The sequence below is a fragment of the Mesoplodon densirostris genome, chromosome 2, assembly GCF_025265405.1.
Source record: "Mesoplodon densirostris isolate mMesDen1 chromosome 2, mMesDen1 primary haplotype, whole genome shotgun sequence".
NCBI lineage: Eukaryota > Metazoa > Chordata > Mammalia > Artiodactyla > Ziphiidae > Mesoplodon > Mesoplodon densirostris.
In genome coordinates, this window is record NC_082662.1 from 2173487 (window position 1) to 2440569 (window position 267083).

At 55.9% G+C, this 267083-nt stretch overlaps 9 protein-coding genes across 23 annotated transcripts; 5 read left to right on the forward strand and 4 right to left on the reverse strand.

Moving 5' to 3' along the window:
• Positions 1-7321: 7321 nt before the first annotated feature.
• On the forward strand, positions 7322-11470 carry TPRG1L (tumor protein p63 regulated 1 like). Of its 2 annotated transcripts, none has more exons than XM_060088847.1 (5): positions 7322-7633; positions 7735-7829; positions 7906-8082; positions 8914-9067; positions 10165-11470. In XM_060088847.1, exons 1-5 carry the CDS (start codon positions 7421-7423, stop codon positions 10357-10359), a joined length of 834 nt encoding a protein of 277 aa, XP_059944830.1. In that variant the 5' UTR covers positions 7322-7420; the 3' UTR covers positions 10360-11470. The 2 variants fall into 2 exon arrangements, with proteins under 2 accessions (XP_059944830.1, XP_059944831.1); XM_060088848.1 differs by having other exon boundaries at positions 7323-7633; positions 7738-7829.
• A 620-nt stretch (positions 11471-12090) lies between these two features.
• WRAP73 (WD repeat containing, antisense to TP73) lies at positions 12091-28419 on the reverse strand. Of its 3 annotated transcripts, XM_060088850.1 has the most exons (12): positions 28292-28419; positions 24852-25004; positions 24237-24353; positions 17882-17954; positions 16534-16637; positions 15716-15802; positions 15288-15422; positions 15129-15206; positions 13981-14086; positions 13248-13373; positions 12663-12854; positions 12091-12428 (listed from the first exon to the last, which is right to left on the reverse strand). In XM_060088850.1, exons 1-12 carry the CDS (start codon positions 28358-28360, stop codon positions 12286-12288), a joined length of 1383 nt encoding a protein of 460 aa, XP_059944833.1. In that variant the 5' UTR covers positions 28361-28419; the 3' UTR covers positions 12091-12285. The 3 variants fall into 3 exon arrangements, with proteins under 3 accessions (XP_059944833.1, XP_059944835.1, XP_059944834.1); XM_060088852.1 differs by lacking the exon at positions 24852-25004; XM_060088851.1 differs by lacking the exon at positions 15288-15422.
• A 2623-nt stretch (positions 28420-31042) lies between these two features.
• Positions 31043-99811, forward strand: TP73 (tumor protein p73). Of its 3 annotated transcripts, none has more exons than XM_060079455.1 (14): positions 31043-31093; positions 53269-53366; positions 53769-53889; positions 79962-80210; positions 92027-92213; positions 92570-92685; positions 94197-94306; positions 94601-94743; positions 95094-95182; positions 95968-96089; positions 96501-96649; positions 96914-97052; positions 97420-97513; positions 98815-99811. In XM_060079455.1, exons 2-14 carry the CDS (start codon positions 53299-53301, stop codon positions 99151-99153), a joined length of 1926 nt encoding a protein of 641 aa, XP_059935438.1. In that variant the 5' UTR covers positions 31043-31093; positions 53269-53298; the 3' UTR covers positions 99154-99811. The 3 variants fall into 3 exon arrangements, with proteins under 3 accessions (XP_059935438.1, XP_059935428.1, XP_059935448.1); XM_060079445.1 differs by lacking the exon at positions 31043-31093 and adding an exon at positions 41963-42093; XM_060079465.1 differs by lacking the exons at positions 31043-31093; positions 53769-53889 and having other exon boundaries at positions 53280-53366.
• An 18496-nt stretch (positions 99812-118307) lies between these two features.
• CCDC27 (coiled-coil domain containing 27) lies at positions 118308-132900 on the forward strand. The gene is made up of 12 exons (XM_060079479.1): positions 118308-118493; positions 119030-119162; positions 120169-120279; positions 120853-121010; positions 124171-124350; positions 125083-125178; positions 125460-125814; positions 126031-126161; positions 128614-128691; positions 128935-129147; positions 131174-131278; positions 132775-132900. The coding sequence occupies exons 1-12, from the start codon at positions 118308-118310 to the stop codon at positions 132898-132900; spliced, it is 1872 nt and encodes a 623-aa protein (XP_059935462.1).
• Positions 132901-134202: 1302 nt separating this feature from the next.
• On the forward strand, positions 134203-138110 carry SMIM1 (small integral membrane protein 1 (Vel blood group)). The gene is made up of 4 exons (XM_060088854.1): positions 134203-134254; positions 134545-134672; positions 136395-136522; positions 136826-138110. The coding sequence occupies exons 3-4, from the start codon at positions 136413-136415 to the stop codon at positions 136950-136952; spliced, it is 237 nt and encodes a 78-aa protein (XP_059944837.1). The 5' UTR covers positions 134203-134254; positions 134545-134672; positions 136395-136412; the 3' UTR covers positions 136953-138110.
• A 2770-nt stretch (positions 138111-140880) lies between these two features.
• On the reverse strand, positions 140881-153066 carry LRRC47 (leucine rich repeat containing 47). The gene is made up of 7 exons (XM_060088853.1): positions 152414-153066; positions 144280-144738; positions 143454-143570; positions 142711-142826; positions 142150-142252; positions 141800-141889; positions 140881-141647 (listed from the first exon to the last, which is right to left on the reverse strand). The coding sequence occupies exons 1-7, from the start codon at positions 153026-153028 to the stop codon at positions 141399-141401; spliced, it is 1749 nt and encodes a 582-aa protein (XP_059944836.1). The 5' UTR covers positions 153029-153066; the 3' UTR covers positions 140881-141398.
• A 4725-nt stretch (positions 153067-157791) lies between these two features.
• Positions 157792-212464, reverse strand: CEP104 (centrosomal protein 104). 2 transcript variants are annotated; one of them, XM_060088855.1, is made up of 22 exons: positions 211749-212464; positions 208140-208266; positions 196241-196414; positions 195723-195861; positions 194395-194457; positions 194031-194107; positions 191277-191445; positions 190741-190896; positions 189579-189806; positions 187596-187793; positions 186847-187014; positions 186033-186206; positions 178005-178181; positions 175424-175630; positions 174845-174952; positions 166286-166322; positions 165799-165865; positions 164881-164989; positions 163171-163309; positions 162931-162998; positions 161070-161160; positions 157792-160157 (listed from the first exon to the last, which is right to left on the reverse strand). In XM_060088855.1, the coding sequence occupies exons 2-22, from the start codon at positions 208250-208252 to the stop codon at positions 160042-160044; spliced, it is 2778 nt and encodes a 925-aa protein (XP_059944838.1). In that variant the 5' UTR covers positions 208253-208266; positions 211749-212464; the 3' UTR covers positions 157792-160041. The 2 variants fall into 2 exon arrangements, with proteins under 2 accessions (XP_059944838.1, XP_059944839.1); XM_060088856.1 differs by lacking the exon at positions 190741-190896.
• On the forward strand, positions 212068-229418 carry DFFB (DNA fragmentation factor subunit beta). 8 transcript variants are annotated; one of them, XR_009531078.1, is made up of 9 exons: positions 212068-212355; positions 214072-214198; positions 217351-217539; positions 218396-218475; positions 220337-220507; positions 221770-221870; positions 225487-225632; positions 227788-228027; positions 228270-228353. XR_009531078.1 is itself a non-coding variant. In XM_060088858.1 (8 exons), exons 1-7 carry the CDS (start codon positions 212233-212235, stop codon positions 225605-225607), a joined length of 912 nt encoding a protein of 303 aa, XP_059944841.1. In that variant the 5' UTR covers positions 212068-212232; the 3' UTR covers positions 225608-225632; positions 227788-228362. The 8 variants fall into 8 exon arrangements, 7 of the variants coding, with proteins under 7 accessions (XP_059944841.1, XP_059944843.1, XP_059944846.1 ...); XM_060088858.1 differs by having other exon boundaries at positions 227788-228362; XM_060088860.1 differs by lacking the exon at positions 227788-228027 and having other exon boundaries at positions 228270-228356.
• Positions 229419-232026: 2608 nt separating this feature from the next.
• On the reverse strand, positions 232027-239251 carry C2H1orf174 (chromosome 2 C1orf174 homolog). 2 transcript variants are annotated; one of them, XM_060088866.1, is made up of 4 exons: positions 239127-239251; positions 234329-234439; positions 233088-233576; positions 232027-232632 (listed from the first exon to the last, which is right to left on the reverse strand). In XM_060088866.1, exons 1-4 carry the CDS (start codon positions 239139-239141, stop codon positions 232519-232521), a joined length of 729 nt encoding a protein of 242 aa, XP_059944849.1. In that variant the 5' UTR covers positions 239142-239251; the 3' UTR covers positions 232027-232518. The 2 variants fall into 2 exon arrangements, with proteins under 2 accessions (XP_059944849.1, XP_059944848.1); XM_060088865.1 differs by lacking the exon at positions 234329-234439 and having other exon boundaries at positions 239127-239238.
• Positions 239252-267083: the final 27832 nt, after the last annotated feature.

Here is a 267083-nt window from a genome sequence, read left to right on the forward strand (position 1 = left end):
TCAGCCGCTGACCGAGGGTCAGCAAGTCGACTACTGCTCAGTGAACAGACAGGCCTGGCCTGCCCCGCCTTCACGCCTCCCTCCCTTAACCTGGGGTGGGGGCGGGGCAGTAAGAAGGGTGTTACAGACCCCCTGCCAACCCTGAGAGCAGAAACCCACCCACTCATTCACCAGTGCCAGGCATTGTGTACAGCAGTATGTGGGACTGAAGCTATCCCCCAAAACAGTGGTCTTTCTAAGTCCTGGCCCCTGGGACCTGAGCATGTGACCAGATTTGGGAAAAGGGTCTCTGTAGATGTAATTAAGCTAAGGATGCTGGGATGAAATCGTCCTGGACTTAACCCTCAACCCAATGACAGGTGTCCTCATAAGAGAAGGAGAAGGAGATTTGAGACACAGGGGGACACAGGGGAGGCCACGTGGCCACACGGATACAGGATGAGGGGGACGCACCCACAAGCCAAGGGACGCAGGACACAGCCAGCCACCACGAGAAGCTGAGGGAGGAGCACAGAGCGGAGGGGAGCAGCCCCGCCCCTCCTCATCCAGGCTTCTGGCCTCCGGACTGTAAGACAGCAGGTCTCTGCTGCTTTAACCACCCAGACGGTGGTCATTTCTCACAGCAGCTACAGGGCAAGCCAGCGCCAACCCTGGAGGCCCACAGAGGAGGTGGCCATGCACGAGGGACGCTGGAGGGCCCCCCCACCCCGCCGACCCAGCTGTCTCAGCAGCACCAGTCCTCCGGGGAGACAGAGGCTTCTCCGGAAGCCGAGTCTGGGAGACGCGGGACTTTGCTGCTGGACACGTGTTCCATGGGGCAGCCCGTGCATTTCTCGGGAACAAGGTAACACGTGTCCTCCTTCCTGTCCTCCCTCCGCTGCCACGTCAGCCAGGACCAGGACAGATGCCCCAGTCCTAGGCAATGTCCTTTCCAAGATCTCCTGGCCCCTATCCTACCCTGGTGTCCCCCAGTGGCCCCCCTGAACCCGGGAAGCACATCCGCGCAGCCAGACCTTCTGCCGGCTCCCAGCATCACAGTGCGGCTGCAGCTCCTCCTGCCAGGTGGGGACAGAGCGCCCGGGGCACCTGGGCCCGGCGAGGCGGGCCGCAGGGTTGGGGCAGGGCGAGACCGTCCACCGGGTCGAGGGCAGGATGCGATGAAAGTTACCATGGAAACAACTCAGCCATTAGAAACTGCAGGAGCACCGTGTCCGTCCCGTCTCCCACATCCAGCTCTTGTGCCTTAAAGCCAGGAGGCTTGGAAGCCCACCCTCTTCCCCCCAAGGCCACAGCCGCCCCCCATCCCGTCTGCTGGGAGGGCGTTTCTTTGATGAAGGAGACCCGCCAAAGTCAAAGATCAAGGGCAGTCTCTACACTACACCACACGGCAGCTCTTACATGGGTCCCTGGGGCCAGGTCGGCCACCAAGCACTGTCCAGCCTCAGGCGCAGCCCTGGGACTGGCTGGCTCTGCAGCCTGGCTCCCTCCGGGAGGGAGAGGCCTCGCCCAGAAGGCAGCTGTCTCTACGAGGTGAGTCTGGCCCTCGGAATATTCCCCGGGCTCTGCCTTAACTTTCAACCTGGTGCACCCAGAGCCCCAGCAGATCTGAGGTCCCACCCATGCGGTTCCCGTGGGCTGTGCCTGGCCCTGAGGCTCTCCAAGCCACATTTCCATCAGAGGCAGATGGCAGAGACGGGACCCATGGATTTGGTAAAACACTAAGCACAACATCTGGAAGTTTAGATAAAATAAGAATCCACACTTCCCAGCTGAGACTTTGAAGCCTTCCGCCCACCCCACGGGATGAGAAGTTGACCTTCACCTCGTGCTCACAGACGCCGCACCCGGCTCCGGGCTCTGGTTTGAAGGCCCTGTGTGGACGATTCTGCCACCTGCCGGTGGGAGTGGGAACAGCCTTTCAAAAGCCCCAAGAAAGAAGCATCGCAAACTCAGGGGGACCCAGGTCAGGGGAAGCCACAGCCAGACCCGGCAGGAGCCTCCGTCCTCCCCCACGACCAAGGCGCGCCTGTGGACAGCGCCGAGTACCATTTGAGCCCCCTCGTTGTTTGCACGTGTATACCCCTCTCTCACAGGGAGAACTGTGTCCCCTCCCAAGGCACACTCAAGTCCTAACCACCGTCATTCCATATGCGTGGACGTGGTCTTATTTGGAGGTGGGGTCTTTGCAGGTGTCACCGGGTTAAGGTGAGAACATCAGGGGCTTCCCTGGTGGTCCAGTGCTGAAGACTCCATGCTCCCAATGCAGGAGGCCTAGGTTCGATCGCTGGTCAGGGAACTAGATCCCACACACATGCCGCAACTAAGAGTTCACATGCCACAACTAAGGAGCCGGTGTGGCACAACTAAGCAGCCCGCCTGCCACAACTAAGACCCAGCACAACCAAATAAATTAATTAATAATAAAAAAAAAGATGAGGACAGCAGGGTGGGCCTGAGTCCAACATGAAGAGGAGAGAGTCACAGGGAGAAGACAGCCACGTGGAGACAGAGGCGGGGATTGGGGTGACGTGCCCACAAGCCCAGGAATGCCCAGGAATGCCCAGGGCTGCCGGCAACCTCCAGAGGCTGGAAGAGGCAGGAGAGTTTCCCCTACAAGTTTCAGGGGGAGTGCGGCCCTGCAGACACCTTGACCTTGGACTTCTGGCCTCCAGACTGTGAGAGGACAAATTTCTGCTGTTGAAGCCTCCCAGTCTGTGGCACTTTTGAGACGCAGCCCCAGGAAACGAGCATAACACCCAATGCTGTGTGTCAGCGAGCAGATGCTCAGTCCTCTGCCTAGTTATCTCTTGAGTTTGTGGACCTGCAGTTTACCTGCCCCGCCCCCTCCACACCCACTAAAGGCCTAGGCACCCGGCAGCATCCCTTCCCAGGTGCCAAGACCATCCGGACTCGCTATGAACAGGCTGATCTGGTTTTTTGAAACCCTGAAGGAATGCATCCCTGACGTGTTTGATGTTCTTTGTTCTGACAAGATATAAAACCATGCTGAAAACCCTGCTTCTCCAGAGCAGTTCCTCAGAGTTATCTGAGAGGTTGGCTTCTGGGCTATAGTCCTCAGCTTGGTTCAGATAAAACTCTTTTCTATTCTTATATTAGATTTAAAAAAATTTTTTACTGGAGTATAGTTGATTTACAATGTTGTGCTAGTTTCAGGGGCACAGCAAAGTGACTCAGTTATACATCTACACGTATCCACTCTGTTTTAGATTCTTTTCCCATATAGGTCGTTACAGAGTATTGAGTAGAGTTCCCTGTGCTGTACAGTAGGTTTTATTAGTTATCTATTTAATATCTAGTAGTGTGTATCTGTCAGTCCCAGTCTCCCAATTTATCCCCCTCCCTGGCTTTCCCCCCTGGTAACTATAAGTTTGTTTTCTAATACATCCGTGACTCTACTTTTGTTTTGTGAGTAAGTTCATCTGTACCATTCTTTTTAGATTCCACATGTAAACGGTATCATATGATACTTGTCTTTCTCTGTCGATCCCTATATTAGATTGTTTACTGATTATTTTCGTCAACACTTTAATTGCCTCGAGGGGCAACGGCAGTCACGTCCTCTTGATGACCTTCTCCCAGGCACCAGTCCCCGTCAGATCCACTGCCGCCTCTGCCAGACCAGAAACTGGACTCGAGGTCCACCCCATTGACCCTGCTGGGAGACACTCCTGCATGTCCTGTTGGGCATGCCAGGAACAGGCACCAGACCCCGACCGCCTTTCCCGGGGCTGTTGGTCAGAGAGCGACCTTGAGGGGCGAGGACCAAGCTTGTTCACAGGCCCCCGGTTCCCCTCTTGTGATGCGGCCACCGTGGGCAGCATCCTCCAGACACCCGCTGACACCCTGGACGTTGCTTCCCTGTGAACAGCAGTCCTCTGCCTCTGACCTGGGCTCGTGCGTCTTCTGCAGCATCCCTGAAACCGCGGCAGGCTAGCCCGTTAGCTCCCAAGTGGGGCAACATCCGTGACCCCTATGAATACTCCCTCGTAGGATCTTGGCCTCCCCTTTCCCCCTTGCCTTTGACCACAGCTACCCGGCAAACCCCTAGTCTTGACCAGTCTAGCTACTGGTTTCTCCCACTCCCACCAGCTGCCAGGTGGAAGGCTCCACTGCGAACCTGCCTGAGGTCTCCCTGCAGCCTGGTGGTCCCCACACCCGCCCTAATCAGCTTCCTCGATCATCACTGCTACTCTGAACCAAGCGTCTTCACCCAAATTCCCGGCTCCATCTTCCCATCCCCCCTGAAGAAAGCAGATGTCCCAGAACCTCTCAGTACCCCTTCCTCCCCCACTGCATCTGCATCCCACCCCCACCTGTCCATAACCGTCCCCAGCTCTCTCCATCTATCCCTGAGCAGATGGTGTCCTCCTGCCCTAAGCGAGCCCTGACCCCTGGGCTCCAGGTTCCAGCCCCTCAGCTTCTGCCAGGAGCCGGGTCCATTCATGGGCCCTCGTCCCGTTTCTCACTCCCATCCTTGACTCCACGGACACCCACGGGGCACCTGGAACCAGGGCTGCACAGGGCACGAGGTAGTCCTCTCGGCACGTGTGAGCTGGTCAGAGGCTCGTGACAGCCTGGGAGCCAGGTTTCATCATCCCCGCCCTCCAGATGAGGAAAGAGAAGCAGGAAGGTTAAGAACTGGGTTCAGGGCCCTCGGGGGCTGGCCATCCCCTCAAAATGACCAGGCCTCTTCCATCCCCACACCGCTGCCACCTGCCAGCATCACTGCTGTCCCCTTTGTACCCTCCCCACTCCCAGCCTTCAGCCTCAACCCCTGAACGGTGGCCCCCTTCTCATCTCCGCTGAGATGACCCTGATCAGGGTTGCTGTGAAGTCGTGCTGTCGCTGCGTCTGAGCATGCGTGAGCGCCACGTGGCCTCCCGGCGGATCCAGTGGAGGACGGCTCTCCTCTGTCTGCCCCCAGGAGGCACTGGCACGGGGGCGGGGGCGGGCGCTGGGGCACAGGCTCTGGAATCCAGGGCCCCCGCTCTCTGTAGATGTGTGACCTTCGCAAAGTGACAAGCTCTCTAGGACTGTTTTCTCTTCGGTTGAAGGGGGTAATACGGTGCCCCACGCATGAGCACAGGCAGTATTTGCAACATACCTGGCCCTCAGCAGAGCCTCAGTGAACAGCATGACCACAGTTAGCAACTGACACTGAGGTGGCCCGGGCTGGGCAGGGTGCTGTGCACATCCCAGGTCTTAACTCACTGACTCCTCCCGACAGCCATGGGGAGCAGGAACTATTACCACCCCTACTCAGTAAAAAAAAGGAAATTGAGGCAGACAGAGCATGAGTGTCTAAGTCCAGTGGACACAAGTAGGGGAGCCGGGATTCAAGCCCCCGCCGCGAGTCCGCACGCCCAGCTGCCGTTGCTGAGCCCCTATAATAAGGGGACTCAGGAGAGGCGTCAGTGGGCACCCCAAGCCCAAATGGCCCAGACTGCCCTGCAGGGGCCCGACTCAGGCCCACCCTGCGGGGACCAGCAGAGCAGACTCAGCCAGGGGCTGTGGCTGCCAGAGAAGGAGGCTCCCTCTCCCCACGGGGCAGGGCCCCAGGCGGGTGGGACCCGGCCCCTGGTCCCCAGGGGGAGGCCTCAGCAGGCCAGTGGGGCTCGAAGCAGGTTGCAGCCTCTTTCTGCACACTCAGCCCTCTTTGAGACCTTAGTCTTTCCAGGAAGCAAAGTACCAAAGCTACTTCGGTATCTGTGGTACTTTCGTCCCTCCTGTTTCTGTGGCTGCTGACGTCCAGGTGGAGGGGCGAGGGGGCGGCTGAGGACCTGCTGTGTGCAGAGCTCAGCGCCCTCCCTCGAGGGGCGTCCTGGGAAGGAAGGCCAGCCACCCTGCAATTGTTCACAGACCGGAATGGCATCCAAGTCTGCACAAGCCAGGAGGGCTTTGGCTAATCGGCATGGCCGCGCCAGCTGGCGGCCTCGGGCACCTGGGCAGAACTCTCCAGACCTGTTTCTGCAACTGCAGCATGTATACAAGAGAGGATTTACAGCCCTGGGCTCTTGTGAAATTCAAAGAATTAAGAAAGGGGTTATAAACTCCAAAGCGCGGTCATACGCCAGGACCTGGCTTCTCGAAATTGCCTAGCTAAAGAGCACAGAAACACACACACACACACACACAGAGCAGGTTGACCAGCACGCGTGGAGCCGACGATTATTTGAAACAGCAAAGAACTAGCAGTGAGGGTAGTTAACGGCAGTGTCTCCTGGGGAGGGGGCCCTAAACTGATTATTGGAGGATGGACACAATAGGGGTGAGTCGAGAAGCCTTTCTGGTGTGTGTGTGGGGTAATCTGGGGTGTGACTAGAGGCAGTGGAAGGCCAAAGTGACCAACCGGGTGAGGATCACAGGTGCTGACATTTGTAAATTGTCGTGGATACAGCCCTTGGCTCTCCAAGACAACGGGTCAAGGTGGATGGAGATGAGGTTGCCCTGGAGTCTGTGGGTGCCAAGACCAGGGAGCTGAGGTCCCTGGCAGGGCCTGCAGCTGCCCAGGGTGCTGCTAGCTGCAGGCAAGGTCACTCAGAGCAAGAAAAGATCCAATTCTAGCGCCGGGAGGACAAGAGCAGAGGCAGCAACAAGGAATCCTGGTTCGGCCCTTGATGGAGTGACGAGGCCCCGTGCCTCGGTGTCCCCTTCCGTGGAGCAGGGTCGGGAGCTCTGCTCCCTAGGCGCGGGAAGCACGTCTGCATTTAGCACAGCCCTGGGCCCATGTCCCCGTCGCTCCATCCATGAACCCGCGGTCAGAAAGGCGGTGGCGCTCAGGAAAGAGCTCTGCTCCGCGGGCCGCCGCTCCTCCAGTCCCCGAAGCCCGCGCTGCCCCTGCTGTGCAATGCTGACACTCTGGGGGGAGAGCTAGTCCGGGGGGTGGTCACACCGGGCAGGAGCTGGGGTCCCATCCCGGAGGTCCGCTGCACTTCAGCCGAAGCTGAATACAGGGGCGCGGATGTCGTGCCGGAGGTCGGGGATCCAGGACGTCCCCGGCCGCCCGCCGCACCCTAGGGGGTGTGGGGGGGCGAGCACCCGATTTACTGGGGGAGGAGCGCTCGGCACCTGACTCCCCTCTCCCCGCGGGCCTTCCGCGTAGCCCTGGCAAGCTGCCTGGGCCCCGCCCTTCCCCGGCGCGTAAACAGGAAGTGGGCGTGCGCGCGGCACGCTCTTCCGGCGTAGCGAAGGGTGGGAGCGATTGTGAACGGTGGCGGGCAGGACCAATCGCGGAAGACAGCTGGGGACGATCCAATAGCGAGGGCCGGAGGGGGAGGGAGGGGGCGGAGCCTGAGGCGGTGCTGTCGAGGCGGAGCCAATCGCGGCGGACCCGGCGTAGGCGGCGGCGGCGGCGACCGAGTCGGGTCCGATCCGGGGTTACGAGGTGGCGGGCGCGGCGATGCTGCAGCTGCGGGACTCGGTGGATTCGGCGGGCACGAGCCCCACGGCGCTGCTGGCGGCTGGCGAGGAAGTCGGGCCGGGCGGCAGCGTCGGTGGCGGCGGCGGCGGGGGGCGGCTGGGGACGGGCACTCCGCTGCGACAGACGCTGTGGCCGCTCAGTGTCCACGACCCCACGCGGCGCGCCCGCGTCAAGGAGTATTTCGTGTTCCGGGTGAGGCTGGGAGCGGGGTCGGGAGAGGGCGTGGGTGGGCGGGGCGGGCGAACGGGCGTGACCTGTGACTTCCGCCCCCGGCCCGCCCCGCACGCTCCCAGCAGCCCGGCACCATCGAGCAGGCGGTGGAGGAGATCCGCGTGGTGGTCCGGCCCGTGGAGGACGGCGACATCCAGGGGGTGTGGCTGCTGACCGAGTAAGGGGGCGCGCGCTGGGGAGGGGCCCGGGCACCTGTGCGCCCCGGGCGCCGAAGTAACCGCTGCCGCCCGCAGGGTCGATCACTGGAACAACGAAAAGGAGCGACTGGTGCTCATCACCGACCAGGCGCTGCTCATCTGCAAATACGACTTCATCAGCCTGCAGTGCCAGCAGGTGGTCAGGGTAGCCTTAAACGCGGTGGACACCATCTCCTACGGAGAATTCCAGTTTCCCCCAAAATCGCTCAACAAGTAAGTGTGTTGAACAGAGAGCCCGCCACCAGGGCCTCCCAGTCAGCCCTTCCGAAACCAGCCTCCAGTGAATGTCTTGCTTTAATAGCAACAGAGTGTTAGAGACAGGTGACTTCTGCCCAGCAGGGTGCGTTAGAAGGAATTCTGGCACAAGAGATAGTTATTAGGCTTGTTGTAAAATGAACTCAGGGTACGTTAAAATAGGCCCGACGTGGGTATTCTTCAGATAAGAGCCAAACTCAGCATTTTATTCCCGCCAAGAAAGGATTACACTTATCACGTCAAGCTCTGTTGTGGTTAATTTTTAAAAGAAAAAGGTAGTGTGTCGCTTTGATTTGCAGATATTACTGAAGATTAAATTTGGAAACGTTTAATGGCCAGTTTTCAAGAGCTGATCTTTATCTGTTAGGGAGGTTTCTGAAATATGAGAAACCTGGACATCAGTATACTCAGTTGAATTAAACGGTATATTTTAGAGTTTTGATGTAGAGATTTGGGTAGGGAATTCAGGAAGCTAAGATAAGCTCAGAATATTGGCCAACAATAAGGTGCTCAGGGAAAAGGATTTAAACTTGCAAAAATGTTAGTCGTTTAGTTATAGCACAACTAAGACAGTGCTTTCAGTTTGTCATATTTTATTTGAAGTGCCGAAAGCTGTCGTTATTAGACACGCCATTCCTGTCCAATCCCACGGGTCCTTCACTGTCATGAAATGTCATCAGTCTCATCTTTACCGGTGGAACAGCTTTTTAATCTCACACCCACGACTGAGCAGGTGCTCGGGGGCGCCATGACCTGCTGTGTGAGGTCTGGTCCCTTCCCACTCGGTAGGCGAGAAGGTTTCGGGATTCGCATCCAGTGGGACAAGCAGAGCCGGCCGTCCTTCATAAGCAGATGGAACCCCTGGTCCACCAATGTGCCGTACACCACGTTCATAGAGCACCCGATGGCCGGCGTGGACGAGAAGACGGCCTCCCTGTGCCAGGTAAGAACTCAAGACAGCAACGGCAGCGCTGCCCAGTGGGACGGGAATGTTCCAGGCCTGTGCTGCCCGGTACGGTGGCCACATGGGGCTGCTGAGCACTTGAACAGTGGCTAAACAGAGAAAATAAACTTTTCTCCCCCCCATAAATCTCTCTCTCTCTCTGTTTATCTATATTATTTATTTATTTATTTTTGGCTGTATTGCTGTGCGTGGGCTTTCTCTAGTTGCTGCGAGCCGGGGCTACTCTTTTTTTTTTAGAAGATGTTGGGGGTAGGAGTTTATTAATTAATTAATTTTTGCTGTGTTGGGTCTTCGTTTCTGTGCGAGGGCTTTCTCTAGTTGTGGCAAGCGGGGGCCACTCTTCATCGCAGTGCGCGGGCCTCTCACTATCGTGGCCTCTCTTGTTGCGGAGCACAGGCTGCAGACGCGCAGGCTCAGTAGTTGTGGCTCACGGGCCTAGTTGCTCCGCGGCATGTGGGATCTTCCCGGACCAGGGCTCGAACCCGTGTCCCTTGCAGTGGCAGGTGGATTCTTAACCACTATGCCATTGGGGAAGCCCCAGATAAACTTTTGGTTTTTAAAAGTTTGTTAAATTACGTCTAAATAATCCTGTGTAGTTAGCAGCTGCTGGTCAGTGTAGCTCTATGATGGGGTCTTCTGTGGCTGCGATCGTCTTGGAGAAGGGCCCAGAGGGCTTCAGGGTGTGGCAGGTGACCCCCGCCCACGGTAGAGCTGGGCAGTCTGCGTGCTCAGCAGGAGAGGAGGCCTTGGGGTGGTGAGAGCCGGGTCCAGGACCGGCGACAGGCCCCCACTTGCCAGCTGTGCACCTTGGCCTGCTCACCGCCTGGTGGGTGGTGGGGAGTAGGTGGGTCACTACGGCAAAGCCACGTCGACCGGCAGAGTGAGGCCCGTGAGGACTGGCTGTGGTCAGTCACAGGTGAGCGCAGAGGTGAGGCGTGACGCCTGTAGAGTGAGGTGAGGAGATGAGCCCAGGGGCTGCTGGGTGCGTCTGGGCGGCATCTCTCCAGGGTGGGGACGGGCTGACACAGACGCATGGGCGATCATCTGATCAAGCTCCCGTTCTTCTCTCTTTACAGCTGGATGGCTTCAGAGCTCTGTTGATCCAAGCTGTCAAAAAAGCCCAGAAGGAGAGTCCTCTGCCGGGCCAGGCTGGCGGCGTGCTGGTCTTGGAGTGCCCCCTCCTCATCGAGACCTATGTGGGGCTGATGTCCTTCATCAACAACGAGGCTAAGCTGGGCTATTCCATGACCAGAGGCAAAATCGGCTTCTAGGCACCGCACGCGCACACGGGTCTCTTCCCTGGGAGAGCCAGGCCTATGGGACCCTGGGGGTGGCAGGCCTCTGGCCAGCTCCACTGCCGCTGGCAGGGTCCGAGCCCTTTACCTGTAGGTGTCTGGGCACGATTAGCATAGTCAGCTGGACCGTATACTTTAGCTGGATACTGGGCATCTGGTTACATGAGCTCCAGACAAAGCAGAATGCATATCGCTGTCACCGTCCTGGCCAGTATCTGCTTCCTAGAACCTGAGTTTCCATGCCCCGCCGCTGGGGTCTCCATCTGGCTTCCGTGGTCCCTCCCACCCCAGCCCTGGAGCATGTTAATAAACGTTGCGTGATTCCAGTGCAGTATCCCTGTCAGCACCACAGCTACATAGATTGCTACATCCAGGGAGGTACCTGAGACTCAGTGCCTGTGGTTGTTTACAGTTGGTGTCCAAATTTGTATTTGGAGATTTAATCCACTTTCTTAAAGCTGATTTGAAAGAAGCCAGCAGGCACGAGCTCATCAAGGGATGGTCTGCCTTGTCAGCTCCTGAATGGACGGACACTGGCTTTTGTGGAAATATGTGTTCGGCCTAAAGTCACACTTTTTCTAAAATTAATCTATATTGTGTTAATACTGCTTATGGCGTCTTTCCCAGGCCCAAAAAGGTTTACAGAAAATCATTTTAAGACAAGTCATTAGTCTGAGAAAGTCACAGGGATAAATTCTTTGCACACAATTTTGTCAACTCTGTTAAGTTTGTATTGTCATGTTCATATTTAAAAAGGGAATTGCTTAGTTTGCTTGTGAAGAATGCACTTCTGAAGAGGAACCACGACAGAGTCTCCTGACGCAGCTCCACCCCTAGACACCAGCCCGGGGGATGTCGTTGTTCCCATCCACAGCTGAGCAGTCTGCCGGGGAGCGTCTGTTGATGATTTAACTGCTGGCCCACCGGTTCCTCCCCTTATTTCTGACTCTGGCGTAGCTGTGGTCAGCATGGCCGTGATTCCGATGCGGGGGCCTGTCCACATCGAAAGGCTGCCTCACAACTCCGCCTGGGTCCTGAGCCTTTGCTTTCAGTCTTGTAGTAAAGACATTTAAAATCTGAGTTAAAACAGTGGGTGTCATTCCTTTCTTAAAGTTATTAAAATAGGTGTAACAACCAAGAAAGCGCCCTGTTAAATGAGAGAATCTTAGAGCATGAGCTGTTCTCTGTGCTGGTTTTGAGCCCCTTGCTGTGTGCACAGTGAAGGTTTGGTACCACTCGCTCCCCTCATGACCACCAGGGGGCGGTGTGCACTGTCCAGCCTCTACCTAGGGTGACGAGCCCTCGTTCCCCCACCAGCCTTCTCAACCCTGGCCGCCTTCCCGAAGCACCCGCATTTTTCCAGGTGGACAGCCAGAGCGGACGGTCCCTGCGGGGAGCCGACCTTGACCCAGCCGCCTCAGGACCTGCAGCTCCAGCCTCCCTTGGAGGTACAACCCCACCCCGGGTGCTCAGGGCTCCCTTCCTCTCCGGAACAGGCCCCACGGGACCCACAGGCCGCTCTCCAAAGCGTTCAGTGACAGACTGGAGGCTCCTAGCAGAGCGGGTCTTGTGTGAGGGGGACTGGCCGCTTGGGGCACAGTTACTTTCCCTAAGACAGTGAACCCCAAACTTAAAACTGACCTAGAAAACTTTCCCGTGACCTAAACCTTTGAAGAAAGTAAGCATGAGACATTTTATGAATTAGCAAATATTTATTTTAAGTAACAAAAATTAGTTTTATACCATACATATTAACAAAAATGCCTTGCCATAGAAAAACAAGCAAAGCGTTTCCTCCGGGCCACCCCAGTGGGAGACCCTGCACCAAGCTCTGCTTTCCCGCGGCCAACACAAGCCGAGGTCTCCCACCTTGAGCCACGTGGGCCTGATCATGCACGGGTCCTATGTGCGGTCACCCCTCTGCCCGAAGGCTGTGCCGACCCCCTGCTCCGTCTCCAGGAAGCACAGGCAGAAGTGGTCCTTGCTGAGGAGGGCCAGGGAGTCCCCGCTCAGGTGCCAGCACAGGGAGAGCACCTGGAAGTCACCTGGAGGAAGCCATGAGGTTAGAGCAGGATAGACCAGCGTTCCAGTGTGACCCAGCTGGAGCCCCAGAGTTCAGTGGGTGGGAAGGCTCCCCCTGGCCTGGGATGCTAAAAGCCACGGGCCCAAGTCAAGTGCGCACAGCTGGCGGCCCTGAGATTTATGGGAAGGTGCCTCCCGAGAAGAGCTTTCACCTTCTGCTCGAGGCCGTGTTTGCTCGCGTCCCCACTTGCACTCACCTTCCCCTGGTACCTGCACCGACACGCAGCCCGCCGGCGACCACAGGTACACCTTGCTGCCTCCCGTGCAGATGGCCAGCCGGGCCTGCCGCGGGTCCCACTGGAAGCAGCGCACGGCGGACAGCTGCTCCAGCACCGCGAACAGCCTCAGCTTCCGGATGTCCCAGATCCAGACGGCGGTGGGGACACTGTCTGAGGAAGGAAGACGTGAACAGGCCCACGGTCACCCCTTGCCCCCCACTGCTTGAGCCCCCGTGCCGCTCACGCCTGAGGACAGATGCTGCCTGGGGTCTCAGTGGGGGAGGGGAGGGCTCTCCCCGAGGCTGCCTGGCACACACGGGGGTCCTGTCGGCCTGAGCCCTGCTCCTTCCCAAGAGGGACGCAGAGGGAGCGGAGGCCAGGGCCCGAGGTGCAGCGGCTGGGCGGCTGCTGCCCCGATGGGCCCAGTGGCCCGAGACGCCTCTGCAGCAGGACAGGAGGAAGCACATGCGGCAGGCCCGCACCCCGATTCTCCTTTCAAGCCATTTGACTGCCCGGCCCTGAGGGAGCGGTGAGGGGACACACACACGTGCACGGGCCACTGACCACTCCTCGTTGCCAGGAAGCAGCCGTCGGGACTGAAGGCCAGCGCCCCGACGCCGATCCTGGGGTTGGCTCTGTCGGCAGCAGGCTTCAGAGTCTGTAAGGAGACCGGCACCGAGGCAACCTCGTCTGGGCGTCAAAAGAGAGAGCACCCTGAGCCTCCTCGCGGGGCGAGGGCCTGCGGTCCTGCCCACAACCCCCCGCGGGGTGAGGAGCAAGGATCTTAGGGAAAACAGGGCTCGGTGGGAACCCGGCCGTGGTGCACAAGGCCCGTCCTCGCGCCCTCCCCTGCGAGGCCGTTTCCGGAGCTGCGACGGGCCAGGCGCCACTGCAGGGCCTGGTGGCCGTCCCAGTGGCTCCTCTGACGCCCTAATTACGCCATTTTACAGACGAGTAACGTCCCAGGTCCCTGACACAGCTGCGGCGTCTCCCTGAGCCCTTTGAGGGCCCTGTTCACCCAAGGAAGTCACTGTTCATTAAGAAGTCGCCCTCAGAGGACCAGCCGTCAAATTAGGATTCCCAGGGCTTGTATTCAGTCAACAGAGCCAGTGGCCAGGCGGCCTGCTGGCCCACAGCTAAGAGACGCTGGCTACCAGGCGTCGCAGGGAAGGAGAGGATTTAAAAAAAAACAAGGACCGTCTGGAATCGACCTGGACCCAGAGGACTTTTTTTTCATAATAAAAGGAAAGGAAAGGGGAGGAAGAGAAAGGCCCCCACCCCGGGCCCAGCTGCTCACATTTGCTCTCCGCGGAGGACAGGGGCCCAGCCGCTGCTCTGGGCGGAGGGAAGGCCAGGCGGCCCAGCACCAGTGGCGGGCTCTTCTCGGCCTCCTTGTACACCACCTGGAAGACAGACGGCTCGGGCAGGATGTGCAGCCGCGGCCCCGCTTACCGCGCCCTCCTGGGCACTCTCCACGAGGTCTCAGCCCCGGGCCGGCACTTCAGTGGGGACAGATGACAGACGGGCCAGGAGCGAGGTGGCACGCGTCACCGGAGGCCTGACGGGAAGGGCGAGCGGCCCGACACCGGGATGGAAGGACCCGCAGCGAACGCTGCGAGGCCCGGGGCAGCCCCACCCGACCCGGCCGCCCTCCAGTCCTGCTCCTGCAGCTCCAGCAGGTCCTCCGGTCCCTGCCCGTGTCAGGACCGCCACCGGCCCACGGGCTGTACAGCAGCCCCACGGCTGCTTCTCTCCTCACCACCCACCCATCTTAGGTTCCTCACCAGCAGACAACTCACTAGGGTGTCTGTCCCCATCCCAGCTGTCCCCCCCGAGGCGGGGTGTCTCTCCGGGTCCCTAAGGTCTCCCAGCACCCAGACTGGCGCCTGCTGAATAAATGGATGCTTGTTTCCACCTCAGGGCCTTTGCACTCCTGCGCCTGTTCCTACTGCCCGAATTGCTCCCCGCCAAACCCTGCGTCACCTCCTCCCTGTCTCTGCCCCAGGACCCCTTGGCAGGCAGCCTTCCTACCCACCCGGGGAAGACACCAGCCCTCCCAGCCCCGGCCCAGACTCCATGGGGCAAGGGTCTGCCTGCTCTTCTCCGACTGGCCCAGAGCACAGTGGGTGGCCCAGCAGATGCTTGGCGCCTGCAGGCAGGGGACCCTGTTCACAGCGCAGAGCAGGAGCTGGTCCCAGAGCGAGCCGCGGGGCTGGGGCTGGGGCTGGGGGCTGGGGAGGGGAAGGACACCACCCTGGACCCTTTGGGAATGTGGCAGGAGAAACAAAGGCCACTGGGCAAGTCTGACGTTTGAAATGTTACAGTATCAGAAGGTTCTGGGGATGTAAGTACCTGTAGCACCATAAATAACAGAAAGTGAAAAAGCAGTTTTCGACCCCCCCTTCCTCAAATACTGCTCAAACAGAAACGTGCTTCCAGACTTACTATTTTGGGATTATTAATGGTCGCGGGATGGCTGAATTCCGTGATCATTTTCCAAGTCACGTGGTTAAGAATCCGCACCTGTGGCAGGGGGATGGAAACCACGTGGTCAGAGCCCCTGGGGCACTGGCCGTGGGCTTCACCCCGAGGACGCCCTCCCACCTTTCCGTCGTAGCTCCCGACTGCCAGGAACTGACTGCTGGGGCTCCAGGCCACGGACTTGATGCCCAGGGACCACTCGTAAGCACAGAACGTAGACAGCAGCCGGCCGTCCAGGGAGTGGAGCAGGATCTTGTACTGCCGAGACATTGAAATTGTCACTGAGCCCAGAGCAGGTAAGGCAGCCACTCAGAAGGCAGTGAGACTCGGGGCGGGGACACTGCCCTCCCCGACGGCGGCGGGAAACGGGGACGTGGGACCACGACTAGAGGAGCCAAGCGGTAACGCCGTGGGAAAGGGGAACCGGGCGCTAACAAGCTCCTCGGCTTGACGTCTGAAAGAGGCAGTTAATGCTCTCGGCGTTCGGAGACTGTGAGAGAAATACTGGCATCGGCGCTTAGAGCAGAAAGGGTACCGAGGGGGCTGTCTACCTCCAGGCAGGAGTCCCAGGCGGCCAGCACGCAGCCGTTGGGGGCCCACTCGATCCCGGCCAGGTCCTGCGTGTCCGTGTCAAAGTGCTTGCCGAGGCGGGCGGGGGGGGAGAGATGAAATTGAAAATGTTTTCTTCAACAGATACACGAACGTTTATTTTATAACTGATGTGTTAACACATTCAGTATTTAATTTCCTCATCTAGCCACGGACAGAAACGTGTACAACCGTGTCCTCCTGCTGTGACGTCCGGCCTGAGCGCTGGGGAGGTTCCAGGCCGGGTACACGCGGCCGCGATGTGGCTCAGGCCTCCATCCACCCCGCGCCTGTACCCCCTTCTTGCCTGGCTGAGCCTTGTGCCTTTAAGACCAGCCCAGGCAAGACCCTCCCAGGACATTCCTGCCCCGTCGAGGAGGCCTCCGTCTGACGGCATCCGGGGGTCCTGCCTGGCCCTGCGCGTCTGTGTCCATGGCCTCCCGCCCCGCGCAGGCACATGCTCAGTGTTAAACTCCGGCTCCCTCTTCCGCCTGATGCAGCCACACGTATGCAAATACCACGGAACCAACAAGAAGGGAGGTGGCACCAACCTGGTGGCCTGTTAACTGTGAACACACCGCAAGCATGCGCCGTCTCACCACGTCCTACGAACGCCTGCCGGTGTGCGCGCCACGTGGTTACAGGCAGCACCGGCCTTTGGGAATGTGGAATCCCATTGCTCCACACCACGCGGAAGATGCCCTGGAACCTCAGACAACGCACTTCTCCCCTCCCCCCACGCCCCAGGGTCACTCCGCTCCCAGGTGGGGACAAGTCTCACCCGCAGAAGCTGCCAGTCGCTGCAGACCAAGATGCTCACGTAGTCTTTGCAGTCCCGTCTCTCGGCCAGCGCCAGGTAGCGGCCGTCCCTGGTAAAGGTTATTCCTGCCGAGAAGAGTGAAAGGTCCCGGGATCGAGCAGCAGATTGCAGCAGTGGTTTTCAAGTTAGAACGAGAAAGAGAAAGCAGAGGTCTGAAGAGGGGGACATGACACACAGAGCCCGGCGTCCGCGGCAGGGAGCGTGTGTCTACACAGGGCGGGGTCTCCACACCCTTGCTCAGACTTCTGACCTGCAGAGAACCTGCGAGAAATACACAGCGACCTGAGCCCCGATGAGCCCCAAAACATTACTGGGAAGCGCAGTGCCCTACGGAGTGTTGTGTTCTTAGGAAATTAACTGCAGGAAACTCAGCTGGCTCAGAGCAGGCTTGTCATGACATTTCCTATTTTTACTTTTGAATTTAAATTTGGAAGAAGTCAATTCAAGGTTAAGAATCTGGCTGCAACCAGACTGTACTTTCTGGGTCCGTATTAGCGAACCGAGCCCGTGGCCACATTCCATACCTCCTGGGTCAAAAGAACACCTAGATGACAGAGCTGTCATTTCCACCAAGAAGGGCGTGTGTCATCTGGAGAGACACTGATATTCAAACTATAAAAATAAAAAATAAGTGTACAATTGCACACCATTCACATGTGAGGTTCAAACTGCTGACGGCAAGAGAAAAAATGGAAAAATCATTCAAACTATGCACCGCTTCCTCCTGTTTCTTAACTGAGAGACCGTCACGTAACTTCAGGTCTCAAGAGAGTGGGGCGCCCGCCTGGCTCTCGGCCCATCTCAACCCGCGGGGCGGGCTCCCCGCCGGCACAGAGGACACGTGCCTCTGGCCCTCCTCAGTGATGTCCAGGTGGGACAGGTCGCCATTTCCCCGCTCCAGGCCTCACACAGTTGAGTCAATGGAGGATTCGGTTCAGAATCTGGTGTGGGAGGTGGGGGTGCGAGGCTGACATGAACTGGAGGGGCCTGAGCACCCGGGCCGGCAGCAGATGTACAGGGTTTACGTGTAAGTCCTTCGTCTCTGACGTCCTAGAGGACAGTACCCTCCTTAGTCACTGACGTCGCGTGAAGGAGAAGCCCTAGAGACACAGGTGGGAATGGTCGCAGACGAAGTACTCCCTAGGAGGTCTGGGATGTATGTTTAAAATAATCTGGGGGTGGGGGGGCGGGTATAGGGAAACACCACTGGCTGTGACTTGCCTGTGTTTGAAAGTTTCCAGGGTAAAAAGGTCCCCAAGCCCCAAACTACGACAGAGGAATGGCTTCTGAGTACCTCTGACCGACTCACCCTGCTGACAAGCCTTAGGGTATTTGATGTAGGACACGGACTTGGTGCACAAGGACCAGACAGTTATCCGCAGCTGCCAGGGGCAAAGGGAGGGGAAAGAGAAAGGAAACAGCATACATTTAGCATCTTTGGAGAGACCATTCCAAGTCTTAAACCAGATCGTCAGCACCCAAGCAAGAGATTCCCTGCAGAAGTACCCGCATCAGCAGTCCTGTGCTGTTTTCTGTCTGAAGAAGTGTGTCAAACTCACATTTTACGATTGTTAAATTTAAATTTTTTTTTGGCTGCGCCATGCGGCTTGTGGGATCTTAGTTCCCTGACCAGAGATGGAACCCGGGCCACGGCAGTGAGCGCGCCGAGTCCCAACCACCGCTGGACTGCCAGGAAATTCCCATGTTTGTTGAATTTAATGCTCCTGGTCCTTGGTTTTCATTTTGTGACAATATTATCTGAGTGACACAAAGTTAAATACAAGTGCGTTTTAGTTCAAAGTACAGTCATCCCTCCTTTTTGGCCTAATTTATGTTTTATCACAGGCACGTCTGTATAGGAAACAGCGACATATAGAGGGCTCAGCGCTGTAGGGGTTTCAGGCATCCATGGGGTCCTGGAAGGCATCCCCTGTGGATAAGGGTGGGGGATGCTGTAGTCACAGTTTTCACATAGTAATAACCCTAAACAGGCTGCTTAGAGAAACGCGTCTAGGAGGGAGGCCACGCAGGACGCCCCTCCGTCCTCTGAAGCAGATGAAGGGCGAGCGGCTCGGCCTCACCGGGCAGCCCCAGGCCGGCAGGGACGGGAAGTGGCCCGACTCCCCGCACGGAGGCCTCTGCGGAAGATTTCTGGGGGACCCACCGTGGGCACATCGTGCAGGTAGCGACAGCTGCCCAGGCTGTTGCAAAACGGCCGGAAGCAGACGTGTCAGTGAGGGACCGGCGAGTGAGCCAGGGATGGACGCCTGGGCTCGGGGAGCTGCGCTCAGGGTCGGGGGGGGGCACCCTGAGCCTCCGCACTGTCACCCCGGCCCTGTGAGCAGGCGAGGCCCCCGCACCGAGGCACGGGGAGGGCTGCCGGAGCCGCCCCAGACCCCCTCGGAGCCTCAACGTGAACGATCACCCTTGACCGGAGTTTCCAAATGTTTGTTTCGGAAAAGCACGTCCACACCATTCCCATCGGCCGTCAGGGAGGGTAAATGGGCACCCTGCCACCTCCAGCTCCCGCAGCCCCCAGGCCAGTGGACACGGACGAAGCTGTGTTTACCAGGCGTGGTTGTGAGGTAAGGAACACGGGCTGGAAAACTGCTTTCATCAAATAAGCATAGCTTTAAAAACTGTGGGACTTCACACGAAGTAAAACGCAGGGGGGCCCCGCGTTTCTGTACCAGTGTGATTCCTGCAAGCTAGGCCTTTTTCTTTTTTAGCTTAGGAGGTTTAAAAAATGAATTAACTGCATTTTCTCCACATTGTCTCTTAGGAAAGAAAAGAACCTGATGTCCTGAACTGCCTCTGTGAAAAGCTCACGCGGCATTTAGGGGAGACAAGGGGTGCAGACACAGCTGCAGGGTTGGCGCACTTCTGGGCTGTACTCGAGGTAAAGTGCTTGACCGTCTAAGACAAAGGTGCCAGGGCGTGCAGACGAGGCACGGCCCAGGAGCGAGGCTCACCCTGAGGACAGGCTTGTTCCCTGTAAAACCTCCTGCTCTCGGAGGCTGAGGAGGGTGGAAAGGCACACCCTTCCCAGCCCAGCAGGTCTGGGTGTTAAATCCACCTGGACACGCACAGCCGGCGCCATGTGGCCCGGAGCACCTGTCCTCCAGGTGAGCGAGGGAGAGGAGGGAAGGCCCAGGCGCTCCTGACTGGGGCCCCCCATCCCCTGCCCCGTCCACACTTCTCTGTTAAAGGCAGAAAAGACACTAAGCACCTAAGCCTGATTTTTACCTGCCATCCCCCATAAAAACCATTAAAAGAAACCCAACTGTGTGTAACCTTGACAAATCCAGTGAGAAAGAAAGAGGCAGATAAACACCCGCCTCCCCTCTGTAAGCTCGAGGAAGGTGGCAGTACTGCAGGAGGGGAGAGCGCAGGGGGACAGGTCAGAGGTGGCCAAAGGGCAGGCTCCCGGAGGGCCGCCGGCCAGGCCCGCTTCTGTGCCACCCACACACCCTGCGGCGGGAAAGCGGAGGCCAGGGGGCCTTGACCTGCGATTTCAGGTCAGGTCCCACGGCATCACCGTCACCACCAAGGGTCCTTCCAAGGTGTCGGCCCTTCAGCAGGACCCCCTTCTGGGCTGGGCTGGGCTTTCAGGCGTTGCCACATTTCAGGGTGAACTGGAATGCTAATCTCGCCAGAGAACAGTCACTTTTGAGAAAGAGCTCCTTAGCTCATCTCCTTTTCCACAACACTTTCTAGTTGTCTCGACGTAAAAAATAAGTACATTTTTATTACTTGATCACTGCTGCCGGTGACCTGGAAAATTCCAGTACTTAAGCAAAAATACTTAAAATGACCTTTTCCAACTCAGAGATTGTTTGGAAAATTAACTCAAGAAACACAGCAAGGGGCTTCCCTGGTGGCGCAGTGGTTGAGAGTCCGCCTGCCGATGCTGAGGATGCGCGGGTTCGTGCCCCGGTCCAGGAAGATCCCACATGCCGCGGAGCGGCTGGGCCCGTGAGCCATGGCCGCTGAGCCTGCGCGTCCGGAGCCTGTGCTCCGCAGCGGGAGAGGCCACAACAGTGAGAGGCCCGCGTACCGCAAAAAAAAAAAAAAAAAAAGAAACACAGCAAACTGACAGCAGCCCACCGAGTTCTTTATCAGTATGGATGTGCGTGGCTTCCCTCTCTTGTTAGAAGTGGGAATGCATTCAGAGGTCAAATTCCTCCAGGTTTACACATGCACACCTGCGTGAACATCCTTGGCTCTTCCCCTGGACTGAAGCAGAGTCAAGAGCTGATACAACAAAATTTGAAACTTTGGAATAAATTTTATAAAGTATGTACAAGATCTATACAATGAAAATATTGCTTAGAAAAAAATTTTAAAGACTTAAAAAAACGAGAAGTATCCTATGTGCATGGATCCAAAGACTCAGTATTGTTAAGATGGCAATTATCCCCAAACTGGTCTACAGATTCAGTACAATCTCAACTTTAAAATCCTGGCACAATTTTTTTTTTTTTTTTTAGAAATTGACTAATTTATTCCAAAATCGATACGGAAATACTAAAGACCCAGAATGGCCAAAACGACTTTGAAAAAGGACAAAACTGGAAAACACTGATGTGAGTTTCCAGACCTACTATTAAGCTTGAGTGACCCGGAGCATGTGGTATTGGCACAAAGACAGACTAAGAGATCAATGGATCAAGACAGAGTCCAGAAACAGACCCACATACCCACAGGCAACTGATCTCTGACAAAGGTGCAAAGTGGGGAAAGGACAGAAATTCACGACAAAGCGCACATCTAAACTCAGGAGCTAACATCACAAAACTTCTAAAAGAAAACAGAAGAAACTCTGTGATCTCGGGTTGGGCAGGGATTTCTTTAGACACAAAGTGCACAAATGATAAAAGAAAAAATTGACCCATTAGACCCCGTCAAAATGAAAGACTGCTCTTTAAAAGAAACTGTTATCAAAATGAAAAAGCAAGCCAGAGACCAGGAGAGAATATTTACTAAACATGTATCTGACAAAGAACTTGTGACCAGAACCTTACAGCTCAACAAAAGGACAAACGGCCTAATAAAGAAACGGACAGACGATATGAACAGACAAGAGTTATAGGATGACGGGCACACAAAAGATGCTTAATATCATTAGTCAAATGGAAATCACCAAGAAAACCTACAATGAGACGCCGGCACACATCAGATTGCCTAACGGAAGAGGCTGTGATGAGCAGCACTGGTGAGACTGTGGAACAAACTCCCACACTGCTGGGGGGAGGGCTCAACGGCAGGGCTACTGCGGTAAAGAGTCCGCGGTTTCTTCAGCCGTCAACATACACCTCCCGGCACCCCCCACTCCAGGTTTTTACCCAAGAGAGAGAAAAACCCGTGTCCGCAGACAGCCTGTGTCACGACAGCTCCATCGGCCAGTGGGTGATACACACACAGGGTGGGGAATCCACACGGGGACACCACTCAGCTCCGAGAAACCGGAGCGGATGCCCACAGACGCGGACGAATTTCAAGAAGAGCATGAGGCCAAGTGATGGGAGCCAAGCACACAACTCTGCGAGCCACGTGGCCCCTCTCGCGTGGAATCTGAACCGTAAACCAAGAGCGACAGGAAGCAGAGAGGTGGGCAGCAGGACGACTGGAGGGCGGGAGGTGCCCACTGGGTGGTGTGAGCATGCGCCATCCCCACCGGGGCGGCAGCTACGTGTCCCAGCTCACGGTCCACACGCTTAAAGTGGGTGAATGTTGCTGTTCATAAGTAGTCCCAGTTGGCTTTATTGAGATAGAAGAAAAAGTTTTCTGGTCGGGGTTTATTTTTTTAAGCCAACTACAGGCTATTTACAACATACATACTAAAATTTAAGGATACGGAAAGGCTGAAAGTAAAAGGATGAAAAAGATATACCCTGAAACCCTTAACCACGGAAGGATGGCATTTGATGCCAACATCTGACAAAACACACTGAAGAACAGAAAAAACTATGAGACGTGAAGAACAGCTTATTATGATAAAAGGCTCAATTCACCATGAAACTTGTAACAGTTCTAGTAACAGAGCCTCCAAAACACATGAGAAAACCTGGCAGAGCAGAGGCAGCGAGGAGGGCACAGCCCTGTTACATGTTAACATCCTGTAACACAGGAGTGAAACGGGCCAACGATGGCACAGAATGGAAAATCGGAACCCATCGTGTCGGTGTAAAGAAATTCAGTTCTCGAGACAGGTGGTAAAGACGGACTTCTTAACAAATCCTGTTGGGAACAGATAAAAACGGATTCACTCCTGACACCACCACTATAAACTCCACGTGAACCTGAAACACATATTTAAATTAAGTGTGTGCATGGGTGTGTATAAAATAAGATATGGAAACTCGACGTCACCAATACTTAGAGAAATGAAAATGCAAACCACAGTGCAGTACCACTGCAGGTCTACTGGACTGGCATCCATTTATCATCCTGATCAAACCGCATCTCCTACAACCAGGCGACCTCCCCTCCCCAAACGTCCGAGAGAGAACGCCTGGATACGGGCCAGAGCAGACGCCCACAATCCATTCCCTGCAGCATGGACCACAACAGCTCCAATGCCCAGCACCAGCAGGGTGGCTGCATAAACCGTGGCATGACTTTCCCTACAAGGACTGAAAGAAGCAGTCAAACCCTCGACGTGGATGAATCTCAAAAACGATATCTAGGGGGAAGAAAGAACCACAACAGAACACAGACTATGAATTCATTTAAGCAAACTTCAGACAAATGCACACCATAGTGTATGGTGTCTGCACACACACGCACACACACAGATGAGACCTTAAGGTAAGTAACGACATGCTTAATGCAAAATGCAGAGCGAGCGGCCCCGCAGGCTGAGGTGGGGCCCACAGACACCCTGCAGTCCTGAGCGCTCTGTTCTCAGGCCTCACGGCAGCACACAGGCTGCCTGTCAGTGAACCTTGTCCAAAGAGCACGGTTTCTCTTTTGCACTGACAGGTGCCCGTCTGGGGGCTGGATTTGGGCCCGAAGAATTATAAGCATGAAGCCTTTTAGATGAGGCTATATGAACAGCTCAAGTTCTCTCCAACAGCCCTGTAAAATGTCAACGTGTGTAACGTGGAGAAACCAGGCCCCCTTCACTTGCTGTCTCCCTCCCCAACGGCCTAAACTGGCAGACATCAAATTCAATATAATGACGAGATGTGTTCACACCACCCCAGCCTTCCCTGATCCCCTAATGGGACACATTGACGAGATGAGTTCACATCACCCGAGCTATCTCTGATTTACTGTCAGATTTCAAATGTTCTTCGCACTTAGAGCTCCTGCCCAGGGCCCCATGTCCCAAGTAAGCCCAAGGCTTGAAGAGGAAATGAATGAAGAGGTTAGAAACACACAGATCAGATGTCCTGAGGGAAAGATGTAAATTTGTTCATATTGAAGTTCATTTTCAATTGTTGAATCGAAGAACCTGTTTAAATCCTTAAAAATATAATTTATCTGTTCTTTTAAAAAAATCTTTTCTTTTCATTAAAACTGGGCAAAAAGATTATATAACAACACTCATGGGCTTATAATGCTCTGACCACTTACGATGTATACCCTTCCCCCCAAACCACCCACTCTAATTCTCCCAAGCAATTCAGGAGGGGGGGCATTCAGGGCATCCCACTCACGTGGAATTCCGTCGTGTTGAGGATGTGGCGCCCATCGGGGCTCCAGCAGGAGGCCACCAGCCCTGCCGAACCCTCGTCTATTTTGCAGTGCCACTCTGGCTGCTCCAAAGACCACACCTACAGTCACAAGAGAGAGACGAATCAGTGCGCTACGTAGGCTTGAAGACCACCAGCCAGGAGCTGTGTGGAGGCAAACACGGGCGAGCCCTCGGAATCTTCCAGCACGAAGGGCTCGGCGTGGGGTGCACCACAGAGGTAAGGCACGCTTCTCGGTGACGGCGTGTTGTCGCGCTTGGAAGGGTGCACCCCTCTGCTGTCCCTGAGACCTCACTTAGTTAGGTTTGGGGTCTACAACAAGACACATCTCAGCGCCCCCACACAGGACGAGCGAGTTGCTGGGCTGCCCTCTGAACATTGCCTGTTACTGAATAAACTTGGTTGCAGATCAAGGACACTTAAGTGTCTTCTTATCTTAAAAGTACGTAAACTGTGAGCGAACTATGCACGGCCTTTGAGCTGTGCTGCCTCTTCTTCCAGACCGGCAGGGCACAGGACGTGGCCCTTCGCGGGGGCTACGCTCCGGAACGGGGGGCGTCCGAGCCTCGGGCCGCAAACCTGCACCAGCCCCCGCTTGTAGAGGGCACACAGGATGAAGAGCGAGTCGGCCGACCACTCGATGTGCTGGATCTGGTCCAGGCACGTGTACAGCTGGTGGGTCTGGAGGGTGCTGGCATCCCGGACCACTAACCGGTACTGGACACAGGAAGCCTGGAAAGGGAGGAGAGAGGCGGGCGGTGTGGGCTCTGGAGGAGGGTGCTCTCGGCGTGGCGTGGCGTGGCGGCGCGGCCCTCCAGCCAGGGGCTGCCTCCTTCTCTCCCTCCACACACGCTTTCTGCCTAGACGGCCTCGTGCTCATCACGTGGACAGCCCTTTCTCAACAAAGATGAGTTAATGGAAGATAAAACTGAAATGTACAAACCAGGTGCCCAAACTGTTAAATCCCCGGAGAAAGTATTATTTTAAAACGCTCTACTGGAGTCATTTTCTACTTTCTTCACTGTCTGACTATCACTGAAGCAGGAAACAGCACTAGGGAAAGGCTCGTCTGTAAACAACCAAATCCTCTCTGCTTTTATCACCTGCAGACAGTCTGTAAGGAGTGAGCAGGGAGGCTCAGGGCTGCTGGCGAGAACGACCCCAGAAATGCGGCTCCCTTCTGTTCAATGTCTGACCTGGAGTCTAAGCAACAGAAAGTCAATATACAGGTTTGAAATTCTGCAAGCGTAAGGATGCTTCATAAATGCTCATTTACCTGTGATGAGAGAACAGAAAAGACCTATTGGTCTCTGCCCTCAGGTCCTGACACAGGGCTCCTGAATGAAACCCTTGCAACTTCCTGGGTGACAGGAGCATCTTTTGTTCTAGAGCGGCACCTCTGGGTGGGCTCCCGGACGGGGCTGTCACCCGGAAGACCAAGCCAAGATTAGAAGCTTGGAATTTCAGCCCCACTTCCCTTCCTCTTCGGCGAAAAGGTCTAAAAATGGAGTTAGTGATGGCTCAGCCCATGTGATGAAGGCCCCGTAAAATCCCAATAATACGGGGTTCAGAGCTTCCAGGGGGGTGAGCACAACCAGACACAGAGGGTGACGCATCCCAAATTCACAGGGACAGAAGCTCCTGCACTCAGGACCCCCCGGACCTCACCCTGTGTATCTCTTCATCTGGCTGCTCATCTGTGTCCTTTACCATATATCCTTTAATAAACTGGTAAACGTGTTTCTCTGAGTGCTGTGAGCCACTCTAGCAAATCAATGGAACCCAAAGAGGACATCATGGAACCTCTGACCTACAGCCAGTTGGTGAGAAGCACAGGTGACAACCTGGACTTGCAACTGGCATCTGAAGGGGGAGGAAGCAGTCTTGCGGGACTGAGCCCCTAACCTGTGGGACCTGGCGCTCTCTCCAGGTAGACAGCGTCAGAATTGAGTCAAACTGTAGGACACCCAGCTGGCGTGGTGGACAACTGCTTGGTGTGGGGAAAAAACCCCACACAGTTGGTGACCAGATGTGTCAGAAGTGTTGAGTGTGGCAGTCGTGTGGGACTCATAGGAGGAAGGGCTGGGGGGGTTTCTTACACACACACATTAACTTATTCCTAATCCTGACTCTGAAAAGTTTAAGTGTTAATACAGTTTTCTTAAAGATACAGTTACTTTATGTCCATATTTGTTAATAATATCCAAATCCAAGCAAATAATTTCTATGATTGAGTAAACGTATCTGCTAATAGGAGAGTACCTCACAGTTCAAAAATCAAGAACTGACTTTTAAATGTTAATTGCTTCATTTTTGTATTTATCAAGGTCAAACTGGATTATTGGATTTTTGTTTTATAAACTCCCATTAAAAAAAAGCCACAAGAGGGACTTCCCTGGTGGCGCAGTGGTTAAGAATCCACCTGCCAATGCAGGGGACATGGGTTCAAGCCCTGGTCTGGGAAGATCCCACATGCCACAGAGCAACTAAGCCCGTGTGCCACAAATACCGAGCTGGCGCTCTAGAGACCGTGAGCCACAACTACTGAAGCCCGCACGCCTAGAGCCCGTGCACCGCAACGAAGAGTAGCCCCCGCTTGCTGCAACTAGAGAAAAGCCTGCACGCGGCAACGAAGACCGAACACCGCCAAAAAAAAAAAAAAAAAAAAAAAAAAAAAAGCCACATGAGTTCTGCATGGGAAAAGGAGAGTGTGGGAGGGCCTGCAGATTAGAAATACTATGTGTCCCGTGTCTATTTTTTCATATTTGTAGCTTTGAAAGCTGTGATCAGTTACAATAAACTCCTTACAAAATGGAATGTTTGTAGCAACACTTGGAAAAGCCATATCAAATCTGTTGCAAGATATTAAAAATGGCAACATGGCCCTACTTTTTCCAGCACCTAGGATAGAGCTTTGAAGAACATGGTTCCAGAAACATTACTGCCTAGTGCTCACGATATTTAAATCAGAAATATCTGATTATTTTGGTGTATAAACCAAAAAAGTACCAAAATTTAATGAGGAAATATAATCTCTCTCTTTATAATTCACTAGAATTTTCATAAATGACCAAAGGGGGGGGGGAACCCCTAACATATGCGGGAGTATTTTGAATATACCAAGGTTTTTGGGGTGCCATTTAAGCTAAAGACATTTTGTATTTTGGAGCTGAATGCCATATTATGTGATTTAGAAAAAAACCTCCACAAAGAAGGCAAACATGTACATCCATCCTCAAAGAACCAGATAAGGATGAAAGGAATGTTAACAAAGCTCGAACTGAAAAAAGAATCAGGAAGCATCAGTTAATTAGTGAAGCTAAGTACACTTTTTATAAAGCATAATTTTTCTTCTTAATGTCTTTCCAATGCCAATTAGCCCTCACCCACCACATGCCCTCACCCTAAGATTCTGAGGGTATACACGGGTCACGCTGGTATATTTCAAAACTTAACTTTCATGTACAAGACAGCTCAGTGATGTCAGAAGCATTCTGCCACCCATGGAATCAGCAGCTCAAATCTCAGGAGTGCGGACAACTCTCTCTATCTGCGCATAGAATGCTAGTTATTTAAATCATTCATCTGGCATGCGGTAGAGACGGGTGAAGAGGGCTGGGAAAGGCGACAACAAGCAGCTGCACCACTGCACCAGTTTACAGCCAACAGGACTATATACCTGCCTTTTGTGACAAACTAATAACAATGATCCGATATCTCCTGTGTCCTCAAATCCGTGAAGGCAGCATTGCTTTTACCGGCCTTTAACAGGTGGAAACCCAGGTGCAGGCAGCAGGCGGCTTCCTGGGTTCCCAGGCTGCAGCATCTTCCCAGGTCCCCTTCCCAGGGTCACCTGTCTGCAGCACCTGCCCGGGGTCCACACCTGCAGACCCTCGAGCTCCCTCCATCCGGGCCCAGCGGCCGCCCCGCTCTCCGCTCCCTGGGTCCCCGCCTCCCGGTGAGGACAGGCGCCTCCCCGCGGAGGGCCCACCCTCGGCCCAGGCCCCGCGGCCGCTCACCAGGTACTTGCCGTCCGGAGAGAACTTGCAGAGCAGGCTGGAGAGCTTGAACACCTCGGAGAAATTCATGGCGGCCGCTGGACCCCACGACCGCGAAACCCAGCCCGCCAAGCCCGCCGCAACCGCCCCTCCGCGGCCGGAAGTGACGGAGGGAGAGCGCCGCAGCCAGTCAGGGCTCCGGGCGGACGCGCGGCATTGTGGGGCTTGTAGTTCGCCACCCGGCGCCCCGCGCGCCGCCGCGCCTTAAAGGAGACGCGGCGTTTCGTCCCACCCGGGATTTCAGCCGATGCTCGGGTGTGGGGAGGTCCCCTTCAGCTAGGGTTGCCAGATAAAATGCAGAAAGTGCACTTAAACTGAACTTCATATAAACAGCGAATCATTTTCTAGGATAAATATGTTCCCCAATACTACATGGCACGTATTTATGCTAAAAAATTACCCCCTTATCTGAAATTCAAATTTAACTGGCGTCCTGTGTGTCTGTGTATTTATATTCATGTATTTATATTTAATGTAAAGACATATTTACATGTAAATGTATTCAAACATAAACATGCGCTTGTGTATAGAATATATAATATAGCGCATAATACGTGTATTATATTTTATACATGGAGTATGAATAAATATTCGTCTTTCTTTGTTTGTCTTTTGGCTAAGTCCGGCAACTATGGCTGCAGCAAGGCCCTCACTTCACGTTCAGGAGCTGCTCTGATCCAGGAGAGAACGAATTTGACGCTTACTCCGCACGGAGAGCGCGTGGATTCCGCGCACCCGCTTGTCCATCTCACGCGCGCACCTGCGCTCGGACCCGCGAGGAGGAGAAGGACACCCGGGCCCGGACCCGGGGCCCCGCCGCACCCGCCCTCCGCACGGACGGGAGCGAGCAGCTGCGTCGGCGCTGGCTCTGGCAACCTTGTTGGCTGCCCCGCGAGGGCCTTGTCCCCTCGCCCTCTAGGGACTCCTCGTCCTCTTCACCCAACAGCAGCCTCCCCCCACACCCCCGCCAGGCCCTGCCGGCGCCTCTGCCGCCCCAAGATGGCACGGACCCCGACACCCAACCCCGCCCCTGCGTTCTGAGAACCGAGACCCGGCCCGGGTCCTCCTCGTACCTCCGCGAGCCGGGCCCGCGTCTTCGCCCTGCGGAAGCCCACCGACTTCCCAGAACGAACGGGTAGGGGATGCGTGCAGGCGTCCTGCTCGGCGGTGCCGGCCTTTTTTTTTTTCCCCTGGCCAGATCAAACCCTGTGTGTGATTCGTCTTTGGGCCCACCCCCCTTACCCCGCACCTTGCAAACAGTAGGTGAGCCATAAAGGTGTGTGGCAGTCAGCCAGACGGGCCAGGTGAGGTGCGGACGCCGTGCACCAGTCCGGGGCTGCGCACAGTTCCACGGCAACATTGCCGCGTGGGTTCCCCTGGCCTGGGAGCATCGGTCGGAGGGAGATAACGGGTCCCTTGAGCACCAGAAGGCAGCGTACACCACGTGCCCGCCGCCTAGAGCCTTCGAAATTCGCCAGCGTGTCGGGTTCTCCAGCCGAGGCCCTAGGACTAGGTGAGAGCCCCGAAGAGCCCGTCTGCCCTGCGGGGGACGCGGACCATTGAGCCACAGGTGTCGGGGCCTGAGGGAAGTCTTCGCCTGAGGCGGTCTCTGCGCGTAGAAAGCAATCCCCAGTGCACGACCCACGTGTCGCCGTGGACACCCGTGCGTACCTGCGCAACGCGAAACGGAATCCGGCCCCGGGGGCCGGGGGCCGGGCGCGGGGTGGGGGGCGGCGGCGACCCGGGAGTGTTTGCGTACAGAATTATTATTCCCTGGGGGCCGTGGTCACATCCTCCGCCCAGGAAGAAAGCGGGCTGGGGCCGAGAGAGTCGCGTCCAGAGGGTCCCCGCGGATCCGTAATGCGGGCCGGGGCCAAAGCGAGGCCGTGACCTCCGCTGGGTGAGCGGTGTAGGTGGCGCGCCCTCCGGGGGCGAAGGAGCCCGGCTAGTACCACCCGGAAGCAAGCGGTTCCATTTAACCCCGGATCCTGGGGTCGCGACCTTCACCCCTGTCCCTAGCAGGTCACAGCCAGTGCGGACACTCCGCAGACCTGGGTGGCGGCGTCCCTGCAATGCGCGGCCCTTCCCCTTGGATTCCCATCGCCCGGCGCGCAGAGGTCCCGCGCCAGTGGGGGAGGAGGAGGGAGACCCGGAAGATGCGATGTCTCGGGGAAAGGAAGGCGTCGGGACGCGGAGTCTGCATCTCTGCCCCCCACCCCGGCTCCCGCGCGCCCTTGCCCTCGCTCCCCAACCGGTCGAGGGTCGCCGTCCCATCTCCGCAGCAGCAGGGCCCCGGCGCCCAGCCCGCGATCAGCCCGAGGCAGGCCCCGCCGGGGCCGACAGGAACGACGCGCGCCAAAAGGCGGCGGGAAGGAGGCGGGGCGGAGCGTGCCCCGGGACCCCGACTCGGACGCGGCCAGCTGGGGGGGCGGAGCGCCGGGCGGCAACCTTGACCCCAGCCTGGCCCCGCCGCCCAGCGCTCCTCCTGCCAACGGCTGAGCGGCCCGCGCTGCCTTCCCGCCGGCCGGCTACGGAAGGCGCTAACGCCCGCGGCCACCCCTCCCCGCGGCGCCTCCCCTCCCCGCGCCCATATAACCCGCCTCGGCGGCCCGCGCCCGCCCTGCCTCCCCGCCCGCGCCCGCGCCCGCGCCCGCCCAGCTGCACCCGCCTCTCGGCCCGCGCCTGCCTTGCGCCCCCGAAGGGGTTACGCGGCGAAGCCGGGGCGGGCTAGGGCATAGATTCCTGGGGCTCCGACGGCACCAGGTAGGCAGCGCGGGGACCGGGCGCGAGGGGCTTGGGCGCGGTTGGGCTCCGCCGGCGGGGCCTGAGCTCAGGGCAGCCGGCGCACGGGCTCGCGGCTCCGAAGCTGGGAGGCGGTGAGAGGAGACCGTGTGCACGAACTCGAGAGAGGGTGACATGAGGGCTACCCCGAGTCCGACCAGCTCCTGGGACGGGGCACGTGGGGCGGCGGGGAGCCCGGGTCGGAGTCCAGCCGGCCAGGATATGCGGCGTCCTGCCAGCAGTGCGGCGGCCTTTGGGGCCTGGAGCAGCCTCCCTGGGATTCCCGGAGGGCCTGCCTGGGGTTAACCCCTCTCCACCTCCGCTTCAAGGGGACGTGGAGAATGCGACCCCGGGGAGAGGCTCGTTCGGGGGTGCAGGCACCTGTTGCTGACGAGCCCCTCCCTGCCGGCCCCCACTCCCTCTGTACCTGCGAGGGCTGTTACCGATCCGGAGGCGTTAGCCGCCCCACTCCTCACAAGGCTGAGTGAAACCCAGGTCTTCCCCTGGACCCGGAGAACTGGGCATGACCCCTAAGCTGGTCCCAGGAGCCAGGTTCCAGAGCGGCATCTCTTGGTGGCCCTGAATTGGCCCGGGTGCCCCACCTGTCTGTCTCCTGAGTCTGTTCCAGCTGGGGAAAGTATGGGTCAGAATGTGGTCCCTGGGCCGCCGGCCTGGCCAGAGATGATACCTCTTTCCTGGATCCCTTCTCTCTGTTCCTCCTTACCTGGCACTCACTCTCCTTTTAGGCCTTGGGCTGCGGGGTGCGGGGGTAGTTATTATTACCTTCTTACTCAGCTTGTATTTTTGTCTGGTCCCTAAGTGGATTTGCACAAAGTATGCACGTGTCTGCATGAATACCTGGGTGACAGGTAGACCATTGTCAATCAGCAAGGGGCTGGGGTGGGGGTGGGCGGGGGAAGTGTGCTGTTCATCTCTGACCAGAGGTCATTTGGTCCAAGTATACTGTGGCCTGTTTATTAAATACTGGACATTTGGGAGCCATTAGCTCAGTGGTTTTCTTTTGTTTTTGCTGATGTTGTTGCTGTTTATTTGTTTTAACCTTAATAATTAGCTTTGGGGGGAAATGCATTGTATACCAAAAATCCAGCACCCATCTTTCGATTTACTCAATAAAAGTGAAAGAAGAATTGTATTGAGAACGTAAAGACAGTATTTAAAAACTTGCAACGAATGAATGTATGGATTGTGCATGTGATTTTAAAAATAAGATAAAAAGTTGGGCGGGTACCAGAAGCTGCCAGGGTGTCAGCAGGAGGCTACCAGAGGAATGGCCACAGGAAGCTCAGCCCTGTCTCGAAGTCCTGGTGAAGGTTCTGGAGAATAGGGTAACTGTCTCCAAATTCCACAGGGCAGCCCCATGGAAGGGCCAGTATGGTGCCGTGGTTAATTGTGTAGGTGTGGAGGTCAGAATGTTAGGGTTCAAATCCCTTCTTTGCCACTTACAAGTCAGGGACCTTGAGCAAGTTACCTAACCACTCCAAGCCTCAGCTTACCCATTTGTAAAAAAGGGCAGTAATAGCCCCTGCCCCAGAAGATTGGGAGAACAGTAACCAAGATGCCATATCTAAAGTGCTTAGAATGATGCCTGGCACCCACAGGTGCTCCCCATAGTGCCGGCTGTTGATGCTGCACCAGAGACTGGAGAACCAGAAGTCCTTGGCGAGGTGGAGGGCATAGTTCCCTAGTAGCCAACAGGTCTCCCCTGGGAGCGGGTGGGGGGGAACGGAATGGCTGGCAGTGAGGCAGGAATCTGCCTGTGGTTTGGGTGGAGGCTGATGGCCTCTGTCAGGGGTACTGCAGCAAGGATGCCTCCTTTAGTAGTTATTTATAGGGTATGCCCTACCCACATCCACAAGTGAGATGCAAACGACACAGCCAAGATGGCGAGGAAAAGGAGAGACTGAGAATTTGGGGACAGGACCTGGCGGAGGTCCTGCCTGTAGCCGAGGACGGCATTCACCCCAGGATTCTGACCCCAAAAGGGAAATCATTTCTTTGGTGGCTGAAAGGAAGCTGCATGTTCATCTAACTGGGAGACAGCTTCCGGTCACCAAATTCAAGGGGAATTTATCCTCCAGAGACTTGTATAAAAGATATCACACACAGGTTGAACTTTGGGTTTGCAAAAAAAAACTCCAAAAAACAAAACCCAGAAACATTCTTCAATTGTGTGTTTCTTCTATCCAGCCCCCATAAAAGGGAAGGGCACATCTTTATTTTCCAATTTGGGCGTTTCTGTGGGAGTGCTGAGTCAACGTTTTAAAACTAGTCATTTTCTGATGATTTAGTTTCACACAGCAAAAAGGAAAAAAGAAACTGAGAGGTGTGGTCCCTTGTCACCCTGACCATGTTTCTGTCTGGATAGTAAAGGCCTAACTACGATAGGGATTTTTGTCCCCAGGGCACTGTGTGACAATTTACCCCTGCAAATTGCCGTCAGGTGATCCCATGTCCTGCCCAGATTTCTAGAACATGGAAAACACATCTGGAACTAGCAGCATCCATTTGTGTGTAACCAGAACATACAATGTCTTTTCTTTTTTAAATTTGCCTTAAGTAGGTTACATAGGACGCCTGGACAATCGTTTCTCTGTGTGGAACGCAGAGGAAAATTGATTCTGTACCAGAAAATCTCCCTCTGCTCGTCGGGGTTCAAGTTAAAGACAGTTTTCACTGAAGCCGGCTCTGAGAGTCTGCACCAGTGGGCATAAACTTTCCATCTGTCCCCACCCTTCGTGTCCGCTCTCTGGCTGGGGTATTCCTTTGCAGACCAGACATTTGCTCCTCAAAAGTGCTTTCTTTTCCTGGAGATGCTCCCCCGAATCAGAGACCCAAAGAGAACAAAACTTCTTCCCAACGGAATCACTGATATTTTCAGTGTGCGTGGCAGCTGCTACGGACATCTCAAAATTTCGTTTGTGCTTGTCACTGAGTTGAAGCGAGTTGCCGGATGTGCCACCTGAAGCCCCATCATCACCATTTCACAAATGTGCTTTTACTTTATTTTTATTTTTATTTTGGCTGAGCCACACGGCTTGTGGAATCTTAGTTCCTCGACCAGGGAACTGCGCCCTCGGCAGTGAAAGTACGGAGTCCTAACCACTGCACCGCCAGGGAATTCCCCCAAATTCGCTTTTAAATATCATCATAACTGTGTTAGTTTCCTGGGGCTGCCATAGCAGATGACCACGAACTAGGGGGATTAAAACAATTAAAAAAAAAAAAACATTCTCTCAGGGTCTGGAGTCCAGAAGCCCCAAATCCAGGTGCCGGCAGGGCTAGTTCCCACTGGAGGCTCTGAGGTGGAATCCGTCTTCGTCTCACTCCCAGCTTCCTGGGCTTGTAGACGCATCACCCCAATCCCTGCCTCCATGTTCACATGGCCTTCTCTCTATGTCTGTGTCTCCCCTTTTCTGCCTCTGATAAGGACACTTGTCATTGGATTTAGGGCCCACGCTAATCCCGGGTGATCCCATCTTGAGATCTTTATCTTATACATCTGCAAAGGCCCTAATTTCTAAGGCTCTGGGTAGACATATCTTTTGGGGGGGTTGCCATTCAACCCGCTAGCATAACCATAATTCAATGTAATTGGTTTCCTTTGTAATTTTTTTTTTTTTGACCTGTGCCGCGTGGCTTGTGGGATCTCAGTTCCCTGGCCAGGGATCGAACCCGGGCCACCCACTAGGCCACCAGGGAACTCCCTGAAATATTCTTCTGAGAAGCAGTCCTAAGCCTTCGGGCTGCCCAGGGGCCAGGACACAAAAGGTGAGGAAGCGTTCTAAGCCACGTCCCTCTTTGCTCAAAGAGGCACAAGGGACACCCCAGTCTGTTCCAAGCACAGCCAAGGGTGCAGGGGCCGCTCCCCGAGCTTACGGGCTCTTCCCATGCCGCCCCTCCCCACACATCTACAGCCCCTGTGCCCTGGAAAGCAAAAGCAGGCTTCAAACCCCAGCACCCCCTCTCCTCGGGGACTGCGTGGGTCACCGCAGCCCCCAGAGTAGGGAGGGAGAACAGACACACACACAGCGGCTTTGGGCCATCGGTGCCAGAGAGGTGCTTAGAGGTGGGCAGGAGGACGGCGGGGGCGGGGTGGGGCGGATTGGGGAGGCGCCTCGGAGGGAACCGGACCCAGGAGAGAGGTCAAGCGGCCGGGAGGTCTCTGCTAGGCTCGGAGAGAGGAGATGGGGGCCCCGAGGGCAGGTCTCAGGGCCGTGGACGTTTCGGGCGGCACCAGAGGGTCGGTGGCTGGGACACTCTGGACCTTGGACTTGGAATCAGGTCTCCCAAAGAGTGAGCCCCGGAACGGACCTGGGAGCTGGAGGGGCGGGGCCCCCGGAAGGAGAACCCTGCTTCAGCCCCGCCCGCCTCTTCTGTTCTCCCGTCCGTGTTTTGGGTCCGAGGATGAGTTATAACCATGACAGTAGACATTCATATGTGCCCCCTCTGATATACATGCATCTGGGTGTTCACCCCACTTGCAGATGTGAAGCTGAAAAGCTCGGATCAAGTGACTAAATCGGATGCAGGGGTTGGTCTGGCCGCCCATCCCCGGCACGCCTGGGACAGAGGGCGCAGCGGGCAGGGCCCTGTGCTGGTAGTCCAGATAGCAGTCCAGAGCAGGCCTGGCTGCTCCATGCCTCCGTCAAGTCCCCAGGCTCTTCACACAGGGGGGTGGGGCACACACCTGCCTGCTTGCTGTAGGAGCCCGAGCCGGGGCTCCCCTGAGCGGCCCGTGGGAACACACCTGATAGCCCAGGAGGGCAGACACAAGGTGCCCAGGGAAGGCTGGTCCAGCCCCTCCGTCCCCAACAGGCAGGCACAGAGCACCTGGGCATCACCCATCCTGCCTCTCACCAGCCTGGGTGCAGGGCCCTGGGCGGCAGGGCTGGGCTGGGTGCCCAGGGGTCCCTCCTTTGTGGTCCTGCTCAGGGTGGCTGCACGTGGGACGGACCTGTCCGTGGTGTGTCCCCGCCCAGCGCCAGCCAGCAGGTCACTCCCTGAGGCCCTGGGTGCCTGTGGGGAGGGGGCGGGGGCTCTAATTGCTCACCTGCTGCTCCGAGGTGCCAGGCCCTGTGGGGCGGGCATCTGGGGAAGCCTCTGGCTAATTGGGCAGGTGGTTTCTCCTGGGGGCAGGGATGCCTAGGTTGGGAGAGGTCCTTCGGAGTGGACAGAGAAGGTCCCTCTCACCCCTCCTGCCTGATTTCCTGCGATTTTAGACGTGGCTTCCTGGGCTGTTTTCTCCGTCAGGGCTGAGACGCGTGAGAAAGACCCTAGGGTTTCTATTTGGCAGCCTCCCGGCCTCCGGGCTCACCTGGGCAGTGCCCATTTGCCAGACGGAGGCCGCTTCCGCATGTGTGGGGGACAGGCCAGCATGGGGACCAGGAGGGCGGCCCAGGGCCCAGTGTGTTGATGTAGGGGCGGGTGGCTTGAAGAGTGTCTGTCGGCCACGGAGAGGGGTCTCTGCAGAGCCTTGGGGCCTACAGGAGGGAAAGCTGTGCTCGCCGTTTTAGAAGCCTGTGTTTCCCAAGCAGGACACAAATAAACAAATCAAATCACCCTCTCTGCACGAGGCTGCCCCGCACTTAGGGTCCTCGGTCATTCGCATTATGCGCAATGCAAATTTAGCACAATTCCCCACAAGACCGAAGGAGGGCCGCAGGTCATTAGTATGCAGATCAGAGGAGCCCCTAGGTATTTGCTGCGCTGTGATTTGCAAGGCCCTGTAATTAAAGGCCCCTCTCCTTTTACTCTCACCTCCTCTGCTTTCCCGCTCGGTGACAACCAACAAAACCCCCGTAATTAGGAGAGACTCCATCTTCTTTTTTTTTCTTTCGGAGTCAGGCAAGCTGCGACTTGCTCCTGGCTTCTTAGTTTCTGATCAGGGATGCTCCTTGCCTAATTACTTGGCAGTAATGAAGGAGGAGAACACGGGCTGTGAAAGTCTCCCAGAGCCTTTAGAAAGAAGCTGCAAATTAAAAACGAGGTATTGGTAAACAGGACGCTAACTGGATTAATGTGAAAATACTGAATTCTGATAAAAATAGCCAAAGAGACAATTGGAAGTTTGAGGTCAGTGTAATTCCAAGAACACCGCCTAATCGTCATCTGGTCCATGTGATGTTTGAAAGGATGAGAATAATAGGAAGAGTCTACTCTTGACCCTGGAACATGCAGGTTGAAGAAAGTGTAAGCAAGACCCCATGTGAGTAGAGTGTGGGTAGCGCCTGCGATCCTGGCAGGCTGTCTTTTCAGAGTTTGGGGGACTCTCTGGCCAGGGTCCTTCTGAGTGGCCAGGAGAACCTCAGGTTGCCCACTTCCTCTTTCTCTCCTCTGCTGTCATTAAACCTCTTTCCATTCCGTTTCTCTCCTCCTGACGAATCCACTCTCCCTAGAAGGGATGGCAGCTGTGTCTCCAGGGACGGGAGCCGGGTCTGGGACGGACGGAGTGGGAGAGCCCGGATTGGCCCTGCCTGGACCTTTTGAAATGTGTGCTACTCAACAGCATTTCGTTGACCAAAAAAATCCACAGAGGTAAAAAGTGACAGAAGTCACGGCGAGCGTGGCCGACTTTGGAATCAGCCAGCCCAGATCCGCCACATGACTTGTCAAAAGTCGGCTTTGGTCGATGAGTGGAAAATACCTTCCCCATAAGGAGAGGATGTGGCCAGCTCAGCACTCAGTGGTCCCAGGGAGGGACCCTTCTCTGGGCGTCTCGGGGTGTAGCTGGGCCGTGGGGCTTATGAAGAATTGATGTGGCCGCCCTACCTTATGGTCCAAATTAACCCTGAGCCCCTGATATTTCAGAATTCAGATTAATTTTTTTCCATTTTAGAAAAGTAACATAGTATCTGAATTGTTTGTTTTATAACACTACAAAGGGATCTGATAGAAGCGCTCCACATCGAGCTCACCCATGTTTCTGCAACGACACACACGGATGTTTACCCTAAATGGCAACAGAGACCATGAAGAGCCTTGTGTCCGTCCGCCCAGTGATGTCGGCCCCAGACCTAAGGAAAGGCTTTGGGTTTTCTGAGCTTTTTGGATTTCAAAGTTCAGAAAAAGGATGTGGGGCTTCCCTGGTGGCGCAGTGGTTGAGAGTCCGCCTGCTGATGCAGGGGACACGGGTTCGTGCCCCGGTCCGGGAAGATCCCACATGCCGTGGAGCGGCTGGGTCCGTGAGCCATGGCCGCTGAACCTGTGCGTCCGGAGCCTGTGCTCCGCAAATGGAGGGGCCGCAACAGTGAGAGGCCCGCGTACCGCAAAAAAAAAAAAAAAAGAAAAGAAAAGAAAAGGGATGTGGAGCAGGTGGAAGCAGTATTCTACAGGGGCGTTAACTCTTCATCCATCCATCCATCCATCCATCTATCACTTGTCATTCATTCCTGAGCGCCCACGGCTTACCAGGCTCTGTTCTGGGGTCTAAGAGCCCACAGCCTTGACCCTCAGTGATATCAGCTTAAAACCAAGATGCCTGCTCTTCAGAGGCCAGGCAGCGAAACGGGGAAGCAGGGCGCTGACTGTGTAAATACGCAGGGGGCTTGCTGGAGCCCAAGCCTCCCCCTGCCGAGGGCCCCTGGGAGCAAGCGGTGGCCCAGAGCGTCCTTTGTTCACGGCCACAGGTGGGGACGGGTCTTGACCACTAGGACCAGGATGGGCTGTGCCCGGAGCTGAGATGGCAGGGCCTCTGGGCAGCTTTGGGGCACCAGCTTCTCCAAGCCCGTGCTGCCAGCATTTGGAAACTAACATGGGCGGCGGGGAGAAGGTTGCAGGACACACAGCAGGTGGGTCAGAAGTTTGGTCAAACTGCTCCTGGAGTCTCCTGAGTCTGCGATGGTGGTTCAGTCCTGAAAAACAAGCGCATCCCAGGAAACACAGGAAGTGCGTTGTGCGGGACGCATCTGAAATGGGTAGTTTAGTCAGATGTTTATTTCCTGATGGTTTTTAGGCCCAGCTGTGCTGTGTGACGTTGGATAGGTTCCTCAGCCTCTCTGTGCATCAGTGTCCTCATCTGTAAAACGGAGATGGCAGTTTTTCTCCTGGGTTGACGTGATGGCTAAATGGTTCGTGTTTGTAAAATGCCGTTTCCAGTGCTCCGTGCACGGGGAGTCACATGTCAGGTGGGGCGGCGAGGATTCACGGAGATCCGGCTACTGTCAACTTTCAGACACGTTTTGGGGAACTTATCCTTGTACGGGGAGGGGCTGCTGGGAAAGGTTGGAGCTGGAGGGAGGTGGGAGGGGTGTGGGGCGGCCTCGAACGCCCCTACCACACAGCCGCCACCCTGCAGGGAGCAGGGATTTCTGCTTAAAGGCGCAGAGCGGTTTTAGGTAACCCCGCACAGCGGGCCCCCAGGATGTGTCTTGGAATGAAAGACATTTACGGAAGGCAGAAGAATGGCCCCCAAAGGCAACCACATCCTGATCCCCAGAACCTGTGACTTACTTCACAGGAAAAGGGACAGGATTAAATCCAGGACTGGAGATGGGGGATGACGACCCTGGGGAATCTGGGTGGCCCAGTGTCATCACAAAGCCCCTCTAAGAGGGAGGCCGGAGGGCTGGAGCCAGAGAGAAGATGCGATGGAGGCCGAGGGTGGAGAGATGCAGTTCAAGATGGGGGGAGGGGCCCGGAGCCGAGGAATGCAGGCGGCTTCTAGAAGCTGAAGAAGCAAAGAACATAGATGTTGTCCTGGAGTCTCCAGAAGGGACAACCCCGCCAGCACCTTGATTTCAGTCTCGTAAGACTCTCTCTTTTTGGACTCCGACTCCTGAGCCACAGAACTGTGCGAGAATAAACAGATGCCGTGTGGTCATCTGTTCTGGCTGCAATAGGGAAGTGAAACAAGCTGGTAGCGGCAAGGCTCCCGCCCTCTCCTCCTCTCCGTGGTGATGAGCAGAGGCCTTGCCCTGATGCTAACACCTGGGCTGACAGTGGGTTCCAGCCTCGGCAAGGAGGAGCCTTCTAGTCGTGCCTCATGTTGGGAGAAGGGGTACGAAATACTGGTTGAACTCCTTGTTGAATGCCCCACCCAGAACTGATGGCCAGAGGTCCAGCTGGGACCATCACGCGAGGGTCACCCACCCATCTTTGGTCTCTGACATCCTTGTTTCTGCTGAGGAACAGCAGGGTCTGTCACCCGTCCCAGTCCTGAGGGTGGGGCCCCAGCCTCCCAGAACTCAGGACTTTCCTGTCTCCATGGGGGAGGGGGAGGGGGAGGGGGGAAGGGTGGGCCAGGAGGTCACCCCCCCAGGAGCTCAGGATGGTGAGATGCATCCTTCTCAGCTTGAGAATGGGCAGTGGGGGCCTGGCTTCAACGAAGACCTGCCCACTGTGGCCATCAGCTGTCTGAGGGTGGCCTGACAGAGCCCGGGGTGGGGGCAGGGGGAACCTTGGCACCCCTCTGGCTTCTCTGCCTCTTTTGCCAGGACCAGGAAACACCTGCCTTCCCCCAGTATTCACTCGCTGTGTGGTCATAACGCCTCACGGCTGCATGTGTGTGTGTGACGTCCAGGAAGGGCGAGGGCTTTGGCTCCCGTGCTGGCCGTGTCTTCAGTCACTGCCTTTCTGTCCAGCCCAGGGCTGCTATTCTGCAAAGCGTCTTACACCCCAGGGGCTTCTCCTCAGACTTAATGCGGCACTAATGCCCATTCCAGGGGCCCCGGGAAATGGGGAGATCACTGCAAATGATGCTTCCCAAATTTGTGTTATATGAGACTGTATCCGTTTCCTACGGCTGCTGTAACAAATTGCCACAAACTCAGTGGCTTACAATACCACGGACTTGTTTTCCTACTGTTCTGGAGGCCAGATGGTTGAGATCAGTCTCACTGGACTGAAGTCCAGGTGCGGGCAGGGCTGGTTCCTTCCGGAGGCTCCAGGGGAGAATCTGTTTCTTGCCTTTTCTGGCTTCTAGAGGCGTCCGCGTTCCTTGGCTCGTGGCCCCGTTCTCCCTCTGCAAAGCCACAGCCCAGCACCTTCTCTCCTCCCTACCGTCCTGCCTGCCTCTGTGAGGACCCTTGCTGGTGGCCCTGGGCCCACCCAGGTAACCTAGGGGCTGCCATCTCCAGGTCCTTAATCCCACCTGCAGTGTCCCCCTTACCGTGTCCACCCTGGGCTGGACTGAGCTTTCTGTGCTGCTGCCCACCGTGGGGGAGGGAAGGGACAGTGTGTATGACATGGATTAGTCTCCCAAACCTGTGTCCTCCAAGTCCTTCTGGCCAGCAGTTAAAAATTGGTCCTGGAAATTCAGAATGTGGCATTGTGGCTGTGTTTTACATTGAGTTATCCGAATTTACTGTGTGTGTGTGTGTGTGTGTGTGTGTGTGTGTGTGTGTGTGTGTGTGTGTGTGTGTGTGTGTGTGTGTGTGTGTGTTGGTAGGAGAAAAGGAGCTGAATATCAGCAGTTTCATGGTTGGACCCGATATTGACATAGATGGATCCTTGTCTGTTTGAAGCATCTACTGACGTACCACAGGTGAAATGATGTCATTTGTAGAGTTGGCTGTGGCTGGAGGACAGAGTGATGTTGGGGCCAGGGGACAGGTCAGTGGATGCACTGCCCCAGTCTCTCGACTGAGTGTGTTTCTGAATTGCGACAAAGAGGAGGAGGAGAAAAGCACAGACACGAGTGGAGTCGGCGGCTCCCCTCCCGGCTCCCGCGCCTCCAGCTCTGCCCCCGCCGGGCCGGGCGGGGCTGCTTCTGGGTCACTGTGCAGAGGGCGTGGCTCCCCTCTGGAGCAGGGGACACAGGCTGGCCGCTGGCCCCAGGGCTCCTGGCCACGCTCCGCCCCGTCTGCCCCGAGGCTCCAGGCCGGCCACGCTGCTTCCAGGGCTCCAAAGTCATCGCCTAGGCGACAGGGACGCTGCCGCCACCGCCTGCCTAGCCAGCCACTGAGCTGAGGGCCTCCCGGCTGTCCCCCTCCTCACAGACCCTCCAGGGCCCAGGCTCCGCCAAGGTAGGCTTGGCTCGGGCTGGCCCTCCTCTTTCAGGCGCCAGTTGGGGCTCCCTGGGGCCACCCAGGGGTGCAGAGGCCCTTCCCTACTGGCTCCCACCCGGCGCTTGGAAACAGGGTGTCCTGGGGGCAGCGGTGGCAGATGGGCCAGTGCGGGGAGGCCGTGCCTGTGGGTCCCCTGCTGGGACTCGGGCAAGCTGGAGAAGCCACTGCTGTGTGGCACTGCGATCTGCCCCCAGGGGGGTGCGGGGCAATTTGCATGGCCCAGGGGTGGGGGTGGGGGGTGGAACAGAAGTCAGTCCGGTGCCGCCGCCCCTTGGACCCACCGGAACTCTCTCCACTTCCTGCCAAAGAGGCCCTGCCCTGGCCGCATGGCCAGGCTCGTCCCGGCTGGAGGCCACCATTCCTCAGCCCAGTGGGGCCAGTCCAGAACGGCTTTCCCCAGCTCGCTCACCCACCGGGGGCCCCGGAGCCCGCCCTGGCCACCCTGGCCCTCACCCGGCTGCCTCCCAGGCATCACCGAGACCTGGGCAACAGGAGACGGCTCCCCATGCTGCCCGCCGGCCACTGCAGTTCCACCTACGCGGCTGGATGCCCGGGGAGCCTCCAGGGCCACATAGTTGAGTGGAGGGGCTGGAGTGGGGGATTCACCGTGATGAAGGCAGAGTGTGTGCGTGTGCAGGTGTGTATACATGTGTGTGCCTGCACATGTGCGTGTGCGTTGATGGTGCTGGCAGCGGGGTGGGCACCAGTGGCTGGCTCAGGAAGCAGCCTCTGGAGCTTGAATGGAAAGGGGGATGAGGGTTTGACTGACAGACAACCGATAGCAGATTTCCAAACGGCCCCAGAGGTCAGACAGGAGCCGCGTTTGCACCCCAAGACACCCCGGGAATCCTGCTAGATGCTTCTGTGTAGGTCAGCCCTGCATGGTGGGTGTGACTTCCCTATTCTACGGATGAGAAGACAGAGGCCTGAACGTGCACACAGCTGGTGGGTGGCTGAAGGCGCCTGAGTCTGCAGCTGGTTGAGGGCTGAGCTCAAAAGTGCATTAACCCGACGTGGATCGGCTTGGAAGGGGGGTCCTCATCCCTTCCTGCCCCCTCTTGCATCCCTGCGGCCCATGCCCCCCACCGCCTCACCTGGACCCAGCCGAGGCGTGCCTCGCTGACCACCAGCCTCTGGGTTCGCCACGCCCACGATGTGCCCCCCGGGTGACCTTCCTCACCCAAATCCCACCGCATCCCTCTGGGAGCCGGACCCCTCTCTTCGCTCCCCGAGGCCCACAGCTGCAGGTCCAGCGCCCTTCCTGTGGCCAAGGCCTCTGGGCATCCTGTCCCCTCTCCAGCCCACCTGGCTATTCCTGCCTCCCCCTGACCCAAAGGGCCGTCAGGGCCTATCCTTGGCTGAGCTCTGCCGCATTGGTGCCCCTTTTCCGTCAGCTTGTGAAACCGAAAATGACAACTCATGTGGACCTTCATTTACCCTTGGGCTGACCCTGGGCCTGTCCACACCCCTCAGGGTGCCCTTCACACTGTGGGGGGAAAGGCTGGTTCTCTCTTCTGCCTCCCAAGAGCGGCCCCCGGAGGGCGGGGCTGCCTGGTGGGGAGGGGTTAAGTGGATCCTAACCAGAGCTGGGCTCAAATCCAGCCTTGGCCCTCCTGAGCTGAGTGGCTCTGGGCAAGCGGTCCCCTCTCTCTGTGCTTCTGTAAGAACATCTGGAACGCGGGACGTAGCAGTGCCTTTGTCTCGGGGTTACTTTGAAGACTGAAATCAAGGAATACAGAGGACTCCAGGCTGGGGTTGGCACTGCGTGAGCACACGGTAGATGCTGGGTGTCGTTATCGGAAAGAGCCCCAGGCCCAGGGGATGGGATGGGGGCACGTGGGAGATAGGGAGGCAGGGAGGCAGGCGGCACAGAGGTGGCTCGCTGGGACAGATGCTCCTGGAGTGAGTGAGGGATGGATGGACCAATGCCGTGGCAACTTGGATGAAGTCACGTCAGAGGTCAGCTGACTTCAGAACCAGAGAGGAATGGAATTCATGAGTCAAAGGGAGCTCTCGAAAAAAAATCACGGCCCCGATGGCTGGGGCGGGGGCAGGGAGCTGAGTGGGGATGGGTAGAGAGTTCAGGAAATTAGTGCGCCCTGGGCCCGTAGTGAGGGCCCCAGGGTAGGAGGCAAGGAGGCTACACAGGGTGGGGACACAGCTGAGTGGGTTCCCTTCAAGGAATGTGGCAGAGTCCGGAGGAGGGTGGCCAGGTGGGGCCGATGGTTTGGGAATGACCGTGCAGGGCATGGTTGAAGGAGCACAGATGCTTGTCCGGGGAAGAGAAGGTTCTGGAGGACAGAGCATGGCGCACTGGCATGTAGAGGTGGGACCCTCAAGAGGGGAGGAGGGGAGCCTTGGAGGAGACAGACGGAAACAGCAGGGGTGCCTGGCAGCCGGGTGGGTGAGAGTGTTACCAAAAGTGGGGTCCGGCTGCTCACCGCTCAAAAGCCAAAAAGAGGCCAGGCTGATGGAAAGGAAAGGTTGCTTTATTTCGGAGCAAGGGCTCCATGTCCTCCGAATGCCCCAAGGGCTGACTCCCACCCACCGCCCCCAACTGACAGCCAGGGGGTGAGAGCTTTTGTAGATGGAGGGAGGGGCTCCACGCAGAAACAGCACAGTCAGCTCTGACGGTCACCTTGAAATTGGTCATGCGGTGGTCTGACCAGCGTCATCCCAATTGTTTTAAGTACAGTTAGTCTTTGGTTCCAGGGTCAGTTCATTCCCATTTCTATGAGGCCAGTTCTGTTTGTTTGTGTTTTTGTCTTGGCCGCACTGCACGGCATGCGGGATCTTAGCTCCCCAAATAGGGATCGAAACTGTGCCCCCTGTAGTGGAATCGCGGAGTCTTAACAACTGGACCGCCATGGAGTTCCCTGAGGCTGGTTCTCAGAATTATGACACCTTATGTCATAGCTACAGTATGTCATCGTGTAGTTGACTTCTTTCACCTGGTAGGGGGGTACAGGGGTGGGGCGTATGACCTCACCTACATCTGGCCACTGTTGGGCCATCCGCTGAGACAGAAGCGGGGAGCCTAGCTGAGAAGCTGCTGCACTTACGGGGGCGAGGGTGGGGGGCTGAGGGGATCTGGGACTAGGGTGGCCTTGTGGGTGGGAGTGCCGGATTCTAGATCCCTGTGGAGGTGGGGCTGGAGGTGGGCAGTGAGACGTAGAAGTCCAGGATGTGCCCAGCCACTCCTCTGTCCAATCCTGGCCACCCTTGACTCTCACTTGGAACGCGCCATGGCTGAAAGCTCAGACACCTGCTCTACCGTCAAGCGTCTCTTCCTCTGCAGCCTCATGAGGCTCCCAGCCCTGCAGCTGCCCGCCTCCTGGGTCCCCTTCCTGCGCCCCACGCTGGTCTGAGCCTCCCTCACCGACACCCTCACTTCTACTGTCACTCCTCCAAGCAGGCCCCCCCGCCACAGGTGACTGTGTGCTGCCGTGGAAGCCTCCCCACATTGTGGCACAGGTGGGATCGCGGCATCTCTAAGCTCAGGGGCACTGTGCCAGCTACCGGCCCCAGTAGGAATCCATTATTTTGCATCTAGCGGGTGGGTTGTCTCTCACCCCTGGGTTTCTGCTGCCATGGAGTGCTGGGTCCCACTCATTCTTCTGCAGGTGCCTCGGTCTTAGAGAGACCACTGATGGGGAGGTCCCTGCAGCTGAACCAGGGACAGACCTGGCCTCTGCCCTCTGCTGCCCCTGGGACCAGGGCAGGTTTATTCTTCTTCCTCCGCTGCTACCCTGATCCTCAGTAACCACTGGTCAATTGCAACTCACTCCGTATCTCAAGCTCCTAGTCTGTGCCTGTATCAGCGCCCTGCTGAGTGCTTTGGCTTTTCCACACATCACAGGAAACAGGCTCAGAATGGGCAAGACACCAGTCCAGGGGTCACACAGCTACAGAGCAGAGTGGCAGAGGTGCAGAGCTGGGCTATGTGGATGGAGGGGGAGAGGGGGGTTGGCCGGGAGTGTGGCAGGCAGGGTGGAGCTGCAGAGCAGAAACCAAGGGACAGTAAGTAACCCTGTGTCCAAGTCTGACCTGCACATGTGGGTGGAGACCGGGATGGGAGGAAAGCCATGGGCAGGTCAGCAGAGGACCGGGGGCGGGGGGGGCAGGCGGTGGTGGCGGGGGGGGCCGGATGTGGGTAGGGCCTCAATGTGTGGGTGAAGAAGGAGGGAGGGGTGGACCAGGGACTTCCCAGCAGCGTGTGGGTGAGAACGCAGGCTGGAGAGGGGTTGGGCCTCCTTTGCTCACCTCCTAGAGAGACCGGGTAGAGGGCAAGGTCAAGAACAAGGACGTTAGAGCTAGCTGGCGGGTTGGACTCCCTGCTCTGACCAGCTGTGTGCCCTTGGGTGGGTGACCTAACCTCTCTGTGCACGTTTCCACGTCGGTCAGTGAAATGAGCTGCGCAGTGCACTGCCCTGCTGGGACACGGTGAGGCTCAGCCATGCTCCAGCGTTTCTTTGTTTGGTTTGGCCGCATGAGTTCCTCCACCAGGAAGCTGGCTGTGGCAGTGGGGGGACGTGGGGGGGTGGGGGCATGTGCCACTGGGTCCCCAACCCTTAGCTCGGCCGGGAGCCTCTCCCAGCAAAGGTCTGGGTGACCCTGGAGCCTGGCAGCCCTGGGGGATTTGGTCAGCCATTTCCTTCCAGAAGTACGTGAGGCCCACGTGGTCAGAGGGCCGCCACCCAGCTCCCTGCCTCACGTGGGTGCTAGACCAACCGTCAGATTCAAACAGAAACTGCCGGGCAACCCCACGGTGCTCCAGGCCGGGCCCAGGTGCCGGAGGGAGGCCGTCCCCGCCCCTGGCCTGGCTGCGGGACCGGGACCGAGGCTGGCGGCCGGGTAAGAGGCAGCGGGACTGGGGGATTCCCGGGGCCGCTCCCAGGCACTGCGTCCCCCGCCTCCCCACGGGCCCCGGCCCAGGAGGGAGAGAGGGCGGCTTAATCGGGCACCTCCAGCTGTTTTCATATTTCACAAGCGCACCCTGCCCCAGGGTGGGGAGGCTAAATTTGTCTCTCACCATCAGTGCTGGGCTTCCCCCGAGCGGGCAGTGGGGGAGCAGGGAGCCCCCCCAGGGTGACGTTGGCCTCAGCCATACCCTCCTCCCAGGCCCCACAGGCCCAGTCTCTCCGCAGGAGGCCCAGGTGCCGCCCTGGCCGAGGGTCCTGTCCTAACCCCACCCCACGCCCTGCAGGGCCAGCGAGGACAGAGGCTGCGCAGGCTTCCGTGGCCACGTGGCTGGACGCGGGCGGGAGGGGCAGGTGAAGATGGCCACTGCCCTTTGCTCCCTGAGGGTGACACGCTCCTGACCACCATTCCAGGTGGGACTCCTGCCCCGGCCCCACCGGGCGAGGGCTTCCCGTTCCCGGGGTTGGCTGGGGTCACAGAGGCCCCTCAGCTCCAAGGGCCCAGGCGGCTGGGCGCCGGGTGTCCTGCTGGAATTCAGCTGGGCCGCCGCCCGGGGATGGCGCCATGTCACAGCAGGGCCTCCTGCCTCCTGTGACCCTGTGTGATGGCCGCCTGACCCCTCTGCCCAGGTAGGGGGACTTCTGGACGCTGGGACATTCTGCTGTCCCCTCAAGACAAGGCCGCAGGGTATGGGAAGGGGCCCAGGAAGCCCCCTGGGGTCCCTCCTGAGATGGTGTAGGCTTATCTGCCCCTTAGATTTCAATCCGCCTTTGTTTACTGAAATAACCGGGGATGGACCCACCGGAATAGTCAGCATGTGACTGAGGACAATCAAGATGGCTTGTTTTGGGGTGGGTGGCAGGGTGGAGTTCTTTGGGTCTTTCCCCACTCAACTGAATGGGGCCGCACGCCCTCCCCCAAAGCTGGCATCCAGATGGCTGTGGAGGAGGGGCGTGTGCCCCAAGGTGTCCTTCTCTGCACGCAGGCCAAGCGTCCACACTCTGGACCAGGGCTCTTGCAGGTGGGTGGGGGCCCCCCCTCTATGGATGGGGTGTCCCTTCTGGGAGGGTCACAAGGACCCCAGTTTACGGGAGCTGGTTTTGGGGCCCTGGGCAGGGGTGGGCCCAGGGGACGGGGAAACCAGAGGCCTCAAAATCCTGCCCAACCACTGAGGCTGCCCGTGGGGGCCACGTCGCGGAAGGGCTGTCTGTACTCTGCCACCTGCCAGGTGATGGGGGGGCAGGATAGGGGGCATCCTGGCCTGGAGTCGGGGAGGACAGTGGCTTCCCGGAGGAAGCCTGGCCTGGCAGGACAAGGATGGGGTGGGGAGTGGACGGTGGACCAAGGCTGAGCGTGGAGGCCACCCTGGCTGGGGTGCGTGGGGACAGGGCTGGGGGCAGAAGGGGACCTGTGGGAACAGGGCCAGGAGCCCACGGCAGGCTGTAGCTCTCGCCGGGATTCGTGCAGGACGAGGTCAGAGGGTCGAGCAGAGCCGGCCAAGGAACAGCTGCTGCCCCCCGGAGCCTCCAGCTCCCACCAGCCTGGGGCAGAGGGGCTGTGCTCGCTTGTGGGGCAAGGCCTCCAGCTGTCTGGGCTGCGGCTCGAGTCCCAGCCGGGACCCTTGGCAGCTTGGGCCTCTGAGCGCCTGCCCCGGGGTGGCGGTTCCTGCCCGACAGGGCGGTGTGAGGGCCTGGGGCCCTGACAGCAGCTGGCCCGCTTCTCCCCTGCGGCACTGGACCTCTGGGCTGGAACCTTCTCTGCCGTGGTGCGTGGCAGGATGTGGGACTGCATCCCCTCCCAGGGGGGCTCTCAGAGACCTCGGGGCGTCCCCGAGCCACCCAAAGTCAGCAGGGTGTGGGGCTGTGTCTTCCCTCCAGCTTGAGTTGAGGGCTCTGGGCCACACAGCCTCTGCCCCGCCTCTCCAGGGTCACAGATTTTTGCTGGAAATTCCTTGAGGTGAACTGGTTTTGGTGGCCCCAGCCCACGGCGAGCTGGGACAGGTAGGAGGTGCCTGAGCCCCGGCCTAGCTGCTGTGAGGAGGGGCCCCACGTTGCCCTTCTTGGGCTGCCTCTGACTCGGCAGTTCCCTGTGGGCCGGGGCTCAGGGATTCCTTGAGTCCAGCTCCCACCTGCACCGTACCCCACCTTCTCACACCCACATCTCCCTTGGAGACTGGCCCTGACCAGGACTGGACCCCTCTCGGTGCAACAGAATGCATTTTTTTTTTCCTAGAGCAACTTCATCTTCATGGAAAAGCAAAACTGTCCACGGTGCATGTGCACTTCGTGGCATCATTAACGCCACCTGAAGAGGTATCATGGAAATGCAGTCTCTCCCCCCATACACGCGATTTTTTCAATGATTCGCGTCGTTTGCAAAAGCAGTTTCCATTGTGAGCACATTTCCAAATTTGAAGTGCATGTCAGGGAAACTGGATTTAATTTGCAGGAAGTGATTTTAGAATTGCTTTCTTTTTCTCACCTCTGCAAACCTTGGCCACCTTGGCCGAAATGCTGCTAGTGAGTAAAGGGAATATACTATCCCTGCCCTAGGGGAGAGAGGGCTGGGCCCATGGAACTCTGGGGGGGTTCCAGTTGGGGGGTTAGGCAGCCTGAGGCCGGACTTCAGCTGTGCCTCTTCCTCACGCCCAGCTCCGGCCCAGGTGACGGGTGCTCCCTGGCGCCTGCAGGGGCCAGGTCTGCGGCTCTGTCACTCGTAGCCCAGTGCAGCCTGCTCTTCAGTTTTCCAGGGAAGCTGGAGGTATGGGCGCTGCTTGGCTTCCTGGGTCAAGTCCCCCGGCTCCTCTGAGTAAGGCAGGGCAGGTTTCTGGACCCGTTTTGCCGATGGAGAACCTGCGTGGAAGTCACCGTCAGAGGCTGGTGCCATCCTCGGGTGGACAGCCAAAGGGGCCCCATCAGTGGGTGGGGTGAACCTGTGTGATGCTCTCCCCGCCCCGCGGCGGGGGTGGGGGAGGGTCTGTCCTAGAGTCACTGTGAGTCCCCGGAGTGTTGGCTAAAAGCAGACACAGAGTCCTCGGTCTGAGGGTGTACTGGGGGCAGAAGCAGCAGGATCTGCTGAAGGCAGTGGAGTTTGGTGACCCTGGACCACCCCTTGCATCAGTAAGGCTGAGCAGTCTCCGTCTTCAGTCCTGGTGGTGAGGGCTGGTGGGGTGGGTGTAGGACGCCCCCACCCCCGCCACCGCTTCCACAGAGGGCCAGGCACCTGCAGGTCTGTCCCTGAGCCAGAGCCAGCCTGTGTGGTGCAGGCGCCTCTGACCCCGGCAGCTTGGGGTGAAGCAGGGGGTGGGGTGAAAATGCTGGGTGTGTCCCCCGGAGTGGGGGCCCTCTGTTCCCCCTCCCGGCTGTTCTGTGGGGAGGGAGGTGTGGGAGCCAGGGAAGGGAGGGGGCCTTGGGGAGATTCCCAGTGCTGACTTGCCTCCGCAGATGTGGGGCAGCAGGGGCTGCTGAGAACTGGGGCTGGGCTTTTGGAGAAACTGTCTTTAACTTCCATGCAGCTTTATTGAGGTGAAATTCACATAACATAAAGCTAACCCCTTTACAGCAAACCCTCCAGGGGCGTTTAGCTCATGCCCGGTGTTGTGCAACCATCGCCCCATCTTACTCCAGCAGTCTCCCCCCACGCCCCGCCCCCAGCCCCTGCAACCGCCAGCCTGCCTTCCGCCTCTGTGGACTCACCTGTTGCGGACATCTCATAAACGGACTCGTATAGCACGTGGCCTCTCTCACTCAGCATGATGTTCTGAGGTTCATAGTGACGTAGCCGGTGTGAGTGATCATTCCTTTTCATGACGGAGCAATATTCCAGTGTGTGGACCAACCAGGATTTGTTTATTTGTTCATCCGTTGATGCACCTTTGGGCCGTTTCCACCTTTCCACTGTTGTGAGTGGTGCTGCCGTGACCAGGGACAGGATCTTGCCGTCCACTTGCTGTGTGATGTTAGTCAAGGCGTTGTCTGTCTCTGGGCTTAGATGGTCCATTAGCAAAATGAAGGGGGTGGGACCAAATGGCCTGGGCCAGTTGAGCCTCGTGTTGGTACACCCTGCCCACACCAAGAGGCCACTCTGACTCATCTCTGCTCATCCAAAAGGACCAGCCATGGAGAGCGGGTGAGGGTGGGTTTCCGCCCAGCTTCGGCGCGGTGGCCTGCTCCACGCCTGCTCCGGCCGGCGTGTTCTGCTTCCTACCAAGTCCACCCTGTTCTGTGTTACCACATGGCCAGCTCCACGCCTTACTCTGCTGGCTTTTGGATAGCTCAGCCCAGGATGGGAGTGATCTCCCCAGCACAGGAGGCATGCAAGTGAGTGCTGACCAGCCCCTTGTTAAAACCCTGTGGATTGTGTGCTGAGGGTTTGAGGTGAAGGGGGGAGGAGGCATGACTACGTTAATTTCCAATTCTGAGAAAACCACTTGATTGTCCCTGCACTTACAGCTATGCTGTGTGACCTCGGCATGTCACATAACCTCTCTGAGCCCTGGTCTCCTGAGAGTGGGTGGAGTGGTCTCCGAGCCTGCTGGAGAGTTGGTTTGTGGCCAGCACTTTCCAAGCTCCTAGTCCCGGCCATCCTCACTCGGCCCCGCCCGGCCCCTCCCAGCTCGTGCCACTGCTCCAGGGATGGTGGCCTGGCACGTGGCAGCCCCGGGAGCAGGCCACCGACCTCTCTCAGGGCCCACCGCCTGGAGACAGACAGAGTGACAGATTGCAGGCTGTGCCCTCCCTCCCCCGACGGCCGTGGGCAGGTCCGGGCCTGCCCGCTTGGGCCCTGCCAGGCGGTGGCCAAGCTGATTCCCATGGCCCCTTGCCAAGAGCCTGGAGGCTGGCCCAGGGGAGACATCACCTTGCCCTGGGTGGGGGCAGTGGGCAGGGTGGGCTCTGGTTTCCCTGCCCCTCCCCCCTACCGTAGGACAAGGGTTCAAGATGTGCCCGGCGTGGTCACCGCCACCTCCTCCTGGGTGGCTGCTTCGGGTGGGCATGGAGGCCCTCAGGAGGGGTGACAGTGGGGACAAAGGCCAGCAAGCACTGAGTTGGGGCGCCCCAAGCCCTGGGCATCTCCTTGAAGGGGGGCCACTCGTGCAGTGACCCCCTCCAGTGACAGAGAAGCTTCTTGGCCTCGGCTGTGGCGGCTGCCTCGTGGGGTTGACACTGCTTTTGTGTCCAGGCCGCACGCAAGGATCCCACATCAGAGATAAAAGGCCGCCCAGCCTGCAGCAATCGGGCACAGCCAGGCTCGTACCAGGGCCTCGGCTGCAGCCTCCGGTGGGCCCTGCACATCCCCTTCCCAGCGGGCACCCGGGATCTAAGCTGTCGCCAGCTGCTGGGGCCTCGGGAGCCCCCAGACCTGGCCTGAGCTACCCCCAGGCCAGACCTAGAGATGCAGGTCATGATAATAATGGCCACGCGCGTTCCAGTGTAATTATGACCCAGGCACAGCAGAGACTTCATTTTTTTGTTTTGTTTTTACTTTTTTAATTTATTTGTTATCGAAGTATAGTTGATCTACAAAGTAGTGTTAATTTCTGCTGTACAGCAAAGTGACTCAGTTATACACATATACGCATTCTTTTTCATATTCTTTTCCATTACAGTTTATCACAGGATATTGAGTATAATTCCCTGTGCTGTACAGTAGGACCCTGTTGTTCACCTGTTCTATATATAATAGTTTGTATCTGCTAACTCTATAAACTCCCAGCCCATCCCTCCCCCACCCCCCTCCCCCTTGGCAACCACAAATCTCTTCTCTATGTGAGTCTGTTTCGGTTTCATACATACGTTCATTTGTGTCGTTTTTTTAGAGTCCACATATGAGTGATTGCACATGGTATTTGTCGTTCTCCTTCCGACTTCTCTCGTAGAGACTTGAAATGCGTGCTCCCAAGGGGCCCTGCAGCAGCCCCACGAGGGGACGCTGCCGTCACCCCCATTTCACGGGTGGCAGCTTTGAGAAGCTCCTGCTGCCCAGGCCCCCAGCCGGGTCTGAAGCCAGGCTGCCCACCCCCAGGCCTCGGTTCCCGCCCCCAGAAAGGGCAGGATGAAGTGAGGGGCTGGATGAAGGGTGTGCGCCTGGTTAGCACGCCAGGGCGTCCTCGAGTGGTCATCGTCGGCCCCGCCTACCACCTGCGCCCGAGGATGCTGGCTGAGGAGTGCAGAGGATGCCCTCCCAACCCGCACTCTTGTCCTTTCTTCCTGGCAGAGCGAGCTGCCCTCGGCCGGGAGTGGGAAGATGTCGCAGTCCACCCAGTCCACCGCCACCGACGAGGGGGCTACGTTCCAGCACCTCTGGAGCTCTCTGTGAGTACCTCGTCTGAGCCCACTGGACTCGGGGGCTGGGATGGACTCGGGGGCTGGACAGGGAGCTGCCGCCTTGGGCTTTCTCCTGGGGACGCAGGGTCCAATGTCTGGGCTTCTTCCTCTGACCAGCCCTCCAGAGGGCTTGGGTCCAGGGGACAAAGCCTGTGTGTGGCCATGCCAGCCTGGCACTCACACCAGCCCTGGAGAGGCTGGTAGGGTAAGGGGGCCGGATGCCGCACGGGCTGAGGGTCAGGGAAGGAGCGGAGGAGACAAGGGGCTGAAGGAATCCGTGGCGGTGGGAGAGGGAGGCCCCCCAGGAGCTGCGGGCTGGCCTTGAGCTCCAGGCCTGGGCCATCTGGGCTGATGGCTGTGCTCCCTGTTCTGTTTCCCTCCTCTGTCTAGGGAGCCGGACAGCACCTACTTTGACCTTCCCCATTCTGGCCAGGGGAATGATGAGGTGGTGGGTGGTGCGGAGGCCAGCATGGATGTCTTCCACCTGCAGGGCATGACCACTTCTGTCATGGTGAGTGGGCTGCCCTCTGCGGAGGACTCGGGATAGGGGCAGTAAATGTGGACTGTCCTGTCCTGGGAGCCTGCAGAACCAAGAAACAGGCTCTCAGGTGTACGGCTTTCTCTCTGGGGTTGTCAGCACATTTCAGATGGCAAAGTAGAAAATGTATCAGCTCATGTAACTGTCAGTCCAGGTGTAGGAAGGTCTTCAGGCATGGCTGGATCCAGGTGTAGGAAGCCTTTCAGGCATGGCTGGATCCAGGTGTTCAAACAGCTGCCTCTCTGTCTCTTGCTCTGCTTCCCCTGTGGTGGCTTTGTTTGGAGAATGACCCCTCTTTGCCCAGAGTCCAGCGTGCCTATCTCTGAATGCCTATCGCTGAGCCATCCCTGTGCCTCTGATGGCCTGGGTCCCCTGAAACAGGATCAGGATGGAGTGGAGTGGTGTGGGCTCTGCCCACCACAGGCACTGACTTATGGGGAAGAGCGCCCCGAAGGAAGCTGGAGCTGCTGTTTCCAGAGGAGGGAGGCTGGATGGGGGATGCAGGGGCACCTGAGGCCCTGACAGCCGCCAGCCCTGCGGTGTCTCAGGCCTTGCCACGCTGGAGGAGGGTTGTGATAACCGGGTGGTGGCCATACTCCTGTCTCTCTCCCTGGCTACCCACTGCCAGGCGATGGTGGGCCAGGAGGTGGGGGGCAGGAGAGACACAAGAAGGGTGTATAAGGACCCCTGGCCCTGGGGAGGCCCAACGACGCCTGCCGTCCCCAGCGCCCCCTGTGGTCACCTCCTTGGGACAGCCTCTGCCGGACCCAGGGCTGCTCTGTCCTGCCCACAGGCTTGCTGTACAGCTCCCTCAGACGGGGACTTGTCGTGGGACCTTGGCTAAGTGCGTGAGGGAAGCACCTGGGTCTGCCGCTTGCAGCTCCCCGGATGGCGGCTCCCTGGATGGCGGCTCCCTGGATGGCCGCTGGCCCCCACAGCCCAGCACAGTGGCCTCGGGGCACCACACCAGGCCAGGGCCAGTGTGCAGGAGGGAGATGGAGCTGGGAACTCTGGAGGCGGGGGGGGGGGCTCAGAGTCTGGCCCCCTCTCCCTAAAGCCCCCTTCCAGATCAGAGCCCTCACCCCAACACACACCCGGCCAAGGCATCTGGTGAACAGTGGGGACCATGGGGGCTCCAGTCGTGGGAATGAGCCAGGGTCAAGGGGGTGGGGGACGAGGAAGGGTCCCCACGTCCTACGTCAGTGTCCGTTTCGGATGCTGGGCTGGCCCAGGGCCCACTGGACCACATGGGGCGAGGAGAAGGCACCTGCTCGGGCAGTCGCAACTGGGGCAGGTGGAGGTCTGGGGGGCAGCGAGCTCCCTGTGACGTCCTTGCTTCTGAGGAGCCCCTCAGAGTGGACCTGAGGAATCTGCCTGCCCAGCCCAGGCCTCCTGCCTCTGCTCAGGACACCATTAGAGCAGAAACATCTGCCTGTTATAGTCCCATTTTACAGGTGAGGAAACCGAGGCAGACGCTGGGCCTGGGCAGGGCCAGGTAGTGCTGCCCTGTCCCTTCGGACCATTTCCTGTCTGCCAACATCTCCCCAGGAGCCAAGGGTCCTGACCTCTCACGGTCCCGGTTGTCCCTTCTGGACATCAGTGTCCTGGCGCCACTGTCTTGGGTGGGTCTCAGCCGGTCAATAGTGATGCTCTGGGCTAGGATGCCTGGGGTGTTCACCGGAGCCCTGCTATCTGCACTGCGGGGTGGGGTGGGGGGGAGAGAAAGAGAGAGAGAGAGAAGACCCAGGGCTCTGCCTTTATTGGGGCTGAGGATGGTGTGCCTAGGGTTTGGGGGGTTGATTCGTTATTGGTGAATTTAAAACATAACAGTGGAATTAAACTGTGAAAGGGAGACGTGGGGTCACTCACTCCAGGGTCCATTATCTGGTCAACCAGGGCTTTCTGAAAGGGAGCCTTCAGGGATGAGGCAGCTAGGCTCTTGACCTCGTTGTGTAGCTGTCGAGGTGCATGTCTTTGAAGTGGGTGTCCCACCCATCCAAAGCCTAATGTCAGGCACTTACATTACAATCAAAAAGCAAATTGTCAGGGCTTCCCTGGTGGCGCAGTGGTTGAGAGTCCACCTGCCGATGCAGGGGACACGGGTTCGTGCCCTGGTCCGGGAAGATCCCACATGCCGCGGAGCAGCTGGGCCCGTGAGCCATGGCCGCTGAGCCTGCGCGTCCGGAGCCTGTGCTCCGCAACGGGAGAGGCCACAGCAGTGAGAGGCCCGCGTACCGCAAAAAAAAAAAAAAAAAGCAAATTGTCAGACACTCACCCTACATCCACTCTGGGGAGGGACAGGAGCTGCCCCCAGGCTCCAGGGAGGGAGGGCCCCTGAATGCAGTCTCCTAAGAGGCCTGTCTCTGTAGTTCCAGAAACCCCCACCTCCCCTCCTCCCAGCTGCCCGGCTCACCCCCTGGAGGGCAGTAGGCCCAGGAGACCCCGACAACCCAGTGTCAGGAGCGGACCAGCTCTGGGTTCCTGTGGGGCGGGACGCCCCCCTCCAGGGAGGATACCTGATGCTGAGCAGGTCCGGGCCAGGGAGGGCAGGACACCCCTCTCACCAGCCGTGGGGTAACCAGGATGGGGCCTCTCACCTCTGCCAAGAAGAGGGCCGAGTCAATCAGCTAGCGACACGCCTCTTAGTAAAAGTCCTGCAGGTTCGCAGAGGTGGGGATGCCCAGAACCACGCTGGCCCTGGCTGGGGGCAGGGGTAGGTGGGGGGAGCCGGGCCCCCTCCGAATGCCTCATCCTGACCCCTGCCTGACATCGTGAGAGCAGAGACTGGTCTGGGGCCTGGCGTGTAGCCCAGCCCTCACCCTCATGTATCCCAGTGCAGCTCAGAGGGAAAGGTGAGGCTCAGAGACACAGCTGGACAGCTGGGCAGCTGGCTGCAGAGCCCACTGCCTAGCTGCCTTGCAGAACAGCCTCTGCCTGATGCGTCCAGAGGCCTGGAGCAGGGGCCCACGGAGTCCAGGGTGCAGGCAGGAAGCTCCGCAGAGCTGAACTGGGTGGCGTTGTCTTAAAGTCCAGACTGGCAGCCGAGAAGGCCTGACCTTCTGGCCAGAACACAGCCCCGGCAGACACTGTCCTGCTGAGGACGACCTGGTGATGCTGGGGTGTGGGTGGGGACTCCTGAGTGCCTCACCCCCACCCCCGTGGCTCCATCCCCACCCACCAGCAGGTCCCTCGTCAGGGGAAGCCTGGGGCTCAGCGGGGAGGTGGGTAGACCCTCCTCCAGGCTGGTAACAGGTCAAGTGTTCCCCAGGCCAGGCTCCAGGTCAAGAAAGCAGCAGCTGCAGAGTCAAAAGTTCTCACTCACCACCCATCCTGTAGTCATGATTCAGGCCCTTGTAAAATGCGTGCCCGCACTCGTGCACACACACACATACACACATGGGCCCCCATGCCGCTCCCTCTGGCCGCTGTCCTCTGAGGTGATGGGTGCCCGTACCCCAGCCCCAGGCTCTGGGGCCACCCCCCCTCTGGGTTGTGGGGCTCATCCAGCAAAAGGCTGAGGCCAAGGCAGGCACAGTCCTCGTATCGGGGTCACTGGTCCTTGGGGGTGGCACACACTGTGGTCTGGGGGCCTTGGGTCTCCACCCTGCTCGGTTGCCTTGGTGACCAAGCAGATTACTTCCTGCCTGACCTGCAGGTTCCTGAGCAGCACCCCCGACCCTGTCAGGAAACAGACCACTGGAGACCCCCGGGACGCCCTTAACCGCTGCTTCAGTGGCCGGTAGGAACAGGCAGAGTGGGAGGGGGCTCGCCCGAGGAGCCAGTCTGTCCCGGGTTCGAGTCCCCATGTCTCTGAGCCTCGGTGCCCTCACTTGGGGACCTGGGGTGACAGGCCATATGGGGTCCCAGCAGAGATTCTGCCAGCCCTGTGGGGCCTCGGACCACCCTCCTCCCAAGCCGGGTAGCTGAGGAAGCCGAGTCGGGCAGTTAAAGGAGAAGGAGAAGGGCCCCTATGGGAGCACTTGGCCCCTCGGCCTTGGAGTCCCAGAGCACAGATTCTTGGGGGGGACACTGAGCTCCCTGAGGTCTCTGCAGCCAGGGTCCACCACACCACAGGGCTGAGATGGTGCAAAGGGCGTCGGGGGCTCGGAGGTCAGATCCCACCCCCGCCTCTTCTTTGCTTGGAGAGTTATTTGACCCTCTGGGCCTCAGTTTTCTTGTCTGTAGAATGGGCCGGTGAGGATCTAAGCCAGGATTGCGAGGAAGACTGATGGTGCCTGACCTGTAGGAACGCATGACAAACACTAGACGTGATGCTGAGACCAGGGACAAGGGCTGAGTTTAAGAGAGCTGTTCCCCCTGGAACCCAGAACAGTGGAACCAAGGAGGGATCCGGGAGCAGCTGCTTCCAGCCCAGAGCCCGCTGTGCCAGGGAAGGACCCAGCGCCCCAGGCCCACCTTGGGGCCCTTCGGTGGAGCTCCTGCCCTGTGTGGTGGCCTCCAGTTCTAGCTGTCCCTGTAGACCCCCGGCGGCTCACCCACGACAAGCACCTATAAAATAGGCCCCCACCTCCTACAAGAGGAGAGAGGGGAACACCCGGCCTCGTGTGGGCTCGAAATGAGGGCTGCCCAGAGGACACGAGGTGGGAGGTGACTCCTAGGCCGCCGGCGGGTGCCGTGACAAGGGGAAGCTTGTAGGGTCTCCCCTGGCCCTGGAGGCCCTCACAGTCTGAGAGGAGCATGGACAGGATGAAGCCCCCATGGTGAGCGCTCATGGGGTCCCGAGCAGGCAGCGGCCGTATGCATCCCGTGCTGGGTCTGGGCCTGGGCTTTGGGCCATGCAGGCTTTCTGATTCTCAGTGTCCCTCAGGACAAAACGGGGGCAGGGGGACTTCCTTGCCGGTCCAGTGGTTAGGACTTGGCACTTTCACCGCCGAGGGGCCTGGGTTCAATCCCTGATGGGGGCACTGGGATCCCAAAAGCCTCCAAGAAAACGGAAGGGGGCAGGGCTCTGGCCAGCTGTGACGATGCACGGAGGAAAGGGGAGCTCGGTTGAGGATGTGGCTGGTTGAGGTTGAGGCTGGCGGGCTCTCCTCCCTGACCATCCCTTCCGGGTCTCCCCCGGCCATCCTCCCGGAGTCTGAGCGCCTCCTGCCACCCTGGCTGCCCATGCCTGCCCCCTCCCTGCATCCCTTCCTGCATCCCTTCCTGCCTCTCCTGGTGCCTTTCTCCGGTGACAGCTGTTGTGGGCGCCTGGGCCCTAGAGGGGGCTGTGTCTGGGGGCTGATCCACCCTGGAGCCCCGCCGGCCCCTTCCCAGGTGCCCAGTGAGCTACGCAGGGGACAGACACCAGGGTTAGAACCTGCAGCCACTCGGGGCCTTGAGACCCCAGCAGTCACCCAGGACAGGCCTTCCTGGCCTGGGGAGGGGGCGTTTCTCCCCAGGCCTGGCAGCCAGGAGGGCACAGTCCGGTAGTACACTCCCTGGAGCAGGCCTTGTCAGGGAACAGAGCCAGCCCCCAGAGGGGTCCGGTGGGCCGAGGGAAGGCCTGCCGCCCAGAGGACGTAGGGCCGGAGCTCAGGTTCAGTGAGCCCCACCAGCCACCGGGTCACAGAGCCACCTGCCTGTGGGTGTCCGCAGGTGGTGTAAGGAGTTTGACCTGAAGTTGACACATCACTGGTGCCCTTCTGGTGACTCACCCCTTCCTGCGCAGGTGGACCGTGCAAGAAAATACCCCCCCGCCCCGCTGCCGCGAGCCCTGCGGAAGTAGTCAGTGAGGTGGAGTCCCGGTGAGTTAAACTCAGAAGAGCAGGCGCCGCGGGCCCGGCGGGGTGACTTGGGAGCGCAGCGCTGGCAGCTGAGGACTAAGCCAGGAAGAGTTCCTGGGGGCAGGGGCCCCGGCTCCCCCGTCCCTGTCCCCGGATGGCCAGGATTTTGGATAAATGCACAGGAAGTGGGTGATGCTCTGGGACAGATGCCAGAGCTCCGGCACTTTGAGAGCTGGAAACGGGCTCTCGTTCATGCTGGGAATCCCAGTCTGGCCCAGGCTCACGCTGTGCGGACCATGCTGGTTCTCAGGCCTCAGGTGCCCCCGCAGTGTGGGTGGGGCGTGGCGCCTGTGCCTTCAGAGCTTCCAGCAGGGCTCAAGAGGGGAGGTCTTCCCGACCTGACCCTGCCTCCCTGTGGGCAGCCTCCTGTCTGGGCACATGTGTGGCCAGCCCCTCCTGGGCCCTGCCTTGTGCCCTGCAGGCCTGAGCCCTTCGGCCGTGCCAGCCGTCCAAGGTCCCTCGGAGCCCTGGCCTTCTCCTGCGCAAGGTCTCTTCCTGCCTGCTCACTCCCCTGCTGTATGACTCAGCTGTGCTGCGTGACAAATCACCACCAACAGAGGGGCTTAGAGCAGCACCCGTTTATTATCTCACGGCTTCTGTGGGTCGGGAGTCCTGCATGTCCCCACTGGGCACCCTGCTCAGGGTCTCACCAGGCTGTACTCAAAGTATCAGTGAGGACTGCCATCTTGTCTGAGGCCTGGGACCTCTTCCAGGCTCTGGCTGTTGGCAGAGTTCAGTTTCAGGTTCTTGCTGGCTGTTGACCCAGGGCCACTGTTCTCAGCTCCTAGAGGCCGCCCGCCGCACCCTGCCACGTGGGCCCTCCACAGCCTGGCAGTTCGCTCCTGAGGCTGTCAGGAGGAAGCCACCCTGATTAGGTCAGGCCCACCCAGATAGCGTCCCTTTTGATCAACTCGAATTTTGCCCAACGTTGCACAAGGCTCTGCGCTTGACCCCAGGCCCTCCCCCTCCTCTCCTACCTACCTGTGTGTCCCTCCATCCAGCCATCTGCCAAGCCCCCCGGCCCTCTTGGGAGAAGCCCTGGCAACACCCACAGGAATCTCACTGACCGACAGTCTCCCCCCCTCACCCCCACCCCCCACCCCGCCCTGGCCTTCCCGCCTGCGGGCATCCTGGGCAGGAAGGCTCTCGGCCGCTGCCTCTGGCCAGAACTTGCAGCCTGGGCCCCGCTGCAGACCCCCTTCCTGAGCACCGGTCTGCCCCACAAACCTTGATGTCTCATTGTGAGTGAGGGACACCTGTGCATTGGGAGTAACAGCCACGGCCACACGCAGTCACGGGGCTTCAGGCCGCGTGTGCTGAGTTGTGCTTTTGGCTGCAGCTGCCAAGGCACCCAGAGCCTGAGCCGGGGACTCCCGGCCCAGCCCCTTGGGGAAAGCGCCTGGCTGCGCGTCCCCTGCCTGGGATCCCCCTGTCCCTCAGCCAGAGGAGCTGGGGGGCTGGACACGTCACGGGCTCCTCGGGCTGGCCTCCCTCTGCGTAACCCCACTGCTCCCAGCTCCCTGGGATGTGCCGAGAACAGGCCGGGAGAGAGATGGGGTCTACATGCCGCCTTCTCAGCACCTTGCGGGTTTTTAAGCTCTCCTTGGGGAATGGAAGTAGCTGGGCTCTGGGGGCTTGGAAACTTCACATCCACTTTCACGTGATCTGGGCCCGTTGATCTTCCAGGGATGATCCCGGCCCCTATGCCAACTTTGTGTCAAAGACGGTTAAGTTACAGTGGATGGTCCTCCAGAAAGGGAGTGGCGGTGAGCACTGTGAAGCCGCCGGGGAGGCGGGCCCCCATCTCTGAGCCCCTGGCAGTGCTGAGGGCAGTGCCGTCCATGCACTGCGATGGGCGGGGCTCCAGCGGTGCTCCTTCTGGACCACCTCCCTCTCATTCCGGGGGCTTGGCAGCAGTGGGGACACGGCCAGCGGCAGGCCAGGCAGCGTCTGGGGCACGGGCTCTGGGCTGCGTTGGGCCACATCCAGATGCTCATTCCGTTACCAGGCTCCCTATGGGGTCCCGCAGGCAGCAAGTCTCCCCGAGTGCGTCTCGTCTCTGCTCAGCCCTTTGGGGCAGCCCCAGAGCACCACCACGGTCCCTAGGCAGGAGTGGGATTTGCTCCACCCTGGGCACAGGGCTGGAGGCACCATCTGTTCCCTGCGGGGTGGCCTGGCTTTGCTTCCCGAGCTCTTGAGGGCCCGGGCTGGCCCCCTGATGCTCTGGGGTGGAGGCCTGTGGCCCCCAGGGCCTCCCGTGGGCAGCATCTCAGAAAGAGCCAGGCGCAGCCTCATTGTGGAGGCGGCCCGCGGCCCCGCAGCCGCCCCCTCCCTGCGCAGCCGCCTTGGTGCGGTCCGACCCAGCAGTGGGCAAGCTGAGGCCTGCCCTGGACTTTGATGAATAGTCATGAGGAATAAAGGGGTGGGCCGCCCGTTTTGTTGTTAGATGCAGCTAGTTGACAGGACCAAGGCAGATGGAGAGGGCCAAAGTGCCCATGGCCAGCCCACATGTTCTGGAGCGTCCTGTGCTTCTGCCCGCCTAGCCACGGAGCCTCTCTGCCTGGGTCCACCCTGCCGGGCGGCTGCACCCCTGCCCCCGGCTCCCCGGCCACCCATCCCCATGCCTCGCCCCGCAGCACGCCAGCTCCCCGGCGTGTGCAGACCCCCGTGCGCCCACCATGCTGTACGTCAGTGACCCCGTGCAGCACTTCGCCTCGGTAGGTGCGCTTCGTGCATCCTTCTCAGGGGAACTTGGTGGGGCTTTCGCCGTGGTGGAGGATGCACAGGGCATTCTCTTGTCTGTCGCCCTGCTCGGCACCTGGGGCCGGATGGGATGCCACCATGCAGGGTGAGCAGAGGCAGGCAGGAGGCGCCGAGGGGCTGGGGCCGGCCCCGGGCGCGGAGGCAGGTGCCTGCCCATCCTGGAGAAGCTCTGGGGACCAGTGCCCACTGGCTGGGCAGGACCAACAGCCAGGGGAAGGAGGGTGGGTGGGAGTCTGGTCAGCTGGTGGCCCTCCCTAGAGACGTGCGGGTTTCCCTCACTCCCTGGCTTTGGGCTGTCCGAGGCTCAGGGTGGGCCGCCCCACCTGCCCGGCCCTGCCCCCGGCTGCAGGAGCTCAGTGTACCCTGGAGGCTTTCTTTGCTCCCTGGGCTCTGGCTGGCTGTTGGGCTGCCACCACCTGCTCCCAGGACAAGAGCATCCTCACCTGGGAAGCTGCTCATTTGGCTGCGGGGGCAGGAGTGTTCCCTGCCGGCCAAACTGCAGGTCAGGGGCTCACAGAAAGCTGGCTTCGAGGTGTGCTGTGGCCCCTCACGATGGCAGTGGGCCGGGCAGAGGGAAGGAAGGGACCGCAGCTTGTGCCTGGCCCCTGTGGCCTGAGCCCCGGGAACCTGGGCTCATTTCCAGGCATGCCCAGTCCCGGGGGCCAGCGGGCACCAGGCTGCTAGTTGAGCAGGGGCTCAGCTGTTCCCCACCGGGCCTCTTTCCTGCCCGGGAGGTGGATGGCGTGGGGGCCATGGGTACCACCTGCCCTGCGGGAGACCCAGCAGTGGGCAGAGTGTTGGGATGGACAGTTGGACAGAGTCCAGGTGTCCCCAAGCTCTGCGGGCGGAGGACAGGAGCCATGAGCGCAGAGCCACAAAGAGCTGCGGTCCCTTGGCCCTGTGCACGCCCAAAGGTGTGTTTGTGTGCATGTGTCTGAGCGTGTGAGTGACAGTGGGTGTGTGTGCTGTTCGCGTTGTGTGTTGGAACAGGTACGTGTGTTTGTGCCTGCAGGGGGGCGTCCCCAGGCAAGGCCATGGGAAGAGTGATGCCGTGTGTGTGGGACCCAGGAGGGGTGAGGGGTGTACGGCCCGTCTACACGGGCTGACCCAGGCACTGGCTCCGTTCACTCACATCTGGAAGCTCCGTGGCCTCTCCCACCCACGGCATGAGCTTTTTATCTGAAACCCAGCCCTGGAAAAGGGTGCAGCCCTGTGCGGGCCACAGCTAGAGTCCTCATGGCTCCCTTCTTTCACTTATTCCATTACTGATCCATTTACCCACTAGCACCTGTCGCTGGGCTCATACAGTGGCCAGGGGCTCCGCGGGGAGCAGCCTTGTACCCCCAGCCTCTCCATGAAGATGGTGCGTGAGCCGGGAGGGTCTGTCTCCCTGCCGCCTGGGGGTCTGTAGTCACACACGGAACCCAAGGCAGAGCCAGAGGCCCGGGGACCTGGAGACCAGTGTCCCTGCCCGGCCAGCTGAGAAGCCCCGCGGACATGGAGGACTCTGGTATAACCTTTCCTCTCGAAGGAAACGGGTCTCAGTGTAAGTCCGCTGAGTCTGCAGCTCATCGCCTTTCAGGCAGGGGGAGGGGTCAGTGATGGGAGGCACGGCCCCCCCACCCCGGCTCTGGGCCTTGGAGCGTCGCCGTCCTGCAGGAGCTGTGGGCAGCAGGGGGCCGCTGGCGTCCACCCTGCTGCTGCCGCCGCCCCGCCCTGGGGACCAGCAATGGCCAACCCCACCATCACCCGGCTTCCTGTAGACCCAGGATGACTGTGGCCTGTTCATTGTTTGGTCAACAAGTGCCTAGAGCAGCTCTGATGGTAGGTAGAGGCTGCCAGAGCCCCTTCCGGGCCAGGTGGGCTGGGCTGGGTCGTACGGATTTGTGAAAGTGTCTCCGTTTCCGTCCCAGAGGGAGAGTATTTGTGATCTTACCACTGCATGCAGAGGGGAAGTGGTGTGAACAAAAAGGGTTGAACTTGAGGTCATGTGGTCGCCTTTGTGGTTATTGGGAACCCACTGGGCAGGGAAGGAGGCATGGAGATGCAGGATGCTGTTGGGGCCCCCGCCTGGGTCGCCTGGGGGACCCACCTCTCTTTTTTTTCTTTACCTCTTTTTTTTTTTTTTTTTTTTGGCGGTACGCGGGCCTCTCACTGTTGTGGCCTCTCCCATTGCGGAGCACAGGCTCCGGGCGCGCAGGCTCAGCGGCCATGGCTCACGGGCCCAGCCGCCTTGCGGCATGTGGGATCCTCCTGGACCAGGGCATGAACCCCTGTCCCCTGCATCGGCAGGTGGACTCTCAACCACTGTGCCACCAGGGAAGCCCTATCTCTTTTTTTAAAAAAATATATCTATTTATTTATTTGGCTGCACCGGGACCTTTAGTTGTGGCATGTGGGATCTAGTCACCTGACCAGGGATCGAACCCGGGCCCCCTGCATGGGGAGCACAGAGTCTTAACTGCTGGACCACTAGGGAAGCTCCCAGGGACCCACCATTCTGAGCCCCGGTTCTGACGCTGCTGCCCGTAGCCCGCGCTGTGCCAACGGCCCACAGCTTCCCGGTCAGGGCTGCACAGCCCCCTGCCGTGGCCCACTTACTGGGGCCTTCAGCTGGTGCCGGGGTGGGCTTGCTGCTGGTCCAAGCATCTTCTCCCACCTACACAGACCAGCAGCTCACGGGACAGGAGGGAGCCAAGGGGACGCCCCATGGGCCCCTTCTCAGATGGGATGAGCGCGGGGAACACCCAGACTCTCCAACTTTCTCCACCCACTCCTCTTTCGGGTGGGCGTCCAGGGACCCCACCCAGCCGCCTCCCAGGCTCCTGTTTCACTGTGTATCAGTGTAGGCTTTTGCACGAGATGCGAAGGGCAGTGCTGGACAGTACCGGCTCACCCATGCCTGCCTCTGTTGACGGGCCCAGGTCCGTCTGGGCTGCAGGGTCATCGAAGGCTTAGTCTCGGGTGACTGGGCCGGGCCCCATGCCACCATCCCATGAGCCAGGCCCACAGTGGGTGTCGTAGGTGTGTGCCCTGAGCTGGGGTAGCACGGGAGGGCATAGCGCTTGGATCTCCCGTGCAACCTGGAGCAGGGTCCCACCCGTCGCTACGGACGGGACAGCTCCTATAGGAGGGGCAGCCTCGGACAGGAGGACCCCAGGAGGGAAAAGTCAATCAGTGCTTTAAGAAATATTTGCTGAGTGCCTGCTACTGCATATGAGGGCACACAGGAGGAGGGCGTGATCCCTCGTGAGTTCTAGAAGCTGCCTGGGCTGCAGTGCTGAGAGCAGACCACAGGAGGGCAGGGCAAGGCTGGGAGCCGGCTGGAGGCCCGGGATGGAGAGGGATGTAGGCACCTTGGACCGGGTGGGAGCAGGGGAGGGGCTGAGAGCCCTGGGCTTCCAGACGGACGGGATCTGCTGATGGGCTGGGGGTTTGGACCCAAGTGACTGGGTGAAGGGAGTGATCACTTATTCAGCTGGGAAACTGAAGAAGTGGGATTTGGGGTGAAAAGTAAGCGTTCTGCTTTGACTGTGCTGTGTGTGAGACGCAAGCAGCGGATGGAGGACGGTGGGAGGTGGGACGGAATAGAGCGTGGAGTTCCTGAAGCCACGGGAGGGAGGGAGGGAGGGGATGTACGGTGCGGCTCGGGGCAAAGCAGGTCGAGCCCAACAAGGGCCGCACAGCGGACTGGAGGCGTCAGGGGAGGTGGTGGGAAGTGATCGGGTGAGGAGGCTGTTTGATCTCTGGAATAAGGGCAGGAGAGGACCCAGGAAAATGCCCAGGGTTCTGGAGCCTCGCGGATGGGAGGGCGGCGCGGAGCCTGGGCCGCACTGGCTGGAGCAGCGGCTTGGACACTTCGGGGCAGGAGTCCTGCGTGCTGGAGGGTGTGGGTGGAGGTGACCACGGGGGAGTCTGGCACAGGTATAGGGCTCACAGTCAGGGCGGGTGGGGCCCCACACAGGGTGAGGAGCACTGGGCTCCCCAGATCGGAGCCAAGCACAGGGAGAGACGCCACCAAGCAGACGAGAGGGGCGGCCTGGGAAGCGGGGGGAGGGGGGCACGATGCTGGGGGGTGGGAGGCGACCCGGGCAGGAGGCAGTCCCGTTCCCGTTCCGTGGCTGGGAGAGGACAGAGCTGAACTGGGAGCAGGGCAGCCCTGGGCTGGGGACGGAGCAGCAGCCTCTCCTGACCGTGTGCTGAGAGGGTGCCAGGCTCTCGGGGCTGGGGGAGGGACTGACCTTTCCGGAAGGAGATGCCAGAGCCTGATTCAGGGGACGGAGGGGTCACCCCACCAGCCGGGCTCGCTGGCCCAGCCTCCCGACCCTTTGCCAGGTTCTAGGTCTACCCCCGCAGCGCCGGCCCTCTGGCATCCCCACTTCCACGTACACACATCCCCCTCCGCCCCCCATGGGTGACTGTCCCTTCTCGGCGGGCGGAAAATCCACCCTTGCTTCCTTCTTTCACTTGGCCAACACCTGGGAGCTGTTCCCGGGCCCCTCCTGCGGCTCCAGCATCCCGCTCGTTAGGAGCCTGTCAGCCTGACCTGGATCGTGCTGGCCCCATGCAGCTCCCACTAGACTCCGGAGCTAGAGGGTCCCTCCTGCGTTCAGTCCCCCATGGGCTCCCGGAGGGAGGGTTCTGCTCCTCTGAGCCATGTCCTGCCCTCGGCCCTGCGGCTCTCTGGCCCAAAGGCTTCCCCCTCTCAAACATCTGGGTCTAGACCTCCCCAGTACCTGGGCAGCCGGTGGCATCTGCCTCGAGAAGCCCCACTGGCCTGGCCGCCCCCCACTGGGCTGCTTTTGTCTTCTTCCTTTGTCTCCAGCCTGTTCTGAAGCCCCGGTTAGCTGGTTCTCTGCTGTCCTCTCCTCATGAGAGTTAAGCTCTGGAGGGTGCAGGGTACGGGCTGCGTCTCTGTGCCCGCCGCTGTCTCCCAGGGCCCGGGGGGTGCCCGGGAGATGTGTGTTGAAGGGCTGAGCTACACCCCTTGCCGGGAAGCTGGTCCTGGCTTCAGAGCTGGAGGGAGGGGCTGGGGTCGGCCCTCAGGACTCACCGAGTAAGTCCAGGCAGTCCCCAGTTCTGCGGGCTGCGCCCTCCTCCCCTCTGTGCCATCCCGCAGCGCCCTCCCTGCCCCTTCATTGCACTTGTCACAATTGTCCCCACTCCGTCATGGGGCCTCCCCACGACGGCCCCCTCGGTGTCCTCAGTGTCTGGTGCAGGCGGGGCGTGCTTAGCATCTGCAGGATGGGCAGACAGACGGACAGAGTGATGGATGGATTAAAGGATGTCAGGGGACACGTGGATCAGGCTCTGGGGGTGCAGGCAGGGGGTGAGAAGGCAGACCGCCCCCCAGTGGTGCTCAGGGAGGAGAGGGGAGCCCGTACCCCTGCCTGCACCCCTCGAGCTGGCCCTGTGACAGATCACCAAGCTCCCCACTTTCCTTCCAGGCTCTCAGCATGCTGGGAGGTGGGGTGTAGGCTGGGCTCGTTTCCTGGTGGTTAAAAAAAATCTCTGCATCCCATGGGTCACCTGCCTGTTCCAAGGCAGCTCCGCAGAGCCTGGCAGGGGCACAGCCTGAGGCCCCAGACCCCCTGGGGGGCCCTGTGGAGGCTCTCGGATCCAGGCTGCACCCTCACTGTCTCAGCAGCGCCGTCTGCAGGCGGAGGCTCCGGCTGCAGGTCCTGCAGACACAGCCTCCCTGGCAGCCCAGCACAAGGTGTGGAAAGTTCCACATAGCCCTGGCTAGGATTGGGCAGGGCCCCGTGAGAGGAGAGAGCGTATGTGCATATTTTCAGGAGGAGAGGGAGCCTTTCCCCCCAAGCACAAGTCGAATCTTGTTGGCATTTCCATCCGTTTAATCACAGACTCCTGGAGATGCTGTGGGAAATACCAGCGGGATGGAGGTCCTGCTCCGAGTGGGATGGGTTATCTCCCAGCCAGAGCCTAGACGGCCTGTCAGTCACTTACCTCTGGGCGAGGTTGCACCCAAGCCCAGACATGCCTGCCAGCGAAGATCACGGAGTTGGAAGTTTCATTCTCTATTTTTTGAAAGTCTGGTTTTGGTATCCTCTGGGGAGCACGGGGACACTGGGGGTCAGAGCAGACAGAGAACGCCAGAGAAGGGGGCACCTGGCTGACCCTCCCCAGGTAGAGCCTCTGAGATCAGACCCCAGGGCCTCAAACCTGGGGTGATGGTGGTGACAAACAGACACATGTCTGCCCCACCCTAACCCTAACCCTAACCCTAACCCTAACCCTAACCCTAACCTTTCCCCAGCACAGGAACAGGATGACCTGGGTCACGCAGGGTAGAAGCTTGGGTTAGGAGGTGCTGTACCTGAAGTGGGAGTGATGGGCTGGGGGCCTCACTGCAGGAGGTGACAGTTGAGCAGGAGGGGAATGGGGAGGGGCCACAGGGCAGAGGGCCCGGCAGAGCGTGGGGGACAGGGGCGCTCCACCTGGTGACCTTTGCACTCAGCCCCCTTCCTATTTGGATCCACACTCTGGTCCCCTGACAAAGACGCAGATAACACTACAGTAAGTCCCCTTACATACGAGCCTTCAAGCTGCGAACTTTCAAAGACGTGAACGTGCGTTCTTGTGTCCAATCACATAAGTTAGTGCGTGTGTCTGGCGTACATTGTCACATGCGTGCATCCTCTACAAGTGGTTGTGCTTTTGTGTACTTTACTGTACAGGGCTGAATAGAGTACAGTAGTACAGTATCTTTATTTCAAGCCCAGGATGTCCGGAAGCAAGCGTAAAAGCAGCAGTGATGTAGCTGGTACTGTTGAGAAGCGCCAAGAAAGACAAGAGGAAGAAGAAGTCATTGAAGAACCGAAGAGATTCACGATGCAGGAAGTGGCACGGGATTTTCTTTATTTGAGGAGGCGCTGTTAGTGTTTGAGGCACAGGACCCGGATGTAGAACGGTACATGAAGGTTGTTTGCGGCAGCCGTTCAGAATGCAATCCGGTGCCACCGTGTCATCTGTGATGAGAAAAAGAGAGCTACTACCCAGACATCACTGGATCGTTTTTTCAGGAGGGTAGATGGAATTGAATCCAGCAAGGAACCAGAACCTGTGCCATCACCGTCAGGCGTGAGTGAACTTGCAGCTCGCCCTCCGTCTCCTGTTGCTGAAGATCCTTCAGCTCTACCATCTCCCACCTCCTCTCCCTCCTCCAGTCAGTAACTCTGCTTGCCTGTTCACTGGACGCCAGCCCCTGGATGCCAGCTGTTGTACTGGACTACTGTACTTTTCAAGGGACTATACTGTAAGATTAAAAATGTTTTCTTTATTTTTTGTGTTTTTTTTAAACTTTTTATTGTTTTAAATTAACTTATTTATTTTGTTGCACTGGGTCTTAGTTGTGGCAGGCAGGCTCCTTAGTTGCGGCTCACCAGCTCCTTAGTTGTGGCATGTGAACTCGTAGTTGCGGCATGCATGTGGGATCTAGTTCCCCGACCAGGGATCGAGCGTGGAGTTTTATCCACTGCGCCACCAGGGAAGTCCCTTGTGTTTGTTTTTTTATGTATTATTCGTGTGAAAAGTATTATAAACCTATTACAAGACAGTGCTATATAGCCGATTGTGTTAGTTGGGTACCTAGGCTAACTTTGTTGGACTTAACGAACAAGTTGGACTTATGAACGTGCCCTTGGAACGGAACTCGTTTGTTACGTAGGGGACTTACTGTATTTACCAGATTTCCAATTTTTGCAAAGAGGTCCCCTGCTGGACCACACAGCCGGGCCTTGCAGTGGGCCTCGGGCAGCTTGAATACCGGTGCACAGAGGCTGACCTTGGGGGGCAGCCTGGAGCCTGTTCCCTCAGGGCTGTGAGGGCACTCTGCAGGCCCTGGTGCAGCGCTAGATGCATGGTGGGTGCTGCAGGCCGCAGGGGGAGTGGGGTGCAACAGACAGCGCAGGGGTAGGCAGCATGGGCATGTCTGCTGGGACCCAGCAAGCTTTGGAGGGAAGGAGGGAGGGACGGAGTTGGGAGGAACTGCGGAGCCTCAGGCTGGTGGGTCACCACCTTGCACATCTGGGAAGGTCACGGGTAGATTTTGCTTGGAGCTGCATTTGGGCTTCTTGGGGTTTTTTGGAAGCACCCTCACTCCCCGTTGTCAGGGGTCTCAGGGAAAGCGTGGAGGACACTGATAGGGCCAACTCGGCAGCCGGGCCTCCCCTTCTGGGGTCTCGAGGGTCCCCTGCCTGGTCCTTGTGAGCCTGACTGAGGTCACAGAGTGAGAGGAAGCCTTAGCGGGGAGCCCAGGCCAGCTGCTGCCAACTTGCTGGCTCCACACAGAGCAGCCAGGGAGACCTGCTTCAGCTTCTAGAAAGAGCTGAGAGTCAAGGGTGTGAGATACTGCACGCGCTTAGCCAGGGTGGCCGTGGAGCGTTTGCTGTGGCTTCACAAAGGCGTGGACAGTTCTTTTGGAGGCTTATGGCCAGAGGAAAAGGGATGCCCCCCTCCCCCCAATTAAAAAAGACGAACCTTGATCCTTTAGTTCCTTTCAGTCTGGTGGGACCTTAAATGCTGCTGCTCACAGGACCCTCCTCTGTTCAAAATGCACAGGCTGGGACTTCCCTGGTGGCATGGTGGTTAAGAATCCGCCTGCCAATGCAGGGGACACGGGTTCGAGCCCTGGTCCAGGAAGATCCCACATACCGCAGAGCAACTAAGCCCGTGTGTCACAACTACTGAGGCCGTGCGCTGCAACTACTGAGCCCACGTGCCACAACTACTGAACCCCGCGCACCTAGAGCCCGTGCTCTGCAACAAGAGAAGCCACCGCAATGAGAAGCCCGCGCACTGCAACGAAGAGCAGCCCCCGCTCGCCGCAACTAGAGAAAAGCCCGCGCACGGCAACAAGGACCCAATGCAGCCAAAAAAACCAAAAACCAAAACCAAAAAAATAACTTCTCCAACCCTTTCATAAGAAAGGGATGAAAAGGCCCAACCCTTTATGGAATAAAAAAGGTCCAACTTTCATGTATTAAAAAAAAAAATACACACAGGCCCCTCCTAGAAGGAGCAGGGACACAGGTGCAGTCCCGGAAAGTGCCCCCCAGGGACACTCCTGGCTTCTCTAGAATCCGGCAATTCAGCCCCAACCCAGTCCCATGGGCAAACCAGTGGCAGCATGGGCGCCCTGGGACCGAGGGGGCAAGAGTTCTGCTGCTCAGCCGCTGTCTCCAGGTCTCCGGGCCTCCTCTCTAGAACAGAGTAGGCAGTGGCCAAGCCATGCAGCCAGGCCATTTGGAAAAGGCAGGGCTGGAACAGGCCAATGGTGGCTGGGTGCCCTGGGATGGGCGGGGACCCCAGCACTCCCTGGAGGAAGGACCAGAGCGCTGTCCCACAGGGCGGAACTTCATCCCTGCCTGACAGGGAGGGGAGAGCTCTTTGTCAGACTGTCCCCCTCCAGCCTGCCCTCTGCCAGAAGGGGGGCCATTTTAAAGAGCCAGAGGCAGGTCCTCTCCCCTCACCCCCCACTGCCAGCTAGCTTGGCTCCTGTGGGGACAGGAGTTCCTGGTTAGCGAGCGCTCCGTGCCACTTCTCTCTCCAAGATTCGCCTCACACACTGGCTGTCCTCAAGGCTTTGATAAGGTCTGCAGTCGTGCTGTGGCGCACACTTTGGGCACCATGGACTGGACTGCGGGACAGCTGCCCGTGTGAGCTGCAGGTGTCCTGGAAACTCAGCAGGTTCTTAATGCAGAAATAGGAGCTAGAATAGGAGGAAGATGTCTGGATGGGTTGTACACTCTGGTGGAGAGAAATTAGCTTAGCAGGAGCCTCTCATCTCTGAGGTCGGGGCTTCTGTGCTGAGGAGAAGTTTCTCTCTCCTGGCCCTGCTCCCTGGATGGTGGGGATTCTGTAATTACGTGTCTCATCCTGGGTCCCTGTTCACGCTGGTTGCCCGTCTGCCCTTGCCGCCGGGCAGCCTCCTTCGCGCTTTCGAGTTGTCCTGTCATTTCTGTCCCTTGCTGAGTCCCTCCTGATCCTTTCTGGGTGTGGAGGGAAGGGTGCACTATGACCTACTGGATCATTCTCTGCTGAACTGAATAGCACTGGAAGGGGGGTCATGGGCCCAAGCTACCAGAAAAGGTCAAACCTCTCAGGGGGCCCTCTCCGAGGCGGGCCCTCAGGGCCTTGGGTGGGTGCCCTGAGTGACAGTCTTCTGACCACACCTTGAAAGAACATTAAAAGCGTAAAACCTCCATTTCTGCCAGAAATGCAGAAGAATGCAAGATGAGTGAGTTGGCCTTCCCATGGCTTAGAAAAGAAGGAGCCAGAACCAATGTTTCTGCGATAGCCATCCATGTGGTAGCTCCCAGGACCGTGGCCATCCATGCCCACCTGGGGGCAGGTAGTGGGAGAGGGAGCCAGTAGGAACAAGAGCAGACACGTCTGTGCATTCCGTGTGTCGGGCGCCATCCTCGGCTTCTTAGTGAATTAACTGCTGGGCCCTCACAGAAGCCGTTGGTAAAAGGTGGGCATGGATGCGAACCCACATGGGTGTGCATCATCACGTTACTGAACCCAGAGAAGCAGTGGAGGAAGTCCTCGAACACTAGAACAGGTGGAGAGAGCCTGGGTGGCTTCAGGGAGGAGGTGATCCTTGAGAGGTGGTACAGGTAGGAGAGACAGTGTTGGGGGTGGGGTGACTAGCATGAGCAAAGGCCCTGTGGTATGGACCTGCAGTGTCGAAAGGAGGCTGGAAACTGGGGCTTCCTGGGAGCTGTTATCACTGCCCAAAGGCGAGCGAGTCCTGTCTTTCGAATCTTTGTGTCCTTGCGGCCGGGACAGACAGATGCTTCCTGAGTCAGTGTTTGAGCTCTGCATTCCCCAGCTGCCCCCGCTTGGCCTGGCTTTGAGTCCCCTCCACTGGGTGAGGCAGCCTGAAACCGTGAGCCTTTGGGGACATAACCAGAGTCGTTTTAAATTTTACTGACAAGTTTTCCTGTTACCACGTTCACTAAAAAAAATAAGTTTTACTCTGGAGAGCACTTGTGGTATCTAAATGTAAATCTGTGCTGGGTCCCCTGACTGCGCGTCACAGCCCGTCTGTACTGGCCTTGTCTCATCTTGGCGTCCTGGAGCCTGGCTGAAGGTGGTCATGGATGCAGGGAGGCTAGAGATTAGGAGGGAATGGGGACAGAGACTGTCACAGACAGTTTATTTCCCAGGTACCTCTCCCAAAGTCATTTGAGATGGTTTACAAATTCCACATAAATAATCACATAAAATGGGATACTTATAAACCCACAAGATCCAGCTCACAACGAAAGGGTCAACCTGGTGAAGCGGGAAGAGCCCAGGCTCTGGAGAAGGCTGGCTGGGACGGCCGTCTGTGGGAGTCAGAGGAGGGCGCGGGGAGCCGCCTCCCGGCCCTCACGGGGAGCTGGCCAGGCCCTGGGCACTGGCAGGGGTGCTGGTTGGTGCAGTGTGGCCACTGCCACGAGGGTCTCCTGGAAGGGCTGCCATGGGCTGGAGCTGCCTTGGGCCGCAGAGTGCACCCAGCACAGGAGTGGGTACAGTGGGCCTGTGTGATTCGGGGGCTCTACTTGGGAGTTCCAGGGTCGGGTTCATTCAGCCCGGAGTTTCTGAGCGTCCAGTCTGGGGCTAACCTGTGTGCGGGAAGGCCCGCAGCAGATCTGCAGGGACTGGGCAAGAGGCCCCTGAGGCTGGGGGCTGGGGACATGGTGATGGAGCTGTGGGTGGGTGGGAACTGGGCCGGGATCCCAGCCCCAGGGCAGCCCCCTTTGGACATCTCCCCGCAGCTCCTCGGGAAGCCTCCCCCTTTCCCTGGGACTCCGGAGGCTTTGGCAGAGGCCGAGCAGCTTGTCCATTCAGGGGGCGGGACCCCCTCAGCCCCTCCCCATTTAGCCTCCTCCCTCTGCAGATGGGTGGCCACAACTTGAGGTCTAAGCCCAGTGCCCCATCTCCGCGTGTGTTCTGGGCCCTGTGTGTGAGCACACGTGTGCACATGGCTCCCCAGGAGGGCCCCAAGGTGCACCCTTGCCCGACACGGAGCAAAAATAGGCCACTCTGGATTTCTGCCTGAGAGACGCTGACCCCAGGAGAAAGCCTGGCTGCCCTGCAGAGGCTGGGACATAAACCCAGGCACACGGTGGGGGTTTGCAGACGGCCCGCAACGGGAGAGCAGTCTGACCCCCCTACCCCGGCCCAGCATCTTGCTCTAAGTTGACAGAGCGTCAGAACACATTTGTGGAGCAAATGGATGGACCGTCTTGGAGGGGCTGGAGAGAGGGGCCCCCAGGGCATCGTCCTGCTCTGCCCGAGGCACTGCGATCTGAGAGGGAAGGGCTCTCTGCCTCAAGACCCCCTCCCAGAGCTCCAGCCCAGCCTACTGGGCACAGGGACCTCTGAGGCTCAGAGGCAGGCCTGGTGCTTCCGGGGATGCTGGGGAGAGGCCACCCGCTGGCTCCCGACTCCCGCTCGCTTGCAGCCCTCCTTGGGTCGGGCCTTGGGTCGGGCCCAGGAGCCCTGCACGCGCATGTAGGCACATGTGGGCCGCTGCGGGCCAGGCGTGCCCCAATCAGCCCACTCTCTTGGGAGTTCTTATTGAAAGCCAAACAAACCAAAAACGTCCTGGTTTTGCCTGAGTTCCTCCCTGTTGCCAAGTGGGTCTCGTCTCATCTTCCGGGGGCCTCTAGTTCTGGAGAACCCCCTACCCCTGCCGGCTTCGGTGCAGCCGCCTTGGGCACGACACTGGCCTCCACGCTGGCCTCCCCTGGGGTCCAGACTCCCCTGTTTAGCAGCTGGGTCTGGTTGGGGGGTGGCCCCAGCAAAGTTCCCTGCCTGGCCGGGAAGGAAATGCAAAGTTCCCTGTGGGTAGGGAAGGCAGGGCCTTTCAAGGTGAGGATGCAACACTTCCTAATCTGTGGGTTCCCAGCTGCGCTCAAGCCTCAGGGAAACCAGGGGGATAAACATCTCTGCTGTCTGTCCATCCCTGCTGGGTGTGGGCAGGGGTGTCCCTGGGGAAGCAGGACGGAGGGAAGGAGCAGCGCTGGTGGTCTGCCCCGACAGCATCCGCCCAGCACAAGGCTAGTGTCATCAGGCTCCCGGAGAGAAGGGGGCTTCCCAGGCCCCCAGACCACAGGAGGCCCCTGAGCCTGACACCTTGGAGGGCTGGAGCGAGAGGAGAGGAGATGGGACCCTCGCTGGATGAGGGATGCAGCGGTCCCACATCTCATTAGGACTCCTGTGCCGGGCCAGCCCGCTGGAAGCCTCCAGGCTCCCTCTTGCTTTGTGGCTGCTGGGTGTGGAGATCCTATCAGCCCTGCTCCTCTTGGTTCAGTGACTAATTCCCTGGCACTCGCCTCAGATCTGTAAAGAATGTGGACAAGTTAAAATCTGAACACCGTGTCAGCGTGGGGCTGCCTCCCCCTTCCCCTGAACTGGGAGGCAGGGGCAGCTTGCTCTGCTGGCCTGGGCCATCCTCCTGTTGGGGATGGAGCCGGGGGGACAGACATGAAACCCCAGGCTGGGCTGTCCTTGCTAGGGATGCGGAAGGCTCCCTGCAGCCCTTGGTGGAGCAAAAGGGAAGACCCTCCAGAGGGGTCATGCTCAGCACCTAGAAGAGAAAGGAGATCTCTGGGGGTTGGGTTGGCAGGCTGGGACCCCTCCCCCCAGGACCCACCAGGTTCTCAGCCTCCAGCAAGTGGGAGAAGCAGGCTCCCATCCCGTCCTCATTCCTGGGCATTTGTATGGTGGGGTGGGGGGCATCCTGCTGCCCCATGCATCTGTCTATCCATCCATCCATCCCCCCCTCCATCCATCCATTCATCCCTCCCCCTCCCTCCCTCCCTCCATCCATTCATCCACCCATCCATCCATCATCGATCCATCTATCCATCCATTCATTCATCCATCCATCCCTCCCTCCCCCTCCCCCATCCATTCCTCCCTCCCTCCCTGCATCCATCCCTCCATCCCTCCATCCCCCCTTCCATCCCATCATCCCATCATCCCTCCCTCCCTCCATCCATCCATTCATCCACCCATCCATCCATCTATCCATCCATTCATTCATACATACATCCCTCCCTCCCCCCTTCCTCCCTCCATCCATCCTTTCATCCCTCCCTCCCTCCCTCCCTCCATCCCTCCATCCCTCCATCCCTGTGCCCACTTGCTCTCTCATTCAGCAGCCCTCCTGAGTAACCACTCTGTAATGAGAAACGCACTACACCCCCAAAGGATGTGCTAATAATTAATAATAATAGCAACAACAATAATTACAGTTGTGAGTCCCTCACTGGCCACTGATGGAGGACCCTGTCCAGTGCTGGCCATCCAGTAGAAATGGGATGCAAGCCACACATGTAACGTTGCATTTTCTTGTAGCCACATTAAAAATGGTGAAAAGAAACAGCAAAAATAATTCAAGAATTTATTTTGCTTTTCCCAAACTATGCTCATTTCAGCAAGTGATCAATAAGAAATTGTGAATGAGATATTTTATTCTATTCTTTTCATTGGCACTAAGTCCTTGGAGTCTGTGCCCTTATGTCTGCAGTGCAGCTCAGTTCACACTGGCCATGTTTCCTGTGCCCGTGCGGGGGTACGTTGATGACCCATGGGACAAGGTCTGTCCTTGTTGGGTCTGAAGTCCAGTGGGAAGGCGTAAGCCGGGGGGACGCAGAGCAGTGCCCTCCCAGAGCAAGGGGGTGTGAGAGCACGTGGGGCCCCCACCCGGGCCCTCTGGAGGCATTGGCTGTCGCTCCCCTCACGCCCACAATGGCCCGGGCCAGGAGAGGTGAGGACTGGCCGGGTCCCTCAGTTGTTTTTATTGAGTTATAATTGGCATACCACACAATTCACCGACTTGGAGTATACAATTCAGTATTTTTAAAATATATTCACAAAACAGACTCACAGACTTAGAGAACAGATTTAGAGTTGCCAAGTTGGGGAGTGCAGGGTAGGGATGGATTGGGAGTTTGGGGTTAGCAGATGCAAACTATTATTTACAGGATGGACAAAAAACAAAGTCCTACTGTATAGCGCAGGGAACTATATTCAATATCCTGTGACAAACCATGATGGAAAAGAATATGAAAAAGACTATGCATGTATGTGTATAACTGAATCACTTTGCTGTACAGCAGACGCTAACACAGCATTGTAAATCAACTATACTCCAGTTCAAAAAGTTCACAGGTATATGGACCCATCACCACAGTCCATTTGAGAGCATTTTCATGGCCTCAGAAGGGAACCCTGCACCTTAGCTGTCACCCCGAAGCCCCACCCCAGCCCTGGCCGCCCCCCGTCTGTGTCTGTCCCTGTGGGTTTGCCATCCCTGGACTTTCATGTAAACGGGAACCGTATGGCGTGTGAGCTTTTGTGTCGGTGCCTTCGTGTGGCGTGTTTTTTGCATTTCTTCTGGGTTGTAGCATCAGTAGTTTGTTTCTTTCTGATGGTGGAGGAATAACATTCCATCGCACAGACTCGGCAGTTTGCTTATCCATCTGCAAGGCAGTGGGCACTGAGCCCCGTTCGTCTCCCAGGTGAAGGCACAGGAAGTTAGGAAGGCCTTTGCGGGGACCTCGGAACAGGAAAGGTGGCCTTAGTGGGGCGGGGAAGTGGGGTCTGCCCGGCAGGGGGCCCCCATCCCACTGGTGTTGGGGCCCCAGGTTTACAGGGTGGGGGGAATGACCCTGGAGGTTCAAATAGAAAAGCCTGAGACCCACCCAAGGGATCTGTCAGATGGCAGTTTCGGCCAGGGCCTTGTGCCAACACCCTGACGGCGTCGCTCAGTCTGGCTGTCCCCAACGGGGAGGGCATGGGGTCGGGCCTGGCGGCTGATCCGCACTGGGTGGCAGCTGGCCGTCAGGGCTGGAGCATCCGAGGAAAGCACCTGCCTGGCCTCTGGGAGGCACGGTGGGGCAGGAGGAACGGGGCTGGGGTGGGGGTGGGGCAGTGGCTTTGGTAAGAATCAGCCGCCTGTCATCCATCACCCGTCACCTCCCTCCCCCTAGGTCATCACCTGTGCTGAGCTTCCTCCAGGCTGGGCACACCTCAGGAGAGGGTTTCCCTCCCCAGGTTGGGAGGGGGCCCGGGGGGCTCGGTGATGTGGACACGGGTGTGCCTCCGGGGTGCCGAGCGGCAGGGGGCTCTGGGTTATGGAGCCCAGCCCTCCTGATGTGCACGAGGGGGCTGAGCACGGGGGTCGCCCCATGGCCGGGGTTCCCCCACCATCCGAGGAACTCGCTCGCTTGTTTTTCAGGTTGGAGGAGGAGAAGGGGGTGCCGGGCAGAGGGCGCCCTCTCCCGCTGTCCGGTCTGCCTCTCCCCTCCACCCCGCTAGCGGGACTCCAAGGCCCTCTGCCCGCCAGATGCAAGTCCCCCCAGTTCACGGACCCCCGGCGTTACCATCCCCACTCCAAGCCTCAGTCTCCTCATCTGCAATTCAGGGGCAGTGGCGCCCTCCCTCTGAGCCTGGCTGGCACAGAGAAGGTGCTGTTTAAACATTTGCGGTCAGAGCCGGTCTGTCCCGTGTCAGCTACTGTGTCACCCTCCTGTTGGCAGCCTCCTGATTGGGAAGGTGGGTCTTCCCTGCCAGCCCTCCAGGGGAGACCTGCTCTGCCCTGGATTCAAGACGCTGAGGCGTGGGCCCCGCCCCCTCCCTTCCTCGCTGGGGCCTCCCTTAAGCTCCTGGCAGGGGCTGCTGGTCCAGACCCCACAGAGGGTGACCCAGGGGACACGCCCACACCATGAGGTTAAGAGTTCCTGTTCCTTCTGTGTGTGGCCCCGGAGGGGGCTAGGCTGCCAGCGCCCTGGGGTGGGCAGAGGGTGTGGACCAGGCAGACCTGCTAGCAGGGGGAACTGGGGGGGCATTCAGATGCGGATGGATGAAGGCGGCCTGTCGTCGTGCAGAGGCCCTTCGCAGGTGGCCTCAGCCACCGTCCTTCAGCCCCCAGCGCTGTCCCACCCCCTACAGGGCTGGACCGAGGGGCCGCATCTGGCCTCCCAAAGCCTCTTGGGCAGACAGCCCCTGCACCGGAGCACGGGGTGTGCCCACCCTGTGCGCTGGGGCCGCTCTCTGCCCTGCTCCCAGGGGTGGGGTCTCCCGGGCTTGAGCTGGAACGGGGGGACAGCAGGAGGCGTGGCTCCCTTGGCCAGGTGCTGCCCCTGGCGACTGCAGCCGGGCGCCCAGGGTGTCAGTCGGGGCTGGGAGCTGCCCCCCGCAGGCCGGTCCCCTCCAGGTGTGCTCAGTGGAGCCCCAGGAGCCCAAGCACTGGGAGGCTGATGGAGAGGGGAGGGCGAGGTGAATATGTCAGTTTATCCCAACACAAGTAGTGACCTGTCGGGTGGGCCCCCCCCAACCCCCCGAGGAAATATTTGGGATGACTGAGCTGCTGGCCCTTTAAGGCTCCTGTAACAGGACACCTCCCGGACGGGATGGCTTCCACTCTCCAGCCTGACTGTGTGTCTCCCCCCTCCCTCCTCCCCTTCCTGCCAGTCCCAGTTCCATTTGCTGAGCAGCACCATGGACCAGATGAGCAGCCGCGCGGCCTCGGCCAGCCCCTACGCCCCAGAGCACGCCGCTGGCGCTAGCGTGCCCACCCACTCGCCCTACGCGCAGCCCAGCTCCACCTTCGACACCATGTCGCCCGCGCCTGTCATCCCCTCCAACACCGACTACCCCGGCCCCCACCACTTCGAGGTGACCTTCCAGCAGTCGAGCACAGCCAAGTCGGCCACCTGGACGGTGAGTGGCGCCCCGGCTCCGGCGGTCACCTGTGGGGCGCATGGTGGGGAGGGGCTGCCCGTGACCTGGGCACCCAGGGATGGCCACCGTGCACATCTGCATCTGTTCTGGGTTTCCACCCGGCCGGGAGGCAGGTCTCGGAGCCGGACAGTCTGGGCGTGCCCACCCCTCGGACAGACACGTGGCCAGAGTGGGCCAGCCTCCCACAGGGCCCCAGAGGAGATGGACATGCCCCTCCCCCCGGCGAAGACAGAGGCAGACCCTTCTCACGAGGACTGTCCGGCCGCCATCCCTGAGCTCAGTGGGGGCTCTGGCTTGAATCCTGTCCTGGGTGGGCAGCAGGCTCACAGCTCTGACACCTGGAGCCATCTGAGGCTGGCGCCGGGGCCCACGGAGGCCACCTCCTCCAGGCAGTGCAGGGCTGGCCAGAAGTGTCTGTTGTAGGCGGGTTTCGGCTTTGCCCACTCCCTCTCTGGGTTGTCATCTCCAAGCATGGGTGTCAGGGATGGAGCCACAGTGCCGCGGACCCCAGGTCCTGCCACTGTGCCCTTGGGAACAATCGGACCCCAGGTCCTGCCACTGTGCCCTTGGGAACAATCTGACCCCGGTCGAGATGGTCGAGGTTTTGCCAAGCTTGATAACATCCCACACACCCACTCCCCGAGAGCTGTGACTTGCGATTGCCCTAAGCTCTTTGAGGTTGTGTAAACCCTTGAAACTGCCTGCAGCCACGAGGTAGAATCTACTATTGTCCCGTGTTAGAGTCCGGGACGCCGAGGCACGGAGAGGGGAAGTGGTCTGCTCGGGGTTATGCAGGTGGTAAGTGGGGGCACTGGCATGGGAACCTGGTGGCTGGCTCCTGCGGCTGCGCCCCCAACCACTGAACTGCACTGTCCATACTGCGGCTGGGAGAGGAAGGTGCTACTTGATGTCCCCGCTAGGGCAGAGTAAAGGGTTAGGGACACCAAGACCCCCAGATACACTGCCGGCTTGCCTCGGAGCCTAGGGCATCGGGCAGGAAAGGGTGCGCCAAGGACCCTCCAGGTCTGCTGCCCGCCCCCAGGAGGGGAGAGTGAGCCTGGCTCTGGCGGTCCTGGCCATGGGGCCACGTCACCTCCTCTGGGAACAGCGGCTCCGTGCTCACTCCGGGCCCCTGGGAAAGGACCCTGGAGCAAAGGAGTCCATGCAGGGTGGATGCACTCCCTCCTGCCCCCGAGGGAGTTCCCAACTGGTGACACCGAGGTCCTGCCGCTTTGAGAACCGGTTCCCACTCTCCCCACTGTCCTGCTGGCCAGGCTGTGGCTCTCCCACACTACTCCTGGGGTGGCCAGAGGTGGGGCGGAGCGGCAGGCAGCCTGGACGGCCCCCTGCAGCTAGCTCTGGTTCTTGCTTGAGCCGTGGGCTCCTGCAGCTGCTGACCCATCGCTGAGTCAAGGCTCAGACCGACTCCAGGGCTTCCAGTGGCCAAGAGGGGCAGCTGCTCCCGTCAGTGCCCAGATGTCCTCGTCTGGGAATTTTCACTCCATTGCTCCATTGGTGGAGGTGATAAGGCTTAACCGGGATGGGCTTAGGGCAGTCGGTGCTGGCATCTTCATTATTTCCTTGGATGATGGGGGTGGGGGTGGGCTGCCATGGAGGCTGGTCCTCCTGGACAAGGTTGTTTAGCCAAAGCTGCACCTGCAGGGGCTTCTTTATTGCCTGTGGGGTCCTGCTCCCCACACCCCTGCTTTGAGGTCTGGCCCTCGAGGCATCCCTACATTTGCACATCTCTAGTGACAGGAGGCTCACTACTGCTCCTAGTCCACATTCTGACTCGCTCCCTAAGCCCTTTCTCTCCCTTCTAAGGGTGGGGGGGTCCCGGTCCCTCCTTCACTGACGTTCTGTCATCAGGGCCTGAGTTGCTGGTCTCGTAGGAGTCCTGGTAGGCAGCTGGGGTGGGGGGTGGGTCCTGGCTCCCTTCCTCTCCATTGTTTGAGGATGCTGATGGGGTCTGTAGCATCTGGGGGGCTTTGAGCACCTGGGATGGTCTGAGCTGGTCCTCAGGGAGGGACGGGAGCTGCCCCCTCCTGGTTGCCTCCACCACCCCCTGCCAGGTGTGTGGCCTCAGGGCTGGAGGTGCTCATGGCTTGGCCACAGTTGTTCTGGCCCTAAGTAGCCCCGTGGGGTGGTCTGTTGTCCAGGACGGAGGTAGCCCAGCGGCCACACCAGAGGGCAGGGGAAGGCTCATTTGTCCGAGCAGCTGTGTCTCCAAGCCCCAGCCCCGCTTCCCCCACTGCCCGGGCAGTGGACACCTCCCTCCCAGCCTGGGCACCTCCACCTGCACCCCCGCTGAGGGCTCACAGAGGTGAGCTGAGGAGGAGGGTGCTGCTGCTGGTGCCCACAGACGCCCTCTCCAGCCCTTCCCCATGCGGGGGTGGAGGTGGGACAAACATCCATAATGAGATTCGTGGCACCTCGGCTCTGGGAGCAGACCCCACCCCTGCAGGCTCCCTGCCTTGCCCGGGGAGGGGTGGGGGACAGGCGGCTGGCTCATGCTGAGGACAGGGAGCACTGGGTATCCCGCCTGCTTGCAGCTCTGGGGGCCTGGCTGTGCGGGCGCTGCCCAGACTTGCCGCCCAGGCTTGCCCTCCAGGCCTCCGTGCCGTGCCGTGCGCGGCCCCCCTACGCCAGCCGGCTGGTAACTGATAGCTAATTCGTATTTTTCTCAAGTGCAGTTCCAAACTGACTGCTGCCTTCTCTCCTCTTCCTGCTCAGGAAAAACACCCTCACCAGCCCCCAAGCGACCGCAGCTGTTAATGGGGTCTTTGGCTTCTGCTTGGCCAAGGCCTCCTGGGAGTTCCCCCAGCCCCGGGTGCTTCATCTGCCTTGACCTGTGTCCCTTGACTTCAGCTCTCACGCCTGCATTCTTTGGGGGCAGAGGGGCCTGGAGCCCTCAGCTCACAGGCGTGTGTGCACGTATGCGTGCATGCAACACTCGTACATGCATGCACAAACACGAACACATGTGCAGACATGCACACACAGGCACACATGCAGACACATGTGCAGACATGCCCACGTGCAGACACTGTACACATGTACTTGCGCACACAGGCCCGCAGGCCCCTCCTGGTCGCTGCCCAGGGTTCTGACAGCCCCTCCCCTCCCACAGGAGTCAGGAGGAGGCGGGTAGCAGGTAACTGAGCAGCCAGAGGAGGGACCTGTAGCCAGGAGCAGGGGGCAGGATGAGATGGCACTTTGGCTGGCAGGGTCGCGGTGTCACAGGGGGTTCTGTAACGCCCCGCCAGGGTTCGCTGCTTGTGAGCATCCTGGCTGAGGCTTGTTCCTTTCGGGGCCGTCTGGGCTTTGGAGAGAGACAGATGCCGTGAGAGATCACAGTTGTGAGCAAGGCCCCGGCACCCCCGGGCACTGATGTTCTTTGGGCTGGTGGACGGGTGGAGCCGGGACAGGGATGGCAGTGCCAGGTGCCTGGGTCCCTGTTCCACACCCTCCCTGGGACATGGCGGGGTTGGCCTCTGGCCCCTGATGGCCACTCCCATCCCGGGGGCCCCCGTGGGTTGGCAGTGTGGGGCCTGCTCCCAGCCTGAGCCTCTCCAGGGGAGGGGCTGTCCTTGACGTTCTGGAGGTTTGGGGAGGGGCTCCAAGGTCAGCAGGCAGGCTTGGTGTGGTTGGAGGCCTGGCCCAGCAGGGCATCTGTGGGCGCCTCGGGCAGACTGGGTGGCACTGCTGCCAGCCGTCAGGGCAGGCTGCCATGAGGCGAGACGGCGCGGGCACGCACGGGTGCGAGGGCACACAGCTTGTCCCTGGGGGCCTCCAGCCAGCCCCCCAGCCTGAACACAGCCCCCTGAATGACCTCCAGCTGCCCCCGCATCCGACGGGGTGTGTGTCCATCCGTCTGTCCTGGGGGCGAGCTGGCCCACGTGATGTGAATGCCCTCGCGTACCACCCCTGCCCCAGGAAAAAGTGGGAGGGGGCCTGGGAAACGCAAAGGCTCTACGAGGGCTTCCTGGGTAGAATGTGGCTGAGTCAACGCTAATGGATTCGGGAGAAAACTTTCCAGCCCCTCGGAGGTTAGCAAGTAGGAGAATAATAGTGGAGGTGTCCCAACATGATCGCGGTATCAATTGCGTTATCCTAAAAGTTTATGGAATGCATAAGTGGAATTAATACCTTTTACTGGCACCAGAAGCAATTATACGTATTTGAAGCCGAGGGAAGAGTCCTAACAGTGTTCATTGTAGAGATGAGCCTCCGAGTCTTCAGGGGAAACTGGGGAGAATCTTCAGCAAACGCTTGCCCTGTGCGGAGCTCCGCGGCGGGGCGCTCCCTGCGGCTGGTCCTGGGGGGTTAGTGCCCCGGTTTGCGGCCCGAGGTGGGGGTCCCCTCAAGCAGCGGGGGAGCCCTGCGCCTGGAGGTCACAGAACTCAGCCTGGGGGACCCTGAAAGGGGCCCCGAGTCCCTGCCGCCGAGGGGTCCCAGGGCAGCCCCCCTCTCCCAGCCCTGAGGTTCTTGCAGGGGAGGCGAAGGGAGCCCCCAGGGACAGGCTCCATCTTCCAGGTGCGGGGCTGTGGGCAGGGCATGATGCAATAGATGTTTTACCAAGAGTCCTCTCTTGTCTGGGGCTTGTTTCCAAATTGGACACAGCTCTGTGGATTCTAGGGTGTCTGGTTGGTGCGCGGACAGGGCCCCTGCGTGGGTAGGCACCCCCGCCGAGCACCCCGGTACATGTTGTAGGCTCTCATGTCCTCCTCAATTTACGGATAAGGAAACCGAGGCTCGGGAGGGCAGGTCGCTGCTCAAGGTCACCCGTCAGCAAAGGGTGGAGTCGGGGTCTGAGCCCCGGCAGCCTGACCCCTGGCTTTCATCACGCAGCTTGTGGGGGGCACAGCCTGTGCCCCTCTGTGGAGCGCGTCAAAGGAGCAGCCTCCTCTCAGCTCCGAGGGGTGGGTCCAGGGACCTCCCCCAGGACCCAGTGGACCAGTGGTGAGGGGGGCTGACCCCTCAGAGGTCCAGGGCCTGCCCTGGTGGGGAGCACCTGGGCCCAGCAAGCCTGCGACTACTGTTTGTCTGAGTGAGTGACAGCTGCCACTGGGTGGGGAAAGTCTGCCCAGTTCACCTTCGCAGCTGGGTTTTTATCGACTGATGAAAATTCCTTTATATATATTCCTCTATTATAAAGAACACTTTATAATTACAATGCTCCAGGGCTGACCAGGCTCAGAGGTAAACGCAGCTACAGGCCAGGAGGGCCTGGGAGCCGCCCCTCCTCCTCTTCTCGCACCTGAACCTGGCCCCCTGTTCCTGACCCCACTCCGGTGCCCTTAGCCCCGTCTCTAGCTGGGAAAATGAGGGCCAAAGGGGAGCTCTCGCCCCAGCTTCTCCTAGAGCCACTGCTGCAGCCAGGGGGTCCTGAGTGCCCTGGATCTTGGCCCTGGGGGAGTGAGTTGGAGCTTGGCTTCCAAGCTGGGTGGGTCCGAGTGGTTGGTTGTCAGGGAAATCTGCTTTGGGCTTTTCTCAGATCCCAACCTTGGAAGCCAAGCTCAAGTTCATGGATCCCAGGCCCTGAAATTCCACCGGCCACGATCGGGGCTGTGAGTGCCGCAGCTCATTCTAGGGCAGGAAGGTCCTCGTGAAAGGTGCACAGGGCTCAGTGAAGTGGACAGTCAGAGGCTGTTGGGGGAAACACGCAGTGGCCTGAAGGCAGGCTTCCCCAGGATCACAGACCTGCCCAGGGCGAGGCGCCCCCTTCCTCCGTGGGTCCTCGTGTTGTGAGGGGGCAGCCAGTGCCTCCAGGGCCTTGGAGAGGATGAACCAAGGCGGTGCTGATGTGATGGGAGCCGCCATGTGCTGCGGGGTCAGATGTGTAGAAGCCAGCACTCCCTGCCCCAGATGCTTCGCTGGATATTTACAGGTTCCAGGGAAAACTTCGATGGCAGCCAACTGTACTAAAAGCTGAAAAGTGACCACCCCACGTGTCCAGGGCGTGCAGGTCCCCGGGGGCTCCTCTCCTGCTGGCCGGGAGTGGAGTTGATTTAGTGAAGAGATGCACTCACTGCTTCCTGGCTGCAGGGCGTGGCTTTACCTGTGGTCCTGAACTGGGGACTTACCTGCAGCTGCCATGGTAGGAAGGTGAGAGACAGGAGGACCCATCCTCAGGGCTCCCGTCGGGGCTGACACGATGGCCCTCCGGAGAGGCCACCTTGAGTATCTGCTATAGCTGCAGCCACAGCCTGGCCTCCCCTCCCGCCATCCCCCCTGCCTCCTGCTGCTGTTCCAGCCCCAGGCCATCTGGAAGCTGCAGGGCGCTCGGGGAAGGAATTGCCCACACTGGACAGTGGTCGTGTCCAGAATGGTGGGCCCACAGGCAGAGGCTCCTGGACTATCCTGTGAGCGGAAGATGCCCACTGACCCTTGCAGTCACCGTGCTCACAAGGCCAGGCCAGCTCAAAAGGCTGCAAGTGGGATGGGGTGAGCGTAGTGGGGACCTCCTTCCTCTGGCCGTCAAGGGGGCCCTCCCGGGGCTGGGCAGAGCTGGGCTGGTGGGCAGCCTCCCCACGCCGCCCCGTGCCGGGCAGTTCTGAGGCCCGACCCACAGCCCTGCTGGCTGCGTTCTTGCCAGAGCGCTCTCTCCATGAGGCCAGCTGGGGGATGCCCCCTGCAGCAGGGACGCCGGTCTTCAGAGGAGGCCAGGACAGGCAGGCTCTCCAGCTGGCAAAGTCAAGCTTGTGGGCAGAGGGGCCATGTTTGGACCTGGTGAGGCTGAGCGTGGTGCTTGGGCTATCGATGCTCTTTGTGCCCTGGGAGTGGGAGGGGTGGCCGGTGGCGGGAGTTCTGGGGCTCCCTGCAAGCCTGGCCTGTCCCGAGGGCTCAGAACATGTACTGCTCACCCCTTCCTCAGGGTCCGGGGGTGGCCAGATGTTGGGCCTGGGTTACAGAACAAGGACTCGATGGAGGCCCAGGCTCACCTCACCCTGCCCGTGAAGGTGTCACTGAAGCTAAAAGAAGGGCCGGCCTCTGGGCAGCTCCTTCCGCCCTGGGAAGGAGCTTCTGGCTGGGGCCAGAGTGAGGGTGATAACAATGGGACCCCCCTGTGTGCAAGACCCCCTCCCCGCACTGTTCATGGGGTGGGGCAGTGGATCGACAAGGCCCTTTGGAGTCGGGACTGAGACTCATCACACAGCATCTTGACAGAAAAGGGGAGGCTGGAGCAGCCTCCTTTATCTGCTGGCCAGGCACCGGCTGTGGCCCCCCTCAGGAGCCAGGGGGCCCTCGGAGCCTCCAACCACCAGGCCCGCAGCCAAGGTGGGCTGCTGGCCGTGGGTTTCGTTGTGTGTGGACCCTCACTGCCTTCTGAGCATGGGTGCTCTGAAGCATGCTGGGGTGATGGTCACCCCCCAGGCCGGTCACCTCCCTGACACCTGCCAGAGCCCCCCATGCTTCTGGCCACTTTCCGCTGAGTGAAGACACAAGGGCTTTTCTAGGGTGAGTGAGAGCCTGTGGCCTTGGGGAGGTCCTCAAAGGGTCCATAACCCAAGAGAGGAGAGAAACGTGGGTGTGAGCTCCCGCACACGCACACACACACTCACGCACACACGCACGCACAGACAGCAGATAAAAGGGGTCCATAAAAAAAATCAGTAAAAAAAATAAAGCCCCCACTGCAGGCCCCGTCTTCCAGAATCTGTTGTAACAGATTCACCCAAGCTGGTTAACGGTATTTGCGGTTTGCAAGATGCTACACGTCCCTGGAAAATGACAGACAAGTTATTATCACCTCTCCACTCTCCTTCTGCCCAGACCTGCCTGTGCTGGGCACCCAGCTGCAGGGGAGCAGGCGCGAGGAAATTAACAGCCACCACGCCGCGCCCACCACCCTCTGCCCACCACCCCCGGCACCAGCCCTGCCAGGCCCGAGGCTCCCAGCCAGGCTGGGCCGGGCCTATCGTGGACTGGGGGCGGGGGGGTGGATCGGAGGAGGGGAACCGGGTGGAGGCAGGATGGGCATACACCAGCGTCTGGGCAAACCATTTCCTGCAAACACGAAGGAACTCACGCATCCCCGAACAGGCAAGTCCTGACGGCTCTGTGTCAACCGCCGAAGATAAATAAGATTTTATCAGCTCGGAATCTGTTGAAACACATCCATCTAGCGGTTCTAGGGAAGGAGAGGCAGGAGGGAGGGAAGGAGAGGCAGGAGGGAGGGAGGTCCAGAAGAAGCATCTCCGAGTGACCTTTTTTACAAAACAGATGAGGACCCAGGAGCCCTCCTCCTCCCTGCCCCGTGCCCAGGGAGGCCTGAGGCCCCGGAGCTCTGGGAGGAGGGGAAGGAGCTAGGGGAGGGGGTGGGGGGGCTCCTTCATTCCCTCCAGGTCCCACCCTGCCCCCAACCCCAGGTTTGGCTATTCAGGCCTACCCCTTCCCCTCCCCCTCCCAGGCTTCTCCCCTGCCGTGCAGCCCAGCGGCCTCAGGTGTCACCACCTGATGCTACCAGGGTGGGGAGACCTCAGGCATCCTTCCCTGACGCTGCCCGACTTGGGCCAGGCTGGGCGTCCGTGGGTCCAACCCCTGCTCGGGGGCTGGGGCCTGACCGGGTGTGTGCCCAAGGGCGGCACGAGCAGCCAGCTGAGGGCAGCACTGGGCTGGGGACACCACTACAGGGAGTGGGCCCACCCAAGGCCGTCGGGGGCCTTGCCAGGGACGCAGAGGGAGGGGCCTCCTCTCTCCACGCCCATCGCCAGCCGGGGTGAGGCACCCCGGGCAACCCTGCACTCCCAGCCGAGAGCTGGCTTTCGGCTTTCGGCTTTCGGAGGGGCGGTCAGGCGACCGCTGCCCTGGGTACCAGGGACAGCTCCCAGCAGCTCCTCCCAGGGGCGGGGCGTCCACAGCTCCGGAGGAGGTGGCCAGTGGGTCTGGGGCAGGCAGGCCAGAGGGAAGGGCTGCGCTGGTGGGGGCGGGGGCTCTGAAGCCACGTGGCCACGATCCGGGAGCCTGGGGAGGGGGCCGGGGGCTGGGGGCTGCGGCTTTGCACCTCCCAAGGCTGTGCCTGGAGCCTGGCTCCATCCCTGTTGGCTCCATTCCCTCCTTGGGGCTGCCTGAGGTGGTTGGTCGACATCGGAGAGGGGACTGCAGGGCCCGCGTTCAGCTCCATCCCTCCCCAACCATAGCCTTGGACTTGAACCCAATGCCCCTGCTCACACCAGAGGCCAGGAGCCACCTCACCTGGAGATGAGGAAGCACAGGAATGTGTGTGGGCGCTTCCACAGTGGGCGAGGCTCAGGGGTGTTACATGTAGCAGCACATCACAGGCCAACGCTCAAGACGCAGAGAGGTGTCCAGTGGTTTAAGGCATCCCAGCTATCAAACCCAGAGCCAAAACTGCAGCACAGTGGCCAGGCCTCCTACGCCTCTCCCCTTGCTGACCACCCCCAGCCCAGGCCAGCTCTCTGTGGGTCCTCTACACACGCCCCCAGCCCTGGTCACCTCATTCGCTGGACCCTCCGCAGGCAGGTGGGACAACTGCAGGAGAAGAAACACCCTTTGGAATCCACCGACGCTGCAGGAGGCCCCGGTGAGGCTGCGTGGCATTCAGGCATGAGCCTCCTATTAGTCTAGCTCCTTCTGGGGGCTGAGGGGCTCTGCCCATTTTCCTTAGTGAGCCGAGGGGCTGGCAAACACTAGGCAGTCAACAGAGGCCTGCTGAGTGGATGACTGTCGGGACCCCAGCCTCTTCCTCCATGACTGCTTGTGTTCAGGTCCCTGAAGTCCAGCTGAGGCCTGCCATTCCCTGTGGGGCCCTCCGCTTCCAGGAAGTCCCCTAAGTAGGCCCCTGGAGCTCCTCCATGACACTCACCAGGCAATTTCCTCTGGAAACTAACTGCACACTTGTCTCAGGTCAGGGACGTGTCCTGAAGCCTCACACATGGTGGACAAGAGAGCTGGGCACTAAACTGGCAACTGGTGTTTGCTTTGGGCTGGGCTACTGCTGCCCTGGGCACGGCCCTCAGGACAGGACGCTCAGCTTATCTCCCAAGCTGGTGCTCTGGGGAGTGCAGGGGCAGCATCTATACTGGTGGGGACCCAGGAGGTCAGCGGTCCCCTCCCTGGGAAGCAGGACTGCCCCCCCCACCGTGTGGCCCCAAGCCCACTGAGGGCCCACCTACACCCACGGGGGATGTCCCTTCCTGCCGAAGCGGGGTTGCAGGCACAGGTGGATGGGGCACCCGGGAGGCGACAAGCCCTGTGGGCATCCAGTTCCCTTCCAAGATAGGGGCCTAAGGGGGCTCGTCCTGAAGTCACCACTGAGGGAGTTGGACAGGGTCCCAATCCCCCAGACACCACTAGGGAGACCCCAGTCGGGCTTGTCCCCGAGCCCCCTCAGACCCCACCCCAGGTCAGCAGTTCCAGCTGGGTTTCAGCTCATCAGAGGAAGGACATCTCGCACTGCTCAGGGCCAAGGGCTCCGAGGCTCTGAGGGTCCATTGTGTCCCTTGATGGGCAGAGGGTCAGGGTGTCAGGCCCCAGCTTCCTCAGCAAAGGTGGGACCAGACCTGCTCGTCCTCTGGTCTGCAGCAGCTCTGTCTCCAGCCTCAGTTTCCCTGACGACCATGGTGGGATGCGATGGGGGGCTCTCCAGGACCCTGTGGCTGGAGTAACTCTGAGTCCCCAGGGGCTTGTGGGGGGTCCAGGGGTGTGGCATGGGGACAGGAAGCATCCTGGGACTCTGAGACCCTGATGTTCCCCACTGTCCCTGGGGGATGGGGCCATGAGGAGCCCTGATGGATCCCCAGGAGCCAGTCATTGGAGGATAGCCAGCTTGGAAACAAGTGGGCACCCCTGTTTCCAAGGGACCCTTCCATCAAGGGTCACTTTGAACTCATGAGAGCCGGCCTGGGTCCTCGGGTGGGCCACCTGGACCTCTGGGCTCTCGCCCTGGAGGTCCCTTCAGGTGGCCCGGGAGTCCTCTGATCCTCCCTGGGTCAAGGTCTTGGGCTGGGGGTCCTGGGGCTTCAAGGTCAAAGCCCCCCACCCGCAGTGGCCAGAAGTAAGCCAAAGGGCTGGCCCCTCAGAGGATGGTCCAGGGAGTCCCTGTGCATGTTTCCTCTGTACAGAGGACAGAAAACCTAACTCCAGGCTTTTTTTTTTTTTTTTTTTTTTTTTTTTTTTGCGGTATGCGGGCTTCCCACTGTTGTGGCCTCTCCCGTTGCGGAGCACAGGCTCCGGACGCGCAGGCCCAACGGCCATGGCTCACGGGCCCAGCCGCTCCGCGGCATATGGGATCCCCCCAGACCGGGGCACGAACCCGTATCCCCTGCATCGGCAGGCGGACTCTCAACCACTGCGCCACCAGGGAGGCCCTAACTCCAGGCTTTTAAAACCTGAGACATGAGGCTGTACCCTTCCCCCTTCAAACTACTGCAGTCTGGGGGCTTAAGGTTCACAGGCTTGATGCACTGGACCTGGCTCCCAGCCCCCACCCCAGCCTTGCTCTCCAGCAGCTCCTTCTCACCATCCTGGCCTTTACTGTCCTCATCCATAAAATGGACCTAATGGTACCTACTTCTCCAGCCAGTGAGATCCAGGTGGATAAGCGTCTCAGCCTGGCCGCACGGGGCACTCAGAGCAGCTGCTCTCACTGAGCCCACAGCAGCCAGACACTGATGGGTGGGCGCAGGGGAGAGGCTCTTTGAGGGAAGGAAGCCCGGAGGTGTTCAGCCAAGGGTCAGGCATGCGGTGGCCGGGACTCCTGGTGGGGGGCACCGTGGGCGAGGGTGTGGAGTTGGGACGGCCAGCCTCACCCGGGTCCCCACGCCCTGCAGTACTCTCCTCTGCTAAAGAAGCTTTACTGCCAAATCGCCAAGACGTGCCCCATCCAGATCAAGGTGTCCACCCCGCCGCCTCCGGGCACTGTGATCCGCGCCATGCCCATCTACAAGAAGGCGGAGCACGTGACCGAGGTCGTGAAGCGCTGCCCCAACCACGAGCTCGGGCGGGATTTCAACGAAGGTGAGTGTCCCTGCCCCACCCACTCCTGTGCCCAGCGGCAGGCGCCCCAGCCGGGAAGGAGAGGGCCGGCCCGGGGCCTCCTTCCTGGAGGCGGCAGGTCCGATGTGAGGGGCTGACAGGTGGGCTCAGCTTCCCCCTCCCCAGTTCCGTGTCCTGTCAGCTCTGCCTGGGGCCTTGGGTGCCAGTGCCCGCAGGTGAGCGGGGAGCAGGGCTGCTGGGCCAAGTGCCCCAGGTGCATGAGGGCTGCCGGCGGGTCTGAGTCCCACTGGGAGGCCCGAGTCTGCTGCGATGCACCTGGCACAGGAGCGCAGACCCCGGCTAGCACCTCTCTGAAGTGGCGTCCCCTGTCTCGGCAGGACAGTCCGCCCCCGCCAGCCACCTCATCCGCGTGGAGGGCAACAACCTTTCCCAGTACGTGGACGACCCTGTCACCGGCAGGCAGAGCGTCATGGTGCCCTACGAGCCCCCGCAGGTAGGGGGCAGGGCTTCGGGGCAGAGACCCCTCGGGTCACTTCCCAAGTGTCCCCGAGCTGTGCAGATCCTCCCTCGCCCTCATGTCCATCCCTCCCTTGCCTGTGGGTGGGGCTCTGACCACCTACACTGCCTAGCTGCAGGGGGGGTCCCCTCTGGCCCTCTCTAGGCATCCACATCCCTCGCTTTACAGTGGGGGGTGGGCCTGCTGACCCTCGGGCCTCAGCCCGGCCCTGCATCCCCTCTTCCTGCCTGTCTGTTTCCCACACCCCAGCCTGGGATCTGGGGGATGGAGGGGCTGAGGTCAGGAGGAGTTAGCCCGGGGAGAGCTGGGGGGCCGCGGGGAGAGGAGAGACCTGCGGTCGGGGGCACAGCACTGCAGGGCCCGGAGGTTGGGGGCAGGTTGAGGGGGGGGATTGTTGCAAGAGGTGGGCGGGGGCGGAGAGACCAGGGTCTGACTTTGACCTGAAGGCAGCAGAAGGTTCTGGGGCTGATGTGCGGGCCGGACTGGGGTAAAAAGCTGGGGTGGAGAGAAGTAGGGGTGGCACCAACCAGTGACGGTGGGATGGGGGTCCCAGGATGGCAGGTGGAGACCGAGTCCCAGCAATGCGCCTTGTGGGCCATGCTTCCCAGGGTGGGCGGGTGACGGCGAGCCCTCACCTTTCCTCTACCTGGGTCTGAGACGCACCCCCCCAAAATAGTACCCAGTCCTCCAGGCACCCCCCTTCCAGGCCCCGTCACTGTACCTGGTCCCTCAGGACCCCCAGGACCCACCGTGGTTCCCTAGGAACAGCCCTTACATTGGCGGGGCCCGGGGAGGGCTTACCACCCTGCCTTCCCTCCCCCGAGCCTCACTGGCACCTACAGGACCAGGAAAGCAGGTCTCTCCCGCCCCCTGGTGGCTGCCACGTGCCAGCAGTTTTGTGAAAGGCCTGGTTTCCTAAGCCGTCATCCTGACCCAGAGAGACCGTGACAACTGCCCATTTTGTGGTACTGGGATGCCCACAGGTCAAGAGTCCCGGGTTCACATCTCACTGTCTCCACAAACTCCCTGGAACAAGTGTGTGTGCTGGGAGCCCACTCGGACGGCTCTGCCAGAGCTGTGCCATGCACCCTACTGCCCAGAAGAGCCCCCAGTTTGCAAAACACACACCTGTGCCCACAGAGGCCTGTGCATATGCCTGCTCACACCCAGCCTCCGGGGCCAACCCCCAGCCCGTGCCAGGGGAGGTGGTTGCAGCAACCAGGCCAAGGCTCTCTTGGTTCCAGAGCCCGCAGAGCACATGGCACTCAGTGTACTGTGTGGCTGGCTGGCTGGATAGGTAGAGGGTTGGGTGGGTGGGGGATGGATGGTGGACGGGTGGATAGACGGCAGAGGACCACAGGGCCCAGCACACCCTTGCCTACCCAGAGAGGCGAGGGACAGGTGCTTGGAAGCCCAGGAGCCCCCAGCCCGGTGGCCTGGGGCCCACGTGCTGACAGCACAGCTTCTCCCTGCCCCTCCTGTGGCAGGTGGGGACAGAGTTCACCACCATCCTGTACAACTTCATGTGCAACAGCAGCTGCGTCGGGGGCATGAACCGGCGGCCCATCCTCGTCATCATCACCCTGGAGACACGGGAGTGAGTCTGCCGGACGCGGGGGTGGGGGAGGGACTGGGGCCTGTGCTGCTGGGGGGCTTGCTGGAGACACAGGGAGGCCATGAGCAAGGGGAGGTGCAGGCCCTGCAGGTCACGTGCTGGGAGGGGCTGCTGGGGCAGGAGCTGCCTCGGGAGGGACGCAGGGGACCTGGCGTCCCAGAGCCGCTGGGCACTCAGCCCTGAGCCCTCGGCCCATCAAGGCCGGTCCTGTGGGGTCCGAGGTGGGCGGGGACGGTGGGCCCCAAAGCTCACGGTCCCGGCTGTGCCCCTGGACAGCGGACAGGTGCTGGGCCGCCGGTCCTTCGAGGGCCGCATCTGTGCCTGTCCTGGCCGAGACCGCAAAGCGGATGAAGACCACTTCCGCGAGCAGCAGGCCCTGAACGAGAACGCTGCCAAGTGCGGGGCTGCCAGCAAGCGCGGTGAGCGGGGCTGGGGCGGGAGTGCGGGTGGACGGCCACCCTGGAACGTCAGAGCCAGGCCACCCTCAGGACGCAGTTGGACCTGTCTCGGGGCTCGGGGGAAGCGCACGAGCCTGTGTCCAGGGGACAGAGCCAGCCCCGCCCGCGTGGCCGCCCCCGGTCCCCTCCATCCAGTGTGGGTGGCCGCCCGGGTTTGCTCATCCAAGTGGGTGACCGGTCTCCGGGCCTGTCCACAAGGGGCACCTTGGGAAGGTCGGCTCATGCCAGGTGGCGGGGTCGGCTTGGCTAACCTGCGCGTGGCCCCTCCTCCCTGCCTGCTCACGAAGCTGCCCCACCCTGTCCCCTGCCAGCCTTCAAGCAGAGCCCCCCTGCTATCCCTGCCCTGAGCACCAACGTGAAGAAGAAGCGGCACGGGGACGAGGAAACCTACTACATTCACGTGAGTGTGCCGCGTCTGCGGCCCCCAGGCTGGGGCAGCGGGGAGGTGGGAGGGGACCTGGGGCCCCCAGGGTGGCAGGTGCAGCCTGGCACATCTGAGAGCTGAGACCCCGAGCTCTGCAGGCTGCAGGGCCCAGAAGGGAGAACCAGCCCTCAGAGAGAGAGAGAGAGCTGGCCTGACGCAGCTCCCAGCGCAGGAGTCTCGCTGTAGATACAGTGATACAGCGTGTTGGGCAGTGCAGGTCTCCCCACTGCCGGGGAGGGCACGCGCCAGGAATCCCACGCTCCCACAGCCTGGCAGGCCCCAGCCACATCACCAAAGTAAGTTTACAGCCTGTGGCGTGATGTGGCCATTCCAGCTCGGATAAAACCCCACCTGCTCTGTTAGGACTGGTCTCCATGATGTGAGCTTATCATTTTTTGAGTCTTTCAAGAATGAGTTTCAAAAAAAAAAAAAAAAAAGGAATGAGTTCCTTGTTCTAAAAGCCCCATATTTGTCCAGCGCCCCCACATCCCAGCACCCCAAGTGTGCTGAGCTGTGGAAAGGGGAAGGTGTGGCAAAGTCTCAAGGGTAGGAAGGGGTGGGCGTGGTTTGTGCGGACAGGAGACCCACCCACCAGACTCCCCCAGACCTGCTTCCGGGGAGAGGAAAGTAGGGTCGGGGGACTCCCGGCCCGTGGGGGGCTGGGGAGCCCCGAGAAAGGAGAGGCGCTTCACCGCACGGGGGGCTGGGGCTGGGTGGTGCCCACACGCACCTGGGCAGAGGGTCCGCCTCTCTGTGCTCAGGTGCGGGGCCGGGAGAACTTTGAGATCCTGATGAAGGTCAAGGAGAGCCTGGAGTTGATGGAGCTGGTGCCCCAGCAGCTGGTCGAGTCCTACCGGCAGCAGCAGCAGCTCCTGCAGAGGCCGTGAGTGCCGCCCGTCCTGCCCAGCTGCCCGGGGGAGAAGGATGGGGCCCAGCAACCCAGCAGGGACGGTGCCAGCAGCACCAGGCCGCGCTTGGAGTCTCCTCCCCCGGGAGGCCTTCCCTGAACTGCGGCGTCTCAGCCCAAATGTCTCCCGAGTGAAGGCGAGGGGCGGTGGTGGGAGGGACGTCAACCCACCAAGAGCAGGGCCGGTTCCAGGGCCCCCCCACCCATTGCCCGGGTCCTGCCTGCCAGCGGGCCTGTGGCGAGTGTGGCCACCGTCCGGCAGGGAGGCTGGGCGAGGAGGCGGGCGCTCAGACACCGCAGCGCAGGGCGGGGGCTCCAGGCCACTGCAGCAGGGGGGCCTCATATGTGCAGGTGCTTCTTACAGACCCCAGTGTCCCTTCCGAGCAGGAGTCACCTGCAGCCTCCGTCCTACGGGCCCGTCCTCTCGCCCATGAACAAAGCGCACGGGGCTGTCAACAAGCTGCCCTCCGTCAACCAGCTGGTGGGCCAGCCGCCCCTGCACGGCTCGGCGGCCGGACCCAACCTGGGGCCCATGGGTGAGTGGTGCGGGCAGTGTGGCCGGGATGGGTGGGGAGGCCCAGAGGGCGGGCCTGGCTCCAGACACCCCAGCTCAGGACCACGCGGGGCTCTCGATGGCTGCTCCCTCCAGCAGCTCCTGCCAGGAGCAGGAGGCACGGCCACGGACGGTCTCCTCTGTCCACTCCCGGTCTTGGGGAGGGCCGAGCATTACGAGCCTCCCCCGCACAGCCTGGGGCGCCCGGCCCGGCCCCCTCTGACTGTCCCACCCGCCTCCCGCCCAGGCCCCGGGATACTCAACAACCACGGCCACGCCCTGCCGGCCAACGGCGAGATAAACGGCGGCCCCAGCTCCCAGTCCATGGTCTCGGGGTCCCACTGTACCCCGCCACCCCCCTACCACGCCGACCCCAGCCTGGTCAGGTATGTGGGCCGCTGCCGGCCGCTGCTACTAACCCACTAACCTCAGCCCTGGTGGCTCCTGGTCGCCTGGCCCCCAGCCCGGGGGCGGCCTCGCCTGCTGCTCCTCGCAGCCTGTGCTAGAACGCTCTGCTGTCTTGAGAACAGACCGGGGCAGAGGGATGTCGGGAGTGAGCATCCAGCAGGTGCTCGGAGGGAGAGCAAAAAAGCCAGGGGTTCCTGGAGGCTGTGCCCCGGTGAGCGCGTCCCCGACACCGCGGCCACCGGTGGGCAGGGGCGACCTGTGGGGTGGCCAGTGCCCACCCAGACGGGCCGCACAGCCAGGTTCTTAGAAGTTAATGCTGCTTTATTTCCCCGATTCTCTCTGCAGTTTTTTAACAGGCTTGGGGTGTCCAAACTGCATCGAGTATTTCACCTCCCAGGGGTTACAGAACATTTACCACCTGCAGAACCTAACGATAGAGGTAACGGCCCCGGCAGGGCAGGTGCAGGGAGCCCACCCCCAGACCAGTGCAGGGCCCTGTCCGCGGGTCAGGGAGCTTTCTCTCCTTGCCGGGGCAGTCCCTCCGTGTCCTGTCCTCCCCGTGTAAGGGAGGGCTGGAGAATTTGGAAAACCTTCCCACCAGCAGCCCGATCTATGTGCTGACATCCGGCTTCATGCGGCTGGACGGGACTCACCCGGGCCCCTCATTTGGACTTGAGTCTTGTCTCCTGTGGCCGGGCTGCCTTTGATTTGGAGGACTGGCTGTCTCCAAGGCACGAAGAAGTGCAGAAGGCGAAGGCCAGAAGGGTCCTGGGGCTGGTCTAGTTCAGTGCCGTTTACACAGGGAGAAACTGAGGCCCAAACTGCTTGCCGTGCATGCACAGCAACTGAATGTCTGGTCCAGGATGTGCGGGGTACAAGTGCCCCACCCTTGGCATCCTGACCCCTGACCTCACAGCCAGGGCTTGTCTTTAGGTTAAACAAGAGTCCCAGCAATGAGCACTCGTAGCCTGGTGTTGCCTTGAGTGTAATGACTATTAGCCAGAGCCCGGGAGACACAGCTGTCGGCCGGATCCTGGGGGGCTCCAGCTCAGTGGGCTGGAGCCTCCGCAGCCCCTGCTCTGCAGCCGGCTCCGGGTCAGAGGCCCGTCCAGGCTCGTGCCCAGCCAAGGCCACAGGGCAGAGATGCGGGTTTGCCAGAGGGAGCTGGGGCCAGTGGCTCAGAGGGCTGCCTTGTTGTGTGTCCACTAATGCCCTCGCGACCCATCCCTGGTGACCCCTACTGAGCTACCTCAGTGCATGTTAACCCTGCCTTACCAGCTGATGCTCGTGCCTGGCCAGGCGGGGTGGGGAGGGAGCGGGCGACAGGAGCCTGAGGATCTGCTCTGCCCGTGGGAGGGGCCCCGCCTGCCCTCCAGGTCCCGGTGTGCGGGGAGGGGGGAGCTCCATCTGTCACTCTGACTGTGCTCAGGGCCCAGGAGTGGCCTCAGCGCCCCACCCCCGTCCCCACACGTCACTTCTTAGCTCTCCTGCCACCTGTCTGGGGCAGAATTCAGTGCGGCCAGACCACCAGGCACAGGGCGGGCCCAGCATTGCCCCTCCTTCGGACCCGCACCGTCCAGTGCCTGGACAGGTGGCCCTTGGGGTGTGGGTTCCTCGCCTCCCTCCTGGTGGCCCCACGATGGCTGTGCAGGGGCGGGCGAAGCCCCTGGAGGGACAGGGAGAGGGCAGAGGCTGCCGCTGAGCCCTCTGACGGGGCGGCCATGTGCGCTACGCTTGCAGGACCTGGGGGCCCTGAAGATCCCGGACCAGCACCGAATGACCATCTGGAGGGGCCTCCAGGACCTGAAGCAGAGCCACGACTATGGCGCGCAGCAGCTGATCCGCTCCAGCAGCAACGCGGCCAGCATCGCTGTCGGGGGCCCGGGGGAGCTGCAGCGGCAGCGGGTCATGGAGGCCGTGCACTTCCGCGTGCGTCACACCATCACCATCCCCAGCCGCGGGGGCCCGGCTGGGGGCGCGGGGCCCGATGAGTGGGCCGACTTCGGCTTCGACCTCCCGGACTGCAAGTCCCGCAAACAGTCCATCAAAGAGGAGTTCACGGAGAGCGAGGCCAATTGAGGGGGGGCCGGCACGTCTGGGGCCCCCCTGACCCAGTGCTACCGACCCAGAGAGCGGAGAGCCCCGGGAGCCGCGCTGGATGTCTGCTTCCTTTTTGTCACCGACTGCCCTGGGAGGCAGGACCTCTGGGCTGTGCCGGGAAGGGGACTTGGGCAGGGGGATGCCCGTGAGGAGGGGCTCCCGGAGCTGCGCTGAGGGTGCGTGCCCAGGACCCATCCTCCCGGGGTCCGGGGGGCCTCCCCCTCCCTGCCTTGCCTCCCTGGGGGCTCTGCTGACCGACTGCCACAAAGTATTTTTCGATGTCTCTGGCTCTGGGTAGCAGCACGGCTCGGTGCTTGTACCTAAACACTCCTGTTTTCGGGTCAAGGCTCCAGACTACATCTCTGCCTGAGGCTGTCCCTCTGCTGGTCTTGAGGGTCGGTCTGCCCTTGCACACCTGACCGCTGGTGCAAAGCCCACTGCAGCCACCTCCCACTTCCTGCCCCAAACAAAAACCAGAGTTTCCCTGGAATCGGGGAGGCAAGGAAACTCCTGGTCGGCGGCCTCCAGCCAGCACCCGTGCCAACACTGCTGGCGGCAGCCCCTCTCTCCAGTGGCCCTCTTAGCATAGACACGGACAGCAGGCTCCCCAGACCACTGGAAAGTGTCAATATTTGATAAAATGATGCCCTTTTCTACATGGTGGGTGAGCCTTCTTTTTTTTATTAACTTTTGTTCTTAACATCTACGCCCGGTCAGCCTAGCGGGATGCCCATCTTCCCAGGCCTGTGTAAACAAGTTGGGCTAAGAAAGCCGAGGGGCACACCAGGCGGGGTCCACACCAGGCAGGGGTAGGTCACTTGCTTCCACGTGTGGGATGGGAGGCAGGCATAGGAGGGCAGAGCCCACCGCCTGCAGCCACGGCCCCACTCTGCTCCCTGGGAGGCCGGCTCTGTGTGGGAGAGGCCCTCCTGTCCCCGTGGGGACAGCACTGAGGCAGGTGGAGGGGGTCCAGGCCTTTATGGGACACCCCAAGGAGTCAGCGGGCTTGGGGGAGACAGTGTCAGCACCCTAGCTAATGGGGCCATTTCCATCTGCAAGAAGCCTTGGGAGCTGCTGTAGCCAGAGAACTTCAGGGCCGGAAACAAGACCACAGAGGGTGGTGGGAGAGGGGATGTTGTTCCAGGCAGGTGGGATGAAGGGACGCCTGACCAATGTGTACGCTGAGACGCCGCCTACTACGTTCGTAGCATCTCTCTGTCCCTCACTCTGCCTGGGTCCCTGTGGTTAGTCCTGTGGTCTGGGCCCTCCTGTCCAAGGCCCCCAGGCCAGGGGGCGGTGCAGACGGACCCCTAGTTGCCCTTTGGGGGTTTTCCTGTTGCTATAACCACCCCCTCAAGTCCCTGGCCCGGGGAAGTTAGGAAGCAGCGGACCTCACGCAGGTCCACTCAGAAGCCGAGCTCTCAAGAGTGGGTGTTCAAGTTCCAGTTCCCTTGTTCGGTTCCCAGGCTCTTCAGAGGCAGGCACTGGGCAGAGAGAGGGGTGTCAGCTGTACTAAGTGGCTCAGAGACCAGCCAGCAGGGGACGGAGCCCCAGGGCCAGCTCCGCCCCTGACCCGCTGGCAGGAGGCCTCCAGACCAGGGCTTCATCCTGGATGTCAAGTGTAAACACTGCGCAGCAGCTCTACTTATTTAAAAGAGCATTTGTGCGAAGGCAGGTGCCTGCGTCCAGGGTAGCACCCCCCTCCCCCAACCATGCGCTCCCTGGGGACCCCCTTGGGGGCGGAAGGGGGTGTCCTCAGCGCCCAGGAGGCCCCGCCTGCAGCCAGGCCTGAGAGCCACGGGGAACAGACCAACCGCCCCGGGGTGGGGTGGGGGGCTCAGCTCCTGGGGGCCTGCAGTCGCCTGGCAACCCGGACACATGCCCTGGCGGCACCGGACTGGCCGGTGGGCCGTCCCGTTTCCTCTTGACACCCTCACAAGGCCCGGGGTAAGTACACTGTTCCTGAGGTTCCGACAAGGAAAATGAAGAACAGAGGGCTGGGTCTGAGCCCAGCGTCACAGCCGCTGCCGTGGTGTCCGGCCCTCGCTCCAGTGGCACACGCTGGGCCCCCAAGTCGTGCCCCATTGGGAGCTGCAGGCCCTTCCCCCAGCTCCCCTGGGGCCCACGAACCTGACAGAGGAGCAGCTAAGTCCCCGGGGCTCCCAGGCCTGTCCCTCAGGCTCATCCTGTCAGCTGGTGGGGAGGCCACGGGGGCCCCAGGGTGCTCCCGAAGTCCGGGGGCTGCGACGTGCAGGCACGGGCCGGGCGTACCCCCAACCCAGAGGGAGGGGAGACGCATCCTCCCAGAGGGCCCAGCCCATGCTCCCCGCCCCTTCGGCCCGCGTGATGAGCCCCCGCGGCTCCTGGGCCTTTGCTCCCAGAGCTGACAGTGGAGCGACCGTGAGAACTGAGCCGGTGGGGACTTCCTCGTGGTCGCAAGAACACGCACAGCAACAGGAGCAAAGATGGGCTGCACGAAACTCAAAGATCAAGAGAAGATAAACCTGTGAAGAGGCAGGAGGGCAGCGGCCAGGAGAGGGCTGGGCCGGGCCGGGCCTCATGGACGCCGGCTGGGCTGAGCACAGCTGCCCGCTCCCCACCGGCTCCTCCCGGCTGCTGGGGGCGGTCACCCCGCCCAGGTTTGGGTGGCTTCCTCAGTGGCCCTGGTCCCCAACATGCAGGGACCAAGAACGCGGTGTCGCTGTCCCCTCGGACATGCCAGCCTTGCAGACACAAACATCTGCTTCTGTTTCAGCGGTTAAAGCGCTTTAACGCTTTAAGGTTTAAGAAAACACCACCCCTGTCGTTAACGGAAGGCGATGCTTCTTCAAGGCGATGCTTCTTCAAGCGGTATTGATGGATCTATTCCAACCATATTATTACCTTCTCTTGGGAATGTAATCTTGGGAAAAATGTGTTATTTTTTTAGCTGTGTTTTGGTGGGAATTTTTGGTTTTGTAACATAATAAAGCACACGTTCCAATGACTGGCACTTATGATTGAATCAGATACAAAGACGAGAGCACACGTGACACAAACACACCCCAACACACACACACGGCGGGCGCCCCATCTGGGTTTGTCCCGTGTTTTCGGTGAGTGTGATGCGCCCCTAGGCACCATCCTCCCCTGCGCCTCAGAGCCGTGTGCCTCGCGGGGACTCGAGTCCAAGGACAGCCTGAGGACTGACACCCGGGTCTGTCCGAGCGCCGCCAGCTAAGCTCACGGGACTGGCTGCGGCCCAGCCACCTCAGGCCTCCCAAGGGCAGGGGCTGGGGCCGACTTTAGGAAGTCTTCCGGGCGTCCCTGTAGACAGTCCTCCAGCTGTTTCGAGCTGAAGTTCGTGTTCCTCTGCAAGACTCAGGAGCTCAGGCTCCAGGGCACCGGGCCTCGTTCCGTCCCTCCAGGCCTCAGGTTTCTGGATGTCAGACCTGTGAATAAGGGACTGGGGACTTGTTACAGCAAAAGGAGGGCTCTCAAAACCCGTTCAACCTCGAGGTAGGCCAGGGTCTTTCTAGACGTGGGGCTGAAACCTAGCAGGACAAGGCGAGATGGAGCCCCGCCCACCTCCCTGGCCCCAGTTTCCTGGGTGGGGCTCTGGGTGCCCCCTTCTCCCCGCACCTCTCAGCCCTTTCCCCAGAGCCGTCAACCTCATGTGACAGTGAGGTGTCCCCGCCCCACTGCGGTGACAGGAATCCGCATCACTGACGCCAGCACCTCAGGACTGGACGGGAACGAGGACTCGGGAAGGTTAATTAGGAGAGACTCTGCCACAAACCTCACACCAGGGCCCTGAAACCAGCCCTTTGAGGGGTGAGCACGGGAGTGCTAGTGTGTTCAGCATAAGGTGATTTTTATATCTCTGTTGAAAAAAAACCTTTTTTTTTTAAGTAGGGTACCTTTTTTTTTTTTTTTTTGCGGTACGCAGGCCTCTCACTGTTGTGGCCTCTCCCGTTGCGGAGCACAGGCTCCGGATGCGCAGGCCCAGCGGCCATGGCTCACGGGCCCAGCCGCTCCGCGGCATGTGGGATCTTCCCGGACCGGGGCACGAACCCGTGTCCCCTGCATCGGCAGGTGGACTCTCAACCACTGCGCCACCAGGGAAGCCCCTAAAAGTAGGGTACTTTTAAAATACACACTTATGTTCAAATATATAAAAACATCTCCCATAGGCTGGCATGTAATTTTTGAAAGATAACCTGGGTTCAGAGTAGATCTGGCACTTTGCAAGGCACTGGGCTCTGGGGACACTCCCCCGAGTAGCCACCAGGGAGCAGAGGCGGCCACGGGCCCCTCGGGAGGAAACAGCATCATCTCCTCACCCCATGGGCACCCGAAGAGAAAGGCTATATATTCAGGCAAGAATTTAAAAAAATGATTCTTTAATATCACATTTCCTAAGAATAGTGCTGCATTATATATTGTGCACAAACTCACAGATGCTTCAAGGAAGTGGTTTGGTTTTTAAAGACGGCTACAACTGCCCCAAGGGCCCACGGGAGCCTGCAGCCCCGGGTGCACGGCACACGGTCTCAGATGCTGAACCAGCCTCCGCTCTGCTCACCACACAGAAGAGGAGCTGCTCAGAGCGGGAGCTGCAGCTTCCGGCCCGTTTACAAGGTCCAATTCCTGCCCTGCCTTCTTCCCAGGCCCCCCGCGGAGGAGACCCTGCCAGAAGGCGTCCCTCACTCACCAGGCCCAGGCTCCAAACAGAGCAGCCATGCCAACCTCTGCCTCCTGGCACTGACATCATGCCCTAAGCAATCCCGTTACCCCAGTAACGACAAACACTCGGTCTCCAAAGGATAAGGTCACCAAAGGTCCCACCTCTCTCAGCATCGGGTACGTGGGGACGGGCTGTCAGATCTCAGGCAGGGTCCCGGGTTCGAGCCGCGCCGTGGTTCATGGTGCTTCTGTCTTGACCACACGGGCCTCGACTGCTTCATGCCGAAGGTCCATGGCTGACCGGCTCCACCAGGACTGCTGTGAGGCTGCGGCCACCTGAGGTGTCCCGACGAGCTGCTCTCTGGTGACTGCAGGAGCTTCTTTCCTTGCACAGAGTGTGTTTAAACAGAGTTAGGATGAAAACCTAGACCCCAACAAGGGACATGACATTCCTTCTTTGTTTGGGGACATGGGGACATGAAGAGGTCACGGGCCTCCTGGGTTGGTACGCCGGGGAGGCCCACAGACTCTACTTGACACACCCCTCCCCCAGGGTCATCTGATCTCCCTCCCCAGCCACTTTCTTCAAGGACACGTGAAATTCACCCGATCCCAGGAATTTGGAGTAACTATCATGTTACAGGCTTCAGAGCTAAAACATTTTTTATGGCACTTCAGGCAATGGGGTATATTCACATAACCCTACAGGGACACCTACAGGACGGTACCTAAAATACATACAGTGCCAATGATTATTTAAAACAAACAACTTTGGGGACTTCCCTGGTGGTCCAGCAGTAAAGAATCCGCCTTCCAATGCGGGGGATGCGGGTTTGATCGCTGGTCGGGAACTAAGATCTCACATGCCGCAGGGCAACTAAGCGGCATGAGAGTGGAGGGGGGATGAAGGCCGAGAGCACAGACGACTCAGGGGCTTCACTCCAACAGGATGAGAGACGGGCTATAGCTCAGGGCCAAGCAGAACAGGACTTCTTCTTGAGAACCAGCAGCGCGACACACCACGACAAGCCCCCCCATGCCGGAGCCCCAGCCGTGCTGTCCCAGGCAGGCTCTGGTCTCCCACACATGAGGCTCCCTCACACCTGCTCAGCCAGCCGGCTGGGGAGCAGACGTCACCTTCAGTCCTGGCCCAAACACGCACACAGGTGAGCCTCGCGGGTGTCACCTACCACGTACGTTTCCAGTGAGGCCTGGAGAGACCAGGCCCCCCGACCACAGCCATGGGCTGCCCCTCCGGCCCCCCTCCCTGCCCCATCTCCTGCGGTTCAGGGTGACACAGCTGAGCCTGGGCCCCCCAGGGCGCCTCGCTCTCCGCTGCCTCAGTCCCTGACCGGGTCTTTCTTCCCGCCCTCCCTCCGACGTCTGAGCAGCTCTTACTGTGCGTGTCTGCTGCATTGGTGGCCCCGATGTCCCCACCTCCCCTCGGGAGTCCCCACCTCCCTCGGGACTGCCTGAGGGTACTCACACCCTCAGGCAGTCCCCAGCCCTGGGACCTGCTGCAACCCACAGAACGCCGCAGAAACGGTGCCATGCCAGCTCAGGGCCCAAGCCTTGAGAGGCCCGGCTGCTTCCACTCTTGTGCCCTTGGGGCCCTGAGATTCCGTCAGAAGTGGGGTCACCCTGCCAGGGAGACCCAAGGAGGGGCTGCCCTGAGACCACACAGAAGAGAACCCACGTGGGGCTTCCCTGGTGGCGCAGTGGTTGAGAGTCCGCCTGCCGATGCAGGGGACACGGGTTCGTGCCCCGGTCCGGGAAGATCCCACGTGCTGCGGAGCTGCTGGGCCCGTGAGCCATGGCCGCTGAGCCTGCGTGTCCGGAGCCTGTGCTCCGCAACGGGAGAGGCCACAACAGTGAGAGGCCCGCGTACCGCAAAAAAAAAAAAAAAAAAAAGAGAACCCACGTGATTGCAAGACCGTTGCCGGCAGGCCGCCAGCCAGCTGACTGCGGTCGCTGGGGAGCCCACCGGGAAGACCAGCAGAAGAGGCCCCGCTCAGGGGCGAGCGGTGCGTATCGCTGCTTCAGAGCATCCCAGGCCCCCGCCCCCGCTTGCCCCGGATGCCGCCCACAGCGCCTCTGCGCGCCCCGCCGGCTGCCCTTTCCCTGGGACACGGGCCTCTGCCCGCTCAGAGGCTGCACACGGCCTGTCTCATGGCGGGGGCCGGAGGAACGTTTACCGAAAGAACGAATCTCTCAGTTCACAGTTGTGAACTGCTTCTGGCTCGACACCTCTTAACAGAGCCTCTGGGGAGCGGCTGACGAGTTCAGTGAGGTCACCCGGCTCAACCGCGACCCCTCGAAACCGTTTTGATGCATCATGTCCCGCATCACTGTACTCGCTCCTCAAATTGGGGGCCGGAGGCTGTGGCGTCCTGTGCAGGGTCGCCAGCTGGGGCTACAGCCCAGGCCAGATGCTGGGGGGAGGACCTTGAGAGGAAAGCCTCATTCTTACCTGGGCAGGGGGTGTTCCCTAGGGCAAACATGGATTCTCCAGGCAATGCGCTGGCAATGTCCACGTCAATGTCTACGTCAATGTCCACGTCATGCACGGCAACACTGTAGAAAATCCTACCTGAACACAAGGGGGAGCCACCCTCGCGTCCACAGTGTGGCTACGGGCGCTCCCCACCGTGGGTCCCTGACCTGACATCCTCAGGAAACCCGGAGAGGCTCCTGGGTACAGACTGCGGACGGTGGTGACCTGATGGACCCTCCCCGGGGCATGGCCATCTCGGACCTTCTTGTGCAGGAACTGGAGAGCCGGGTCAGAGGGCCTGGAAGACAAGGATGGACACCAGGCAGCCCCACCTCCGCTGCCCATCTACCGGAGAAGTGCATCTGGCCAGCTGAGCTCTGGGCCACGTCCCTCAAAACCTTCCCAAACACGTACATTCTGATGGGCTACTAAACAGCCCTGTCCGTGGGGTGCAGCGAGGCGGCACGCGGCACGCCAGCCACTGTACTTAAGTCCCAGCCCCATCCTTTTTGCAGCCCGATGTTCCAAACCCTGTGTGGCCTCCGGGATGAGGTACAGGCTGCTGACTTCGGTAGCTGCCCCCATCTCAGATCGTGAGCTCCTGGGGGCAAAGGCCTTTCTGCTTCTCCCCCAGTTACACCAGCACAGCTTCTGGCAATGAGGAAACACGTGCTACACTCTGGTCCAGCAGCAATCAGGTGACCTGAAGTATGTGCCTCTTGAGGAAGACAAAATAGGCCCCAGAGGGCAGCCCACAGTCGTAACACAGGGAGCTGGTGAGCCGTGGTTGGACTCCCCCCACCCACCCCCCAGAAGTCTGCTTTTCTCCTGCGTGACACCCTCCTGCTACAGGGTCTCTTTCTTTCTTTCTTTTCTTTCTTTCCTTCCTTCCTTCCTCCCTCCCTCCCCCATCTTTCTTTCTTTCTTTCTTCCTTCCTTCCTTCCTTTCTTTCTTCTCCTTCCTCCTTTTCGACTGTGCCATGCAGCACGCGGGATCTTAGTTCCCCAACCAGGGATTCAACCCGCAGCCCCTGCAGTGGAAGTGTGGAATCTTAACCACTGGACTGCCAGGGAAGTCCCTACCAGGTCTCTTTAGAACAAGTAATAGCCAAACAAAAAAGTCAATAATTATATCTATCCCTCACTCCTGGAAATGAGAATCTCATTTAGAAATTACAGGTTAGTATTTTTAAAAAAGTACTTTGAGTATTTCACATAATTTTATTTTAAACATTTAAAAATCGCTAGGAGGATGCTCTTATTTGTAAAATACACAGACCAGAGGCCTGCTGTACCTGTCGGCCTCACGGAAGCCGGACCCTGCCCTCTGCCCGTCCAAGCAGGACAGGCTCTCACAGGGCACGCCCTTCCCTGGAGATCGCAAGCAGGAAAGCAGGGGTCACAGCACGGAGAGTGGAAGGCCACAGACTGACACCCCAACCTGCTTTTCTCTACAGCCACAGACCACCCGGGGCCAGGCAGCTGTCATCCAGAGCCTTATTCCTGGTGACAGAAGTCGGGCACACTGCTTTAACAGGACAGGACAAGGCAGGGAAAAAATTACACAGAAGAGAGATGAATTTTTGACGAAAGTACAGAGGCAACTCCGGGGAGAAAGGAGTCACGTCCAGAGCATCCCAGCACCCTGTCGCCAGTTTGCCATCAAGGTGACTATGGTGGCAGAGCCTTCCCAACCAGGTGTCCTGACTCCAGACCACGGGCAGCCTCCTGTTTCTTTGCCGTCCTGGATGCGGTGGAGGTGAGTTCTGAGGTCACTAATCCTTCCAATGATTGCCCTTTATACTAAGTCTCCTGATGCTTAAAATATCTGCTTTCTATACTAACCCCTGAATGACACAAAGACCAAAAATGATTGGGAGTCTGGAAGAGATACTTGCAAACGCATGTTCATGGCAGCATTATTCACAAGAGCCAAGACGTGGAATCAACCCAAGTGCCCATTGATGGATGACCATTTGGATAAACAAAATGTGGTCCATCCATACAATGGAATATTATCCAGCCCTAAAAAGGAACGAATATCTGATCACAACTTGAACATAAGCAGCCCCTCTCTATTTAAAGAGCTTTCTGGAAAGCCGGTGACTCCTTCTGCATGGCTGGGAAATGCCTTAGCTGGGTTAATCCCTGCCAGGCATAAAACCAGGGTTCTGTTTACAGAAAGAAAGTGATATTGGATAAGCAGCTGCCCTTTGGTGATCAGGTCCTATTTCTAGATTTTGAATGCAGGATGCATTCATGGGTCACAGCTGAGTAAAAATAAAGGTGAAGACAAAATATCTCGGGTCAGGGGCTAATCTCCAAGGAGGCAGAGATCTCGTTTTCACCCCACTGTCCCTATATCCAAAACAAGCCTGGTGTTTTTCTTACTGGCTGACCTTAAGTATTTACTGAATTAAAGTTTGAAGATAAGCTGGAATGTTCTCCGTCTTTAACTGCATTTTTCATCAGAAAATCTTAAAAGCCAGAAATGATATTCATTCATTCGACCAAATACTCCTACATGCCAGGCATGTTTTAAGTGCCCTGAGGCTGGATAATCAGGTCTGGAGAGTATCCTGCACTTAATACTGCTGACAGGGGGTAGTTGTTATGGGTTGAGTCCTTTCTTCTAAAAAATTCACATGTTGAAGCCCTAACCCCCAGGACCTGTGAATCTGAACTCGTTAGGAAATAGGGTCGTTGCGGATGTAAACGGTTGAGTTAAGATGAAGTCACACTGGAGTAGGTGGGTCTCTAGTCCAACAAGACTTGTGTCCTTAGAAAAGGGGGAAATTTGGACACAGACACGCACACTGGGAAACGCCGTGTGAAGGGGAAGCAGAGATGGGGACAATGCTTCTAAGAAGCCAAGGAGGGCCAAGAATCGCCAACAAACCGCCAGAGGCTGGGGGAGAGGCCTGGAAGCGTCTCCTCCACAGCCTCAGAAGGAACCAGCCCTACCGACATCTTGATCGTGGACTTCTGGTCTCCAGAACTGAGAGAGAATAACTCTCTGCTGTGTAAGCCCAGTCTGTGGTGCTGTGATGCGGCAGCCCCAGGAAACCAGTGCAGTAATATCCACCACTGGGGATTCTGGCTCCATCCTAGAGCTCTGACACCTTCCTGATGGTCCTGTATCATGAGAAGCGCAGGCCTCAGGGATGTGGCCTCTGCTGCTCCTGAATAAGCCAACCTCGCTTTCACCCTCAGCTGATGAATGGCTTGCTCTGCGGGGAACACTCTTCTCCACACTTCTGCTTTCTGTCTCTATGAGTTTGACGACACTAGGGACCTCCTATAAGTGGAATCATGCAGAATTCATCCTTCTGTGACTGACTCACTTCACTCAGCATCATGTCTGCATAGTTCATCTATGTTGGAGCAGGTGTCAGAACTTCCTTCCTTTTTTGTTTTTTGTGGTACACGGGCCTCTCACCGTTGTGGCCTCTCCCGTTGCGGAGCACAGGCTCCAGACGCGCAGGCTCAATGGCCATGGCTCACGGGCCCAGCCGCTCCGCGGCACGTGGGATCTTCCCGGACCGGGGCAGGAACCTGCGTCCCTGCAATGGCAGGCGGACTCCCAACCACTGCGCCACCAGGGAAGCTCCTTCCTTCCTTTTTAAGACTGAACAATATTCCATTGTATGGATGGACCACATTTTGCTCATTCATTCGTTTGTCAGTGGACACTTGGGTTGCTTCTCCCTTTTGGCTGTCGTGAGTAAAGCTGCCATGACACGGGCATGCAGATTCTTCTGCACATTTTCGTCCCTCCTAAAGGGATTAGGATTCTATCTGAACTCCACATTACCAAAGAGCCAGTCCTGTTGTCCATCTTTTCTGATGACCTCTGGGCTGCAGAGGGAAAGGACCGAGTGGATCTGGTTTTTCATCGTATCTCCGCTGGGAGCGCTGAGCCCGGCACACGGGAGATATACTTTGTTGTCATGGGAAAGGAAGGCTGACAGGAAACTTGCTGAGGGCTCGCAGAGATTAGGGAAAATATGGTGTGTTAAGCACTTTGCTGATTCGCACATTTTATTGGTGGATTTTTGGTATGAATCTGTAAAAATGAAATTGCTTATTACTCCATCATGTGAAAATGTCTCCATGGTTTCTCAGTAAATGTGAAGGTCGTGTCTAGGATACACTGACTTACAATACAGGCCACGCAGCAGGGATGAAATACATTTCTGGAGGCACCAGAAGAGAGGCACGGAGCCCTTCTCGAGAGAGTCTGAATAGTTACAAGAGGTGTGGACTGCTGCCCGTGGTGAAACCTAGGCTTCATGTGGCCACCCCAGGAGCATGACAGTTTATGCCACCTCCGTGTAGAGTCTGGGGCAGAGAGAAAGCCAGAAGACACAGAGCAGAGAAGAAGAATCCAGCAGCGGTGGGAAGTGAAAAACTGCTTGGAGAACAGGAAGCACCCGGACCTGGTGAATGGGAATCAGCTCCCCAGGCAACCCTCAAGCAGAGAGCCAGGGAGGGGCCATTATGCTCATCTGCCTGAAAAGCTCACTTGCCCCCTATCCACCTGGCCTAAGCCCACCATACTTCAGGACTCTCCTTCCGCGTGCCTCCTACAGGAAGCTCTTCAGGATCCTCCTTGCCCCGCTCACCCCCAAGACGGTGGGAGGCCCCTCTTAGGGGTGAGCGTGGACTCTCAGGCCCATCCCCATCACAGCTCTGTTCATGCCCTGCTGGGTCCATGGGATCTGGTTCCCCAAGATGGCCAATCTTCATTGGTTTCCTGGGGCCACTAAAATAAAGTCCTACAGACTGGGGGTCTTATCGGGGAGGAGTATTCTTTTTTTTTTTTTTTTTGCGGTACGCGGGCCTCTCACTGTTGTGGCCTCTCCTGTTGCGGAGCACAGGCTCCAGACACGCAGGCTCAGCGGCCATGGCTCATGGGCCCAGCCGCTCCCCGGTATGTGGGATCTTCCCGGACCGGGGCACAAACCCGTGTCTCCTGCATTGGCAGGTGGACTCTCAACCACTGCGCCACCAGGGAAGCCCCCCCAACCCTTGTTGTCTCCTCCTAGGAATTTTCCATCCACTGACCATCTCTGCCATTGGCTGTAAATCCCCTGCTGTCTTTGCCGTATTGGGGGTTGAACTCAATCTCTCTCTCTTACTGCAATAGTCTTGAATAAAGTCTTCCTTATTGTTTTAACAAGTGTAGGAGTAATTTTTCTTTAACACAATCAGTGGTGTGCCTGCAAGGCCTTACATTGGACAGCTAGCACAAGTAAGAAAAAAAAGTTTGTGTGTCAGCCCCTGAGATGGGAGTTTGCTGACTGTCGCAGTATAACTTGGTCTATCTCAATGATTCCATAGTGTCCTAGGGGTCTAGGACAGTGCCTGGCACTTGGAAGACATTCAATAAGTGAGAATAAATGAAAAAACCAAAGGTGCCAAAAAGATACAGAGAGGCAAATGTAAAACTAATTTGCTTTATGACTTCTTTGGTATCCAAATTGCTAACAATGATATTGATGAAGGCTGCATTAATGACTATTATTATATAGGTCAGCATGATTTATCTTTATTAATCACCACTTTTGTTCACATTCTTAATTACTTAGGCAATCCAAATCCCTCTAAGACAGACAAAAAGATGATGATGATGATGGTGATGACGGTGATGGTGATGGTGATGATGGTGACGGTGATGGTGGTGATGGTGGTGACGATGATGATGATGATGGTGATGATGGTGACGGTGATGATGGTGATGGTGATGATGGTGGTGATGGTGGTGACGATGATGATGGTGATGATGGTGATGGTGATGGTGATGATCATGATGGTGATGACGGTGGGGATGGTGGGGATGGTGATGGTGATGGTGAGCATGATGAAAATAATGATCATAAATAACAATAGCTAATCTTTACTGACCATATGCCATGCACTATGCTAACGCTTTACACATATTTCCTAAATAAATCCTCACAACTCTATGAGATAGGTATAATTTTTATCCCCATTTTAGAGATGAGCAAATTGGCCAAGGGCACGCAGCTACTAATAACATTGGGGCTGAGATGTGAACTCAAGCAGTCAGGTTCCAGAGCTGCATTCTAACCGCCTTGCTGTACTGCCTTGGACCCAATCGAAACAGAACCTGGTATATATATGAGGGATAAATAACAAGTTCCTACTGTATAGCACAGGGAATTATATTCAATATCCTGTGACAAACCATAGTGGAAAAGAATATGAAAAAGAATATATATATATAATTGAGTAGCTTTGTTGTACAGCAGAAATTAACACAATGTTGTAAATCAACCATACTTCAATAAAAATTTTTAAAAAGTCTATGCTACTATAGGGTCGCTCATAATATTATATTTTTAAATATTTTAAACCGGGCTTCCTTGGTGGCGCAGTGGTTGAGAGTCCACCTGCCGATGCAGGGGACACGGGTTCATGCCCCGGTCCGGGAAGATCCCACATGCTGCTGAGCGGCTAGGCCCGTGAGCCATGGCTGCTGAGCCTACGCATCTGGAGCCTGTGCTCCACAACGGGAGAGGTCACAACAGTGAGAGGCCCGCGTACCGCAAAAAAAAAAAAAAAAAAATTATAAACCATGTTAATGAAAACATGATCTTAGTAAATTAAATGCTTAATAATATAAAAAGTAAATAAACCATTTCTTTAAAAAACAATAACAAAATCCAACAACAGCAAAAAACAGAATGTGGTGCATCACACTGGTAACTATTGGACATCCTTTCCAGAAGCCAACCAATTTGATGAAGGGCAATGTAGGCAGGGCTGTTCAAAGTATGGACCCCACAGTCAGGTGACCAGCGTGTGGGTCCCAGCTCTGCCCCTTACTCGCTGTGTGACATTGGGCAGGTTCTGTAAACTCTCTCTTCTTCAGTGTCTTCATCTGTAAAATGGGGTCATGCTAGTACCTACATCATTGGGTTGCATTGAGAAATATATGACTTAATGTATATAAAGCACAATTAAAAATTAACCTAGGAATCCTAGGTGTGAAGGAAAGATAAATGCTTCCTCATCAATTTCAAGAGCAAACAGCCTGAGTCACCAGAATCCCTGAGACATACTTCCCTAAGGGCTCAGCATGTTTACAATGTCTGCCCCACAATGACTCTTTTTCTTCAAAGGTAAATGGGAGCAGAAGGATTCCTTACTGATGAAGGTAGCCTAGCTGCTAGGTCACCATGCCCCTTAAAGCCAACACCTGTCAACAGGTGAAGAAGGAAAACAAGTATATACTGCATGGCTCCCTGCAACTGCCCATTCATTTGATATCTCTCAGGATTATACTGTGAAGTATTTTTCAGCATTCAGTATTTAAAAAATTCTTCCCATGGGATTTTATTTCCCAGGAAAAGAAATCTCTTGCAGGTTATTTGTTACCTCTACATCTATGAAGGCAACACACTCTATTTCCCAGATGTCACATTAAAAATCTGTCTCCACTCAGAATTGGCACCAATGTTATCTTTTAGCTAGTATTTGGTCCAGAAAAAGAAAATAAAGAGAAGATGATTTGATGCTGCTCGTTTCCTTGAGGAAGCACTTTCTCCTATAAGGTTTTGAAAAGCAGTATTCAGACAAAGCTCAGGTAGTCCCTCCCAAAGTGTATCCAGTGAACCATTTCTGCCTGGGTCCCCACAGCCCTGTGAGCTTGGGATGGTGGGTTGGGTGCTTGGGTCCTATTCATGGCCTAGTGCAGTGTTTGCTTGGTGACCATATGATAGGCAGTAATGTTGAATGGATGAACAAAGTTCCTTCCTGCAAACCTGAGTCTCCATCACCATCTATGTTGTATTAAATATTTACTTGCATTTTGCTTGGGTTCAAATGGAGGTACCCTCCTATCACACCCACAGGCTCTCCCTCCTGCCAGGAGCCTTTGCTTCTCCCATCTCAGCAGCTCTGGCCATTCTGGTGACTTTCCCAGGATCCCTCTTGGCTTAGTCTGCTAGGGCTGATATAACAAAATACCACTGGCTGGGCGGCTTCATCAGTAGACATTTATTCCTCACAGTTCTGGAGGCTGGAAGTCTGAGATGAGGGTGCCAGCTTGGTCGGGTTCTGGCTCAAAGACGCCACCTTCTCGCTGTGTCCTCACATGGCCTTTCCTCAGCATGTATGCTGGCAAGACATCTCTCATCCTTTCCTTCTGAGGGCGCTAATCCCATCATGGGCCCCACACTTCATGATCTCATCTAACCCTAATCACCTCCCAAAGGCCCTGCCCTCCAATACCACCATATTGGGGGTTAGGACTTTGACATATGAATTTTAGGGGGAAACAGACATTCAGTCCATAGCACCTGCTCATGCTGGCCCATAGGCGGGCACACCAGAGGCAAATTGAAGCCAAAGATAAAAATAAAAATCTTGAAATCCACCTAGAGAAAAATTAAACATTACTTACAAGGGAACAACAATTTGCATAACCACAGGACCCTCATAGGAATTATAGGGACCAGAATCCAGAACACATTTACAGGCTGAAAGAAAAGCCACTTGTCAACCAAGAATTCTATGTTCACAAAAATATCCTTCAAGAATCAAGGCAAAATAAATATATACCTAGAAGAAGGAAAACTGAGAGGATTTGTTTCCACTAGACCTGCATTACAAGAAATGATCAATGAAGTTTTTCAGGCTGAAGGGAAATATATGTGTAAATACAAAAGCCTATTTCTCCTCTTAATTTCTTTGAAATACTGTTAGAAGGAAAATTTATAACATTGTCTTATGAGACATACAGTATAAGTAGATGTAAAACTTATGACAACTATAGTTTAAAATATGGTGGGAGAGGGTTAAGGATCCAATTGGGTGCAAGATTTCTATATTTTTACATAAAGTGGTACAATATTAACTTTACTAAACTGAAAAGTAAGGATGCATATTGTGAAACCTAGAGCAAATTCTAAGATATAATGCAAAGAGGTATATCTGAATGTTCAGCAGATAAATTAAAATGGAATTCCATAAAATATTCAACAAATACAAAAAATAAAGAAAGAGGGATAGAGAACAAGAAACATTTGGGCAAAGAGAAAACAAATAATAAAATGGTAGCCTAATTGAACCACATCAATAATTACATTAAATATTAATGGGCTGAACACTGCAATTAAAGGAGATTATCAGAGTGAATAATAAGACAAGACCCAACCATATGTTATTTATAAAAGGTATAGTTTAAATATGACACAAGTAGATTGAAAATGAATGGATAGAAAAAAATACCATACAATGGGAGCATAATCAGGTAAGAGTGACTATGTTACTATCAGTAAAATAGACTTTAAGGCCAAAAATATAAAAGAGAGAGACCTTTCATAAAGATAAAAGAATTGACTCATGAGGACAACATGACAGTCTTAAATGTGTATGTGCCCAATAATAGATCCCTTCAACACATAAAGCAAAATTTACAGAACTGAAGGGGGAAATAGTTCCACACCATAGTTGGAATATTTCAATACCCCTTTCTCAGCAGATGATGGGGGAAAAATCAGTAAGACAAAGAGGACCTGGGGAATTCCCTGGCAGTCCAGTGGTTAGGACTGGGCACTTTCACAGCAGGGGGCATGGGTTCGATCCTTGGTCTGGGAACTAAGATCCCGCTAGCCGCTAGCCGCAAGGTGCAGCCAAAAAAAAAAAAAAAAGACAAAGAGGATCTGACCAAGACCCTCGATCACCTTTACCAAATTGCTATATGTAAAACACTACATCCAACAAATGAAGCAGGGTGGGATCAGAGGCTGCCTCTGACCCAGGGCTGAACCACTCAACAGACAGACTTGAGACCTTAGTACTGCAGAGGTATCAAAGCATATGAAGAGGAAATTAGGAAAGAATTTAATAGATCCCAAAGAAAGCATTAATATAACCATCTAGGGCTTCCCTGGTGGCGCAGTGGTTGGGAGTCTGCCTGCCGATGCAGGGGACACGGGTTCGTGCCCCGGTCTGGGAGGATCCCACGTGCCGTGGAGTGGCTGGGCCCGTGAGCCACGACCGCTGAGCCTACGGGTCCGGAGCCTGTGCTCCGCAACGGGAGAGGCCACAACAGTGAGAGGCCGGCGTACCGAAAAAAAAAAAAAATATATATATATATATATATAACCATCTAGGAATGATCAATATTTGATTTTCTTCCATTTATTTTGTGATGCGGGATTGCCCTTGTACTGTCTTTATCTCTAGTGACATGGGATACGAGGCACCAAAATCTTTGCAGCGTTGCCTCTCTCTCGATCTCATTCACCCATTTGTTCATATAGGTCCCTCCAGGATGGCACACGGTCCCCTGCCGGCTCTCATAGCCTCTGATTCTAAGAGGGACCCTCTCCTTTTAGACTCAAGATCACAGACAGGAGCGGAAACCAAGATGGCAGTTTCAACCTTCTGTGTGATGCAGAACTGAGAACTTCATGCCTGAAAACATCCCTCGAGTGGACTGGAGAAAAAGCAGCAGCAGGTGACACTGAAATAGGCAGGAGACCTCAACTCAAAACAATACTCCAATTTCCCTTGAAACTCTGAGCTGGGCCAGACTAGCGAATGGTTATGGGAGAGGAGGCCATGCAGGGCTGTAGAGGACCCACAGGGTGACCCAGAGGGAACTGGACGCTGGGAAGGCACCTTGGTTCCCTTGAAAGAAAGTGAGGCTGCTTCAAAACACAGCTCTAGGCTTCCCTGGTGGCGCAGTGCTTGAGAGTCCGCCTGCCGATGCAGGGGACACGGGTTCGTGCCCCGGTCCGGGAAGATCCCACATGCCGCGGAGCGGCTAGGCCCATGAGCCATGGCCGCTGAGCCTGCGCGTCCGGAGCCTGTGCTCCGCAATGGGAGAGACCACAACAGTGAGAGGCCCACGTACCGCCAAAACAAAACAAAACAAACCACAGCTCTACATGCTGCCTGCAGGGGCTGGCATTTTCCATTCCCCCTGAAGGATGGGCTGAAAGAATATGAGCTCAAACTACAGTTATTATTTTAAATTGAGATAACAATCACCAGTTTAAAATGTACAATTCAATGGCATTTAGTCCATCTGCAGCGATGTGCCACCATCACCCCTATCCAGCTTCAGAACATTTTCATCCCCGCACAGAAGGAACCCCGGGACCCACGTGTAGTCACTCCCCGCTCCTCCCTCCCTCCTGCCCTAGGAAATCAATGTGTTCTGTCTCTGTAGATTTGTCCATTCTGGACATTTCAAATCAGTGGAATCACACACTATGTGGCCTTTTGTGTCTGGCTGCTTTCACTGAAGAGAATGTTTTCGACATCAAAGTGCAGTTTGAGAAACATGAAGTGGCCAGAAAGAAAATTTTTCAAGTAGCAGCCTGGATGCAGAGAAACAACACCATTTCTTTGTGTCCTTTGCAAGCCTGAGGCCTGCGTGTCCAAGAATCAGATGGTGGGAATTTAGCAAAATCACAGTAAGTCTCTTTCCGCTATCCCAATTCTATTTTTAAAAAAGAAGTACATAGAGTATTCAGGTGTTAAGAAATATGTCTAAAGTGTGGACTTTAATTGAAAAGGTTAAGTGTTCACATCAGAGCCATTGACAGTGTCAGATTGTTAAATAAGGTGAAATACTAATGATGGGGAAAAAAAATACAGAAGAATGGGCTGCCAATGCCTCGGGGCACTTCTCCTGTGCTTGTAACATTCTGTGTGTACAGCGAAGCCGCTTATGGTTCCCCTTCCCAGCAGAAAATTAAGACAGATGACAGGCGTTATTTCTATGTTTCTATGGAGACATCTGTGATGCCATAGACTGCTCCCAGGACCCCTTAGGATGTGGAGCTTGGGAAGCTGGTCTTCTCCCGGCCTGTGCTTGGCCCTGCACATCCGTGACGGGCTGTGTTCCCCTCGACACCCTGCTCCAGACCCGGAGGACAGGTCCAGGTCATCATTCAGGTAGCCCACCTTGGCCCTCTGCTCCATGTTCCCGATGTTACCGATCAGAGCCAGCACGCCCAGGAAGAAAAGTCTGGTGCCCAACTGGCTAGAGAAGGGCCTGATCGCCCTACGGCAAGTGGCCAGCCGGAACGAACAGACCCCAGAATGGAAACTTCGCCAAAAAGAGCACTCCCTCAGCAAGTCAGCTCAGGCCATCAACCGCTACGACAGGAAGATGGTGCGGAGTCTCGGGAGAAGGGATGGCCTGGCCACATGCAGGTCATCAGGAGATGACCTGCTTCTCCCACTGGATGAAAAGCCTTGAGGGTGGTGGGCTAATAAGAGCATCCCAAATCAGCTTGGCTGATGGATTACAAAGGGTGGATTCTGGGAGTGGATGGAGACTGGGAGAGAAGATGCAGTGTCTGCTCTGAGCCTTCCTTAGGGGAGTCTTGAGAAGGAGGGAATGGGGAGCAGAGAAAATAAGGAAGAGCAAGTGCGGGCGGGAAGGTTCAGGAAGGTACCACGCGCTGGCGGAGACTGGAGAGCCACCGCACTCCCCAGGGGCCTCCTAAGTGGACTTGGCTCTGGGCTCAGCCGACTGCAACTTCTAAAGCAAGGTCCCCACGGCCCTCATCAAGCACCCAGCTTTCTGGGAGGGCACAGCCCACTGTGGTCGGCACACACGGCCAGGCCCTGGCGCTCCGCCAGCAGATGGGAGAGGGGCTTCCCGGGTCCCTCTTTTCCTGCTGGTCTCATTTTCCTGCTCCTCAGAGAGATTTCAACAAGGACACCAGCCCCCAGGACAGCGGCTTCCTGTCTGAAATGGAGGCGCTTCGGAGCAAGTTTCTCACACGTCCGGGCTGTCCCCAGTTCAGCACCAGGTCCACGTCCATGACCCACTTTGGTGAGCGTGCCCAGTGGGCCCCCACGTGGGCACCCCCCCAACCACCCAACCCACCCATCGGAGTCCGGGACTCGCACGGGGTCCTGGCACACAGCAGCCTGCGGGGGTGGCCAGAGGGGATGTGTGCAGTGGCCACAGCTGCTGCTTCTGAAATTGGCTCTCAGCTGAGGCCAGAGTGGGAGGGGGGAGGGAGGGAAGGAAAGGCCTGTATTTCTGGTCTCCCAGCCCTCTTGCTTTTTCTATTGTCTCACTCACCAAGATTCAATAGAGTTGGGACAGGGGAGGAGAAGTTTGAAGATTCTGGAAGCTTCAGGAAAGAGGTCCATAGGGCCAAAGGCAGCTCATTAGGGACCGAGCCCTGAAAGGAGCCTTAGCAAGCCTCTCGTCTAAGCCTACGTTGTTCTGATATGTATAAGAGGCTCCGAGAGGGCAGCTAAGGCGCCCAGCTGTCACGGAGTGGCGTCGGTCAGGCCAGGTGTCGTCCCAGACCTCCAGCTCCAGGACCTAGGCTACTCCCATTTCCCCACACAGGGCATTTTCCTTAATGGTGTTGACATTGAGGCCAAGTGCCTGCAGCCAGCAACTGGGGTCCTGTCCGTGGATCTCAGGCGGCAGTCAGGCAAAAGTAGGGCCCCGCCCACCCATCCAGGCTCTAAGCTTCCCTTTCTCAGTGCCAGGGCCTCAGAGAGCAGCCAACACTCCAGGACTTAGAGGAGGAGCCACTTCTGCAGGAGGGAACGGGGCTGCCCTCCAGGGAAGGGGATGCACCAAGTTGCAGAGATTAAGTTGCACCTGGTCAGTTTCAGGTGGACACACCAGTGGTGGGTAGGGGAACAGAACTACATTTCGATTCAGTCGCATAGTCCAGTCCTGTGCATCCGCTGAGAAAACCACCTTGAAACCTTACCCAACATTTAAAAGGAAAAGAAATACTAGTCTCTGTCCTGGAGTTCTTGGGAAGACTCGGCCTTAGCCGTCATCTGTTGGCACGTTTACCATCCTGCAGGTTCAGCCACGACTCTTGCTCTCCCCGAGGACACGTGCGTCAGCTCTGAGACCTGGAAGGTGACTGAGGACCTGCTCTCTGGTCAGGAGGGCTTGGACATGAAGGTGGACGGTGAGGGCGGGCCTGCTGGGCATTGGGGCATGTGTGACCCATGGGGTTCTCTCCTCGGACCCCAGCCCTGAGGTCCTCTGCCTTCACCTGCAGGGACCCCTGCTCCCTGCAGAGCCACCCGATCATGCCCCATGGAACTCCCTTCCTAGGACCGCCTGCCTGGCCCTGTGTACCTTACACAGGCTCCTGGGATGCATCTCTCCTTGATTAGAGGGACCTACATGCACTGTCCCTACAGACAAACACTTTTGTTCATCCAGAGGTGAAATCCACCCCCAGACGTCTCCTTTACCTGAATTCAAGGAAACACCTCAAAAGTGTCCCCTGTGCACAGGGCAGAGTCAGGATGTCCCCTCTTGTCCTGACCCCCAGGCTCTGGGAATCTTGAAGGGTGCTTTGATGCCTCTCATACACACCGGGCTGGGTGTAGGGGGTGGACGAGGATGTGGAGGAGCCCAGCTGCGCAGGGAAAGGTTTCAGGGGGAATCTTGAAAGGGGGATGTTACAGAAGATCTGGGGCAACTCAGCTCAGGGAGAGTCTGACCGACACCCACCCTCCCTGCCTCTTGACAGGCTGCCGGCTTCCCTTTAGTAAGAGTGCCTGCGAGTTCAATTATCTTTGGAAGACGAGTGAATCCCAGGTGTTGAGCCCGGCCCCCAGCAACCCGGTCCTAGGGCAGAGCTACCCAAGGAAGTGGGTACCTTGGTACATCTCTGTCATCCGCGAGAAGGTACGGCCGAGCGCGGAGCCCAGGCATGGATCCTGGTCCTGGCGCCCCGGCTCCACATCCTGCCCGAGAGGGTGGCCGACCCTGGGGGCTCTTGTTCTAGTATCTGGTTGGCTGTGTAAGCAGGTCCCAGACATGGCCTGAACTGACATCCAGACCCCCTCCCATGGCTTCTACGAATCAGATGTTTTACAAGCCGAGGTCCTGCCGATCTTCATCCCTGTGGGGGGCAGTTTAGGCTGGCCTGGACGTCACCCACTCTTACACAGCTCCCCCCATGAGTCAAGACCTTCAACATCCATATATTCTTTAAAATAGTAATAGTCAGCTTGATGGGCAAAGATCTACCTACGGGTTGATTCATCGTGGTATCATTTTTTCATCCACGTTTATGAGAGGGACTGGCCCATAATTTACCCACCTTGTCATTCCCTGTTTGCTTTTGGTGTCAGAGTTTTCTGGCCTCATAACAACAACAACAAAAGCTGGAAAGTTTTCCCTCTTTTTCTATTTTCTGGAAGAGTTTGCATAAGGTTGGTGTTATTGCTTTGTTAAATTCTGAAGAATTCATCATTGAAGCCATCTGTACCTGGCAATTTCTTACAGGGTTGGTTTTTAAAATAACAAATTCAATTCCTTTTAAGATATTCTGACTTCCTTTTCTCCCGCTTCAGTTTTGGTAAGCTATGTTTTTCTAGGAATGTGCCCATTTCATGTAAATTTTCAAATCTGTGAGCCTAACTCTGTGCACAGGAGTCTCTTAGCACTATTCTTCCAAAGTCTGGAGAAGATTCTGCAGAAGATTGCCTGTTATTTTTGTTCCTGTCATCATTAACTTGTGCCTTCTCTCTTTTTCTCTCCACCAGTCTTATCAATGTTAAAAGTCTTCTCTTAGGGGCTTCCCTGGTGGCGCTAGTGGTTGAGAGTCCGCCTGCCGATGCAGGGCACATGGGTTCGTGCCCCGGTCTGGGAAGATCCCACATGCCGCGGAGCGGCTGAGCCTGCATGTCCGGAGCCCGTGCTCTGCAATGGGACAGGCCACAACAGTGAGAGGCCCGCGTACCGCAAAAAAAAAAAAAGTCTTCTCTTAGAATCAGCTTCATTTTTTTTTAACATTTTTGTTTTTGTTTTAAGCTCGTGAAGCTCTAGTGACAATTATGGAACTGTCACACAAAATGCTGGGTAGTTGGTGGGCACACAACGGGGACTCACGAGCTCTGATAGTGTGGGTCCATGAGTATTCATTTTATCTTTATTCCCTAAACTGTACCTCTAATTGTATGATAGATTTCATAGTTTGTTTTCTTTAGAGTTCACAATTTAAAAACATCGATACCATTGGAACAAGCAATTCCACTTTTGGAAAATAGCCTGGGGATATAATTAGATAGAGTCTCACAGGTATACGTCAAAGGAGGCTCTTTGCAGTGCTGCTAGGAAAAGGAATTCCAGGGGAAGGGCTGCAGGCTGGGCTGCCACCAGGGGCTCACAGCATGTCCTCAGGGTCCTCGTTCCCTCACCTCTGTGTTCGTCTGCCCTGTGGTAGGTAGCACCACCTGTAGCAGCCCCAGAGGAAAGGAGCATCCCCTTCCCGGGAACCACATCTGGTTTGGACACATGGTGTTTAAATCACCATGGCCTGGGTGAAGAAATGGGATTTCTCCATGACTATTTTAACATAATACTATAACTAATTCCCGTATACCCTCCAGATTCCCCGAATGTTAAAATGTTGCCGATTTGCCCTGTCCTCCTCTCCCCACCACCCCATCTCCCTATATCATCCATTCTTGCCCTGATTTTTTTTTTCCATTAAATTTGTCTGACCTTTATTTATTTATTTATTCTTTTTTTTTTTAAGATTTTTTATTTTATTTTATTTTACAAATTTAATCAGTTATACATATACATATGTTCCCATATCCCCTCCCTTTTGCGTCTCCCTCCCACCCTCCCTATCCCACCCCTCCAGGCGGTCACAAAGAACCGAGCTGATCTCCCTGTGCTATGCGGCTGCTTCCCACTAGCTATCTACCTTACGTTTGGTAGTGTATATATGTCCATGCCGCTCTTTCACTTTGTCACAGCTTACCCTTCCCCCTCCCCATATCCTCAAGTCCATGCTCTAGTAGGTCTGTGTCTTTATTCCTGTCTTACCCCTATGTTCTTCATGACATTTTTTTTCCTTAAATTCCATATATATGTGTCAGCATACAGTATTTGTCTTTCTCTTTCTGACTTACTTCACTCTGTATGACAGACTCTAGGTCCATCCACCTCATTACAAATAGCTCAATTTCATTTCTTTTTATGGCTGAGTAATATTCCATTGTATATATGTGCCACATCTTCTTTACCCATTCATCCGATGTCTTGCCCTGATTTTTAAAGATTCTCTTCGTGCTATGTTCTTTAGGTTAAATTTCCAGTTCTTTTTCTGAATTCTTGAGATGGATCATTGATTTTCCATTGTTTCCCCTAATCCATGCATTCGAAGGCTATAAATCTGTCCTTAATCACAGCTTTTTATTCGCCCGTCTTGACGTGTCCAAATGTTTATTATGATTCAGTTTAGAATATTTTCTAACTCCCTTTGTGACTCTTCTTCTTGGACTCGTGGGCTCCGTGGAAGCCTATCACTTAACTCCTAGACATTTGGACGACCCCTAGTTATCTTTTCCTTCCAGAATTCTGTCTCTGACCCCCTCCCTCTTGCCTGGAGAATCCCCTTTAGTATTTCTCTCAGTTGTCCAGTTCTGCTGGCGACGAATTCTTCCAGTTACTGTTTGTCCAAAAACACCTTTATTTTATCTTCAGTTTTGAATAATTGAAGGCATGGAGATTTTGAGAGTGGATGGTTGACGGGCAGTGGGCCCAGCCCTGACAAGCCCCTTGGAGGTGGCCCTCGGAGGGGGTGCTGGGTAGGTGTCCTCGGTCACACCTGGGGGCTGACTGGGAGTCAGGCCTGGAGGGGAGGCTGCCAGGAGATCCCCGGGCAAGGGTGGCCCTTAAGCAGGAGGTGGCTGGGGATGGCGGATGGGGTGTCCAGGGCAGCGGGCCTGCTCTTCCTGGGCCTGGAACTGCTGCTCTGCGGGCGGCCGGCGGTGCTGGAGGCGCGTCTGAGTGGCCTGACGGTGCCCAGCGCTGCCCTGTTTGTGCCCAGGACCGGTGCCTGTTTGCACTGGGGAAGGAAGTCCAGCGCCTCTCCGAGCTGGAGGTGCAGGTTCAGAAGAAAGACGAGGAGATCCTGGCTCTCCAGGAGGAGAGGGAGGCCTTGAGAAAGCAGCTGAAATGCCTCCTGGAGAGCAACAGCCAGGAGGCCTTGCTGAGCGAGGTCACAAGGGTGAGCAGAGGCAGGCACTCCGCAGGCAGCGGTGGCTTGGATTAGCCTGAACTGTTTTAGCTGTGGAGGTTTCGTGTCCTTGCCTGTAACATCGGAGTGGGCCCCTCCCCCAGGTCTAGGGGGCGCCCTGGAGGAGGCAGGTCGGGGTAGGGCTCTGCGTGGCCCAGGGGAGCAGTCACCGAGTCTGAGAGCTGACTTCTTTCACGTCTGGGGATACAGCCAGTGTTTATGCTGGGTCCTCGCGTGAAGTGGGGGCTGGAGGCTTCCGACCATCACCGGACCCTCTGGCCGCCACCAGAAAAAGCTACCCAGGCACCGATGGTGGGGGACTGGTGGGCGGGGGCAGCAGGAGTCTGGAGAGACCTGGAAGCCTCGTCCTGTGACCCCCGTTCCCCGGGCTCCTGGGGGCTGTCAGACAGGCATGAGCGGGCAGTGCGGGGCAGTGACCTGTGGGCACGTCTGAGGTTGAACCCCCGCCCAACTCCTCCAGACAAGCGGGTTCATTACTGCCAGGCCACTCGCCAGGGCTGCTCCGGGGGGCGGGGCGGAGCCAGAAACCATACGGCCCCCCAGGGCTGCCATCTGCACATTATGGCCCCCTGCCCACCGACAGGGCACCCTTGGCAGGAGGACGGTGTGTCCCCCTTCCAGGAAGACAGGTCTCGGTGGCGCGGCCCTGGGGGTGCTGAAGGTGCAGGTTGAAACCCCGAGGCTCCCACGGGCCTCTTGCAGGAGCGGCCGTCGGAGTCTGCGCCGAAGCTGCAGGGGAGACTGAGCACCCTTAGGACCTTCTCTGGAGGCGAGGAGGAGCCGGAGCACAGGCAGCAGGTGCGGGTGGGCCGGGGCCTCCTCTCCCAGGCTGCCCGTGCGATGCCCAGGCCACAGGCTCCCACCTGCCGTCCTCACCCGGGGGTCCTCGCCCAGGCGACACCCTCGGCCGCACTGGAGGGGAGCAGGGGAGGGGTGATGGGGCAGCTCCTGGAGGTGTAACCCCGGCCCCTCCCCCTGAGGGGCCCCCTTCGCAGTGCACCCTCCGCCCCCGTGAATGGCTGAGCCCCTTTCCACAGGGGTGCCCACAGTCCTGCCCAGCATGCCCGTCCCTCCCCCAGATGCAGGGAGAGCACGCCGTGACCGACAGAGGCAAGGACCTGGAAGGAGGCAGCTACGAGGAGGAAGAAGGCCTGGAATGGGAGGCCGAGCAGGCGGCGGACGAGGGGGCGAGGGCCAGTGCCAGCAGGAAGGAGATTCTGCAGCAGAAGCCAGGCGAGGAGGAGGAGACGGCGGCGATGGTGGTGGCCGCGGAGGGCGCCGCGGAGGGGGAGGCCGCGGGCGGGAAGAGGGCTGCCTCCGTGGCCCACACCTTCGAGGGGGAGCTGACAGCCCAGCTGGAGGGGTACGAGCAGCTGGTCCAGGAGCTCCAGTTCCAGCTCGAGATCACCAGGACCAGACACTCCCTGGCAACAGGTGGGAAGTTGGAGGATGATGAGGCGGGGCCAGCAGCGGGCGTGCCCGGCTCTGCCGGCTTTGCCCCACGTCCCTCTCAGCCGGGACCATGTGGCGGCAGCGCTGGAGCCCCGGGCTGGGAGCCAGTAGCCCTCAGCCTGCAGTCTCAGCCTGGAGCCCTCGGGATGACGCGGTGACCAGCGCCCTCTCCTCCCCTCTCGCTCTCGCCTCACCCAGGTGCCATCATGTCTTTACAACGACAAGTGGAAATCCAAGAGTCCCAACTGCAGAGCTTCAACACGGAGAACGAGGCGCTGCAGAAGGAGCTGCGAGAACGGAAGCAGCAGCTGCGAGCCATGTCCGACAAGGTGGCCGTGTCCTCCGGCACGTCACAGGCGTCCTCCCTCTGCGGCTCTGTGACCGGTGCCGTCCGTCCCATCCCCCTGATGGAGGCGCTTGACTAGGGAGCCGATAGTGGCGGAGCTGGGGTTCACACCCTGCCCCGCCGTGCTCTGCACTGCCCTCTGTCCCCAGCAGTCATCTCTGTGTCCTGGGCCACTGGGCTCCTGGCCATTTCTCAAGCATCTCCTGGCCCCTGGGTCCCAGGGCTGAGACCCCCACGGACCTTAGGGAAATCGCCAATGCACTGAAGCATTTGTATTTGTATTTTTTAATTTGATTTTATTTTTTGGCCACGCTGAATGGCTCACAGGATCTTAGCTCCCCGACAGGGATGGAACCCGGACCCTCGGCAACAAAAGCATGCGTGGAGTCCTAGCCACTGGACCGCCAGGGAATCCCCTGAAGCATTTTTAGCTTTTATTTTTATCCAAGTTTTTCGTGCACAAACTACATAGCTTAAGGAACCAAACAGTTCCACAGGCTTATTATGCGAAACAGGAGTCTGACCCTTCTCTTTCTCATTTGCCCATCCCCCAAGACAACTGCTTTCAACTCTTCTAGCTGATTCCTGAAGGCTGGCTCTTCGTATCGGGATTGCATGCTTACAATGCCCATTCTAGACGTTTCTCCATCTTGGCATCATCTAACGCTTCCCTCTTTCCTCGCTTGCCTCCCCAGCCCGGGAACTCCTCCCCCTCCCCATACTATTCCATCACAGCGTCAGTGAGTGGACGTTGCATTTACACCATTGAGACGGTTATCAGGTGCACACGCACGTGACTGAAACACACGTTTTGTGAAAGAGTATCAAGATCCATAAACCACATTTTAAAGCCGCTGCCATACACATCTTTTCTCTTTCTTGACCTACTCCCATATTTTTACTGGAGCACATCCTTCAGTAGTTTTTTGAGAAAGATGAGTGAAGGTAAAATTTGGGGGACATCATAAGGACATTCTGCAAATGTCCTTCTTCTACACATTAATAGAATTTGGTTGGAATAGAATTCCGGTATGGCAAGCACTTTCCCTCAGCAGTGTGAAGGCATTGCTCCACGTGTCCAAGCTTCTAGGGTTCTTGGTGGGAAGCCCAAACTCATCCTGACTCTTGTGCTTTCTTACAACATAGTTTTTGGTGGTGCTTGGTTTCTCTCTGGAAAGTTGCAAGATCCTGCCTTTGTCCCTTGTGTGCAGAAGCTTCCATAGTTGGCTCTTATTAAGGGTCTGTTTTCATTTGTCCTGAGCGCTCAATGGGCAACTGGAAACATGTGTCCTTCAGTTCTAGAATTTTTCTTTGTTTATATAGTTTTTATTTCATTCTCTCTGTTTCCTCTGAATCCTCCTTCTGGCATCCCCATCAATCGGCCAGTGGACCTCCCCTTCTGGTCTCTTTTTTCCTTCCTGTCTGTTCCCTCCTACCTTTCATCACTTTGTCTTTCTGTTCCACTTTTAAGAGATTTCCTTAACTTTGGCAACAGCCCTCCTCCGGAGCTTTAATTTTGCTCATTTACAGTTCCCAAGATCTTGCTTTCGTTCTCTGAATGTTCCTCCCCGGCTTTTTTGGAAGCATACTCTCCTTTTGTTTCTCAATTGCAGTATGTCTCTGACCTGGCTGAGAGTGTAAGTAAGTGATAATTATGGGTTTTGGCTTCTTGCGCCATTTCTATCTCCTATAAGCTCCTTTTGTAAGTCTGTTTTTGGTTTCTGTTATTCCTGCAAGAATCTTGCTCCAAGGTCAGAGCTGCCTGGAATCTCTGAGCCCTTGAGTGATAATTTTGTGCTTCACGGCAGAGAGCTGGTCTTGGGCGTTTCAGCGGAGAGTTAGTTCAGTGGTCATGTTGTTGGGTCTCTCCTCTTGGTTTGCCCAGATTCTCCTGGAATCTGGGAAACGGAAAATTCCTTTCTCGGAAAGTAAAGTCCCAGCTGCCGGTGTTTCAGGACCAAGTCGGGCAGAGGCTGCAGTCTCCACATTCAGCCCCCACAACCTGCACCTGGAGCTGGGGGTCTCCACCAAGTGAGCCTGGCATCTCCCAGGCCAGAGACCCCCTGCGGCCCCCCCCCCCCCCCGCCCCGCCCCGGCATCAAGTCTCCTGTCAGGTGGAAAAGGGGCGGGCGCACGGCAGCTCCCGGTCAGGGACGAGTCTGCGGCTCCTGGTTTCTGAAACGATGTTCCTCGTCGTGTTGGTCTCCGCGTCCAGAAGAGCCCAGCACCACCAATTTCTGAGATTCCCAGGGACTCTGACAGCTCCCCCCACCGCTGGCTCTGGAGCCAGCTTCCCAAGTGTGTTCGGTGCCGCCCCCCCCGCCCCCAGTCCAGAAGAAACCAACCGCGGAGCTTTCGTCTTCCTGAGGTTCAGGGAGGGGGCTGTCTGGTGTCTCGCCCCCCAGCCCCTGAGCGAAGCGCCCTCTGCCTTGCAGTTCTCCAACCTCCGGGAAGACAAGAAACACGAGGAGATGATGGGACTGATGGAGAAAGACAACCTCCTCCTCCGACAGGTGCCCGCGGGGTGGCCAGGGGGCGGCTGCGGGCCCGGAGGGTGACGGTGGGGGCAGAGGAAGCTGGCAGATCCCTCACCGCTGGGCAGCACCCCATTCAGCAAAGCCAGAAGCACAAACACCCACGGGGTCCCTGCCACGGCCGGGGCCGGGCTGACTTGAGGAGCTCAGGGAGAGGTGGCCGTCTTCAGGGGAAGGAGGTGGGGGCAGGTGGGCCTACTGCTCCGTCTCTCCGCCCCCCAGCGAGTGTCAGAGCTGGAGAAAGAACTGGTCAAGCGGGGACGGACCATCTCGGAGTTGGAGGCCGAGGTCAGCCAGCTGCAGGCCCAGGTGAACCAGAGCCAGGACCATCTGCAGAGGCGGAAGCAGCTGCAGGAGGAGATGCAGAGCAAGAACGAGATGATCCAGCAAGAGAAACAGCAGGCCCGCGTGGCCCTGGAGAGCGCCCAGTCCAGGGTACGTACGCCCGGCTCCCCGCTCCTGAGGCCCTGCTCCGGGGCCCTCGCCCAGCGCCGCCCACCGCCCACCCCGGGGACTGTGCATGGGTGCTCTGGCTCACCCCCCCCACCCCTTGTGTCCAGGAATGCTGGTGGAGGTGGGGGCAAGGCTGCAGTGGGCGTGGCAGCCTTAGACGTAGGAGCCGGAGGGCGCTGGGTGTCGGGGCTTTGTCTATGGAGGAGCCCCTTGGGTTGTGCTGTGAAAGGGACCCAGGGGTGAGGGTGGCCAGCCAGGAAGGAGAGAAGCAGTAATAATGCCATCCACGTATAACTTAGAGAGCACTTGCTGTGGGTCAGGTGCTGTTCTGAGCATTTATTAATGCATTCAACCCTGTTAGCAAAGCTGGGCTGTGGCTTTCATGAGTGTCCTCACCTGATAGATAGGAACCCGCAGCAGAGAGGGTAAATGGTCCATCTGAGGTCCCAGAGCTGCGTGGACGTGGTGGTAGGGTGTGAAGTGCAGGGTCCGCATTCTGAGCCCCCCATCAGATGTGAGCAAAGGCACGGGCGGGGGATTTAGGAGGGACCCGTCAGAGAAGATCTGACTTGGTTTAGATCCAAAACCAGCCAAGGTAAAGGCCCCGAGCGTGCAGGCTTTTGAAATAACATTTTCCCCACTCACCCACCAGGAGTGCCACCTGTAACCAGCCGTGCTCTCCGTCCTGTTGGGGCCGGCCTCCTGCTGGCCAGCTGACAGCAACACTGAGCCCCTCCCCCTTGCCTGTTATCTTTTATAAAACTGTGTTTCCATCCAGCAGCATTCCCAGCTATATCGCTAGATGGGTGACGGTGTATAGATGGTTCCATTTCTAGTGGGTTTGGTAGAGCCCAGAATGCTGTGTTGAGGAAGATTCTGAGGCTCAGTCTGGGGTTGGCAGGAAGTAGTGCCATGACCGGTGAGTGATGCCTGAGACAGGCCCGGGTGTGGGGCACTGTGGATGGTTGCCCCAGGTGACTACCACCCCTTACCCAGCAGGAGCCACCTCTGGTACAGAGGGCAAGCCCCCGTTTCCCTCATGACCCCTGTACCTAGCGTGGTGCCTGGCACAGAGCTGGCATTAATCCATGTTGGAAAGAAGGAAAGGAAGCCCCTTGCCCCCTCAAGGTCCAGGGGCTTGTGGCATCCCAGTCCCAGAGGCAAAGTGGACTGACTTGCATGGCGTTAGGCAATGCCACATCTCTCCAGTGTGGCTCTCCCTCAGCATTTCTACATCGGCAGGGCTCCCGGACACTGAGGGTGAGAAGCTGGAGCTGAGCTTGTCACTGTGACTTGGGGGACACTGTGTGAGGGCTTCTGGGGTGCATATCGGAGGAGTTTATTCTGAAATTACTGGGAGGCATGATTCGCTCACCTCTGGGGAGGTGGGCTAGGGCCCTGAGCAACCACAAGGATGCTGATGGCAGAAAAAGACTAGACAGCCTCAGTGGTCCATTCTGCTTAACTGCTGGTTAATGCCTGGTTAACGCCTGGTTAACGCATGGTTAACACATGGTTAACGCCTGGTTAATACAGATGCCCACAGCCTGGAGGAAGGGAGGGAGTACAATGACCAAAGGGGGGCTAACGGAGTCTGCAGGACGTTTTCTGCGCCACTGACAGTCTCTTGGGGGTCAGCAGGAGACTGTGGCTGAAGCTCCTTCAGGGAAGGGGGGAAGGTCTGGGGGTCATTTGGAGCTTTTGTTTTGTTTTGTTTCGACCACATGCAGGTTTTGCTTTTTCAATTAAAAACAAACAAACAAACAAAACTTGGTGTGGTAGAAAGTCTTTGCACTTCGGTGTTAAGCTTCCTGGGTCCAGGTTGTGATCTGGCACCTTCTAGCTCTAAGGCGACCACGCTGACCTCTCCCACCCTGATTCCAATTCCTAAAGCCAGGAAAAATGAGGCCAGGTCTACCTTCCCTAGAACCTCAGTAAGGTGGCAGGTGTGGAGGATGCTGCCTTCCTCCGTTAAAGGCGAGCTTGGTTATTTTCCCTTTGCTCACAGCTCGAAAGACTAAGGAACAAGATCATCCAGGCCACCTTCACCACCATAGGATTCAAGTCCTTGGCCACCGAGATCTCTGACAATGACATCCTGGAGGCCTTGCAGGTATATTCAGCCTCCTTGTTCCCGGGGCCACGTCTCCACGCCAGAGCTCCAGGGTCTGCAGCTGGGGGCAGAGGGGAGAGGCCTGGATGGGAGGCTAGGGACCCCCATTCTTGTCCTGGTGGTGTCACCCTTTTATGTGACCCCAGAACAGTCCTTTCTCTCTGCTTAGGCAGAGGGGACTAGGTCTTCCTAACGGGTGGCAATGTCCCCGAGCTGCTCTCAGCATTCAGCGCCCAGCAGCAGCTGCTGCAAACCCACCCAGTGCAGTAGCGAGGGGACCAAACTGCTGGGTCCTGGGCATGTTCCTGCAGCAGGAACCCATCCCCAGGCTCTGCCCAGCTCAGCCTCCTCCAAGGATGCTACTTTGCACCTCAGCCTGGCCTCCGCTGGAATGCCTGCGGAGCCAGGAGTCTGGCACGGACCCTCTCCCCGGCCTTAGTCCATGCCAGCTCCTCACTGACAGGCAGAGGCCTCAGAGGCGCAGGGCGGTGTAGGGGCAATAGTGCAGCTTTGGGGCGGCAATAGTGAGTCACCACCTCCTGGACCTTAGCTTCAAAGCTGCGGGCCGGTCACTTGACTTCGCTGAGCCGTAGAGCTTCCCTCTGTACCCGGGACAGCGTGCCTGCCTTCCAGGGGGCATCACGGGGCCCACAGCTCCGGGAGGAAAGCACCTGAAAGACAGGTGCTCCATGCGGGGCCTCAAGCCTCCTTCGACAGCACAGCCTTAGACCCCAGCAGCTACCCATGACCTGCCACCGGCCCACATTTCCCTGGGGCTTGGTTCCTTCCCTCTGTGAGGTGGGGCGGGCCCCTAGTCAATGGTGCTCTTGTAGGGTGGCCACAGTCCTCAGGGCAGAGGGGACCTCCGCATGGGGACCTGAGGAGAGGTCTCTGTTGTTTGGGACCTGAGGTCTGGTTACTGTCATTTGTGGGAGGGGAAGAGGGAGGAAGGAGAGAGAAGGTGGGAGGGAGAGAGAAGGTGGGAGGGGGATAGGAGGAGTCATCACCATCACCAAGTAGCCAGGGAAAACCCCCTTCCTTTGCCAACGCCCTACACAAACCAGCAATGGGCCAGGGAGAAGGAGGCTGAGGAGGGGTGGGACAGCTTTCCCTGCGCCCAGGACAGAAGGGACTTGAGGTTAAGACTTGACGGCCTCTGAGGTCTCTGGGAGTCTGGGCTCCCAGCAATTCCCAGAAGACTAAGAAGTGCATTTGGGGCAGACCCCAGGGGTGAGCTGACCTGGAGCTGGTGGTGGGCATCTCTCCCCAGCTCCGAGTTCTGTGGTTCCACCCCTGTGCCTGGATCAGCCGTGGTGGGAGGGCTTTCAGAACAGAAATTGGCAAATGCTACAAACCAGAGCTTTTTATTTTCCCCTGGAGAACAGGTTGTAAATATTCCCCAGCACAGCACTGAGGCAGCCTCTTCTCGGGGAGGGAAGGGCGGTGTCCCAGGAGCCTGCAAGGGCTGGGCTCATGCTGCTGCATGTCTTTTCTAGAGGATCATCTCAGAGAGAACTGACTACTACAACCAGTTGAAACAGAAGGGGGTCAAAGTGCCCCCCCTGCAGCAGTCGGAGATCTTATCCTCGCCCAGCAAGTCCAAGAAGATAACCTCCAAGTAGGCCCAACTAGGACCCCAGGCGCAGCCAGGCCAGCGGAGGCCAGGACCCAGCCTGGGTGTGCCCTGTGTGCCCCCCCTTCCCCTCCGTCAGCCCCCATGGCCTCACCCTTGCGCCCAGATTCAGAATTACACCTGCTGTTGGCCACCGTCTCACCTCCTCCTTCACTAGGACACACAGGGGAGCTTGGGCTACATGGACACCCCCATTCCAAAACTCACTCGTGGGGGGTCAGCACAGCAGTCTGCACCCCTGGCTCCTTCCTGGGAAGACCCCACGCTGAGCAGGGTGCCCTCTGGTGGTCCCAGGTGTAGGAGGCCTGAGACGGCTCCTGTCCACCGCATTCGGTTCAGACCCCACAGCGGTCCTTCTCTGCCGCACACACCTTTGGGGGTTCCCCTGTCAGGGGCTCCCCAGCTGGGGCACTGTTTTGCTGGTGCGACCCCGTGGAAGAAGATGGGTCGGGCTGTGGCACTTCTGTTCACATCCATCGCTCCTGAGATGAAAGATCTGCGAGGACAGGCACGCTTGTCAGTGTCGTTCACAGAGACCTGTGCCCGGCACACAAACACGTGGTGCACCTAGTCAGGCCTCGGCCTCTTCCCTTTGCTCTCCACCCTCACCTGTCCACGCATCCTTTCATCCTTTCCTTCGCGCAGCGCCCGCTCGCGCATGGCCGCCCCGGCCAGGCCTCTGGCCGCTCAGAGCGAGCGGAAGGCCGGTTGGCGGCTGGGGAACCCGATGACTGGGCGCCCCCGAGAACAGTCCGGTGTCTCGGTTCTAACCAGGCGCTCTCGCCATCCCCCCTCCCCCCACTGAGCCCGCTTCTGCGCTCGAGCCCGGTTCCCGGCGGGGAAACTGCCACAGTTGGGAGGGGTCGAGGCCCTGGAGAGAGGCGCGCTCTGCGGCCCTTGCGGCTCCGGCGGCCCCGGCTGCCCCGGCGGCTCCGGCGGCCCCGGCTGCCCCGGCGGCCCTTGCTGCCCCTCGCCCCTGCAGCACGCACCTCCTGGAAGGCGTGGGGACCTTCCTCTTGCTCCGCCCCTGCCACGCCCCCGGGAACGGCCCCGCCCCTCCACCAGGCCCCACCCCCGTTCCCGGAGTCCGGCGGCCGCCGACCCACGGCCCCAGGCCCCGCCCCGTTTGTGTCCGCCCATCGAGCCCAGGCCCCGCCCCGACCTACCTGCCCGGCCCCTTCCCCGGGCCCCACCACCCACCGCCTAGCCCCGCCCACCCCAGCCCTGCTCCGCCCCCGCTCAGGCCCCACCACCCACCAGGCCCCACCCCCTCCAAGGCCCCGCCCCCCTCAGGCCAGGGACACGTCCGCGGCGCGCGGAACGGCCAGGGGCTGTCGAGCCAGGTGAGACACGGGGTCGGGGTGCGGTTTCCTCGAGTAGAAGGAGGACGTGGGCTTGGTTTCGGCAGCCCCCCGCCCCGCTAGGCCGCGGCCTCTGCGAGCGGCCGGCCCGGGAGAGAGGAGTTGCTGGGGTGCGGGCGGGGTTGAGGCTGTACCGGGCCCACAGACCCTGAGGCTAACTGCCTTGCTCCTGCTGGCCGCCCGGGACGCCCCAGGGCCCCTTTCCCTTCCCTGCCCCTGGCAGCGCCGCTCGCTCCTCTTCACCTTTTCTTTATTTTCTGTCTTTCTTTAAGGTTGGAGGCATCTGAGACTCCTCAGATCCCGAACTGCGGGCTGGGAGGAGGTGAGATCCACTGGCCGGGCTCTGACCATCTTCCTGGACCACAGAAGCTTCGACCCCCAACGCCAGGACTCTCCCCTTGTAAGCTGTGGGCTCCTTGGAGGTGCATTGGGGGTGAAGGGGTCTAATGTATATGCAGCCCCTGTGTGCCAAGGACTCTCTGTCCCCACACACTCCCAGGAGGCGGTGGTACCCCTGAGGGTCCCAGGGCTTAGCAGGTGTCCCTGCCAGGCAGCACAGCCCCAGGGTCCTGTGACACTGTGTGACCGTCGCGTGTGGGTTGGACAGACCATTACAAGCAAGTGAACGAAGCCCTCAGAAGCTCAGCTCCAGCACCTCACCACCTTCTGGTGGCTTTCTCCAACCAGGACTACTTGAGGGCCACCATCATCCATGTCAGTCAGGAGCTTGTTCTGCTGCAAATAACAGGAACCCACTGTCCCAGGCTTGAACAGATTGAGCTTGACCTCCTCAGATCAAGAAGCCCATGGGTGGGCAGTTGGTGTGGATTTGGAGACTCAGCACCATTGGGCTGGTGTGGCAGGATATCCATATTGCAAAGTGGCTGCTCAGCTCCAGCCATCACTTCAAGGAAGGAAGTGGCTGTTCTTTTATTCATGAAAGCAAAAGCCTCCTGCCCCCTGCTGCACCCCAGCGCCTTGCTCACATCTGGGTGACATGGGAAAGCAGGGGTCAGAGTATTAAGCTTGTCTTAGCCCATGACTGTCACTTTGGGCTGGCACACTGCTGCCTGGAACAAGATGGGGACTCTGGCCACAGGAGCGGGGGGGTGGACATTAGGTAGGTAACTAACAAGAGTTGGCCCTTAGCCCCTTTCCTGGACACACCCTGGGAAAGCAGAACCCATGCTCAACAAATGTTTGGCCTCCCCCAGGCCTGAGACCCGGCCTGCATGGCTACCCCAGAGCACAGGATCCCACAGGAAGGACAGGCTTTGTGGCTTTGAGACAAGCTCCCTTCCTTTGTCCCATGGGCCTGGGATTTGGGAAAGGGCAAACGTGGAAGCATTTTGGAGGTTTAAGAACTGCCTGAGTTCCTGAGTTTCTGGGTTGGCTTCTTGCTAAGTGGCTCACTGTGCTTTTTAAGCCTCTGTGTCCCAGATTCCATGGACAAAAGGTCAGGTTTTCCCAGGCTGGAGGGAGCTGAGCAAAGTCTCAGCCCCTGGACTCCCAGCAGGGCACAGCAGTGGGTGAGGGAGGGGCTGCAACTCGGACAGGCCAGAGGACACAGCTGCTGCTGCTGCGTAGGCCTCCTCCCCCTACTGGACAGGCCGTACCAGCTGCCCCCAGTCCGGCTGCCCCGCTTGCCCCGTCGCCTTCCTTCCTAGCCTCCAGGGATGGCTCTCGGGCCTTATCTGGCAGGAATGGGAGGAGGGAAGGCCGTTAGTTATCAGGCTTGGTGACCTGGCCCCAGCCAGGGGCCCTCCAGGGTGGTAGCAGCTGTGCCTGGAGGGCCCCCCGCCCCGCCCCTGGGGGAGCAGGCCGGGTGGAAAAGCAGCCTCTCGCATTCCTGAGGGCAGGGTTTGCAGACTTTCAGACTCCCGGTTGGAATTCCCTCTTGCCTCCTCCCACGTGACCCTGGACAAGTGGCCTAACCCCTCTGCATCCTGGTCACCTCCTAAGCTGGCTGAGAGGATGCGGGCAAAGAGCCAGCCCACCTGGCCCGTCACGGCCCCCAGGCAGACCCTCACCCCAAAAGCAGGGCCGCACGGAACCCTGCCCCTGGCTTCACCGGAACAGTGTGTCTTGGGAGGCTCAGCCCACCTTCTGACCCTCCTGCCAGAGCCCCGTGGCCCCCAGGATGCAGCCCCAGGAGAGCAGCATCCAGTACAGTAGGTGGGAGGACAGCAGCCGGGATGAAGTCAGCATGGCCAGCGGGCCCGGCGCAGAGGAGGCCTCGGGCTGTAAGAGGTGAGGGGCTGGGGAGGAGGGGCCCCCTGGCCCTACGCAGGCCCCTCCCATCCCTCCTGCCATCCTCTGCTCTGCGCCCACTGGGCGCCCACCCCAGGCGGTCTCGGCAGACCCGGGCCCCACACCTTCCCCGTTGTCTCCGCCACTCCCCTCCCTCCTGTCTTCCAGTCCAGAGAGCCCGGGCTGCCCTCCTCTGCAGCCCACCTGCCCGGGGCCCACTCCTTCTCCTCCCCCAGCCGCCCCCCCCGTCCCCCCGCACGGGGGGGCCACCTGGGGCTCACGTGCCTGCGGTTCTCACTCTAGGGTCTCCTGGAAGCTGTGCTCGGGCAAGCTGGGCATCTCCTTGAAGGTGCTGGGTGGAGTGGCCCTCTTCTGGGTCGTGTTCACCCTGGGCTACATCACCGGTTACTTCGTGCACAAGTGCAAATGAACGCTGCCCAGAGCACGCGCCCAGGGCATGGGCTCGGAGGGACACCCGTGTGCGAGAACCCCTCCATGTACACGGACCCACCAGTGTACACGGACCTCAGTGTACACAGCCTCCCATATTCACAGACCCTCCTCTCTATGCACAGGCTCCCCTCTGTGTACACAGCCCCTCACCATGCACACAGACACTCTCCCCCTGACCAGTGCGCAGACTCCAGGGGCACACGGGGCACACATATTGGCCTCAAGCTCACGGGGACACCACTGTGCACAGCTGTCACAGGCACCCACAGGCGTACAGCCAAACAGGGACACGGGTACACAAGGACACACACGTGCACGCCTGGCACACACAGCCACCCAGGGGCCCACATGGCCGGGAGACCGGGCCCCGCCTGAGCTGGGGCTGCAGGACACACCCAGGCTAGGCCCTCAGTCCAGGGCCCCGAGAGCTCCCCTTCTCCCCCCAGCCAAGGGCACAGGCCTGGCAGCCCCAGGGTGGGGTCCTCCCTGGGTGGGCATCGAGCGGAGCTGTGTGGCCCGGACCAGGCCCCTGCCCTCTCTGGCCCTTCTGACTCCCGTTGTGAACGGATGGCTCTGAGGGTGTGTGTGTGTCCCTCCGTCCATCCACCCTCCCCGGGGGCTGAGTCATTTCCTGGGTGGAGTGGGGAGAGGGGCCTTAGCCCTTGTCCCAGACCCACCACTGCATCTTCCCTCCAGGAAGGTGGACACGTTCCCCGGGGCTGTCCACCCCACAGAGTGGGCCCTGCAGGAGCCCTGCCCCTCCGCTGGCACCCTGTAGGAGGCCCAGACCCTGCACACGGAGGTCGTCATTAAATGTCTGTTGAATGAAAACACGGATGACGGTGTCTCCCGTGGGTCTCCCTGGCGAGGCGTGACTCACGGCCCCCGATGTGAGGGCAGCTGGAGGGCATCTGGACAGCGGCCGGGAGGCCTGGGAAAGGGCCTGTGAGCCTCCTGCTGGCTCCGGGCCTTGGGATGTGCCCAGTCCTGGCCAGGCCCTCTGCCGGGAGGTGGGAGCACAGGGGCCAGCCTGCGGGCCCGCATGTGGCTGGACCTGCCTCTGCCTCTCCTGACCATGGACAGCGCCTTGCCGGCTCTGCCGGCTCCCATTCGCTTGGCCCTCGCCTGCTGTGAACTCACGCCCCAGACCCCGCAGACCCCTTGCCAGAAACACCTTCTTAGGGAATTGATCCTCACCCCAGAACTGCCCAGAACTGAGGGCAGGAGATGAGGGACAGTCAGGATCCCTATGGGCTCATAGCAAACCTGGGTGTCAGAGGCTGAGCTGGCAGGGAGGGCAGAGACCCCCCGGGACTGGCCTAGAGCACAGCGGGCCCACTCCCAAGTCTGCCCGGGCCGGGCGGGCGTGAGGTGGACTGCACCCCCGGGCGATCCCTGGCTCTGAGCCCGCTGCTGGGCTGGGCTCTCCCAGCAGCGGTGCTTCAGCAGGGCCTGCTGCGGGGCAGGGGGCAGGGGAAGCAGGTTAAGGGGCAGTGGTGGAGGATCTGTCCCAGCCGCCCTGGTCTCTGCGCCTCAGCACCTGTCTCCGGAGAGACTGCCCCCACCTGCTTGGCCACAGTCAGAGAGGGGGCCCCAGCGGGCCCGCACCTGTCTGGCCTCAGCCTAGCACCCCAGTTGGAGTCCCCTCTGGCCATCTCAGGACGGGCACTGGGGTGGAGAGTGTGGGGAGGTGGGCAGGGGCCACTGGCCTGGCATGTTTTGGCTGTGTGGCCTCCGGGGTCTCTCAGCGGTCGGTGGTCCTTGCTGGAGGTGCAAGGGCTGGCCCTCCCCGAGGCCCAGAGCAGCCTCGGCCAGGAGTGGGGCGAGGGCGCGGGACAAACGGAGGAGGGAGGAGGGAGGGGCCCCCGCTGCCCCTGCCCCCCACTCCCTCCGAGGCCTCTTTGGCTCCAGGGTCGCATTCCCCGAGTAGCCCCTGGTGAGGGGCAGGTCTGCGGATGGACAGGTCAGATGTGACTGGCCTGGGGCAAGGCAGGGAGGCGGGACTGGGCAAGGAGGGGCAGCGAGCCGGGGGAGAGAGAGTGCCCTCGAAGCCTGTACGGTTCGGTCCGGCACCGCTGGGTGACGCCCAGGGTCCTCACGAGGGCTGCTCCCCAGGATCGGGGAGAACCTTACGGGCGGCCGGGGACGGCCACGTGGACGGCCACGTGGACGGGGCTGGGGTCTGGCCTGGATCTGGCTGGCCGCGCCCTGTGTGCCCCATGGCCAAGCAGGTCTCAGCATGGAGAACTGGCTGCACAGGCCCGGAGCCCGGGGGAAGCGCAGCACCCCCTGCCCCAGGCTCGACTGGCACTGGATGCCTGGCCCATGCAGGTGGGGGGCTACAGGCAGAGGCACGCGGGGCACACTCCTCCACACGGGCCACCTCAGAGACGTGCCCCGGGGCCCCAGCTGGACCCGAGTGGCCGGGGTGGAGGTGGCGTCCCGACAGCCCTGGGAGGGTTGGGAGAGGACGGGCCAGGACCCTGGGCCTCCCCCTCCCGCAGGAGGTTCAGGATCGGGGCGGCCGGCTGGAGGCGGGTCCCAGGAACTTGACCCCTTTGGGAAGACCCTGGGGTGGGGTCCACCTGGTGGTGCTGCAAGAGCAGGTTCCCAGGGCCCAGGGATCAAGGGCGGCAGCTTCTCTGGGCCAGGCCCGAGTGACAGGAGATAACTGCCTCTCGCTCTCTGCTGGCAAGAGGGTCCCAGGTCCTCAGTTTCCCCACAGACACTTCCAACACGCACCTCCAGAAATCCCAGGAAGGACTCACGGGGAAGGAGCCGAGGTGTTCCTTCTAAATGTTTTTATTAGAGGGTCGGGCTGACAAAAAGAAATGTCAAGGGGGTTTTCTGCTGTAAGTTGAATACGTTTCCAAACCCCGCACGGAATCAAACGGCACCAAAGAGCAGCAGGGCCGGCGGCTTCCCCAACATGAAGGAGGCCCCACACACACCTGGTGCCACGCGGCCGCTGAAGCCATAGCCTGGTGCCAAGAGGGCAGTTCAGCTGCGGCCCAAACCTGGAGCTCCCAGCAGGCCTTCGCCATGACGCCCACGCCATCAGCCACAGCATCTGCGGCCTTGATGGCCCGAGGGTCATGAAGTGACAACCTGCAGCCAGCGATGCGCACAGATGTCAGGTAGGTTTGGGGAACACCGCCACCTGGTGTCCACCTCAGCCCAGTTAAGCACGGCCGCCCCAGGGCCGACGAAGGGCAGTCCTGGCAGTGGCCAGGGAGCTGGGCCAGGGGTCAAGGCAGCCCCGCCATGTCCTTCGAGGAGGGCTGGCCGGGCCCTGGGGGACCCACGGGGCTGTACAGCAGACCCAGCGCGTGGGGTGTGGGCCTCACGAGGGTCTGGCTCTGACTGCTACGCGCCTGGGTCCAGGGCGGGGCTCTCACACACACGCCTGCCAACCGCCTGTCGTTTTGACAAAACACATAAACTGTCCTTTGCAGGTCAAAGACCACGGAACACGCGTCACTCAACAAGAAAAAGCTGGCGGGTCAGTTTTTCCTGGGCCGGCTGCTCCTAGAGCAGTGAGGTCAGTGGAATGCCAGATGCTGAGACCCCCTTGTCCGGCACATGCTCCGTGATTCCTGGCATCAAACTCCCCACGCCTCCTCCGGTCACCGCCACCCCCGTCCTGGAGCAAGTTGACGACGGCGGACCGTCCTGTCTGAGCGTGGAAGCCTGTCCTGCAGTGGAAAACCTGCGTACTGACCTCCAGATGCAGGTGTGACACCTCACGGCCCTGGTGCTGGCTGACAGACGACTGGCGCCCCCGCCCTCCCCCAGTCCGGCCAGTGCAGCAGGCAGGCTGGGCGGTCGCTCCCGGATGCCCTACCTCCCACCCCCCAAAGCATCCTACGGCAGCAGTAAGAAAAATGATTTTGCCAATCCTAAGGTCACGTTAAAAAAACGTTTTTATAAAAAGATTACGGTTTACAACAATTGGAAACCATGACATCCCACATTTCTAAGCTCAGTGCTGGAACCGTAGGACTTTAAAAGATATCGTATTGTAGAAAAATAACTGTGCAGCTCAGTAAAATGCATGTTGTTCAGCTTCTCAACTTAGAACTAAACATTCACACCAATTATAGTGTCCTTTCCCCCTGTGAATACAGTGATTTGCTGTGTGGCTACATGATTTCAGAACCCTTTGAGCAGTTAGTTCCAATATTCAAGTGATTTCATTAAAAGCACTGGCAGAGTCAATTCGGTGCTGTAAAGGTGAAATGACTTCAGCGCATGTCAACGTGGCACCCCCTACAACACAATCGACTGGAAAACTGAACAAAGAATGCATGTATCTTAAAAACTACTGAGGTGAAGGAATAATTTAATATCACCAAACGAAAGCCCTGCAGAGCTGGTGCGGCGGACAGTGCCTCCCTGGGAGCCTGGGGCAGTGGCCTGGCCGTCAGCGGAGCACGGTCACGTGGGCGGCGGCAAGGTCCAGGTCCGTCTTGGACGGATACACCACCTTCAGGTGGCCCTCCTCATCCACCACCCGGACCTGTTCCACCACGAGCGGGGCGCTCCCAGCCTGTTCAGCACCGGGAGTCGCCCTGGGGCCCGGGACTTGTCCAGGAATGGCATCGACTTCGTGGTCGGAGAGGGAACCTTCGTCTTTGTTTTCCAAAGTATACTTGTTGATTTCTGCCATTTTCTACAAATGAAAAATATCTTTTCAACCAAGAGATTAGAGGCAACCCAGGGAAGACAGGCTGCCGTCACCCAGGTGGCAAAGGGCAGCGGACGCGCCGTCTGTCCCGCGGGGCCAGAGCCTCGGTGGGCAGGATGGGCGGGCAGGACGCTCACCAGGATGAGGGCGTCCATAATGTCCTTGCAAATCTGCAGGCTGGCGGCGCTCGTCACTTCCAGAAACAGGTCACAAGTGGTTTTCTTAATCTTAAACAGAAATTAGGAAGATTTCAGGAAAGAATCAAGTTATCACAAGCAGACACCAGCAACTGCAAGGTCTAAGCTGCAGAAAACCCTGTAAGACGGTGTCACACAAATCCGGACTGTCGCGCTCCTGAGGGGAGACAGACACCGGGGTGCGGCACACGCGGTGAGTCATGGGCGGCAGCGAGCACGCACAGCCACACGCGCGAACGCGACACGTGACGCGGTCTCAAAGGTGCCAGACGCTGGCAGACACCGCCCACCTTCGTCTTCTCGCTGTTTGTTATGGGCGGGAAAGAAATCACGTCGCCGTTTGCATCCATGAGGCAAGGGTAATGCTCCTTCCCGTCCAGCAGGTGAAGGTACCTGGGTGGGAAGAAAGACTGGTAACAGGCACAGCTGTGGAAACACACCTGAAGGTGAGTGGACGAATCGCAGTTCTCTGGACACAGTAGGTGTCACAGGTCAGGTCAAGGGCACGTGACACAAGCCAGTTCAGAGGGGATGTGCGCGGGGCCTCCTCAGCGCCCGAGCCAGCCGAGCCTGGCCTGGATCCAGCGCAGCAGGCCTGGCTGCCCCTCATCCGTGGCGCGCCCTCCCTGTGCACCTGGTGGACATGCCGAGGGCCCCCCTCTGAGATAACACAAGCCCTGCACTCCCGGCACCTGCTTCTCTGAAGCCACGCGACACGGGGCTACGGCGGATCCTTCCCCCCCCCCGCCTGAGGACCCGAGAGGAGAGTGAAGGAAAGCTGGGGAGGTCTCCGGAGTTCGGGCAGCGGCGGGCGCGCCCGCGCCGGCACAGGCTCACGAGAGGGGTCCCACCTGTGCAGGCCCGACACGTTCTGCCTCTTCTTCTGCTTCCTGTGCTCCTCCGCCTCCAGCTGCAGCTGCCGCACCAGGTCCTTGGCGTTGACTTCCCGGCGCCCCAAGGGGACGATCTACGGGGTGGACACCGCACGTTGGCCTGTCGCTGGGGGTCCCAGCGGGAGGCTTCTGAGAGCTGACAGTCCTCCAGGTGGACGTCCAGCGGGCTGAGGATAGAGGCTGTCCCCACGTCACGAGCAGACATACTGTGCCTTCAGAGATCACCCAAGGGGCTGAATCTGAAACCCGCCTAACGCACCGCCGCGGCTCCACGCCTGTGGCTCTGAGGAGGCCGAGGGAAGAGGTGGGGCCAGCGGCCGGAGCCAGTCCCCTGGGAACCCTCCTCTGCCGGGGGCCCGAGGTGCCTCACGCAGAACCCGAGAGACCAGGAGCGGGGTCTTGGCAGAACTCACACTGTGGTCAACCCCAGATCAGGGGGTTTGCAACTGGGATATAAACCACAATTTCTCGTTAAAAGTTAGCGAGCAGGTGAAGGAAACCACTTTCAAATCACTACCTCCTTTGATGAGTTTACTTTTGAAAGTAACTGTCAGCACAACCTGTTTTATTTATGTTCCTGCTGGGAGCAGAAAAGGGTCAGATTCGACCCAAAATGCTCTGACTAAACCACCTGCACGTGTATTTTTTGAAAAACACACAAGGAACACTGAAACTGCAAACACCGGGATGTGTGGCCTCACCCTGAGGTCTTGCGGGGGGCGGGTGGCATACAGCAGGGGCCCCCGGATGGCTCTGAGGTCGTGGGTTGCGATGGTGGCCGCCGTCCTCTTCTCACAAAGGTCCTCGTGCAGCTTTGTCTGCAATACAAGTTCAAGGATAGGCAGAGCTCAGTGTGCCAAGGCCAGAGCGCAAGCCCCCTGCCACCCCAGCCCCCCCGGAGCAGCCTCCCCAGCCAAGTATTTACTTCGGGGAACCTCCGCAGGAAAGCTGGTATCTGCTTATCAGCAGAATTTCTTCTCACCCTAACTCTGCTGTGCAATGCTTGAGACTTCAAAGAACCCACCTCGAGCTAAAATTTATGACTGAATAAACAGAAGTGTGACTTAAAAAGAAAAACCACCCCAGCAAAAGCTTTTCCTCCAAAACACTGATGTTCGAGTTCTGAGCTCCCGGCTCGGCTTCCTCCCCATAAGTACAGCCTCAGCCCCGCAGGCCACGCTCGGGGTTGCCCACGTGCAAGGATGTGCTTTTTGCTTTAAAAGCTGGGCAGACTTCACAGAACAACGACGAACTCTGTTTGCCTGGCTGAAACTTCACAAAAACTAAACAAGTCACCCGAGAACACGCTGGCAAGAGCTGACGATTTTAACTCTCTCTGAGACTGGACATGTCACCTACTGTGGAAGTCAGAAACCCACCCGCACAGCAGAGACTCAGGGACGCTGACTGCGCCAGGTCCCCTCCCCACCCCACCCGGGCCGGTCCCAGGCGCTCGGCAGGAGCGGTGGTCGCCCCGCCCGCCCACGGCCCGTCTTCCCCGCCCCCATCGCGGCCGCGGGCACCCACCTGGGAGGAGAGGAACCGCTTGAGCGCGTTCCCGGGCTGCAGGTCCATGCCCCGCACCACGGCGCCCACGATGAAGGGCCGCACGTCCCCGACCCCGGGGCTCACCCTGACCATCAGCGGGGCCGGGTTCTCGGCCACGTGCAGGACCCGCAGCAGCAGCCGGCTGGCCTCGTCCACCCACGCCTCCTCGCCCTCGCCGCACTCCCTCTTCCTCCGCTCCCGCCGCTTCCTCCGCGCCTCCTCCCTGTCGGGGCCCTCGGCCTTGCCCCGGCCACGGCAGCACCCGCGGCCCCCGACGCGCAGGTACTCCAGGATGGACCTGGTCTGGCAGCCGCTGACCATCTTCTCCAGGCGCTTGTCCCGCAGCTTGTTCCCCCGGAAGTTGATGTCCTTGAGCTTGGGGCAGTCGGCCAGCTCTGCTGGGATCTCACTCAGCTGGTTGTTGGACAGGTCCAGCGTCTGCGAGGGAGACCGGGACGCATCAGAGCCCCGGGACTCGCCCTCCTGCCGCCTGCCCCGCCTCAGCCCCACGCCTCTCCCCCAGCCCAGCACGCAGCACAGATGCAGTGACGGGGCTCCTCGGAGGGGAGGCGCGAGTGGACTGCCAGTCGCCTCTGTGAAGTGCTGGTCTTGCTTGTGCTGCTTGACCACCGTGTCCCCGTAGTAACAACCACGGCAGAATTTCCCATCGATGGTTAGGTTAGAGGGAAAAAAAGACAACGAGGCACGTGGGGAATGTCTGATTATAAATAAGGACTTTACAGGAGAAATAGGTTCCCCACAAAGTAGCGCTGAGATGTCTTTAATTAAATGAGCAAAAAAGCAAGAACAGAGCAAGAGTAACACAGCAAGATGCTCTCGTATCCTGCGTGGGCGACAGACAGCGAATCAGCGTCAATGCTGGGACGGTCCTGGGCCCTCGGCGGTGACACGGGAGGAGGGAGCGGGGGCTACTGCTCCTGCGCCACCAGGAGGTTGGTGAAACCCTGCGGCCCGAGAGAAGGAACCTTCTATGACTACTACTGAGGCTCCCATCAGTGTCGCTGATGCGGTGGAAACGGGCCAAGTGGCCACCTCACGTGGTGGGCAGCAGGCAGGGTCCTGTGCCGCGGGAGGGACTCGGCTGGTGGTGAGGAGGACAGGGCCCCTCCCGGGAGGCCCAGGCGGCGCGCAGCCCTGCAAGTCAGTGGCTTCTTCCTCGTTCTCCAGGGCCCGTGGGAAGCTCTGGATGGGCCCCGCTCGGCTTCACTTGGACCTGACACGGGGCCTGGGGAGAAACCCTATAATCTGGTTTGGTGGCGGTAAGCACAGGGGACCGGCATTTGGACAGCGAGGCAGTGACGGGTGGCAGGGGCCTCCCCAGCGGCTGCAGATCCGGGAGCGCTCCGGCAGGCCCCTCCTCGCACTCAGGGAGCAGCGCCCACAGCAGCGTGGCCAGCGAGGAGTCCTGGTCCTGACGGGGACACCACGGCCCCGAATGACCACAGCTGGGTCACAGCGGGTGGCGGATTTGTCACCAGCTGGGAAGGGGGGCAGGGGCCCTGACTATCCACAAGATGCTGTCTGCTGTGGCTGGCACAGAGAGGGTGGTTTTTAAGGGAGCTTCACAAATCCCGGTTATGAAGGAAACTGGCTCAGCAGTCAGGCTGCTGCGAGGCAGCAAGAACCAGGGTGGAGGAGGGGTGTGGCAGGTGGGTGCCCGACAGAGGGTGACAGAGGAGACTCCTCGCGCGGCAGGACCGGAGGCTCGGGAGGGAGGGAGCAACTGCAGAGCAGACTTTGATCCTGCACTCGACCCAGAAATGGAGAAAGAGAAGGTGAGGCTGACACGGTCTCCAGTCACCACTGGGGACCAAGCACTCAGTGGTCACGCGGGCTGTGGGTTAACCGGACGTCACACACCTGTCACCGTTTGGTGCCTCTCCAGGCCTCTCCCCGCTCTCAGGCGAGACTGGACAGGCGGGTAGATGGGCTGAAACGTGGCCCTTCCAGGCTTCTCTGTGTCCTGCCCGCCTCCCCCCGCCATGCTCACACATACACACACCCACCCGGGCACAGGACTTGGCGGTGCCCCTGAGCCCCAGCCTGGGGCCCGCTGGCCTCCTCACTCACTGCTAACTGGCAGCAACAGCCAGTGCCGAGCCCAGGGCTGCGGAGCTGCTCCCCCAGGACACGCCCAGGTGTCAGAACGCACCTGGACGGGAGGACGGGCCGGGGCCACGTAGACCAGGTAACCCTGTGTGCACACTCAGCCTGGCCTGGGCCAGAAGAACCGGGTCCCCGCCCACTGGCAGGCTGTGAACAGCAGACAAGGGCTGGCATTTCGAGGTCAGGTTTGGACCTGCACACCCAGCCTGGGGGTCGCAACAGCTTGAACTCCACTGGCAACTCTGACTGCAGCATGAAAACACAGCCGCCGCGAGTGGAAGGTCTGTGCCTCCACGAGGAAGAGACCCACAAACAGCAGCAGAGGAAGGGCCGGCAAGAGTGGGGGAGGGTGGCCCCCAGCCCCGACCGGAGCAGTGTCAGGCCAGCAGCCCGCTGAGGTGGTCTCCTCAGAGGACAGGTGCAGGGGTACTGGGGCGGGGGTCTGTCAGGGGCAACAATCGCCAAACACTGGGCATTTCGGAGCAGAGGGCAGTGGCAGCAGCCAGTGCCACAGACAGCAGCCCAGGACCTGCCCCGGGGCCCTGCGGGAGACAAACAGGGAGCAGGGCAGGCAGCCGACAGGGCTCTGGGGGTGCCATGTCCAGCAGAGGCGGGGAGACCACCGACGAGTTCAAAGCGGCCCCCACAACAGGACACGCCACCCGGCGCCAGGCACGCAGAGCCGCAGGTTCGATGGCGAGTGGAGTCCACGGGTTTCACGGCCGGAGCGTGAGTGGCGGAGGGAGACGTGCAGCTGAAGTGATGTCTGGATGGCGTAAAACTGCGCAGGGCAGGCGGTGGGGGCGGGAAACCCACAATCGCCGAAGGGAGAATGAAGTGAATTGAGTGCACGTGGAGGGGCCTCCAGGTGCCCGCCCAGAAGACAGCCAAGCACTCCCTCCCTGTAGGTAACACAATAGTGACACCGGCCAAGCAGGGCCAGCCTCTGACCCTAGACTGTGACTCGACTGCTGGGCCGAGCTGCGGGGAAGGGACCCTAAATCCCTGGTTGTGAGACCCTACAGACACACACTCCACCCCTGGGGGTGTGGAAGGATCCCTCTGTTCCAGCTGATGGTGACCAGGCCGAGGGGACCTGAACCCACCATCTCCAACAGCAACTGAGGAAATGGTAAGATGGAAGGATTTTTTTTTAACTTCAGTTTTTCGTCACTGGACAAAGGTTTCATGGTCAAAGTTCCACTTCTCTGTGGAACGTGATTACGGGAGGAGTCCCCTAAATGAGCGACACCAGACGACATAAGCGGGCACGAGTCCTGGCAGGGCTGGGGAAGCCCCGAGTGCCGCGGCCCTTCAGCTGATGAGCGTGCTGGCCCGGAACAGCTTCATAAATCTGGGGGCACATCTGGCCTGCCCGTCCCTCCAGCAGTCCCCGGTGGCAGTGCCATGGGCCTGGGTAACGGTCACTTACAACAAGGGCAACCTTGGAGCATCACAGCCCTGCGGCTGAGCCCCATGGGTAACAGAACCCCAGCGGGGAGAAGCCCAGCTGAGTGGGTCCGAGGTCAGGACAGTGATGAAGCCGGCTCTCCAGGCAGAGTTAACTGGGGAAGGAAAGGACAGCTCTCCCTTCGGCTTCCTTGTCCCCAGCAGCTGCGGTGGGGAAGAGGGTCCGACCTTCACGGCTCCCAGGGGAGTGGGCATCAAGCAGCTCTCATCTGCTGGCTCCCGATTGGGAGGTGAGTGGGACAAGCAGAGGCCTGTGTGCTGTCACCGTGGTGGCCCCCACAGAACCACGCCTCCAGGTATTCACCTCCTTGTGTGGCATCTCCCACAACTCTGGACTGAGCTCTACTTACTCAATCAGCAGGATGCAGTGGATGTGGCGGGCTGCTAGGTCCAGGTCTGTGCCTCAGGAAGGCCTGGCAGCTCCTGCCCTTGTCCTCTAAGGAGCCCTGAGCCGCCATGTGAGAGGTCAGACTATCCGGCGGGGACGGGAGACGTCCCAAGATGACGTGGAGACAGGAGTCAGCCACGCCAGCCACGCCAGCCGAGCCTGGCCCCGAGCCCACGGCAGCTGACCGTGAGCAAATAAAACGACCACTGTGTTAAGCCACAGCCTTGGCGCGGTGATGCGGCCACGGAGGACCTGCACCAGTGCCATCACTGCGCTTTCTTCATGGCACCGTGGTCATCCTCAGAGGGGAGGAGATGGGCAGGAGCCCAGGGCGCCGCTACAAGACACTGAGCTGAACCCACACTTTCTGGTTCCAAGCGCAGCCGTCCGACTCCCACTGTCCCCCCACCTCACAGGAAGGACAGAGAACGCCCCTGGCCTCAGAGTGCCAGGGTGTGGAGCGATGCTGCTTCACCCAGTTCTAGCAGCTGTTCCTCGTGAAGGCATCATTTTAGGAAAGGCCCCAAAAGGACATCTAAGTCCAAAAGGGACTCCAAGTAGCTCTGACATGACACTCTCCAAGAAACAGGTCTCCTCAGGTGAAGGAGAGCAATGGAAGTCTAAAAATGGGGAACAGGATGGACCGGGCGATGGGGGACTGAGCAAGCAAGACTTTCTCTTTCACCTGAACGAGGGTGTTCTGGACACAATAAGGGCTGCTTTACTGGGCGGGCAGCCAGAGGCACCACAGAACATTAACAAAACAAAACGAAACCCAAAGCTGAATACTGCTGAGACATTACAGATTTGAAGAAAAATATAAAAACCGTACACTCACATGATGCTATGTTAAGCTACACATTTGGTACATCTACCTTCTGGGAAACCAAGAGACGTATGAGATGGGTGATGGAGTAGAAAGGGCTTATATCATGTGTCACACCACAGCCCTGGAGGGAAGCTACAGCCCTGGGACCAGCATCCCAGGAGTCGTGCCCCACAGCTTCTTCCTGGAAATGCCAGTTAGCGCGTGTCACTTGGCAGGGTGGCCTCCTGTTTCTCTTAACTATAAACACACACACGTACACACGCACACAGATACATCCTGACATAAAGACATTTGTAAAATGAGTTGGCAACATCTTAAGAGTAACTCCCGCTGCTAAGAGGTCAGTTGCTAAACTGCACACACGTTTTATTGTTTTAAAAAAGTCTGCAATGGGAACCTACGTCAACATCATAAAGGCCATAAACGACAAACCCACAGCAAACATCATTCTCGATGGTGAAAAACTGAAAGCATTTCCTCTAAGACCAGGAACAAGACAAGGATGTCCACTCTCGCCACTGTTATTCAACGTAGTTTTGGAAGTCCTAGCCACGGCAATCAGAGAAGAAAAAGAAATAAAAGGAATACAAATTGGAAAAGAAGAAGTAAAAATGTCACTGTTGCAGATGACATATTATACATAGATAATCCTAAAGGTGCCACCAGAAAACTACTAGAGCTCATCAATGAATTTGGTAAAGCTGCAGGATACAAAATTAATGCACAGAAATCTCTTGCACTCCTACACACTAACAGTGAAAGACCAGAAAGAGAAATTAAGGAAACAATCCCATTCACCATTCCAACAAAAAGAATAAAACACCCAGGAATAAACCCACCTAAGGAGGTAAAAGACCTGTACTCAGAAAACTATAAGACACTGATGAAAGAAATCAAGGAAGACACAAACAGATGGAGAGAGATACCATGTTCTTGGATTAGAAGAATCAATATTGTAAAAATGACTATACTACCCAAAGCAATCTACAGATTCAATGCAATCCCTATCAAACTACCAATGGCATTCTTTTTTACAGAACTAGAACAAAAAATCTTAAAATCTGTATGGAGACATAAAAGGCCCAGAATAGCCAAAGGAATCTTGAGGGAAAAAAATGGAGCTGGAGGGATCAGGCTCCCTGACTTCAGACTATACTACAAAGCTACAGTAATCAAGACAGTATGGTACTGGCACAAAAACAGAAATAGAGATCAATGGAACAGGACAGAAAGCCCAGAGATAAACCCACACACCTATGGTCAACTAATCTATGACAGAGGAGGCAACACTATACAATGGGGAAAAGACAGTCTCTTCAGTAAGTGGTGCTGGGAAAACTGGACAGCTACATGTAAAAGAATGGAATTAGAACACTCCCTAACACCATACACAAAAATAAACTCAAAATGGATTCGAGACCTAAATGTAAGGCCAGACACTATAAAACTCTTAAAGGAAAACATAGAAAGAACACTCTTTGACATAAATCACAGCAAGATCTTTTTTGATCCACCTCCTAGAGTAATGGAAATAAAAACAAAAATAAACAAATGGGACCTAATGAAACTTCAAAGCTTTTGCAAAGCAAAGGATACTACAAACAAGATGAAAAGGCAACCCTCAGAATGGGGAAAAATATTTGCAAACGAATCAATGGATAAAGGATTAACCTCCAAAATGTATAAACAGCTCATGCTGCTCAATATTAAAAAAAACAAACAACCCAATCAAAAAATGGGCAGAAGACCTAAACAGACATTTCTCCAAAGAGGATATACAGATTGCCAAGAAGCACATGAAAAGCTGCTCAACATCACTAATTATTAGAGAAATGCAAATCAAAACTACAACGAGGTATCACCTCACACCAGTTAGAATGGGCATCATCAGAAAATCTACAAACAACAAATGCTGGAGAGGGTGTGGAGAAAAGGGAAGCCTCTTGCACTGTTGGTGGGAATGTAAATTGGTACAGCCACTATGGAGAACAGTATGGAGGTTCCTTAAAAAACTAAAAATAGAATTACCATACGACCCAGCAATCCCACTACTGGGCATGTACCCTGAGAAAACCATAATTCAAAAAGACACACATACCCCAATGTTCACTGCAGCAATGTTTACAATAGCCAGGTCATGGAAGCAACCCAAATACCCATCAACAGAGGAATGCATAAAGAAGATGTGGTACATATATACAATGGAATATTACTCAGCCATAAAAAGGAACAAAACTGGGTTATTTGTAGAGACATGGATGGACCTAAAGACTGTCATACAGAGTGACGTAAGTCAGAAGGAGAAAAACTATTATCGAACGTTAACGCATATATGTGGAAACTAGAAAAATGGTACAGATGAACCGATTTGCAAGGCAGAAATAGACACAGATGTAGAGAACAAACGTATGGACACCAAGGGGGGAAAGCTGGGGGGAGGTGGGATGAATTGGGATATTGAGGACTGACATATATACACTAATGTGTATAAAATAGATAATAAGAATCTGCTGTATTAAAAAAAAAAAGTCTGCATAAAAGGATGGCAATGAGGAGGAAGAAACAGGGGCCTGCCTCTTTAAGGACAGGGGCCTCTAGACTGGATTTAGGCCATGGTCACGGCAACTCCTGCCCTCTGGTCTCTTCCTCAACAGACTTACTGGGCCCTTGTTCCGAGTCGAGCATTCTGTTGGGACCTGGGGTCCCCGGATGAATAAAATAAACAAGACAAGAGAGCCTAGACAAGAGAGCCTAGACGAAACCCCAACCTATTTGCTGCGTACTTTGGGCAACCCCTTCCGGCCTTCTGTAAGACAGGAATAACCACCCCTGTCTTGGAAAGCCGTTGTTGGGGTCAAGTGAACTATCACGTGTGAAATCACACGCGTGGCCTTACGTAAATTCCAGTCATTTCACATCTCCACGCCCTGCCTGGGCGGCCCCACGCACAGGGCTCACCCAGTCCTTTCACAAACATTTGGAGATGCAAAAATTTAAATACCCGTACCCGCTGTTGACCTGGTTCCGACCTGAGCGGGAAGCCCAGTTAGTCCAAGACCACGAAACAGTGTGTTGCATGTTAAAGCCCAGTTGTCAGCAGAGTGTGTGGGGCGAGCCGAGAGGACCACCCGAGGACAGAGGCAGGCTAGTTCGAGGGGACCCGGGGGTGGGCCGGCTTCCCAGAGATACCGACGCTGCGGTGGCCCTTCCCGGACGAGTTGGGACGGCTCGGCACCGGCAGGAGACCCCAGTCCGTGGCTACCACAGGGCCCGCCCCGCCCACCCTGCTGACCGCTGACCTTGAGCGAGGCCAGGTGGGCGATTTCGGGGCTGAGCTCCCGGAGGCAGTTGTCGGCAGCCGCCAGTTCGCTGAGCAGCGGCAGCGCGCCGGGACTGAAGAGCGCGGCGGGGAAGGCGTCCAGGCGGTTGCCGGTGAGGTTGAGGGTCTGCAGGCGCGGCGCGCAGCGCGCCAGGTCGGCGGGCAGCTCGCGCAGCCGGTTGCCACTGAGGTTGAGGCTCTGCAGCTGCGGGAGGCCCGGCGGCTCGGCGGGGCCTAGGCCCTGGCCCGGCGGCAGCGCCTCCAGCGCGTTGCCTGATAGGTCGAGCACGCGCAGCGCGGGCAGCGGGCCGAGCTCAGGGATCAGGCCGGGCCCCAGCGCGTTGCGCCGCAGCACGAGGCTGTGCAGCTGCGGGAGGCCCTGAGCCAGGCCCGGGCCCGGCTCGCGCAGGCTGCCGCAGCCGCTCACCTCCAGGTAGTGAAGCAGCGGGAGAGTGAAGAGCCGCGGCGGCAGCCGCCCGCCCGCCGCGCGCACCCGCTGCTCCAGCCCGGGCCCGGTCAGCAGCAGCTCCCGCCGCCGCTCCCGCTCCGCCAGCTCCAGCTCCGGCCAGGCCTCCGACACCACCGCAGCCGCCATCGCGCCGCCACTCCCGCAGCCCCTGCCGCGGCGCTTCCGGGGCACGCGGCGCTACTTCCGGTGTGGGCCGGAAGGAGTCGTCGAGAGCTGCGCGGACGCTAGAGCGCCGCAGCGAGGGCCATAGAGGAGCCCGGTGGGGCGTGGCTCGAGGCCGTCGTCGGCGGGGTTCGGGTCCTCACCGTGGGCGTGTGGGTGGGCTTCCGGAGTGCCTAGGCCCACGTAGGGCCGTGAGTGCTGGGCCGGAGATGAACGGTCCCCGAGAGGACAGACGGGCGGAAGGACCGTGTGACAACGGGTGTGTTATCACTTCTAGTCCCTCCGGGGATGAGCCCGTCTTCTCTGGAGGGTGCGCTCCCGGGAGGGGGTCTCTGACGACTGAGTTCCTTTGGGAGGATGTGTTTAGGCAGAAGGGGAGTTCAGACAAACCTCTCCCTGCGTTTACTGATTTCCAAGAGCACACAGCTCAGAACAGTCAGTATACCGAGGCGGTACATTTCGGGGTGGTATGACCTGAACTCCTAGTCATATTTCGGGGTGGCATCGTCTGCTACCCTTCAAAAACCTAACCAGGCTCCTCTTCGTAATTTCCCATCCGCTGGCTCCCTCTCCCTGCCCTGTGGCTATAACCCCCCAGCCTGTATTCAGAGTTGAGTTCACTGTCCCCTGCTGCAGTCTTGCATTAAGTCTTCCTTGCTGGTTTTTAACAAGCATACAGTGCACTTTTTTTTTTTTTCTTTCTTTTAGAGGTTAGTGATTTGTGTATTGGAATCACCAGGAAGTTACAAGTGACTGATGCCCCAGTCCCTGGTCCAGAGATTCTGGCCCAACAGTGTGGGCTGCAGCACGGGCATGGTTTTTTTTTTTTTTTTTTTTTTTTTGCGGTACGCGGGCCTCTCACTGCTGTGGCCTCTCCCGCTGCGGAGCACAGGCTCCGGACGCGCAGGCTCAGCAGCCATGGCTCACGGGCCCAGCCGCTCCGTGGCATGTGGGATCTTCCCGGACCGGGGCACGAACCCGTGTCCCCTGCATCGGCAGGCGGACTCTCAACCACTGCACCACCAGGGAAGCCCGGGCATGGGGGTTTTACAAACTCCCCGGTTGTTCTGTTGGGTAGGCAAGGTTGAGAGGCTGTTAGGGATCAGATCGTTTCCATGTGTTAGGACCCACTCATCAGGGCTGTTTGGAGGAGGAGGGTGGGAGGAATAGTGCTGAGGTCGGCTGTCCTGTTCTCTGCCCCTGTTTTTAACTCCTCACCCCAGCAGGGTTTTCAGTTTTATTTTGTTTTGAAATTCCTGAACATTGTATTGAAGGGTGATGTACATCCAGAAAAGTGTGCACGTAGCATACGTGAATTTTGTCCAGACTGAACACATCCATGTAGCCATCACGCAGAACAAGAAACCAGTGATCACCAGTCCCCCCAGACCCCCATGTGCCCCGATATTGTGGTTTTGCCAGTTTTTGCACTTTGTGTGTAACACGCAGGGCCGGCTCTCGGTGCCTGGCCTCTTTCGCCCCATGTCATGCTTCTGGGATCACTGTGTGTGGGAGGTACTTGTGGGTTGTTTGCTGTCTGGCATTATACGTGCGTTGTGACTGTACCATGTTTACTTCTAGCAGGGCCTTTGTGCTGCCCTGACTTTGCCCCCGTCAGCCCCAATGACCCCACCCAGGAAAGACAGATTTTTGTCTCGGTTGCTGTTGTGACCAATTCCATCTGTGAAGGGCAGGCAGTGACTGTCCCCAGGCAAGGCCGGGAGAGGTGAGAATGGGCCCCTAGGACCTCTTCCACCTCTGCCTTCTGAGCCGGCTTCCGCTGCCCCCTGCGTGCTGCTGGGTCTCCTCAGTGATTTTTTGGAAGGTTGTACACACATGCATGATATCAGTGGCTTTCAGTTCCTGGGACCTGGGTGTTGTCTTGCTTGCTTAGTTTCTCGTGGTAGATTTCTGGGCTGCTGTCCAGCAGCTCATGCTAACACACATCATCTTGACGGGCTATGAGAGTAGTAATAGTTTTACAGTAGCCAACACTGGAAACAACCAATGACCATCAACAGGAGAATGGATAAATAAGTTGTGAGACGTTTCTTCAAGTGGATGACCACACGGGGACCGTGTCTGAGCTGCACGCAGCAGCAGGAAGGACGGACGGTCAGGGTCATGATGGGGAGGGAGGAAAGCAAATCACACAGGGATGCACGCGGTATGATTCCACGTGCACAGCTTCAAGATATGTCAAACTCGATTCTTCTGTGTAGGGACACGTGCCTGTGTGGTGTCTGTGAAGACAGCCGAGGTTGACCCGCAGACGGTGCGGCCAGACCCCACTGCCACCCCTGTCTCTTCTCCAGCTGTGCCCAGCTGCTTGGTCGGCCTGCAGGGTGCAGCCGGTCCATCCGGACCCCCTCTCCATCCCCTTCCCTGCCCCAGTCCCAGTCCCCATCGCTGTCCCCGCCCTGGTCCCCGACCCTGTCTCCACCGGCTGAGGCTGGGAGCTGGAGGCCCTGGACACCTGGCAGTGACTGTCCCAGCCTCCGGGGTAATTTGATTTAGGATCCCTGGATTTGGTAAACAGCATTCCCAAGCGTTGTCTCCTTACCCCGTGGGGGGAGAGAGATGTCGATCTAGAACCCTAGCAGTGGTTCCAGCAATGCCTCCCACCTTCAGCAGGACACTGCTCCCCTCCATTGCCAGGACTGGTCCCGGGACACCGGGAGGCACCAAGAAGGGGTGGCCAGGTGACCGGTGGAGGCAGCGCTAGGACACTCCTGGGGAGTGTCCTCAACCTTCAGGACGAGGGCCATGAAAGGGGGCTTTAGGGACGAGCTAGGCCCCGGGACGCCTGCTCACAAGGGCACCCACCCTGCTGCTCAGTCTGACCTCACTCTCTTCCCCGCTTTCCCTGCTGGGACATCTCTTGATGGGGAAGGGGCCGCACGCCTCCCCTGCACTTGAGCGCTCAGAGACTGGGGGTGGGGAGGGTGGTGGTGGTGTCCTTCCTCCTGCGGCTGGCTCCCCGCCCCCCACCCCGGGAGGCACCCCTGGGGACCTCAGAGGCCAGAAGGAAGCTCGGGAGATTTTGAGGCCAGCCGGGCAGGTGGCGGCGCCACACCTCCCGTCTCCCCCAACCTCTGCAGGCTGATCACCTTCCCGGCCTGAGATGGAGGGGTGGAGGCTGCCTGGGCGGAACTAATCTGGGCTCGGGCGCAGGCGCACAGAGGGCGTGTGCTGGGAACCAGGCTCAGCACCTCCCCCTCAGCTCCATTCCGGGGTGTTGGGGGAAACAGAGGCAGAGACAAGCGGATCTTGCCTCCAGTACCCCGAACCTGCTCCCAGCAACCCTCACCGCAGGGTTGACAGCGGCGCAGAGCACAGGGTTCACATCTGGGCACGCTGCCTTCCGGTGGTGAGGGCTTGGGCTCTGAGCCAGTTTCCCTGCCCGCAGTGGAGGGTAGGACCAGCTGCCCTGCAGGTCCTCTGACCCTTCCAGAGCACGCACGTGGGGGCGTGGGGCGCTCCACTGAATTGCTCCCGTCCGCCCTGCAGCAGCCGCTCCGGGGGTCACCGCCCCAACCCCCGACCCCAGACCCGGGGGGCTCAGCCCCTGCCCAGGGCTTTCCCGCCCCTGGTGGCAGCAGGCTGGGCGGAGACCCCAGCGCTCCGAGGATTCGGGGCACACGCTGCTCCAGCAGGCTCTTGTTTTTTTAGCACTGGGCTAGTTTTTAAGAGCAAATAAGCAATGGCACTAACGAACACCTAGTTGAAAGTAGCGCACTGAAATCTCTCGGGGTGTCTGACACTAGCAGGTGGAATCACACTCTTCCCTTTGGACAGCGAGCTCTTTCCTCCCACGTTCTCCAGAGCACACACTCACGCACACACCCCACCTACAAAGCAAGATAAGTAATTTTGCTGTTTAAACTGTAATGCTAAGTTTTAAGTTTATATATGTGTGTGTGTATATATATATATATATATATGTATACATAAGGGAAAAAACTATAACTTCAAAATGGAAACTTATAAAACCATCAAAGGTAATAAAAGCTTAAAACCACTCTACAAATCAACAGAGAAAATACTGTATTTTTACTTATTTGAAAAGCAAAATAGCTTTGTTGGCTGGTAAAAACGCCCTCTTTCAAAAGGGACAAAAAACACAGGAAGAGACTATAAAGTATAAACCTCTGATGGGCACAACTGGAGCATTTATAAAATATTCTCATTTTATTCCATGCGATAAAATTGGTAAAGAACTTTCTCATTTATATGTAGCTTAAAATCGTTTAGCTTCTTCAGTAGTAAACCCACAAATAACTTATTTTAGGAACCACACTCTCTCCTGGCAACTTAATACCCACTGCCCCTTTCTAAGCAAATCTCAGCAATTCCCTGGCATTTCAGGGCTGAGCTACACCTGCATGTTTACGAAAGGAAATGTAACTTACCGATTGCTTTTTTTTTTTTTTGCGGTACGTGGGCCTCTCACTGCTGTGGCCTCTCCCGTTGCGGAGCACAGGCTCCGGACGCGCAGGCTCAGCGGCCATGGCTCACGGGCCCAGCCGCTCCGCGGCATGTGGGATCCTCCCGGACCGGGGCACGAACCCGTGTCCCCTGCATCGGCAGGCAGACTCTCACCCACTGCGCCACCAGGGAAGCCCTGATTGCTTTTTAATTATAATTTTAAAATAAAAGTGACAAAACATTTAGTAATCTTTTTATTATATTCATATACTCAGGGTGAATTAACGTCTAAGCCCTCAAACAACAAAAATATATTACTTATTTTATAATTTTGGTACGTGAAATAAAGACAAATAGAAAACTATGTCAAAATATTAAAAAGTTGCAAATTTTCACTAAAAGTATTTACGCTTGTACTCCAATGCCAAATTTATAGATACAATTCTTTTAAATTAGAATATTTTGAAATATGAAAGTAATAGAAATAAATATTAAGTATCCACAACATATTCATGAGTGAAATTTCAGTTAAGCACTGTTCCAGGTTTCGATACTTATGAATGGCCGAGGGAGCTTATAGTTTCCTTTTTAGTGTTTTAGCCTTTATTCTTGGTTCCTTAGTAGTACATAACTCTGTAAAGATTTTAATTGCCACTGATCACTGCCATGAATCATCTGAACAGAAACACATGATTCTTCTGTAACCAGCAAGACTGATCTGTTTTAAATGCACTCAATTTTGTTTGTCAATCACTAAAAATTAAGTAATTTTACAAATATCTTCTTTACGTTACAATACATAGAAAACATTAACTGTATATTTCTTACAAGTTTTGGAGAGAAAAGAATACTTTCTTGGTTAACTTTTCTCATCGTTCTGTTTAAAGAAGAGTTCTATCTGTACTTCACTCTCGTGGGTGAGAGGCCATGGCAACACCTTTTTGAAACCAGGAAGGACCACTTTATAATTATCTGGGCATCTGTACTCTGCTCTCTCTAGTAAAGTTTTATGTTATTTCTCCCCCCATACTTTTACGTATTTTTATAGAGTATATTTTTGAAGGTAGTTCTCTTGGTCACTCTTATTCCGGCTCAGTATTTTGAGTCAACCATATGAGAAAGCATTAGCTTCCCGAAAGTGGAAATTGATCGACTGGTACAGATTCATGGTCGCTAACATACCCAGGGAGCACACTGCTCAAATAGCTATTAGTTTTTAAATAAATATTTTGTTATTTTACACAGCTGGGAATTAAAAATGTTCTTACACTAACGGTGTAGTACAAATTTCATCAATCCCATGCATTTCTAGCCGTCATCCTGGAAGCCTGCCTGTGTCATGCTCAGGAGGAAAGCACACCCTGGGCACGGGGCCAGGTGGGGCGGGGAGGGACATCTTCTTTCGGTCTCTTGTGGGCTGGGCGCCTGGGGACCACAGGCGTGGACGAGAAGGCAGCCTTTCCAAGCGCATTCTGGACGGACACTGGCTCCCCCACAGCTACCTGGCTCTGAAGCCAGCTGAGCCACTGCCACGGGCCGGGAGGGTTGGTTGGCGGCTGGTCAGGAGACTGGATTCTGAGGTTTGGTTTCATCCTTTTAAGCGGTTTTTGGTGTTGAAAGTATCATACGAAGTGTTTGAGAAAAGTGAACATACAGTTGCGATTCCCACGCGGATCCGAGCGGGACAGGACGACGGGCTGAGCAGAGGCTCGGAGGCTCCCCTGAATGTTACACAGAGTGGGAGTCGCTCTGCCTGCCCCAGGGGTTTAGGAAAGGGCTATTTCGACAGACACACCTGCTCAAATGAGCGCAGGATCATCGGGGAATGTCGTCTCATATTTTTCTAGGGCTTCATGCGTGTAAAGAAGTTGAGGCCCCCTGAGGAAGGGCCTGACGTGGAGCCGCCAGCATTAACCTCCCCTCCGCCTGGTGTGGGCACCGATGGGGGGGTCAGGTGGGCTGCGCTCCGAGCGTCTGGCAGGTGAGAGCCGAGGGGGCCGGGCCGGGACCTTAACTTCTTGACCTCGACCTTACTTCTTGCTGCCGTGGACATGCAGGCTTTGCAGGCCAACGGCCCCCCTACCCTGGGGAGGAGGGGCACAGGGTGACTGGCCCCCCCATCCCATCCCATCCCCCGGCCTGGCGAGCCCTGCAGACCTTCCACCACGGCTGAGAGAGACCCACATGCAAGAGGTTTGGAGCAAGGGCTTTAGGCTTTATGGAAACCACTCCAAGCAGCTGCGGAGAGAGGGCGCTGTGCTCAGCCAGTCCCTCCGCAAGGGCCGCCCGGTGCTGCTCCTCCAACAGGACCGTCTCCTTTTTTGGACCCCGGGCTCTGGAGGGCAGAGACCTGCGAGCCGGAGCCACGGGGAGATCAGGGCCTCACTCTGGACGCAGGGGCCACGGTCGGGACGGGCGCAGCCAGGAGCCTGGGGGCAGCAGGGGCGGAGCGGGGGTTGCCACGTCTAGAGATGCTTTGAGGTAACACGTCCACGGCTGGGGAAGCTGCTCGGTCCCTTTGGAAACGAGGGAGCAGATGGGGTGTTGTGTCACCGCTTTGTGTACGTCCTGCTGGAGCTTTTACTCAGGCCCCCCTTGGGGGTGGGGATCTTGCTTCCGACCTTGGATCCCGAGGTCCCTGACTTGGTTGCGGCTGGGCCTTTACCTGAAGTGGACACACAGAGCACGGGGGACAAACGTGAGCCAGGGTGCAAAGCCGCGGTGACAGTACGAGTGGCCCGGGGTTGCCACACACAGGGAGGATCTGAGCACGAGGGGCTGGGATGCTCCCGGTCACCCAGCCCACAGGTGGCCGGGCTGGACCGGCAGATGTGAGAGGGGGCTGGGTGGGCCACCCTCGAGGATGCACATGCGACGGCAGGAGAGGGAGAAGGAAGAGCCAAAGGAGGAGCCTGATGCACGGTCAGAGGAAAGAACTGAGCCGCTCACCTAATTTTTAGTTTCAAACAGTTAGTTCCCGAAATGAAAGACCAGCAGCCACGTGACCAGGGCCGGTCACCTGGTTAGGAGGCCGGGGCGGCTCCCCCAGCACCTCTGGTCCTCACACACGTGCGTGTGCGTGTATGCGTGCGTGCGTGTGCGCGCGCATGTGTGCGTGCGTGTGTGAGGGGCGCAGCCCCTGCCCGTGCCTGGCGCTGAATGAGCACGAGACACGTTTCCTCATGTTCTCGTTGATCACAGGGCCCCAAAATAAAGTCGTGTATCCAAGTTCAAGAATAATTTTCTAATGAAAAATAACACTTTTCTGTAAGGCATTCTAAATCCTACAGAAAGCAGCCAAAACTGGGATTCAGAAGTCAGGTAGTGGCGCCACCTATGGGTCTCCTACTGAAACTCCTGTTTCTGGACACTGGTACCCACGGCGTGGAGGGACACCGAGACCCGGGGTGCGCCTGCGAACACCCGCGGTTTGGTTTATCAACTCTGTGAGTGCCACCGCGGAGCCTGGGGAAGCAGGGCCACGTGGAGGGGCTTCGGCCAGAGCTGGTGCTGACGACACGATCGCCCTGCTTGTTCGGGACCCAGGGACAGGGCCGAGGCCGGGGCGGATGCTTACCTGGTGGCAGCGTGGGCGCCTTGTGCAGCACGTGCGTCCGGCGCAGGTTCACTGTGCAGCCCGCGGGGCCCATGAGGTGGGCCTTCCATGCCTGAAACGAGAGGCAGGTGGAGTGGGAATCAGGCCACCAGAGGGGCCACTGAGACGACCGAGCCAGAGGTGGCGACGCGCTGCGGCTGCGGGCGTGGGTCCTGAGCTCTGTGCGTGTCCCGCCTCGGAGCCCCCTGTGCTGAGTGCACCGCCGGAGCACCCACGTATCTTGAGATGCTGCCTGCACTTCACACCTCTCCCAGTTCTCATCACCACTGAGCAAACACGCCAAGACCGCTGTCCCGCAGGGTGCGCAGTGTGCGACGGTCCAGGGGCACAGGGTGCAGGGGCTGAGGGTGGCCCTGCTGGACAGCCAGCAAGGAAGCAGGGCCCTCGGTCCGACAATGACGAAGAAAAGAATTTTGCCAGCACCCGCGATGGGCCGGGAAGTGGCTCCTTTCCCTGCCGAGCCACAGATGAGAGCGCAGCCCGGCTGACACCTCGAGTGCAGCCCTGGGAGACCGCAAGCAGAGGACCCAGCCAGGTCATGCCTGGACTTCTGACCCACAGAAACTGTGGTAGAATAACGGGTGTTTAAGCTGCTCGGCGGGTGGTGACACATGAAGAAAACATGGAGAAAGCAGAGGAAGAGCAGCACAAGCCTGCTAATGCCTCTTTGCAGTTGACTGTGTCAGATGCCATCCCCTCAAGGCAGACGCTGGGGGACTTGCGGGGAGGGCAGGAAGGGAAGGGGCCACTGCCAACGTCAGCGCTGCTCAGAGCAGGGAGCCGCCTGGTCTCCAGAAGGAGGGGCTGGTCACGTACGACAGAAACAGTGTAAAGGTGACAACGACAACAGAAGCTCAAAGGCTCCTAAATTCTAAAAATACACAGGGAGAGAGAAAAAGTGTGGGCATGTGAGAGCAGTTCATACTTAAGACTAAAATGGATCAACCATAAAAAGCCCCTCGCTCTGTGAGAGGAGGGGTGGTGGGCAGGACAGCAGCTTCTGTCGGGTCTTCCCTGAGTAAGTCGCATTTGACAGACTTTGGAACCGTCTAATTATCTCATGTAATTGTAGAGCCTGAGTTTGAAAACCCCTGGGACTTGAACACAGACTGAAACAATGAGGCTGACTTGTTAACAGTTGGTGACACAAGCACGTGCAGCAGCTCCCGTGACCGAGAAGCAGAGACGCTCTTGCCCCCCGTCTCCAGAGCTCCCTCCGGGGAGGGACACGAAGGGCTGGGACAAGGGACCCCGCAGTGGACGCAGTGGGTGGACTGCAGGTGGCCGCGGCTGAGGGGCTCAGGGCAGGAGAGGCTGGGCCTGCTGGGCCCTGCGAGAGCTCAGCATGCAGGGCAGCGCCGGCGTCATGTGAGCCAGAGCGAGCGGGCCGACACCAGAGGACGGGGCACGTGGAGGAGAGGGTGGGAGACCCTGGCGCCCCACAACTAGGCTGCTGTGTCACCTGCATGGCGCACGCTGGGGGCAGGCGGAGCGCTGGGCACCGGACACCAGGTAGGATTTCCAACTTGGACGGGGCTCGGCTTTATGCATCACAAGGGACCAGAGTGTTACAGAATCTGGCCAGGAGGCCAGTTTAGGCCCCAACGTGGAGATGAAAGCCAAGCCTGGAAAAAGTGAAACCACTTCGCGCTTCCATCCCAAAGAGCCGAGACGCTCCCCCTTCCCGGGAGATGCCACAGGCATGCCGGGCAGGGAGCGCAGGAACCCTGAGACAGAGCCTCACCCCACCCCGGGGGTCAGCCTCCGCCCGCCGCCCGCCGTCCCTCCACGCGGCCAGGTCGCCCCCACGTCAGCCCCTCACCTCTTCTCCGGGGGTGAAATTCTTGTGGCACAGAGGACACCGGTTCGCCAGCTTCTTCGCTTTGGCAGCTGGAACGGTTTCAATGAGACAAGATCTAGTTACTCCTGTGGGGCGTGAATGGGGGCGCAGAGGAACGGGGGGGGCAGGGGCACCGGCAGACGCGGGACCTGCCCCCCGAGCCCCCTAGCCGGGCCTCCCGGGGACGGCGCGAGGGTCTCGGGGGGCCACGGGGGCACTCACGGTTGCAGTCTCTCGTTTTTATGTGTCTGGGCAGCTCTTCCTTTAAAATGGCCTCGCTGCAGCGGTAACACTCCCCAAAGCCGTCCTTTTTGTCACACTCCGTCAGCAGGTGCTCCGTCAGGCTGGAAATCTCCACCACCTGGAAGCCACGACGGGACACATCACACGGCTGAGCGCCCCGAGGCGCGTGCGGCCCCGGCCCCTGCACGAGTGCGCGCTTCCTGTCCCGCCAGCGCCCCTCGGGAAGGGAGGCGCACACCTGTTACCTCCGCAGTCACGTACACGTGGCTGGAGACCTCACATCCTGCTCGCCATGCTACCTCAGGCGCATCCAGAGGCCACGGCTAAGTGGGGAGGGGAAGCGACGGTTCACCCACAACACTAACCCTGACCTGCACCCTGAAGAGCTCAGGGGTCTGCGTGGCCTTGGGTTCAATCCCGGCTCCCGGCCATTTCTAAGAACGTGCCCGGAAACGGGTCACAAGAAGAGACTCTTTCACCACTGTGACCTCTTTGCCAGGAGGGGCTGTACACATCCTAGAGCTTCACGCCACACTCTCGCTTGCTGCCAGAGGAGCCAGGCCACGCCGGGTGGAGGAGTCCGCACCGCCAGCCTGGGGGGAGTTGCTCAGAGGGAGGGGCCTGCCCACCCCGCCCCTGCAGGCCTGAGAGCCCCCAGGACAGGAGAGAAGGTCACTTCCCTTCTGGTTCCCCTCCTCTCTCTAAAGGAGGGCCGGCTGCATAGAGGAAAGGTGAACAGCTGGGGTGCGGGAGGACCCCTTCAACAGGATGCCCAAGCATTAACCCTAGGACGGATCAGCAGGGCGGACAACGTTAAAATGAAAAGCTCCTGCTCGTCAGTGAAAAGGCCAGACACAGAGTGGACACCACACATTCAAGTGGCGAAGGACGCACACCTGGGTGTGTCAAGAACGACTATATGTCAGCAGTAGTGGGACTGGCACCCAATTCAAGAGACGGGCGAGAAACCAGAAGTGCTTCGCAAAAGAGGGCAGCGAGAGGATAGCAGGGGGACAGGGCTCCAGCCCCGCACCATCAGGAGAGCGTGGCGGGCGCGTGGCAGGTGGCAACCGCGAGGCTGGCGAGGACGGGGAGCGGCTCCCACCTGGGCACCAGGAGCGCTGCTCACACTGGCCCTGCAGCTGGACGCGAGCCCACCCAGCCATCGTACAACGGGGTGTGCACCCAAAAAAGTGCGTCCGCACGCACGGAAGATTACACAAGGGTGTCTGTAGCAACGCTATTCCTAACAGTCTCAGCCCAAACCCAGACGCGGTAGAAAGGACTGATAAATTGCGGTACATTCAAACAATGGAATACTGTAAAGCAAACCCCAAACGTAGCATATGATTCCACTTCGGTAAAACTCACAAAGCAAGAAACAGAAATGAGGACAGTGATGACCCTGGAGAGGAGGGTGGGGTACCTTGGGGTATGTGGCCTGGTGGTGGTTACATGGATTTGTTTATCTTGCAATAATTCAGGAGCTGTAACACCTATGACTTGTATACATTTGTATATATGTTATACTTTAATAATAAAGTAAGAAAAACCAACCCCAACAAAACTTGCCCCATAACTTTTCCTCTGAAAATGCTAAGATTTGGGACATTTTTGTGATTCGGCCTTCGGGAACTGCGTGTCCAGCTCGCCTGCCTGGGTCTGGCCCGCCCGTCCCCAGCACCTGACCTGTTTGCAGTAGTCACATCTCGTCAGCATAAGACAGTGCTTCCAGTAATGGAGGTCCAGGCCTTCTTCTGTGAAGGAGTCGCTCCTCTCCCCACAAAAAATGCATAAACTGAAACAAAACAGAAAGGTAAGAAATGAAGCACAGACCCAGTTTAGCCATCCCATTCTGCCGGCTGCCAGGGAGCTCTGTGACGCCCCCCATGCCCAGCCTGCGGCCACCGTCCTGGACCCACTGAGTGGGCTTCAGCTTGACCTGGAGGCATGGCTGCCCCTCACAGAGGGGCCTCAGGAAGGGCTGGGTAGCTACTCTATCAAAGGGCATAAGAAAGAGTCTTTACCACGTAGGGGTTTGAGATAAAGTAGCTTAAGATCCCTTCGAATTCTAACTCTGTCAGCGTCACCAAGCAGAAAGGATATTTTAAATCACAAGAAAAGATTAGACCAAGACATTTCCCTTAAATTCCTTGTAGATTTGTCTCAGCCACAGCACAGGAGAAAGCATTTTGCTGCTATAAAATTTGAGCCTGACCATATTCAATATCCTGTGATAAACCATAGTGGAAAAGAATATGAAAAAGAACATATATATGTATAACTGAGTCACTTTGCCCTACAGCAGAAATTAACACACTGTAAATCAACTATACTTTCATAAAACATTAAAAAAATTTTCAGCCTGTAACAGGACTTTTGACAAACAGCCTGCTCATTTCTGTCGGGGAAGAGAGAAAGGTTATCTTGACTCACAGCTGATGCTGCCTGGTTTAGAGGGCAATTTCCTAGCTTTCAAAATCACTGAAAAGAGCCAATTAGTTCACGTAATCCTAATGAACCGGGAGAATATATTTATCTGACAGCATTTTTATGTGGTTAGTCCCTCTACTTGTTCTACAGTGGGTTAGAGACAACTTTACTCACTTATCTAAATAGTGATTATCTGGAATTTCTGGAGCGTTAGGTGGGGCCGCTTTCCTTCCTTGAGTGTCTAAAGAAATTAAAAAGAAAGCTATTTAAATAATCTTTTGTAGAAAACTATTTTCAAAGTTTTAGTAACCAGTTTTTTTTTTTTTTTTTTTTTTTTGCAGTACGCGGGCCTGTCACTGTTGTGGCCTCTCTCGTTGCAGAGCACAGGCTCCAGACACGCAGGCTCAGCTGCTCCGTGGCATGTGGGATCTTCCCAGACTGGGGCACGAACCCGTGTCCCCTGCATCGGCAGGTGGACGCTCAACCACTGCGCCACCAGGGAAGCCCTAGTAACCAGTTTGATGGGAAATACAGTTTAAAAGCTACAAGTTAGTAAAGGTAGTATTTTGCATTCAGCCCTGAAGCGTCAGAGATGCAGACATTCGCCGCGTGAATAAAAGTGGTTTCTACGCAGAGCTTTCACGACGTGCGTTCTACGTACCCTGATTCTTGGCCTTTGCAGCTTCACTCTCTTTTTCCTGAAACAGAAGAACAGAAAGATCAGAGACAAATGGCTTCAGTGTGAGTGAGAGTCTACCGTGATCCTGGAGGCATGACCTTAGGCTGTGTGGTAGAATATCCATCCGCAAACGACACATTTGTCTGAAAGAGTCGCCCTCTCAATCGTGGGCAGCAGTCTCCTGCCCTCTCCGTCCTGCCCTCCACAGCCCCTCCCTCGGGCTCCTGCCCATCGCCCCCGTCTCCATGGAAACCACTCTTCGTCAAGGCCACCTGCACCCCCCCGCCCCGGGTCACCTGCCCATCATCAGTGTCTGCCTGCCCGAAGGACGCGCCATGGGCTCCCGGCGGCACGTGACTCTCCTCACCTGTCTCCTCCAGGCCCTTCTTAGTCGGGCTCCCAGGGCGCCCCCCGCCCCCCCGTTTGTCCATACAGACCCTGACGGTGCTTTCGCCCAGGTCCCAGGCTGCACACCGATCTCTGTGCTCATGATCCAAACGTTTGTGCCATCACCTGGGCCTCTCTGCTACCCAGCATGTACTTGGGTCTTAATGTCACTTAAATGTGACTTAACCAGACCAACCCCCCCTCCCCCGCCCACAGGCTCCCCCTTACGCGCGCCCCTCACAGCCTCTGGCGCAGAGCCCAGAACCGCCAGTCTTCCAGGTATTCAGGCCACGAAGCCTGGAGACCCCAGCGGCTCCCGCCCCTCCCTCCTGTTCCAGGTGTGGCCTGTCCCCGGCCCATCAGTGAGCCCCGCAGGCTCTGCCTCAGCACCCCAGGAGCCTGACCTTCCCACCACCTGCAAACACAGTGGCCAGGGCGGCCCGTTACTTCCCCTGTAAAGGGACCCCTGGAGGCTCCACAGGCCATGGCACAGCTGCCCCGGGGGCCCCTCCATGCGGTGTCACATGGTGTCAGGAGGCGTCAGCTGGCCGCCTCCCTCCTCTGGCTTCCTCTTCCCCTGAGCGGGCACCACACCCTCACGCACCGCGTATCTGCCTCGTGGGTCTTGGCTGCTGGGTGTCCCCACTGTGGGAGGTGACAGCCGGGGGCGCACTGTTGACCGGAGGAAGGACAGGGTGCAGGGCCCTGTGTGTCCACGGTGGGAAGCTGCCCCCCTGCACCGAGCTCTCCTCCTGCTGCTCAGGGGGCTCCTCCTGTCACCAAGCCTTCCTCCCGGCACTGGCCAGTCTGCCCCACCTGAGCCTGCTAGACCCGCGTGGCCTGGGCTGCTGGCCACTGGTGGGGGAGGCACGTCTGGGACCTGCAGTTTCAAGGGAGGACAGGGACGAGCCAGTCCCCTATCCATGTCATTAAGTGACGCAACACGTAGACACCGTCTACTGTGATTGTAGAAAATCAAAGCTTACACGATAGGAACTTCTCTCCAACCCAAGCTCTGAATACAGAAAACACACGAGAATACAATTTTAGGACCGGGGAAGCACCTGACAGACTGATATTAAACTTGCAAATAGGGTTCACGTGATTTATACACCTACCAACTAAAGAAAGGAAACTTACACAAATGGATTCTGGGCATGAAAAGCAATTCTTATTAATGAGAGATGGGTTTGTATATCTTGCAGGGAGACAAATGAACAATGCCAGAAGTTAAATTTTAGTTGTAAAATCTACCTTAATCTATGCTTTGAACAGATTAGACAACTGATTAGTAATTTAAAAATCTTTTCCTAAAACTTGTGAGCAATCGGGTGATTTAAAAATATCCTGCTGGGGCTTCCCTGGTGGCGCAGTGGTTGAGAGTCCGCCTGCCGATGCAGGGAACACGGGTTCGTGCCCCGGTCCGGGAAGATCCCACATGCCGCGGAGCGGCTGGGCCCGTGAGCCATGGCCGCTGAGCCTGCGCGTCCGGAGCCTGTGCTCCGCAACGGGAGAGGCCACAGCAGTGAGAGGCCCGTGTACCACACACACACACAAAAAAATTCTGCCGTTCTCAAAAGTTTTGGAGCTGGATGGTGGTGGTGTCTACGCAATGATGTGAATGTCCTCAATGGCACAGAACCGTACACTTAAAAATGGTTAAAATGGTAAATCTCATGTTATGTATATTTTATAATAATAAAAAATAGAAAAAACGTTCTGTCATCCTCCTGCGAGCTGGCTTCAGTGATCCTCTCAGGACAAGGACAGCAGGCTGGCACCCACCCTCCCGAGCGGCCGTGCCGTGTGGTCTCTCCTCCTGGAGCAGCGGCCCTTGTTCCTGCCGCATCTCTGGAGCCCTGGGCAGGGCTGGCCCAGTGCAGGTGCTCAACAAATCCTGAAGGATGAAGACGAGCCAGAGGACAGGCCTCCATGCCCCGCACCACAGACGCTGCGGGGACGCATAGCCTGGTGACCTCGGCAGCCCCCAGGCCGGGCACGGCTCCCGCGCTGCCCCACCGGTCCCCAGCCTCCTCTCTTCTGTTCCTCGGTGGCCGCTTTCCCGCTCTTCTCACAGGCATTCTGACATGCCAGCGTCCAGCGGAATCGTCACTGTCACTTTCTGTCACAGGCACTTCGACATACATTCAGTCGTATTTTTTTTCTTTTTTGCCATGTTTAGTCACTTATTCTTTTTCTAAAAAGCAGTGGTCAGAACACTTCCCAGGAGACTCACCCTCATGAGCACAGCCGGCCTTATGCGCCCACATCCTCTCCCTTTTACTATCAACTTAAGGAACTTAATCACAAAAACCAGAGTGATGGCACAAATTTAAATCACAGAGGCGGGGCCCTTCAGAAGGGACACGTTTCATATAACCAAACACCATCTGATGCCCCCTGTGCACTAGGGCTCAGTGCTTCCTGATGGGCAGCATTTGCCCCAAACCTTCCTTTCTTAATGCATGGAAATCAGATCTTCATATTCAAGCTTCTTTTCCTCCTTTGCCTCTGAAGGAGGCGAGAAGCTGCAGAGAGGACTGCCGTCCTCTACCCCGTCCCCGCTCCGCCAGCTCCTGCAGCCCCGAGCGTCCTCTCTGAACTCGGCTGGGCCAGCAGCGCACTTCATCCCCGCGGAGAATGACGAGCATGCACATGTTACTGCTCCTTTTTCATTTCTAATTCTGTTGATTTAAGTCTTCTCCCTTTGTTCTTGATGAGTCTGGCTAATGGTTTATCAATGTTGTTTATCTTCTCAAAGAACCAGCTTTTAGTTTTATTGATCTTTGCTATCGTTTCCTTCATTTCTTCTTCATTTTTTTCTGATCTGATCTTTAGGATTTCTTTCCTTCTGCTAACTTTGGGGTTTTTTTGTTCTTCTTTCTCTAATTGCTTTAGGTGCAAGGTTAGGTTGTTTATTCGAGATGTTTCCTGTTTCTTAAGGTAGGATTGTATTGCTATAAACTTCCCCCTTAGAAATGCTTTTGCTGCATCCCATAGGTTTTGGGTCGTCGTGTCTCCACTGTCATTTATTTCTAGGTATTTTTTGATTTCCTCTTTGATTTCTTCAGTGATTACTTCATTATTAAGTAGTATATTGTTTAGCCTCCATGTGTTTGTATTTTTTTTTTTGCGGTACGCGGGCCTCTCACTGTTGTGGCCTCTCCCATTGCGGAGCACAGGCTCCGGACGCGCAGGCTCAGCAGCCATGGCTCACGGGCCCAGCCGCTCCGCGGCACGTGGGATCTTCCCGGACCAGAGAACGAACCTGTATCCTCTGCATCGGCAGGCGGACTCTCAACCACTGCACCACCAGGGAAGCCCGCATGTGTTTGTATTTTTTACAGGTCTTTTCCTGTAATTGATATCTATAGGTCTCATAGGGTTGTGGTCAGAAAAGATACTTGATACAATTTCAATTTTCTTAAATTTACCAAGGCTTGATTTGTGACCTAAGATATGATCTATCCTGGAGAATGTTCCATGAGCACTTGAGAAAAATGTGTATTCTGTTGTTTTAGGATGGAATGTCCTATAAATATCAATTAAGTCCATCTTGTTTAATGTATCATTTAAAGCTCGTGTTTCCTTATTTATTTTCATTTTGGATGATCTGTCCATTGGAGAAAGTGGGGTGTTAAAGTCCCCTACTATGATTGTGTTACTGTTGATTTCCCCTTTTATGGCTGTTAGCATCTGCCTTATGTATTGAGGTGCTCCTATGTTGGGTGCATAAATATTTACAATTGTTATATCTTCTTCTTGGATCGATCCCTTGATCATTATGTAGTGTCCTTCTTCGTCTCTTGTAATAGTCTTTATTTTAAAGTCTATTTTGTCTGATATGAGAACTGTTACTCCAGCTTTCTTTTGATTTCCATTTGCATGGAATATCTTTTTCCATCCCCTCACTTTCAGTCTCTGTGCGTCCCTAGGTCTGAAGTGGGTCTCTTGTAGACAGCATATATATGGGTCTTGTTTTTGTATCCATTCAGCCAGTCTGTGTCTTTTGGTGGGAGCATTTAATCCATTTCCATTTAAGGTCATTATCGATATGTATGTTCCTATTCCCATTTTCTTAATTGTTTTGGGTTTGTTAGTGTAGGTCTTTTCCTTCTCTTGTGTTTCTTGCCTAGATAAGTTCCTTTAGCATTTGTTGTAAAGCTGGTTTGGTGGTGCTGAATTCTCTTAGCTTTTGCTTGTCTGTAAAGCTTTTAATTTCTCCATCAAATCTGAATGAGATCCTTGCTGGGTAGAGTAATCTTGGTTGTAGGTTTTTCTCCTTCATCACTTTAAATATGTCCTGCCAGTCCTTTCTGGCTTGCAGAGTTTCTGCTGAAAGATCAGCTGTTAACCTTATGGGGATTCCCTTGTGTGTTATTTGTTGTTTTTCCCTTGCTGCTTTTAATATGTTTTCCTTGTATTTAATTTTTGATAGTTTGAAGGGAGAAGACTCAAATCAATAGAATTAGAAATGAAAAAGGAGAAGTAACAACTGACACTGCAGAAATACAAAAGATCATGAGAGATTACTACAAGCAACTCTATGCCAATAAAATGGACAACCTGGAAGAAATGGACAAATTCTTAGAAATGCACAACCTGCCAAGACTGAATCAGGAAGAAATAGAAAATACGAACAGACCAATCACAAACACTGAAATTGAAACTGTGGTTAAAAATCTCTCAACAAACAAAAGCCCAGGACCAGATGGCTTCACAGGCGAATTCTATCAAACATTTAGAGAAGAGCTAACACCTATCCTTCTCAAACTCTTCCAAAATATAGCAGAGGGAGGAACACTCCCAAACTCATTCTATGAGGCCACCATCACCTTGATACCAAAACCAGACAAGGATGTCACAAAGAAAGAAAACTACAGGCCAATATCACTGATGAACATAGATGCAAAAATCCTCAACAAAATACTAGCAAACAGAATCCAACAGCACATTAAAAGGATCATACACCATGATCAAGTGGGTTTATTCCAGGAATGCAAGGATTCTTCAATATATGCAAATCAATCAACGTGATACACCATATTAACAAATTGAAGGAGAAAAACCATATGATCATCTCAATAGATGCAGAGAAAGCTTTCAACAAAATTCAACACCCATTTATGATAAAAACCCTGCAGAAAATAGGCATAGAGGGAACTTTCCTCAACATAATAAAGGCCATATATGACAAACCCACAGCCAGCATCATCCTCAATGGTGAAAAACTGAAACCATTTCCACTAAGATCAGGAACAAGACAAGGTTGCCCATTCTCACCACTCTTATTCAACATAGTTTTGGAAGTTTTAGCCACAGCAATCAGAGAAGAAAAGGATATAAAAGGAATCCAAATCTGAAAAGAAGAAGTGAAGCTGTCACTGTTTGCAGATGACATGATACTATACATAGAGAATCCTAAAGATGCTGCCAGAAAACTAGTAGAGCTAATCAATGAATTTGGTAAAGTAGCAGGATACAAAATTAATGCACAGAAATCTCTGGCATTCCTATACACTAATGATGAAAAATCTGAAAGTGAAATTAAGAAAACACTCCCATTTACCACTGCAACAAAAAGAATAAAATATCTAGGAATAAACTTATCTAAGGAGACAAAAGACCTGTATGCAGAAAATTATAAGACACTGATGAAAGAAATTAAGGATGATACAAATAGATAGAGAGATATACCATGTTCTTGGATTGGAAGAATCAACATTGTGAAAATGACTCTACTACCCAAAGCAATCTACAGATTCAATGCAATCCCTGTGAAACTACCACTGGCATTTTTCACAGAACTAGAACAAAAAATTTCACAATCTGTATGGAAACAGAAAAGACCCCGAATAGCGAAAGCAATCTTGAGAACGAAAAATGGAACTGGAGGAATCAGGCTCCCTGAGTGCAGACTATACTACAAAGCTACAGTAATCAAGACAGTATGGTACTGGCACAAAAACAGAAATATAGATCAATGGAACAGGATAGAAAGCCCAGAGATAAACCCACACACATATGGTCACCTTATCTTTGATAAAGGAGGCAGGAATGTACAGTGGAGAAAGGACAGCCTCTTCAATAAGTGGTGCTGGGAAAACTGGACAGGTACATGTAAAAGTACGAGATTAGAACACTCCCTAACACCATACACAAAAATAAGCTCAAAATGGATTAAAGGCCTAAATGTAAGGCCAGAAACTATCAAACTCTTAGAGGAAAACATAGGCAGAACACTCTATGACATAAATCACAGCAAGATCTTTTTGACCCACCTCCTAGAGAAATGGAAATAAAAACAAAAATAAACAAATGGGACCTAATGAAACTTCAAAGCTTTTGCATAGCAAAGGAAACCATAAACAAGAACAAAAGACAACCCTCAGAATGGGAGAAAATATTTGCAAATGAAACAACTGGCAAAGGATTAATCTCCAAAATTTACAAGCAGCTCATGCAGCTCAATAGCAAAAAGACAAAGAACCCAATCCAAAAATGGGCAGAAGACCTAAAAAGACATTTCTCCAAAGAAGATATACAGATTGCCAACAAACACATGAAAGAATGTTCAACATCATTAATCATTAGAGAAATGCAAATCAAAACTACAATGAGGGCCTCCCTGGTGGCGCAGGTGGTTGAGAGTCCGCCTGCCGATGCAGGGGATACGGGTTCGTGCCCCGGTCTGGGAGGATCCCATGTGCCGCGGGGCGGCTGGGCCCGTGAGCCGTGGCCGCTGAGCCTGCGCGTCCGGAGCCTGCGCGTCCGGAGCCTGTGCTCCGCAACGGGGGAGGCCGCAACAGTGAGAGGCCCGCATACCGCAAAAAAAAAAAAAAAAAAAACTACAATGAGATATCATCTCACACCAGTCAGAATGGCCATCATCAAAATATCTAGAAACAATAAATGCTGGAGAGGGTGTGGAGAAAAGGGAATACTCTTGCCCTGCTGGTGGGAATGTGAATTGGTACAGTCACTATGGAGAACAGTATGGAGGTTCCTTAAAAAACTAAAAATAGGGGCTTCCCTGGTGGCGCAGTGGTTGAGAGTCCGCCTGCCGATGCAGGGGACATGGGTTTGTGCCCTGGTCTGGGAAGATCCCACATGCCGCGGAGCAGCTGGGCCTGTGAACCACAGTCGCTGGGCCTGCACGTCCGGAGCCTGTGCTCTGCAATGGGAGAGGCCACCACAGTGAGAGGCCCGCGTACCGCAAAAACAACAACAACAACAACAACAACAAACGAAAAATAGAACTATCACATGACCCAGCAATCCCACTACTGGGCATATACCCTGAGAAAACCATAATTCAAAAAGAGTCATGTACCAAAATGTTCATTGCAGCTGTATTTACAATAGCCAGGAGATGGAAGCAACCTAAGTGTCCATCATCGGATGAATGGTTAAAGAAGATGTGGCACGTATATACAATGGAATATTTATTACTCAGCCATAAAAAGAAATGAAACTGAGTTATTTGTAGTGCGGTGGATAACCTAGAGTCCATCATACAGAGTGAAGTAAGTCAGAAAGAGAAAGACAAATACCGTATGCTAACACATGTATATGGAATCTAAGAAAAAAAATGTCATGAAGAACCTAGGGGTAAGACGGGAATAAAGACACAGACCTACTAGAGAATGGACTTGAGGATATGGGGAGGGGGAAGGGTAAGCTGTGACAAAGTGAGAGAGTGGCATGGACATATATACACTACCAAACGTAAAATAGATAGCTAGTGGGAAGCAGCCGCATAGCACAGGGAGATCAGCTCGGTGCTTTGTGACCACCTAGAGGGGTGGGATAGGGTGGGTGGGAGGGAGGGAGATGCAAGAGGGAAGAGATATGGGAACATATGTATATGTATAACTGATTCACTTTGCTATAAAGCAGAAACTAACACACCATTGTAAAGCAATTATACTCCAATAAAGATGTTAAAAAAAAAAAAGAGCATGCAAATGATTCAGTGGAGGATTCCTTTTACTTACCCCTAAACTAATTTAAAAAACAACAAAGAATAAGGATACCCATTTGGAGAATCCCATGAAAAGCAAACCAAGCATGCTGTGCGTCTACGTAAGGAAATAAACGGTCACAGGATTTTGACCGAGAGCATGACGGTGAAAGACAGTGAACCTTGCCAACCTGGACTTCAGCCTGCATCTCCTTTAGTGCCGCCAACTGCCCTTGTAAAGTTTTAATTTCTTCTTTCTTGCGTTTTTCTGCTTCTTCTGTAGCCGCTCTTTTCTGTGCCTGGTATGAAATGATTTTCCATTAGAATTGATTTTTAGGGTAGTGTTGGAAATTGTGTGATAAGTTATAGCATATAAATTATGTTTCTTATGTATTATAATCGTCACTAAGACTAATACTATAGCTAGGATTAAAAGAAAATCCACCAGATTAATCTAATAAATGTTTACTGGTTATTTTTTTTTTCTTTTGGAATTAAAATACTTTTTAAAAATTTTATATTGGGGTATAGTTGATTAACAGTGTTGTGTTAAATGTTTCCTGTTGATAAACACTGCAGGTGTCCTCCCGGCCATCAACATCCCTACACAGACAAGGTGGAAGAGCCAGGACGTGGGCTCAGGGACCAGTGTCCTCCGTGTGCTGTGTTTCCCATCCCCATAGCCCCATGAATGATGTGTCTGTTTACTCACGTACCAAGTCACTTCTTAAACCCAGGACCAGGTCATAACTTCAGGGAAGTTAACTTACCCTAATTTCAGCATCTGTAGGTCTGCCGTCTATCGTAGCAAATCCCTCAAAAAGTGTCTTATAGAGGACGCTCCTGCGGGTGGCACTCTCCTCGGGAGGGAGGCACTCAAGGACCAGAGCCCGGTGCTGCGCGTACAGGTCCAGGATCATCCTCACCGCTGAATCCCGCACCTTGTGCTCCCTGTGCTCCAGGGCCTGCACTGCGAACTAAGAAGAGGGTCGGGACGTGCTCTTGTTACTGGGTCTCAAAATAGCCACGTTTATTTCTTCTGGCATAAAAGAAACATAGGGATATCATGGACATTTGAAAAACACAGACGACAACGCCCACGGAATTCCAGCTATTAAGATACAGAGTTTTCCTCACTTCCTTTACTTTACATGTGCAGCTGAACTCATGTTGTATGTACAATTATTAGTGTTTTGCTTTTTCCTACTTCAGGTATTAAATAGCATTTTTAAAGTTCATCCCCCCAGAAACTTCATATTAAGTATTAGATAATATTTCAATCATAAAGAGGAAATATAATAAATTGCATGCCTCCACCATCTAGATTAACCAATGTTTATCATTTTTGCCATGTTTGCTTCAACTCTTTCTAAGAAACAGAACCCTAGGTCTACGGTTCAAGTCCCCTTGAAGTCTCCCTGGCCCCCTGTCCCCTCCCACCCTCCTCCCCCCTCAGAGGCATCAGTGTCCTGAAGCTGGAGGGCACGCGCCCCCCAGACGTCTTCACTTGCTGCACAGTGTACGTGCCGTGTGCGTGTGTGTGTGTGTACACGTAGGATTTTTGTTTGGCATTATAAATGATTCACTGTGCTTATCATTCTGACACTTTATTTCTTCTTATTCAATGTTCCTTTTTCAAGATCTGTGCATGACCTTGACGTAGGCAAACGACCCACCCCATCCATTTTAAGCGCTTTAGTGTCATCCGAACACTTCACAATACCCCGATGTTCCCACGTATAGTAAACCCACGTCCCCTCCGGGTCCTTTGGGCGCCGGCCCCTCACTGGCTGGGCTTCCTCACTTCCTGTGCCTCCGCCTGCCACACACTCAGGTTTAATCCCAGACCTTGTCCTTCCCAACCCCTGCACCAGCTCGAGAAGTTCTGACCGTGAGGACCCCCCGGGATGATCACCTCCTGCCTCTCCAGCTCACCTGTCTGCACTCCCTCCCATCTGCCACCTCCCGCGAGTCTTTCCCGCCCCGCGTGTCCATCACCAAGTCACCCCCGGCATCCCTGCAGGCCCTCAAATCTGGGGCCCCTCCTCCTCTGTGTTCCCAGGTGAAGCAGAAGGTGCTGTGGGCTCGGGAATTGTGCCAGCTGGTTTCATGCTGGACTTTGGGCCATGGCGACCCTGGGGTCCTTGGCATCATGCAGTAAACTGACCCGTGACTTTTCCTGGTCGGTTTCCCTGCTCAGAGGTCAAGGGCAGCATCTCATACTTCCTGCTTGCCTCTCAAACCTCCCCATCCACTCTCGGCTTTGAGCCAACGCCCTCCTGTTGAGAGGCTGGCTGGCAGCTGCCCGGCTCTGAGCCGAGCCATCCAAGCGAGCACTGCAGCCCCATTCCGTCGGCTGCTTGGGGTCTTTGTTCCTTCAATTAAAGCCTCACCCTCACCTCCAACTTTTACTCATTTCTCCTCCTTCTTAAACTCTCCGCCTGGATCAAGCCCACTGCATGTAGACGGACCAGCACCGGGTGACGTGCTCACCAACCCAGTTTCCCCACTTCCTTGGGGCACAGTTGTACACGCCTCCCGGGCCCTGCAGTGAGGATGGGGCCACCTCACTGGATGGAAATGTCTGAGAGTGGCTCGGCCTGTGGACACCTCCACTCGTAACCTCTAGTCACCCTCCTCCGTTCAGTGACCTTGGAGGTCAAGTGTGAAGCCGTGGCATCACACTGGGAGGAGACGGAGCCCCCGAGTGCCCACAGAGCAGAGCGGCTTCTGTCCCCACAGATGGCACCGGCCACAAGAGACAGCAGTGAGCCTCTGCTGTGTCACTGCCCTGAAGATTGCGCATCTGTGATGGCGGCACAGCTTACTGGACCAAAGCTTACGCTGGGATCCTGACATGGGTGTGGCCCTAACAAGGATGTAAGCATGTGGGGCCGGCTTATGGTCTGTGCTGGGGAACGAGAAAACTGACGTGGAGGCAGGACAGACAGTGGCCACGTGACGCAGGGCAGGACAGGGGACACTGATCCATACTCAGGAGGAAGTCCAGGGGCTATAAGTGAACGGACACAATCAGTGTTCACTTCTGGGGCTCATGGGGTTGTCCAAAGCACAGAACATGCACCTCCTTCCACAGATCTGCCACCCGCTATGACACGGCGTCATTGCTTGCAGAGCTTGCTTCCCTGGGGACATGGCTCTGCACGGCTCACGTCCCGACACCATGGTGCAACCGGCAGCGCGACTCCAGCGCCCTCATGTGTCAGAGGAAGCAGCGACGTTCCGAAATCGCCCCCCACCTCTGCACGCAGCCAACACCAGCCAGACGCTTGCCATGCTCCGGCCACCAGCTCGGGGCCCAGGCTGCGGCAGCCACCCTGGGGCACTTACCCGCATCACGCTGTCCACGGTGAAGCCCATGCCCTCCGTGCCCAGGTCCCGCAGCAGCCGGGCCAGCAGCGCCATCTGGCTCATGGCCAGGTGGGCCGAGGAGTTGGCTTTTAATGGCTGGACCAGGTAAGATGGGATAAGCTGGAGAGACTTCACTTCCTTAAACAAGGCCATTTCCTATAAAAACCAACATCATTTGTTAAGTTTTACTGGAAAATGCTAAGGGCAACTTAGTGCCATCCGCAAAGTAAACACTGAAGGAAAAAACAGGAAACAAAAAATGACAGTGACAAGTGGCAGTAAAATCACTGATCTATAAGCTCATATTTCTATTTAAGATGTAGTAACAATTAAAAACAAAAACCAAAAGCATCAGAAATAAAAACCACGATCACTTGGAGATTAATGAAATCTTTACAGCAAATGTGATCGGTAACTTAAGGTTTCTCTTCTCAGGATTTCACAACCTGAAGAAAAAGGTTTTCTAGTTTCTAAAATTATGAAAGAAATTAGTCCTGCTGCGAGAACCACCGTTTTGGTATTTATTTAACATCAGCCAAGCATGTAAACCACGCACAATACTCCAGGCGAACAGACCCCTGATGGGTTTAGATGAAGGAGGGTAAGTACCTCCACACAGTCCAACGTCTCCAAGTGAGCAAGTCTTCCCATAACTAAGATTTCATCATTTAATTAGCCAGATGCAGAAAAAGAAAAAAAGGTAAAATATTAAAGAAAAAGATGGAAGAAACAATAAAATACTGATACAATATGAGATGTAATATAGAAAGACGTCTGTTTTTAGCAGGCCTGCAGGCCACACTACCCAAAACACCCTCATTTTGACAGTACAGTTAACTCTCTCTCTGGGCCCGTGAGTAGCTCTGAACCAAAGGAAAGAAGAAAGAGGAAGGACAGCCCCTCAGAGCAGCATGAACAGTGAACTCGCACATGACACACAGATGCTGAGGACACGGGGATGGAGGGTCGCTTGCCCAGATGCTGGTGCAGAACGAGAACAGCTCCCAAGCAGAGGACGCTCAGCACCACACTGTCTCAGAGGTGGATGTGGCTTGAAAATAATTAGCTGCATATTCAATGCATCCTTTGACAGATTTCCCCCAAATAGTATCACTTACTTGTCTTCTCTGAAAATTTAAGTTCATTAAACAAAACAAGATCAGTGGTTCTTCATGTTGGAGAAACTATGGCAGCTTTGGGTTCCTTCCCTAGAAAGCTGTGCACACTCGCAGCACTGTGTGTGACATTCGAAGAGCTCGCAGACTTTCTGAATCTTAATTTGAGATCTCCTAGACCAGATGGAGTCACTAATTTAAAGAGAGCAAAGCATATTCTCACACTGCTCGTCTAAGCGTGTGCCCCAAACTCTGTTTTTTAAACTTGTTATTGGAGTATAGCTGATTTACAATGTTGCCTTATTTTCTGCAGTAGAACAAAGTGAATCAGTTATATATAAATACATACCCACTCTTGATTATTTTCCCATATAGGTCATTACAGGGTACTGAAAAGAGTTCCCTGTGCTATACAGTAGGTCCTTATTAGTCATCTATTTTATATATAGTAGTGTGTATATGTCAATCCCAATCTCCCAATTTATCCCTTCCTCCGTGCTTTCCTGTTTTCTATGTCTGTGACTCTCTGTTTTGTAAATGTTCATTTGTACCCTTTAAAAAAATTCCACATAAAAGCAATATCATATGATATTTGTCTTTCTGTGTCTGACTTCACTTAGTATGATAATCTCTAGGCCCATCCATGTTGCTACAAATGGCATTATTTTGTTCTTTTTTATGGCTGAGTAATATTCCATTGTATGTATGTACCACATCTTCTTTATCCATTCCTCTGTTGATGGACATTCAGGTTGCTTCCATGTCCTGGTTATTGTAAATAGTGCTGCAATGAACATTGGGGTGCACGTATTGTTTTGAAATATGGTTTTCTCAGGGTATATGCCCAGTAGTGGGATTGCTGGGTCATGTGGTAGTTCTATTTTTAGTTTTTTAAGGATCCTCCATACTGTTCTCCATAGTGACTGTACCAATTTACTTTCCCACCAACAGTGCAAGAGGGTTCCCTTTTCTCCACACCCTCTCCAGCATTTATTATTTGTAGACTTTTTAATGACAGCCATTCTCACTGGTGTAAGGTGATACCTCATTGTAGTTTCGATTTGCATTTCTCTAATAATTCAGCTATGTTGAGCAACTTTTCAAGTGGTGTTTGGCCACCTGTATGTCTTCTTTGGAGAAATGTCTGTTTAGATCTCTTGCCCACTGTTTGATTGGGTTTTTTAAAATATATATATATTGAGCTGCATGAGCTGTTTGTATACTTTGGAGATTAATCCCTTGTCAGTTGCTTTGTTTGCAAATATGTACTCCCATTCTGTGGGTTGTCTTTTCGTTTTGCTTATGTTTTTTTTTGCTGTGCAAAAGCTTTTAAGTTTAATTAGGTCCCATTTGTTTATTTTTGTTTTTATTTTCATTACTCTAGGAGGTGGACTGAAAAAGATCTTGCTGTGATTTATGTCAAAGAGTGTTCTGCCTATGTTTTCCTCTAAGAGTTTGATAGCATCTGGCCTTACATTTAGGTCTTTCATCCATCTTAAGTTTGTTTTTGTGTATGGCATTAGGGAGTGTTGCAATTTCATTCTTTTACATGCAGCTGTGCAGTTTCCCCAGCACCACTTACTGAAGAGACTGTCTTTTCCCCATTGTATAGTCCTGCCTCCTTTGTCATAGATTAGGTGACCATAGGTGAGTGGGTTTATCTCTGGACTTTCTAGCCTGTCCCATTGATCTGTATGTCTGTTTTTGTGCCCGTACCATACTGTTTTGATGACTGTAGCTTTGTAGTATAGTATGAAGTTAGGGAGCCTGATTCCTCCAGCTCCATTTTCCTTTCTCAAGATTGCTTTGGCTATTCGGGGTCTTTTGTGTTTCCATACAAACTAAAGATTTTTGTTCTAATTCTGTGAAAAATGCCATTGGTAATTTGATAGGGATAGCACTGAATCTGTAGATTGCTTTGGGTAGTATAGTCATTTTGACAAAATTGATTCTTCCAATCCAAGAACATGGTATATCTACCTGCTTGTGTCTTCTTTGATTTCTTTCATCAGTGTCTTAGAGTTTTCTGCATATAGGTCTTCTGTCTGCTTAGGTAGGTTTATTCCTAGGTATTTTATTTTTTGTTGAAAAGGTAAATGGGATTGTTTCCTGAATTTCTCTTTCTGATCTTTCATTCTTCGTGTACAGGAATGCAAGAGATTTCTGTGTATTAATTTTGTATCCTGCCATTTTCATCAAATTCATTGATGAGCTCTAGTAGTTTTCTGGTAGCATCTTTAGGATTTTCTAGGTATGGTATCATGTCATCTGCAAACAGTGCAAGTTTTACTTCTTCTTTTCCATTTGGATTCCTCTTCTTTCTTTTTCTTCTCTGAATGCCATGGCTAGGACTTCCAAAATTGTGTTGAATAAAACTGTTGAGAGAGGACACCTTGTCTTGTTCCTGATCTTAGAGGAAATGCTTTCAGTTTTTCACCATTGAGAATGATGTTTGCTGTGGCCTTGTCATATATGGCCTTTATTATTTTGAGGTAGGTTCCCTCTATGCCCACTTTCTGGAGAGTTTTTATCATAAATAGGTGTTGAATTTTGTCAAAAGCTTTCTCTGCATCTACTGAGGTGGTCATATGGTTTTTATTCTTCAGATTGTTAATATGGTGTATCACATTGATTGATTTGCATATGTTAAAGAAACCTTGCACCCCTAGAATAAATCCCACTTGATCATGGTGTATGATCCTCTTAATGTGTTGTTGGATTTGGTTTGCTAGCATTTTGTTGAGGATTAATTCTATGTTCATCAGTGATGTTGGCCTGTAATTTTCTTTTCTTTTTTTGTAGTATCTTTGCCTGATTTTGGTATCAGGGTGATACCAAATATCACCCTGGGAGTGTTCCTTCTGCAATTCTTTGGAAGAGTTTCAGCAGGATAGGTGTTAACTCTTCTCTAAATGTTTGATAGTATTAGCCTATGAAGCCATCTCATCCTGGACTTTTTTGTTCACACTGCACAGCATGTGGAATCTTAGTTCCCCAACCAGGGATGGAACCCATGCCCCCTGCAGTGGAAGCAGACTCATAACCACTGGACCACCAGGGAATTCCCTGTTAGAAGTTTTTAAATCAGTTTCAATTTTGGCACTTGTGATTGGTCTGCTCATATTTTCTATTTCTTCCTGGTTCAGTCTTGGAAGGCTGTACCTTTCTAAAAATTTGTCCATTTCTTCTAGGTTGTCCATTTTATCGGCATAAAGTAGCTTGTAGTAGTCTTTTATGATCCTTTGTATTTCTGTGGTCTGTTGTAACTTTTCTTTTTTATTTCTAATTTTATTGAGTCCTCTCCCTTTTTTTTCTTGGAGTCTGGCTAAAGGTTTTTCAATTTCGTTTATCTTCTCAAAGAACCAGCTTTTAGTTTCATTGATCTTTGCTATCTTTTTCTTTGTCTCTATTTCATTTATTTCTGCTCTGATCTTTATGACTTCTTTCCTTCTACTAACTTTGGGTTTTGTCCTTTCTCTAGTTGCTTTAGGTGTAAGGTTAGGTTGTTTATTTGATATTTTTCTTGTTTCCTGAGATAAGACTGTATTGCTGTAAACTTCCCTCTTAGAACTGCTTTCGCTGTGTCCCACAGGTTTTGGATTGTTGTGTTTTCATTGTCATTTGTCTCCAGATATTTTTTGATTTCCCCAGTGATCTCTTGGTTATTCAGTAGTGTATTGTTTAGCCTCCATGTGTTTGTATTTTTTAGTTTCTTTCCTGTAACTGATATCTAGTCTCACAGCATTGTGGTTGGAAAAGATACTTGATACAATTTCAATTTTCTTAAATTTACCAAGGCTTGATTTGTGACTCAAAATATGGTCTATCCTGGAGAATGTTCCATGAGCACTTGAGAAGGAAGTGTATTCTGTTGTTTTTGGATGGAATGTACTATAAATATTAAGTCCATCTTGTTTAATGTATCATTTAAAGCTTGTGTTTCCTTATTTATTTTCATTTTGGATGATCTGTCCAAAAAGTGAAAGTGGGGTGTTAAAGTCCCCTACTATTATTGTGTTACTGTCGCTTTCCCCTTTTATGGCTGTTAGCATTTGCCTTATGTATTGAGGTGCTCCTATGTTGGGTGCATAAATATTTACAACTGTTATATCTTCTTCATGGATCGATCCCTTGATCATTATGTAGTGTCCTTCTTTGTCTCTTGTTAACAGTCTTTATTTTAAAGTCTATTTTGCCTGATATGAGTATTGCTACTCCAGCTTTCTTTTGATTTCCATTTGCATGGAATATCTTTTTATGTCCTCTCACTTTCAGTCCGTACGTGTCCCTAGGTCTGAAGTGGGTCTCTTGTAGACAGTGTATATATGGGTCCTGTTTTTGTATCCATTCAGCCAGTCTGTGTCTTTTGGTTGGAGCATTTAATCCATTTATATTTAAGGCAATTATCAATATGTATGTTCCTATTGCCATCTTCTTAATTGCTTTGGGTTTGTTTTTGTATATCTTATTTCTTCCCTTCTTCTTTTACTGTCTACTTTTGTGGTTTGATGACCATCTTTAGTGTTGTATTTAGGTTGTTTTTTCTTTTTTTGTGTGTATCTATTGTAGTTTGTTTGGTTTGCATTTCCCATGAGGTTTAAAAAAAATATTTATTTATTTAATTTATTGGCTGTGTTGGGTCTTCGTTTCTGTGCGTGGGCTTTCTCTAGTTGCAGTGAGCGGGGGCCACTCTTCATCGCGGTGCGCAGGCCTCTGTCGTGGCTTCTCTTGTTGCAGAGCACAAGCTCCAGACGTGCAGGCTCAGTAGTTGTGGCTCATGGGCCTAGTTGCTCCGCAGCATGTGGGATCTTCCCAGACCAGGGCTCAAACCCGTGTCCCCTGCATTGGCAGGCAGATTCCCAACCACTGCGCCACCAGGGAAGCCCTCCCATGAGGTTCTGATATAGCAGTCTATATATAAACAAGGTTGTTTTAAGTTGCTGGTCTCTTACTTTCCAATGCAATTCCCATTTCCTGCATTTGTGCTCTCCTCTTCTCACGATTACTGGTTTTGATTATCGTATTTGTGTGTGGATGATTTGCTCCTTAAAGTGTACATTTGCCTTTACTAGCGAGCTTTCCCATTTCTTAGTTTTCTTGCTTGTAGAAACAAGAATATTTCCCCCCCATCCCTCCACCTAGAGAAGCTCCTTTAGCATTTGTTGTAAAGCTGGTTTGGTGGTGCTGAATTCTCTTAGTTTTTGCTTGTCTGAAAAGCTTTTGATTTCTTTGTCAAATCTGAATGACAGCCTTGCTGTGTAAAGTATTCTTGGTTGTACGTTTTTCCCTTTCATCACTTTAAATATATCCTGCTACTCCCTTTTGGCCTGTGGAGTTTTTGCTGAAAAATCAGCTGATAACCTTCTGGGGATTCCTTTGTATGTTATTTGTTGCTTTTCCCTTGTTGCTTTTAATATTTTTTCTTTGTATTTAATTTTTGTTAGTTTGATTAATATGCATCTTGGCATGTTTCTCCTTGGGTTTATCCTGTATGGGACTCTCTGCACTTCCTGGACTTGGGTGACTATTTCCTTTCCCACGTTAGGGAAGGTTTAAACTATAATCTCTTCAAATATTTTCTCATCCCCTCTTTTTCTCTTTTTCTTCTGGGACCCCTATATTTCGAATGTTGGTGTGTTCAATGTTGTCTCAGAGGTCTCTGAGAGTGTCCTCAATTCTTTTCATTCTTTTTCCTTTACTCTGCTCCTTGGCAGTTATTTCCACCATTTTATCTTCCAGCTCACTTATCTATTCTTCTGCCTCAGTTATTCTGCTATTGATTCCTTCTAGTGCATTTCCCATTTCAGTTACTGTGTTGTTCATCACTGTTTGTTTGTTCTTTAGTTTTTCTAGGTCTTTGTTAAACATTTCTTGTATCTTCTCCATCCGTGCCTCCATTCTTTTTCTAAGATGTTGGATCATCTTTATTACCATCATTCTGAATTCTTTTTCAGGTAGACTGCCTATTTCCTCTTCATTTAATTGTTCTTATAGGTTTTTACCTTGCTCCTTTGTCTGCAGCATATTTCTCTGTCTTCTCTTCTTTCTAATTTACTGTATTTGTGGTCTCCTTTTGCAGGCTACAGGGTGGTAGTTCCTCTTGCTCCTGGTGTCTGCCCCCTGGTGGGTAGAGCTGGGTCTTGTCCCTCTGGTGAGCAGGGTTGTGTCAAGGGGTGTGTTTTGGGGTGTCTCTGAGCTTAGTATGACTTTAGGCAGCCTGTCTGCTAATGGGTAGGGCTGTGTTCCTTTCTTGCTGGTTGTTTGGCCTGAGGTGTTCCAGCACTGGAGCCTGCAGGCTGTTGGGTGAAGCTGGGTCTCAGTGCCAAGACAGGGACCTCCAGGAGAGCTCACGCTGATTAATATTCCCTGGGGCTGGGAATTCCCTGGTGGTCCAGTGGCCAGGACTTGGCACTCCCACCACGGTGGCTTGGGTTTGACCCCTGGTTGGGGAACCAAGATCCCGTAAGCCGCACAGTGCAGTGTGCCCCAAACTCTTAAACGCTCACTTCTATCTTAGTTTCCCCCAGCGCCCAGGCTAGAGGAGGTGTGTTTGCTGAAAGAATAAAAATATTTAGATCAAGACCATTATACATCTTTTTTTTTACCCCATTTTTCTATTCTGATTTAATTCTCCATATATTTTTATTTATTTAAAAAATTAATAGTGTACGTTGAATAAGAAAAACACTAGAAAAAGCAAACTGTACATTTTAATCATGTTTAAGGCAACATTTACCTGGTTTAGAACATAAGGAAAATATGATGGTGAATCACTAAGGATAATCTATGATGCTCTTGGGTAGACAGGATCTTGTAAGGTATTAAGAAAGTCAAGTATCTGTAGTTATATTTTTATTATTTATGGTTTCAAATTCTGTGGTGAAGTTCATACCTGAATAAAATTGGAAGCTATAACACGGAGGCGAGCAGAAGAATCTCCAGTTCTCGTGAGCAGAACAGGAATGGTCCTTTCCACACAGTGAGTTGTTTCAAGCTTACCCAGTTTATGTTTAGGAATATATTGTGTGATTAACATTTTCAACAATTTCAAAGATGCCTGAAAGACCTAAGAAAAAAGTGATAAAAACAGATGAGCCACTCTAACTGAATTCCACCAACAGAAAACATGAAATTTACTATTAGTTATAAACACGAACGTTACGCTGAAAACTACACGCTGTCTGAAGGACTGCAAATGGCCAACTGAAAACTGCCCTGTGAGCACAGTGCCCTGCACACGGAAGGCACGGGCTCTTATCTCCCACGTGTCATAAAGTCCCCGATATCTCTCCATGAGCCAGATATCTGACATTACTGCTGAACTGCATGAGCTCCTGTATGAATACAGACGACAGTGTAATTGTGGGATGTTCATCCTTAAGGCCCTTTCAGGGTCAGGAGAAGTCAGTGGTAACTCCCAAGCTCCTCAGGTGTCATGAAGAACAAAAACATAAAGGGGCATGTATCAGTCGTGGTGGCCAGGGCTCTGTGCACATGGCACCAGAGGGCACGGCCCATGGGGACAGACCTCAGACTCCTCAGCGACCACGTTCCTTCCTCGAGAGCTTCATTCCTAGTGACACCACATGCTAGGTGACAACAGTACGGGGGACCAGGCTGCCTCTCGGGCTACCCTGACCTCCTGGGGACATCCCGGCAGCTCTCTGGCAGACACGGGGGCCCCTGAGGGGCGGGCGGGGACTCACTGGGGTCACGATGTCTCGGATGGCTCTCCTGATGAGGAATACGGCCGCCCTCAGCGTGCTCTTCAGGTCTTCCTTTGGGGTTGCCGCCGGTGCATCCATCAGCTGTTTATACAGGGCGAGCAGCGCGTCCTCCCGGTGTGACCATGTTTTGGAATAGGCCCCAGCCACCTGGGACGGCGGGAGCCGGCCCCTCAGAGTGGGCACTTGGCCACAGCCCCTCCCCAGCAGCCCCGGCAGTCCCAACAGCCTGCACCCTGCACCCCCGGCCTTGGTTTGTTTTAAACCAAGACACAGCTTTTCTAATAACAGGACCTCCACCCACTAGGTATGTGTATTTGGAGAAATACTCCTCCTAATGTGGGAAATTTAAGTTTATGTTAAAACATGGAATGCATTAAAAGTTCCAGCACGAGAACCTTTTGAGGCTGGTGACACGCTCATGTTTTGTTTGCTCTGCTGTCCTCTTCCCTGGAGCTGGCGGTGCTCTCAGGCGGGAGCTGGTGTTGGACCCCAGCCCTGTCAACACCACAAAGAAGGCCCAGGCTTAAATGGATACTTGTCATGAAATCTGAAATTCTAGCTTATGCTTGTGCTGCTTCACATAAGGAGTAACTACCAAAAGACTTTTCCATTGAACAGTGAGGACAAAGGGCAGTTGCAGCATCAGGACCAGCAAGCCTGGGAGCCCTGTGGAGCCGCCCGCCCCTGCCCGTTGTTTGCAGGCTGTTTATACGAGCTTCTGTTCTTACCAAGGCCTCTCCCAGCACGTCCACGGCGGAGCTGGCTTCGTGCAAGGCCTTCTCTGTTAGAGGCTCAGGCTCGCCCACGGTGCCCGCTCTGGGAGGCTCGCCGCTGTCCGTGTCCCTCTTCTCTGGCTCCGTGGCCACTGCCCCAGGCTGCTTGCGGGTTGCAGGAAGGGGCCGCTCATCGTAGGGCAGGGACTCGAGCTGCGGGAGGACAGGGCGGCTGCCGGGCTCGGTGCAGGATCCTCCCCACGTACTGACCCCCCCGTCTACACCCATGGGCTGACTGCTTGGGACCTACCTGGTCAGAATGATGGTATTTTGCTAAATATCAGTCTCATCAAGTTAGAATAATTTATACCATAGGGTGTAAGTGAAAAAAAATTAGATCAGGGGTTTTATTCCCTTCTAAACTTCCTACAGACCTAATAAACAAGCAATGTAGATTCTGCCGCAATTACTATTTACAACTAGTGATTTCAGTTCAGCTGACAGTAGGTCACTAGAGTAAAAGTCATTACAGTTTTTTTCTGGCAAGACCCTTGGCATTTTCTTAGTTTATTAGTTTATTTCTGAGAAATAACTATCAAGCCTCATTTTAAACGCATCCAGTATCCAGCAGCCTTGAACTAACACAGGCAGCCAAAGCTCCGGATCCTTATCCACCTCTGTCTGCACCCTTCAGCAGACATTTCCCGAGCTCTGTTCTTGGTGACCCACGTAGAGCAATGGGAAGACAGACTCCCCGCCCTCGACGGGCCTCGTTCTCAGAGGGAGACAGATATACATTAAACAAGTAAACACGTCACAGACTTCCAGGTAACTGAGGGCAGAAAGAGCGATTCCAGAGTCACTTTCTGAGGCAGGTGTCACGGTGACACTGGACAGACAAGGAGGACCGTTTATTCATACTTAATACTTGCTGAGGTCTTAACTGGGTGTACAACACACGTGAAATTCAGTTTCTCATCTTTTAAAATGTACTCACACTTGTAGAACAAAACACATTGAGGTACTAAAAAAGGAGAAATTAGAGTACTTTTAAATTGAAGTGTGAAACATAACAATTAAGTTACAGACAAGATATCACTGGAGGGAGAGGGAGGATGGCAATGCTCACAGACACGCCCTGGAGAGCCAGCGTCACGAGGGCGTGGAGGCCGTGTGGCAGCTGTGGGCCTCTCCAGCTTTCCTGGGCCTCTGGCTGCCATCGGCACTTGCCTGTGCCCGCCTGGCATCCTTCCTTCCTCCCCAGGGTCTACTGGCCACATGGCCATGCACGGCAGGGGCTCCAGAGAGGCCCTAACAGGCCAGTTGGCACCTTTGCCCCCTCTGGTCCTCGTCACTGCTCCTGAGGTGGCAGGTGACTGAGGCCGATCTAAGCAGGGTTAACCCGGGGACTCTGCTTAGAATGGGACGCACACTTCCCCCCAGATGGCACAGCGTACAGACCTGAAGCTAAGGCCACGTGACGAGCCCAGCCTTCCGAGAGGGCGTCTCAGAACCACAGAAAACAGACTCGCAAGACAGAAATCAAACCAACCCTGGAACCCAAGTGACCTCTTAAAATTCTCAGTTATAAATGCCAATAACCCCCAGTTTGAACCAGGTTTTCTGTCCCCTGCCACACAGGAGGTTCTAACAGGTACGGTAACTGTATACAACTTGTACCGAGGCTCTACTAAGGTCATGCCAGGGTAGGAACCTGACGAATATTGTCTCATTTATTCCTGGAAACCACCCTTTAAGAAGACGTCTGTACATCTTTGCAAAGAGAAAAGCAGAAGCTCAGAGGATGAAGTGTGTCTCAGCCATTGGCCGATGTTCCGGCCGCAGCTTTTTTGCCCCTCTCCTTGACGCAGCACGGGTAAGGCTGTCACTGTTTTGTACCGATACATCCCTTGCCCCGGGAAAGCACCCGGCATGATGCGGGTCCCCACTACATACATGTGGAATAAACTGCCCACAGTGTGAACATGAGTTACCTACATGGGCCTCGGGAGGAGGATCTGTGGTGGGGGGTGACCGGTTCACCACGCAATGCTGAGGAGAAATGTCCAGGGGATGCGATGAAGGCTCCTCCTGAAGGAAAGGGTCTGCAAACCAGTTTTCTGTCCCCCTTTCTTCTGGCTGTGGCAGTGAGAGTGCAGGCTGCTGGTGGTGAGGGCTGTTGGAACGGACCAGGGACTGGAGGGGCAAGTCCAGAGGCCTTCGTATCTGGGGAGAAATGGGCCATTCAATCCCCAGTGTTACTGCCCCACCAGACACACCCTTGTTCCCCCAGGGTAGCACTAGTTTGGGAAGGCAGAGGGGGAAACCCACACTGATGAGGTCCCATAGCCATGTCACTGCCCCCGACTGTCTCTGGATGGTTACTGTGTGGACCACTCAAGTGACACCTGTACCAAAACACCAGCGTGGCCGTGAGCGTCCGTGCATGGGGTGCTATGGTGGGGAGGCCACAGGCGGGCAGGGAGCACCCGGGCTGGACCCAAGAGGCCTGTGCTGGTCACTCCGTGTCTGCAAAGCAGGCTACTTCGTGTCACCTGAACGAGTGCAACGGACTCAGTGGTGGTCACATGCTGGGCCAGGAGCAAGCGCTCCAGGCAGACAACTGCATCTGAGGCTCCCTGTTCTCACCCCCGTGGATGGGATGGGGAAACTGAGGCACAAAGAGGCCAAGGAATGAGTCCGAGACCACAGAGTTGGACGGAGGAACGGAGCCCGGGGTCTGGCAGCGAGTGCCAGAGGCAGCACTCCCTGCACTGCCCTCTGGGTGCCGGGCCTGCGTCCCAGCCTGGTACGTGGGCTCCGGACATGAGACCCACCCCCACCCAGCCTGAGCTGTCAGGGTGGTGCTCTCTCCCTGCACTCCCAGGGGCTGCGTGGGCAGGGCTGCCAACAGAAGAGATGCAGTGGCCCACTGGGAAGCCTTCCCACCCGGCCTGCCCTGTCTCCGCCTCTGCAAATCCTCCTGCAAGAGTGCGTCAAGGCCAGGCCTACGACACCGGCCCTCGGGCTTAGCTACCTGTCACCGCTGTCGCCTGAGCCTGACAAAGTCTTCCGCTTTGCAAAACACACAACCACCCCTGTGGACCCCACGACGGCTCTCCAGGGCCCCGGTCCCAGCTGCGGGCCCCCCGCCACCCACCAGCTCGGCGTCCACCAGCCCGTGCAGCTGCAGCCGCTCGTACACCTGGCTGCGGTACCGCTCCATTTGCTGTTTCTTCTCCTTGGCCAGGTCGTAGTCCTCCTTCTCCACGGCACAGCGCTTCTCCACCTCGTACCTGCCCAGCCGCTCCCCGACCTGAAGCACACGGCGTTGGCTTTGGCTTCGCATGTGGACCGACTCACGCGAGGTGCAAAGACGGTTTTAAAGTAACGCTTTGAGGACAGTGTGGGCGACCAACTCCGTGTCGTGGGGAGAGGGGAACGGCACAGGGAATGGAGGGAATGGGCCACCGCCACCTGCGAGCTCACAGTCGTTTAAACATCTTACGTTTCCTGCAGCCGCAGGCCGGCACGCGGCCCCGAGGAGGGCACTGCAGGAGTGTGTGCTCTTGCTGTTCTTCATGTGCTGATGCCCCTGAACCCACACTAACCCCGCAGCCTTCAGAGGCCTGCCGTTTGCTGACCAGGAACCAGGGCAGTTAGACACGGAGCCGCCGCCTTCCCCGCAGGCAGTACCTTCTGCAGGTCAGCGATGGCCTGCTTGAGCGTCTTGGCGTCATCGTAGCGCTCCCTCTGGGCCGCCTCGCGCTTCCTTTCATCTAACCTGCGGATAATCTGTGCCACTTCCGGATCCTGGTACATGTCAAAGGCCAGGTCATCTAGTGGGGAAATATAGTCAGACTTCCTAAAGGAAAGGAAAGGAAAGGAAAGGAAAGGAAAGGGTACTTTAGAGCCAGTTTCAATCTACGTGACGCTGCAGGGGGAGAGTGGGCCCCGTGCTCAGTGCTGAAGACACACAGACAGTCTGGAAAGGTCCCACCCACACCCGTTCCGGAGCATTTCCTGCCGAGAAAGCAGAGGCTCAGAGAAGTCAGTAACGGGCTTCAGGTCACATAGCAAGTGCAGGCAGGGCTTGCTGACCCCACAGCTTATGCTCTTGGCCATGAATTATATGCACACGGGGCATCTGAGCCTTCAGTGCGTTCATTCACTTGTTCAGCAGATATCCCGAGTGCAGACCGTGCAGGGCTCTGCTCTGGGTGCAGGGACAGGACAGAGCATGTGAATCATCTGTGGACGTGGAAAAACCAAAACCAAAGCCAGCCATGAGCAGGCCCCAGCCCTGCAGAGGCTGGCTTGGTGGCCCAGGCCGAGTCCAGGGTTGCATTTCACGCCACAGTAATGGTGACGTGCATTAAAGATGGAGAACTGCTACCACTGGGCTTGTACCTCAAAGTGTCCAATCATATGACATCACCATCCAGTCCTGCAGGAGATCAGAGAAATCCTTCCCAGAATAAATGACCTAAACGTGATCCGAATAACCTGTTTCGGATTACGCATCGCCTCCCTCTTTCCTCCCAATTCCATAACCGGCCAGCAGCTTTCTTCTGGGCCTGACGTTTAGAACCAGGATGCCGTTTTAACTACTCGACAGAAGCATTAGGGGAAACGGTCCAGAGCCTCCCAATCTGCTGCATCAGAGGCAGGAAGACACCTGCTGTTAGCTTCACCTTGGGTGTCCTTGCACACAGGGAGTCTCATTAAAGAGATTATTTGTCATTAAAGTTTGGTTGATTAACAATATATTCAAACAGGACAGGGGACCAAATCACCTTTCAGAAGCAGCCAGGATCCCCTTTCCCCAGGCCTTGACTCAGGCGGCTGCGGGCACAGCAGCGGGCACACGGCCACGGCAGCTGTGAGCATCTCCCTTCATCTCAGTGATGACTGAACCAGAGCACGTTTCTGTGCTTCCAAGATCTGTTGACTCTTTTTACCTGAATACACACCACACTCTCAAGTCTAACTCACTCTGCCTTGAAGTTCCAGAGGTGAAACCAAGACTTCATTACAGTATAAAAACCCTACGAAGGACGAAATGATGTTGCAATGCCCAGGCATCAGCAGCGCCCACTTTCCACGATGCCCCAGCGTTGCCTGTGGACTCAGCCTTGGGCGCTGCCCACAACCTTTCAAGACCTCCCTCTACCTTCAGGAAAACCCTGTCGGGAGGTGGGGTGGGTGAGGCAGGACAAGAAACTGCAGTGTACCATGCCCCATGGCTAGCTTGATAAAGAACTGATTTAAATAGAAACCACAATGCCCCAGAGGGCTTTTCTGGAGATACTAAACCGGTAAGTGAGCTTAGTCATCCCTGTTCACCAAGGGCAAAGCGGGGGGGCGGCACCTCCACGACGCTGAAGGAAGTACCTGCCGTCAGTGCTCCCCGAGCTCCTCACCCCGACCTGGCAAGGTGAGGACTCCAGCAGGCGGCAAGGATCCGGGCTGAGGACTGAGGCGGAGCTTGTGTAGGCGGGAGGATGGGTCACCCTGCACCCGTGACTTTTTAAACACCGTAAGCACGGCCTCCACTCCAGTGTGCCATACTCAGCACCACCAGTGGCTCCGAGCAACGGCACAGAGAACTGACCCCACGTTTGGTGCAAATGGAAGACCCAGCAGTTCTGGCCATGTGCATGTGAGCGCGGAAATACACCACAGGTCATGGGCAAATGTCAACCGTCTACTAACATCTAAGCATCTTATTTCTTCGCTATTGGGAAGTTGCCATCAGAGAAGGGGACCTGGGTATTGTTTCGAATCCCTTTCTCTTTAGGCCGGGCGCCTGCGGAAGGCGTCCCCCTGCCTTAGTAAACAGCAGGCACATGACAAGGGTGTGGAAGGACTCTGTCCCAGAGGGGCACCTAGGGACAGAGGGTGTAAAGCACCGTGCCCTCGGCCTTGCCCTCCACGCCTGACTTGCTACAAGAGTCAGCAAGATAGTAAAGCCTGTATAACTGTCCACGTGAGGAGCGTGGAGAGGAACTTACAGAAACTGAAGTGACATGCAGTTCTCACTCCCTTAAGGAATGAGGTTTTAAAGCAGATATAAGATGAACTTTGGGGTAACTGGTAATCTGGGTCAATTAATACTTCAATTCTTACCTATGAATTTGCCTGTGCCACCAAGATATCAAAGGATGGCTGACAGATCTTTTATCTGATGCAGTTGAGGAACTGTCTAGTAATACCAGAACATACAAGAAACGAAGTCATCTCTGAAGGGCAGTGAATGAAGATGTGCTAAATAAAACGGTGACCTTAATCTGCAGGGTATTTAAGACAATCCCATCAGTGGCTTATTCGGCTCCAGGCTGAATGTAGAGGCCACCAGGTCCAGGACCCTTTCTTTGGAGCTGACTTGCACTTTCATGATCCCAAGGAAAGTTACAGAAATGTACTGCCTCGGGGGGGCGGGGCTCTTACCCAGAACAAGTTCCTTCGAGAGCTGGGTCCTCTGTGTTGTGCCCTAGATAATGATCAATCAGCTTCTCTCTAGAGGTCTTTGGGGGAAAAAGTTATGCTTAGTATCTCAGAGGGAAAAGGAACAACATAAAACAGATGATTTGACATAACGGTGCCAGTCAGGGAGCTTCAATGATCCTAGTGTCCTGGAGGGACAACTAAAATTCTCGAGTAAAGTTTAATACAACAGCTGCTGAAAATTATCTGCTAGCTCACCAGATCATTTTGTGAGGATTTTTAGGATGATACTTTTGTGACAAAAATAAACGATCCCCTCTTGTTGGATACAAATGTCCCTCTTAGGAATGAAACTTCCCAAACTTACAATATTGCTTTCATCACTGAAATCTGCAGGGTCTCCAATGATATTTACTGCAACCAAAGCAACCTAAGAGAGTTAATCAACAGAAATTAAGGATAAAATGTTGGACATGACTTAACCCCTTTATAACAAACTCTGAGCCATACTGTCATAAAACGGGATGATGTACAGCAAAATGCTTTAATTTTAAAATCTCACGCTAATATAGAATTATTAATAACTTTTATAAATTATATAAGTTAATATTCTAATGCTGAACCAAGAGGGTATTTTAATGTTTAAAGGATGCTAAAACAATACAGCTAAAAAACCTCCAAAGTTTTAACCTAGCTTTATATTGAACCATCCACTCAAGGTTAAGGATGGGGTCACATCTACATGATCGTGGTAAATGAGATCATGAAATGAAAACCTACGTTAACATAGCCTGGTTTGTCCAAGGCACTGATTCTCACTGGACGGGGAGGAGCCGCCTTCCCGTTACCTCCTTCCTTGAGAGTCACAGATGCTGAACTGAAAACTGAGGAACTACTGGTGAATACACAGATGGGGTGGAGGAGGGAAAAGGCTCAGAATTCTGCTGTCAAGTACGGACCAGGCAACGCGACTCTGTCTCAGAACTCTCCAGCTCACTTGCTTAGCATAAAGCTCTGACTTGCTGGAATGTTTGCATTCCTCTTGGAGGGGGCAGGGAGTGCTGTAAATACTTGTGCTCATTAACAAGACTGCTCTGGACACAGTTGACTTCCACTATATTCTTTATGCCAAAAAAATAAAAAGAAAGGGAGGGAGGGAGCTAGAGAGATTCCGGACTGCATGCATCATGAAACCGCACTCTCAATCTCCACCCGGGGATTTATCTTGTAAAAGTGGAGGGGGTTTATGTGGAACAGTGCTGTCCAACAAAAATAATGGGCTGGCCAAAAAGTTCGTTCAGATTTTTTTCCATGAGCTGTTACGGAAAACCCGAACAAACTTTTTGGCCAACCCAATATAATGCAAGCCACATGTGTAATTTTAAGTTTTCTAGTCGACACAATAAAAGAAACATTTAAAATTGATTTTTTGATTTTAACAATATATTTAAAGCTAATGTATCCAAAACATCCTCCTCTCCTTGTGTAACCGAACCTGGGTCACACATGCAGCCCATGCACTTGGACCAGCCACGCTCCCAGCGTGCATAGCCGCACGTGGCCGGTGGCTCCAAATCGGAGCACGCAGCTCCAGGGAGCTGTCCCACAGACACCACCTTAAAGGAGGAGTCTCAGATGCCACAAAGCAGGGGGCGGGGTAGGGGTGTCACCAAGGGGGGGGCCCATGTGTCTCACCTGATTATATACATTGTACTTGTTGATATGGTTCTGGTGAAAAATCAGCTTAAGAAACTGTCCTACTGCATCCACATAAACCGATTTTAGTTCCCGGGCTTTGCAACCTGTCTTTTCATTGTCACAGAGAGAGACGTAGCTGAAAGAAAAAACACAACTCTGGAATCACGTTGATGTGGAAATAGGCTGCCTTCGGTGCCCACTGAACTCTGCAGATTTCAAGGAAAGTTGTTAGGTTTGGAATGAAAAACCCTAGGGAATAAAGCCCAGAAGTGAAATTCTAAATAGGTCTCTTAAGATAAGCTCTGCATCTGAAAAGTTGCCTGAATATGACTGATAGGAACCCTGCTCAGTAAGCACGCTCAGCACCAGGCAGGTGTTCAGAAGCGGTGTGACCTCCACCCACACACAAGTACGTAAGACAGCGCCAAGGGCAAGGGCGAGTCCTTAGTTTTTAATTGCTTTGAGGTAGAATTAGGCTGAAAGTCCCCACCACACATGTTAACTTTCATTCTCACCCAAGCCTTCGAAACCGCTCTGCTTGATACGGTGTGAAATATTCAGGCAGGCTCTCACTAACGTAGAACTCAATTTTACTGGAAATCATATACTGATGAGCAAGCAACTGTAGTTTTCTTATTCGACATCTCTCCACCATTTGAAGAACAATTTCTTGTGGAAACTGGCAAAATCTGAAAGCAAACACATTTTTGTTTTATCTGCAGGATCTCCGTAGAGGGCTGAGGGATGTTCGCAGCCACGCTTCCACGTACGTGTCAGGTCTGTGGGTTCTGACGCTGCTGGGTCCCCGGTGCTGCCCCCGCCCTCTGGCCTTCCAGGCGCAGCTCAAGCTTGGAGTGAAGGTTTGATGGGGTCTGCCGGCCCCCCAGCGTGAATCATACTTGGAGCAGTTAGTTTGTGGTTTGAAATGAAACCCAAAGTTTATCAGGAGATAAAAACATCAATCTAAAGATGCTGTACTCGTGAGTCAAAGGATTTTCCACCAGAACCTGAACATTTCAGGAAACCCCTTGCTTTACAGAATCCTGAGCGGAGTGAGCAACACTCAGTACTTCAAGAGTGCCTCTCACGCTCGCTCAGCGGCCTGGAGAAGCCTACAACTGTCCACACTGGAGCTTCTAATTCTGCCCAGAAGGGACAGAGCGCATTAGAACGTCACACTGCACTATATGATCACGACTTGGTGGGGGGCAGCACGATGCTTCGACAGCGGGCAGCGTGTGCGCCAAGCTGGCCATCACTGGGTGCGCACGACAGTGGGCATCGAGGGCATCTAGAGCCGGGGAAGCACCGAGGATGTGACAGTGGGAAAGGCCCCTCCAGCACGCGTCACGACCCTCCTCAAGTGCAGTGGTGACCTGGCCACTGGCCGGCCTGGCCCCTCTCCCGCCTTTCCTCCCAGCAGCCCCAGCTGAACTGCACCAGAGCCAGCGTGCCCCTTCTCTTGACCCGATCACCCCATCAACACACACGTGCACTCACTCACACTCTCATACACATACACTCACGCTCAGACACAACTCACACAGTCACTCACACAGTAACACACACTGATAGACTCACACACATGAACACTCATACACACTGAAACACACACACGCAAACACAGACACGCACACACTCACACCCACTCACACACATATACACCCTCACACAAATACACACTCAATGCTCACACCCACACTCATGTACACACTCACACTCATACACTCACAACACACACACGCAAACACATACTCACACTCATATACAGTCACACCCTCACACAACACACACACACACACTCCAGAAAAGCCTGAGGAGCCTCCCATGACCCTGCCTGTCTCCAGCTCCCACCCCGTTTCTCAGCTGCCTCCTTGGCCAAGGTCACAGGCCATCACTGACCTCCACGAGGCTGAGCGCAACGTACACCTCATGGTCCTGACCTCCTGGGCCCCTTCCTGCTTCGGGCCGCCTTCCTGTCCGGCCCTGACTGTGCCCTGGGCTGGGTTCCAGGTTCCCTTCTCTATCTAGACTCACTGTGAGGCATCCCACCTGCCCCATGGCTTTGAAAACCTCCTAACAGGGAGGAACCCCAAGTAAATACCATCCTGTGTCCGAACTTGCACATCTCGTTGGTGACTTGACACTGAGTGCCGGCATCCTCAAAGCACCAGATGTGACACAGACAAACGCACCCCTGACCCAGCTCCCCAAGCCGCCTCCTCCCCCAGCTTTTCAGCATCAGCACCGCACCCATCCTGGGGCCCGTGCCTGTCCTTACGCTCCTAGCAGAAGGATCACCATCAGTGGATAGGACAGAAAGGGAGAGCACAGGAAGGATCATCAGGCTGAATGGATGGGACTCTGGAAACTTTTGTGTTTAACTGAGGGACGTAAAAGGGTGAAGGTAAAAGGGTGAATGGGGAGAGTGCTGCTGAGAAAGTGGGGCCAGTGACTGCGGATGGAACAGATTCGTATTCTGGGGGGGTGATCCCTGGGGTTTCCTAAATGCCAAGGTTGTAAGAGAGAGGCAGGTGGGGCAGGAGGGCAGCCAGGAAACTGGGAACTTAGCAATTCGAGCCTTGAATACCCTTCGGTCAAGCACTGCTTTAGACATTTAAGATATTTACTTTTTTTAAATGCTGGGTATAGACATCATAATTGGCAGTGAGATCATTCTAGACATAAGGACACAGTAATCTCATGTGGAAAAAAATTCTTTAATATTAAAAAAAAAAACCCTCCAAAACTGTTTAAGGAAAACTAAGATGACTGACAAAAGTTTGAAGCTGTATATTTAAAAACCCTTCAAAAAAAGGGCTATGGGAATTCCCTGGCGGTCCAGTGGTTAGGACTCGGCGCTTTCACTGCTGAGGGCCTGGGTTCGATCCCTGGTCAGGGAACTATGATTTAGTTATTCAAAGGTAGCTTATTGAGAGTTTATAGATGAATCAAAAATATCCCTCAAACTGATTAAAAGAAGGGACAATACACTGTGCAAATCAGTGAAGAGAACTCATCTAAAATAGAGCTGGAGGCCCTGCAGGGAGGGTCTCAGGCATGAACTTCCTTCATCCGGGCAGGGAGCAGCAGACTTGGCTGCCCCAGCAGCAGAAGGGAGACTTTCTCCTGGTCCAGTAACAGCCCAGCCAATGAGATGCTGTGACCACCCCAAACCCTGGCTTTCCTCCAATGGACTTAGGTTCAAAGCAGCTCCTCCCAACTGCCCCTTTTCTCTGTAAAATAAGGTTTCTCTCTCTCCTTTGTCCTCAGACTCACCTATGCTTTCACCCGTTTCCATGTCCCGAACTGCAATTCCTCTGCCATTCTGGAATAAGCTCATTTTGCTGGCAAAAACAACTATTTTATTTTAAAGGGTGACATCGCATGGTGTCCAGAAGTGGGCTCTGGAGGAGACGGACCCTGGACCCACGTGTGACAGCTGCCCGTGCCCCGTGCCCCGCTCCCCTCCCCTCCCGGCAGCGAGTCCTCCTCCTTCTGGGCCAGGAAGCCTCCTCTCCGATCGAGCTCCCTCCTTCTGGTCGAGTGCTCTGACTTCATTTGGGATCTGCTTTTTTTCTTTTTGGGGAGGCTTTGTCCTTTAGGTGAGTACCCACTCATTTGTTCCCCCTGTTGGAAGTGTGCTAGAATTTTGGTAAAATTCCACTGGAATCAGGCTATTTCGGGATTTTTCTTTTGCTCTTGAGAAAAGCTCTAAGAAATGGGACCCCAGTCACCTAAATGCTCTAAGGGCACCCTCCTTCGGGGACCCTGGCTGGTTTTATGTTTAAAAACTATGGTCCTTCCTCGTGCACATTTTAAACTAAATAGACTGACTTAACCCCCAATACTTCAGAATACCAAGGGCCATTATGGGGAACTTTCAACCTCTCCAAACTTGTTTCTCTCAGAACCAAATTAGAAAGCCACGGCTCTAAAACTAAACAGACTGAATGGGATGCTTCTTTTAATTGGTACCTTGGAGCTTCCAAACACATCCAGGACTCTAAAACTGCCTCTTTACAAAATACCATTCCTAGACTAACAGAGGAGAACAAACTGAAAGAAGACAAAATGGCTTCTGAGGCTCCCCCCACCTTGTGCCCCTGCGCCACCTTCCTTCCCCTTCTGCCCATCCTCACCTCCTCTGTGCCCTCCACCCACTCCTAACCCTCTTGCTGAACTCCCCTTTTTCTCCAAACCTCTCCTTGTTTCCCCCTCCCCTGAACTTATTAAGCCCCGCCCTTTTAAAGCTAAGCCTTCTAGGGGTCTAGATGCTAAATCCCTAGTTACTTATGTTGCCTGGACTAAAGCTGAACTTCTAGCTATAGTCAAAGATTTTCCCAAAGTAACTGAGGACCCCCATGGATTTGCTGAAGAACTTATCCACTTACAAACTTATCAACCTGTCTTCTCAGATTTATATCAATTAGTCCACATGCTTGCTGGTGAAGGTCAGGCCCAACATTGGATGAAACTTGCCTGATGGGAAAATCCTGAAAGGGAGTTGGAAAAACAAACCCTGACTGTTAGCAGGAAATCCAAGAACTTGCTAGAAATTTTCACTGAAGAGTTTCAAAAGGTTTTCCTAAGCATGATGACTAGAACAAAATTCAGGATTTGCATGCAAAAACCTATAAAACCTGTTCACGACCATTGTAGTTGTCTTCAGACTGTGTTTAAAGAAAACTCTGGTCTTCTTTTGGATGTTGAATCTGCTTGGGTTGCTTTTAACTCTGTGTTCATTAACGGGCTGAATGGGGATTCTCTTTCAGTTAAAAGGACCAGGATGGGGGGCTTCCCTGGTGGCGCAGTGGTTAAGAATCTGCCTGCCAATGCAGGGGACGTGGGTTCGAGCCCTGGTCCGGGAAGATCGCACATGCCGCGGAACAACTGAGCCCGTGTGCCACAACTACTGAGCCTGTGCTCTAGAGCCTGGAGCCACAACTACGGAGCCTGCGTGCCTAGAGCCCGTGCTCCGCAACAAGAGAAGCCACCGCAATGAGAAGCCCGAGCACCACAAGGAAGACCTTTACTGGCTCTGACTCAGATGCATCAGAGGTGATTTCAAGGACACTCACTAGTCACTTGTCACCAATGGATCAGCTACCACTTTCCTTATGGGCAAAATCTCCAACTGAAATACACAGAATCCAGTGCTCCTCCTATTAAGATTCAAACATATCCCTCAAAACTTCTCCCCAGACTTAATCAGTACCTTATAATTAAATAAGGAGGTCCTTCAAGGCATCAAGCCCATAACAGAAGATTTCAAAGCCGCAGCCTCATTATCCCTTGTACTAGTCCCTGTAACACCCTGCTTTGCCCGTGAGAAAACCCAGCGGCTGAGGACGGAGGTGTGTTCGGAAACCGGAACAGGTGACACTATTATCCCTGGCACCCTGTCGTTCCTAACCCCCATATGCTACTAGCATCCATGTCTACTAAAAGCAGAATCTCATTGTAACTGATCTATGCACTGCATTCTCTAGCATTCCTGTTGATAAAGCTACTCTGCATCTTTTTGCTTTCACTTGGGAAAGAACTACACCTGGACAGAAATGCTTAAGGGTTTTACTGAAAGTCCTTCTTTTTTTAAAAAAAATTTATTAAAAATAAATTCTTTTGGCTGTGCTGTGCAGCACGTGGGATCTTAGTTCCCTGACTAGGAATTGAACCGCGCCCCCTACAGTGGAAGCATGGAGGAGTCTTAACCTCTGGACCGCCAGGGAAGTCCCTGAAAGTCCTTCTTACTTTTCAAACCTTAAAGGCTGATCTGGACAATACCTACTTTATTACAATATATGGATGGTCTGCTTCTCTACTCTCCTCTAAAACTTCACAGGAGGACGGCATTCACCTGTTAAAACCTTTTAGCCTTAAAGGGACATAAAGTCTCCAAGGAAAAGCTGCAGTTTGCTCAAACTCAGGTTCAGTATTTAGGGCACCTGATCTTAGAATGAGGCTACCTTGAGATACAGGTAGGCTTCACGGTACCCTCAACTTCCCCAAATCTAAAACTCAGCCCAATTACGAGGTGTTTTGGGCTAGCTGGCTACTGTCAAAACTAGATTCCAAATTTCTCTCTTATGGCCCAGCCCCTGCATGTTTTATAAAAAACAACAAACCGGACCCTATTATTTGGGGCGATCAGGATGACATAACCTTCGGAGCCTTAAAGAAAAGCTTAATAAGGGCCCCTGCCCTTAGACATCCTAATTGTCAGCTTCCTTTCTTTCCCTTTGTATGTGAGAAGGAGGGGAACGCCCTTGGAGTACTCATCCCAAACACAGGGACCATCATTGACCCGGCTAGTATAGTCGACAGTTGGACCCTGTGCCATGGGGACAGCCCCCTGGTCTCAAGAGCCACTCCTGCCACTGCCCTTTTGGTTAAGGCCACCAAAAAAATAGTCATGGGATTCCCTCTAACCATCTTTGTACCCCATGCAGTAGAAGCTCTCCTGAATTTGCATCACACTCCTGTGAGACCCTCTGGCTAACTGTTCCTCACAGAACTCTTTCTTGGTGTAATAACCTCAACCCTACTGTTCCTCTCCCCACTGCTCTGACAGAACTCTTCCAGACTGCTTAACACTGACAGATCACCTTTTGACTCCCTGCAATAGTTCACAGGAAATTCCTCTAACCAATGTAGATTTTTCATGGTTTACTAATAGTTCCTATCGAAAAGATGAGAAAGGGAAACACCGTGTGGGGTTGCTGTCGGAACTCCCCTTGAAGTCGTCAAGGCAGTATACCTTTGGCTACTTCAGCCCAAAAGGTGGAATTACACGCTGTCACTAGGGCTTGTACTTTAGCCAAGGGCAAGACCACCAACATTTATACCCACAGCCGGTATGCCTTTGGGGTAGCCCATGACTTTGGGACGTTATCAAAACAGCAAGGTTTACTTACCTCTGATGGGAATGAAATTTAAAATGGCTCTCACGTCTAAAATTTATTAGGTGCCATACTTTTGCCAGCTGCTCTGGTTACTAGCAAGGTCCCTGGGCATTCCAGGCTCGAGACCCTGTAAGCTAAAGGAAACCATCTTGCTGACAGTTCTGCCCAAAAATGCTGCTCTCAAAGGAACTAATGGCTAACCCTCTGTCATGGTCCAGAGGGATATCCCCCACATCCCCCAGAAGATAATTTGGAAACATTGACTAGAAATGCCCAACAATTGGCCCCAGAAAAGGAAAAACAATATTGGAAATTGAATAACTGTTGGCTTGATAAGAAGACAGAACTCTTGGTTTGGGCCAAACAACAATCTGGTCCTACCAGAAATTCTAAAGTTCCCACTATTGACCACTGCACATGCCTTAAGCCACTGGTCTACTGGCAAAATGACAGAGTTCATGAACCAATATTGGTGAAGAAACACGAAGAAAGCTGTGAAAAGCGCCCACCGTGCTTGCCCCATCTGTCCAAAACACAACCCGGGAAAACCTGTCTGCACTGCATTAAATTGCTAATGGGCCATTCAAGACCTGGCAAAGGGATTTTATTCAGCTGCTCCCGTCTCAGGGATATAAATATGTCTTAGTCACGAGTTGCACGTTTTCTCACTGGGCTGAAGCTTTCCCTTGTAGACAGGCTACTGTCTCTTCGGTGGCTAAGATCCTGTTAGCAAAGATCATCTCTGCCTGGGGAAGCCCCCCGCCCCTGAACTCCAGTGGCTGGACACTTGGACAGGTCTGCGCTGTCTGGCTGGTTTTACACTTTCACTGTCTTACCATCCTCAATCCTCAGGGCTAGTCTAACGCATTAATGACGTCATTAAGACCCAACTGGCGAAATTTGTAGAGACCCTCCAAATACCTTGGCCAAAAGCATCACTGTTGGCCCTTCTAAATCTCAGATCCACCCATTTGGGAACTCACAAACGCTCACCCTCTGAGACAGTCACAGGAAGCCCAATGCACCTGGTTCCCGCCTCCTTTGATTCACAGCTGATAAACGGAGATATACGTCAATATTGTAAGGGCCTTACTGTCTCCATTGAAAGTCATCACACTTTAGTAATGTTTTCACAGCATGCTCCCAGGAGATGAAGACCTTAAGTATCACACCATGCAACCTGGAGATTTCAGCTACTGGAAGGGACACCGCCAGAAGGATTCCCTTCGACCTCACTGGAAAGGCCCCTATCAGGTACTGCTAACCAACCCTTGTGCTGCTAAGCTCCAAGGAGCGGACTCCTGGATTCATGTCACCTCTAAAGAAAGCACCAAGCCCTGAGTGGACCTGCACACCAACTGGCAACTTGAAAGCAAAGATCTCCAGAAATTGAAGCAGACAGCATCTGATGAGACAGCCTTCCCAAGATGGACCAGGCCATATACCCTTTTCTCCCTATTGCTTCTTACCTTATTTTCTCCCTAACTTGGACAGACATTGCTTTTACACACATTTCCTGATCTAGGGCAAAAGAGGGAAACCTCTCTGATTGTTGGATTTGTCGCCAGAAACCTTGATCCGTCCATGACAGCAGTGACCCCTACTCACACTATAAGTAACTTCTCTGGAATCCCAAATGCCACTCTGTACCTAAACTGTTCCGCAGGTCCCTTGTATAAGGTGAGACTACTAAATCCACATGCCCTTGTTCCCTGGCTTAATTTAAGCTCTCTTGAATATATATACAGAAGACACTGGAGCAGTCAATTTGAATCAGACCGTTTGTAAGCTGGCTGTCATGCCCATATATTTAGGAAGACTTTTTTTTTTTTTTTTTTGCGGTACGCGGGCCTCTCACTGCTGTGGCCTCTCCCGTTGTGGAGCACAGGCTCCGGACGCGCAGGCTCAGCGGCCATGGCTCACGGGCCCAGCCGCTCCGCGGTACGTGGGATCTTCCCGAACCGGGACACGAACCCGTGTCCCCTGCCTCGGCAGGCGGACTCTCAACCACCGCGCCACCAGGGAAGCCCTAGGAAGACTTTTAGTATGTGATAACATCATACGTGAGTCTTGGTTGAATGACGCCAAGTCCTTGATACGGACAAATGAGCCCATAAATGCTACTACTGATGAGGGGGTCCTACGTGTCCCTCCCCGTTACTCTTCTATACGTGGAAGCCTCGGTAATGGCCCCCAGCTTGGGCAGCTCATCATCTTGACAGCTGGAGGGTAAAAGAACAGTGTGCTTTTGCTGTATTCACTGTTCTACTTTCTCTTCATAACAGATCAGAAACCTCCCGTTGGTCTGTTGCAGTAAACCTCCTTAGCTGCCTTACGTGGGAACTTCCAGCAGGCGTATATGACCCCAGGTTTGCCTCTGTAGGGAGAGCCGCCCCTTTCCCCCCATCAGAGTAGGTGCCAATGAACACATGATTAGAAACCTCTTCCTAACATTAGAAGAGCTGGCCAATGCCACAGCCGAAGGAGTAGCCGCCCAACATCATTCACTTAACTTATTAGCTAAAGTAGTTTTAGATAAGTGCATAGCCCCCAGTTACCTATTTGCTGAGCAAGGAGGTGTTGGAACAATAGCAAATACCATCTATTGCACATGGATAAATGTCTCGGGAGAGGTAGAACTCCAATTACACAAGATCAGGGAGCAAGTGCACTGGTTGCAAAAATTTTTCACCTGATATTCCATGGTCCTTGGATTTGTTCAGCTGGCTACCTTCAGGCCTAGGGTCATGGGTCAGAACTATCATAAAATTTGGAACTGTCATGTTACTTTAAACTTTGTTTTGCATAATTATTTTTAACCTTTGTACCTGTTACATGTTAAACCTTTGTAGAAATGATGTACACGACAGTGTGATGTTGGCTCAATGCTTTGAGATCTCCAATGTGCACAACCTTGACAAGACGTACACTTTAGATAGGAAAGCTTGAGAGTCTTCCCTTCTAACCTTCCCTGTTACTCAAACATGGCCTTAAATGGTTTCCTACTGCTATGTACTTTCCCTCCGACTTTGGATGTGACAAACTGGAAAGGTCCTTCCTGACACTGAAGGACAAAAACCACTAAATGCGGAAAACCTGACTCTTGATCAGTGATACTTTTGGAGAACATTCTTGTTCAAAAGAGGGAAATATGACAATTAATAAAAGGAAACCTCAATTAAGATGGAGAAGGGGAGCCCTGAAGGGGGAGCACTCAGGCACGTATCTTCCTTCACTCCTGGGCAAGAAGAAGCTGACATTACTGCCCCAGCAGGAGAAGGAAGATTTTCTCCTTGTCCAGCAACAGCCCAGCCAATGAGACACTGTCACCACCCTGAACCCTTGCTTTCCTCCAATGGACTTTCACTCAAAGCAGCCCCTCCCAACTTCCTCCTTTTCTCTATAAAGCAAGGTAAAGTCAGGTTTCTCTCTCTCCTTTGTTCCCCAGACTTGCCTATGGTTTCACCATAGCTTGCATGTCCCGAATTGCAATTCCTCTGCCATTCTGGAATAAGCTCATTTTGTAGGTAAAAGAACTGGCTATTTTATTTTTAAAGTCGATTATTACCTAAAAAGGTATGTATCTCTTCAAGATAAACTGACAGCTCTAAATTTCTTTCTTTTTTTGGCCATGCCGTGCGTTTTGCAAGATCTTAGTTCCCTGACCAGAGATCGAACTCGGGCCCGTAGCAGTAAGAGCACTGAGTGCTAACCACTAGACCACCGGGGAATTCCCTAGATTTCTTTTCGAATGACTATTATTTGACAATAAAAAATTCATGCCCAGAGGCTCTGATCATTGGTGTAAACTTTGTGTTTTCTTGGAGAAGTGTGTCTCATGCCCTGAAGATTTCAGGCTCTATGAATTCCTAGGTCATAGAAGGCACTGGAGAAACTTCCCTTGCACCCTTGTAAAGACCCCCAGGACCATCTCCCACTGGAGCTATATCTATCAGTGCCTGAGCACTCCCTCTTTGACCTGGGCTAACAGAGCACCCTGTCCTCTCTTTGGGAGACTTGGTTTGAGGTTACTTTCCTTTGCCTTCCTATGAGGTGCTTGACCTCAGAGAACACTGTTGAAGTCAGGAGACCCCTGGGCCAAACCCAGCATGAGTCTGAATGGAGATCAAGGCACATATACCCTTTCCTTTGAAGCAGTCTGAAAGTTTACTACTAAAACAAGTATAGGTCATGCCTTAGAAGAAATACCATGTCAAGACGTGAAAGAATCATATTAGTATTACTTTTATAAATATTACAAAAAAGCGGCCCTGTCTGTATATTTAAGTACCTTTAATTCATGCATAAATACTGAATAAGTGCATTTAGTAGAAAGGACCTCTGCTGAAGGGAAATGCAGGTGTGTGTGGGGGGGAATGCAAGTGTATTTGCATAAAACCGTGGCCGAAGCTCACTCCAGGCCCCTGGGCTTGGGGAGAGGCAGGACTGGACTGATCTGTGAGTCTGGGGGGGAGCGGGATGTGACTGAGGCTGCCTGATGGAGGTGTTCCTCCAGCCCCGTTGGACCTGGTGAGGCTGCCCTGGCTGGCCCAGTCCTGGGATGAGTACCTGCGCCCAGATAAAGCCCTTGTTCAATATCAGCTTCATCAGCCTTAAAGAGGCTATCTGGCCCCATCTGCTCAACTCTTTTGTTTCATTTCTCAGTTCATTGAGAATGGAGTCTTGTTTGCTGGGTTCCCTCAGAAACTCCAAAAGGAAAATATATTTGAATTTTAAATGGGATTTACATTCAACTTTTTAGCAATATATCATCTGAATAAATGTAAGTCACAGTATATGACTGAATGTAAATGTCATACAGATTTACATGTTCATGAACAGGAGCAAACAGTAAGCCTTCTACTCACACCTGGAAAACAAGTCACGAGGAGTGAGATTTCCCGAGGAGGTGACGGGACCAGGAGGTGAGTGGCCTCGGGCGGCCGACACTGACTAAGTCGGGGAAGCCCGATCAGGCCCTGGGGCAGCTCAACAACTAACCGCCCCACCTTTGGGGAAGAAAGAAGGCTTCTCAGGAAAAGACTTAAATGTTTCAGAAAAATACTCACTGGTATTACATCACTCAAGTAATGAAGACTTTTAAAGGTGTACAAATATTCTAGATGAATCTGAAAGAGACTTTCTTGGTTAAAGTCCTGTGTTACAGGAAAGCAGTGAGATGCAAAATCTTTACCACCAGCACAGCGAATGCGGGACTGGCCCTCAATCAGGGAATTGGGGGAGGGGCAGTTCTCCTTCCTCTCTTCCGTATTTGCACGCTTCTTAAGTGAATGTGGGTTAATGTCATAGGGGAAAAGGTTCAACAAATTTTCTTTAGAAACAGAAGGAAAGAAGTCCGGCGCGTAACTAGATGGGTGAGTCTGCAGCACAACCCGACCCTCGTGTGGTTCTGCCGTCTGAGTCGTAATAAGCCTAGCAGCTGAGACGGAGAGAACCCATGCGCCCTTGAGGACCCACCGCCCTTGGCCCCCCCCCCGGTCTGGCCCACCTCGGTGACCTCCACCCGCTGACAGTCGGTGCATGGATCATTAGTTCCCGGGCACTGAAGCCGTCTTCGTGTCCAGATGAGCTGAGAACTACGAATCCAATCTTGTGGGGCATCCTGCACGCTGGGGCTGTGTATGAGAGCAGGAAAGACTGCTTTAGGGGACTTAGCACATCGTAACACCGGAAGTGTTATTTCCCGCCTTGTTAATACACAAAGTAATTCCCAAGCTACTCAGGACTGTCCCATCACTTTGTAAGAGTCTAGTTCTCATTACACAGTTTTTAAGCTGCCTCCAATACCACGTAAGGTGTCATTCAAGTTACCTTGACTTTTCCCAAATATATGCCAAAAAGTCTGACCAGCGTTGTGGGTTGAACTGTGTCCCCCCAAAGCTATGCTGAGTCCTAACTCCTGGGGCCAGTGACGTGACCTCGTTTGGAAACAGTGGGGACGTAAGCAAGTTAAGATGACGTCATACTGGAGTAGGATGGGTCCTGCTCCAACATGACTTGTGTCCTTATCAGAAAAGAGACAGGGACACACACACAGACAGGGAGAAGCCAAGTGACATGGCCAAGCAGCTGGAGCACTGCATCTACAAGCCAAGGAACGCTGAGTGCTGTCTGGAGGCAGCAGAAGCTGGAAGAGGCCAGGAAGGAGCCTTTAGAGGAGGCGTGGCCCTGCACAAGCGCACCTTGATTTTGGACTTCTAGCCTCTGGGATAAATTTTTGTGGTTTTAAGTCATCCAGTTCGTGTTACTTTGTTATGGCAAAAACAAGGTCTTTTGCTACGATATGAATATAAAGATTTTCAAATTATTAAGGAACTAATAAACCAGTGTGTTAATGAGTTATACAAAAATAAGGGGAAAGGGGGCAGTTTAATCAACAGCATAATCACGCTAAATGAAAATGCTGATCTGCAGGGAGAGCAGGACCACGGACGGCGCCTCAAGCACACAGGTGTCCCCTCCCGGAGCCTCCAGGGTGGCTGACTCTGGGCAGGTGCATCAATATCGGCCGCATGATTTTCCTGTCATGATGTTTTAGCAAACCTGGCTCGGCTCATAGCTACCTACCATGGTTCTGAGGGTGGCTGTAGGGACGCCCAGTGTTGCCCATTCCTTTGAAAACAGCACCTCAACCCCAGCCTCCCTCGGCGCTTCTGTCCTCCCCACACCCGGAACTGCGGGGCTGACGCCCATCCTGCCCCCCGCAGATCCCCGCCTGAGGGGGCACGTTGCCCAGGCTTGGGTGGTCCATGGGTTCCACATCCCTCCTCAGGAACGGGCTCAGGGATGGAGACATGAGGACAGGACCCAAACTGGACCGAAGCCACTCAATCCCAGGACCCTGAGGAAGCTGTGGCCATAGCATAGTGTCTGCGGGGGGGGGGGGGGGGAGGGAGGGGGGGGCGGCTGCTGGAGGCCACCAGCGGGGGGATCCAGGCAGGGAGTGGAGCTGACACGAGGAAGCAGTGCTGAGAGAGGCAGAGACACCCTGTGAGCCTCAGGACTTAAAGCCCGAGCAACTCAGGGACTTCCAGTTACTCTCCAGTGACTAAGCCTGTCGATGCTCTTCAGTCGGCCAATTTGAGTGAAGTATGCAACCAAGCGTCCTCACTAACACAGAGGATAAAGACTGCTCCAGAAAGTTCTCTGGGGTAGGACATACTATTAATGGAGGTTTTCTGGAGGAGGTGACACACAAGCATATCCCACATGAAATATGTTTGTTTTAACATGCTTGATACATGATCTAGATCTTCCTTTGACTTTTACTGAGAACCTGCAGAGGACCACGTCAATAAATTAATTCTTGGCTGGCACTTGCTAATGTTTCTTGGAACATACGAACAAAAGCATTTAAAATAGAAAGAGAAACCACTATTAAAGATCCCAGTTATTTTTTATACAAAGCTCACTGCAGGATATCACAGGAGAGAAAACCAAACTAACCCAGAACGTAATAAAATGCAGGCACAAAAAATGGACAAGTGTGATTTAACCCACGGCAACTGCACAGCCTGGCCTGTGCGCCAGCTCCCATGCCAGACGTGGACTGGCCTCGCCCAGCCTGTGGCTCCTCCCACGTGCCCGGGCTCACAGCCTGGACTGACTCTCCCCTTGGCCTCCATACCTCCCCCTCCCCCGTCCCCTCTCCCTCAGGGCCAAGTCTCACTGGTCCCACCTTTGGAACAGTGACTGAATACGTCACCTCTTCTGGATCCCACTGTGTCCTCTAGAAAACAACGGCCAGGTTTCCCCACGTGGAGTACCGCCCCCACCGGAAGAACCCTCCTCAAGCCCAACCTGCTGTTCTAACCCCCGCTTTCTGTCATGGATTCTAAAGTCCTTCCAAACTTACTAAAGCTCAGAGTTAGATCCCTGTGTCCTTCCATCATCTTTAAGAGCAGGGCCTGTTACTTTCTATCCCACCTTGAAAACAGTAGGTACCTATGAAATATTTTCAGCTGAGTGTGATCGGGTATCCTGAAATCCCAGAGATCTGAAATACTGTTTATTCATCTGGCTGACCTGTGTACTGACCTACTCCCTTACACCATACTTTTGTGTGCAGATGCATACATGTTTATACCTTCATCACAACTCTGACACCCCAGCTGTAGAGACGAGGAAACTGAGGCACAGAGAGGCCTGGCCCAGGGTCATCCGGCTATGAAGCCACACAGGCCAGGTTTGTTCTAAAGCTGGTCAGGTTCCAGAGCCTGGTCTTGACCAACACCCTCGGTTATGGCCATAAGAGTTAGAAATGGGGCCCTTTAAATCCGAATAAAGGACGTGTCCACTATACTGTGTTGCCTCAATAAATCCAAAACACAGTCCTGGCATTTAGGAAGCAGACAGGAGAAGTGCCTGGGAACCGCAGAGGCAACGCTATTACCTCGGTTTTGGAATTCGAACAGGATTCTTTTATGGCCACGTCCTTCCGCCTTGTACCCTAGGGTCCCCTTTGCGTAAACCTTCAAGTCTTCCCCAAGATACTTGGGGTGTCACTAAGGACACTAGTATTGGGCTCTATAAAAATCACACTAACATTTTGGGGAGAACCAAAGCTCTGTTGAGTGCGGGGCCCCGGTGCACAGCGGTCCTCGCCTCAAAACGAGCGCCGGTTGCATCTTCCCCAGCAGCGATCACTCTCCCCCGCGCCGCGGGACGAGCTGGGACCGTGGGGAGAAGGTAACTCGACGGTTCCTCCTACGAAGTCTGCTTTTCACTATGCATCGGGGTAGTGAATCTCTACGTTAAATCGAAACACTTTACCAACTTCCCAACATCTTGCTACAAGACTAGGAGACAGACTTGTATCCAGTTTCCTTCTTAGGAAAACCTAAATGTTACACACTGAAATGGTTTTTTGGTCAAGCAACCTCAAGACTCGAAAGTGCCCCTGAGAATCCCCGAAACAGACGAGGTTGAAGAGCCAGCTCAGCACCGAGTCGAGGTCACTGAGCCCGCACCGCCGTCAAACGCGGGGACCAAGTGCTGGCGCCGCCGGCCGCCCGGGACGGTGACGCAGCGCGCGGGCCGCGCCCCCGGAGGCCCCGACGCCCCCGGAGGCCCCGACGCCCCCGGCCCGCTCGTGTACCTGTCAGGACGTCCGCACGACCCGGGCTCTCCGCCGGCCCTCGGCAGCGCCGCGCCTCGGCGGAACTCAGGAGGCGCCTCCTCCACCGACCCGGGCCGGCCGGCACCCCCAAGCCGCAGCGGTGGTGGCAGCCGAGCAGCAACCCCGGCCGCCAGCGCCTCTCGCCCGGGCCGCTGCCGCCGCTCTCATGACAACCAGGCCTGCCCGCCCGGACCTCCGCGCGTGCGCGACCCCGCCCCGCTGCGCCTGCGCACAAGGCGGGGTCGCACCACCTCTTCCTAGGCCTTCTGGGTAATGTAGTTTTCAGGGAACGGCTCCTGCGCACAAGGCGGGGTCATGCCGCCGCTTCCCGGGCCTTCTGGGTAGTGTAGTTTCAGGGGTGGGCCGCGCGGGGCCTTGATTTCCCTCCGTGGAAACCCCCAGGCGCGGACCCACGGCGCGGCCCGCCGCGTAGGCGCCGCCCGCGGGGCCGGAGGCTCTGAGGATGTCTGCGATGCTCCAGAAGCTCAAGAGGTTCAAGCTGCGGGACTTGCACAACCAGAAGAAATTTGGGGTGGCGGGCAGGAGCTGCGAGGAAGTGCTGCGGAAGGGGTGCCTCCACTTGCAGGTGCCCCGGAGTCCGGGGGGCGGGGGCCCGCCGCTTGCAGGTGCTCCCCGGGCCGAGGAGCTGGGGGCCGATGGGCTGGGGCCCTCTGCTTGCGGGCGGCCCGGGCCGCGTTGAGTTGGGGGTGGGCTGGAGGGGTGGGGCGAGTCTGACTGAGCGCGCCTGCCCAGAGCACTCTTTTTGAGCTGGGAAGATGTTGCCCCGTCGTCCTGCACTGTCAGGACTGGCCGAGCTCAGGCTGCACCGAGCCGCAGTGCGTCCCCGAGTCCTGACAGTCGCTGGGAGGGGGCACTGTCCATATCCCCAGGGCGGAAAGCCTGAGCCTGACCACTGCCGATGGCCACGTGCCCGACCCCGGGCTCCATCCTGGCTCCTTACGTGGGCTGTCGTGGAGTCTACCTGTCGCCCTGTGAATCGGGCGCTAACACCCCCATTTCAAAGATGAGGAAACTGAGGCACCGAGCGACTAAGCAACGTGCCATAGCCACTGAGGAAAGGCCGGGTCTAGCTACGCGGGAACCCTCTTAGCCCAGCCTCTGCGGGTGCGGGGGCTGCAGGCGGGGGGGCGGGGGAATTGGGGTCCTTCCCGGCTTCTGGGTCCTGGTGCCGCATCTCAGCAGATGGATGGCCTGAGTGAAGCTTCTGCCCCAGCGCTCAGGAGCCCACCCGCTTGGGAGAAATTTGGGGAGAATAGGAGGTGCTGCTTTTTTGCCTCAAAACCAGGGAGTGTGGGAGACCTCTGGGCCCCAGGGAATTCCCATTTCCTGTGCTGCGGAGAAGCCCCCAACCTCCTGTAACTCCTCGGCCCCGTCAGAGCAGAGGGACTTTGTAGAGAGGCCTGGGAAACTTCCCCCTTCTGACTGTGAGGATCACGACAGCTCTGGCCTGAGACCCAGGGACCTGGTTCCAGTGCTGGTAGGCTCAAGTGCTCCAGGGCACAGGCCGTTCCCTGCCTGGTTTCCCCTGGTGTAAAATGAAGGGTTGGGCTCAGAGGCCTCTCAAAGCCCTTTGGCTCGAATATTCTAGGTATTTCAGCCATTGTTCTTACGCTTATTGAATTAATTTCCTCTGACTGGGCTTAGACCAGTGCTCAGTGTGTGTGTGCATGTGTGGGGTGGGGCGGGGAGGGGAGGAGTTGCTATTAAAAATTCATAAAACTGATTGGTGTCGAGCCACAGAGGACTAAACCTCAGCAAGTTAAGAGTCCCATGTGCTGATCACTCTTCCGTGGACAGACGCGGTGGGTCCTGCTCAGTAAAGATTTCTCCTTAACTAATTGGTGCCCAGGGAGAAACCCGAGCGGTAGGCGGTATGTCCTGGCACCTGTCAGGCAATGAGCCTCATTGATGCGGATGTGTTTACAGGCTTAGTGCAAGCAGTCAAGGGGCATTTTTGGAAACAGGCTTGGATTTTGAAGTGCCCTGGAGGAGCTCGGTTTGAAGGGTCCGAGTGGTGAATCCTGCAAAGCGGTTATCACCGTGTATGTATTTCTATGACTTTCCAGGTCTTAGAACGACCTACAGTAGGTGCCCTTGTTTGGACGTGCTCTGTACGTGCAGACTGCATCTCGAGCGGGATTCTTTACAGCGTAGTAGTTCCTTCTTGTTCTCTGTGAGGGCTGCAGATGGGAAGACCTCAGGTCGCCACCCCAAGACTGGGCTGCCTGAGATCCAGGAAGTAAGCATTCCACCCTGCTCTCCCTCCCTCCCATCTTCCCAGCTCCCCGTTCATGGCTCCACCCTGTGTCTCTATGAGGATGGCACGGAGCTGACTGGAGATTACTTCTGGAGTGTCCCCGATGACTCGGAGCTCGTGCTTCTCACTGCGGGGCAGACCTGGCAGGGTTGTAAGTGGCGGGGACCTTGGAGATTGGTGGGGAAGCTGGTGTGGCTTTGGAGGTGCAGAGCCTGCCTGGGGGTGCCAGCCCCGGGAGGGAGGGGTCCCCCTTACTCTGGACTCTGAAGGAGGAAGCCCCCGGAGGCAGAATCAGATGGCAGTGTTGTCCATCCTCTTGACCAGGAGGCCAGTTGTCCAGCTGGTTGTTCTATGTGTCTTTTTAAGAAATTCCTTTAGTTTTATTTACATTCATTTGAAGTGTCCTAGTAACCCCTAAGGGCAGAAGGGAGAGCTTTGGGGGTGGGAGCCTGCCCAGTTTTGCGGGTAAGGCAGAGCCAGAGAGAGAGGCTGTCCTGTTCTGCTGGGCTTTGTTGAGGAAAATAATCAATAACCAACCAATAAGAAGAATAGAACAGTTTTATTTGAGCCAGACTGAGGACTATAGCCCAGAAGCCCTCTTCCCAGGTTACTCTGAGAAACTGCTCCAGAGAAGCAGGGTTTTCAGCACAGTTTTATGTCTTGTCAGAACAAAGACCATTAAACAAGTCAGGGATGCATTTCTCCGAGGTTTCAAAAAAAACCAGACCATGTACACAGCGAGTCAGCATGCGCTTGGCACCTGGGAGGGAGCCTTATGATCGAAGGAGTAACCAGCATTGGTGTCCCAGGAAGAGGGGCATTTAATTTTTATTTTTAACATGGATGTTCTTTACTTTTGGTCAACGCGCCCTTTTCTTTAATAATTAAAGCAGATGTGCAGTGTATGTTTGATCAGCCACAAAAAGGCTGTTTTAGTTAGCATCAAATTCAAGTTAACTCATGTAGAAGCCAGAACAACGTCCCTGTATCTCAATATGTAAACATTTCTTTGATCAACTTTCTAAGGGATGGGCTGGTGGCTGATGCTGTGCTCAGTGTCTGGTCTGTGTCGGGTTTGCAGACACACCGTCCTTAGGTTCCTGTCGGGGCTGCCTTATTGGAGCAGGTGCTTTTGGAGTTGGTTCTTTAGGGGGGTCTGTGCTGGATGACAAGTGCTACTCTGGAGCCATAGGCCAGTGGCCAGGTGTGTGCCCTTTCCCTGGGAGGGTCGTCTGGCCCTTGTGCAAAGGGGCTTCCATTTCAGGAGATGTTTCTGGTGCCTGGGGAAGCAAGTGAAGCTCTGAGGACTGAGGTTGTCCTACCTCCTCTGCCGAAAGGGCAGAGAGAGAAGCCTGAGAGCTGTGCAGCTGTGGCCCCGCCCCTGGGTTGGGACTCTGCTGTCAGCAGTGAAGGTGACATGTCTGCTGTGCGCTCCCATTGGCAAGCCTCATTCCTCCTTGTACTTCTAGAGAATGAAGTCTCAATAAAGTTGTTAAAAAAGAAAAGAAAAGGAACTGCACGCTGCTTGCCAGAGCTGCGGTCCCATCTCATCTCCACAGCAGGGACGAGAGCGGCCTCTCCAGCTCTTGGCATTGTCGCTCTTTTCACTTTAGCCATTCTGGTGGGTGTGCGATGGTGTCTGGACTTGCATTTCCCTCCTGATGGATGGTGTTGACCATCTTCTCCTGGGCTGATTTACCATCTGTAAACCTTGTGAAGTGTCTTTTGTCCATTGTCTAATGGGTGTTTTTTATGGTTGAGTTTTGTGCGTTTTTTCCTAATGTATTCTGGATGAGTCTTTGTCAGATGTGTGGTTGACACTGATATTTTCTCCCAGTCTGCAGCTTGTCCTTTTTTTTTTTTTATAAGTATGTTCTTATGACCATTATGCTTTTATTTCAGTGAGAAAGATTCCGAGGAGTAGAATTGCTGAGCCAAAGAGTATATGTGATTTTTTTAAAATAAATTTATTTATTTTATTTTTTTTGGCTGTGTTGGGTCTTCGTTGCTGTGCGCGGGCTCTCTCTAGTTGTGGCGAGCGAGGGCTACTCTTTGTTGCAGTGTGCGGGCTTCTCCTTGTGGTGGCTTCTCTTGTTGCGGAGCACGGGCTCTAGGGGCGCGGGCTTCAGTAGTTGCGGCACTCGGGCTCAGTAGTTGTGGTGCACGGGCTCTAGAGCACAGGCTCAGTAGTTGTGGCACGTGGGCTCTAGAGCACAGGCTCAGTAGTTGTGGCGTGCGGGCTCTAGAGCGCAGGCTCAGTAGTTGTGGCACGCGGGCTCTAGAGCGCAGGCTCAGTAGTTGTGGTGTGCGGGCTCTAGAGCGCAGGCTCAGTAGTTGTGGCACACAGGCTCTAGAGCGCAGGCTCAGTAGTTGTGGTGTGTGGGCTCTAGAGCGCGGGCTCAGTAGTTGTGGCACACAGGCTCAGTAGTTGTGTCTCATGGGCTCTAGAGCACAGGCTCAGTAGTTGTGGCACACGGGCTTAGTTGCTCCGCAGCATGTGGGATCTTCCCGGACCAGGGCTCGAGCCCGTGTCCCCTGCATTGGCAGGCGGATTCTTAACCACTGCGCCACCAGGGAAGTCCCTGCAGCTTGTCTTTTCGTTCTGTTAACCGCGTCCTTCATGGAGTAAAATTTTTAACTTTGATGAAATCCAGCTTGTCCCTTTTTATCCTTCTACGCGTATGGCTTTGGTGTTCAGTCTGAGACCTTTTCACGAAGCTCTAGGTCTTGAAGATTTTCTCTGTCTTTCTGCTCCAGTTGCTATGATCATGTGACTTTTCTTGGTTAGCCTGTTGAGGGTGGATCACACTGATTGCTGTTTGGACCCCGAGTGGCCCCATATCCCTGGAATGACCCTCGGGACCATGGGGCCTGTTCCTCGCATGCGTCTGGACTTCTGTTTGTAGGACGCTGTGAAGCCCTCGGTCCCGAGTGCCTGCTCGGAGGGTTTGCTGCTTTCGGGTGTGAGCGGAAAGGCCCTGGGAGCCAGCAGGACAGTGAAGGGACGAACCTGGAGTGTGAGAGGTCTCGAGGGAGGTCCCAAGACGAGGCGATTTCACTTGGAGGAAGGAAGGCTGAGGGCAAGGGCGGCAGCTCGCTCGAGTGGCTTTCGTTTTCCAAACCGCGTCCCGTGTCCTCCCTGTCTGTCCTCACACTAGCCGGGCGCTGGCAGCCAGGCCCAAGGGCCGGGACCCTGGGCTGGTGACTGTCGGGGCAGGGGTCTGGCTGGTCCCGGGGGAGGAGGTGGTCTCCCCCAGGCAGTGCTCCAAAGCCTGGTGGCCTCTCTGTTCCCTTCGGTGGCAGACGCGAGTGACATCAGCCGCTTCCTGAGCGTGTTCCAGGAGCCGCACGCAGAGCTCATCCGGGCCGCCCGGCAGCTGCTCTCGGGCGAGCGGGCCCCGCTGCGGCAGAAGCTCCTGGCCGACCTGCTGGGCACCGTCAGCGAGAACATCGCGGCCGAGACCAGGGCCGAGGACGCGCCGTGGTTCGAAGGTGCCTCACGGATTCGGGCCTGGAGGGGGCGGGTGGGGAGGGTTTCCTCCGGGCCAGCTTGCTGGGACACGGGATCTGTGTTGGTTCCCAGACCCAGGGGCTCCCCAAGCGCGGGGCCAGGGGCCAGGCAGCCCTGGGACTGGCCGTTTTATTTTTATGTAATTTTCAATTGTGGTCAAGTAGGCATAAGATAAAATTCACCATCTTTACCGTTTTCAGGCATATTGTTCGCTGGCATTAAATATCTTCCCGTTGTTGTGCTGCGTCACCACCATCTGTCCTCAGACGTTTTCATCTTCCCAAACTGAAGCTCTGCCCACATTGCACATCGCTCCCCACCCCTCCCCCGCCCCGGCCCCCAGCCTTCTTCCTGTCCCTGTGATTCCGACTCCTCCAGGGGCCTCGTGCGAGTGGGATCAGGCATCTGGCTTACTTCACTCAGTATTTAATGTCTCCATGGTTCGTCCATGTGGAAGCAGGTGTCAGGATTCCCTTCCTCTTTGAGGCTGCGTGCTATTCCATCACCTGGGCGGACCACATCTTCTTTATCCATTCACCTGGGCTGCTCCCACCTTTTCGACTGGCCTCTCAAGCCAGGCAGAGGGAGCCCTGAGCGACTGCAGCCCTCTTGGGAAAGGGGCTTGGAGGTGCCACCAGGCAGAAGCCCCTCGGTGGCCTTTGAGATGCTCCGTGCTGGTGGACCAGACTTCTCCACAAATGAACAAAATCCAGGGATAGCGTGCAGGTCCCCATTAGAACGTTTCTAGATGGAGCTGAGCAAAACGGCCTTGCCTTCCGCCCCTCCTGGGAGAGCACGGGCCCTGGGCTCCAGGCGTCTTGTCTCTCCTTCCGGCAGGTTTGGAGTCCCGGTTTAGGAACAAGTCTGGCTACCTGAGATACAGCTGTGAGAGCCGGATCCGGAGCTACCTGAGGGAGGTAGGTCCGCACTGATGCTGGGTGTGCCAGGCGGGTTTAGGAAGCGGGCTCCGCTGTTGGGACTCTGCTCGAGGGCCAGCGTGGATGTTGGAGGAGCGCACAGGCTGGCGTGGGTGCAGGTTCAGGGGCAGGTGCTGCTGTGGATGCCAGTCTGGGTGCAGGTGGACGTGAGCCAGCAATGGATGGGCCACTTGCCCGGGGAGCCCCCAGCACGGCCGACATGTGGCTTCCACTTGTCAGAGCTCAAGCTGGGTCCGGGGTTGCAGACTTGGCCTCCCTGCACTCTGCGGAACTCTCCCTACGGGCTGTGAGTAGAACCCACCTTTGAACGCCTTCATCTGTCGGGCGGTTCGGTTTCGACGTGAACGCATCCCAAGTAGCCGTCTCCGTCCACCGTGAGCTTGGATGGACGCCCACACGGTGGGTGGGGAGGGGCAGCTGCTCTCCTGTCCCCAGCGCTGCCATTGACTTTCCCGTCCGTGCGAGGCGCAGCTGTCTGACCTCCAAGAAGCAGCAGGAGGGGCTCCGAGTCGTGGTGGGTCCAGGCTCTGACTCCGGGCTCGCCTCCGGGAGGCGTGAGAAGCAGGTTGACACAGGTTGAGAGCCGAGACGCTCCCCTCCGAGGAGAATCGGGTCCTTGGGCCCAGTGCACTCTGTCCCGCTCCCTTTCAGCAGGGAGGTTACCCAGCTGACAGCTGACCTGCAGCAGGGCAGGCCGCGGAGGGGGCTGGTGCCTCGGGCGCCTCGGGGCTGCGTTGCCCCCTCTCTGGAGGACAACCTGGGTGCTTGACTGGCCCCTGAGGCTGGGTTCTGGGCGGCTCTCTTCCACCCTTCGTGGGAGGACAGGCGGCAGGGGGTGGGTCTGGGGGCAGCGGCAGGCAGGGGTCCTCAGGCTCGGCCCTCTGTGCCAGCTCCTCAGAGAACCAGCGCTGGGGCCCGGGGGTGGGCTGGGCACTCCCCACAGAGGCCCGCGGGCGCCGTTGCCCCTGTGCTGCGTGGCTGGACGTCAGCCGTGGGGCGTCTTGTTCAGCCTTTGCAGACACCCCCCCCCCCTCAACTGCACCTGGCCGCACGTCGCTGCTGCAGAGCTGCCCACACGCGCTCCGTTGAGATCCCGTTACACAGAAGGAAACCTCAGGACTGGAGTGTCTGAGGTCCTGGGGCCTGGTCCAGCTCCCCCTCTCCCCCTGCCCCCCATCTCTGCCTGAAAGTGGCCACCCTCGGGCTCCTTCTGTTGCCGAGGACGCGCTCCCTGCACCGGCTGGCGGGCGTCTCCAGGGCATCATTCCCAGCCCCTGCTGGGTGCAGCCCCCTGTCCCGTGATGACCCATCTGCTGCCCTGCGGTCACTCCCACTGGGCCAGGCGGTCTCCTCGCTTCTGCCCAGCGCTCCGTTTGGGCCCAGCTGTGCCCCTGGGTGCGACTCTCCACCTGCGCCCCGGTGGGCGGCAGCGCGCTGGTCACTCCTCACCTGCACACTTCCTCTCGGGTTTCTTGCTGCAAAGCAGTGGGCAGTGCTTGGGAGACAGGGCGGCCAGGATGCCTGGAGCTTGAGTTCTTATTTGATTGCGACCAAAGCTCCATCTCATGGGCCCAGAGAAATTTCCCAGGGTCAGACAGGCACAGTCGGTGTGAGCTCAGACCCCCAGACCTCAGGGCCATGCTGGGACCCCAGGGGGCGGAGGCCAGACCCCCGCCCTCAGGGCTGTGCTGGAACCCCAGCGGACCCCCGACCTTGGGGCCACGCTGGGACCCCAGGGGGCGGGGGCTCTGAGGGCCGTGGCGTTGGTGGACCAGGACCCCGGCAGCGGTGGGTTTTCGGGCACATGGCCAGCGTTCAGCGATGCCCCTGCCTCTTCTAGGTGACGTCTGGCGCCTCCCTGGTTACGACGGAGGCTCGGGGGGAGTACCTGCGGGTCGTGGCTGCTATGTGCCAGAAGCTCCAGGCCGCCCGGTACAACAGCAGCTACTTCGACAGGGGGGCGAAGGCCAGCCGCCGGCTCTGCACGCCTGAAGGCTGGTTCTCCTGCCAGGTGAGCTACGAGCCTGCGCCCTGGGCCGCCCCGGCCGAGGCCTGGTGAGCTGGGGCAGCCCTCGGGTGTCAGCTCACGTGGGGGAGGGAGGGTCTCAGCCAGGGGCTCCCAGACCTGAGGGGTGTCAGAACCCCCGCAGGGCTCGTGAGCCCCCTGGGCCCCTCCCGGGGCCTCTGTTCCAGCAGCTCTGCTGAGGCCTGAGAGCCTGCGTTTCTGACACGTTCCCCAGTGATGCTGGTTCAGGGCCTTCACTTGAGAACCGCTCTGGGGGGCGCGGGCGGCAGGACGCACCTGCTTATGAGCCGAGACCCCACCCTGGTGCGAGAGGAGGGATGGCATTCGTTTGGGTGGCTGATGCGTGTTTTGCTCCCCTGGGAAAGCCTGGATGAGCGAGCATCCGGATTTCAGGGTGGTGGCTGGACATGACATTTCGGGCTCTGGCTGAGCTTGGCACCGCGGTGGGTGGCATCAGCTGGAAGCAGCATTCTGAGCTGTGGAGACAGCTAAGGGCACATCTTGCTCTTTGCAAGCTGTACGTTGCACTTCCAGTAAAATCCCCTCCTGCCGCTGGCGCTGGGCCCAGAGTGGGCAGGGGTGGGCGCGGCCTCCCTCGCACATGCCCCCGTGCCCTTGCCCCCACCGGGAAGCCCCTCCCAAGCGTGACGGGCCCTGAGCATCCAAACGCTGCTCCTTCCCAGCTGGCTTCACGTCACACCTCACACACAACTGACCTCTCCCTCCCGGGGGAGTGTGACTGGAGCCTGGCGGTGTGTGTGACGGGGACAGAGACCAGACCCTTCACCCCAGCCTGGGCAGGCTCTGGGTCAAAGGCCTCTAAGCAAGTCGGGCTGTAGGCTTCCCTCAGGGCGGCTGAGAGGGCCCTCGGGGCTGGAGGGGGGCTGGGGGCTTCAGGGAGGAGGAGGTGTTTTCGCACGTCTCCGAGGCCCAGCCTGTGCAGGGTCTCAGGGAAATGCCGGGAAGCCGAGGAGGAGACAGGAGGGGAGCAGTCGTGTGATGGGAGCCGCGTGGGGAAGCTGGCGCCCCAAACGGCCAATAGGCTCACTTGTCCCCTTCACAGACGCAGAGCATCACCCCAGGGTCGTGAGGGAATGGGGTGCCGTTCCAGGGCAGGATGCTTTACCTCCTGAACAGAGACTCTTTATAGGGGACTGACCCCCGCCGAGGGGTGCCTCCGTCGCGGGTGGAATGGCAGTGAGATGCTCCTTGGCTTCGTGGCCTTTACCTTCTCTCTTTCGGCCCAGGGTCCCTTTGACGTGGACGACTGTGCTTCCAGACACTCCATCAACCCCTACAGTAACAGGGAGAGCCGCGTCCTCTTTAGCACCTGGAACCTGGACCACGTGTGAGTGCGTGGGGCTGAAGGCCACAACCGCAGACCCGGAGTGCACCTGCGACCTGGCCCTGCCCGGCCTCCGCGGCTGGCGGGCTGCCTGGTGCGCCACGCACCCAGCGCACGTGTCACGGACCCACGGACGTCGTGAGCGTGTGGCGTGGAAGGGGTTGCCGGGATCGTGCGGTGCTGACGCTCCTGGGCTGCGTGGCGGGTGTCACTCAGTGCGGTGGGCTCGGATCCCCGTCCGCACCTGTGTGACCCCGTGCGTCCCCTCCCACCACCAGCGCCCACCTGTGGGCGGAGCCAGTGGTCGGCAGCCGCGGGCCCGGTCAGCGTGGCACAGGCGCAGCTGTGTGGGGTCACTGCCTTGCCCAGGGAGCGGGAGCTCTGCGTTGTGACGTGTAGGGAGTTTCCTGCTTCAACCAGGGTGAGCAAGTCTTGGCCGGCAGGAGCATTTTATGTGTGTATTAGCTCATTCTAAAACAAAGGGCAGAAATGGAAACTTTTATTATTTTAACTGAGGTGCTTTTCTTGTTGACCCCTGAACAACTTGGGGTTTGAACTGCATGGGTCCACTTACACGTGGAGTTTTCAGTAGGAAATACTAGAGTACTGCTCCATCCACATCGGTTGACTCTGCGGATACCAAGCCGCGGATACAAAGGAACCCTGCACGCAGAGGGCCTCCCGTAAAGTTACACGTGGAGTTTTGCCTGCGTGGAGTGCTGGCCCCTAACATCCCCTGTCTCCCGTCCTGCGTGTTGCCGGGTTGCTCTCCAGGGTGGTCCCACCGACACCCTCACCGGCTGTGAGTTCATGCGCCCCAGGCTTCACCACCTCTTGGTATCAGTACTCTTTTTGTGTTCTCCCAGTCGGATGGGCGAGAAACAGATTCTCCTGTTGCAGTTCATTTGCCTGATTACTAGGAAGGTTGAATGTCCGTGTGTTTATTGGCCACTTGTGTCCTGTGAAGTGGCTCTTGCTTCCTCTGCTCATGTTTTACTGGGCTTTGGTTTTCTAATTAATTTGTAGGAATTCTTTCCACGTCCTGGTTACTGATTCTTTGGTGGCTCTTTGTGTTACAGGTATGTTTTTACAGTTTGGGCTTGTCTTTCGCTTCTGGGATGTCTTTGATCGTGACGGGTTTAAATTCCAGTGTACTGAGGTGTATCTCTTCTTTTTTGTGTGAAATCCTTCCCTTCCTGTATCATGAAGATATCCTAGTTTTTCTCTTCTGGTTGGCTGTGCTGTTTCTGACCTGCCTGGAGCACCCCAAGATGATCTCGGGGCTCCAGGCCATCTGTCTGCTCCTGTCTTTTCACGGCCCACTAGGGGCCACCGCCAGCATCTGACGAGGGAAACAGGCCGGCCTAGAAGAGAACACGGATGACGCAGCAGCGTGCCCGCCAGACCCTGAGTCGTGTCTCCTGAAACGTGCCAGTTACATTGCCGCTCTTCTTCTAAATACACATACGTCCACATTGATACACGTACTGGCTTTTAATTTAAAATGCAGTTTTGACAGCAGGCAGCAGGGGTTTGAAAACACTGGTCTGATTGTTTCCCTGAGACGTGGCCACAGGCCCACCCCGACTCTGGTGGGGCTGAAGCCACAAGCCACGTGTTTAAATAGTTAAACACTAAAGAGTAACAAACTCTCAGTACAGCACGTGCTGTCCTCCCCCCTGGACCGTGTCGCCACGGCCCAGGCCAGGTTCCTGGTCCCAGTCGGCGGACTTCTCAGGGCTCCGGGACGTGGCTGCAGCAGCCTGCAGTCCGCAGCCTGCCCTCTTCTCTCACCCCTTGGGCCCCCTCACACCCCAAGGGCTGCACCACGCATGTGCAGGCTTAGGGGTGCACGTACGGGGCGCAGCCTGTCCTGGGAGGATGTTCCGCGCCTGGGTTCTGGGTGTGTGGGCTGGGCGGCGGGGCAGGGGTCCTGTTCCCCAAGGGCTAAGGGCACCTCCTCCAGCACCCGGTGTTGTGAGAGGTCTTCCTGTCTGGGACCAGCGCTTCCCTCCCTCCTTTCAAAACCATCCTCGGCCTTTTCCTTAACTTCATTCATTTGGCTTTTATTTTTTATCCCTTCGTTCTACTTTTTTAGGTTTCTTCTTGCTTATTAGTTAATTTGCATCTCTCCTGTTTTCTAACATGTACATTTCAGGCTATCAGGTTCAGCTTTAGCTACCACCTGTGAGTTCGGTAATTTTTATCGTTATTCAGGTGTAAGGATTCTGTCATTTCCATTGTGATTTTATCGCTGCTCCGTGAACTGGTTAGAAGTGGGCATTTGTTTTCAGTTGCTGCCGGATTCCTAGTGGCCCCTCTTGGTGCCCGCTCGCTGCTGTGGTCACTCACGCCTCCTCTGAGCCTCAGTGGCGGGGGCGTGAGTGTGAGTGGCCTCAGACCCACGTGGCCTCAGATCTGCGTGGCTGGATTTAAGCCGCTCTGCCGGCTTTCCGCCCCTTTCTTGTCGACTTTGCGTGTCTCCAGGTTTGGGTGAGTGTCCCACTGGCCGTGTTATTGCTCTTGTTCCCATGGGGTCCGAGATGGTCCCGTCAGAGCTGACGGCTGCCGTCCTCTGCCTGTGTGGTGACGGCCGTGCTCCCCGTCAGCATCGGGCTCTGCCAGGTCAGTGGTGTTGGCACGTCCCCAGCGTCCTTCTGCTGCCGGGACAGCGTCTGGCCACCGTGGCCATTCACACAGTGTTGGTTGAATAAATAGGAAATGTGTTTGGACTTCTTTAGCCCTCTCTTCTGGGTTCCCAGTCACCATTCCAGTCCTTCCCTTTTGGGTCTCCTTTGTGCTTTCTGTGGGTTTAACCGAGTTTTCCTTTTCCCTTGCCCATCACCCCACCCTTCGGTGCTTTGGGAAATAGATTTCTGCTTGTGTTCCCTCAGTGGGGCCCCTGAGGGAAGCACATCGGAAGCAGAATCGCGTCCCCCTTGCCCCCAGGCCCCGTGGAGTCGCCTCGGTGTCACCCCCTCTGCTCACCGTGAGCCCTGCACAAAGCGTGGGCGTGTTCCCGGGGTCGGTCCTCGATTATGCTCACCCACAGATCGCATGGCACTCAGGCGCACTCCCTGTCGCCGATGAGGGTCAGGGGGTTGTAGAAAGGCCCTGAGCGCTCGTTGAGCTGACATGACTCCAGGCCGGCGGCCACTCGGCCCGCAGTGCTTTGGGGACGCGCCGCCTCTTCTTCCGGCGTCTGTTCACAAGGCTGCTGTCAGTGTCCTCTGCCTTTTCTGTGGCAGCTTGAGACTTTCCCTTTCTCTTTGAAAAGGATGTGTATCTAGTACAGATCTCTGATTTAAATGCTGACCGGGACTCGTAGTCTCTGCTCTGAAGACGTGTCTGTCTTTGATTTTGGGAAGCTCTTCAGCGCTGGTCCTCGGACTCCCCCTCCCACACCTGGACCGGCTCCTCTTGTCCTCCTTGTTGTGCTGCGTCTGCTGTTACACATGCCCGTTCCAGGGAACTTCCTGCCACAGACTGCACGGTGTCCCCCAAATTCATGTGCTGAGGCCCTAACCCCAGGGTGACTGTGTGTGGGGATAGGCTCTTCAGGAGGTGATTAAGGGTAAATGAGGTAGGAAGGGAGAATCTGATAGGGCTGATCTGATAGGACCGTGGTCTCGCAAGAAGAGAGGGCTTGCTCTCCACCACGTGAGGACGCAGCGAGGGGGCAGCCGTCTGCGAGCCGGGAAGACACTTCTCACCCGAACCCAACCCCGCTGGCCCTCTGATCTCAGAATCCCAGCCTCCAGAATGGTGAGAAAACTGATTTCTGTTCTTTAAGCCGTCCAGTCTATGGCATTTTGTTACGGTGCTCCGAGCTGACTAATACGCTTCCTGTACGTTCAGTTCACGCGTTCTCTCTTCAGCTCTGATGCTTTCAGTCTGTGCATTCAGCACTGAGTACGTATTTCCTTTCTACAAGTGCTTTTGGGTTATTTTTAAAAAACACGCCTCTTCATGCCAGTCTGCTTTCGTTTTTATTTCATTTTCACTTTAAATACACTTATTGTATGGTTGTGTGCAAAGAGAGGTCTGGCCTTTGCCCCTGACCCCTGGGAGGTCACCTCTGAGCCCTCGGAGTGTCCTGCCTGCTGGTGTCTCTGTTCCCCTGGGGCCGGGGGTCACTGGACAGCCTAACAGTGTGACCAAGGTGGGGGGTTTGGGTGACATGGTTTCAGCTTGCCCTCTGGGGGTGCTGGGGATGAGGTCAGCCTGTGGGTGGTCAGCTGTGCCCACATGGCAGAGCCCCAGTAAAGACTCTGGATGCCGAGGCTCAGGGAGCGACCCTGTCTGCTGATTCTCCATGTGTGTTGTCACCCCCACTGCTGGGAGCACTGTCCCTGACTCCCTGGGGAGAGGACGGCCGCAGCTGCCCTGGACTCCCCGGCCTCTGTGTCCCTAACCTTGGATGATTTTAATTTGCATGCTTTCGTGGCTGTAAACCGTAAGTGTGAAGGCTCTCAGGGCCTTTCAGCGAACTGTGGACCCTGAGGGTGGTCTCGGGGCCCTGAGCTCTGCAGTTGGCGGCAGAGGGAGTGGTCTGTGTTAAGATCCCTGGGGGTTCTGGGGGCGGCGCCGTTGGCTGCATCCTCCTGTGCATTGCAGTGCATTCCTTGTGCTTTGTGTGTGTCTGGGCCGTGAGTTCGTCCTCGGTGGGAGGTGTCTGCAGACGGCCCGTGTGTCCCCACTGAGCGGTTCTGCATGTTTCCACCAGGTGCCCGGGGCTTTCAGCGGGCCTTCCTTGCTCGCAGGTTCCCTGCCACGTGCAGTGTAAAGTTGGACGTGTGAGAGGTGGGCTGAGGGTCCTGGGTTTCCAGGTGACTGGAGGACGGTCACACTAGTGGTGCCCTGTGACCAGCACCTGCCGGGTGTCCTTACCTTGTCCCCCCACTGCATCAAGCAGAAGGGAACCTGGGGGTGCCTGGCAAGGGCTTGCACATTCACCACGCCGGGGAGCCTGACTTGGCCTCCTGGAGGATGAAAGACCCCGCGGGGAGAAGGGCCAGCCCCAGGCCAACCCCCCAGCAGAGTGCAGCCCCGTGACTGGGCCAGGCCAACCCACAGAACCGCTAGGTTTTGGGGGGCTGGTTATGCAGCAGTTGGTAATTGATGCAGAGGCTTTTCCTTCCCCTCCCAAAGCCCTGGACCCCCAGAAGCACCTGTCCCTCCCCTAATGGCTGGGGTGGGAATCTCGGCCCACCCTTCCTGGCCCTTGAGGGCCCCTGGGGCCTCCATCAGGACCGGAACCCTGTTGCAATGTGGAGTGTAGCTCAGTCCTGTGGTCCAGCATTGGTTTCTGTGTCTGCAGAACTTTACTTTACTCTCAGATACTTATTTATTGTTACTCACCTTTTCTGTGTCATGGGGGATAGGATTCTACGTGCCGGTTTAGTTGCCGCCAGCCCTCCGAGCTGTGCTGTTTCCAGTTCCATCTTGTCAAGTTTACAAGTTTCTAGGCTGGTTACTTAGCAAGGTCTTTTGAACTGTTGCTTGTAAGTGAAAGCAGTTTACACAAAGGTAACATCACGCTTGTTTTAAGTGGACACACACATGCATATAAAAGTACATATAAAAGTACAGGATGACACTTGGAAAGACAAATGTCAGACCCTTAATAGTGATCGTCTCTGGGAAGGGAAGGCGGGAAATGAGAGTGAAGGCTGTAGTTGGAGGTGACTGTAGCTTTATTTGTAAGATTCTATTTAAAAATGTTCGTACAGTATCATGTAATTTTTTGGTAACTCTGCACACAGCTAAAGTGTGAACCAAGGAAGCCAAGTTGTTGGTGAGTGAGTGTGATGGGACTACGGTTGGCTCTTAGTTTTCTCTGTGTACTTTTCAGTATTTAAAAAAATACGCACTACCTACTTTTATTTACTTATTCTTTTAATTTGGCTGTGCTGCGCAGTTTGTGGGATCTTAGTTCCCCGACCAGGGATTGAACTCGCACCCTCAGCAGTGAAAGTGCCGAGTCCTAACCACCGGACTGCCAGGAAGTCCTCCATCTACTTGTAAAACGTGAGAAGCCCGGGTGGCCGGCATCAGGCTCTGGCAGGCTGGCTGGCCCGGCGGGCGTGTCCGCGTGCGGCGATGGCACCCCTACCAGCCTGTGGATGGATGTCCCCAGTGCTCGTTCGATGGCCACAGGGTGAGCCCCTTTCAGCGCCCGCCCTGCTCTGTCTGGGACGGCCTGAGTGCAGTTCCTCTGCCGAGTTTAACCATCTCCACCTGTCTCTCCTGGAAGCAGCCAAACCTTGATGGATGTCTCAGCCGAGTAGACACCACATTCAACCATCTCTGTGGTTTAACAGAAAACGAGGCCTGGCAGGTGCCTGGGGGATTGTGACAAATTGTGACAGCAGAGACGACGTCTCTAACCTTGCTTTGCAGGATAGAAAAGAAGCGCACGGTCGTCCCCACGCTGGCTGCGGCCGTCCACGACGCCGAGGGGAGAGAAGTGGACTGGGAATACTTCTACCGCCTGCTGTTCACCTCTGAGAACCTCAAGTTAGTCCACATCGCCTGCCACAAGAAGACCACCCACAAACTCCACTGCGACCCCAGCAGGATCTACCGAGCCCCGGCGGTGCCCCGGCGGAAGCGGCGGGCTCGCCAGCACCCGTGATGCAGGCCGGACAGCACATGCATCCTTCCAACAGGTGCTACTTTTTCTGGTTTTTTTTCCACTCCAATATTCCCGGAAAACACTTGAAAAAAATCTTCCTACAGATTCTGGTTTGAGCACATTTCTGAAGCTTTCTTCTGACCTCTGCAAGCCCAGCTGCCAGAGGACAATTCTGGTGGCTCCCGGGACACCCGGGGTCAGGAGTGGCCTCCCTCTGGCTTCACCCATGTGTGCGTGCAGTGTCCCCAGCCAGGCGGCTCCCCTCTCGCCTGGCCACTCGGGCTTCAGGGAACTTGTGTGAGCTCCACTGGGCCTCCACGCCCCAGGCAAACGCCGTGCTCCGTCCTCTGGTCTCTTCTAAATGCTCGAAAGAGTCGTGACCCTTTTGGGGTAAAATACAAGGGTATTCACTGCTGTATTATTTCTAAGTGCAGAAAGTGGGAGACCCTCCAAACGTCCGTAGGGCTGCTTGTGGCATTCGCTGAACCATAGGAAATTGCTGTTTTTATGGGTCCAAAATGGTCAGATAGATAGCATTAATTTCATGACTCAACCTGACACATCTACATAACACACAACTCTGTAACAGTTTCAGGCATTTATGTGAGAAGTGGGAAGCTGGCTGTTAAGTGCACGAGGCAGGCAGGTGGCTCGGCCATGCCCAGTGTGACACGGGTGTGTATCACACGTACGTGCCGGTCATGCAGAGACCGTCACTGCGTGTGAAGAGCAGGAAACCTGGGGGGAGGGGGTGGGGTGACTGGATCACAAAGGACTAATTTTCTAAATCATGCATTTTATAATACTTGAAGTTTTGAAATGAGCATTTATTTCATATTTTTTTTAAACTTACTTTTTAAAGTCACATTTTGTAATACTTGAATTTTTACATGTACTGTATGATCACAAAAGCAATAAAGATTTTTTAAAAATAGACACGTCAAAAAAGTTTGCCCTCATTGAGAATAACGAAAATGAGGAAAAAAATGAGTCACTGACTTTTAGGAAGCGGACCCAAATCATTCTATCTTCGTCACTGAAATATACACACATTTTAGAAGGTGCCAGTTCAGTGTGCGATTTGAAGAGTGCTGTTTCAGTTCATGGCACTGATCTAGTCTGATGGGAAGTGGGGACGTGGGAGAGGCTGGATGCCCCAGAGCGTGGTGGGTCCCATCTGTGCAGTAAGGAGGCTGGACCAGGCCCCGTGGCCCCCACCCCGTCCCTCCAGCTCCACGGCTGCCTGTCCAGGGCAGGGCTGCCTGCTCTCTGCTGCTGGAGTGCGCCTGTTACGACCTCTTCGTGACATGTTTCTGGAGGGCAACTCAGCAGAGTTGTCATAAGGACCCCTTCCTTCCCCCGCCCCCTGCCTCTGGCTGTGCAGGGCTGCCTGGGCACCGGGCCTCCCCAAGAGCCAACTGGTCAGGGCTTCTGCTGCCCACATCGTGCCGCCTCGGTGCGACTGCCGGGAGAGGTGTCCGGAAGCTTGTGCCGGTCTCTCCTGGACTTGGCCCCGTGCACCTTTTCCCTCTGCTAATTTTAATCGGGGTGACCAAGAGTGCAACAGCTTTCCCGAGTCCTGTGAGCTCTGAGAACTGTCGTGCCTGAGGCCGGTCCTAGGTCCCCTGCACAGACGTGCGCAAGGAAGCGGGATGAGCGGTCCATGGCAGTCGACAAGAGTCGCAGGAATGCTTGCAGGACGCGCCTCACACCCCTACTGCTCTGGCACCGGTAGGTCATTTTGTGAAGATTCACGTAGAAAGTGTTTCTAAAAATCGGCATGTGTCACGTGGCCTGGCCTGCGGGTCGGGTGTTCATTTTAAATGCTGGCAGAACACATCCTCGGAGTACTCCCAATTAGAGCAATTTTAACATGCGTTTTAATACGCTTTTTGAAACTTTATTTCGTCCCCTGGGCCTGACCTGCATTCCATCTGTCTTGCTCATGTCACCCTGGGCTGGCCTCACGAAGTGTTTTCTTTGCGCTGTCCTTGCACGTGTGAGCACAGAACAGGTTCCCCAGATGCGCCGCCCTGGTCCCAGCCGCCTCTTTACGGGGACACCTGGTGTTTTCTTTTGGTAATGTCTCACTCTCGGGAGTAACCATCAGGGACATGGACTTGCCCACCCTGGCCACCTTCAACGCCCAGCAGGTTCCACCGGGCGTTCCCTGCACTCAACGTGATCCTCCAGTTGCCACTGGAAACCACAGAGCTGCAACTTAGTGGAGCCAGCTGGCGCCGGGGAGGCGGGTGGGTGGGATGATGGCCCACCACACTGTCCGTCATCAGTTAGAAAAAGGCCTGGAACACGTGGGAAGCTTTCTGCGGTTTAGCTCAGCAACCTGGGCGGCTGGGGAGGAACCTCTCCAGGTTCCATGCGGACCGCAAGCCAGCGGGGCTCAGGCATCCAGGAGTGAGGTTTACATTTCGCATTTTGGTGGGAACATGCCGACGCATCTGTCCTGCAGGTGGGCTGTGATTCAGGTTGATGCTTCTCCTGGGCGCCAGTGTAGGGGAAAGACAGAATCCCCCGAAATCTGATGCAGCTTGACCCCCACTAATCTGAGTGCCGTGATTAACAGTCATTCCTGCAGAATCTCAGGTTGTAAACTACTCTCCCTGGATGCTGCCAAAAGGCCTTAGAAGCAACATCGTCATGTTATTAAAGTAGTTTGTTGACCAATAAATCACAATGATTCAGAGCAGGGGAAGGTCACAGCTGCTGATGGGACAACGACCACATTGAAGCAGAGAGTGACTGTGGGGATAGGTGCTTCCAGGCGGCACTTTGGGTCCATCAAGGACAGTGGGAAACCTTATAGGGCACTTCAACTATATTTTGCCCCCAAATGATGTTATGTAAGACACTTCCGTGGTTCACAGGACATTTTAGGGGGAGGGAAGTCTAACGGCTGTTGTAACTAAACCATAAGTGTTTGCTAGCGCAGCAACAGTAGGACCGCTGCTCACTCGTGAAAACCCAGCACAGCCCTCCGGAACTGCAGGCAGCTCTCCTCCTGTGCCTGCCACCCGGGGACCAGGCTCCCTCTTGGATGCTCTCCTAGTCCCCGGCCTTGGTGTCCTCTGCCAGCAGCTGGTGATAGGAAGGGGCAGCAGACAAGCAGGCCCACATTCCTCTCCGGCGCCCACTGGCAAGAATGTGTCACCAGGCGCTCCCTGAGACAGGGGGAGTGGCAGCGTAGCTCCGGCAGGGCAGCTGCACCAGGTAACGCTGCACCACGGAGGAGAGCGTGGCTTCGCTGGATGGTTGGTCCCCACAGCACGCAGCGCGAGGAACGTGCCGAACACCTAGCACCTCAGAAATCCCCCGGCCTCAAGAGGGGGGCCGTGTCCCTTCCAGCTCACAGCCCTGCGCCCTCAGCTCTTAACGCTGGTCAACGGGTGCAAAGCTGAGCCAGCCTTGCACGTGTTAAGACAGGACAGGATCTGTTTTCTCCAGTTGGCTGTCCAGCATTTTAGAAAGGAATACAGCTCTAGGGACATAAGCCTTCTTTAAAAATATTTTCAAAATATATTTTATTTCTTTTCCATATGGATTTTGCTGCATGTCCAAGGTACACATGAGCTTCATATACAGAAATAAAGGAGAGTTCTTTAAGAACTGGGATTGAATCAGTCACAAGAATGATCCAATTTTGACTATGGAAAATGCACGTGCACATTATCAAAGCTAAGCTTAAGAGTTTCCTTTATAGAGATATCTCGTTTACGAGAGAAGTTAGCTGGAACCACCACCACGTGGGTACAGATGGGAGAAAATGCATCCCTGCGGAAACAGTAGCTTTGCACGCAAAGGTCTTTCAGGTCATGTGCGCCAGTCTCCCCGCGGGTACATGGCGTTCTGCGCAGCTGACCTTTGTGGGTCAGTTCTGAATTCTGATTAGAAGCGTGGACTCTTGGAGACAGGTTTGGTGTCAATGTCTAATGTGCTGAACTGGGAAGCGGTCAGCGGTACTGAACGTGCAGAGGGTCAGTGTGTGCGTCTCACCCTCTATGTTTCTGCACCGTCGGCGTCATCGTCATCGTCGTCTTTGGCTCTGAAATGCATTTTCCTGAATTCGCGTCTGCTCATCGAAGGGCAGGATGACGATGCTGGCGGGAGGTCCTTGGAAGGAAGAGAACACCTGCTTCAGGCACGGGTTGCCCAGCACGAGCACCCGTCTCCAGGCTCTGGTCCCCCCCCCCCAATCATGGGAGCGTGCTCCCCACCGGCGTGATGGAGGGAGAGAGGAAAGACTCTGGGTTAAAAGCAAAAGCAAGCCCGGCAAGTGCGGGGGAACTGCCGAGAGCCACAAACCACGGCCACGACTTCACACCCCGCAGCAGGGACCAGACTCACGTCGGCCAGCCCGCCCACACCTGCGCTCGCTATGGCAACCGTTCTCAGCTCCGTGCGGGGGATGCCCCGCATCAGCAACCGTTTTGTTCTCTCCTCCCGCGTTAGAGCTCTTACTGTGTTTGATCTGCATCGGGCGGCACTCACACGTGTGAACTGGGGCTGTGACCAGGCGTGCAGTCTGCTGGGGGCTGCCTGCCCAGGGGAGAGGCCACAGGCCTTACCTGCATGAGCTCGACGTTTCCGAAGAAGCGGCTCACTGGCATCGGCTGGTTGCTGTCGTCGTCGAGGAGGACGCTGTCGTCCATCTGCAGTGGAGGCGTGTGGCTCTGCCCCAGGTCCGCCGCCGCCCCGTCCCTCTCGGGGCGGCCGCCGTCCGACTCTCCTCCCGCAGGGGCCCCGCGTCTCGGTGGGGGCGGCCTGTCCTCAGTCTCTACCGGGCAGGCGTCACCCATGGCTCCGCAGTGCCCCCGGGGGAGTCCTGCGGTCCCCTGAGGAGCGGAGCTGCTGGCTTCCTTTCCCGGAAGCCTGGCCCTGTCCTCGGCCGATGCCAGAGGCTCGCGTTGACCCGGGGCCTCGGGGGTCGCTGTGGGCGCAGCAGTGCTGTCACTCCGGGGGACGGGTTTCTGGAATTCTGACTTCACAAGATGACCTTTGTCGTACTTGAACTTCTTGGTCGTTCGCCTGTCGGTGGCTTTGTGTGATGAGGAAGGCTGTCAGGAGAGAAAATGCAAGGCAAGACCAGACACGCTGAAGGTTACGAAGCAGATGGCAAATAATTAACAAGCCTCAACCCCAGGGGCGGGCAGTCCTGCTCACAGCAAACGACGTCACTGCTGGAGACACAACTTACAGGACAGGGTCCTTTCATCGTCTGCCGCCAAAGGGGCGGACTCCAGACTGACGCCGTCCCCCGAGGGGTGCCCTGACATGTAAAATGATGACCCCAGACCCAGCTTCCATTCGTTTCTGCTGGGCCGTGAGCTCTGGCGAGGCAGGACTCTGTTCCGCGGCAGGAGCAGGCGCTCAGCAGGGCCGTGAACTTGACTCAGCGCAGCTCTAACAAGCGGCACCCCAGGAGGGAAACCAGGCCAGTTGCTGCTGTGAAACCAAGTCTAGCCAGACCGCCGGGCTGCGGCTCAAGGGAGCAGCTCCGGAAACTGGGACCACCGGGCCACCATGGCTGCGTGCCCCTGGCTGCAGACACAGGGTCCCCTGCCTCCCCACCTGCCCTTCGGGGTGAGCAGCATGGCCTGTGCCAGTGTCGCTCAGGCTGCCCAGCAGAGGCCGCTGAGCTCTCGGTGGATGGGGAGCATGTGCACCAAGGGCAGGGCCTCCTCTGATGGTGACAGCGCCGTGACCTTGCCTCTGGTCTGTTCGCCACACTCAAGGCTTTCTAACGTGACATGTTTCGTGGAAAGGCGGACACTCAGTCCAGTCCTGTCTCCGAGCGGCTGAGGCTCACCTGACATGCCGTCCGGGCAGACGTGGCGACGCGGGCTTCCTGGGCTGAGGCCGATGTGGCCAAGTAGCTCCGGGCTCGGAGGCGCGCCGAGGACCGCACTCCACCTGCCAGCTGGGCCAGACCAGAGGCTGGTCAAACACCCCGAAGACGGCCCTCCCACCCCCATGTTTTTATCAACCATGGAAAGACAGACACCATGGCCTCTTTTTTTTTTCGGCTGTGCCATGTGGCTTGTGGGATCTTAGTTCCCAAACCAGGGGTTGAACCCAGGCCCTCACAGTGAACCGCCAGGGACTCCCGACGCCGTGGCCTGAATGTGCGCATCTGCACAAAGCTGGGTGGAAGGTGCTGGTCCCCCACTTCCGTGATTCGGGAAGCTTGCCTACTCTGTCCCTACCGCCCATGTGTTTAGAACCTCCGTTTGCGAGAGAACAGATGTTCAGTTGACTTCAGGTGTTTAGAATAAGCAGCCTGTATCCTTGCTCAGAAGGTTCTTGATAGAAGGTGAAAAAGCAAAAGCGCCCCCACCCCGCAAACCCTCTCTTTGAAATCACAGGGGAGCCAGGCCTAATCCCATCAGCTTAAAGGAGCTCTAGCTGCTGTGGGACAGGCTGCAACACTAACAAACCGCCCGCCGCCAACTCACTTGGAATGCAAAGGAAAGTCTTCTAGTGACAAGAAAGGAATTAATTAAAACAATGAAACTTACAATCATTTTATTTAGGAATAATTTTAGGTTTTCAGAAAAGCAGCAGAGATGGGAAGGGAGTTCCTGCCCGTGCCTCCCTCAGCTTCCGGGCAGCCAACAACCTGGTGCATCTGTCAAAACTAAGCTCAGCACTGATGCGACAATTCAGGAAACTGGGGCTGCATTTGCATTTCACCTGCCTCTCCACTGACTGCTCTCTCTGTTCCAGAATGGGGAGCACAGACACTTAGAAAATAACACATTAAAGTGCAAGGGAGAGCTCGAAAGTAAGAGAGGTGGGGCACAGTGAGGAGGGCGTAGCGGAGGGCAAGCTGGACAGCGCTGTCCCAGCGGCCGAGACCTGGGGGACGAGGACGGGGCCGGATGGGGGGCAGCATGCCCGAAAGTGGAGAAAAGAGATCAGGGAGCACACAGGCTAGTTTAGAAATCTTTACAGCAGCATCTCATCCAGAGGCCCCTGGAGGAGGGCGGGTCACTGAGGCACCGAGGCACGTGACACCTTGCGGAGGGCACTTAAAGGGAAGGGGAGGCAGCTTCCACAGCGAGAACAAGGCACCCCGAGCCAGGCAGGACCCGCTGACGTGGACGCCCCGGGGCTGGGCTTTGCTCAAAGAGCCCAGGCAGCAGTGCGGCCGGTCGTACCCAAGGACGTGAGCCTAAGAGGTTACAGAGTATCTCCTGTGGGGACGGCACCGCACCACCCAGTCTCCCTGGAGCTGCAGCGCCGCCATAGTCGGGAACAGACACTCTCAGCCCCAGAAAGCCGCTGACTATCCTCTCCTTCCTGTTACAGTCTGACTCCAAACGTTTCGATGCCGGGTCGTGCCAGGCTCCCGGGGGTGGGGGGGACTGGCGCTCGTGACGGCGGCCACCATCCTCGAGTGTCAACACACAGGCACTGTGCTCGTGCCGAGCGGCTTTAAAAGGAGCAGCACCCCACTGCGGATGGGGACGACTCGGGAGAGGACCCTGCCAAGGTCACACAAAGTGATGTCTGGCTTCAGAGCCCCTCCCCCTGCTCTGTCACCAGAACCACCCGCAGGAAAGCCTTGGCTGCTTGCGGAGGGACTGAGCAGAGAACCTGCCGTCCGGCTCTGGGGCTGTGTGCCGTGCAGGCCCTCTGCTAGCAGCAGGGCACTTCTAGATGCTTTGTACTCTAGTCCTTAAAATCTCGGGGTGTGGGCTTCCCTGGTGGCGCAGTGGTTGAGAGTCCGCCTGCCGATGCAGGGGACACGGGTTCGTGCCCCGATCCCGGAAGATCCCACATGCCGCGGAGCGGCTGGGCCCGCGAGCCATGGCCGCGGAGCCTGTGTGTCCGGAGCCTGTGCTCCGCAACGGGAGAGGCCACAGCAGTGAGAGGCCCGCATACAGCAAAAAAAAAAAAAAAAAAAAAAAAAAAAAAAATCTCGGGGTGCAACAGCTCCTCGGGGGGGCTTGTCACCCCTCAGCTTTCCGGGCCCCTCTGCGGAGGTAAAGGCGGTGAGGGTCTGGCTGAGGCCCAGGAGCTGTGGTTACAGGCACCTGAGCAGGCCACCTGCCATCCTCACTAGACTTGCAAGAGTCAACTCCAGTGGCGTTGTGGCTTTAGTTTAATCGTGGGTAAAACTACCTCTAAGGCCCTTGCTCCAAAATGTCAAGAATCAATTACATTTTTTTCTAACTTGGAGAACCGTTGCTCTTCAGTTAGGCAAACTGGTTGCTTCCACGTAAACAATCCCTAAATGAAAACGTCCCCATCAAAAGACTCAAAGGGCTGGAAGAGATCAACAGAACAGCAAGAGGTGCTCCACTAACCCTCCCCCAGTGCAACTGGTGAAGGGTATTAAAAACAACTGTTGAAAACCTTTGCAAATGGTCCTATAAGCAAAGAGCAAAAGGAAGAAACAGTTATTCTGGTGTCCCACCTCCAAGCGGCCAAGGTCAGCACACAGGACACCCTCCCCACCCCCGCTCCCAGGCAGAGGGCTTTCTTCCCAGGGGAGCAGGATGGCAGCATTGCTCATTCCGCCCTCACCCCACCTGCTGTGAGGCTAAGTCTCCAGCAAGCACGGCTGAGAGGAGGGGCTCCCTTCTGCCGAGGCCCCCCTCATGGAACAGAGGTTCCTGCCTGGGCAGGGCACTAAGGAGACGGGGGCCCCATCCCCCTCGCCCCTCCTAGTGAGGCAGGGGTCCCAAGGCCAGGAGAGGCAGGTCCAGGGGATCTCAGGCTGCTGACCCCCTTCCCTCCCCTGAGCACTCAGCTCTGAGAGCAGGGGTGTCACACAGAGAAGCCTGTCCCTGTCCCCAGCTGGGGAGCCCTGGCTCAGATTCTGCCTGGAGAAGAGGCAGGCATCGAAACAAAGGGCTCTTAATCTCTTCCAACTTCATTTACAACAGAGTGTGGAGAAGTTCATGCCTAAGGGGTCCTCAAGAACAGTGGAAGCTGTGATGAAAGGCAGATGGGAGAAAAGTCAAGATAAACAGTAGGCGTATAGTCTTCAGGAGATGGCCAGGGAAAAACACAGCAGGAGGATCCCTCCTGGGGTCAGAACAAACATCAAACACTGATCTTAGAAACTATTCCTTCAAAGAAGCCAGAATGTGATTGGATTCCTTTGTAGAAAATTTATGCTCCAGGTCATCGCTGAAAACGACTGAGCGATCAGCTGGCAACTAGCGGAGTTTACGAGCTGGGTGTGGGGACTTCCCTGGTGGCACAGTGGTTAAGAATCTACCTGCCAATGCAGGGGACATGGGTTCGAGTCCGGGAATATCCCACGTGCCGCGGAGCAACTAAGCCCGTGTGCCACAGGTACTGAGCCTGCGCTCTAGAGCCCGCAAGCCACAACTACTGAGCCCGCGAGCCACAACTACTGAAGCCCATGTACCTAGAGCCCGTGCTCCGCAACAAGAGAAGCCACCGCAATGAGAAGCCGGCGCACCGCAAAGAAGAGTAGCCCCTGCTCGCCGCAACTAGAGAAAGCCGGCGCACAGCAACGAAGACCCAACGCAGCCAAAAAAAAAAAAAAAAAAAGAAAGAGCTGGGTGTGGTCAGAGAAAGAGGATGACAGCCCCCCTGAAACCAGTGAGACCCAGGTGACTGTGGGCACACCCAACACTGCCCCTGAGGAGCATCATCACAGCTTCAGCTGTGGGAAGGGAAACAGACTCTACTAGAATCCACCCCATCACTAAACAAATAAAAAGAACATTAACAGTAAAAAGCCTCAGGGTGGGGGTGGGAGACCAGTACCCAGAGCTGCTACAATATATTATCTAACATATTCAGTTTTCAACAAAAAATTATGAAACATGCAAACAAACAGGAAAGCAGACCCATACACTAGAGTAAAAGCAGGCAACAGAAACTGCCTGTGAGAGTGATCAGATGTTGGATTTATCAGAAAAGGACTTCAAAGTAGCCATTATAAACGTGTTCAAGAACTAACAGAGACCATGATCAAAGAAAGATTTGATGACATCACATCAAGTAGAGATTATCAATAAAAAGATAGAAATGATAAAAAAGAACCAAATGGGAATTCAGGAGTTGAAAATTACAATAGCTGAAGTAAAAAATTCACTGGCAGGGGTGGGGGTGTGCTCAAGAGTAGATATGAGCTGGCAGAAGAAAGAATAAGTGAACTTGAAGATAGATTGCTACATTACACAAGCTGAAGAACAGAGAGAAATAAGAACAGAGAAGAATGAAGAGCGCCCCAGAGACATGGTGGAGACTATGAAGTGCGGCAACATACGTGTAATGGGAGTACCAGCAGAGAGGCACGCGAACCCCGGGCTGGGCAGCGTCAGGGCACCAGGAGTCCAGACCAGCTCCGGAGAGGGAGCCCCCCCCCATCCCAGGACCTGATCTGGGAGCCCCCTTCCCAGGGGCGTGGCCTCGGAGCTCCCCTAGCCCGGGGTCGTGGTATGGGGGGGTGCTCTTCCAAGGGCGTGACCTGGGAGCTCCCTTCCGGGGGTCGAGAGCCAGGCAGAGATCCCCCACCTCCGCCCGAGGCGTCCCGTGGCTCCCCCTCAGCTCCCAGAAAATTGGCGGCGGCACCCCCCACCGCGCCCGGCGCAGCTCCCGCCCGGCCTCCGGCCCCTCACCTTCCGGCTCCTCATGAGTGTGAGCGGCGCGCTGCCGCCCCCAACCCCGCCGCCAAGCCCCAGCGCCGGGCCTAACGCTCTCCAGCAGAGAAGCGACCCGGCCGCCCTCGGCTCGCGCCGCGGGGTCTGACGTCACCAGAATGCTGGCCAATCACAGCCAGGCGTCTCCAGGCATGTGACCCAACAAAGTCGGCGTTTTACGTAGCTGGCGCGTCGGACGGCAGTGTTGTGAGGAAAATCTCCCTTGCGGGCTCTCTGCCCGCCATGTTTGAGCGGGGCGGAGGCCATATTTATGAGGGTCGCCCCCCTTGGTGTCTCTGCGACCGCCATGTTTAAGGCGGGGTGGGGGGGGGGGGGTTGGTGGCCATATTTAAGAGGGGCTCCTCCCTTGAAGGCTCTGCGGCCGCCATGTTTAGGCGGGGCGGCGGCCATGTTTATGAGGGGCCCCTCCCTTGACGGCTCTGCGGCCGCCACGTTTAAGCGGGGCGGCGGCCATGTTCGTGAGGGGCCTCCGTTGCAGTCCCCGGCCACGCGCGTGGAGGCTGGCTGGGAGGGCTTGCGCGGTGGTCTCTTCCACCCCTGTCCGGCAGGCGATTTTCCCGGGCACCGGCCTTGGCTTCTGTGCCCCGGGAGCGATGCTGGAGTCCCTGGAGGTGGTCGCGCGAGGCCGTTCCCCGCCCTGGCCGCACTGCCCACCGATGCAGTGCTGGGTGGGCCGGGCCCGGGGCTGCACGGCGAAACCGGCCCGCGTGGGAAGGGACGGCGGCGTCTCCCGCTGCGAGCCCCGGGGGCGGCCGCCCTCGGGTGAATCCCCCGCGCTGGCCCGCACCTCGTCTCAGGCACGGGACGCGTCGGCGCCACGGGACCGAGGTCCACGGACGAGGCTAAAGCCCTCCCGGTGCTCGGGGCTCCGGGGCCGGGGCCGCAGGACCCCTTCGGGCCGGGGGACACCAGCCTCCGTGCCCGCGGTGGCCCTCCTCCCGGAACCACCCACTTTCTCATCAGGGACGACGAGCTCTTCACAAATAAACGACAGTGCTGTTTCCTTTTGTTATTACTTTTTTTTTTTTAAACAGATGAGAACATTTAAATCAGGCAGTTTTGTCAATTACGTTTTAAAATTAGTATAAAGGTTGAAATGTGTACCGCTCGAGGGTCCCTCCGCGCGTGGTTCCCTGGCAGAGGCGTGATTCACCGTCTCTTCCAAAGGCTTCATGGTCTCTGCTCTGACGGAATGACTCCCTCGAAGCCTGCAAATACAGCCTGGAAATACAGTCGATGCCTCTTTTCAGTGCATAAAAAATGTGGGTCCTTCAGGATCCCGCCAGAGCGCTATGCAGACTCTCCTCTCTAGACATGCGTCCTTAGGTAATTAGGGCTGCACGCGGGGTTTTGCTTTTGGCAGTGCGTGAAGACATGTGCAGTCCTAGGGTACACACGGACACGTGCACACACGCACTGCACACAATTGCACACACACGTGCACGTGCATACATGTGCATGCACAGGCAAACACCAGCGCAAGCTCACCTACCTGGCTATCCTGTCCATCTTCCTTCCCAGTCCCATGCTTTTCACCGGGTTGTTCCCCATGGTACACACCTAAGGGAAAAGACAAATGTGGGCTGGCCGGAAATCCTTTTGAAGGGGAAACTAACATAATCACTTTCAGCTGTTAAGAAAAAAGCAAAGTGATATGGGTGTTAAATACCTAACCTGTCCCATTTTCATTGAAGTCGGTTTCATAATGAGCTGGGTTTAGTGATTTTATTTTGGACTCCTGAAGAGCTCTGAGTTCTCAGTTCTCATTTACGAGGGGCTGATCGCCACAAGCCAGTTTTGGGCTCCATGGTGGTTTACGGTTAATATCAACTGAGATACACACTGCACTGCTTGAGCGCGTCCTACTGTGGCCGGATCATCTCAGTGTCATCCCGAGTTTAATGTCCCAAAGGAGCGCTTGATCTCTTGTCACAGATACGCTCTGTTTCCCCCTCACCGCTCCCCCGCCTCCAGTTTACATAAGGGGTATTTCCAGCCTCCCAGCTGCTCAGGCTGGGCCCCCAGGGCCATCCTTGACAGCCAGGGCACGCTCACTGCCCGTGTCCCATCAGCGACCATCCCTGGTCCGCCTTCCCCTCTTGCCAGTGCTGCCCTTGGCAGTCAGGGTGATCGTTGATCAGTGCTGACCCACCCCACTGCTAACGCTCTTCAGCGCTTCCTCACCGCTTCTAGGATGGAGAGCAACAGTCCTAATACGACCTGCACAGCCCGGCACAGTGCCTGGCACAGCGGCTACTCAATGAATGATGGTCGAATGAATGCTCAGAAAGCCCTGTGAGGTTGCCCACCGCTGCCCCTCGTCCGGACTCATCTGGCCCTGCCACCCCCTCCCCTCCCCCTCTGCTGTGCTCCCCGCTCCCCTCTCAGCCCCTACCCTGCATGCACTATTCCCTCCACCTGGAAAACCTGCCCCCCACTCCCCCACCCATTTTGCCTGGCAAGTTCATTCTACAAATCTCAATGCAGCTTCAATTTCATGTCCCGGTTGAGGGGTGGGTGCATTACCAGATGTTCCCCCCAAACCCCCAAATTCAGCCTGTCAATTGTTCTTTAGCATCCTGTACTCTTCCCCCAGGGCGTGGAGCCAGCTGGCTCTCCTATCCCCTCTCTCCTGGAGCACCGCAAGCCATCCCTTCACTCGCTCACTCCATGTGTCTGCTGAGCTGTCACGGCCGTGCTGAGCTGGGCCTGGGGTCCCAGTGGTGGTGAGCTCATGCCAGTCCTGCCTTTTTAGTGCTCTAGCCCCACAGGGGGATGGGCGTTGCTGGAATAATCACATGAGGATCAATCAATCTGCATTGGTGGTAAGAGCCACAGGGGAGAAGCCATAGCACCCGGGGTGTCAGACCCACTCAGGGGAACCAGATAAGGCTCCTTGGACAGTGGAAGTGGATCAGAAGTCACCTCTTCTCTCCAGAACCCAAGCCCCTTTCAGGCTCCCCAGGAGGAAGCAGGCAGGAGCCCCTGCCTGGGCAGAAGTTCGCCCCTCCTGATGCAGCAGGAGGTCCTGCCCTGGTGGAGCAGCCGTGCTTGGATTCTCCGCTCTGCACACCTCCCAAGCCGCCGTGTTGGGACGCGATCCACCCTGGAGGGCACACAGAGGACATGGAACCAAAATCACGCCTCTGCACATCCCTCTGGGTTCCTCGGCGCCCTTTGTCTCTCTTTTTCTTCCTGAACGGCTGTACTCCCTACCCTTCCGGGGTTAGGGGCCCAGAGAGGGGCGTCCCCATGATGGCAGGACGTTGGTTCTCGTTGGCGGTTGGTCCCCCACGTGGATTGAAAGCTCCCTGAAGGCGGGGACTGTGTTCTGCTCAGAACCCCGTCCCAGAACCCAGCCAAGTGTCTGGGACAAGCAGGCGGGGGCTCGGGAAGCACTGATTGAAAGAAGGTTGGTGATGATGACACACAGGAAGAAACTGAAGATGGAAGATTCTGAGGAAACTTTGTATTCCTCAGAATGCAAAGGTTTCCTTCATAGCTCACCTCTCCTGCCTGACTTGGCTGGGTAGTCACAACCCTACAGCCATGCAGCCATCGAATTCCTCTCATGAGTCAATCCCACGCAAATTTGCCAAGGTCCTAGCAGGAGCCAGGTGTCTTCAGGACCCAGAGGTCGACAAGGACGTGCAGGCTCAGAGCCTTGTAGGGCACACGAGAGGCGCACAGAGCTCCTGCGACCCAGAGAAAGTGCAAAGAAGTTCCAAAGGGCCACTGGTGTTGAGCAGGAGACAGTCTCTGTGGAGGGAGGTTGGTCAGGGAAGGCTTTCTGGAGGAGGTGGTGCTGGCCTTGGGCTTTAAACATATGTGAAGTGTCAACACTGAGGTCGAGGAGAAGCAGGTAGAGGGAATTTGTGCGCCGACATCTGTGGGTGGGTGGGAGCCCGGTGCTGCTCTTCGGCAGAATCTCACCAGTGGTTAAACATCAGTGCAGTTTCCGTAGGCTGCTTTGCAGGCTAATCAAACAATCTGTGACATTAAAACATTTGAGAACAATAGGTCATTTTCTGCTTCAAATCTCCTACAACCTGCTGGGAAGAGGGGCCAACTGTGGGTCTATTAGACAGGCTCATGTTTCAGCAAATTCACGATCAGCAGAAAGACCTGTGTGAGGGTGCTCTCCTCAAGCGCACGGCTGTTCCCACCTCCTCTTGGCCTCCCTGGCAGGAGACTTGGAGGCGGCCTCATTCAGAATTTCCTGGTCTTGTTTTTCCTGGTTCGCTTGGCTTTCCATTCTGGGCTTCTGTCTTTTATGTGCAATTAATCGTGTGTGTGTGTTCTAAAAAATCTAACTGTGCTTCTGTTTTTATTGACAGCAACTCCGAATTGTTTTGGGCAGTAGTCAGGATGTAAATGTATACGAAGCAAAATCCTCATAAAGCCTTCAGTTCCACTGACATCGGACAGGTAGAAATTCACCAGAATCAGCCTTCTGGCTGTACTGTAACTGTCATCATTATCCATTCATTTCATTCATCAAATATTTATAGAGCTCTGTGTGTGTACTGCGCTTCATCACTGTAAGAAATATTGCAGCCACATCACACAACTCGGCTGACAGCTGTAAGGGGGGCTCCCTCAAAGGAGGGGCTTGGGATCTGGGGGACCCACAGATGTTTACTCGAAGTCCATGGAGAAATAGTGCCAGGCAGTTGAACTTTGGGAACTGCCATGGTCCCCGTTTGCCCTGAAAACACAAGAAACAGACCCTGCTTGGGTATTACGGGAACCCCAATCAGAATGGTGCGTTCAGGACATCATCCTGGCCTAGAAGCTCTGAGTGGTTGGCAATGTTGGGACAAAGCTACTCCCTGGGTGGGGACATCGCAGTGATCGTGTCCTTTGAATGAAAACCCAGGGATTTGCATAGCCTGGAAAAGGCTAAATTTCCAGCGAGATGGAGAAATTGCCATTTTATGAGGACCTTTGGGCTGGCAGCAAGAAAGACCCAAAGAAGAAAAGCTCTCTTCTGAGAGCTCCTGGGCCCCGGGCTGGTGGGAATCGGCTTGTGACCCTCTTAACGTGGAGCGAGGCTCAGACCGTGGAGCAAAGGTATAGATTAGTCTCTCGCAGCAGATTTGCTTCTGCCTTAATTCACAAGCGCCAGTGTCTTCCATGGCCCTCTCAGCTCCTTTGGCTAAAAGTCCGTGACACGTTATGGACGGCCGCCAAAGACGTGTATCTGCCCGTAAATGAGGCATCGTTAACTCGGTGCTTTCTCCCTCTGAGGCCGTGTGGTGGCCCACGGGCTGAGCCTGGGGACCATACCCTCTTCAGGCTCTGAGTTCCGGGCATCGCCTGCATCCGAGCCCAAGCATCACAGGACCCTGCCACCCCCATGGGGGGAAGGCCACCCAGAAGAGACAGACGTCACCGTTGGATGCAGAGTCAATTAGCGCTGGGAACAATTGACCTCGAGTCTAGGTCCATCCCTCCCGGGGCCTTGCGGGGCTCATCACCAGATCCCAGATCCACTGAGTTTCACCTGGGCTGCAGAGACGGTTCAAGGTGCTGCCCTCCTCCCCCGCTGTCGAGAAAGGTGATGAAGACCCTCTGGTGGTGGTGGTGGTGGGGCGCCGCAAGGCGGTGGGAGGGCTGACGTGGCAGACGGGAAGCACGGGAAGACTGCAGTGCCCACCCGCCCGCCCACCTGGGAGATCACAATGCGCTTAGCCTTCCTTCCAGACACTTTTCCACCACCTGAAAGACTTGAAAGTCATGAATATGCAGTTTTGCTCTCAGAGATGTGGGACAGGGAGATTTTGCACCAGCAGCATTTGCTTGGAAACAAGGCAAGGTCAGTGGACCCCTGTCTGTTTCCCCGTCCCATGTGGCAGGCGGCTGGCTCAGAGAGGGAGAAAGGTACTCGATAGGGGAGGTGGTTAATTCACAAAAACAAAACCTGTGGGAGCCCACAGGTGAGCCGGGGTCCTAAGGGATGCTGGAAGGGCCCCTACCCCACATCGGTGAGTGGGGTCTGCCCTGATCCGCCGGCACAGGCAGCAGAAGGACAAAACGGCCGGCCTCTGCCCGCGGTGCCTGGCTTCTCTGCCCGCAGGAACCCCGTGTCCTTGAAGGGCATCTGTCTCCTTGCATCCCCATGCTGGCATCCCCGTCATGCTGCTTCCTAAGAATGCAGAATAGATTCAGGTCAGTGCGTTTTGAGGCAGCTAAATGCTGGATAAATGTCACCGTACGCAGATTTAAGTGGCACAGCCAGGGTTACCTGTGGTCCCTTCCCAGTAGCTAACAGATGTGAGCTAATGTCGCAGATGTAAACTTGCTCTCAGGGGGTGCCTCGCCAAGGCTGTCTGGCTGCCTGGTTGTCTGTGGCCTCACCTGTCTCGCTCAGGTGTGGGCTCCCCTCCCGCCTTGCTCCAGTCTTCTTTTCAGTCTGGGCACAAAACGGGAAGCAGAACCTGCTTTGTTATCTGGTGTCCACACACATCTCTCAGTTTGTGGGGTGTTGGCTCATGGACAGGGGGCAGCTCACAAGGTTTGTGCCTTATTGGGGCTTTCATGACCGAGCCATCTGGTAATCTTGGACAGTTTCAAGCTAATGCAGTTGGCATGAGTTTAGGGGTGAAAAGGTGGGGATGATCTTTTCCATTGGATTTGCCAGTCCCAGGATCTCTGACCTCAGTATTCTGGAAGACAGATTTATACCAGAGCAGGGGTTGGGGACAGACACTCATTCTCTCCCTCTCTCTTACACACACACACACACACACACACACACACACACACACATGGGGGCACGTCCTAGAGAGTTCAGACCAACTACAAAGTTAAAGGACAAAAGACCTCATTCAGTTGCAAGTTGGGGATCCCCAGGACCACCCTCAGAGTTACTAATCCTCTGGAAGGACTCACAGATCTCATGAGAGCTGTTATCCTCATGATTACGGTTTCTTGCAGGGAAAGGATGCAGATCAAGATCAACCAAAGGAGGAGATGCGCAGGCAGAGTCCCGGGAAAGTACCCAAAGCGGAGTCCCCACCCCGTGGAGTCAGGACACCTCACTGTCTCCGTGCTGACGTGTGATAACACACGTGGATGACTGCCAGCCAGGGAGGCTCTCCTGAGCCTCAGTGTCCCATGCCTCCATGACACAGACATGACTGATGATCGATCAATTGATTATTGATTGATGATTGATTTCCCACATCATTGGTCTCAGTCTCCACTGATACCCATGACCCCCACCCTAAATCGTGAGGTTGGTCCTTCTGGCCTAGCCAGCCCCACCTTGAGCCTTCCAGGGGAGGCTGTCTCCTACCTTACATCACATTATTGACCCATTCAGTGTGACCAGAGGCCCCCCAGGAAAGCAAGGACACTCCTATCAGGCTGGACATCTTAGGGGTGACTGCCCAGAAGTGGGAGACAAAGGCCGGATTAAATTCCCTAACACACACAGGCAGGGGGGAAAATGAAATAAAATGGTGCTCTATGGGTCTATAACTCCTCCTTTCATAGGCTGGTTGGAAATTGCTTATCTCTTTTTTCCTGATTTCTGTTGAATTCCCTGGAACTAATGCCTATTGTATGTACCTGATTACAAAGGAAAGGGTTTTATAGACCATTTTTCCTCTCAGGAAAAAAAGAGGCACCCTGCCTTTTTCTCAGTGAGAGAGAAATGTGTTTTTGAATAATTTTTTAATTTACTCAATTTCTTTTTGATACTGTTGCTTCGAGGATGCAATCTTCCAGCAGAGAGGCACGCAGATAACGATGTTTTAATATTGTGCTGCTCCGGAGGGTGGCTGGTGATGGCCCAGGGGTCGAGGTACTGTGGTGACTTGTAAAACAACTCCCGTCATCTCGCCGTGACCATGAAAATGGGACCCCGGGACGCCTAGCACATCCTTGTCCCTCCCCAAGACCACGGGGACCGAAGCGAGGCTCCTCTCTCTGGCCCGACCCAGAATGACCCCAGCTGCTCTTCCAGACCAGAGGCCAGCCTTCCCTGACTGACGAGAAGTTAATTATCCGCATCCCCAAAGAGATGTTGTTGTCTGCTGTTCATTTTCTGCCTGGCGTTTAAAAAAATAATGTAGTTTAAGGTCAGTGTAGTTTTGATGGTTCCATGCACGGTGGTACCTGAGTCAGTGGTTACATCATGCATCATGCACAGGGCAGAGCGCTGTGTCCAAACGGTGATCTTTTCCACTTGAGATTCTCAGCGATTGCTTTTTTTTTTTTTTTTTTTTTTTTTGCGGTATGCGGGCCTCTCACCGTTGCGGCCTCCCCCGCTGCGGAGCACAGGCTCCGGACGCGCAGGCTCAGCGGCCATGGCTCACGGGCCCAGCCGCTCCGCGGCATGTGGGATCCTCCCAGACCGGGGCACGAACCCGTGTCCCCTGCATCGGCAGGCGGACTCTCAACCACTTGCGCCACCAGGGAGGCCCACAGCGATTGCTTTTTAAGCTTTGCTGCCAGGATGCTCAGCATCAGGTACCGCTGACTCTTGGAAATAGCAGTGCTGCAGCGCAGGCCCTGTGGTCCAGACCTGGAATGCCCATCTGCCTCCCAAGCCTTCCTGCTTGGGAGGCTTTTATGCTGCAGACACTGAACCGTGGGGTCGGCGTGAAGAGCCCTGCCGAGACTGGGGCTGGGGCTGGGGCTGGGGCCAGAGGTGCTGAGCGGAGCTGGGGGCCGAGCGGACGCCGAGGTCTTGCTGTGGATCCTGAGGAGGTCTTGTGAGGATGGCAGGGATGCAGAATGTGCAGGCATCAGGAGGGGCCTGGTGCCCCAGCTCTGCAGACTCGGTCCCCCCAGATTCTGACCTGCATGAGAGCCTTACCTTTGCAGAGAATATGTGTCCACATGGAAAGGCAGCTGACACCGGGGCGGGGGGGACGTGCCAGGAAAGGAGAGGGGTCCCTAGCAGGTACCCTGAAACCATTGGGTGAATAACCAAGTCGTGGTGACATTGGGGGTGTTCCAGCGTCTGAGCCCCACGTTAACGGGACAGGCCTGGTGAGGCTCCCAAATGTTTCAAGCACGTCCGTGGGTGCCTGGCCGGCTCTAAGCCTCTTCCGTGGATTTACCCCCCCACCCCTTCTGATACCACCACGAGATAGCTTCTCACATGGCCCCATTTACGCCTGGAGACGGGGCGTGACTTGCCCAAGACCACAGAGCAAGGAGGTGGTTGGTCAGGGTCTGGACCCGGATGCCTCCAATTCACCACCACCTGGGGCTCTGCGGGGGAGGGGCCGTGCCCCCAGGGAGGGGCTGGATGCTGAGCAGGAGGCGGAGGAGGGAGGGCCGCTGGGAGCTGCCCGGGGCCTCCTCACCCACCAGGTCTGGTGTCTTGGGTCCCCGACACCAGGGGGCAGGATGACACAGGGAACGGAGGTGGTAGCTCCCAGCTGGTCCTGCTCTCAGGAGGGTGGAGGGCGCAGGCGGGCAGGTGGGGCAAAGTGGCTCTTTTTCTGACGACCTTCAGAACCCTCTGGTGGGCCAAGAGCAGAGCGATCAGAAGCTACTGCTGCAGAAAATGTGCCTTTTCGGCCTCTCAGGCTCCCAACACCTTGACAAATGCCAGGGAGTAAAATCAGTGAATTAAAAAGGAATTAAGGAGAAGTGGCAGCTGCCTTCAGCACGGGGCTGTCAGGAGACGAGCTGGTCCGCTGGGCGGCGCCTGCAAGGACACCCGTGCCACCGCTTTCCCTCTGGTCTGGAGGTGACGTGGATTCCCTTGGGGTCCCCGCAGGTTCTGTGCCAGGTGGAGTTTTCCTGGTGAAGCGGGTGCCGTTTTCCTGCTGCCTGGAGTTTTGCCTCTGGCCCACGGCTGGCTCAGCCCCTCTCTCTCCCCTTTGCTGGTCTTTTTTTTCCTTATACTTTTTAAAAATTGAAGTCTAGTTGCTTTACAGTGTTGTGTTAGTTTCAGGTGTAGAGCACAGTGATTCAGTTTTACATACATGTATCTATTCTTTTTCACATTCTTTTCGCATTATAGGTTATCACAGAATATTGAGTAGAGTTCCCTGTGCTACACAGTAGGTCCTTGTCTATCTGTTTTATATATAGTAGTGTGTGTATGTTCATCCCAACCTCCTAATTTATCTCTCCCCTACCCCCTTTCCCCTTTGGTAACGATAAGTTTGTTTTCTATGTCTGTGAGTCTATTTCTGCTTTGTAAATAAGATAATTTGTATCTTTTTTTTTTTTTTTTAGATTCCACATATAAGTGATACCATAGGATATTCGTTTCTCTCTGTCCCCTTTGCTGGTCTTTCCACACATGTTCACTGCCCAGGGACCTTCCTGTGTGGAGGTGGAAGCTCAGACCCTCCCCTCAGCTCGTCAGTGCAAAAGGTTGCATCTGGTGGGTGAGCTGGGCTCCTTGCCCGTGGGCCTTGGCACACTGGGACCCAGGAGGCCCTATGGAGACTTAGGACTCAAGTGGAGCTTCATCTGTCCCTCCCTCCCCTGCCCTGCACTCCCCTGGACTTCTAGAAACACCTACTCTTTTGTGGGGTCACCTGGGGATCTGCTTGTCCAGGTCCCTCATTCACAGAGTGGGAAACGGGGGCCAGGGTGACTCGGGCCCCGCCCAAGCCCTGGAGCCCTTCTGGCTCCTGGGGTATGTCTGCCCCGCTGTCTCCCCATGGGGGGCTGTGCTCCCCTCGGGGTTCGGTTCTGGGCACCTGTGTGCTGCTCCAGCTACTGTTTATTCCCTTTTCTCCCCCAGTTTTTCCTTTCTCTCCTTTTGTCCCAAACCTTCCTCTTTCCTCTGCTTCTTCGGGGCATGCATCCAAGCCCCCAGCCCAGCAGGAGGAGGGGTTTCACCGGCCCCATTTGCATTGCCGTGGTGATAGGTTGGGCGACGGGGGTGGGCTAACGGTTCTCAGAGTGTCCGGGGCTGTGTGCCTCCGAGCCCCCTGGAGAGGTCTGTCTTGACTGGACAGGGACAGTCCCCACAAACGCTCTGTCTCCGGAGTTTTCCGGGCATCCTCCCAGGATGCACTTTGCTGCCTTGATCCCAAGTCTTCAACTAACCCTGGGCCAAGAAATTGCTGGAACTGAACACGTGGATGAACTGTCAGATAATCCAGCAAGTGCTGGCTTCCTCCCACCCAAGCCTGTCGGGGTGCGGTTCTGAGCTGCTGCCGGGTCACGGGACCCGAGAGGGAGACCACCGCCCCGGTGGTGGCAGGAGCCCGTGTGGCTGTCTGCAGAGACTTGGAGAGCTGCCCCTACTCTCCCTGGGCCTGCTGCCAGCGTGGGTCCAGGTGCCTGGCTGCCAGTGCAAACCCAGATGCAGCCCGCAGTTCTGTGGCCGGGGAGCGGCCGGGACACGTCACTGAGCCCCCGATCCAGACCTGGGTCCGGGTGGCCTTCGAGGTTGTCTCGACCAGGCGGCCTGTGTGCAGCCCATCCCACCCGCCCCCCACCACGCCCCTGCAAAGCAGAGCCCTCTCCATCCTGACCAGAAATGCAGCCCAGGGTAACTTTCTGTTTCTTTGGCTCCCACGAGCGCCCTGGGAGGAGAGCAGTGCTCCAAGTCGGCCAGACTCAGCTGTCTTGAGTCTTCGCTGGAGACCCGCCACCGGCTCCGGGCCCTGGTTCCCACTGGGCTGAAGAGGGATCCAGGCAGGGAGAGGTGGGACTGCTCAGCCTTGGAGGCTGATGTGGAGGTCCGTGCCGGCCTCTGCAGCATCTAACTCCTGGTCTCGACCATTGCTCTTCCTTGAGGGAGAATTTCTACTCCTTCTTTTCAGACCCTCCTCCCCGAACCTGCCCTAAACCCCGGCAAACGGATCTCTCCTGCAGCCGTGAGCACCTTGACGCAATGTTCATGCCTCTGCCATTGGACTGTGTCTGGGCCTCCAGTCACCCCAGGTGGTCCCTTCCCTGTGAGAAGTGGCCAGGGGGCTGCAGGGGGCCAAGGAGCAGGACAGCTGTGAAGCGGTCACTCCAACTCTTTGAAGTTTCGTACAATCTCCTCTCTGACCCCAGCCTTACTCACCTGGGCCTGACCTCTGACCTCCAAGCTCCAAGGCCCAGCGGGTGAGCAGGCAGCTTTAAGAAACACAGCGCTTGGCTCCTCGGTGCAGACCACCCAGGGGGTGTGGGTGGCGGCTCGTCAACTGCTCTTCTTGCTGGAATCCTCTAGAAGTGGCTCACAAACCCCTTGCCCTGGTCTGTGGACCCTGCCCGGAACCTCCCACCAAGGATGCCCCAGCAATCCAAGCCCAGCTTCTGCTCTTCAGGCTTCTAAAAACTTTTGGGGACAGTGACAAATGACACTGAGGGAAGGACTGGCCATAAAACTATGTCAGTGTTGAGGTTTGCAGACAGACACATGAGGTCATTGTTCGGGGCCTCAATGGGACAGGCTTAGGTTCGAAATCGATTTTGAAATATAGGTTATCCGTGCGTTCACTTAGTACTTACTGAGTGTCTATTACGTGCCTGACATGATAGGCACATGGGGACAGCACTGGCCCCAAATGCCTGCCCTTGTGAAGGTTGGGGCCTAGGGAAATGGAAAATAAGTAATACATAAGCAGCTAAGCAAGCTACACGGCACGGGAGACCACGCCAAGGGCGACGGGAGACAAAACGGGATGGGTGGGGGATGTGAACGCTGGGGAGGCCCTGCCACGTTACCCATGTCAACACAAAGCTATCGACACAACGGAAGCCAGCAGCCTGGGTCCAGTGTGGGCCTGGGGATGACCTCCGTGACCCCTGCAGGGACAGGAGAATCAGCAAAGACTGTGTCTCCTGTGGGTCCTAGAGCTGCTCGGTCCCTGAGAGTGCTACTGGGGAATAAGGGAGAAAGGAGTGCAGCCATCCCCACCCCTGTCCGTCCTGCAGGGTGTACGGTCTGATTCCTGGCCATGACAAAGAACTGGCAAGGATAGCTGGGCACTATCTCACGACCGACTGCAACAGTGCATTTCATGTGTCTCCTGGGATGGGCCCCGGTGCCCAGACACGGGGCCAACTGTTATTCTGGATGTTTCTGTGAGGGTGTTTCTGGATGGGATTGACATTTAAATCAGTGGCTTCTGAGCGAAGCAGATTGCCTTCTATAGTGTGGTGGGCCTTGTCTGTTCAGGCGAAGCCCTGAGTAGACCCAAAGGCTGACGTCCCCCCAGCAAGAGGGAGTCCTGCAGCAGATGGGCTTTGGAGCTGAACTTTGGTTCCAAAGCAGGTCTTCCTGTGTCTCCAGCTGTAGGTTTTGGGCTTGCAGCCTCTGTGACCGTGTGAGCCAGTTCCTTGGACTAAATCTCTCTCCATGTTATACACATCTTTTTGGTTCTGTTTCTCTAGAACCCTGACTCATACACTAAGGCAGGACATGCTTGGGTTTTCTGAGACAGAAGAAGGGGGAAATGTCCGAGAAACAGCATCCAGAAAGGGCTGAAGAACATCCCTCACGGAGCTGGGTGAGGTCTGTGCGGTGAGCCCGAGAACACGACCGAGGGTGCGTGTGTGATGTCACGGTTTCCCCAAGCGAAAATGTTTCTGTCCTTAGGCCACATTGCTGATGGCTGCACCATCCCCAGGAAAACCTCCCTTTAAAGCAGGGGTCCACAATACCCAGGTTGCAGACTGGTCCGTGGCTTGTTAGGAGCTGGGCCTCACAGCAGGAGGTGAGTGGCGGGTGAGCGAAGCGTCATCTGCCGCCACCCATAGCTCGCTTTACCGCCTGAGCCATCCTCCCCCGCCCCCTGCCGCAGGTCTGTAGAAAAACTGTCTTCCATGGAGATGGTCCCTGATGCCACAAAAGTTGGGGACCACTGCTTTAAAGCACAGCATGTAACCGTGCCCTTTCCTCCTGCCAGGGAAGCCTCCAGCCCCCCAAAAGTTGACCTGCCCTCGGCCCCTGCCCGGGCGGCCGGCCATCTCCTTGGTGACGGATGCTGCAGTCACTCTATGGAGGTCTCGGCCTCCTTGACTCATGGATTCCTCTGGAAAGGGAAAAGCTGAGAGGATCTCACTGTCGTCTTTCTGAAGCATCCTGTGGTCCTTCCGTCCGTGCTGGGTCCTCTATGCCTCTCTCCCCTCGTCCCCAGCCCGACACCACTTTGCAGTACCCACAGTGGACGCCTCGCTGTGCCTGAGGGTTCAGACCCCTCATCTTTCACCCCAGCCAGAGGGCTGCATCGTCTGCTGTCAGCTGGCTGCCTCTGTTCCTGCGAGGCTGCCAGCGAGAGGAGGGCCGTGAGATCTGCGGGGTGGGCCTGGCCGTGGAGCAGCAGCCGTGACCTCGGAGGGCCCGGCGGCCAGGAGTGGCGGTGAGATGGCGGTGAGATGCAGCGGCTTTGGGAGAGCGGTGGAGGCAGGGGCTCGGCTAGCCCTCCCTAGAGCCCTGGCCGTGGTCCCACTTGGGGCCCTGACTCCCCTCCTTCAGGCTGGAAGGGTAGTGGCCTTTCTCCCCCATCCCTTCCAGACCTCACTCTCTCGGCCACCCTCACATTCACAAAAGCCTCAATTCCCATAGGAAACACCCTTTTCCTAAAACATGAGGGGTCCTCTGTCTTCTTGGCTGGACCTGGACTGGTCTGCATCACGTGCTCTTGGTGGGGCCCGGCTGTCCACGGGGAGGAGCTGGCTGGGCACTGTGTCCGGCTTCCCTGCCCCGTCCACCCCCCGGGCCTATCACACCACCCGGTGGCTCCAGGTGCATCTCTGTGCCACCAGGCGGCCTCTTGGTGAGATTTCCCCACGAAGCAGAAGTGGGTGCTTCTGGATGAAACCCTGACATCCCAGGGCACAGGGGACAGACGCAGGTGCCGGGTGCGGTGCCCGCCATCTGCCCCTGACGTGCCCTTCCCTGGGAGGGACGTCCGTCCTCGGGAGGCTCCTGGCCTCTCACCCGGCGTCCTCTCCTGCCTCTGCAGTGGGTGAAACTTCAGCTGGGGGGCAGCCCGTGGCCCCCTTTGCTCACTGGAGGCGGACAAAGCAGGAGGTGTCCTGAGCTGAAGGGTGGGTCCCTCCTCGCCAGCGTCTGCCTGGATCAAGAGAGGCCACGACCCAGGCCCTCCTGTCGGGGCGCCCCCAGCTCTGCTCTGGGGCAGGGACCCTGCCTGGCTCAGCCACACAGCTCACCCCCAACCTTTCACGACAGCAGTGAGATTTTCGTTCTCCACCCGCTGACCCATTTGTCTGATTTCTTATTTGGTTCTGACAACAAAAAAAATGTTTGCCATCCGGCTCTAAAAGGGCTGAGTCATTGGCCACTGCAGTCACTGACCTCCAACACACCCTGAAAGGAGTCCAGGGTGGAGATCAAGAAGGAGGCGCTCTGTGCTCTGGGGAAACTGGCAGAACAGCCTTCAGGTAGGTATTTTCAGGAGAAAATCTTGTGAACCCAATTTCTTGCATCTTCTTATACCTAGAAAAGCACTAAAATCATTAACAGAGATGTCTGCTCCTCGAGACCAGCAGCCACCTTCTACCGAGATGTGTGCTTGATTGCAGGTACCCCTTCTCCAAAATCACACATATACTGACCTCCCTGCCTTACCTCCTCAGAGCAGTCCCTCAGAGCTACTGAGAGGCTGTCTCCCAGGCTATGGTCCTCAGTAAGTCCCCAGATAATCCTGAAACTCACAGCTCTCATGTTTTTTTTCAGTTGACAGTTCAGGACTAGAGTATGAAGAAGGGTGACATTATTTGGGTCCCCCAGAGACCTGGCCAACTGGTGACTGTACAAATAGCATCTCAAAACCTCTAATGCTCTCTCCTCCACCTGGATGCTTCCCTCATGCTCTGGACCCAGAAAGCTTGAGCTGGGATCCGGGATCTGCCACTTACTAGCCGTGTGGCCTGGGGACACTTCCGAATCCCTGGTCCTCATAGTAAAATGGAGATGAAAATACTTCTCGTCGATAATTTCAGAATCAGATGGGATGGATGATGGATGAACAAGTTCTCTGCAAACTGCCCAGAACCACAGTCAAACCAACCAACTGCATCTAACACACGTTCTTTCCCAACCCAGGAGCCTCGAGCCCCCAGCCATGAACCACTAAGGGACCATGTGAGAAAGGAATAGGGGTCTTGATTGTGGCCAAAACCCTTCCTTTGACTCCTTCCAGCCCTTCCATATTTTTGTTATGCATGTACACGAGGGACATATGATATTAAAAAAGCTCTAAATAAGTCTGAAAAACTTTTTTTCAAGAATTCTACAATCAAATGATAAGTGATAAAAAATCACTGTGCTGAGATACAGTTGGCAGCAGTTTTCAATCTTTCCTGGTGGTTTATAAAACAAGGGTACGCCTTGGAGTTGATGAAATGAATAATTTATTTCAGGCAGATTCAGACACATCTGAGTTAAAAGCTTAGCTCTGCAACTAAGCAGCCATGTGAACTCGACCCTGTTACTTAACCCCCGTTGCCTTGTCTGAGAGTGAGGATAACATGGGTTACGACTCTTTGGGGTGCAGGTGATAAGGAGAAACCCCCCACAGTGGCTCCAACGTAAGAAGCGATGCAGGTCACGGAGCTGCAGATCCCAGGCTTGGCCTCCGTCTTGGGTTCTCCTCACCTCATGTTGGACATGGGGACAGGAAAACAGCTCAGAGGGCCTCTTCCCAGGTTCCAGGCACCTGGGAGCATGCCAGCTCCCGTGCTGACCGGGAGCTGACCGGGTCCCAGACCCTGTGTGAACCAGGGGGTGGCTGGAGCTGATTGGTCAGGCCTGAGTTACATGCCCCTCTGGAGCTGGGATGCCCCAGCGCACCCCAGACGTGAAAGGAGATGGGGGTCCCCAGGGCAAGGGACCGTGTTCTGGTGCCCAAACACCAGAGACCTCTGCACCTGCTTCTACGCGGACAAGGCACCCACCACGCTTGCACAGGGACTGGCACACATCAGGGGTTCCACAGACTCAGTTCTCTTTTCCCTCCTTCCCTCCCATCCAATCATCTGCTCTTTGAGGCTGACTGGGGCTGGGTCAGAGGGTGCAAAGGGGAACTGGGGGTGTCAGCATTCTGAAGGAGGCCCCCCGCCAAGCCCGACAGAGCTCCAGAGGAGGCCTTCTTTGTGCGGGGCTCCCCGTGAAGGGCACACAGATCACATCATGTCTCTGCCGGCGAGCAGGGAGTGAGCACGTCACCAGCTTTTTCGGAATCAGCACATGTGTTTCTTCCCGGGGCAGGGGAGGGGGCCGGGGGAAGGACGGATGAAAGACAGACTCCGGGGGCACCTCACTGACACTCATGCAGCAGATTTCCTACGAAATTCTTGAACTAATTCCAGGTGGAATTCTCATCCAAAATCACCTGCTGCAAACAGCCCAGCCTGCTGGAGCGATGTCAGATCGTGGCCAGACAACTGAGGCTGAGAGCACCTCCCCCCGCCCCAAAGGGCTGTTAATAGGGTCGGGGGCTTATTTCCAGGATCACGACCGCTGGGACTTGCCAAAGAAGAGCCAGAGGGCTGTTCGGAGCTGCTGGCACAGAAGATGGGGTGCCCACAGGATCGTGATCCTCCTAGCAAGATGCCCCTGATCCGTCCCTCCTGCCTCTGGGCCCCCGTCAGTCGATTCACGAGCTACAAAGGGCTCGCCCTCTCCTGTGCTATTTGTGGCTTCGCTGCCCACATGGGTCTCCTACTCAGTTCAGAGGAAGCCTTTGTGTGCCAGGAAGACCAGCTCCTCCTGTCATTCAGTCCCAGCCCACGGACATCAGCAGCTTTTGCAGGGACAATCTTTTTCTTTTTCCAAATAGGGCATAAAAATCACCTGCATCGTGACACCCCTTCTGAACCATGGCAGCGGATGGCAAAGCTCTGGAAGTGGGTGTGGGTGGGGAGCGGGGGAACAGGGCTTATCCTGAGGACCCCCCCCCCCAATTCTCTTTAGCCACTTTACCTTGTGATCAAGGCGAGTGATGGTAAGGTGACCAGCTGGACCCCAGGAAGCAGAGGACAGGTGACCTCCGGGGACTGTGTCTGCTTAAATTCCAGGGATGTTTTGACCAAGAGACAGAACTACTGGAGACAGAATCAAACACAAGCCACCTTCCGTGTGCTGGAATGGGCTGCTTCCAGCGCTCTGCCCCTGGGGCGCCCGGGAGAAGGCAATAAAGACTCCCGGCTTGTCCAGTCCCAGGGGCACTTTTGACCACCTAGGAACGGCATCCTTGTCCCCTCCCATTCCAGAAATTGCTCTGAGTTCTTCCCAGCCTGCGGCCAGGGCTGAAGAGGTTTCTGGGCCCTCATCCCTTGAATGCAGACAAGCTCCGTGAACTCTGCAATTCTGAGGGTGACGTGGACCTGGGTGTCATGCCCACCTGCCTCCCACCCCCAGGTGTTCACTGCCTGGCACTTCCTCCTGCCTGTTTCTGCAGGTTTGGGAGTGACAAAGGGCAGTGATGCTCCAAGGACCTTGGAGACAGCAACAAGCCCTGGCGTCTCCTTTAGGGAGAGACGCAGCCAAATGATGACAAAACGGCTTCTTAAAACCGCCTCCATCAGGTTTTCACAATATAGAGGTCAAGGCCTCTGGGGGAGAGGCGCTGGGCTGGAATGGGGCCCCAGGGAACTTTCTAGGGTGATGCAAATCCTACTGCAACTCCTCTGTGGGGCGATGATTGCATGCATGCGTATAATTGCCAAAACTCTTGGAAATGAGCACTTCAGAACTGTGCATTTTTGGGGGTATGTAAATCATATATCCGTTAAAAATTTTTCCAAGCACCAGCTAGCAGTTCTTTCTGTTTTTTTTTTTTTTTTTTTCTCACGTGTAAAATGGGGATTGTTGTGAAAACTAAACGAGATATCCATGGAAGGCTCTGGGTAGAGGGCTGGCCCAGGACATGGTAATTGGGCAATAAAGGCTAGCTGTCTGCATTATTACCACTTTTTTTTTCTTATTCCCAATGATTGGTCTAGATCTTTCCGCCGAAGTGAAATGCATTCTGTCTTTGGTGGAGATGGAGAATGTCCATCTTTCCTGAGGCTTCATGAGCTCACCTCCCCCCCGACTCATGCAGACCACGCTGGATCAATGCAGTGATTGTATGATCACTGCATGCACAGGGGTTTACCTGTCACCCCCTACCTGCCTGCAGTGGTACATTTCATGAGCGCAGGGGAGCAAGTCTATGTTGTGCATCACTGAGTGCTCAGCATACGGCACAGTCCTGGACACAGGGAGCTCTTCAGAAACATTTGTGCAATGATTTAAAGATAATGAGGTGATGATGATGATTTTAATGACACCTATAGTAGTTAACTTTTAGAACCTTTTCATTGTAAACTAAAGCACATGCATGGAAAACCATAGAGAAATGTTTAGTTCACTGGATATAAGGCAGACGCCCTTGACACACCACCCACATCAAGAAATGGAACTTGGGGGAATTCCCTGGTGGTCCAGTGGTTAGGAGTCGGTGCTTTCACTGCCGTGGCCTGGGTTCAGTCCCTGGTCGGGGAATTAAGATTCCACAAGCCGCGTGGTGTGACCAAAAAAAATAAATAAATAAATAAAAAGAAAGAAAGAAAACTTGTGAGACTATGAGACAGAGGAAACTATGAGAGAACAAAAAAACCATAACAATCACGTGCTCAATTTCCAGGACAGTCCTGATTAAAAAAAAAAAAAAAAGAAATAGCAAAGAGCACTTGATTTTGTCTTACCCATTAGGTTAAACCTGATGTATATCTGAGTCTCTTTTAATGGGCAGGTCCCACATGTACCACTTCTTTCCCCTACACTTTATCCACTGACGTCCCTGGGCCATTGGAGGGTGGAGGTGCCCGCACTCTGGGTTTGCTGATTGCATCCTCGTGGTGCAAGAGAAAAAAGCGTGGAAAAATGATGTATATCATGTTCTTCTGTCCTCGGGACTTCCTGGCAGGAGGCAGCTGAAACCGGAGGCTCAATCCGACTCTGGTTTGGTCCCCCTGGCAAGGCAGCGTGTAATGTCTGGTTTCACTCTTTTTAGATGTTATCCGCTGTCGTGGGGTAGCTTGTGCCTCTCCCAAAACACATGTTCAAGTTCAAACCCTGGTACCTGTGATAGTGGCCTTATTTGGAAAGAGGGCCTTTACAGATGTCATCAGGTTAAGATGCGGTCATCCTGGATAAAGGTGGGTTCTTGTCCAGTGACTGGTGTCCTTAAAAGGAGAGGAAATTTGGACACAGATACACAGAAAGGAGAACGCCTTGTGAAGACACAGATGCACACACAGAGGGGAGAAGCCCATGTGGCCACGGAGGCAGAGACCAGGGTGATGCGTCTATAAGCCAAGGAACACCAAGGATGACCCACACCCACTGGGAGCAGGGAGGGAGCCTCCATCAGGAAGCACCCCTGCCCACACCTGGATTTGGGCTTCTGGGTCCCGGAGCCGGGGAGCTGCTGCTGTTCTCAAGGTCAGGGCAGAATCCAGGTCGTTAGTCAGACGCTTGATGCCGGTCCCGTTTCTGCCGCTGAGGACAGGCCGGGGACCCGGCACAAGCCAGCCAACCTCTCCGTGGCTCATGTCCTTATCAGCAACAGCCGGGCAGAGTTCACACCGTCTCCTGTGGCTGTGTGAGGAGAAAATGAACGGACGGCCCCGAGGCCTCAGGAATGTGTCTGGCGGGTAGGAAGTGCTCACCAACACAGGCAAGTGGGTCCCCCGTGGTGGGGGGAGCAGCATGCCCAGGCCACACGGATCCCAGCCTGGATTCAGGCCCTGGCGCTGGGTGCTGGTCCCGCTCTCTGGACCACTGACCTTGTTGTATCTTCTCAAGATCAGACACCTGGAGACGGCGCAGGACCCCAGAGTCACGTCAGGCGGGCCCCCCGGGGCCTCAGTCTCCCAGTGACAGGCCAGGAATCCTTCCATGTCACACAGTGTGGGTAGGTGGGTGGGCTCGGTTGGAAGAATGAGAAACCGACACAGGCCCAGAGCTGTCAGAGAGGGTGTGCCTGGCCTAGTCTCTGTCCCAGGGGAGGGATGGCGCCGCTGGGCACCCAGCTTTTTACTGGGCACGAGAGGAATCAGCTTTGTCCATGTCTGGAAATGCCAGCCGCCCAGCACTTGTGGCCCCCGGGCCGAGTTGTGGGAAGCGGGTTTGGGAGCCGCTTGCTGGCCGGGTGAAGGGCTTGCCCTATCCCGGCTGTCCTGCGGTCCTACAAGCGGGCCATGTGGGGACAGGCCTGCTCATTGCACCACATGCTGCCCTGGTGATGGACAGATGGATTATGTAAGACACTTGCAGAGCTGGAGAGGTTAAGAAAAAGTTTGAAAACGTTACAGATACTCTTGACAGCTCCTGGCTGAGCCTCCAGACGGGTTCCCGGTTATGTCGTTTTTGAAGTTTGCTGTCCTGAGGGTTTTGCTGGAGACACTTGACCTCAGGGCAGCTTCGAGGAGCCGGATGGGACGCTCCAGCCCCGCCCCCGGACCCCATCCCCCTCTGCCTGTGGGTTCTGCATCCCACTGTCTGGCAGGGGCCCTCAGCTTGCCTGCACCCACCCCCGGGGGCGATTCCTTAAGCAGCGCCTCTGTGCCTGGCGCTGTCCTATCACTGTGGGCAAGGGGATGACAGGTAACGTCCCCCAGCTGTCAGCAGCCCGGGAGGAGGGAGTTTACTGCCCTTGGGAGGAAGGGGCCTCTCTTTGGGGAGACGTCTCCATTCGTCTTGTTCTGACTGCTGGTGGTCTTCTGAGCAAGCCCCCAGGGGCAGCTGCCTGAGCCTCCACGCAGAGGTTCTGCAGGACCTCTAAGTCTGCAGCCCCAAACAGGCTCAGGCTCTGCGTTCATTCCCCAGCCCCGCCCCGACGGTGCCTTTACCTTGGCCGATGGTCCTTTGTCCTCTGGCCGCCCAGGCTACAACAGCCGAGTCACCTGCAACTCCCATTGCCTCGTGGCTCCTGAGGGAATCGGCCTCTCAATTGGCGTCTGTTTGTCTCCTAAATGGTCCCTGGATCTGCTTCCTCCCAGCAGCCTCCCGTGGATTCCTGAATTACAGTGAGCTGTGGACACGCCTGTCTCCAGGCAGATGAAAAAGGCCCTTCCCGGCTGGGACCAGGGTGCTGCCTACACAGAAGACGCTTTGTTCCCACGGAACCCCGCTCGCTCTCCTCCGGGAAGCCCTCCAGCCCTCAGGAGACGGGGTCATTCCACGGGACCTTCGTTCCTTGCTCAGCCCTTTCCCTCTGTCCAGACCCAGGCTTCCGGAGGGTGGGGACCGAGTCTGTTCCTTGTGCCTGTAGGGCTAAGAAGGTTGGATACAAGAGTCAGAAGGACAGGGGAGTGGGGTTCTCTCTCTGAGGCGGGTGCTGGGATTGGGAGAGAGGTGGGAGGCGTTCTCAGCCTCCTTCTGGCCTCCAAGGTCATCGTCCCAGACATGGAGTCTCAGAGCCCCGAGTGGGACTTTGGCGGCCAAAACCCTCCTCCATCCAGTGCTGAGTTGGTACCTTCAGCCTTAATTATTCCTAACTGGGCCGTGGGCGTTACTTCCTTCTTCTCTCCTGGAGGGCACAGCCTCAGATGGCAGATGACACATCTGCTTTACGAGGCTCTGTGGTCAGCACTTCCTGAAGGCAATGTGTGTGGCTATGCCGTCCACAGGCAGCCCGAGGGGCAGGGCCGTGGATGCACAGCCGCTCACGGTCAATGCTGTGCTGCCTGGGACACACTGTTGTCCCACCTTCAGTGAGGAGAACTCAGGCACCTGCCCAAGGTCACGGGGCCGGGAAACAGCAGGAGGCAGGTTTGAAACTGAGCGTCGGGAGAGCCCAGGGGGCCGGTATTGACCATGTGTTTGGGGAAAGTTGAAAAAGAGATGCTCATTGAAGTAGTTTCCTGTCGCTGCTATAACAAATGAGCACAGGCAGTGGCTTAAAGCCACACCAATTTGTTCTTTTACCATCTGGAGGCCAGAACTCTAAAATGGGTCTTAGGAGCTGGCCCCTCCTGGAGACTCCAGGGATAATCGTTTCTTTGCTTTTTCCAGCTTCTAGAGGCACCCGCATCCCTTGACTCGTGGCCTCTTCCTCCATCCGCAAAGCCCACAGCCCAGCATCTTCCCTCTGACTGTGACCCCCTCCCCCACTGCCTCCCTCTTATAAGGCCTTGGTGATGACACTGGGCCACCCAGATGTTGACTGAAAAAAAAATGCACAACAGAAGTTGAAAATTATGTTTTAATCGTCAGACTTTCTGAGGACTCAGGCCTGGAGGCAGCCTCTCAAAAAAGCTCCGAGAAACTACTCGGAAGAGACAAGGGAGGGGCCAGGATACACCGGAGTTTTTGCAACAAAAACCAATTTGTTGGAACATCAAAAGATTACTGTTAGGACTTTCCTGGTGGTGCAGTGGTTAAGAATCCGCCTGCCAATGCAGGGGACATGGGTTCGAGCCCTGGTCCAGGAAGATCCCAGATGCCACGGAGCAACTAAGCCTGTGCGCCACAACTACTGAGCCTGCGCTCTAGGGCCCGCGAGCCACAACTACTGAGTCCGCGTGCCACAACTACTGAAACCTGCGTGCCTAGAGCCCGTGCTCCGTGACAAGAGAAGCCACCGCAATGAGAAGCCTGTGCACCTCCACGAAGAGTAACCCCTGCTCACCGCAACTAGAGAAAGCCCGTGCGCAGCAAAGAAGACCCGATGCAGCCAAAAATAAATAAATATGTAAAAAAAAAAAAGAATTACTGTTAATTAAAGGAAGCCAGACATCTCAAGTTAATGAATTTAGCGCTTTACTATGTACGGGGAGATACAAGAGCCTGGGCTCATTGAAATCATTCCTTTGATTTGCACCTCAGCTATCTGGGGCCAGTATCCTGCTTCTCTCCATCCTGAATCCCCTCAGGGTGCACAGCTGGGGGTGGCTGCAGTGGATGAGGGCTTGTGGCCACAGCAGCCTTTGTTTACTGATAGGGCAGGCGGCTGCTTAGTCCACACAGATAATCCAGGACAACCCCATCTCACGACCCTTAACCTAACCACCTCTGCAAATTCCCTTTTGCCAGGTAAGGGGACACATTCACAGGTTCTGGGGACTAGGATGGGGACATCTTTGGGGGCCATCTTTCAGCCAACCACAGCCCCTGTGGGCTCTGCTTAAGTAGTGATGAGCGTCCTTGGCTTTCAGAGAGTAGAAGGAGAGGGGAGGAGACACCGACTCTGAGCCGCCTGAGCAAACGCGGGGTTTGTCTAGACTGAAAGGTCGTGCTCCCCCAGCCTTGGGCCGGGCTTTGGCCAGTGTGGTGCCCTATTCAGCATTGTTTGTGGAGGGAGATTAAGACTGCCTTGGGCTCCGGCAGCTCCCTCGCCAGCATCTGACAGTGACAGAAGGGGCTGTTTTACAGAAGGTTCATGAAAAATGAAAACATGATGTTGATCTCCAGCAAACCTAAATGACTTAGGCTCGTGTAAGCGGATAAATATTTCAGGCCACAGTTTATTAAGCTTCCACCAACAGCATCTCTCCGAATGCCTCCAAGGGGTCTCGGCTGGGAGACTAAGACCCCCCTTCCTGCCCCAGCCGCAAGTTCCCCGGGTCATCCTTGGGGCCAGCCGCAAGTCACCGGGGTCCCGGTGCTGCCCTCTGATGCAGCTACCGGCACAAGGGTAATTACAGGAACCAGAGAAAAGTAAAAAAGCGGAGAGAGTAGCCAGAGAGCAATTGCCTTGGTGATGCTGTTTTTCTTGGCGAGGGAAGTTAGGACACAGCCAGTTTGGAAACTCAGCTTCTTCCCTGCTCACACCTCCTCCCCCGAATGTGTGCAGAGGCCGGCGGGGTGCTGGCGGTGGGGGAGCCCCCCCTGAGCCCCACTCGTAATGTGTCTGGATCTGCTGGCTGCAGAGATGCCTGGACATGGGATGGCCGTGGCTGACTCTCCACTCCCCTGTCTGCTTGGCTTTCTCCCCCAAAACGGCAGGCATAAGAGCGCCCGCTGCCCTACAAAACTGTACTGAGGACTGTCTCCCCCTCCCCCTGCCAGTGGAGCAAGAAATATACACACGAGGCAGTTTGGGGTCACTAGACACCTGCAGTGCCCTTATGGCCCAGCCTAGGCCACCTCCTCCTCCACTGTTAGTGCCACCTTGTGACAAGAAGACCCCTCTTCACGAGCTCATGGGCAGGAAAAGGCATTAACCCGAGAGGGCTGGTTATGTGGTGGGTTGTGTTCCTCAAATTCATGTGCTGAAGTCTTAGCCCCCAGTATCCCAGACTGGTCCCATTTGGAGAGGCCATTAGGATGGGCCTTAACCCAAAAGGACTGGTGTCCATGTAGGGGAAATTTGGGCATGGGAGCGTGCATTCAGGCAGCACGTCTGTGAACACGAAGACAGCCACCTACAAGGCAAGGAGAGGAACCTGGAGCAGATCCTGATCTCAGTCTCAGAAAGAACCAGCCCCAATGACACTGTGAGTTTGGACTCCAGCCTCCAGACTAGTGAGAGACTAAATTTTTGTTGTTGAAGCCTCCCAGTCTGTGGTGCTTAGATACGGAAGCCCCAGGAAACTAAAACAGCCATATTTTGTTCCTTCTGGGAGGGAAGGTGGGTGCAGGGGAAGTTGTTCCTGGTGGCAGTGGTGGGAGGGGAGAGCTGGCTTGTCCCTGAGGGGCACCTTGGGGCATCTCGGTCAGTTGCCTTGATCAGCACTGAGCATTTTCATTGTGCCCAATTGTCCAAAGTGCTTCCTTAGCTCACCCAGGACTCAGACCACCTGGTTGATGCAGGCACTGCCATTTTCCCCACCTGCCTGACACAGAAAGGTCTAGAACTCGCCCAAGGCCACACAGCTGGCAAACGGCAGAGCTGGGATTTGGAGTCAGGCCGTCCAACTCTGGGGGCCCTGCTCTTGCAGGAAAGTGGGAATAGTGTCCCTGGGAACATTTATTGCCCTGGGAGGCAGAGGCAACTCGTTAGCTCTGTGGTCCAGATGGTCCCCAGGTTCACCTGGAGAGTGGTCCAGGCCAGCGTGGACAACACTGGGTGCAGAAACCACTTATTCCTGCCTCGAGGGTGAGACCACGTTGGGGCCCCACCCACATAGGCTCTAATTCCTTCCCTGCAAGAAAGATGACCAGTAAGTGCCTTGGTCTGGAAGTCCTGCCCGTTTCCAGGCCAGGTCATTGCACTCTGCCTGGGGTCTCTCTAGCAGTTTCCATCGTCCGCATGGACGGCTGCCCACCCTCGGCTTCTGGAGGAGCCCACCCAGGAGCACAGGACTTTCCTCTGCCCCTCCGCTTCCTCCCCAAGCTGGAAGCGAACCCCTCCAAATCAGTCAAACTGTGGGGGGACAATTCTCTATGACTACTTCACAGTCTGCACAGGTGGGGGCCTCTGAGCAGAGGATTTTGGCAAGTCGACAGAGTAGCCCACACACCTCTTTTCAGATACACCTGCTTACACTCAGGGCAATAAACCTAGAGGTACCCCTCTCCCCCCATGCCTGGGGAGGGTCTGTCCACATTCCAGAGTAGAGACAAGGTCTCTTAGGAGGGAGGGATGGGCAGAGGTGCCAGCTGCCCTGTCGAAGCTCTGAGTCTCATAATTTGGGGTTCCTCTCCGTGTCGTAACCCACTGCACGTGCAGCCAACAGCTTGCTCAGCTGCGTTGCCTGTGGGATTGGGGCTCAGAACTCATGTGAAGGTGGTGCTCTGGCAACTGTCTCTGCTGTGAGCAATAAACACCCCGTTTCTCCAACCAGGGGTCTGTGTGTCTCTGCCAGCATATGTGGCAGGTTGACGTATTAGCTTGCAAGTAGGGTAGCATCTCAGAACCGTCGTAGCTTTTTTTTTAAAAATAAAATTAATTAATTAATTAATTAATTGGCTGCGTTGGGTTTTTGTTGCTGCGTATGGGCTTTCTCTAGTTGCGGCGAGTGGGGGCTACTCTTCTTTGCGGTGAGTTGGTTTCTCATTGCAGTGGCTTCTCTTGTTATGGAGTGCCAGTTCTACGTGTGCGGGCTTCAGTAGTTGTGGCACATGGGCTCAGTAGTTGTGGTTCATGGGCTCTAGAGCGCAGGCTCAGTAGTTGTGGCGCGTGGGCTTAGTTGCTCCGCGGTATATGGGATCTTCCCAGACCAGGGCTTGAACCCATGTCCCCTGCATTGGCAGGTGGATTCTTAACCACTGTGCCACCAGGGAAGCCCCCATCGTAGCTTCTGACTTAGCAGTACTGGTGATGAGACTGGGGTGTCGTCCGTGGTGTGGCTGCTCGCTGAAAGAGAAAGATGAGGGCCCGAGGGCTGGCTGATGTACTTGAGGAAATTCCATGGGAATTGGTAGCCGAACAAACTGTGTGGTCAGCTGGGACCAATACGTGGTCCTCTCCTTTGCTGCCTGTACGTGAGAAAGGGTTGGGGAGGTGGGGGAAGGCTGGATATTCGGAGGTGGCATTGAAACAAGCAGCTAGAACCATACTTTTGGGAGAACAGGTCCACGAGTCCCCACGGCTGGCACAGGACTGTGGGTGGACTGACAACATTACAAACTTGTTCGTCTGTTACTGTCTCCTCCAGGCAGGGGGAGAAGGGGTTCAGCCTGTCCCAAAACTGGTGTAGGTCTTTTGGTGGGCCAAGGACATGGGCAGTTGGACCATGACCAAGTCTACCATGCTGCTGAAGCCAGAACGTAAATGTGTCCTGAATCCTCATCCTCAGCTATCCTGGTCTCAGCTGCTTTAAGGGTTAGGGGTGAGGTCAAGGTCTCTCTGCCCCAAGGGCAAACCAAAGGCCCAAAACACTCATCCCAACATGCTGGGAGCTTTAGGGAGGAGAGGGACTCAAATGGATTATAGCGGGTACACACTCGAGTCTCCATCCTGTACAGCCGGTGGAGGAGACACTCTGGGGGAGGGGCGCTGGGGGGCTGACGGAGAGCTGGATGGAGCCATAGTGGCCTGTGTGGGACCAAAGAATCCAGGGTGCTCCCTCGGTGCCGGCAGGAGCACGGCGGGG

What these genes read in the sequence shown, in the direction of transcription:
- TP73 (XM_060079455.1), top strand. Translation starts at nt 53,299, where the DNA reads ATGTCGCAGTCCACCCAGTCCACCGCCACCGACGAGGGGGCTACGTTC. An exon ending in TGCCCTACGAGCCCCCGCAG is followed by an intron (nt 92,686 to 94,196) that starts GTAGGGGGCAGG and finishes CTCCTGTGGCAG; the next exon opens with GTGGGGACAGAGTTCACCAC. An exon ending in ATCACCCTGGAGACACGGGA is followed by an intron (nt 94,307 to 94,600) that starts GTGAGTCTGCCG and finishes GCCCCTGGACAG; the next exon opens with CGGACAGGTGCTGGGCCGCC.
- LRRC47 (XM_060088853.1), bottom strand. Translation starts at nt 153,028, where the DNA reads ATGGCGGCTGCGGTGGTGTCGGAGGCCTGGCCGGAGCTGGAGCTGGCG. An exon ending in GCCCCCCGCAAGACCTCAGG is followed by an intron (nt 142,827 to 143,453) that starts GTGAGGCCACAC and finishes TCCACCCCGTAG; the next exon opens with ATCGTCCCCTTGGGGCGCCG. An exon ending in CAAACAGCGAGAAGACGAAG is followed by an intron (nt 141,890 to 142,149) that starts GTGGGCGGTGTC and finishes TTTCTGTTTAAG; the next exon opens with ATTAAGAAAACCACTTGTGA.
- C2H1orf174 (XM_060088866.1), bottom strand. An exon ending in CTGCCCGGACGGCATGTCAG is followed by an intron (nt 233,577 to 234,328) that starts GTGAGCCTCAGC and finishes CTCTCCTGACAG; the next exon opens with CCTTCCTCATCACACAAAGC. An exon ending in GAAACGTCGAGCTCATGCAG is followed by an intron (nt 232,633 to 233,087) that starts GTAAGGCCTGTG and finishes CTTCCTTCCAAG; the next exon opens with GACCTCCCGCCAGCATCGTC.
- TPRG1L (XM_060088847.1), top strand. Translation starts at nt 7,421, where the DNA reads ATGCTGCAGCTGCGGGACTCGGTGGATTCGGCGGGCACGAGCCCCACG. An exon ending in GGGGTGTGGCTGCTGACCGA is followed by an intron (nt 7,830 to 7,905) that starts GTAAGGGGGCGC and finishes TGCCGCCCGCAG; the next exon opens with GGTCGATCACTGGAACAACG. An exon ending in CCCCCAAAATCGCTCAACAA is followed by an intron (nt 8,083 to 8,913) that starts GTAAGTGTGTTG and finishes CCCACTCGGTAG; the next exon opens with GCGAGAAGGTTTCGGGATTC.
- CCDC27 (XM_060079479.1), top strand. Translation starts at nt 118,308, where the DNA reads ATGTTACCGATCAGAGCCAGCACGCCCAGGAAGAAAAGTCTGGTGCCC. An exon ending in TCTCTGTCATCCGCGAGAAG is followed by an intron (nt 121,011 to 124,170) that starts GTACGGCCGAGC and finishes GTTTGTGCCCAG; the next exon opens with GACCGGTGCCTGTTTGCACT. An exon ending in ACAACCTCCTCCTCCGACAG is followed by an intron (nt 128,692 to 128,934) that starts GTGCCCGCGGGG and finishes TCCGCCCCCCAG; the next exon opens with CGAGTGTCAGAGCTGGAGAA.
- WRAP73 (XM_060088850.1), bottom strand. Translation starts at nt 28,360, where the DNA reads ATGAATTTCTCCGAGGTGTTCAAGCTCTCCAGCCTGCTCTGCAAGTTC. An exon ending in CCTGGGACTCCTGCCTGGAG is followed by an intron (nt 15,423 to 15,715) that starts GTAGACAGCCCC and finishes ATGTCTCGGCAG; the next exon opens with TACAAGATCCTGCTCCACTC. An exon ending in TCGGGAGCTACGACGGAAAG is followed by an intron (nt 15,207 to 15,287) that starts GTGGGAGGGCGT and finishes CCCCTGCCACAG; the next exon opens with GTGCGGATTCTTAACCACGT.
- DFFB (XM_060088857.1), top strand. Translation starts at nt 212,233, where the DNA reads ATGTCTGCGATGCTCCAGAAGCTCAAGAGGTTCAAGCTGCGGGACTTG. An exon ending in TCCGGAGCTACCTGAGGGAG is followed by an intron (nt 218,476 to 220,336) that starts GTAGGTCCGCAC and finishes TGCCTCTTCTAG; the next exon opens with GTGACGTCTGGCGCCTCCCT. An exon ending in AAGGCTGGTTCTCCTGCCAG is followed by an intron (nt 220,508 to 221,769) that starts GTGAGCTACGAG and finishes CTTTCGGCCCAG; the next exon opens with GGTCCCTTTGACGTGGACGA.
- SMIM1 (XM_060088854.1), top strand. Translation starts at nt 136,413, where the DNA reads ATGCAGCCCCAGGAGAGCAGCATCCAGTACAGTAGGTGGGAGGACAGC. An exon ending in GAGGCCTCGGGCTGTAAGAG is followed by an intron (nt 136,523 to 136,825) that starts GTGAGGGGCTGG and finishes TTCTCACTCTAG; the next exon opens with GGTCTCCTGGAAGCTGTGCT.
- CEP104 (XM_060088855.1), bottom strand. Translation starts at nt 208,252, where the DNA reads ATGCCCCACAAGATTGGATTCGTAGTTCTCAGCTCATCTGGACACGAA. An exon ending in CCGTGGACAGCGTGATGCGG is followed by an intron (nt 175,631 to 178,004) that starts GTAAGTGCCCCA and finishes CCCTCTTCTTAG; the next exon opens with TTCGCAGTGCAGGCCCTGGA. An exon ending in ATTTCACCCCCGGAGAAGAG is followed by an intron (nt 161,161 to 162,930) that starts GTGAGGGGCTGA and finishes CTCTCGTTTCAG; the next exon opens with GCATGGAAGGCCCACCTCAT.